At 39.9% G+C, this 288,358-nt stretch overlaps 1 protein-coding gene across 50 annotated transcripts; it reads left to right on the top strand.

Moving 5' to 3' along the window:
• Positions 1–56,013: 56,013 nt before the first annotated feature.
• On the top strand, positions 56,014–238,669 carry ARPP21 (cAMP regulated phosphoprotein 21). 50 transcript variants are annotated; one of them, XM_067005748.1, is made up of 25 exons: positions 76,439–77,205; positions 102,305–102,416; positions 102,562–102,690; positions 103,371–103,447; positions 121,140–121,313; positions 123,007–123,173; positions 124,091–124,132; positions 125,068–125,157; positions 129,076–129,220; positions 130,650–130,728; positions 131,397–131,456; positions 132,180–132,320; positions 145,433–145,541; positions 147,398–147,499; positions 153,451–153,488; positions 155,633–155,692; positions 159,814–160,046; positions 169,680–169,913; positions 176,961–177,142; positions 178,213–178,317; positions 179,250–179,510; positions 179,584–179,694; positions 182,853–182,979; positions 236,574–236,722; positions 237,887–238,669. In XM_067005748.1, the coding sequence occupies exons 6-25, from the start codon at positions 123,045–123,047 to the stop codon at positions 238,142–238,144; spliced, it is 2,655 nt and encodes an 884-aa protein (XP_066861849.1). In that variant the 5' UTR covers positions 76,439–77,205; positions 102,305–102,416; positions 102,562–102,690; positions 103,371–103,447; positions 121,140–121,313; positions 123,007–123,044; the 3' UTR covers positions 238,145–238,669. The 50 variants fall into 50 exon arrangements, 49 of the variants coding, with proteins under 49 accessions (XP_066861850.1, XP_066861851.1, XP_058933278.1 ...); XM_067005749.1 differs by lacking the exons at positions 76,439–77,205; positions 102,305–102,416; positions 102,562–102,690; positions 103,371–103,447 and adding exons at positions 56,014–56,314; positions 64,795–65,022; positions 69,156–69,211; XM_067005746.1 differs by having other exon boundaries at positions 102,305–102,690.
• Positions 238,670–288,358: the final 49,689 nt, after the last annotated feature.

Raw genomic sequence — 288,358 nt, 5'->3', positions numbered from 1 at the left:
TGTGTGTGTGTGTGTGTGTGTGTGTGTGTACACCACATCTTCTTTATCCATTCATCTGTCAGTGGCCATTTAGGTTGGTTCCATGTCTTGGCTATTGTAAATAGTGCTGCTGTGAACATAGGGGTGCATGTATCTTTTTGAATTATAGTTTTGTCTGGGTATATGCCTAGGAGTGGGATTGCTGGATCATATGGCAACTCTGTTTTTAGTTTTTTTGTTTTAGTTTACTGGTTTCCATAGTGGCTGTACCAGTTTACTTCCCACCAGCAGTGTAGGAGTGTTCCCTTTTCTCCACACTCTCCAGCATTTATTATTTGTAGACTTTTTAATCATGGCCATTCTGACTGGTGTGTAGTGTCCTGGGTTTTACACAGTACCAGGAACTGGAGATTAGGGATGTGTGGTCCCCTGAAAACAAATCTCTGTAAAAGGAACAGCTACAAATATGTAGAGTGGACTGCTGAAAAGAAGGCATGGGGATGCCCCCAAATGTCATCTATTTTTAATGTCAGCTTTTGGGAAAATTGTATCTCTGCCTTCCATTAAAATGAAGTGATTTCCTTCTTAAATACCATCTGCTCACATAGGATACCTGCTGAAAGAAACTGTGACTTCTGTTCTTTGACATATGCTTTGTTTTTGTTCTTGTGGGAACTGATTACTCTTTATTCTTCCTTGCAAGCAGCAGAATTTTAACCGTGATACTTGACTTTTAAGCTGCTTGCATTTTTTAAAAACTAATAGCATTTTTCCTACTGATTAAGAATCAATGTGTATTCACTATAGAGAATTTAGAAATATGGACAATTGAAAAGATGAAATCGTCCAATAATCCTAATACCCAGAGATGACCACTATTCATATTTGCTAAATTCCTTTCAAGCCTTCTTTTCATATACATATAAATATTATAAAATGCAGTAATGTTATATGGAGAGTGTTGGGTTTTATCCTTTTTTTAATAAATTTATTTATTTAATTTATTTCTTTTTGGCTGCATTGGGTAGTCATTGCTATGCATGGGCTTTCTCTAGTTACGGCGAGCAGGGGCTACTCTTTGTTGTGGTGCATGGGCTTCTCATTACGGTGGCTTCTCTTGTTGCAGAGCACAGGCTCCAGGCATGCAGGGCTTCAGTAGTTGTGGCACATGGGCTCAGTAGTTGTGGCTTGCAGGCTCTAGAGCACAGGCTCAGTAGTTGTGGCGCATGGGCTTAGTTGCTCCGTAGCATGTGGGATCTTCCCGGGTCAGGGATCAAACCTGTGTCCCCTGCAGGTGGATTCTTAACCACTGCACCACCAGGAAAGTCTTGATTTTTATCTTTTATACTTGACATCAAATAATGTTTTCTGAGCTTAAATATTCTTCACAATGTGATTTTAAGAATAAGATTGTTCTCCGTTAATGTATATGGAGGGTTCTCCAGAGAATTAGAACCAATAATATATATATTACATATTATATATTAAGAACTCTGTGTGTGTGTGTGTGTGTAGAGAGAGAGAGATTTATTATAAGAAATTGAGTATGAGTATGAAGTATGAAAATGAGTATGAAGATTGGTAAAACCTGCTGCCACTGGTACAGGAGACCCAGGGAGGGCTGATGTTCAAGTTCAAAGACCATCAATCAGGAAGAGTCAATACTGCAGATGGAATCCAAAGGCAATCAGCTGGAGAGTTCTCTCCGACTCAAGAGAGAGTGGGTCTTTTTGTTTTAATCTGACTTTCAATTGATTAGATGAGGCCCCCCTGTATTATGAAGAGCAATCTGCTTCACTCAAAGTCCACTGATTTCTATGTCAATCTCAGGCAAAAAGACACTCCCAGAAACCCCGGAATAATATATGACCAACTCTCTGGGTACCTCATGGTCTAGTCAAGTTGACACATATCAGTTTACCCATCACAATGTGAATGCCTTGATTTACTTAACCAAATTTTATGAGTGAATATTTAGTTGATTTTTAAATACATAGAACTTAACTATCAATCCTCCTTCACCCATGATAGACCCTGATATTTTATCAAGGTCTTCCTTCTAAGAATGGAGAAACAGCTTTTTTTTTTTTTTTTTTTTTTTTTGCAGTACGTGTGCCTCTCACTGTTGTGGCCTCTCCCGTTGCGGAGCACAGGCTCCGGACGCACAGGCTCAGCGGTCACGGCTCATGGGCCTAGCTGCTCTGCGGCATGTGGGATCTTCCCAGACCGGGGCACGAACCCGTGTCCCCTGCATCGGCAGGCGGACTCTCAACCACTGTGCCACCAGGGAAGCCCAAAACAGAGCTTTTTTAAACACAGCCACCGAGGACCCCCACTGTCAGCCAGAGTTGATGTGTCACCAGAAATGTTTCCTCTTTCTCATCCTGTGTGTTTCTGATCAAATGCTGTGAAATTATTGTCTTTCCCCAACTCCTACTCCTCTGTTACTCTGAGATGATACAGTATATGGACCATCACTGTCTTCATCATGCCCTACTACCATGCTCCTTCTTGTCAGCACCTCCTGCTTTAAGTGTAGGAGCTACAGCCTATCAAGAGGCAGTGCCTAGCAGTCTGACCATTCCTGCCCTACTTCTTAAGCCTATTTTTCCCCGATTCTTGCTTTGAATTAATATTTTTTTAAGTGAACATAAGGGGATAGATGTAGGAGGCACTCGAGGCTTAACCATGCTCAGACATCTCAAAAAGCAACACACTTTAGGAAAAAGAGTGGGAGAGGTGTAGCAGGCATGTTATTTTTTATTATTTGATTTTTTGACTATTTCGTCAAGGCAGAACCATGGGAGATATACCAGTTGTCTTTCTAACTCTTGCACTGCTACCCATCCACCTCCCAAATCCTGTCATATGAAGAAAAGCCTACTTACGTCACGAAGTGCACTTCAGATACATCTGTGGCTGTGTTTTAATTTCTAATCCAGCCCAGTTGACTTGATTGTTAGAATAAGTTCTCCCCAAATTCTGGACTTAGGTTTTATATCTGCGTTGGAGAGATTTTCATCTTTATTCATATTTTCATAAGTAGAGAAATCAAGAAAGACCATTTCTGAACCTGCAAATCAGGCACAATTTTAACCACTGATGTATGTTTTAAATAGGAATTCACAACACTTATCTTGAGCTGTATGCCCACTGCAATCCAGGAAGGCCAGTGACCTAACAAATTGAAGTGACTTGATAAAGTTATTTCTTAATGCTCTATTGTAGATTTTACATTTGCAAATGTAGCTAATTGTATTGAACGTGAAATCTAATTAAAACCTCATTGTATCATCTGTGTTCTTTAGTTAAAGGACATGTACTATTAAACAAGTATTGAAAACGAGGTATTGAAAGACCTACTTAAAATTCAGTTCCTTCCATTCTCAAAGACTGGATGGTGGCAGAATGTAATACTCCATTGCTGTAGCCAGTCTTTAAAAGCTCCCCAGAGCCATAGCTAATTTTCCTATTAGTTACAGACGAGAGACTGCACCACCAAATTCAATCTCACAATTTCGGCAATGGAGAAGAGAGAGAGAAAAAATACACACCCATGCATACCTACAGACACACACACACATACACATACATACATATATCGAGGAAAAAAGAAAACCTCAGTAATGCATACACCTAACAGTTTTCCAAGGGTTTCATCTTTTCTTCCCTCACCTTGTTTAATTCAAATGAGTAGTGTTTTGTTTAACTGCAGTGTTTTAGGATTCCTCTGCCAACAAATGGACCAACCTCTTAATTGTGTTACATGGTACAAAAGTCAGAGAGTAGAAAAGGAAGGAAATCAATAAAGGATATTATTGGAGTGAAATCCACACATCTGCGAAAAATTAAGTGGCTACTGTAGTTTAGCTCACACTAGCATGATCTACACTTAGTTTATTCTGCCTACAATGCTCACGTGATATCTACAAAGAAATTACTGGTGTTGAATCTTAGTTGAAATGCTAAAAATCAGTTTCAATGGAAGTTTTCAGTCTCCTCTGTTAAGATTCTAAGAATATTAAGACATTTCTTCTTTGTAGGTCTTAGATTTTTGAAAAGCCCCTGGAGTGGCTTCCAGTTTATTTATATACCAGCAGCTGCAGTCATGACATCAAGATGCAATAAAACCCTCTCTCTGTAATACAGGCACCTGTTGTTAAAGAAAGAAATCTAGTACAAACAGGCAAGGGATGCTGGGTCCTAAGCGATGCTGGAAACCCTGAGAAACTAAATGTATTTTTAGGGCAGCCGGGCCAGAGTTTCAGGTATCAGTGGCTGAATGTCCCCTACTTTGGCGCTTTGTTAAACTGACCTCCTTATTCACACCCAGGCAGACATCAATTTCTGTGTGCAATTCCCCCAAAAGAGTATGATGGGACAAAGTTTGTTTTCTCCTTGTTTTTGAAGCTGTGTACTCTGTTGCAGGAGACCCAGAAGCACACAGCACATCCTTGACAAATATCAGTGACTGATGGGGCAACAGGAACTTTCAACCCTGAGATGATCCAGGACATTGCAATCCAATATGTTTAAACACTGGCTGTCCCAAATAAGTATCAAACAGGTTCATTGATGGCCATGTCTGACAGGCAAAGCAGAGATTTTTGTTGTGACAGTTGAGGATCCTGAGGTTCACACAGGTTGAGTGATTTGCTCAAGGTCACATACCACATAGCTGGTCCAGGATGAACATCCAGCTGTCAGAGCAACTCTGAGTTCCCTGGGCACACACACAGCTGAGTTTGAATTCTGATTTATCACTTGTTGTCTCTCTGAAACTCAGTCTCCTGGTCTATACATGGCTTGACGTGGGATCAAATATAATAACCTACACCTGATACAACCAACACCAACATGAATGGCACACCCTGTACGTACTCAGGTCCTTTTCTTGGACTCTCTTTGTATGGAACTCAAACTAAAACAACTCAAACTAAAACAACATTCTTTGGTTTATAAAAATTGGAAAAATATGTATTATTAAATGAATGCAGTTTTCAAGTGAACATTTTTCTTTCAAAGATGATATGTATGAAGGTAAAAGCAATGTAAGGGTATATAAACGTTAGAACCATTTCTTCTTTAAGGGTACATGATTTGTCATGGAAAAGCAAAGACTTAACCAAAGTGAACAAAAGACAAAATCAGTTGATTCTGAAATCTGACTCTTCTCTGAGATCTTCCTTGAAAAGGAATTTGAGCAAATAATTGGTCAAATAAAGGTTCAAGTCTTCTAAGTTATTTGATAGCAAAAACCAAGCACAGTAAAAGAGAGCTTTCTGCCGCTTCCCCTTCATACCTCTATTGCCTCTGCTAAGTATATAATAAAGACCTGTGATGCTTCATCTAGCTGCACAGAGATTCTTGTGAAAACAGCAAGAAGAAGGGAAGCAGCTCATATTGCTATAATTGGTGCAAACCTTGGATTGGATCGCAGTGTTCTGGGATGTTTATAAATTGTGAGGCAGTGGTTTTGTTTGTTAGGTTTTTTTTTTTCTTTAACCTTCTGTAGTTTACTGGAACTTAAGTCAATGTAATCAACATCCTGGAAATGACTGAATTTGAAGGGAAACCAGTAGGATGCTGGATTTTAAGAACAAATTCGTATGCGGATAAACAATTAACAAACCGCCATAGATATATGAACAGTTGGTCTTGCTTTCAAAAACAAAACGTCATCAGTGAATATTCACTTTCTCTTGAAGGCTGTCTGTTTAGTCTACTGATAGATGAAAAATATAACTCAGTCATAGACATAAAATGTGAGACTGGTATGCCCTTAGACATCATCCAGTTCAGGCATCCCAAGTGGAGCTATTTTCACTTTCCAACCATAATTGATTGGTAATGGCTGCCTGATTAGCCATGTTCAGAAGGATTATAGGGCTTTGCGCAGAAACAGGAGAAAAGTGAGTGAGATGGATTAATAATGTTTGTGGTGGCCTGACTAGGAAGAGTGTCAGTTTACGAAGAATCTTGATTCTAACCTCCACTTCTAGAAGTCATTAATTCTTATAATGTTGGGATTTATGTTATAACAAAACAATTAACTTCTTTTTTCAGTTTCAGTATTTTTAATTGAAGTATAGCTGATTTACAATGTTTTGTTAATTTCTGCTGTATAGCAAAGTGACACAGTTTTATACACACACACACACACACACACACACACACATCCTTTTTTTATGTTCTTTTCCATTATGGTTTATCATAGGATGTTGAATATAGTTCTCTGTGCTATAGAGTAGGACCTTGTTTATCCATTCTATATATAGAAGTTTACTTCTGTTAACCCCAAACTCCCACTCAACCCTCCCCTCCCCCCCCACCAGCCTGTTGTTCTCTATTTCCATGATTCTGTTTCTGTTTCATAGATAGGTTCATTTGTGTCATATTTTAGATTCCACATGTAAGTGATATCACATGGTATCTGTCTTTCTCTTTATGACTTACTTCACTTTGTATGATAATCTCTAGGTTCATCCATGTTGCTGCAAATGGCATTATTTCATTGTTTTTTTAATATATAAATTTATTTATTTTATTTATTTATTTTTAGCTGCTTTCGTTCTTCATTGCTGCACTCGGCTTTCTCTAGTTGTGGTGAGCGGAGGCTACACTTTGGTGCGGTGCGCGGGCTGCTCATTGCGGTGGTTTCTCTTATTGCAGAGCATGGGCTCTAGGCGCACGGGCTTCAGTAGTTGTGGCACATGGGCCCAGTAGTTGTGGCTCGCAGTCTCTAGAGCACAAGCTCAGTAGTTGTGGCACACAGGTTTAGTTGCTCTGTGGCATGTGGGATCTTCCCAGACCAGGGCTCGAACCCATGTCCCCTGCATTGGCAGGTGAATTCTTAACCACTGCACCACCAGGGAAGTACCTGTACTACATCTTCGTTAACCATTCATCTTTCAATGGACATTTAGGTTTTTTCCCTGTCTTGGCTATTGTGAAAAGTGCTGCTATGAACATAGGGGGCATGTATCTTTTTGAATTAGAGTTTTGTCAGGATATATGCCCAGGAGTGGGATTGCTGGATCATATGGTAATTTGATTTTTAGTTTTCCGAGGAACCTCCATACTGTTCTCCACAGTGGGTGCACCAACTTACGTTCCCACCAGCAGTGTAGGCAGGTTCCCTTTTCTCCACACCCTCTTCACCATTTGTTATTTGTAGACATTTTGATGATGGCCATTTTGACCAGTGTGAGGTAATACCTCATTGTAATTTTGATTTGCATTTCTCTAATAATGAGCGATGTCAAACATCTTTTCATGTGCCTGTTAGTCATCTGTATGTCTTCTTTGGAGAAATGTTTATTTATGTCTTCTGCCCATTTTTTGATTGGGTTGTTTGGTTTTTGTTGTTGAGTTGTATGAGCTGTTCATATATTTTAGAAATGAAGACCTTGTCAGTCGCATCATTTGCAATATTTTTTCCCATTCTGTAGGTTGTCTTTTTGTTTTGTTTGTGGTTTCCTTTGCTGTACAAAAGTTTATAAGTTTGATTAGGTCCCATTTGTTTATATTTGATTTTATGTTTGTTGCCTTGGGAGACTGACCTAAGAAAACATTGGTTTGATTTATGTCAGAGAGTGTTTTGCCTATGATCTCTTCTAGGAGTTTTATGGTGTCATGTCTTATGTGTAAGTCTCTAAGCCATTTTGAGTTTATTTTTATGTATGGTGAGAGGGTGTGTTCTAACTTCGTGTTAGAGGGTGTGTTGATTTATATGTGGCTGTCCAACTTTCCCAACACCACTTGCTGAAGAGACTGTCTTCTTCCCATTGTGTATTCTTGCCTCCTTTGTCAAAGATTAATTGACTGTAGGTGTGTGCATTTATTTCTGAGCTCTCTATTCTGTCTCGTTGATCCATATGCCTGTTTTCTGCCAATACCACACTGGTTTGTTTTGTTTTGTTTGTTTTTGTTTTTGCTGTTAAAAGATTGTTTTTATTAATTTGAAAGTCTTTTTTTTTTAATGGAATCTAACCATTACTTCTGAAGTGCAGGTATAGTGTTCTAACCAAATCATATTAGCTAGTAATACCACTGATTTATAAACAAAAGTGTTTACCTCTGCTTTCAGAACTTAGAATAATACCATACTGTGTTTTTTTTTTTAATTAATTAACTTATTTATTTTTGGCTGCATTGGGTCTTCATTGCTGTGCGTGGGCTTTCTCTAGTTGCAGTGAGCAGGGGCTACTCTTTGTTCTAGTGCACAGGCTTCTCATTGCGATGGCTTCCCTTGTTGCGGAGCATGGGCTCTAGGCACACGGGCTTCAGTAGTTGTGGCTCAGGGAGTCCAGAGTGCAGGCTCAGTAGTTGTGGCACACGGGCTTAGTTGCTCCACAGGATTGGGATCTTCCTGGATCAGGGCTTGAATCCGTGTCCCCTGCATTGGCAGGTGGATTCTTAACCACTGTACCACCAAGGAACCCCTCCCCCCATACTGTTTTGATTACTGTAGCTTTGTAGTGTTGTCTTAAGTCTGGGAGGCTTATGCCTCCTGCTTTGTTCTTTTTCTTCAGAATTGCTTTGGCAATTCTGGTTCTTTTACAGTTCCATATAAATTTTAGGATTGTTTCTTCTAGTTCTGTGACCAATGAACTTTTTTAAGCTAAAATAAATTGAAAATAGCTAGGTTAGGATTAATCCAATGACTCTAAAATTTCAGAGTATGGCTTATCAAAGACCTTGGACATCTTTAAATTGAGCTATAATGTTTATAGCATAAAGAATAATAATCTGAAGTATACAGCTTGATGAATTTTTGCATAGGTAAAGATCTATGTAAACACCACCTTCATCACTTTGTCTGAAGCATCCCAGAAGTTTCCTTTGAACCCCTTCCCAGTCAGCAACCCCAGAGGTAACCACCATTATGACTTCTGTAACCATTGATTGGTTTTGTATGTTCTTAAACTGCGTAGAAATGGAATCCTAGTATGTACTTGGACATCTTTTTATCAGTGTAGGTTATTATCTGTCTCTGCTGGTAACTGATTATTCACAGTAGGTTGACTGAGAGTCTAGCATCTTATGAATGGAAAAGCATTATACTTTATAAAAAGATTGTTATGAAAAAAGGGTTGTGTTAGATCCTATGCAAATCTCTAATAATTCTTACCTCTTTAAGATTAAACTAGCCACCTGCACCTTGAAAAGGTTTTCTGGAAAACTGTATACTTTCAAAAGCACTCTACATAAATAACTGTAAATGTTAAATAAAATACAACAAACAGCCTTTTACATTCACAAATGACCTCAATTAATCTCCAAAGAAAATTGCCAAGGACAGGGAAGGAATAAAGAAAACTGAAAACCAAAAAAGTAATTTCATAATCTACTTCTGCAGCTTCCCTGCAGTCAGGTGATAAGAGGAAACCACAGTCCACAATCAGAGAGAGGAGATGGTTTACTATGCCCTTTCTAGGTGTGGTCCTGGTATTGAGACCTTCTCTTGAAGCAGGATACAGCAAAATGGTCCATGTGCAGCAAACTGAAGCCTAGAAAAATCTTTCACCTGGCCCAAAAAGATGACAAAGAAGATTGTTAGAATCTGAGTGGGCTCTTTGCAGACACAAACAAAAACAGAATCTTTGAATTAACAAATGTAGTGGCCACCTTGCCTGGATTTGGGATTCCAATGTAAATAGCCTGTGTGATCTGGAAACTCTTAAAAGAGGCACTAACATAAACATGGCCTTCTCCATGGAACACTTGGCAGAGGCAGCCACACACCTTTAATCCACATCTCCAGGATTGTCTGAACACAGCCTTCTAAACACGGGTTCAAGTTCCAAATTACAGTTGCGAGATAAATGAACGAGAAGCCAGGTAAACCTATACTATAATATTACTTTTGCAGTTTTGTTTATTAAGGAATTTGTTAAAATATGATATGATTTAGTTAAAACTAAAAATAAATAAAGACTGTAAGAAATAAATACTATCAGGAAGTGAGAGAAAAGAACAACATAAAATTCTACAATTAAGCATATATGTCTGTACACATACATATAAAACAATTACATTTGACTTATGCAACTTACAAGTGTAAAATCATTGGTGAAATGGAATATAGATGTAAGGCAAGTATCCATAATGAAACAAAGATTTTAAGAATGACAAACATTACACAGGGAACTATACTCAATATCTTGTAATAACCTATAATGGAAAAGAATCTGAAAAAGAATATATATATACATATACATATGTATGTATACATGTGTATAACTGAATCACTTTGCTACACACTTGAATCTAACACAACAATGTAAATTAACTATACTTCAATAAAATATTGGAAAAAAGGAAAAAATGGCAAACATGAAAATTTAAAAGAAATGAAAATGAGAATATAATAATGAAATTTGACATACACCTTAGGAGTGAACATGTTAAGAGAATGCAGAGAATCATAGCAAGAGAATATTCAAAGATTTAAAAATATATACTTTTCTACAATGAATGAAAAGCATGAGCTCTTAGATTTACAAAGAATAATAGTAAGTAAAAAGGAATATACTCCTAATAAGAAAAATGTAAAACACTAAAGGAAAAGTTTAAAGACAGAAAATAAATAATCAGATGATAAGAATGATACAAAAGATTTCTCAAAAGCAAAAATAAAGGTTAAAAGAGTTGAATAATATCTCTAAAATTATAAGGAAAAACAATCATCAATCTGAAATTTTATGTCCAGAAACATGATTATTCGAAAGTAAGCATCAAATAAAGATATTCTGAAATCAAAAGTGAGGGAGTGCACCTATGTTTTTCCCTTTTCTTAAGTCATTCTCTGGCTTTTGTAATTCAAGTCAAATTCACTCATATACATTACTGTAAAATTCTTAAACACTATATTAGAAAATCAAATCCAACATTGTACCAAAAATATGTAATCTTGTAAATAATATTGCATGACCAAGTTTGGTTTATCCCAGAAATATAAAGAGGAGTGTAATATTAGAAAGCACTCAAAAATATGTGTTGAATGACATAGATCCCTTTCTTTTGCTCATCTTCCAGATAAAATTACTATAGAAATTAAATAACCCACTATGACGTCTAATACAAAATAATAATATATTTTAAAATATAAATCTGTAAAATTCTGTTGAGTGTTTTTTAAATTATATATTGCTGTACACCAATGTTACCACAAATATAGTGGCTGAAAATAATGCACAATTATTATCTCACAATTTGTTGGGTCTAGAGTCTTGAGACAGCTTAATGGGGTTCTCTGCTTCAGGATCTCATAAGGCTGGAATCAAGGTGTAGGTTAGGGCTACCGTCTCATCTGAAGTTCAAATGAAGAAGGAACCATCTTCAAGGTCATATGGTTGTTGGCAGCATCTAATACCTTATGGGAGTGAGAGCTTGTGTCTTCTTGCTGTCTGTCTGCTGGCAGCTGGCATCTGTTTCTTGCCATGTGGGTCTTCTCAACATAATGGCTTGCTTCTCAAGCCTTCAAGAGAGAATATCTCCTAGCAAAATGGGTTAAAATCTTATGTAGCACTGTCATGATCATGACAGTCTTTTTGCCAAAGTCACAGGTCTCATCCACAGTCAAGGACAGGAATTTCACAGAGCATGAATACCAGGAGGCAGGGATCTTGGGGGCCACCTTTTGACTGTGTCCACCACAGAAGGATTTAGATTTTTAATATATTTTATAGTTAGAAAGAAGATGGTGATAAATGTTATTTTTCTTTTCTTCTCTTTCTTCCTTCCTTTGCTCTTTCTCTTCTTTTCTTGCGTCACTTACATTTGTCTTGCTGTAAAGCTGATGCTATGCATTCCTCTTAAATGAATGATGTTTTCTAATAATTAAGTACTTTAAAGAGACAGTGATATCCTTACAGAAAACAAGCCAACTGAGTAGAAAAACAAGGCTCTGGAGATACATTCCAAATTGTTTGGAGCTTTAACAAATACCATAGAGTATTGAAAGAATTCATTTATATACATTTTATTGAATACAACTAACTCAAGCTGGGCCTACAATACTGACAATAAATTTCTCCTCTTGTGTATTTGTCTGAGATTTCCTTGTTATACATTTGCAGAGTGAATTTTTTAGTGGAAATGATCATTTATGTCTCTTCCCTTGTCTCTTGGAAAGGCTGATTTCTTTCAAACAACCAGGGCTCATTAATTCAGATTACTTCTTAGCAAGTCCAGCCAAAATATTCAGAAATAACTATATTCATTCAAAAGAAAATTACATAAGCTCTTATTAGACAAAAACCAATATACTTTAGATTTGGGAGCATATAGTGTTAAAATTTATTAAGTCCCTATATTAAGAAAGAGTGACATTACTTTCTGTAGTTAAATATAGTAACTCAAGCTATACCAACAAAGAGGTGTTTAGTTTTGGAATCAAGAAGACCTGTTTTAAGAAGTTATATCCTTTCCTCATTAACTTAGTTTCTTTTTTCTATTTTAATTGTTAATGTTTATTGTCTATTGTCAAAATGATTTGACATTTTGTTAATGTTAATTTAACTAAAGGATCTTTATTCTTTTGCTCCAAACCAAGTTGCTTCTGAGAAATTGATTTATAGATTCCAGGTTGTCTTAAGTTTCATCTCAGAATTGTTAGGATAGCTTCAGTCAAAAGTAGGAGGGGCTTCCCAGGTGGCGCAGTGGTTGAGAGCCCGCCTGCCGATACAGGGGACACAGGTTCGTGCCCCAGTCCGGGAAGATCCCACATGCCGTGGAGCGGCTAGGCCCATGAGCCATGGCCACTGAGCCTGTGCGTCCGGAGCCTGTGCTCCACAACGGGAGAGGCCACAACAGTGAGAGGCCCGCGTACCGCAAAAAAAAAAAAAAAAAAAAAAAGTAGAGGGAAAGTCTAGGTGCCCTTCATAAGAATCACTAGTCTGAAATCGTAGGCATTGTTTCTGCTCCTTAAAAACCTATGTTAAGCAATCTTACAGCTCTCGAATTTTCTGTCTATTCAACAGAGGCACCCTGGGATAGTCTCAAAACATCTCATCTTAGAGCACTTTCCACTTGTCCCTAATTGATAGGAAGGATTGCTAAATCAGTCAGAGAAAGGACAGAAGAATCAATGTATTAGGAAAGCCTGAATTTATCAGTATAGACATGTGGATGCTTTGAGATCACAAAAGCCACATCTTGAGAATAGATGACGTTTAATGAGGAAAAGCGTAGTTTACTATGAACAGTGATGTGTCCACCATTCTTCCAATTTATTTATGTCCCCAAAAGCTGAAGTTGTATTTTCAAAAAATCCCTCTCCCTTCTCTTTCTTTCTTATAACTGTTTTGTCATTTTCCATTGCTTTGGGGCAAAGTTCAAATTTCTTAAACTGTTCTATAGGGCTTTGTACTATTTGTCTCATAGGCTTCCATTGCAAAGTTGAGCTTAATGCTTTAATGATGAATGAAACAATATGCAATTTGGGCTTTATGGACAGACCGCAAGAAAGGGAAATGTGACCCTGAAGGTACTGAATTCCTGCCCCATGGATGTGTTTGTATTTGTGTGCAGTTACACCATGTCCCCTAACTCTTTTACTCTGGCATTTTTCCCAGTTTTTGAATGCAGTGTGTTGTCTTCCACCACAGTGCCTTTGCACATATTCTTCCCTTTACCTGAATGACTAAAAACACTCTCCCTTAATTCCCAACCAATCTCTCTCCCTCTCTCCCTCTCTCCCTCTCTCCCTCTCTCCCTCTCTCCCTCTCTCCCTCTCTCCCTCTCTCCCTCTCTCCCTCTCTCCCTCTCCCCCTCTCCCCATCTCCCCATCTCTCTCCACCTTTCTCTTTAGTTAACTCTATTCCTTTAGACCTCAACGCAATGTCCGCTTGCTTAAAATAGCTTTACCCGACTTTCTGGATGAGATTTAATATCAACTTTATAGCATTTCAAAGCAACATACACCTCTTTTCACTAGCAATTAATATAATTGTAATTTTCTCTAGTTTACGTGACTGTATGTTCAACGATCATATTTCACTGGGTTGTAAGCTGCATCAGGCCCATGTCTATTTTGCTCATCATTTCCTAAGTTACATCCAATAGTAAGGATTCAATGAATCTTTATTATTGAATTAAAGTATCATGTTTACCATAATGTCTCCAACTGCTCTTACTCTGTTATGATAGAGAAGAGAAATAATTTGAAAGGAGAGCACTGTACTATCTGCACTGTGGCAAAGGGCTTCCTGTGATATACAGATGTTTTTTTTAGATGGGCTTAGGGACCACAGGGTCTTTAATTTCCATGATGAAAATTATAGCTTGCCTGATTAGTCTTTGTCATCGCTTAATGACCAAGAACAAGATGACAAAAGAAGGAGAATTCAATTTAGGAGGAAATAATGACACAAAAGCAGATTTATACCACCTTCCTCCAAAACCTAACAAAATATATCAATATAAGTTTAAAATGTACCGATATTATAAAACCCCATATGATTCAAATTTAACTAATGAATCAGTTAGGGCAGAAGATCACATCTTTAAAAACAAAATGAAGCCAAAACACCTCAACGATAGCCCCATAAGGAAGGATGTGAATGGAGGAAATCCACTTGTGGGTCAGATGTAAAGAAGCTGAAAACCCCTTTAGAAAAAAACAAACAAAAAGCATACCTGTCACTGTGGATAATTAACGATGCAAAGAAGAAGGAAAAAATCTTTAATTTGCCATTATTTTGCCATGGCCAGGAGAAATACAGGAATGAGCACAAAGCAAATTCTCCCTAATCGTTAATAAAAAAACACATGAAAAATGCCTTTTGAAAATCTCTTTTCCAGTGATGAGTAAGTATTCCATATTTAAAACCCTAAAACATTGCCTATCTTGCCCTTTCTTTTAAGTCTGCTCTGCTGCTCTTGACAACAAAAAAGGAGATAGGAAAAGTAGCATTGAAATACGGCTCGAAGATGATGGCCCACATAAGGCCTAGACAAGGTGTGAAGTCAGTCAGGGAAGACCACCCAAAATATATTTGAACAAATAGCTGGTCTGGGTAAAGATACACATGTGTTTTGTTATTTTCTAAGTAAAGATATTATAGACCACGATATAATGACATTGGTAAATAATATCATAATTAGAAAATTTCAAAAACTCATCTACTTGGAAATATTTTAAGACTCTGTCTTGAACAACTTCTGATTTGCAGAGAAAACCAAAATCCCCAGTGGTCAAAATACAGAAAGCCAAGGGGCATAGAAGCCCTGTTGCTTAGTCCACGTAGGTCAGCCTCCCATGGCAAAGAACAGGATGGAAACGTGGAAAGTCATTATGAAAAGGCAAACAAGAGATAGCTGGTCCAAGGAACAGAATAGGTGAACAGAAGTTAGAGAGTTCATTCCAAAAAGTAATGAGACTTTTGCCTGGATACAGATAATCTTACCTGGATACAGGGAATCAGGTAGATTGTGGCAAACAGCCAGATACATTTAGAAGTAGATGCTTTGGTGCATAGGCTACAACTATAGGTTATTGAACAGGAAAATAAAAATAAAACCCTCCTCTCAGAGGAGGGTGATTAAATAGATATTCTTAGGACCAAATGAAAGAAGAGCAAGAAGCAAAGAAGACAATGAAGAGTTAAGCATTGACAAAATAATGAAGATCTAATTAAAGAACACAGTCATATGAAAAGAGGCAAATGTCTTCCATTCTTGTAGAGAAATAAACAGAAATACTGCAATTTAAAAGTTAAGATTGGTCTTCCCTGGTGGCACAGTGGTTCAGAGTCCACCTGCCAATGCAGGGGACACGGGTTCATGCCCCGGTCCGGGAAGAAACCACATGCCACAGAGCGGCTGGGCCCGTGAGCCGTGGCTGCTGAGCCTGCGCGTCCGGAGCCTGTGCTCTGCAACGGAGAGGCCACACAGTGAGAGGCCCGCGTACCGCAAAAAAAAAAAAAAAAAAAAAAAAGTTAAGATCATTTGACATCATAACCAAAAAATAATCTTAATAGTCATACTGTTAGATGGTTACCTTACTTATAATTAAGAGATGTGCTATATTTTAAATAAACTTGTAACATCTGAAATATTAGTCTGTTCAGTTAACATATAATATAGAATTGAATGAAACTTCTTTATTAATGTTTTGCCTTCATGAAAAAATAAAAATAGGGAAGGAATTTATTAATAAAGACAAATGAGATGGGATTTGCTTATACAGATCCAATGTCTCCCTAAGATCAGAAACCTTCAGTTCATTCCACTTGTACATCACCTTCATTTACACTCAGGACAGGTTGTAAAGCCCTCTGTAGAAAAAAGCTTATTGCAATAATTATATACTAAATCATAGACATTAGTCTGCAGGCTACAAAATTAGAATCTTATTGACTTGGATTTTCTTCCTTGGAAAAAAACAAGCAATTAAAATAGAATTGTACACATGTGTGTGTTCATCAGCCAAAGACCTTGCAACATGTAGGGAGTGAATACACCTGGGAGGGGTGCCAACTGTGGTTTCTGTGCCCAGGTATTCAAGTATGCATAAGAAACTAACTTAGACAGGAAGTATCACAACCAGACATTCAGTGGTGAAGGGACATCCTTTATCTCTGTGAATTGTTGTTGACAGAGTCCAGGATTCTGGATCTAGCTGCTCTTACTTTTGCCACTTGGTCTCATGTAACCTTTGCCCTTCACAACCAGCTGCCTGATTCTTCAACTGCTCTTTTAAACAGGAAAGATAATATTCACCTCTCTCCGACAAGAGGAAAGGACCTTCATTTTGGGACCTGCTTATCTCAACATCAATTTCCTGTTGGTTTCTCAGTGCACTGACCTGAGTTTCTCTGCTCTTTATCCAGTATCACTCATTCTGTTGAGCATTCTTATTCCTGATTGAAAGACTGTAGCTGTGGTAACCAAGGGCAGTCAAGTTTGAACTTCTAACACAGACACCCACTGATACAAGCCTGCTCCACACACCCCTTCTCCGGCCTCCCCTGCCCCACTCCCTTTTCCAACTTTCCTATTTCCATCAAAGGATCTTCGGTTCCTCTGTTTACATACATTGCAAACAGTAGAATTGGAGGATTAAACACTCTAGAACAAGAAGAGACATTGGAAAACACCTGCATTCTACATTGGAAGCTGATTTTGTTTTGACTGCAAAATTCCTTCAGTTGGTACTGGTTGTTGAGAACCTAGTTGATAAGGACAATGAGGCCTCATTTGTACCCAGTTGGAAAGCTCCATGATTGATTAACGATGTCTGGTTCAGTCACGGGACTACAGTGTGAGGTCGATTGTACTAGAAATGACACACTCTGGTTATAGTCCACTGGCCTCCTTTTTATCAGTTCAAGGGTCTAAGGTTCTAAGAGTTTAAATAACTGGCTTTCTAACACACAGCTAGTGGATTTCACTGCTGGAGAGAGAAACCAGATTTTCTGAGTCCTAGGAACACAGTGTCCAGGTAGCAAAGGAAATCTAATTCTAAGAGTCACATTATCTTTACTTCCTCCATATTGTAGCAAATCACATTCACAACTCCTTCAAACTTTCCCTTCTTTAGTTTTATCCTTTCCAGCCCTTGAGTATAGTCTTTTCTTCTCACACAAACATTATGTCAAGCTCTTGGTAATTGTTTTTTTTGTCTTTCACTGACTGCTGCTCTAATCAATCCTGTTCTTAGCAGTAGATAAATCTCTCTAATATACTATTATCATAACCTTAATCTCTAGCTTTAAAAACAATCAACAACATAAATATTTCAAAGATAAAGTTAATCCCTCCAACTACATTTTAAACTTTTTCATGAGGTCAGACTATCACTTGGGAAAATGTATCTCCTACTGTGATCCAATAGGTAACATATTCACCAGCTAGTTTGGTTTTGCCATATGTCTGAAGATGGCATCATCATTTCTACCCAAGTAAATCCTTCACCTGTTTTCTCTACCCAGTTGTTGTCAACTGCTCCTATACCTCTTTCCAGTAGCTCTTTCCTACCTCACAATACAAACATCCACACACATAGATTCACAATTTACTTTTACCCAACAGAAATCTCACCATTGCTACAGGGGTCAGCTGAAATAACTCAAAGCCCAAAGCATTACATGAGGACCTTGGCATATGAGGGACCATAAAGAATGTTGTTTCAGATCTATACTGTACATAGTATAAAACCCAGTAAATATATTTCTGATAGTGATGTCAATATAAAAAATTGTAGTTACTCAGTTTGGCCATAATTTTATTAGCTTGAAGTATATCTACATACTGATTTTTTTCCCAAAATAGACCCTTTAGAATCCCTAGACAGTTCTTTTCATTACTTTTTCTGAAATTGATCAATTTCATCCCTGGCTTGTTTGACAGTCAACAATGAAATTGAATTGCCTTTCAACAAGTAAATGGGTTCCCACTCCTTTTTCTAGTTGAAAGAAAATACTTATTTGCAGCACAAATAAACAACACACCTGTCCATTTCTACAATACAAAAATTATTTGAAGAATTCACTCAACTGGAAAATATATTGGGGTAAGAAACTACACACAAGTCAAGAAAGGCGTTAGGGTAAAAAAGAAATCTAACAGTGTCTGTATCTATTTATTCCTTGTATGGGGGACAGCTGTGGTGCCAAAAATTCCAGTTATTTTGGGCATCTCTTCACCATAATCCTGAGTGGGGTGAGGTTGGGGGGAGTGGAGAAGGGGAGGAAAAAAATATAAACAAGATACACTATGATTTTTTTTTCATTAATGTTATTTGGTATTTTTAAAAATTTTGATTAATTTTTTAAAAATTAGATAATACTGTTAGTTAATAATGGTTAAGTTCTGGATACATGTAATCCCACAGAATTCTATAGTTTATCTGTATCCCCTAAAGATCATGCACGATGTTACTTTCAGCCTTTAGGAAGCATATTTTTGCATATGCTTCCATGGGTCCTATCATGGAATCTTCATCGTTGCCTTCTACTCTGTGGTCAGCTCATAGTGCTCTCTCCTGAGGAGACCATTCTACTGACGTGGCTTTCTGGGATGTAGCCCTCTGCCCACGGTCACCTTGTTCTCTGTGCCTAGCAAGATCAACTGTAGGTTTTTATTTTTCTGAGAGTTCTGTTTTACTCTAGAATCCAGCTCTCTATGATCTACTTGCTATTACCCCAAGAGTTATCCTCCTGAGGTGATCTTTGAGTTCTGTTCTTCTGTGGCAGACATAAGTTTGGAAATGAGTTATCAGTTTAGGAATTCCAACTTTAGGACTCTGTGTTTTCAAAATGGACGCTGCTTTACATGATCATCATCAAAATAGTGGTCTTTAAACAAACAAATAAAATGCAATAAGTAGGACATGAAGTATGAAGTGAAAATGTATCTTTCCAACTCATCATCTTCTGTAAACAATTATTTAGAATTAACCACTGTTAACAAGTTGACTGATATACCTTAAGATATTTAAAATACATGTATGTGTATGCATATACATATATATGAACACATATATAATATATATTCATATTAATATATTTAAAGTCTAATCATGTAGCAACATATATAAGTATAGTCTTGCAAATGTCTTCCTTTGTTTAACTCTAAATATCTTTCATTTAAATTTTAATATTTATATGCCAGTATATACAGATCTACATTTCTTTCCTTTTTTTAAACTGCAACAGATTATATGAATGTACCGTGATTTATTTTATTTTTCATCTTAGTAAAAAATACCTACCCTCCTCCTCAGAACACACACAAGCAACAAGAGAGTGGAGTGAAATATTGAAAGTGTTGAAAGAAAAGAATCCACCAAGTGTAAAAATAGTCTACAATTACAAAAATTTTGAAATACTATTGAGGATATAGTCATAGACATATGAAAGATGAAATGTAAGAACACACTATACACCGTGCCATGCTAATACATTTGAAAATCAAGATGAAATGCCTTATTTTTAGGAGATTATATATCTGAGATGTCAGACTCATGCTGTGCATGTCTCTATAATGTTATTTCATTAAAATACACATACTTTATTTGCAAAGATAAATTTCATATTGACATCTGTTTCCTGGGTAATTTTTTATAAATGAGTGGAAAAAAAAAAACCACATTGGTTTAAAATGTCCCTTCTGAAATAGGTAATGCATTACAGGAAACACATTTGAATTTTTAGAAAATAAAGATTATTGCTGAAATTATGAATTTTAAGAAATTTAAAAGTCATCTTTCTTTGCTGGTCCTTAGTGATAAGAGTTCCAATTGATTCTATTTATTTACTCAAGAAGTACACACGACTGAGATACACAAATAGAATCTACTGGAAATGACAGGAGATGTTGGATTCATGCTGTGCATGTCTCTAAAATGTTATTTCATTAAAATACACATACTTTATTTGCAAAGGTAAATTTGCAGTGATGATTAGTTGCAAATAAAGTCCTCAGCCCAGATAGTTTTATGGATGAAGTCTGTAACACCTTCAGAGAATGATAATTCCAAAGGCAACATTAAGTTCTAGAACATAGAAAAATGCCTGCTTTCCCATTAATATTATACAGCTAGCATAACCCTAAAATTAAACTAGATTAGAAAAATAGCCTAACAGGAAATGTGAAGATCAATCTCAACTAGAATATTCATATAAATAAGGTTTAGCTGCGTACTGTTAATAAGTAGTATTTTGAAAGAGGTCAAAAGTTGTTTGACATGAGAAAACCTAATTAACTCATTGTATTAATTTTTTAAAAAGGAATCTTCTCATTAGTTTCTTAAAAAGGACATTTGATAACATTTGACACACATTTTTGACAGAAAATCACTACAGCTGTTAAAAATATTCCTTCTGGTAATATCCCACCAAAATTTTTATCACATGTTGGCTCCTCTTTCATGTATTTTCCATCTTAAGTTACCTTATTGTAAAGATCTATTTACAGCTTTGTCCTTAATACTAGATTATATCTTATTTCTGTGTGTGTGTATAATTTTGTGTAGTATCCAATATATATCAAAAATGTAAATATGTGTTGAATGAGTGAATGAAAGAATTAAATGTATAGCTTCACCAGGCCATTTGTTTTTGCACATCAACATGGTACCATGTCAAGAAAGAACTTATGAGCCATCAGTTAATAATCACTTATGATGCCCATACTGTATGTCAGGCACAAAACTCTTTGAGGACACATATGAATAAATCATAGGCCTTGCCCTTGAGGAGCCCACAGTCTAAGAAAAGATAACAGGTCTATAATGACATCCATAGTGGATTTGCTTCAAGAGGAAAATTATTTTCTATTACAAGAGTCACTTGCAGTAGCAGTGAAGTCCTGTCTTAATTTAAATCCTCAGCAGAATACCCATCACATAAATGACAACTTGAGGAAGTACTTCACTCTGGAGTGTATGCCCTAAGCCCAGTTCAGTGGATGATAGTGGATTGATTCTCACATCAAAAAGAACACAGAGCTATACATACTTAACCTTTGGAACCAGCTACTTCTGGAAAAATAATAAGCAAGTCTTAGGAGGGGAAAAGAGTTGCTTGAAATTCTGCAGTTTTTTTTTTAATCTTGTGAAGCATGGGATATAAATCAATAAATAACAGTAACATCAAGAAGTGCAATTACATTTTCTATCCACTTAAAAACACTGGGAAGAAGTCCTTGGTTCCAACAGCTTTCTTCCTTTAAAGTAATAACAGACTAAATCTGTACTTCGGAACTAGGGCATGAGTCTGAGTCTGGGTTAGTGTCCTTTTTACTGAGTTAGAAATAGTCTAACAAAAATAAATTGAAAAATAAGTCTATGTCAAGGGATTCTTTCCTCAAACTTTCTCAAATTAGAAACATGTACACCTTTAAAGCTATGTCTTAAATAGCTCCAAAAAGTGGATATTTGTGCAAAAATTTTAGACATAGTTGGACTCCTAGAGGTCAACTGACTCATTTCTAGTGAGGAAAAAGTCACTTACCTAAAGCAATGCGGCTAATTTTTTGGTATTATTGTATTATGATTCTGACCTAAGTACCAAAAACTCTGCTAAGAATTTAACTGAATATGGTAACAATATCAATAACTTTTTTTTCTTCTGTAGTTAAGCAATTTCCTCCAAGCCAGAGGTATTTTATTTCCTCAGTTTAGAATAATTGGGTCCTTTCTCCTGATTGGTTTGATTAAAAAGGTAATGAGATTTACCCTCATGGAACAGGTCCCATCATACTGTTCAATTTTAGGTGTAAAATAATATGCCTAAATATTCAAATGGAACGTGTTCAGTGGAGGTGTGCTCAGAGTTCAACAATATATGTTTCCTTCTTTATAAAAGAAATTGTTCTTTCGCTTAATACCTGGATTGTTAAACTGAGAGTTTTGATGGAGGGTTTGAAAGTAGTATAAATCCCGAGACCCACGGATCATAGGAACCAAGCAGAAAGGGAGGATTCATCCGCAGATTAAGTGGGATGGGTTGGAATAATAAATAAACATAGGTAGAAATACATCAGTGACTGATGAAAACTTTGTCTAAATTACTGGAGATGACATCAGGGCAGATACGATGGGAAATATGCTGCAGCAGCTGCAGGGCTTTTTATAGAGATATGATATTCAGGTGCACTGATTCTCTCTGCCTCAAGCCTTCTTTATCTCATTTACTGCTCTTTTTCAGCCATAATGAGCAACCAGACCTAGAATTTTTAGGTTCATTCATCAAGCAGAGAGAATCCTAAATGGATGCTCGCTGGGTAAATGACCCCTTTAAAGAGATATTAACAGATGATGGCAGCAACCTCACTCCAGTGGAGAGAGAAAGTGGGCACCAGTGTACCCTAGGCTTCCTCCTCCTCCCCACCCCATGGATCAGAGGTTTTGGCTGGAGCAAACCATGTGACTCAGAAACTAGCTCACTGTCCATCTGTCTCTCTCTGTCTCTGTCTCTCCTGCCTTTTGATTGTAAAATAAAATGCAGATACAGAAAACCAGACAAAACAAACAACTAGCTGGCTGAGTTATTATAAAGCCAACAATCTTCTACCAAACAGCACTCAGATCAAACAACAGAACCTTTGCAGGCTAATACAGGTCCTTCCCTCCCTCCAAATGTAACATTTCTCTTGATGTTCACTGAAGCCTTGCTTGTAACAGCATAATAAACAAACATGCTAAAAAGGGAAATAATTCATAAAGTAAGGTAAAGACATTCAGTGGAATACTATGCAGCAGTTATAAAGATTGAGACTGAATCATTCATTAAATTGTTTATCTGTGAATGCACAGACACAGTCCTAGCTTCTGGAGATATGAGAGTGAACAAAATAAATAATACTCATGTCCTTTTAGAGGTGACATTTGAATGAGGGAGACAGACAAAAACAGACAAACAAAATAGTTAGCAGCACATCTGTAGTTAATGGGAATACTTTGAGAGCAAGAGATGGAGAGAAAGATGTCATCCACAGAAGGGCTTTTGGGGGCATGAACCTTTGAGCAGAGAGCAAAGTAAGTATGGGGAAGAAGATCCCAGTCAGAACAAAGAGCATGGTAAATGGAATTCTTGAACAAAAGCAAGGCTAGAGTAAAAGGATATCAGGAGATAAATTCAGAGGAAGAAAATTACAGATCCTGGAAGGGCTTAGAAGCTGTGGAAAGAAGTTTGGATTTTATTTTAATTGCACTGGGAAACCATTGGAGGATTTTGATCAAGGAAGTGATCGTCAAATTTATGTGCCTAAAGATCATGTTGGCTTTGAGGAGGAGTAATATTTAGGGGGCCTCTTGCCTCAAGTTTGGAGAAAGATGATGGCAGAAAGAAAGTTCTGCTTAAAATTATATCGAAAGGTCTCCGAGGCATATTGTTGGTTAAGAAAAAAAGCAAAACATTCCTAATGTGTGATCTTAGTTATGTAAAAATAGCAAAATCAGTACTTTTAAACCACACAATATAAGCTGTGTATGTGTGACTGTGTGTAAATGCTTATTTAGAAAGGTCTCAGGAGAATCATAGAAGGCAGCACAGCAAACAGAAGAGAAATAATTCTGGAAACTTGGCTGTGGGTGGGGATGAACCACTTTTGAATGATTTATTTTTATTTTTATTTTTGCAACAATAATGTACTCATTTGTTGATTGCCTATCATATACAAATTATAAGAATGATATAGCTGAATCAAGCAGATGGGATATTGCTAGAATAAAAATTATAAAGATTTTTAACTGCTACCTTCAAAAAGATAGATATTTTAGAGGATCGGTGATTCTAGAAGCGTGAACTAAATCTCATAATTTTATGTTTACAAATTTACTGTCAAATTAGTTTACCACAATATTAATTTAGGAAAAATTAGATATACATTTACATGAAAGATGAGTAGGATGTTGAGAAGGTGTGAGAACAGGTACAGATTTATGACAGTTCATGCAGAAATTTTGATCTAGAGCTGCTGAAGGAGAAGAAGCAGAGAGGAAACCTAGTTTTCAAAGCACAGGATTTAGAAAATTTTGTTGCAAAAATAAATCATTCAGTCCTGACATGGAACCCACACTCCTCTGTTTTCTGAGGGATTGATGCAGGACAAGTCACTTAATCTCTCTAAACTTCCATCTCCTCTCTGCTAAAATGTGGCTAGTCATTTCTACCTTTGTAAGTTTATGATAATAGCAGAAGGAAGAGAGAGGAGGAGAGGGAGAGGGAGAAGGAGAGGGAGAAGGAGAGGGGGAGAGGGAGAGGGGGAGAGAGAGAGAGAGAGAGAGAGAGAGAGAGAGAGAGAGAGAGAGAGAGAGAGAGAGAGAGAGAGAATGTTATTTAAAATTACAACTGATAGCAGCGGCTTCTATCATATAAGGGGGTATCATTTCTCTCTGGAGCAGGTAACCTTTTGTTTAGCAAAATAAAATGATGGGACATTTGGCTGTGGCAGTATCCTCCTCAAGGCATAGTAAGAAAGAAAGTTTGTGAAATAAAGAGGATTAAATTGTCCTGCAAAATAAATAAGAATTTCCAAGTTTCCAGGACTGGAGAGAAGCCCACTAGGATGAGTAGGGTGGGACCCCTGAGGGCTCTCAGCCAGGGAGAGTAGCTCAGGGCCTTCTTTAAAAAGTGGCCTAATAATAACCAGTTTGTAATCTATTTGCTGCTTCTATTGCTTCTGTGTGACACCCTAATTCCCATTATCCACAAATCTCAGTAAAGGACTGCTCCAGAAAAAAGCTTCTACACTTGAGACTCTGGTGAATGAATGCTGGGAAGATGTCTCTTCTGGGGGATTAAATAGTAACCAAACATGTAAGATTCCAGAAGAAACTTCAGAAAACGTATGTGTTGCCCATCACAGGTGCAATGAATTTGTCACCAATGACAGTGTGTCTCCAGATGACATCCGGGTTGCATGGATGGGTTGAAATAATGCAGGGAAAAACTGGTTCACACACTTTGTTAAATAAAGACCCTTTATTTAAGTCTTTAAGCCATTTTGAGTTTATTTTTATGTATGGTGTGAGGTAGTGTTAATTTCCAAAATATACAAAGAGCTCATGCAGCTCAATAACAAAAAGAAAAAAACAAACAAACAACTCACTCATAATCCTAGTTTAGCCAACAGCGTCAACACCAGATGTGGCCACTAGACAAGATACAGAACTCTCTAAGGCCTCGGTTTCCTTATCTCTAAAATCTGGAGAGTAATTTTAACTTAGATATCTCTATTTTTGCAAGAATTAAAGAGCTAACATACATAAAGTACCAAGAACCATGCCTTGAATGTTGAAGAAAGCAGTCAGTATTATTTTTATTAAATATTTATTTCCTAACCCACGTACATATGGTCACCTTATCTTTGATAAAGGAGGCAAGAATATACAATGGAGAAAAGACAGCGTCTTCAATAAGTGGTGCTGGGAAAACTGGACAGCTACATGTAAAAGAATGAAATTAGAACACTTCCTAACACCATACACAAAAATAAACTCAAAATAGATTAAAGACCTAAATGTAAGGCCAGACACTATAAAACTCTTAGAGGAAAACATAGGCAGAACACTTTATGACATAAATCACAGCAAGATCCTTTTTGACCCATGTCCTAGAGAAATGGAAATAAAAACAAATGGGATCTAATGAAACTTAAAAGCTTTTGCACAGCAAAGGAAACCATAAACAAGATGAAAAGACAACCCTCAGAATGGGAGAAAGTATTTGCAAATGAAGCAACTGACAAAGGATTAATCTCCAAAGTATACAAGCAACTCATGCAGCTCAATGTCAAAACAAAACAAAACAAAACCCAATCCAAAAATGGGCTGAAGACCTAAATAGACATTCCTCCAGAGAAGATATACAGATTGCCAACAAACACATGAAAGGATGCTCAACATCACTAATCATTAGAGAAATGCAAATCAAGACTACAATGAGGTATCACCTCATACCAGTCTGAATGGCTATCATCGAAAAATCTAAACAGTAAATGCTGGAGAGAGTGTGGAGAAAAGGGAACCCTCTTGCACTGTTGGTGGGAATGTAAATTGATACAGCCACTATGGAGAGCAGTATGGAGGTGCCTTAAAAAACTGAAAATAGAACTATCATATGACCCAGCTGTCCCACTACTGGGCATATACCCTGAGAAAACCATGATTCACAAAGAGTCATGTACCACAGTGTTCACTGCAGCTCTATTTACAATAGCCAGGGCATTGAAGCAACCTAAATGTCCATCGACAGATGAATGGATAAAGAAGATGTGGCACATATATACAATGGAATATTACTCAGCCATAAAAAGAAACAAAATTGAGTTATTTGTAGTGAGGTGGATGGACCTAGAGACTGTCATACAGAGTGAAGTCAGTAAGAGAAAAACAAATACTGTATGCTAACACATATATATGGAATCTAAAAAATAAAAAACCAAATGGCTCTGAAGAACCTAGCGGCAAGATAGGAATAAAGACACAGACGGAGAGAATGGACTTGAGGACACGGGGAAGGGGAAGGGGAAGCTGGGACAAAGTGAGAGAGTGGCATGGACATATATACACTACCAAATGTAAAATAAATAGCTAGAGGGAAGCAGCCACAAAGCACAGGGAGATCACCTTGGTGCTTTGTGACCACCTAGAGGGGGGTGGGATGGGGAGGGTGGGAGGGAGACGCGAGGGAGGACATATGAGGATATATATATGTATAGCTGATTCACTTTGTTATAAAGCAGAAACTAACACAACATTGTAAAGCAATTATATTCCAATAAAGATGTTAAAAAAGATTGAAAAAAATTTATTTCCTTTACCTATTGTCCTGCAAAGTGATCTCATAACATTAATTGCAGTGGAGACAGCAAGACATTTTGGAAAGAACAGTAACCCCAAGAGTCCATTCCTGCCGTACCATTTATTCACTGTGGGACTCTGAGTCCTTTAGTCCCTAAGGTTAAATTGTTTCATTTATAAATCATGACCTTTGAACCAGATGATCCCAAAGATGGATTTCCCTTCTACCTAGCAAATTTTGAATCTCTAATCCTCTATAAATGCATCCGTGACACGGTTCCCATGCATTATCTTACATACAAAGACGGTTAAGCTTATTTTCCATCCCCTTTATTCCCTTGGCAGAATTCTTCAAAGGCTGATAACAGTAAAAAGTAGCTTTCTCTCCAAGCCATATATTTTTATGGTAATGCCTTTGTCTTTGTGAGTCTTGGGCTGCCTATATATAAAAATGAAGGGTTGTTTGGTTTTGGGGGGTTATTTTGAAGAATGGGGTAGTCCTTCTCAACTTAGGATTTGACTCAACATTGCGAGAGTCCAAGTATGGATGGAGGAAGGAGGAGAGAGAAAGTCAGGGTAGGGAGCACAGCCCAGCTTTGGGGGTCACCACTGTGAGAAATTATGGTCATTGGGGAGCAATGAGGAAGCCAGAGGCTTCCAGGAATCTGAGTGCGTTCAAGGTTCTGATGGGAAAAAAGTAGTAAAGGCAAGGGAGGGACCAGAATTTGAGTAGGGCTGGAGACAACTTCCGAGTTTTGCCTAAAACTGGCTAATAGGAAAGTGACTTGCAGGTAAGAAAAAAAAGTAGTCCTCTTCACACTTAATGACCAAGGAAGAGATGAGTATGTCTTGGACTAAGATAATGGAAGTAGAAGTGAAGAGAAATTGATATGTTTGAGATACTTTTGCAAGTAAAATTGATAGGATTTACTGATGCAGTTGATTGGGGGTTTGGAAAAAGGAAGACTCAAGAATGATGCTGTTTCTGACTTAAGCAACTGAGTTGATTGATGCCATTTAATTGGGTGGGAAAGACTAGAAAATAAGCATGGAGAAGAAAGGAGGAAAATTCAGATTTCCATTTTGTACCAGGTTATTTGAGATCCAGCTCTGACTTCCAAATGAAGAAGTCACCTATGTGTTTGACATATAACTCTGGCATGCAGAGGACAGGTTTGAGGCAGAAATAGCCTTTTTGTTGTGGTCCACACATGAGTGACCTTTTAAAGCATCAGAAATGGATGAAATCACTAAAGCTACAAGGACCTAGCATTAAACCCAGGGGGCCAGAATACAGAGTGCGAAGGAAGAGGTAACGTATTAAGGTGAGAGAGAAAGAGGGGCTGAAGTGATAGGTTGACCACTTTGAAAAAGTGGAGAATTCGTCTCTGTGAATTACAGCTAAGAAGAGAATGGAGAAGAATCTATTGGATTTTGAACATGGAAGTTATTGATGATCTTACAAAAGCAGCTTTGTTGGTGCCTTGGAAGCAAAAAGTGCAATTGAAATTTTTCAAAAATGAATTAGAGGTCTGACTGAAAGGAAGCTACACGTAGTAAATTGTTTTGCAAAAATTTGTTTTTAAGAAAAGCGGAAATACAGAGGGGAGTTTGATCAACATGAATTTATTAAAAATGTCTCCAGTGTTTTCAGGTGTTTCCTGCTCATTGCTTGCTTATCTCATCCTAATACTAACACAGTCTGACTAAAATTAGTTAGTAGTGGTGGGCTCTGGACCCACCATTCCTAACTTTTGCATAATGTCAATTTATTTGGAAGTGGTAGAGACCTCTAGTCCATCATGGGTTTACAGACCTCTGTCTGGAGCTCTGAGTCCCCTCCGTTTGAAGCAGAGACTAAGGGCATCCTAGTAGAAGTAGACTAGTAGACTACGAGGGCATCCTAGTAGAAGTACCTCATTCAGGTTAGGCATGTGGTAGGGCTGGGTTATTGGAGAAGGGACATCTCTTGTTCTACACAGGGCAGTGTAGCTGAAGGGGAAGAACTAAAGCAGTACCTTGTGTTAACCCTGAAGGGAGATTGACTGGGAAAGGAGCTAAATGTGTGGTCATGGGCGCGAACTATTTACCAGTCTTTCCAGTGCCTGACCTAGGCATTCAACTTTTTTCTAAACTCTGCATCCTCAATATTCTGGCTTTGGCAATCTTCATAGACCCCAGGGACAGTATACGTTTTTACTTGAGGCAGACACAAGTGCTCTTGCCCCAAGGAGAGACCCACATGGCAGGTATCTAGTGAGATGGGATCTGAAAGTTGGAGAAAAGCATGGGGCCCTTAGAGAGTGAAGATTTCCCTGGTCCAGTGGACTGCCTCAACCAGAACCTGCACAGAGCTTTCTCACACAATTCAGAACCTAGAGGGTTCCAGGAAAAGATGACATTCAAGTTTATTGACTAGAGATAGCATTAATATTTAGTACATTATTTCAGCGTTCAAGCTACACAATGTTATGTCTCTTGCCTGCATTGTATGATATAGATGGTCGAGCATGATGAGAAGAGCTTGTACCTCTGAGATTATGCCACGTCTGAAGAATAGGAAGAGCAGTGAACCGGGCAGGTGATGGTGGACAGCAGGCCTGAGCGTGGGTGGACAATGAAGGAAGACTGGTAGCTGGAAGTGAAGCAAAGCCATGAGGATGTGCTGCTTAGTTCTTCTCTTTAAATCAGCCACCATCAATTTCTCTTTCCAAACAACACCCTGACTTCAATTTGAAGAAATACATCGTATGCATTAGAATCAGTCTGGAAGTCAGGAGTGTTAGGGGCCTTGTCCTAGAAAAAGGGTGATCATTTGACCCAAGTTAGGCCAGTTGGGGGGTTTCTTCTCTGGGATTTGAAACTTAGAGGAACAAAAAAACTGAAATGTCCAGTATCCACTTTGTCTGCATGTATGTGTGCTGGGACCATATTTCTGCAACTGCCTTGCTCCTCTAGCCTGTCATCAATTCAGTGAACCTCTGATATCCTTCTAGGTGAGTTTATTTTGCTTAAATGCATTAACGTTGAATCTGTTGCTGGCAATCAGGGAGCCCTGACTGGTTCAGTAGATGAATTCCACCAAAAGCTAGATGAGACCAGTTAGAAGGGGAATGTAAACACACCTGACACTGTGCAAGCATTTCGAAGATAAACAAGGAGGAGTGACAGGAAGTGGTTTTATTTATCCAAACCCCAAGTGTAAGAAGTGTCTCTCTTTTATCTCTTCAAATCATACTTAACCTGTTCAGAACCCCCTTTCCATCTGAAGGACAGATTATTTAATCTTAGTTATCATGGAACCTTCCCCCTCCATCCGTGAGACATACAAGAAACTGGAACTTATGTGTTGGCAGGAAGAGCTGTGCTCCTGGTCTCGTGTGGTCTCCACCATCTGCCCCTTGGGCACCTCTCATTGGTCCACAACTCTGACCACAGATGCCACATCACAGCTATCCTTCTGTCATCCTGTCATCCAAGGCATTAATGCCAGAAGCACACCTGTCTGCACTTCCTTCCTCAGTGTCCAATGCTTGTAAGAAGCTCAGATTTCATGTCCAGCCATTTCTACTTTTCCTACTCAAAAATATTGCTCCATTTCATCCCTCTACCCTGATCAATCCAAATTCAGCATAATCTCCTGCAATTGGCCTTTAGAACCCTCAACATTGATTTCTTTCTTGTAGGTAGAGGTGGGGATAGGAAATGCTAACACCAGGGTTTTCTTTTCTTTTCTTTTCTTCCTTCTTAATAGCATGCTCTGTTAAATAACCAACGGAGCACATACCTCGTTGTGTCATAATTATTTTGTTTGTTGCTGTTTGAAACAATTTGATGAAAAAAATTGATCTATGTATGTCCATTCCCAGTTCCTAGACCTACTGAATACTCAATAAATGCTTCTTAAATAGAACACCACAGAAATCCACTGTGTAGACTCATCTTAACATCTCTACTCAGTTCCTGAGAATAGCTTTCATGGGAAGTCATAAAAATGCATTGATGAGTAGATAGCATCCCCAAAACCAAGATTTTCAAGTGCTTTTCAATAATTAAATTCTGAGGAACAATTTAAAGCTTGCATAGTTTTCTCTCAAGTACTCTCTAGAGACAACTGGTGCTCGCTGGGGTTCATGGGCTTCATTACGAGTTCATTTCTCTCTTCAGTGTTGGATGTACTGGCTGAAATGAGGAGGAGGGAATGGGAAACAGAAATTAAACAGGTGGGGTCTGGAAGGTGGCAGAGCCCTCACACAGATTATTAAACAGTAGGCTTTGCACTCGGTCTTGGCCAAGGCAGGCTTCAGTGTTCTGAATGAAATCAAGCAAGTAGTTGCATAAGCATAAGATGGTATTTAGTGTCTAAGGGTCTAAGATCAGTTCAGTTAATAAGGGGCCTTCAACAAATCTACTGTATATGTTGTGCCTCATTTCTCTCTTCGGATAACAGAATTTATAAGCTGCTCTCTCAATGAGAAAGAGTGAAAAACATCTTCAGACTTTCCACGTGCCTAAGAGTACATAGACCATGCTAGAAATTTAATCCAGAGGAGCATGTGACTTGCCCAAGTTAGAGTTTAATAAAAGTAAGCCTAGAGCCTTTTCTGCTTTTATCCACTCAGATCCCTGAGGTCTTGTCATCCTGTTAGAGCTGCTCAGAACTGACTCTCCACCTCTGTCTGCAACCCATCACAGGAAATCCTTTCGATCTTGGACTTTCCGGGCACATCTTCTTCTTCCCTCCTTCAAGAAATCTTTCCTTTCTTAAATTATGTTTTTCCCCAGTTCCTCATTAGGCACTAGTTGGCCATAAGTATCACTGTTGTAATAGCAGTGATGATGCTGACTATAGAAGAGAATTGTGTTTCTCCAGTGATAGCTTCTACACCCTAAGAGTGATCCCTGATGTAAATTTCAGACTCTGCATCATGGGCAATGGAGAAAGCACACGGCGATCAGAATGGACATTTGGGAAGTAGTAGTGAGAAGGGTTATTGTCTAACTCTAGAAAACATTTCCATGCCCTGCCCCCTGAGTAGGAAATGTTTAAAATCATACTTTGATTTGAGTAAAAGGTACTACATACTTATGGAAATATAAAGGCTTAAATGCCTCACAGATTAGTTTTCAAAAGACGTTCTATCAGTTTTCTAAATTGGATCCTCACTAATAAATAAAGCACCTTATAAATTAGACAGGACTAATCATTAAATGGGATTTTGCACAGTAAGGAAACTGTACATCATAGAGAGAAAAAAACAGGTATTATTTTCAGCTCTGTCATTGCCATACTGTGGACTGGCATTGTGGGGTTTAAGACCTACCTAATGCATATGAAGGCTGCAAGCTGGAAGATTAGCGTAATCACTATACCTACCAGCACCGTGGAAATCTGTGCTACACCTAAATTTGAAGATTTTGAGATTTCGGTGTATCTCTTCTAAACGGTTTGTAAATGGTCAGCGTCATGTTACAACATAGGATTCTTATCTTTGTTGAAGTCTTTAACCCATATTAACTCAGGCAGTAAGTCAAAAATAGAAGCTGATAAATAAACCAGAACCTTGGTTGGCATTACCATCTCTGGTCTTGAATAATAAACCAATTAGTCATTCATTGAACAAATAATTATTGGGCTCATTCCATTTCTAGGCACAGTTGTAGGTGCTGGCAATTCAACAATAAACAAAACAGGCAGAATTTCTATCCTCTTAAAGCTTATGTGGTGGGGGTACCATTAAGTAATTGAAGATGCTAGGCATTAGTTTGATTCAGATGGTTTCAAGAAGAGAAGGAGCACGCAGTATCACTGGTCCAGGCATGAAATTGCTTTTCTGTAGTGGTATGTGTGTGCAGAGTGGGAAAGATATGGTTGATTTAGATGCATGCTTTCAGAAAGGAGGTTTTTAGCTTCATCTTAATGTTTTGAGTTGGACTCTCAAGTCACTGAATCATATCATCTTAAAGCTGGAATGGTCTTCAAGAGACTTCTAATTTAAACTCTTCATTATAAAGACATCAACAGTTAGACCCAGACTTGCCCAAGGAAATTATTTACAAAGAACCGTGAAAAGTGCTTAGCACACATCACAACGTTAATTAAAAAAATATTTCTATGTGTTTTTTTTCTGTTTGTTTGTTTGTTTCTTACCAGATTCTAAAATTTTCTTTCTTTTTATTTGATGGTGGAACTTATTTATTTTTTGAATTTTATTTATTTTTTAAACAAGGTTCTTATTAGTTATCCATTTTATACATATTAGAATATATATGTGAATCCCAATCTCCCAATTCTTCCCACCAACACCTCCACCCCCACCGTCACTTTCCCCCATTGGTGTCCATATGTTTGTTCTCTACATCTCTGTCTCTGTATCTACCCTGCAAACAGGTTCATCTGTGCCATCTTTCTAGATACCACATATATGCGTTAATATACGATATTTGTTTTTCTCTTTCTGCCTTACTTTACTTTGTGTGACAGTCTCTACATCCACACACGTCTCTACAAATGACACAGTTTTATTCCTTTTTATAGCTGAGTAATATTCCTTTGTGTATATGTGCCACATCTTCTTTATCCACTCCTCTATTGATGGACATTTTGGTTGCTTCCATGACCTGCCTGTTGTATATAGTGCTGCAATGAACATTGGGGTATATGTATCTTTTTGGATTGTGGTTTTCTCTCGGTATATGCCCAGTAATAGAATTGCTGGATCATATGGTAGTTCTATTTTTCATTTTTTAAGGAACCTCCATACTGTTCTCCATAGTGGCTGTATCAATTTACATTCCTGCCAACAGTGCAAAAGGGTTCCCTTTTCTCCACACCCTCTCCAGCATTTGTTGTTTGTAGATGCCCATTCTAACTGGTATGAGGTGATACCTCATTGTAGTTTTGATTTGCGTTTCTCTAATAATTACTGCTGTTGAGCAGCTTTTCATGTGCTTCTTGGCCATCTGTATGCCTTCTTTGGAGAAATGTCTATTTAGGTCTTCTGCCGATTTTTGGATTGGGTTGTTTGTGTTTTTACTATTGAGCTGCATGAGCTCTTTATATATTTTGGAGATTAGACCTTTGTCCATTGATTCATTTGCAAATATTTTCTCCCATTCTGACGGTTGTCTTTTCGTCTTGTTTATTGTTTCCTTTCTTTGCAAAAGCTTTTAAGTATCATTAGCTTCCATTTGTTTATTTTTGTTTTCATTTCCATTACTCTAAGAGGTGGATCAAAAAATATCTTGCTGTGATTTATGTCAAAGAGTCTTCTTCCTATGTTTTCCTCTAAGAGTTTTATAGTGTCCAGTCTTACATTTAGGTCTCTAATCCATTTTTACTTCATTTTTGTGTATGGTGTTAGGAAGTGTTCTAATTTCATTCTTTTACATGTAGCTGTCCAGTTTTCCCAGCACCACTTATTGAAGAGACTGTCTTTTCTCCATTGTATATCCTTGCCTCCTTTGTCATAGATTAGTTGATCATAGGTGCGTGGGTTTATCTTTGGGCTTTCTATCCTGTTCCATTCATCTATATTTCTGTTTTTGTGCCAATATGTAAAACATTATCTTGGTCATTGTAGCTTTGTAGTATACTCTGAAGTCAGGGAGTCTGATACCTCCAGCTCCGTTTTTTTCCCTCAACACTGCTTTGGCTATTTGGGGACTTCTGTGTCTCCATACAAATTTTAAGATTTTTGTTCTAGTTCTGTAAAAAATTCCATTGGTAATTTGATAGGGATTGCATTGAATCTGTAGATTGCTTTGGGTAGTATAGTCACTTTCACAATATTGATTCTTCCAATCCAAGAATATGGTATATCTCTCCATCTGTTTGTATCATCTTTAATTTCTTTCAACGGTGTCTTATAGTTTTCTGCATACAGGTCTTTTGTCTCCCTAAGTAGGTTTATTCCTAGGTATTTTATTCTTTTTGTTGCAGTGATAAATGGGAGTGTTTCCTTAATTTCTCCTTCAGAATTTTCATCATTAGTGTATAAGAATGCAAGAGATTTCTGTGCATTCATTTTGTATCCTGCAACTTTACCAAATTCATTGATTAGCTCTAGTAGTTTCCTGGTGGCATCTTTAGAATTCTCTATATATAGTATCATGTCATCTGCAAACAGTGACAGTTTTACTTCTTCTCCAATTTGTATTCCTTTTATTTCTTTTTATTTTCTGACTGCCGTGGCTGGGACTTCCAAAACTATGTTGAATAATAGTGGCGAGAGTGGACATCCTTGTGTTGTTTCTGATCTTAGAGAAAATGCTTTCAGTTTTTCACCATTGAGAATGATGTTTCCTGTGGGTTTGTCGTATATGGCCTTTATTATGTTGAGGTAAATTCCCTCTATGCCCACTTTCTGGATAGTTTTTATCATAAATAGGTGTTGAATTTTGTCAAAAACTTTTTCTGCATCTATTGAGATGATCATATGGTTTTTATTTTTCAGTTTGTTAATATGGTATATCACATTGCCTGATTTGTGTACATTGAAGAATCCTTGCCTCCCTGGGATAAATCGCACTTGATCATGGTGTATGGTATGATCCTTTTAATGTGTTGTTGGATTCTGTTTGCTAGTATTTTGTTGAGGATTTTTGCATCTATATTCATCAGTGATATTGGTCTGTAATTTTCTTTTTTTGTCGTATCTTTGTCTGGTTTTGTTATCAGGGTAATGGTGGCCTCATAGAATGAGTTTGGGAGTGTTCCTTCCTCTGCAATTTTTTGGAAGAGCTTAAGAAAGATGGGTGTTAGCTCTTCTCTAAATGTTTGATAGCATTCACCTATGAAGCCATCTGGTCCTGGACTTTTGTTTGTTGGAAGATTTTTAATTACAGTTTCAATTTCATTACTTGTGATTGGTCTGTTCATATTTTCTATTTCTTCATGGTACAGTCTTGGAAGTTTATACCTTTCTAAGAATTTATCCATTTCTTCCAGGTTGTCCATTTTATTCTCATAGAGTTGCTTGTAGTAGTCTCTTAGGATGGTTTTTATTTCTGTGGTGTCTGTTGTAACTTCTCCTTTTTCATTTCTAATTTTAATGATTTGAGTCCTCTCCCTCTTTTGCTTGATGAGTCTGGCTAATGGTTTATCAATTTTGTCTATCTTCTCAAAGAACCTGCTTTTAGTTTTATTGATCTTTGCTATTGTTTTCTTTGTTTCTATTTCATTTATTTCTGCTCTGATCTTTATGATTTCTTTCCTTCTGCTGACTTTGGGTTTTGTTTGTTCTTCTTTCTCTAGTTCCTTTAGGTGTAAGGTTAGATTGTTTATTTGAGATTTTTCTTGTTTCTTGAAGTAGGCTTGTATTGATATAAACTTCTCTCTTAGAACTGCTTTTGCTGCATCCCACAGGTTTAGGATCATTGTGTTTTCGTTGTCATTTGTCTCTAGGTATTTTTTGATTTCCTCTGATTTCTTCAATGATCTCTTAGTTATTTAGTAATGTATTGTTTAGGCTCCATGTGTTTGTGTTTTTTATACTTTTTTACTGTAATTGATTTTTAATCTCATAGCACTGTGGTCAGAAAAGATGCTTGATATGATTTCAGTTTTCTTAAATTTACTGAGTCTGGATTTGTGTCCCAATATGTGATCTATCCTGGAGAATGTTCCATGTACACTTGACAAGAAAGCATAATCTGCTGTTTTTGGATGGAATGTCCTATAAATATCAATTAAATCTATCTGGTCTGTTGTGTCATTTAAAGCTTGTGTTTCCTTATTAATTTTCTATTTGGATGATCTGTCTATTGGTATAAGTGAGGTGTTAAAATCCCCCACTATTATTGTATTATTGTTGATTTCCTCTTTTATAGCTGTCAGCAGTTGGCTTACGTATTGAGGTGCTCCTGTGTTGGGTGCATATATATTTATAATTGTTATATCTTCTTCATGGATTGATCCCTTGATCATTATGTAGTGTCCTTCCTTGTCTCTTTGTAACATTCTTTATTTTAAAGTCTATTTTATCTGATATGAGTATTGCTCCTCCAGCTTTCTTTTTATTTCCATTGGCATGGAATATGTTTTTCCGTCCCCTCATGTTCAGTCTGTATGTGTCCCTAGGTCTGAAGTGGGTCTCCTGTAGACAGCATATATATGGGTCTTGTTTTACTATCCATTCAGCAAGCCTGTGTCTTTTGGTTGGAGCATTTAATCCATTCACGTTTAAGGTAATTATCAATATGTATGTTCCTATGACCATTTTCTTAATTGTTTGGGGTTTGTTTTTGTAGGTCCTTTTTGTCGGTCCTTTTTGTCTTTTGTGTTTCCCACTTAGAGAAGTTCCTTTAGCATTTGTTGTAGAGCTGGTTTGGTGGTGCTGAATTCTCTTAGCTTTTGCTTGTCTGTAAAGCTTTTGATTTCTCCATTGAATCTGAATGAGATCCTTGCTGGGTAGAGTAATCTTGGTTGTAGGCTCTTCCCTTTCATCACTTTTAATATGTCATGCCACTCCCTTCTGGCTTGTAGAGTTTCTGCTGAGAAATCAGCTGTTAACCTTATGTGAGTTCCTTGTATGTTGTTGGTCATTTTTCCCTTGTTGCTTTCAATAATTTTTCTTTGTCTTTAATCTTTTCAATTTGATTACTCTGTGTCTCAGCATGTTTATCCTTGGGTTTATTCTGCCTGGGACTCTCTGTGCTTCCTGGGCTTGGGTGGCTATTTCCTTTCCCATATTAGGGAATTTTTCGACTGTAATCTCTTCAAGTATTTTCTCAGGTCCTTTCTCTCTCTCTTCTCCTTCTGGGACCCCTATAATGTGAATGTTGTTGCACTTAATGTTGTCCCAGTGGTCTCTTAACCTGTCTTCATTTCTTTTCATTCTTTTTTCTTTATTCTGTTCCACAGCAGTGAATGCCACCATTCTGTCTTCCAGGTCACTTATCCGTTCTTCTGCTTCAGTTATTCTACTATTGATTCCTTCTAGTGTATTTTTCTTTTCAATTATTGTATTGTTCATCTCTGTTTGTTTGTTCTTTAATTCTTCTAGGTGTTTGTTCTTTAATTCTTCTAGGTTTTTGTTAACCATTTCTTACATCTTCTTGATCTTTGCCTCCATTATTTTTCCGAGGTCCTGGATCATCTTCATTATCATTATTCTGAATTCTTTTTCTGGAAGGTTGCCTACCTCCACTTCATTTAGTAGTTTTTCTGGGGTTTTATCTTGTTCCTTCATCTGGTACATAGCCCTCTGACTTTTCATATTGTCTATCTTTCTGTGAATGTGGTTTTTGTTCCACAGGCTGCAGGATTGTAGTTCTTCTTGCTTCTGCTATCTGTCCTCTGGTGTATGAGGGTATCTAAGAGGCTTGTGCAAGTTTCCTGATGTGAGGGACTGGTGGTGGGTAGAGCTGGGTGTGGCTGTGGTGGGCAGAGCTCAGTAAAACTTTAATTTGCTTGTCTGCTGATGGGTGGGGCTGTGTTCCCTCCCTGTTGGTTGTTTGGCCTGAGGCAACCCAACACTGGAGCCTACCTGGGCTCTTTGGTGGGGCTAATGGCGGACTCTGGGAGGGCTCACACCAAGGAGTACTTCCCAGAACTTCTGCTGCCAGTGTTCTTGTCCTCATAGTGAGACACAGCCACCCCCCACCTCTGCAAGAGACCCTCCAACACTAGCAGGTAGGTCTGGTTCAGTCTCCTATGGGGTCACTGCTCCTTCCCCTGGGTCCTTATGAGCACACTACTTTGTGTGTGCCCTCCAAGAGTGGAGTCTCTGTTTCCCGCAGTCCTGTCGAAGTCCTGCAATCAAATCCCACTAGGCTTCAAAGTCTGATTCTCTAGGAATTCCTCATCCTTTTGCCAGACCTCCAGGTTGGGAAGCCTGACATGGGGCTCAGAACCTTCACTCCAGTGGGTGGGCTTCTGTGGAATAAGTGTTCTCCAGTTTGTGAAGTCACCCATCCAGCAGTTATAGAATTTTATTTTATTGTGATTGCACCCCTCCTACCGTCTCATTGTGACTTCTCCTTTGTGTTTGGTTGTGGGGTATCTTTTTTGGTGAGTTCCAGTGACTTCCTGTCGATGAGTGTTCAACAGTTAGTTGTGATTCCGGTGCTCTCGTGAAGTGGAGTGAGAGCACGTCCTACTCTGCCATCTTGAGCTAATCTCCTCGATGTGTATTTTTGAGGAGTGGTAGAATCTTGCAGGATTATGTTAGTTAAGGGACTGCATATTATACTCAGGGTGTGTTAACAGTTATACTGTCCATTTATTAATTTATTACAAGAACTAACTTGCTCGTGTTATCACTGCTATCTGGGGAAGGGGCCTTGCCTAGGAGATGAGAGATCTGGATTCCAGTCTTGCTCTAGAACCTGAGCAAGTCATTAAATTCTTGAATACATTGTTCTTATAATTTAAAAGATAATATCTTTCCTGCCTCCTTTATGTAGATGAAGTGGGGTTGGCTGAAGTCACGGATATGAAAGTTTTTCTTTTTTTAAATAGAACATTATAAAAGACTGGTCTAATACTAAACAATGCTGGTACTCTGCAGACAGAAAGAACTGATGATTTATGGTTGGGTCAATCTTCATCACCATCAGACTTTCCCAATACCTCTTTCAGTTACATCCTTCCTTTCAGTGAAAGTGATCCATGGGATTGACCTGAGGGGCCATGAGGACAGGCTCGTGGCTATGTCCCCTATGGTGACATCTCCTCAACCCTAATAATGGTGCCTGGGATTGAGATCCAGACCCAGTCATGCTTGTGCTATTGAGCCTGTAGAAGCAGCTTTTATATTTGAGTTTCAGATGAATGACTTATTGAAAATCCAGGGTTCAAAGGAGTACAGAATCTGCTATAAAGTACAAGATGATTTGAGGTCAGAGTGATCCTGTTCTTTATCCACTACAGTCACTGCAGGATTCCATATATTTAGTGCCATAGTGAGCACAGATACACACAACAGCAACCCTTGATTTTGTATTAACCTGGGGAAGCAACTTGAGATTTATGTTTGTACACTGTTAATGGTGAATTTTTAAACAGGAAAGCAGAATACTAATATATTTCCTCTGCTTCCTCTGATCTGTGTAGCCCATGAATATTTGAATCCCCTCCACTTCACTGTCCCCTTTGCCTTAGCATGTTGCTGTTTTGAGAGGATGGAAGGACATAAGATTAAAATGTGTGTGGGGAATCCAAGGCAGCTGATGGAGTTGGCAGCAATTTTGAATGGCTTCACTGAGTGTGGCATTTTTTAGCAATGCCTTGTGAAAGCTGTAACATAAATGGAGTAATGATACAGAGGTCATTCATCACTATCTCCCTGAAACCTGTATTTATGGCTTCACATTAGTTATTTGATGTGTTGGGTGGAGATGCTGCCTGCTGGGGAATATCAGTTAGATGTTGTTCTGTAAGATTTTCATTTGCTCACACAAAAGCGTAATGACATAGCTCAGTGAGGACTGAAGTCAATGTATCATTGTGTAACCAGGAACTTCTTCTGTCTTATTATTTATTAGGGGGCATATGAGCCTATAAAGTGTCCCTGAACATGGCAGAAATAAGTCCTGAGCTCTGAAGTCTTGTACCACAACTGCTTAGGTGACAGAATAGTGAGGTACAAAAAAACAGAACAAATAAGACAAAAACTTATTTTCATTCAGTGGGTCAAGAGGAATACATTTATTATTTGACGTTCCTGTTGGGCATGTGAGAGAAGTTTCTAGGTAAAAGATTTGATACCTTGCCAAATAAGTCTTTGTTTGTTTTCATTAGTTCAGCAAAATCAAGTCACAGATGGGCAATAAACTGAAAACTATATAAACTTTTTTTTAATGCACCACATTTGTAAAAGCAATTGTCTTATAGGATACTAACCAGCAGGTTTTTAAAAATTTTATTTTGCATTGTTCCCTAGAGAAAACAAAACAAAATAAAACTCTTCTTAGCAGTCATCTTTATTTTTTTTAATGTGTATTCTTATTTATTTATTTTCTTACTTCTACTTTCATTTGGTGTTTTCTGCTCTTCCTGTTCTAACTTTTTTTTTAGTATTTATTTATTTAGTTGTGCCAGGTCTTAGTTGCAGCATGTGGGCTCCTTAGTTGTGGCACATGAGCTCCTTAGTTGTGGCATGTGAACTCTTAATTGCAGCATGCATGTGGGATCTAGTTCCCAGACCAGGAATTGAACCCGGACCCGCTGCATTGGGAGCATGGAGTCTTATCCACTGCGCCACCAGGGAAGTCACAGCAGTCGCCTTTAAAACAAAGATGATCAGATAAGTTAGGGACAATTTTTTTCTTCCACTTAGTGTTATTGTGAATTAAGGACCTCCCCTGTGTTCTTTCTTCTGCTACCACATTGCAATACCCTTCTGAATGGGGGTCAGTCTCCCCACTTAATGTCTGCATGATGAGGGCAAGGCCCTATCTTTGAGTTGCCTGAGCCTTGCAGAGGGAGAGCTTTGCCCTGAAGGGTAACTGAAAACAAAGTATGTTTGGTTCAGTTGAAATATTTATTTCACTCAGTTGATGAAAGTGATGATTCCTTTATGAACACATGTTCCAATAGTTGGTATGAAGGACAGGAAGACATTAAGATGCAAGGGAATATCTGAGGCCAAAGGCTCTGGAATTAGAAGATGGCAGATTAGATGCCAAGAATGAGCCCTTGTTGGAAGGAAGGACACTGGATATTTGAAATTCTCTGTTCATACTTGCAATTTGCACTCAGGTTCCTGTTTTGCTGGATCCTAAGGTTGCTTATTTTTTGACTTGACAAAGACCCATGAAACTCACTGACCTTGGGGAGAGCTCAACAGATAGCCTTAAAATCAGGTTATCACATTCATATCAAACTTCCCAGTGTACAGGGACTGTATATACATCGAAACATGTTAGCCGTGTAACTCTTACAAAGAAATACATCATAAATATCAGAAATATTTAAGGTAATATTAATCATGCTACATGTTGGAGGCCCTAGTGATAGGGTCTGGATTACTTTAAACAAGAGTTTGCAGTTATTTAGGTTAAATAAGTTTAGAGATCTAATGTACAGAATGATGGCTCTACTTTAATAATACTGCAGTGAATACTGGAAATTTGCTGAAAGAGTAGATTTCACTTGCTCTCACTACACACAGACACATACACACAGTGGTAACTATATGAGGAGATGAAATGTTAATTAGGTGACTATAGTAATCATTTCCCTGAGTATATGTATATCAAATAATCATGTTGTAAACCTTAAATACATATAATTCATATTTAAAATAGATTAAACAAAATTTTTTTAAAACCAATAATTTGCTATTAATGTTGATAGAATGACATTATAAAAGAACCACTTCTCATGATCAACCAGTTGTAGACATTTTCATGGAAAAAAGAATGTATATTTATGAAAAAAAATGTGAAAATATGAATAATTCACAAAACATAAATGTCTTAGCCCCTTGTGTCTGTTGTAGTCCAATTTACTATATATTGCAGGAAAAAAAAGACACATATTATTGATAGTAGTAGGCAGTATTTTTTATTTTTTTCTCTAAAATTCCTATATTTTCAGAGTTATTAACAACATGTATTAACTTCTGATATAATTAGGGAAAAAGCCATTGAAATCTTCTTTGGCTAGATTTCTTGAAATCTGTCTCTTCTTACAGAGATCTTCTTTGTGATTCTTCCATAAATCATTCCAGATAACTAAGTGTCTTTATGTTCATGCAATAACAAAGAGATTTTTATTTTTAACATTCAGCTGTACATTCCTGACTTGTACAGTTAATATTTTGATGGGATTGGCTCTCTAGAATCTTCTTTCCAAAGCCTTAGGTAGATTCCTTGGTTGACTCAGGAGGTAAAAATAGATTGCCATGAATCTGAAAATCCCTCTTCATAGTATGATTGATTCTATCACTTTGATTAAGGCAAAAATAATCCATATTCCCAGAATGGCTTTTTGAAAACTTTTCTAGTTCATTTTCAATGTTGTTGTTGTTTTAGTAACTCTGTTAGCCCTGTCAAATGTGACATTTCTGAATACTACATACATTAGAAAACTTTATGTCTTAAAAGCACAGCTGTAGGGCTTCCCTGGTGGCGCAGTGGTTGAGAATCCGCCTGCCGATGCAGGAGACACGGGTTCGTGCCCTGGTCCGGGAAGATCCCACATGCCGCGGAGCAACTGAGCCCGTGAGCCATGGCCGCTAGGCCTGCGCGTCCGGAGCCTGTGCTCCGCAATGGGAGAGGCCACAACAGTGAGAGGCCCGCATACCGCAAAAAAAAAAAAAAAAAAAAAGCACAGCTGTAAAAACAAGTCCAGGTAGGATCAGAGACAGTAGTTAAGCTTCCATCTGCTTCCTTCTACCACCTTCATGTGTTCATATTATTGACCTGCCCAAGGCAAAGTTGTAAACTATTCAAGCCTGATTATTAGTGGTCCTCTGCTTTTTCAGTCAATAATGCCATTGTATCTCCAGAAGCTCAGTACTCCCCTCATCAAGCCACCACCTTTCACCTTTATTCCCTGGGCAGCATTTCAAAAGCTGTATCTTACTTCTTCCAACTCCCATAAAAAAGCACCTGTTCTACAGTCTCTGGGGAACCCTGTTCCCTGCTGCCTGCCACGTGTGTGTTTAGTTACGTAGTGCAGCCACCTGTATCATTGTCATTGCAGCCGGACACTTGGAGGCAGGGAAAGACTGACCTGGCTTCCAGCACATTCTTGCTGCTTCTGGTTTGTTCTTGCTCTCACCCACTCTGAGTGGAGTGCTTGTACCCACTTTTACCAGTGGTTTAACAAAATTCCTGAGTGTTTAACAATCAGCATTGCCTGTCCAGCACTTTAGGCCCAGCACCTAACACAGGTCTCCTATTTTAGCAATTAGATAGATGATATAGACATAGATATATAGCCTACTAGTTCTTCTTTTCTGGTCAAGACTTAATTGTTATACTACTTAAGAACGATATTACATTAAGGACCCTGGTCCTTAACAGCTGAGGTGAAGTTTCTAAAGGAAATTCAGCAAATTAAGATATCTCTAAATTTGATAAAATTTATGAGATAAAATTCACTTAAGTCCATTTCAGAGACGGTCTTTACAAGAAGTTTTTTAGCAAAGACTGACAATTATACACATTACTTCTGGAGAATGTTTCAATTTTAACTAATTCATCAGAAATATTATAATTAATGGTGTTAGCAGTTCAGGATGGTGAATGTTCTAGGTTCTATAAAACCCACGTCAGTCATAGACCCACAGAAGAGAAATCATCCACCTGATTGCTGAGAGATGTTTGTACCCTCTTAGCTGATCATATGCCAAACCTGCCCTTGTGATTCACCTCAGGCAATAAGTGCAAAACCTACCTGGAAGACACACAGTGCCTTTTATTTCTCTAGACTCTAGAGAGTTTGTCTTAAATAAAACAAAACAAATAAACACACACAAAAAATCTGCACTATTGGCCCCCAGACATGGTTCACTGGAGGCTTGTGCCACATCCTGAGTGACCCACTGTCCCATGGCTTTGTCATCGGGCCACCTGTGTCTGTCCACTCCAGGAACCACCCAGAGCTCAACCAGATAGAATTGGATGACCTAGCCGTGCTCAACTAGAATCAATTTTTGCTTTGTGGATCAGATTTAGATGTTCTGGTTTGGATAGAGTCACGCAAATCCAATTTGGGCCTCTTGACCTTGGAATGAATTCTATATTCAGATCATGCTTTTCTGTGTAAATTTTATTATTCTCTATTCCTCTTCCTGTGTGGCACTTAGCATGCCTAGCAGAGGGCTTTGGCATAACTCGGTGGTGTTTATTCTGACAAAATATTACTGGGTATATAAATATTTCAGAATGCATTTGCATACCATGTTAGTGATACCCTAAATTTTAGGCCCAGCTAATATAATGGGCTACTCTAACTGCATAGTTTTGTTTATTTGTTTCAACTAATTTAGCATGGGCCTAGACAGATGCTGTCTTAATTACTGCAAAACAGTTTTCTGCTGCTTGAATATTTAGTGGAAATTTCTCTGAGTACTTAAGATGCTTTCTCTGGTGAAATAAACATTTATAATGGAAGAGTTGGTGTTTTTTGATGACCCCCAAGCCAGTGTCTCTTGGCTTATGTAGATGTGTGTACAGTGTGCCATGTGATTTGTGGCTTCAGGCGCTGGCCCATCACCACTTTGTGTTTTGGCATAAACATAATATAAAAGAATGCTGGACAGGAGCTGCATGAGGTGCTCTGATGGAGCTAACCAACACATACTCAGTAACTGCTGAGGAAGATGGATTGTCAAATAATCTACCCAGTGCTCTGACAAGCTACCTTGGTGTGATAATCTTGTTTAAGATCTTGCTACATTATTCATTGCTCTTCACTACTAATCTTTGCAGCATGCTTCTGTTATGTTTCTGCTTGCATTTTCAGAGCTATGGAGACTATTGTTTTATGATAAAGATAAAGCTTTTCATTAATTTGCCCATGCTTTGCAGGGAGAGCAAGGGAAAACAATGATCTCTGGTAGTTTGCTGTTCACAGACTGCTTCCTGCAACTGGTAATTTCCACTGGCTAGAGGAGAATTAATTGTACATGAATAGAGATGATGGCGGCTTAGGCGAGGTCTCTGTCAAATGTCCATGGAAAGGGGGATAAGTTAAAAGACTTTGGAACACTTGCCTCCTGATTACAGCACCTACCTGGTTCTATCACGTTAATATATTTGTTTATGAACGTTTGGATATATGGATATAGACACATAAATATTGCTGCCTTACAAGCATTCATATTCCATTGCCTTTTTTTTTTTTTTTTCTTTTTAACATCTTTATTGGAGTATAATTGTTTTACAATAGTGTGTTAGTTTTCCCTCTACAACAAACTAAATCAGTTATACATACACACATGCTCCCACATCTCCTCCCTCTTGCATCATCCTCTCTCCCACCCTCCCTATCCCACCCCCCCAGGCGGTCACACAGCACAGAGGTGATCTCCCTGTGCTATGCAGCAGCTTCCCACCAGCTATCTAATTTACATTTGATAGTGTATATATGTCCCTGCCACTCCCCCACTTCGTCACAGCCCACCCCTCCCCCTCCCCATATCCTCAAGTCCATGCTCGAGTAAGTCTGTGTTTTTTTCCCATCCTCCATTGCCTTTTAACATCAGCAACATTGCAAGGATAAGGTGAGTTAGCGCAGAGATGCAGTTAAGGAATCACAGAACAAAAACTGAAAAGTTTCTCAAGAATTTACTAGAATACTGAAGTCAACTGTGGAAACCGAACAGCTGGTGGCTGGCAAGCTCAAAAAAAGACACATACATCGAGAATGAGAAGCTCATCTCAGGAAAGTGGCAGGAGCTGATCACCAAGGTGGACCACATCCTGGATGCCTTGTAGCCCCTGCACTTCCAGAGGACAGGTTGGAAGAGGGGAGTGGTGAACATTGAGGCTGGCAAATGTTGGCATCTGTATTTTGCAAAAGGCCTTCAGGGAAGAGAGAAGCCAGGTCCTGCCTCAAGGACTGGACTTCAACACAAGAAGCTTAGTTTTTGTCCCTAAAATGTTCTTTTGAAACACAAACGAAAAACAAAAAACCCAAATCCCATTAAAAACAAAATATCTTTGTATTTTGAACAAAGAAAAAAATTTACTAGAATAAATCCTAGAAAATAACTAAGAAAATAACTCAAAATAATAGTGAGAAAATAATGAAAGGAATTAACATGTGCTATACTAGAATTAAATCACTTCATGCAAAAGAAAGCAGTAAAGGAAGAATAGAGAAACTAAAAAAGGTAGGAGATTCAAAGAAAACAAATAGTAAAATGGTAGACATAAATCCAATTGTATCAATAATAATATTAAATGTGACCAGATTAAGCAATCCAACCAAAAGGCAAAGATTATCAGACTTGATTAAAAAGGAAAATCCAACTATTTGATGTTTATAGGACACATACTTTTTTTAGGTTTTTTTAAAAAATTAATTTTTACTGGAGTATAGTTGCTTTATAGTGTTGTGTTAGTTTCTACTGTACAGCAGAATGAATCACCTATACATGTACATATATCCCCTCTTTTTTGGATTTCCTTCCCATTTAGGTCACCACAGTGTACTAAGTAGAGTTCCCTGTGCTATACAGTATGTTCTCATAAGTTATCTATTTTATACATAGTATCAATAGTGTATATGTATCAATCCAAATCTCCGAATTCCTCCCACCACCACCCGCCTTTCCCCCTTGGTATCCATAGACTTGTTCTCTAAGTCTGAGGACACACACTTTAGATTCAAAGATACACACAGGTTGAGAAAGTAAATGGACAGAAAAAGATGCATAATGCAAATAGAAGCCATAAGAAAGCTGGGGTGATTACAGTAATATCAGACAAAATAGACTTTACAATAAAATTAAAATGTTGCTAGGGATAAAAAGGAGCATTTTATAATGATAAAAACGTCAAATTCATCAGAAAGATTTAACAGATATAAATATGTATGCATCTAATAACAGAACCCCCAAAATACATGAAGCCAAAACTGACAGAATTGTAGTGAAAATAGGCAATTTAACAGTTATAGTTGGATACTTCAGTAACTCCACTTTTAATAAAAGCTAGAACAACTTTACAGAAGATCAACAAGAAAATTTGAACAACACTAGAAATCAACCTGACCTAAAAGACATCTTTAGAATCCTCCAGTCATCAGCAGTAACTTCTTCAACCACAATGGGATCGAGAAATGGGAAATGAGAAATTTCATAACAGAAACCAAGTTAGAAATTAAAAGTGAAATAATATTTTCTAAATAACCAATGACTCAAAGAAGAATCACAGGGAATTAGAAAATACTTCGAGATGAATGACAATAAAAAAGGCACTATAACAAAATTTGGGATACAGCAATGCTTAGAGGAAGGCTTATAGCTCTAAACACCAATATGAAAAATTAAAAAAGAAATATCACAATTCAGTAACCTAGCATTCCACCTTAATATGCTGGATAAAGAGATTAAGGTACATCTAATGGAAGAAGAAAAAAGGAAATGATAAACATTTGAGTGGAAATTAATAAAACAGAGAATAAAGAAAAGAACAACCAAAATTTGATTCTTTGAAAAAGTCAACAAAATTGACAAACCTTTAGCTAGACTGGCCAAGAAAAAAAGAGGGGACTTAAATTACTGAAATTAAGAATTAAAGAGGGGGCATTAATACTGACCATACAGAAATTTAAAGCATCATAAGGAAAGACTGAATAATTGTACGCCAACAAATTAGATAGCATGAGTAAAATGTACACTTCTAGAAAGACATAAGCTACAAAGTGAATCAGTAAGAAATAGAAATCTGAATAGACTTATAACAAGTAAAGAGATTATTACTATATGTTTTTAATAGGGTATTAAACTTGTAAGGTGTTTGTGACAAAGAGCCGAAAGACTTGAACAGCTTCATCTCTCTTTTACACCAAGAGAAATCTTCAGCTTAAAACCTCATAATTGTTAAGACTTAAGAATTCTCTACTGCATTTTAATATGGGAGCTGTCATTGGATTGTGTATCTCTCTGAAACACTAATAGAAAAATCAGAATTGGTTTACGCTAGTGTGCTATCTGAATAGCCGGAATGAAAGCTAGGAAATTAGTAATCATGTAATTATACTTTAACCAAAGGATTAATGTTATTACAGGTGGGACTTAAAAACATCAGTCATTGCTTTGGGTAAGATAGTTTTTTTTTTTAAGTGGTGTCAGAAGACTACCTGGGAAAATGGGAGTGGTTGGTCCATGACATGACCTCTATCTTTCTTTAGTTAGCAAGGATGAGTTTATTAAAGTAACAAATTTATCACACTGAAAATTCTCATGGACCAGACCTCATATGTTAGAGAAAGTTAGCTTTGCTCAAATATTTGAGCCCAGTCAATATAGGAGGAAGGAAGCAAAGTGGAAAGGCCCTGGGAATTTATTAGAACTTTGGCTGCCTTAACTGCAAAACAGATAGTACCTGTTAAAGATTGCGGTAAAGGTCAAATGAGTCAATGCCTGGTACATGGTAATTGTTCAGTAAATGATTCTTGTTATGACTCTCTCCAACTTTCAACCTACCCAGCCTTGGACACCCAACTCTACTGTTGTTTCCCTGATCAAAATTCTTTTCATTTATTTTATTGAAGTATAGTTGATTTACAATGTTGTGTTAATTTCTGCTGTACAGCAAAGTGATGCAGATGTGTATATATATATATATTCCTTTTCATATTCTTTTCCATTATGGTTTATTACAGGATATTGAATATAGTTCCCTTTGCGTAAACAGGGAACTATATCCAATATAGTACTGTTGGATAAACAACAGTAGGACCTTGTTTATACTCCCCCATCAAATCTTAACTTATCTGAATAGAAGATTTCTTTGCTTCTCCTATGTCTATAAGTCCCATAGTTTTCCTTTTTATGACATGTATTTCAATAGGTAAAATACTTATGTAATTTCTATATAGTAAAAATAGTTTTACACTTTCTTTTTTCTATCTTATGATGTTGTAAAGGTAAAAGCCATATCTTTCTTATTCACCATTTATACCTGCTGATGTTCAGTATAGTATCTTGCTGATAGAAATCATTCAAAAACATTTATTGAATAAGCTCTACACTCTTTCAAGCCTTTTTTGGAAGTATACCTTGCAAACAATAAGTTTCATGAATTATAATTGTACAGGATTATGAGAAGATGAAAAACATATCCACGTAAGCCTCCACTAAGGTTTGATAACATGCTACTAGCACATCACTAGCACCCTGGAAGCCACCTCCCACACTGATAACCACTCTCCTGACAGTTAACACCCTACAGTCTTTCCGTTTTGTCTGTGTTTTAAACATGTATATCTATTTATGGATAATCCATATGCATAGATAAGAGTGTTTATTATTTTTTGTTTTCTGATCAACAATACTAGCAGAACAGGGACCAAAGCACTACTTCCAAGTTAAAATCACTTTTAACTTGAAAACACAAGCCCCTCAGTGATGGGCACCACTCCAGTTAAAGGGTTTCTCTGTATTTTCCCAGTCTCCTTCTCACCACTCACAGTTCATAATCTTCAAGAAGCAACTTTTGTTTTCCAGTGAAGATGATTGAGGCCCAATCTGCAAGGTGTTCTATGGAACAGTGGTGCAAAGTCCACGTCCTCAGAGAGTTGAAAGCCTTCGAAGGCTTAAACTCCTTGGGAACCAAAACAGCTGAAAAATTTAGAAAAGGACAAGTGTGAAAGTTGTGCTTTGAATTATAGAGGAGATGAGATCTTACAGTGGATCCAAGAAGCAAGAAAGTTCAGCTCTGAAACATTTCATCTATACTAGTACCAGTTGGAAGTTAGGGAAGCTAACATGTCTGTCTTGGGGGAGGTAAATATCTGAGTTAGTGCATTGGTCCAGCATACTTCAGTGCCTTTTGTTTGGATTTTATCTCGAGTTTGCCCCTCCTACCCGTCTTGCTGTGGTTCCTTCCTTTTGTCTCCAGTTGTAGAAGATATTTTCTGGTAGGTTTCAGTCTTCCTCATAGATCATTGTTCTCCAGGTAGTTGTGGTTTTGGTGTGCTTGTGAGAGGAGGTGAGCTCAGGGTCTTTCTACTCCACCATCTCGGTTATCCTCCGATGCCTTTTGTTTTAATTAGGGCACAACCTAGCTGAGTAACTGAGTAGGAGCTAACAGGCTTGATTTGGAGCCAAGAGAGTTTATGAGGATTGGAAGAATGAGAACATAGAAGGTATAAAGAAAGCATTTATTCATTTATTTATTTATTCATCAACCAAAAAGATGGCTAAATTCCAAACAGCATTGAGTCTGATGGTGGAGAAAGATTAAAGTGATAATAATTATGTACCAGATTATTATTTGGGTAAAACATAGCTAATTCCTGAGATCAGAAAGAAAGCCTAACCCAGAGAAGAAATTATTTTCATTATCGTAGTTTTTATTTACTATTCACATTAGATGCTGAGAAAACGCAGGTTTGTGAATCATTAATCCTTTCCTGAATGGCGACGTGGTTTTCTTGATGAGGTGGCATTTGAGCAAGATCTTGAAGAATGAGTTGGGGTGTAGCAAAGAGTCTAGGCTACCTTCTCTGAATACTGAAGATGTACTGTGAGGTGTTATGATGTAGCAACCATTGCTAGTGCTCTGCCATGTAAAATAAACATGAAAAGTAAAGGGTCACAATTATTTAGTTCTAATCATGATTGCCAGTCTTGTTTCCTTGGCTTAGGGAGTTAGTTCTAATAGCTGCAGAAATCAGTGAGAGACCTTGCTTTTGTAAGTCTTTCAGACAGAGCTACTACTAATTGCTCCGTAACTGTGGGTCTGACTGTGTTATCAACCTTAGTTCTCAAGAGATCCTATTCTGGTGTAATTCTCCTTTTAATGGCTATTTGTACAGAACAGCAGAGTCACAATGGTCCTTGGAGACATCTTGTCCAGAATTTTATCATTGAAGCCCCTTCTCCAGACACAATTCTATTTAACATTGTAAACAAATAAAAGAGGAGTGCTCGACTTAAGGAGTCCTTGTATGTGGCCTGGTCTGTTCCACCACTGCCCAGACTCACAGCTGCAGTGACCCTGGAGGAAGCTCCAAGGACGCTGTGTCACCTGATCAAAGAGAGTGATCATTGTCTTATCTAACACCTTGTTCTTACAGGTGAGGAAATTGATACCCAGAAAAGTTAAGTGATGACTCGAGGTCACACAGCAAGGAGTTGTCATAGCTACCCCAAATTCATGTTACCTTTCAATTTAACATGGTTAATCTCCCAAGTCTCTTTAGTAACAAATATCAGGAGTTGGGTTCAAAGTGTAGGGTAACATTTTGGCCACTTAGAATAAAACCCATTTAATCCCTTCATCTCCTCACATGAAACAGTTTGCAGTACAGTGAATCTCAAAACCTCAAGGGCTTATGAACAACACAGAATCCTTGACCCCATTCCAGAAATAGTAAATCAAAATGTCCAGGGCTTCCCTGGTGGCGCAGTGGTTAAGAATCTGCCCCTGCCAGTGCAGGGGACATGCGTTCGAGCACTTAGTCCAGGAAGATCCCACATGCCGTGGAGCAACTAAGCCTGTGCACCACAACTACTGAGCCTATAGAGCCTGCGAGCCACAACTACTGAAGCCCACGCACCTAGAGCCGGTGCTCCTCAACAAGAGAAGCCACCGCAATGAGAAGCCCACGCACCACAACGAAGAGTAGCTCCTGCTCACTGCAACTAGAGAAAGCCCATAGCAATGAAGACCTAACGCAGCCAAATATTAAACAATAAATAAATAAAATAAATAAATTTTTTAAAATAAATAAATAATAAAATGTCCTAGGTCAGAATGAGAGATTAGATATTTTATAAGACCATTCAGGTGATTCTGAGGTAGCCTGTCAGTCAGTGGGGTTAAGATTCATCACTGGGCTTATTGTTCTCGGGGAGTTGTGACTCATTAAACTTTGGAACTTAGAACTTCATGTGCAGAGGGATATGTGAATGGTATTTCACTTTCTACAAGAGCAAGATGACTTCAGTTAGGGAAGAGTTACATAGAGAGTTCATTAACAACTGTAGTTCGGGTGATCAGTGGGTCTTCCCATCTGTCTTGTGAGCTTTGTGCATGAAACTGAGTGGTCTGACACTACTGCATGACCACAGAGTCCAATGGGAAAGACTGTGGAAGGCACATCAGTTGTGTTCTTCAATTGTCCGTCTAGATATAATCATACGATGGTAAGATTTTGGCCTCCAAATTTAAGACTACTAAAGATCCCTTGGAAAAGCTCAGTATACACATGTATTCTACTTTTATGTTTAAATTAGAAAATCCAGATTCATTCCAAGTAGGTAGAGATACCTTTCTTTATAAAATAATGAGTTCAACATGTTTATTCTAAATCAAAATGGGCACACAGTGGTTTAAGCAAAGAGATTCACCCTCATTAGTTTCTCAGCAAAGGGGGGAAAAAAGCAATGAGATTGAACTTGAATTTTAAGACACTGTGATTTTATTTATTTATTTTTAACATCTTTATTGGAGTATAATTGCTTTACAATGGTGTGTTAGTTTCTGCTTTACAACAAAGTGAATCAGTTATACATATACATATATCCCCATATCTCTTCCCTCTTGTGTTTCCCTCCCTCCCACCTTCCCTATCCCACCCCTCTAGGTGGTCACAAAGCACCAAGCTGATCTCCCTGTACTATGTGGCTGCTTCCCTCTAGCTATCTATTTTACATTTGGTAGTGTATATATGTCCATGCCACTCTCTCACTTTGTCCCGGCTTACCCTTCCCCCTCCCTGTATCCTCAAGTCCATTCTCTAGTAGGTCTGCATCCTTATTCCCATATTGCCCCTAGGTTCTTCATGACCATTTTTTTGTTTTGTTTTTTAGATTCCATATAAACGTGTTAGCATACGGTATTTGTTTTTCTCTTTCTGACTTTACTTCACTCTGTATGACAGACTCTCGGTCCATCCACCTCACTACAGATAATTTCGTTTCTTTTTATGGCTGAGTAATATTCCATTGTATATATGTGCCACATCTTCTTTATCCATTCATCTGTTGATGGACATTTAGGTTGTTTCCATGTCCTGGCTATTGTAAATAGACAAAGCAATCTTGAGAAGGAAAAACGGAGCTGGAGGAATCAGGCTCCTTGACTACAGACTATACTACAAAGCTACAGTAATCAAGACAGTATGGTACTGGCACAAAAAGAGAAATATAGATCAGTGGAACAGGATAGAAAGCCCAGACATAAACCCACACACATATGGTCACCGTATCTTTGATAAAGGAGGCAAGAATATACAGTGGAGAAAAGACAGCCTCTTCAGTAAGTGGTGCTGGGAAAACTGGACAGCTACATGTAAAAGCATGAAAGTAGAACACTCCCTAACACCATACACAAAAATAAACTCAAAATGGATTAAAGACCTAAATGTAAGGCCAGACACTGTTGAACTCTTAGAGGAAAACATAGGCAGAAAGCTCTATAACATAAATCACAGCAAGATCCTTTTTGACCCACCTCCTAAGGAAATGGAAATAAAAATAAACAAATGGGACCTAATGAAACGTAAAAGCTTTTGCACAGCAAAGGCAACCATAAACAAGACAAAAAGACAACCCTCAGAATGGGAGAAAATAGTTGCAAATGAAGCAACTGACAAAGGATTAATCTCCAAAATTTACAAGCAGCTCATGCAGCTCAATATCAAAAAAACCAACAACCCAATCCAAAAATGGGCAGAAGACCTAAATAGACATTTCTCCAAAGAAGATATACAGATTGCCAACAAACACAGGAAAGGATGCTCAACATCACTAATCACTAGAGAAATGCAAATTAAAACTACAATGAGGGGCTTCCCTGGTGGCACAGTGGTTGAGAATCCACCTTTCGATGCAGGGGGACACGGGTTCGTGCCCCGGTCCGGGAAGATCCCACATGCCACGGAGTGGCTAGGCCCGTGAGCCATGGCCGCTGAGCCTGCGCATGCAGAGCCTGTGCTCTGCAACGGGAGAGGCCACAACAGTGAGAGGCCCGCATACCGCAGAAAACTACAGTGAGGTATCACTTCACACCAGTCAGAATGGCTATCATCAAAAAATCTAAACAATAAATGATGGAGAGAGTGTGGAGAAAAGCAAAGTGTCTTGCACTGTTGGTGGGAATGTAAATTGATACAGCCACTATGGAGAGCAGTATGGAGGTGCCTTAAAAAGCTAAAAATAGAACTACCATATGACCCAGCATGCCCACTACTGGGCATATACCCTGAGAAAACCATAATTCAAAAAGAGTCATGTACCATGGTATTCATTGCAGCTCTATTGACATTGTGATTTTAGATGGAAATTTTTCTACAAAGAAAGAGCAATGGGCCAGCATACTAATGGCAATGAATATCTTGGGGCTGGTCTAAAAAATGCTTGGTCCTTTAAGCAGACATGCAGACTTTTCAACCATAACTCATACTTCTCAGTAAATTCATTTTATACACTGAAATGCAGCTTGTGACGAAACTCATGGCTCTGCCTGAATGTGCCTTTGGCTGTGGCTTAAGCAGCTGCCTCTGACTCTTCTTAAGTCTGTCAGCTTATGAAAGAGATGTGAAGGGGCCAGCCCTGCCTCCCAGTGGGGACAGAATCAAGAAGTTTTGCTATCCTCCCTGCCCTCCCTGTCCCAGCTACCTCTTTTTGCCCGTCCCCACTGGAGCAGAGGGAAAGGTAGAGTGGATGTGGGAAATGCTGCTTCTGGTGCTGAGGTAATCTCAATGTGTGTGCCAGCAAGTGTGGTGCTTGGCCATGTATCAACTTTGGAACCAGATAGTGCTACGTTTGAACCTTACTTTCTCCTCTGAGAGCTTGTGTAAATTATTTCATCAGTCTGATCTTGTTCTATCTCTGGGCCTCAGTTTTCTCATTTAGAAAGTGAGAAAGATAAGAATACTAGCTCCCTCTCATATTTTCTAAGTACATTTTTTTCGTACCCAGAGCAAAACAAGTTCTCCTTAATGATTGTTTACTCCACGACCTTTATCATAGATTCCATTCTGGACATCTTTCTTTTGACAGGTATACCAGTTAGCTTATGCTGGATAATGAACTACCCTAAAACATTTTAAACAAAACCATTTCCTGAGCTCAGCGTTCTTCCGATTGGCAGTTTGAGCTGGATTTAGCTGGACGTTGTGTTGTGGATTTGGCTGATGTTGGCTGGGCTTGCTCTTGTAACTGCGTTTAGCTGGTAAGGCACCCAAGGCTGCCTGTGACAGGGGAGCCTTTCTGGAGAGGCTGGATTTGTTCCCACGGAAATAGCGGAGGTACCAGGAGAGCAGAGTGGAAGCTGTAAGACCTCTTGAGACCCAGGTGTGGAATAAACACAACGTTTCTTCTGCCACATTCTTTCGGTTCATCAACTCATAAGCCCAGCCCAGATTTAAGGGGCATAAAATACATTCCGTTTCTTGATGGAGGAGCTGAAAGAATTGGTGCAATATTTGCCGTCTACCAGGTAAGCTCCTTCTAGATACAGTTTTAATTGACAGAAGGAACACTGTACTGCATGACAGGATGCTTGGTTCTTAGTCACTTCACTGAGTCTATCATCATCTACAAAGGAGGGCACTTGTAGCAAAGCTTTGTTATTTTAATTTAAAATTGCGTCTCCTTGTGATTCATCCCAGTGCTAAGACAAGCATTGATGCCATGCATTTATTTATTGGGGGGCTGGGGACACCTCCTCTATTTTTTCTTTCTAACAGGTGTCCTGGGCAATCCTTCTGGAGTAGCAATCTGGCCCTTCATCTCATTTTGTCAATCCGATCGCCCTAGGGTAGGGCAATTTAACAGGAGTAATTAATCATTGTATTTTCTGAAATTCGAAGCCAAGGCACATTCGCCTCATACCAGAGAGCATGGATGCAAGTGAGGGGGTTATGAAGGAGTGTGTGTAATGAGAGAGGTAAGAGTCTTATAATTAAGGAGGAGCATAAATAATAATGAAAGTCATTAGTGCCACTCAGTTGAAAGAATGTCATCAATGTAATTGGGGCATTAAAGTGAAATCCTTTATGACAAACATTAACACATACAGAGGAGGGGAAAACGTGGTTATCTTGAGTTTGACAGATAGTGTCAGCTTCCAGTGGGGCCCAGATGGCATTCAGGAAAATGTTATGAGCAGTTTTATTTTAATATTTTTGGTTATGTGATATTTGGGAATCGAATGACACAAACACATGAGGAATTTTCACATGCCTGGCCTTGAAGCGGCTGGCAGAGAGGGGAGGTCACCGGAGGCAGCAGCCGACTGGAGGACTTCCATCTCAGTGCACACGATGTTTTTTCTTAGGTGTTGTGAAAACTCAAGGCATATGATGCATCCTGGCATTTTTTCCTCTGTGAAATTCCCTGTTGAACCAGACATGCAGTTTGGATGCTTTCTTTAAAAAATAGCAAAGTGTGGGGGGAGCGACAGGGATGAGAATGAGGACATTTAAACAATTATGCAGGAAATTATATGATGCTAAAATTGAACACGGACAGACTGTGCAATGGCAGGATTCCCACTCGTGCTGAGCTTTGCAAAGTAGAGGATTTTTTTTCTCTCTCTGGGACTGTCATTTTTGAGCGTGAAATAATTTAGAATATAAAACAAAAGAAAAAATTTAAATATGTCTAGAGATGGAGGCAAAGAAAAACAGAAAAGAAGGCAGTTTTAAAAAATAGGAGAATTAAGATGAAATGTGATAGAGAGAGAAAGAGAGAGAGAGAGAGAGAGAGAGAGAGTGTGTGTGTGTGTGTGTGTGTGTGTGTGTGTGTGTGTGTGTGTGTTCAAAAGGAGAAAATGATAAATGATGGCAGTGGTTTGGAAAGAGGTATGTTCTTCTCTGGGGTTTCTTTATTGTTTTTAAAATAAATTTATTTATTTTATTTATCTATTTTTGGCTGCATTGGGTCTCTGTTACTGCGCACAGGCTTTCTCTAGTTGCAGCGAGCAGGGGTTGCTCTTCATTGCAGTGCATGGGCCTCTCATTGTGGTGGCTTCTCGTTGTGGAGCATGGGTTCTAGGTGCACAGGCTTCAGTAGTTGTGGCACGTGGGCTCAGTAGTTATGGCTCACGGGCTCTAGAGCACAGGCTAAGTAGTTGTGGCACATGGGCTTAGTTGCTCCGCGGCATGTGGGATTTTCCCGGACCAGGGATCGAACCCCTGTCCCCTGCATTGACAGGTAGATTCTTAACCACTGCGCCACCAGGAAAGCCCTCTGGGGTTTCTTTTCAGGGTAGGACAGACTCGAGGGGATTGAGTCTCTGCCAGCAGGGGTATCATGAGGATTCAATGAGTCTATATATGTAAAAGCCTTAGCACATTGACTAATGGTAAACCCTCAGTAAATGGAAGCTATAATAACTATCATTATAAGTGTTATTGTATGTCAAGACTGGTAGAGCAATCTATATATGGGGGGGGGTCTAGATTATTCATGCATGATGGGGAAGAGGGAGGAGTACATTGACATCTGTGTCAAACCCACTGTATGCAAAGAGATTTTGTGGGTTTTTTGTGTGGTACGCGGGCCTCTCACTGTTGTGGCCTTTCCCATTGCAGAGCACAGGCTCCGGACGCACAGGCTCAGAGGCCATGGATCACGGACCCAGCCGCTCCGCAGCATGTGGGATCTTCCCAGACTGGGGCACGAACCCGTGTCCCCTGCATTGGCAGGCGGATTCTCAACCACTGCGCCACCAGAGAAGCCCTGCAAAGAGATTTAGATAATATGTTAGCTCATTTAATCCACATGGCAAACCTGCTCAGCAGGTATTATTGCCTATAATCTAGGAGACAAAGGCTCAGTTTAACGCATGTAAAGCAGTTAAAACAGTGATTGGTACATAATAAAGTCTCAGTAAATATTAGCTCTTATGATTGCCACACTCGAAGTCACACAGCCAACCATTGGAAGAGTCAGGTTTTAAATCCTTCTCTCTTTAATTCCAGTTGCACCAAGCTTCCTCTCACCTGACTCACCTGGAACAATCTGCATCCCACAGATGAACATTCTAGGGTGAAAAGGCTGTGGAGACAGCTGGGATGTGATGGAAAGTCTTTGAAGCTTGGAGCCAGATACTTAAGTCGAAATCCCTGATACTTAGATTCATGGCTTGTGTAGTGCGCATGCAGTCATGGTGCCCAGAGTTCCCTTCAAGGAAGGACTGGCTACCCCAGTTACTGGGAAAACTGTTAGTGCTCATATAAGGTCATGGCCCTTCCTGAGGTAGTCCATACTTGATCTTGATGACTAATGGCCATGGAAGTGTGAATGCATAGACATCCCAGCTTAGTAGGAACGACTCAGAGGGGCTATTATAGCTCTAGGGCTCCTCGCATGCAGGTGTGTGTGTGTGTGTGTGTGTGTGTGTGTGTGTGTGTGTGTGTGTGTGTGTGTGTGTGTGTGTCTGAATGTTGCCTGAAGCTGTCCGAGGTCCTGCATGACAACTAGACTCCTCCTTCCCATGCCCTGTCTTTTGCATCCCTTCCACAAGAGTGGATCCCAAACACTCTTTTTAATAAACATTCTGCAGATTAAACTCTAGTTCAGAATCTGCTTCCTGGGGAATTCAAGTGGAGACAGTTTTGAATGTGTGAAGGGAAGCGGTATGGTAGTTGCCTAAGAGATTTCTGTGAGGCTCTGAGGGGAACTAGTCAGCCTATTCAGGCAGGAACACAGCTCTGAGCACGTAAAGGAGTTTCAGAAAATATTACTGAACCTAAAGCTGAGTTGATTAAAGAAAAGGTGATGAGTACACATCATAACATCAGCATTGAGCAGGATCATTCAGGGCGGCTGAAGAATTTCAATCAGCATCTCCATCCCACCCTGAGGAGATGCCATCCTGCATTCAGGTTCATCCCTAGGGAGCTTGCCAGGAGACAGAAGAGATTGTTTGAGTAACAATGTCTTGCTGAACTTCCCCCATGTATGTGCTCCGAGGTAGGAAAAAACGTATTTAAAATGAATATCAAAGACATCAGAGAAGAACAAAAAAGAGTCATAAAATGACAACATTTAAACCTAAGAGGAAATGCAGAGAACAGGCTTGTGTCTTGATTTAGGAAGCCTGACTTAAGAGTCTAAATAATAAGTAATAATAATAATAATAAGAGTGGAACTAAGGAGGAACAATCAGAAGCAAGAGACAGACTGACTTAATTTTGTCTGTTTGCTTACTTGTGTTTTTTTGTTTGATTGATTGATTGATTGATGGCTGCTGTGGGGTCTTCGTTGCTCGCATGGGCTTTCTCTAGTTGTGGTGCATGGGCTTCTCATTGCAGTGGCTTCTCTTGTTGCGGAGCATGGGCTGTAGGCATGTGGGCTTCAGTAGTTGTGGTGTGTGGGCTCAGTAGTTGTGGCTCACGGGCTCTAGAGTGCAGGCTCAGTAATTGTGGCGCATGGGCTTAGTTGGTCCAAGGCATGTGGGATCTTCCCGGACCAAGGATCAAACCCATGTACCCTGCATTTGCGGTAGACAGGCCTCTCACTGTTGTGGCCTCTCCCATTGCGGAGCACAGACTCTGGACGTGCAGGCTCAGCGGCCATGGCTTACGGGCCCAGCTGCTCCGCGGCATGTGGGATCTTCCCGGACCGGGTCACGAACCCACGTCCCCTGCATCAGCAGGCAGACTCTCAACCACTGCGCCACCAGGGAAGCCCAGGCAGATTCTTAACCACTGCACACCAGGGAAGTCCCTGCTTACTTGTTTTTAAATTACATTTTTATTTATTTTAAATTAGATGACTAATATATAAATATGATCTCATCATTTAGAAAAGCAAGTTAGTCCTTTTAAGAGTCTAACCCTAAGGGACTAGATCCTGCTCACCCTAGAGGTTTTTGGCAATAGAAAACATTGTTGGGCTAGAGATTCTTTTCTATTAGTGAATACAATATTTGCTTTTATATTTTTATTTGTTTTTTTAGAATTTTCAATTACTTTTGAGTCTTTTTTAACTTACATTTTTCATTAAGATATCTTATTTCTTCAAACTCTTAAAAATTATTTGTAGAAGGTTGTTCATAACTTATTTTGGAATTAAACAAAAGGAACCTCACATTTGTAGCAATATTACCCTTATACTTCCTAAGAGTGTTTATTTGTATATTGTTCCTTATTTTCTTAGAGAATTATCTGATTTTCAAAGAATGAACTGTTTGTGGGAAAAATAATCTTTGTTATAATTAAACTTACAGTAATTTAATCATTATACTTTTATATTATTTTAATTTTTGGTTTACTACAATTGTCTTTCTGTCTTTTACAGTTGGATATTTAGATAATCACATCAACTGTTTTTGTAATTATCTATCTATCTATACCTGTCAATCTCTATACATTATTTGTAGGGCTGTGAAATCTCCTCTGAGCACAGCTTTAGCTACTTCCTAGTGGCTTGAAAAACAGGTCATTTATTTTAAATAGTTTCTATATTGTTACTGCATTTTAACTAGTTTATTATTTAAAAGTATAAAATGTAATTTTTTAACATGTTTTGGAGGGCATTAGCCATTAATATATTATTGATTTATAATTCAGTTTCATCAGGGTTAGAAAATAGATTGTTGCATTTATTTTTTAATTAGAGATAATTCCCTGTTGCCTAGCATATAATCTGTATTTATAATGTTTCCTAGGTTTTTAAAGAATGCATATTTTTTCTTTGGAAATTATGAGCTGCTCTAGAGAGCTATTTGATCGTACTTATTGTTTGTATCACATAACTCTTATATCTTTACTATTTTTCCCTTCTTTTAGGGAAAAGGTTTCAAAGTCTCTCCTATGAATTCTCCCACTTCAGCTTTATATATTTGTGAAGCTATTGCGAAATCTCTTTGCATTTTCAAAATTCCATCATTAGAAATGGATTATTTTCCATCCAAATGGATTTTTATTTTCAAAAATGTTCTAAAGAAATACCATCAGCCTTAGAAAAGGTTATAATTCCAGCTGGCCTGGCAATCACAAGGTATTGATGCCTCTTTCTTCCCTCCTGGGCCTTTGCCAGTCTTGGCTAATTGATCAAGGTCTTCCTTCCTGCAGAGTCCAGATGCTACCTTGGAATGTACTGCTCAAGTCAGTTGCTACCAACTGATCACAGTTTGCCCTTCAGTTAAAACCTATTTGCCCTCCCTGTTTTAAACATTATTAGTCAATGTAAGAAAGTAAAGTTGAGCAATGCCTACTAGGTTTGGAGAGATGCCTCAGATTAATAACTTTATCTGTCAAGCTAAAGCTGTTGGCCAACACTGTTTAATATGGGAAATCTCAAGATAAAAAGTATCTTTGAGACCTTCTCAAAATAATTATTTGACAAAATCCAGACAACCAAGTGATGAATCAAAATAAACAATTCTGCATTAAAGAAACTATGGTCATGGCATCCATCAAAATAAGATTAAACAATTATAGTTACAGGACAGAATATACACAGTTTATACTCTGACCATGGAAATAAAGAATGTTACTGGCTGGAAATAAGTTAAAATAGCTGATCTGTGATTATTGGGAGGATATTTTGCGGGAAGGAAAAAAGCTGTTGACCTCACCTAATCTTCTTTTAAACATATTGGTACTAAACCTCTTGGTAAATAATGATATTTGGTAGGAGGGAGGGTTCTTATCTATGGAATTGTCTTCACAGAATACCCATGGGTTAGGATTGCCTATGATGAACAAAACTAGTACAAATGGATTTATGAAACATAATTCCCAAGAAATATTATATAAGCTATAGGACAATCTGGAATATCAAATGAAAATGTCTCATGACTAAAATGTTTTCCACTGTGTAAGACTCTGGCAAATTTCAATTAGAGGCCTCCTATATGACTGTAGTCCAAAGACCTCTTCTCAGAAGGAAGAATATGAGGAACAATTAATGGTCTCTGGGACATCTCTTCACTTTGCTTGGGCCTCTCAATTCTTGCATATTGAAATTATTAGTAAAGCTTGGTGTTGAGTAAGGCCATTCATTTTCTTGACTCATATTTGACAATCAATTCTTCATGTTTGCTGAGTAAGAAAATTGGGAAGATGCATAGACAGAAGTACAAAACTGAGTATTTCATCTTTCTTAGCATGAAATCCAGCAAAATTGAAACATGGGACTAACAAAATGTTTTACTCTCAACCTGTTAATGTTTTTTAAAGTATTTTTTACATACTTAGGGGATTTTTAGGCAATTCCATCACTTAAAGTTTAAAATTTTTACCTATTATTTAACAAATTATTTTGGTTTGCTTCTATTTCTCTCATTCTATATCCGAGTAATTCATTATTATTAAAAGTAGCATGTACTATAAAATCCCTGAAAAATGTTTTGTTTCTATCTACCTCCCCGTACTTTTTTTCAAGGAGAACACACATGTTATAAAGATTATTTAACATTAAATTCTTTATAATATGTGTGAATAATTTTCAAATGATAAATTATTTATTATTTATTTAAAAACTGTATGCCAGATCCTTAGTAAGGATTGATTTAACAAATGTCCGAGCTTATAGAAATGCTAAAGGATGGGGAAGAAAATGATTAAAATGTGGAACCCAGCATTCTCAATCCTAACATTTTGTCTCCAATCTGGTATTTTATACAGATTTTTAGAGTGTTCATTCTCCCTTATTTTTTCTACATGCACAGCTACTTATAATGTCCTAAGCAGTATTTTAAGTGATGATAAAAAGAAAAAGGATAGAAAATCTTCCCTCAAGGAGTTTAGAGTTCAAAATAAAAGTAGAAGTTTGGTATATTGTTAAAGGTAACAAGCTCTGTATAAAGTGCCAAGGAGACTTGGAAGAGGAAACAGTAACTGCCTGGGGCAGCTAAGGAAGGCTTCCATGAAGAGGAGATCAGTGTATAAACTAGGGACATCTAATTCATGGTATATAGGAAAGTTTTAAGACTTTGATATTCCATTATTCAAAATAACACCTTGAATGGGGTGCAAAATACATCACACCTGATTGAAATAGTCATTGAAATAGTAATGAATAGTCATGTCAACACTGTAAACCTTGACAATTATCATTATGGATTGACATAAACTCTTTGGGTTTCATTTTCTTCATCAGATAAAAAGTGGGGTTGAATTGCATTACCCAATACTTTTTGAACACAGGAATCAGTGTTACCAAGGCTAATAATAAATTTATACCAGAAGACCAAAACCTACCAAAGGTAGGTTTTATAACCAAAACCTACCCTAGGAGGCATTATTTTAGCAATCAGGCAGCAGGTGTGAGAATCCTGATATAAGAAGTTGGAAAGAGCAAAATGTCTGACAAAATTGCTACCTACAGTAACCTAAGAAGCAAATCACATTCCTTACATACATGAGGGCATAGGAGGAAAGTATGAAGACAGAACATGTTAGCAATGTGTATAGAATATTATTGGATGCTTTGGCAAAGTGTTAAAAGAAAGAGATTAACTCCAGATAGAATTGGTTGGTTTCCAAATAAAAATGAAGGAAAGCAAAGGTTCTAATGTTGGAAAAGCATACTGCATCTAAACCCTAGTTAAGATGGCAAATATAGAGGTTTTGAATGGAAATATGCCCAGTAAATCTGATCAATTGATTAAAATGTTGTAAGCAAAAATCAAAGTAAGAGTATAGCCTACATACTTATTGTTAAAATTTTTCAGTGAATTATTGTGCCTCTGGGAAAAGATTGAACAAAGGGTTTGGCCTTTACACCTGTTATTGTAGATAACCTCTTAGAAGCAGCAGGGGGGGGGACAGAGAACGGGAGGTGTGGGGAGCAAGGAGGAGGAACAGGAAAAGTTTAATAAACCGCCATGAGTGTAGTTAGCACATAGAATTTACTGGTATCAAACTATAAGAAGCCAAGTAAGTTTTGAAAGATAGTTACTACAGAAGAAACCAAGAGCTTGAGACTTAAAATGACCCTTTGGCTCTCAAATTGCTGCAGGCAAGAGGCGGAATAAGAAAGTCACACAACCCTCTAGGTGGGCCAAGGAGGATAATGGAAAAAGAACCACCCCCCAGAAGGCATTGCCTAGAGACTCGAAGAGCAAAGACAAGGTTGCTTCTTTCCAAGAACAGAATCAAGACTTAAAGACTTCTCTGTATACAGAGAATGGAAGACCTTAAGAATGTCTGCCCAGAGGATTTCAGATTTGCTACAAACCTGTGGCTGGTATGTATTTCCCATTTTTCCACTTTCCAACTGGGAGTGTTTACTGTGGTTATCCTCTCCTTGTCCAATCTCTGCATTTGAGGGTAGGTTGATAGGGTGTCAGGAAATGCCTTTTAATTCACAAATTTCTGTAACATTCTATGAAGGTTTTTCTGAACCTGATATATAGTAATTACTACACATCACTAAGAGATCCTAGACTTTGAAATAAATGTGTTGATTAGTTGATATTTGGGATTGTCTCCCATGACAAGCGAGTGAATGGGTTTTGTTTCCTTAATGTGTGGGAAGAAGGGAACAAAGAGATATATGGTGATCACTAGGATAGAAAATTACGGTATTTATATATTTATATGTCTGAAACTCAAAAAATATCAAGGTTAGCTGAATTTAATTAGTGTTCATGTCTAGGTGTTTGATGGCTCAGCAGTGTTTGGATGAGTAATAATATAAAGACATACATACTATATAAATCAATGTACACTTATTTGCTTTTCTTGCCTTCACTTCAGGTTAAATCAGTAATTATGTTTTTATATAAAGTTTGTCCCGTAATTTGTGTTCAAGTGACAATAGTAATAGAAAAGGTTAAAATATAAAGTAGGGGGACTTCCCTGATGGTCCAGTGGTAAAGAACCCGCCTTCCAATGCAGGGGACATGGGTTTGATCCCAGATGGGGAACTAAGATCCCACATGCCACAGGGCAACTAAGCCCGCGCCACAACTACTGAGCTCGTGTATCTCAATGAGAGAGCCCGCGTCCTGCAAACTACAGAGCCCATGTATTCTGGAGCCCATGCACCACAACTAGAGAGAGAAAACCCACATGCCACAACTAGAGAGAAGCCTGCATGCCCCAACAAAGGATCCCACATGCAGCAACAAAGATCCTGTGTGCTGCAACTAAGACCCAACGCAGCCAAAATAAATAAATAAATAATAAATATAAATATATTATATATACAGTAGAGATATTCAAAGTACAGACAGTTTGAATATGAAACAAGTGTAAACAATAAAAAATATAGAGTATAGATTTTCAGGAATGTTATTTTTCTTCTAGATTGTTTATTATTTTTTATTAAAATAAAATGAAAAAAATCAAATCACTAATTTGAACAAAATATAGTAAATTAATTTGGATTTATATTTTTTAATTATTTAAATCAAATTCATTACTCTTTAGATATAAAACTATTCCCAATTCTAGCCTTTAATGTCCATCTAGATGCCAGTGTAAACAATCAGTATTGTCCTTCAGACATATTGCCCAATTTTATCAAATAAAAATGCAAGACACCCCATTAAATTTGAACCTCAGATAAACAGCAATAGTTTTTTGTACAAGTATGTTCCAGATATTGCATTAAGACATACTTCTAAAACAGTTACCCATTTTTTAATCTAAAATTCAAATTAAACTGTCCTGTATTTTATCTGGAAACACTAATATATGTATAAATTTAAGAGTAATTGAATTTGCTTAATATTGCAACATGTGGGCTTCCCTGGTGGCGCAGTGGTTGAGAGTCCGCCTGCCGATGCAGGGGACGCGGGTTCGTGCCCCTGTCCGGGAAGATCCCACATGCCGCAGAGCGGCTGGGCCCGTGAGCCATGGCCGCTGAGCCTGCGCGTCTGGAGCCTGTGCTCCGTAACGGGAGAGGCCACAACAGTGAGAGGCCCGCGTACCGCAAAAAAAAAAAAAAAAAAAAAAAAAAAAATTGCAGCATGTTCCAGAGTCACTAGATATAACTGTTGCAAATAGTATGGTGATATGTAAGTAAATATCTGAGGAGGAATTAATTGAAAACCACAAGTAGCAACAAAACAGACACTTGGCAATACAGGGAACATATTTCAATATATTAAAAAAAAACATTAAATTCACACCCAGAGGATAGATTTGACATGTTAATTAATTTGTCTTTTCTCTTACCTAAGTGCTTCCACTGCTCAAATTCCTCCTGCTTTCCGTCTTCATACTTAGCAATGCCAGGCATTTTCAAGGTAGTCAAACACAGGTGTCTTCTGTCTCTAGGCCATAGGGCAGAAGTCCTGGAGAAGGGTTTTCACCCAACGCCTGACACCTGCAATGGGATTAGTCAGGGGAGTGGAGTTAAGAGTTATGACTTATGCTCTACCATGCAGAGTCCTTCATCCCAGTGTCATTGGGGCACATGTATTCCTTAATAAGTGTATGTATGTGTGTGTGTGTTCTTATAAAATCCTGGGCTCTTGAACACCCAGGACCCAGAGTAGACATCCCTCATACCCAGGTGTAAAATGAATAAATTAGACCTTAGATATATTTCTTTCCAACTATCTCTGCTCTGACAATTCCCCAGTCCCCTTTGTAGGCCCCCTTTAGTCCATGTGACTAGTCCTGGGCAATGGACTCTGAGCAGAACTGGGTGCTGTGTGTCATATCTGTGCCAGTTCAGAGCTGGTATGACATCCTTCCTTCAACTGTCTCCAATCATATCTACTGTGGAGATGGCGGCACAAGACTGTAGGGCCTCCATTTTTGACAAAGTGGAGAAGAGCCTGGCACCAACCCACATTAGATATGTAGCAAAAGCAAAAAAATAAACGTCTGTTAGGACAAAAACAGAAGGATTTTGGAGGTTTTTTCCTTCCATCAAAGCATAGCCTGGCATAATATGAATAATATCAGTTCCATACTTTAAAAGAGCTTTCCACATTCTAAGATTATGTATTCACCTGGTTTTTTAAAAATCGTAGTTTGTGCTTTTTAAATTGATATTTAAACATTTAATCAAACTGGAATTTTATTTTAGTGTAACATACACCATACATATTTAAGGTGTTATTCCAAAAAACCTGTCCAGAAAAAATTTATTACCTAATCAGTGATTTCCCCAGTAATTTCCAGTAAAATTTTTATCATCCACCAAATCAGCGGTCACAAACTATGTTCTGCAAGCCAAATCTGCCTGTTTTTAAAAAAATAAATAAAGTTTTATTAGAACCCAGTTATGCCCATTTGTTTACATGTTGCTGTGGCTGCTTTCATACTATGGCCAAATTGAGTAGCTGTGACCAAGACCATACTCAACTGAAAGACAAAAAGTAAAGTTCAAAAATATAGCCAGGATAATTATTAAAAAGAAGAATTCCCAGAAAAAAAGAGATAAATATGTGAGGTATTGGATATGTTATCTAGATGATAAGAATCCTTTCACCATGTGTACGTATATCAAATCACCACCATGTACACTGTGAATGTCTTACAATTTTGTTTGTCAATTGTACCTCAATAAAAGCTGGGGGGAAAAAAAAAGAAGAATGGGATCTTGCCTAGAACACATCAAGCCTTAGTATAACCCATCAGTAATTAGAACAGTGTGATACTGGTTAGATGAAAACTTAGTGCTATCACCTCATTTTGGAAATTTAAAAATAAAAATGATGCTTTAAGGTGGAAATGACTTATTGAGATCACATAGTTGATTTCATGGCTGATTCAGGACCAAACTCCGGGCCTCCTGCAACCCATCTTGGTCTCTGTTTACTTCAGTACATGTTACTTTCTCACAGACCGACTAGCTTTATAAAGCAGGGAATCTAGGTTGTACTGTGGTAACAAAAAATCTGCAAAAGTCAGTGGCCTAAAACATAATTTTTTTTTTTCTTGCTTAGTTTGTCTGACATGGGTCACTGTTGCAGTCCGCTCCATACAGTCACTCAGGGATCCAGTTTGATGCAGGCTGTCACCATGGAGCTGGACTATCTGGGCATCTGACCTCCTCTGTGGTTGTGTGGGGGCCAAGGAGAACCCAGAGGATTTTGCAGAGGCTTCTTACTGCCTTGGCCTGAAAGTGATATGTACAACTTTGTTCACTTATTGTTGGTGAGAATTTGTCACATGGCCAAGCCTGACTGCCCAAAGGCTGGGACGTTTGCTGTCCTCTAAAGGAAAGGAGAAGTGGGTGTGGTGAGCCCTGGGTTACAATTGCATGTGATAAAGTGGAAGTAACTGAGTTGTTAGCCTGGTGATTTCTTTCTTTCTTTTTTTAATATTATTGGAGTGTGGTTGATTTACAATGTGTTAGTTTCAGGTGTACAGCAAAGTGATTCAGTTATACATACACATATATTCCTTCTTTTTCAGATTCTTTTCTCATATACGTGTCACAGAATGTTGAGAAGAGTTCCCTGTGCTATATGGTAAGTCCTTGTTTATTATCTATCTTATATATAATAGTGTGTGTATGTTCATCCCAAGCTCCTGATTTATCCCCCCGCCATCATTTCCCCTTGGGTAACTATAAGTTTGTTTTTGATATTTGTAAGTCTGTTTCTGTTTTGTAAATAAGTTCATTTGTGTCCTTTTTAAAATTAGACTCTGCATATGAGTAATATCATGTTATATTTGTCTTTCTCTGTCTGACTTACTTCACTCAGTATGATCATCTCTAGGTCCATCCATGTTGCTGCAAATGGCATTATTTCATTCTTTTTTATGAATGAGTGATATTCCATTGCATATATGTACCACATCTTTATCCGTTCATCTGTCGATGGACATTTAGATATGCTTCCATACATTGGCTATTGTAAATAGCGCTGCAGTGAACATTGGGGTTCATGTATATTTTCTAATTATGGTTTTCTCCAGATATATGCCCAGGAGTAGGATTGCTATACGGTAGTTCAATTTTTAGTTTTTTAAGGAACTTCCATACTGTTCTCCATAGTGGTTGTACCAATTTACATTCCCACCAACAGTGTAGCAGGGTTCCCTTTTCTCCACACTCTCTCCAGCATTTATTGTTTGTAGACATTTTGAAGATGGCCATTCTGACCAGTGTGATGTAATACCTCACTGTAGTTTTGATTTGCATTTTTCTGATAATTAGTGATGTTGAGCATCTTTTCATGTGGTTTTTGGTCATTTGTATCAGACCAGTGATTTCTTATCTGATTGTTTCTCTCCCACAGAAGCTTCCATTTTTTAACATATTCCTGACTCTCTGTGTCTGTACCCTCATCCTGAGAGTTGAAGGATAAATATTTTTCAAATCAGTGATTTTGGCTCTGTGTGCTTAAAATGGTTAAAATGATAAGCAAAAAAAGGAGCATAAAAACAGTGGTCCGGAGGCTTGCTCATGGCTCCTAGGGATCTGCTTTATTTCTAGAGTGAAGGAGAGCAGAGTCCACCAAATCATCTGCAAATTCTTGGCCTGAAAGAGTTCTCTCAGCTTCCTCAAATATTTACCATTTTTCAATAGAAAAAAAGGTGTTTGGTGTTTGTGTTAAGGGAAAAGCTTGAAGCGAAAAGATAATTAGTAAATTCACAGAATTTTTATTTACTTCTCTTTCCAAAATGAAAATTTTGCCTTATGACAATTCAATTAAGAATACACACATAGGGCTTCCCTGGTGGAGCAGTGGTTGAGAGCCTGCCTGCCGATGCAGGGGACACGGGTTCGTGCCCTGGTCCGGGAAGATCCCGCATGCTGCGGAGCAGCTGGCACCATGAGCCATGGCCGCTGAGCCTGCGCGTCCAGAGCCTGTGCTCCGCAAGGGGAGAGGCCACGACAGTGAGAGGCCCGCATACCGAAAAAAATAATAATAACAAACCCCCCCCCCCCCACATAACAACATTTCGTAGGTTTTTAATGGTATATTTATTTTTTTATTCTATGTAATTTATACCAGGAGGTAAAGGTCAACCAGCTCTTTAATAAAGATTAGTAATCAAAACAAAAGATATTCTAAAGCTGATGTAGCATCTTTAAATCTAGTATTATGCCAAAATGTAAAATAAAGGCATGTTTGGCAGGCAGTTCAGATTTAAAGATTTCCACTAAAGGGATAATCCTCCAGTTTGGAAGCCACACCCTCCAGTAGCCGTCACTTTTGTATAATACCCATGTTTTGTATTTAATACACCACTCTGCTGTCATTAATATATTGATATAGTCAATGTCATGGAGATAATGCCCATGACTTATTCTAAAGAAGAGAACAAGGAGCACATTATAAAGTTTCATGCATTTTGCAATCCATTTATGCAAAATATACCTATATGTTTATGGATATATATGCACAGAAATTGGCTAAGTATAAAAGTGATGACTGTTGAGGTGGTGGTATTTTGGGAGATTTTATTTTGTCCCTTTTTCATTTTGATTTCCACCCTCATTTTGTTTTTTACGATAAATCTCTATAGATTTTGCAAACGTGCATTTATTTTCAAAATGAAAAAAATGCTTTGGAGAGTTAGCTTTGGAGAACAAATTGTACATTCATATAGAATTATAAATCTGCACATTGTTCTTTATTTACTGGATATTGGTCTACAACTGGGTTTCCAGTAAGATCATAGTACTCTTTTGAAATAGTAACAGTGTGAATATATTTTACCTTTTAAACACACATACACACAAACACACCATTTTAAGTTATGAAGGACAGTTAAAAATGCAAATATGCTATACTTCATTAGAGATGGATTGTAGCTGTTTTATTCTAGTGGCTAATTCGTAGACCTTTTAATGTTATCTCATTGTGGAGAAGCCAAATATATTATTCCAGTTCTGAATAACTTGGTAACCTTTTTTGTCTCCCTTTCTGTGAAAAAGGGAGCAGTGTCCATTGTGGAAGAAAATGCTGTATCTCAGGGCCAGGAATGTAAAACTAGAGACAGGATTACACAGCGCTTTGGCGAATGCTAGATTATGCTCTGTATCATTCCTTGCATTGCAGGGAGAAACATTCTCCTCTGTCCGTCCCAAATATGCCCCTGATGCTTCTGCTTCATTTCTGCTTTCAATTCTGGGCTCCGTTTTTAAAAATCAAAAACATCTTTCATGGGTTCCGTGGGAAGTTGAGAACACTTCCTGCTGAAGGAGGTCCTAGAGGGCAGAGCTAACCCTAGGCGGGTAAAGAGGCCCCTAGACATCTTGCCTGAACACACGCCTGCTCTGCAGTCAGATTCCCTGCATCTCAGTGCCCTGCTGCCTGGAACACAGGCCTCGGCTACGCAGAAGTCACGGGTCCCTCAGGGCAGTGGATGCAGAGAAGGAAGATGCACAGTGCTCAGGGGGACCAGGGGCCCAAACCCCCAAATACTAAGGTTGTGTCTAAATGCTGGTATTTCTTTCCCAAGAGATGCTAAAAAGAAATACGCAGTTTAGTCAACAGACTTTCTTGTCTTTTGATGCTCAGATGACAGGTTTCCTAAACCTCTCTTCAGCTTTTTCTCCTTGTTGTCCCTCCTCTGATTTAGATGCATCTCCATGAGAATAATACACGCATTCCTTTCTGAGGAAATTTCTGGGTTTGCCCTCTCAGCAAAGCATCACCGTGTGCGTGTGCTGGCCAGTGTTCATTTCTGGTCTGCCTGTGAGAACATCAAGGGTTCATGGAGATCATTTTCTTGTACTGCACACAGCAGACTCCAGAGGGATCTGTGCCATCAGAACATTTGGTTTCTAATCTCCCAAGTCCTCTTTGTTTTTGATCGTGACATTTCTTCATGCTCAGATGCATACGTGATGTAACATTCTTTGTTGATGTTCTTAAATGTGTTTTAGAGTTATTTTGGCTTAGCACGAATTAAGAATGGGGAACTAAACTTTTCTGATTAAAATGTTACTCTTCCCGACCCCCCCTCCTTCTTATTCCCCTGCCTTTCTGTACCAGGCATATCTGTATGGCTTTAAACCCAAGACTCGTATTTAATAGACCCCAGACTGTTATGTTGGAAATAGGGCAAATGAGAAGTCTCTCTGGGGGGTTTGTGAGCCTTTGTTGTGATGGGGGAGAATGCCCTAAAGGGGAGTTCCTAGCAGCCTAATTGTTGAGAAATGATGGAAGTTCAACAGCATGGAAATTTACTTCTCGCTTCAGCTGAAAAGGTGCTTATAAAGGTAGCTGGGCTATTTTAGCAATTTGCCTTATTTTGAAAATCCAATTTGAAAGCTTCATTAAAGGGCACTAATTTAGTGTCTTAAGGGAATATGTGTAAAGGAGCTTATCAACAATCTTAGATGTTTGCCAGTATGTAGGTGAACTCAACTCCCCAAGCTGGCAGTTACCTGTATGCCCTTTCATTTCAAACACAATACCAAATAAATTCAAAAGCATCCAGACAAAGAGACTAACAGCACAGCTTCTGCTTGCCTCTAGACAGGCCAATGAATTGGGAGATGAGTTCTTGGGGCAAGGAATAGTGAGTGACTTTATTGGGAAAGCCAGCAGACCGAGAAGAGGGTGGACTAATGTCCTGGAGAACCATCTTACCCCAGTCAGAATTCAGGCTTCTTTTATAGTAAAAAGGGGAGGAGGTGTGGTTGGTTGTTACAAACTTCTTGGGGCAGGAATCCTCTGTTCTTGCAGCTGTCCACCTAGGTCAGGCCAGGATGCTCCCGTAAACCTCCAACAAGACAAATTGTTGCTCTCTGTTCTGCAACTTTTTACCTCTGTATGAGTGGAAGAGTGTTATACTCTTAAAGGTCAGAGCCTTGAAAATAGGCTATCATGTGTATTCCAGGCTATAGGCAACATTCTTAACTCAAAGCAAAAGCTATAGAATACAAAGATTAAAGTAAAAAAAAACAGATCTAATATGGAGTCAGATTTGTTCTTCCCTGTTTCATTCACTTCCTTTTTCCCCCATTACCACCACTTCCCACCCCTAAAGGTAGGATGCTTTCAGTGCAGAAACACCTCTGCATTGGCATCAGCATCACAGATGTCATCCAGAAGTCCAAAAAAGTAGACAGCAGTTTTAGTGAGGTTAGTGGTAGTTAATATACAGCAGGCCAAGGGCCTTAAGGAATGGTAATGTTTCAGATGGTTTAAGGAAATACAAACACCTTCCAAATGCCTAGAAGAGTCACATACTGCTCACTGCCTGCCTAATATTCCCAGAAGTATATTTCAGCCCCACATTGGGATGCAAAAGTTAAAATTGGATAGCTGAATTCTAATTACCTGCATGGCCTCAAATAAACTTGAACCTTCTCTAGTCCCTAATTTGTTGACTACATATGAGAAAAGGTAGAAAAATTTAGCTGAATTAAATGAATATTATTTTTCTTTGTCACACTTTCCCTTCCAAATAAAGGTAACTCTGTGAGAAATTGCATTAAGTTTCATCATCAAGCTTGTCTATACACTGATAAGATATAGAAACATTCTGTCTTTTTCTTTTACATAATCACCGAAGTATGTACTAAGAGGGCTGTTTGAATTCCCCTTCCCCCAATCAATGGTTATAATTTCTAATCCAGTTTATAGGATCGAGTTCCTCTGTGTGTGTGTGTGTGTGTGTGTGTGTGTGTGTGTGTCTGTGTATTTCCAGAGTGAAGTTCGATCTAGAAGACTTTGTGTTAAGAACAAGCTCTTCAGGTTTCCTCTTCGTAGATTACCCGTTCACCCATCCAGGAGCTGCTTAGGTGTAGTTCTGTCCAAAAGGAAAATCAAGTACACTTACCCTCCTTCCGTGCAGTCCGAATTGTGTGAGTTTAAGACACAGCACAACTTGTCACAACAATTTCCCCCAAGGAAAGTAGACTTTTTAGAACATGACTTGAGATGAAGGGAAGAGAATTAGAAATACTTTTGATGAATTTTTCCTTGAATTCCATATGGCTGGAAGGAGGGGAGAAATGCCTGTCACAATGTTTTTGGAGAGGACTAAGTCAAAGTCTCAAAAACTAGATCAACAGAAGGGTCTTGAATTCTTTAGGCTTCATTTGCTGAAACCTCATACAACAGATTTATTCTTATTCCAGCACGGCTGATCCCCAAGGGAGGCAATTTCCAATATTTGGGAAATATGTATTCATCAAAGACCAGTACAACTTCATCCTAATTCTTTTCATAGCATTTGCTAGAACCACACATACCATCTGTTTGATATTTTAATCAATCTCTTAGCATATATGAACATGGCTACTGCTGTTGAAATTACATTTCTATAAAAAGTGGAAGGCGCCTCCCTTAATAAATCTGTTTATGATGTCTGTCATCGGGAATGGGTGTCAATAAATGGAACTAAAAGGACATTTATTGACGTGTATTACTAGTTATTTGTTGTCTCTTCATGGGGTTACTAATTGCAGCTGTTAAAAGTTGATTTTCTCCTCTCCAATTTATTGTGGGATGGGGCATTCATTGCGCCAGATCCATAGTTACTCAGTGCCTACATTTCAGAAGCTGAATTGCTGGATACTGTCAGAATGAGCTTTGGCAATTCCATGCAGGCGTGTACAAGTATAATTTTGCTTCCCGTTAATAACAGCCTAGCAAGGAAGCTCAGAATCAAATGCCTTGCTCTCAGCTGGGGGCAGAATGCCAGAATGATCTATCTTGGCTGGTGACCTATAATGTTGGAAAAGTAGGCTCCACATTCACTCAGGAGGGGTGGGCGGTATTCCGGAAATGTATTCCCATTCCTCCACTATTCCTTTTTTTTTTTTTTTCCTTTTGGTAGTGTGTGCCTTGAAACAATGGGAAAAAATGAATTACAGATAATAAAAATAGCACATCTCCAGAACAAACGGGAAATGCAGCGCTTTTATTTCTTAGGTTGTCAACTCGGCGCCCTGCCCCACGCCCTAGCCTGCCGGGGTTTCTGGGGCACCTCTGCGATTCTTAGTCAGCGCCCGAGTGGGCAACGGGCTGGGCAGGCACCCACGGGGAGTCCACTTGGCGTCGCACGCCGGGACTTGGGGTCCTGCTCAAAGCCGCGAATCTCTGAGAGTTCTGAGGCTACGGCTGGATTGGGGTGGAGTGAAGTGTTATTGTTGTGGGATATTCTCTGCAGAGTTGGCCTGGAGAGTGAGCCCCGGAGGAAGGGAGTGGGCAAGGCTTGGCCAAGTGTCGGCCAAGTCGGAGTCGGGAGGCGCCCGGGAGAGGTACGCGCGGGGTGGGGGGGGGGTCTCGGCCCGGGGCGGGGAGGGATGCGCTCCGGCCGGCCGGCGAGGAGCGGGAAGGCAGGGTGGAGGGGAAGGGGGCAGCGTGCCAGTTTTCTCTCTGATGAATGATGCTCACGCCCTGTGCGTGGCTCACGCGCTTTGTCTCTAGCCCGGGGCCAGGCGGAGGAGAACGGCTGGGGGTACGGATGGCACCACGCGCTCCGAGCGCACTGGGCAGGTGCCCGAGCTGCAGCTCGGCCAACTCCGGCCGCGCCCCGTGGCCGAGGCCCGGCCCCCACAGGCGCCCGGCCGCGGCCATCTCCCGGGTGTGGCGGGTCGGGGACTGGAGTCTGCCAGCCGAGCAGCTGCCACGCCACATGCCACCCGCGCGCCGCCGCCAGCCCAGGCGGGGACCGGACGCTGCCGGGGCTGCGGGGAGGAGCCGGGCGTGTGGGAGGGCAGGGGCGCGCGGGACCCAGGGACTACCCGAGCCGGCTGGCTCGGGGGAGGGGGGGCGGCGGGGAGACTGAGAGTGACAGAGCGACGGACAGGTGGGAGCAGTTAGACAGCTGGAGTCTCGGAGACCGGCACGCAGAGAGAGGGAGGGAGAGTCAGGGGAAGGAGAGAGAGAGAGGAGGGCGAGGGAGAAGCAGCCTCGTGCTCCCTTCCTCCAGACGGCCTCTCTCCTCTGTCCAAGGGAAGCGGCTGGGGCATCGAGTGACAGAGCGACAGAGATGCGGGCACAGAAGACGGGGAGAGGGGCCCTGCCTCGCTAGTGGGACCGAGACTCGCGGAGGGATAGACCGACGCGAGGGGGCAGCTCGGAGACCTGAGCGCGGGACGGCGAGAAGCCCGCGCTGGGCTGCCAGGCTGAGCGACGGACGGCCAGACAGACAGACGTGCCCGGGGACGGACCGGCAGACAGGAGGCGGGGGCACGCTCGCTCTCCGCAGGCAGCAGGGCGGAGAAGGCGGCGGCGGCGCTCCCTGAGCGCCTCCGGAGCAGCGACGAGCAGCAGGGGCCGCGGGGTCGCCGGCTGAAGCCACCGCCGTCGCCGCAGTCCTGGCCGCCGCAGCCCTGCCAGGAGCCCCGCCGACGCCGCAGAAGGCTCCTTTTACTAGCAGTTAAATAAACCCACCAATAATAACAATAATACTAATAACCCAAGCCAAACCAAACAAATACAGCCAAATCGATCCGTGAGAAACAATAATATTAATAAAAGCCAAAAACTAAATCAGATCAATCAAGGCACCGAGACGCTGGGGGGATATCCACTGTTCGGTCAAGGTAATTTAATTAAGGTCTTCAGACGTGAACGTTGCACGCCTTTTGTGATTTCTTGTTTCTCTTTCTTTCTGCCTCATATCTGTGCTTTTCTTTCGAATTGTTTCTAGTCTGTCTTTCTCCTTCCTGTTTGTAGAAAGCTGTTGTTTTATATGTATTGTGTATTTATGTTTTGTCAGAGGAGGGGTAGATTCCCCCTCCCCAGAATGAGGCAAAAATGGAAAGCTGGGAGAGAATTGAAAAGGGCAGGTCTCTTCATCAGAGAAGTCTACAGTGATTTATGCAGGTTTCTCAGTAGAAAGTTTGGAGTGTTTTTATTTCATGTGGAAGAGAGCTGTGCAAGGGGCAGAAAGTTATCATCTGCTTGTTGTTCTCAGGGGACTTGAGGTCCCAAGGGGTTTAGGGGGAAGAGATGTTCAGTTGTATTTTTACATGGTTGAATTCTGTGTTTCATTGCAGACTCCAAATTTAACGTCTTCTGTCTGAGGTTGTAGATATGGCGGTAGAACTGAGTTGACTGAGACAGGTGTTAAGAAAGTTTCCCAGGAAGAGAAATTGACTCACTGGATTTTTATGCATAGAAATCAAGCTGGAGTAGATGCTGTTGCTGTCAGCTGCTTGGGTTCAGTATTCCGAAGATACAGGATAAGGACAGAGTCCAAGCCTGAAAGGAAAGACAAAGAAGGAATTGAAAGTTAGAGGGATGGGAAGCTAGGAAGTACGATGGAAGGCTGGTAGGAATCACTTTCACGGTAATGTGTTTAGAGTGCAGATATCCATTTTAATGTCTGATTTTTTTTTAAGTTTGTTGGTATGACACTTCAGCCTCCCCAGACACAAATGACGCTTCCCAGAGTTGGAGTGAATCTGGGCAAGATTTCACTCAAATGCTGAGTAAATCCAGATGATCCCCACCTCTTTCTCATCCACCTTGGTGATCAAAATGGCTATGATGGTTTTTAGAAAACAGAGAAATTGAAATGACAGGAAATCATTTTTCTTTTGGTAAAAGTTAGGAAACCTTTGACACTTTAAATGCACCTACTTCTTTGATTCGTGTCACCACAGGGTTTGCATGTCTTCATAAGATTTAAATGTCATTTTAGCAGAGGGCAGTCATTTGGAAGCCTAGAGCTCTAGGTATGTAGCCGAGTGGTCTACTGTCTTGGCAGTAATTGCTTCTGCTGCCTCCTAATGTGGATCGCACGGGAGAAATTAAGCATGTACTCTTCCCAGGTTTATGTGGACTTTTAAGGTATGTATTTGTGTTCGATCCTATATTTCCTTTCTTATCACATTCTTATACTTCTTTTTATCACTTCAACTAACAGAATGTTTTTCAAATTTCCAGAGAGAGAGTTTAGAATACTCTTTAAGGAATACACTTCCTCCTCACAAAAGATACAAAAGGCTAACCTATTTCTACCCTTGCTTATTAATACTATTACTTGGTTTAAAGTAACTTGGTTTAAATGCAATTTTAAGACATTTAGACTGCTATGAAGAGATGTCTTAATTTCCCCTCACTGGACGTGATTGATGTTGTCCAGTAAATCATATAACTAAGTTGCTGTGGATGAATGAATGTTCAACAGAGTACTTGTTTTGGTGAGGCATATTTAAAGAGCTCGAGAAATGGTCCTTTAGCTTCTCAGTGACTTAATTTCACTCTACTCTGATTTCTCTTTTACAATATTCAGCTCAGTCTGAGACAGGTTTGTGTGCTCTATTAGATTTGCAAATTGCTGATCTCCCAGTGACTTTCCCTCTTAGATACCAGCTGAGTGTAGTTACCTTGAGAACTGTGGCATTAGCCCATTAGAGCATGCTCCACTGGGGAGTTCTGTGCAGTCTATTTTTAATGCTATTTAATGAAGGAGCGAACACCTCACTCAGCGATACAAGGAGCAGGATGGAAGACAGAGCTGGGCATGGTTATGGATACTGGAGAGGGATCTTTGGAAAGGTACAAACTGGCTACTGGGTATGGTAATTTTCATTAGTCCTGATATATCACACTAACAGAAATCAATTGATTTTAGTGGAAGAATTACACATGAATAGTTTGATATGTGTTTTCATCAACCTTTTCAGTAATTCTTAGAAAGAAGACTCAATAATTTGAGTGCCTTAAAACTTCAGGGAGATAGTAACCAGGGAGTTGCTGCATATATACTATTTTTAATTCAAGCTGTCAGGTGCTTGGATAGTAAGAAGTGCAGAAATAATTTCAGATTCCTCAAATATTGTACTAGGGAAGAGTTTGAAGCTTGTAAAATGTTCCAGGCGTAAAAGAACTAACATCCTTCTAAGATATGCTGATGACTTGAAGCTCAGCCTTGTGATTTGGTTTTTCATTTTCTTTTGTAAACTTGGAGTCTAGGTCAAGTATTGTGACAATGAAGTGAAATAGGAAGTTTTGGTTGAACTTGTTAGAATATTTGAGTTGTTTTCTCTCCTTATTCTGATATAAGCACAATAGATTTTGTTACTGAAGGTTAAATATTTTAAAAATGTAGATAGCAGAGGCAGCACTGGTAATTTTGGAATCTTATAATGAGGGGAGAACATATCTTTATATTATAGTGTGTAAAAGCATGCAAATCCATCTGTCTGCAACGTTTGCATATATGCAGAACACCTGTCTTGAGGTAGAAAGTGAGAATGTTCAATCAGAAAGGTCTCTGCTGTTCATTTTCCTATTAACAACCTACTGCAGTCGGGTTACTTCTTTCTACAGAGTAAAGCTAACTAGAAAAATGCCTAAGTCGTTTCAAAAGCAATAAACATAAGAGAAAGTGAGAAGTTTGTATTCAGTAGGGAAGTGAGTCATATAATTATTGTTAAATGAAGCTGTTAGAACAATGTACAGAGTTGTCCTGGATCTTGTCAATTTTTACAAGAAATAATCCAAAAAAAAAAAAAAAAAAGAAGACAAAAAAAAAACAAGGGAAATACATTGCAAAGAGTTACTGTAATTTGCTGTTGTTGCTTCTGTTTTCCACCTTGTACTTTTAGAGGGAGAAAATAATCGACATTGAGTGTAATATTTCCCTTAGTGGTCAGGCTATTTGGACCACCGTGCTGCTACCTTTCTCAAGATTCTCAAGGCAGTGGGCATTCTCATCTGAATTCAGTGTGTATTTTGTCTGTGGACAAGATAATGATAAGCTACATGAGTAGAGTGTAGAATGAGTCAGCCACTGAAGACACAGTATACCATGTAGCCAGAAGTGGAAAGGATTGAAAATTCTCATTAGTATGGGGAGACAGTTTTAAGTCCATAAGGTTGGAAATTGCAAATGAACCATTTGTGTGCACGTTAGTTTAATTCAGATCTGCTTTGTGACAAGGTTAGGAAAGAATCTGGGGCTTAAAGGTGAGGTCGACACCGCAAGCCATCTCTTCAAATGGTAAGTACTGGCATCGTCCTAACTGGTACCACACAGTGGTAGCCTGTTGAGAAATTGGTGAATCTCTAGCCAGAATAGGAATTGGTTTCCTTAAAAATGCCTTATGTCACCTGCAAAGTTCTGAACATATTTTAAGTCAGTGATGATTAACTTATAAAATACATGCTTCCTCTCTTTGGACAAAGGATCTTTATTTTTTAGGAAATTGATGGTTCCAGAGGCTTTACATTTCTGCTGACTTTGATTTCTTATATTTTTCATTCTAACATTTAAAGTTAAATATGATAAATGATTTCAAGCAGTGGTAGAAGTCAATGCTAAAGGGCTGTGGAAGGTATAAGCAGAACATTAGCAAGATGTATCTGTGACTGGATTTGTTTTTCTCAGGTGGTCTTTGCTTCTGAGGGTCAGTTTCCTTTAAGGTGTATTTATGCCAAGTGCTAATAAAGTGATTTTTTTTCAGTGCCTCAGAGTCTTATAATTTAAATTAATTTTACTTGTCTTGGATTAAACTTGGCCCTGGATGTTCAAAGTATTTATTACTTCTATTTACATCACAACGGTTTCATTTCTATGAGGATGAGATGGGAGCTAATACAAAGTATTTAAATTGCGTACATTAATATCATATGCTTGATAAAAAAATAAAGTGCTTGGGACAGTGTATCAAGTTTATTTAGCAGTTTTTAATGTTTGGCAGCAGTGTTATCTTTTGGTTTCAGAATTCTCTGTAGTCTGGTGATATTTTCCTAAGTTATAAAATGCCCATCTAACGTTTTGAAGGTACCTTTCTCTAAAATTATTGGGACATATCTGTGCCCTGGGAAATAGCTATGCAGGTAAACCAAAAAGCGAATTGAAATAATTACATTGAGACAGTTGAGAGGATATGAAAAAAAAATAAAAGGACTGACTTCTATTTACCAAACTGACTCTAGTTTCAAACTGAGTCCTTAGCATCATGTTATGTTTTTTTCTTGCTGCCAGCATAGACCTTGCTGTATCGCCAGGTGGAAAGACTGGTAATCACGGTCTATGGCCACAGTAGATCAATATTTTAAATTTCTCTACATACTTTTCTGAAGAAAATTTCTTCCAGTAGTTTTTTATAACCCCCGCTTAATATACATGTCAATGCCAAAGGTTATGTAAGATTTTTAAAGTTCTGTAACCAAGTGATATCTATTAGGGTAAAATTGCATCTGTGACTTATTTAAATGCCAAGGAATTAATCCAAAATTATCTCACTCAAGGCACAAGTTCATAATTATCCCTCAGTCATAAATTCATACATTTTTAAAGTAATATAATCTACAATTGCTTCTTTTACCCAGCAACAGAAAATATTTCATTTTCTCCAGGTAAAGGGGAGAGGGTTCCACTAATCATTACCCTTTAAAAAACAGGCCTCTTAACACTTTGTCACATTTATCACTACCTTAAAATTATACAAAAGTTCTTACATTAAAAATGTGTTGTGGATAACACACAAAATATTAAGATTTTATTGACAGAATCACTTCTGTAAATAAAAACTGGTTTTAATGTAAGTAAAAATAAAACATGGTTTCAATTGAAAGGAGGACTTAAGATTTTTAATAGGAAAAGAGTTATGTCACGTTTTATTTCAAATATTTCAGCAAATTTTATAGAGATTTCTTTGGTATCCTGTGGTTACGCAGTGTGTGATTCTATGCAGAGTCACATAATGTAATATACAGTCTTTTTTTTCTGCAGGTTTTTTCACTGCGACATATTCACAAAGCTAATCTACCTAGATAAACCCAGATAAACTTCCTGATGCCCACACAAGATAGGAAATCAGTGTTTGTGATAGGGACTTCCAAAAGAACTCTGTGGCTTCTCAACCTAAGATGTAGTGCTGGAATTTTTTATAGTGGATATGCATTCTTTTACATTTGCGTTATCATTGCTTGCTTCTTTATTATACACTAAACGCTTGAGATAAGAATGAGGACCATCTCTAGGGAAATGAAAACCAGAGGAATGATCCTCCTATATTTTGCAGATTTTCTTCCAGTTGCCAAGATCCGGTACTCACTGTTAGAACAATCTAATCCATAGAATCGTACCTTAAAGGAAAAAAAAAAAAATGCATGTTGACATATTTTGATCTGGTTGAAATTGAAAATCAGCACCAATAATTGAGGTAAACTATTTCCACATCTTCAGAGAATTAAAATGGAACATCAATTTCTAAAAGTTTCACGATCCTTCAAGTCCGAATATAATATGCCTTGACATGTAAATCAGAAGGCCGAGCTGTCATCTGATTGTTCCGTCATTTGAGTTGCTTTCAGGTGATTTCATCACTCTCGCATAGTTCTAGAAGAATCCAGCCATGGGTCAGAAGAGAATGAAGGAGGGGCATGGCAGCTCACTGAAATTCAGGGACTGCACGTAATTGTTTAACTTCTTTTTACTCATAAACTCAGTAGGAAGATAAAAAGCTATCAAATTGTTTTTTCAGTTTTTTTATACATTTCTAAAGCCACCAGCTAAAATCCCCCCATGAAGTTCAAAGATTTATTAATAAGAAAATATCTATACTCTGGATTGACAGATTTTTCTTAGCATTTTGCTTGTTAATATGTATACCACTTCGATGGAAATCCCAGTGTTGCTGTCATCTGACTTAATTTAATCATCAAAGAGCTGTTAGAAAGTAAGTAGATTCTGTCACATAAGAGTATTTCAGCATTGTTTACAAGCTTCAAATACCCGTTTCTTTAAAACACGACTTAAAAAAAAAAATGATAGTGTCAAAAAACCTTTTAGTTGGAAATATGGCAATTTATTTTCCGTTTTTAGAGAAAGAAGATTGAGGTTTATAGTCAGATGATCACTCTTTAAGCCAAGGAAGCACACAGTTGTGTTGAAATTGCTATTGAACTCTGCCAAATTCATTAATTGTCAGGACGTTGCAGTCATGTCTGTGATCCTGTTTCTTTTATCTGGCTTATGGGAATGATCAAGCTAACACTTTTAAATTACATAGTTTTATATTTGTTTATTTTAAATTTACTGAGATATGCTGGCATTGTAAGAACTTTAGGAAATTATCAAACAAATGGCATAGCACTAAAGATGGATTCCAAAATCCCAACTAGCTGGTATTAATGATACGTCATTTTTTTTTTTTCACTCTGGTGCTCATTTAACTTTGGTCACAGCACATACTTCCTTTGTGAAGATTAAAGGAGTTCTCTAATCCTGAAATTTCCACATAATCACTACCAGAGTTTTGGAAAGATGAACTGATATAGCACGCCATCATAATGCATGTCCATGCTGTTGCTATCTGCTTAAGCACGATAAAGCCCCCTTAACAACTAAACTCCTTTATCTTTAATTATTATTATAATTATTGTCTTCATCCGGAACCACACATAACACTGTTTTTAGTGGGGTTTTCTTTCAGCATCAAGAGATGGGAGAGTATATATAGTTAAACGCGAGAGTTTACATATGGAAAAAAAGTATACGTATTTTAAGACAAGAATGTAAACATCCCTCCAAAAGGGGTATCATTTTACTACACAGATGATTGCAATGTCTGCGTTGTTTGTCAAGTGCGATGTGGGAAGCTCTAGTAGAGAGATATTTTGAACTCAGTGGTGCTTCCGATCCAATGTCAGGCTACAAGTGAGCGAGGGATGTATGCCAGAGCATACGGGAGCTCATCAGGGAGGGAGCAGGTGACTGCTGTGTGCCATGACGAAGGGCTTTACTTCTGAGGTATGCGGGCCTCCATGGGATTCTGCAGATCAGAGAAACATACAAAATCTGGATTAAAAGAAAAGGTCTGGAAAACAAAGTCAAAATGTGGTGGTGCACCCAGATCTCACCTCTCCAAAACTTACATCCGTAAATATGCAATTTACCACCTGAACAACCCATCCTGGAGTTTGGCCTCTGGATCTGAGTAAATAACTAGAAGTGTGTCTATGGCCAAGACTCTCAACCCCTCTCTGCTTCATAGTTTCTGCAGGTAAAAGAGTATATAGTAACACCAGTCCAGTAGCGACAAATGATTAGTTATGCGACTTCAGTGATTTTCGTTAATTCCCCATTGCTTCTATTTTCTCATGTAGAAGGTAGGACAGATAAGGCCTACTTTGCAGGACTGAAACAGAAACAGAGTACCTGCCACATAGGTATTTTTCACCAAAAGGAAATCATCATCTTTTCATATAAAAAAGTTTAGAGGGAGATTTAACCTGATTACATAAATGAGAAAAACGTCCTCTTAAGAATTTTAAAAAATAATATAGAATACAGCTCTCTTCTGTTCCCACCCCATAAACATTTTTACTGGTTAGAGTTGGAGACTAGCTTTACTCTCTCTGGGTCTATGAAATGTGGAAGGCCAAGCAAAGGTAGTAACTAATCTAGGAGGTGTGCCTTGTACATGGATAAAGACCCTTAGTAGGGTCATTATCTTCTGTAGTCTGTAGGGGAAGGGATGGCTCCATTCAGAGTTGTCTGGAAAGTGAACAGATAGGAATTATTTCTCTGTAACATTTTAATTGTGTAATTTCTACCATCCAAAAGGGGTGGCTGAAGAACCTAATCATTGAATAGGAAGGGGTTGAAATGAATCCATGAAAGAATAGCCTTACATCCTGTACTAATGGGTGAGAGCAGGCGTGGCAGCTCTGGGTGGCATGAGAGGTGGAAACATTTTTCGGTGACCTCCCGGACGTGAAGGGAAGCAGAGCTGTGGGCTTGCTTCTGGGCTCTCTGGCGCCCCCTACAGACAGCTTTGGTCTCCTGTCTCCAAGCACTGACTGAGCTGTTTGGGCAGCTGATACGGCCTCTGATTCTAAAGTATCTTCACTTAATGTTGAGGAAATGAATCATTTCGGCACGTGTGAAAATAGTCAAAGGAGGGAGGGGAAGACTTCTCTCATAATTGGGGTTTAATCAGTGAGCCCCCCGTCAGAAAATGTAGAACCATGAGTTCTGTTCAGTGCAGAGGGCGAGCCATGCAAAGCAGTAAATTCATCAAATAACCACATTTTATTTTTTATTATAATTAAATATCAGCCATTCTTCTGAGGGATAGTACCATCAGAAAGTCATCCAGTGAAATTTCTCAGAAGGTACCTGAGAATAAATTTATAATCCTTTGGTATTCTAATATGAGCTGGAAAACAAAAAAACAAGGAAAGGGTAGACAGATTACATATACTATGTACACTATATAGATATATACCTATGTATATCTATATAGCGTGTGTGTGTGTGAATCTAGAGTTAGCATACAATATATGCTTAAATACTAGCCATTTAACTGACATTAAGCAAAAAACTAATTTACCTCAAAAGGATACAGGCAAACCTCAGAGATATTGCGGGTTCAGTTCCAGACCACCTCAATAAAGTTACTATCGCAATAAAGCACGTCACATGAATTTTTTGTTTTCCCAGTGCATATAAAAGTTATGTTTACACTATACTACAGTCTGTTAAGTGTGCAATAGCATTATGTCTTTAAGAAACCAATGTACATACCTTAATTTAAAAATATTTTATTGCTAACCATCATCTGAGCCTTCAGCGAGTTGTCATCTTTTTGCGATAGTAACATCAAAGATTACTGATCACAGATCACTATAACAAATATAGTGACAAAGAAAAGGCTTGAAACACCAGGAGGATGACCAAAATATGACAGACACAAAGTGAACAAATGCTCTTGGGAAAAAAGGCACCAGTAGACTTGCTTGATGCAGTGGTGTCACAAACCTTCAATTTGTAGAACAAAAAAAAGCAGTATCTGCAGAGCACAATACAGTGAAGCACCATGAAACAAGGCCTGTGTGTGTTTCCCAGTGCATTTTTTTTCACTGTCTTTATCTGTTCTTGCTTGCACATGCCAGATATTTAATCAGCTTGTTGAAATAAAAATTGACCTTTATATTGTTGATGGCACCTAATATTTAAGATTTAAAATCAGCTCTAAAGTTTTAATTGTGATTTTTTTTCCCAAAAGTTTCAACCAAAGTGGATCTGACATTCATCTTTCTGACAAAGAGAACAAAGAGATGCCCTTATATGTAGAATTATATCTTCACTAGAGATGATTTTGGCTATTACAAAGAAGCTTTTCCTTCAGATCTCAGGGAGTGACTCGGGCTTCTATGGGGATAGCAAGGTCCCTAAAACTTCAGTCGTTTAAACTGAGTACCTAGATCACTTTTACATCTACATGGAAGGAAATTACATTTAACAGTCAGTTATGGTCTCGGGAGAGAAGATGAGGCAAGTTCACAAACAATTTCCAAATCACTGGCACACAGCGCTGGAGACAACAACTGTTTACTGGAGATGTGCCTTCGGAGAGATTAACATTGGTGAAGGTGATCCAGGATGTGGGGAAGAAATTCACTCCTCTGAAGAACTGGGCAAGTAGGCAGTGATGGATTAAAAGGCAGGGATGAGGGAGTGAGGAGAATACTGACAAATCGGGGTTTCCTAGCTCCTACCTGAAGGAGAGTCACCCTACTCTCACTGCTATGTGGGAACAGTGATAGGATTAACCAGAGTTAAATGGCAAACCATTTAATCCGCTTGGGACCACCAGAACTGAATTAATGTCTTACTCCTGTCTTTCAAAACAATCTAGTCCTAAAGGGTGGGATCCAGTTGATAAAGAGTAGAGTGAGTTTGCTTTCTTAATTTAACTTCTACATTTTAAGATACGCTGAGTGTGGTCTACTCACGCTTCTGACTTCCCAAAGCAAAACAAAACCTCGTACCTTAATTTAGAGAGATGGGGAGAGTATTCTCTTTCTTCTTTGAGGCTACGGCGGGCTTTCAAAAGATGTGGATAGCAAGAGATTCTGACACAGCTGGTATTTTCATCAGGAAACCAGAAAAATATCTTCTGGACCACACTGTATCAAAGTAGGGGAACTTCCATGGGAGCTGAATTGAGATTGAATTCTTGTGTGGGAGTCCGCAAGACTTGTCTGTTGCATCAGATGTCACACTCATTCATTTATTTGTTCATTCTTGTTTTTCAGTTTATTTATTGAGGGTTTCCTATGTGTCAGGTCTCATGCTAAATACTTGGGAAATTTGCTATATAGGATTTTGTAGGCATTTGGGAGAGAGAAATGCACTAGAACGTTTTGAACAATGAATTGATTGAGAGTGTAAGGAAATGATTGAGAGTGTAAGGAAATGATTGAGAGTGTAAGGAAGCTCCAAAATGATAGATGGGCAATATCTTGGATGATAAAGCAGTATGAATTAATTTGGACAAATGAGAAAAATCTTTTTTTTACCAGTAAATCTCGTTAAGAAAGTTGACAAGGAATGTACCTTGAGAGCGGAGACCATTACTGTTTCCAGAAAACAACCAGGGAAGAAGTAGCCCCACTACTGGGGAAAAGTTCTGTTGATGGTAATAGAGTACTAACTAAAACCATCAGTTGGGAAGTTCTCTAATAAGACAAAGAAGATCAGCTGATTATGACAAATGTGTATGGAATTGGAATAAGCCGTTTTGTTTTCTTTGTTGATTTATAAAATCTTATATTTACAATATTACTTACTAGAGCTACAAGCAACTGGTACAGATTTAATTGTAATTATGAACTGCAAAGTTCAAGTTCATATCAGGTCAAACCAATGTATCTGTTTAGAATTAAAAAGTAAGTTTTTCTAAAAGCAAATTATTCTTTGAATTTGTTGTTAGATTCCACATTGTGCGTTTGAAAAAGGAAACTGAAATAGTTTCAGAATTTTATAAATGTCCTTAATAGATTAAAAATAATGCCTGTGATTAGAGGTAGGTGGAATTACATATGGTTCTGTAGGGAAACTTTAGGAGTAAAAGATTTGATCTATAAGTTACCCGAAGGATATATTTTTTTTAAGGATGCAGTTCTTTCCATTGGCAGAGATAAAGTTAAAGATTTAGGTATTTGGAAGCAGAGAGATAGCTTGATACACTGTCCCAAGACCTGGCATCATGTTAAAATTTCTTGCCCTGAAACACTGAGAAAGAACTTACTTTTAGAAGTTACCCATAAGGCAACAGGATTACACCAGATGATTTCTAAAATCTCTTCCAGTTTTCAATGTCTATTAATGATCGTGGTGAGTATAATATTTGTAAATCAATTTTATATTGCATTGTCCATAAATTTTGGTCATGCTCTTTTTTTCTTAGCCTTTAAACTAAGCACTAATGCTACATATGAGTGAAATGATTAGGTTATCGTTCTTCTATCATGTAACTAACTTATCAGGAATAGAATAGTTAGTTAAGAAAAAAGGATAATGGATTCTCAGACCTAGGTTCAGATCCCCCTCTGCAACTTGCCTAGTAAGTTTCTCAAGCTTTCTCAACCTCAGCTTCCTCATCTCTAAAATGGGCTTGTTGTAAGAATTAAAGATGCAGTGCTTATCCCAATGCTCAGTATTCATTTGTTTATGTCCTGATGCTCACATTTTCAGATACGCACCTCCAAGCCAATGGTTCAGTGAGGAAAGGCCATCTGTGAACCCCTAAAATCCAGATGTTTTCCAAAAGATGCTCCTTTGCACAGACAGCAGGGTTTGACATTTTAGAAGCTTAGATGGACAATACGGACCCTGGAAAAGAGATGTGGGCATGGATGATTTAGAATTTCATTATCTATTAAGGGTAACTCACATGGGATAAGATTGTGGCTCGATGCTGCTTTACAAAGAAAGTTAACTAGGCTTTTTTCTAGATTTGTCTAGAAATGGTGTAGAGAGTTTAGTCTTAGCATCATTCTGGGGACAATTTGGGACTTTAAGAACTAGGAATGATTGCAAATAAAATTGTGGTAGACTTATGATTTGTACACTTTACAGGTAAAACCAATAGCTATACCCAACAGAAGGCCATTTGTATAATCAGAGATTTGCCCAATGAATCTAGCAAGAGAAGAGAGCTCTAAAATCAGTTTCTCTAAAATCACTAGAAAACATTACCCCATTGTTCTGACCTGGCTGTAAAAATAGATTGGTTTGGATGTTTTAAGAAAGGATGAGGGAATGTCACTTGTTTCATTGTTTATAGATTAGATCCTCGGGCTTAAGAAGGAATCAAAGGGTTTGCACTATTAGTGAAGGAATGTACTGCAGTGAGACAGACCCAGACCTGCGAACTTGAAAGGACTGACAGATGTTACTCCAGGTCTTAGTGACCTGACCTAATGTATTGAATTGAAAGAAAGTCAACTTTGGGGGTATTCCTAATGAAGTACACCCAAAAACGTACGGAAATTTTAAATGAAAGAGACATGTTGTGTTTTTTTTCTGAATTTTTTAAGAGACGTTACTGAGGAAATCTGTGGAGGAAATCTGTACTTATTTCTGTATTGATTAGGTCATTAGTGCCGTTTGTTCTGCCCTGTGGGTGTTACTTTACTTGACTAGCTCCTGCGCTCTGCATTACCCTGTTTCTTCAGGCAAAAGTTCTTATTAATAAGAGATCCGAGATTTCTGTAGCCCTGCATGTATCATTTGCTGGAGCCACAGGGACAGTGCTAAGGAAAAAATCATTATCCTTCTACTGATTCTGAATTTACCTTTGGATCATTTTTGGTCAAAAGTTGTCTGTGGCCTTATTATTTTGGAGAAATAATTTATTTCATTGTTTTGCAGTGTAAAAGTTCTCAGATATTTATGAACGCCCTCTCTTATGAAAGAGAGGGACTTGCATGCCCATGTGATGTCCACGCCGACCTGCTCTCCGTTGTGGTCACAGCCGTAGCAAAATTTCTGTTGTAGCATACTTGCAGATTCTTGTTGAAGGGAAAAGAAAGGTGTATATTTCATTCTTCTTCTATTTTTTCCTCTGTAATATGACTTACACTTTAATATGTAATAACCGTATGAAACACAGAGAATTTGATCTAATCTAGGCATAAGGAATTGAGAAACAGGATACAGTGGGATAGTGGAAGGATATGTATGGAGCCATGACAAAGAAGGGCTTGGAAATTAACTTCTGAAATTGGTACAGCCACTTGGGACAAGAATGGATTCTCAGCTCCTGATTTTACCTATTATTGGGACAGTTTCTCCTGGTATGATGGAAAGGCAGTAGGCTTGAAGTCCAGGTGACCTAAGCTTGAATTCCATCCCCACCTCTCACTGACCTAGTCAAGTTAATTAACTACTGTGAGCTTCCAGATGTCAGCAACAAAACTCTCTTCATGAATTATCATACGTAAAATACTTGCCGCAAATAGAAATGTTGTCTGTAGCCTGCTTCCTCCTTACAGGGCCTGACTGTTAATCCATTAAAACATTGAAACCTATAAGAGCACATGTAATGAAATAATTTATCAGTACTTGTTTTAAAAATGCTATGAAGCTTGAGTCACAAGTATTTTATCTGTCCATGGATTACTGAAAAAAAAAGATCAAATTATTTTGGTGGGTGGTAGGATTTTTTTTCTTTTTTTTGGCTATGCCACGCAGCATGTGGGATCTCAGTTCTCCAACCAGGGATCAAGCCTGTGCCCCCTGCATTGGGAGCGCAGAGTCTTACCACTGGACTGGCAGGGAAGTCCCGTGGTGGGATTCTTTTGCTTTGGCTTTTATACAATGTTGACAATACATATAGCATAGTTAAGGAAAAGAATAATGAAAAAAAAAAAAAAAAAACTACATCACATCTAACCTGTATCTTTACTCACCACCCAACTTAGTGTGAAACAATGTTATTGATTTAAGGGACCCAGTGGTTCATACTTAAGTACCAATAGATGCCCACGGATAACTGATTAAGGAACAAAATGTTAATTTAAAACTTTTAGTAAATAGATAATGGTTTTGAAGATATTTTTTAAATGATGAGTGGAGTTTCAAGAAAAATTGCCTGTCCATTTTTTTTTTTCTCATGGATTCACGAGGTTTGGGCTTTTAAATGCGTGCTTGATGGTACACTTGTGATTCTTTATAGTTCAGGTATATTGCCTCGCTCTTCAAATATGTGTTCTGAGCTATCACTCAGTCAGGTTGGGGAAAAGTTTATTTACACTCTGCCTTCGTCTCATGTTCCCCATTAGTTCTTCCTGAACTGATACCAGGTAGATAAACCTGTTTTAGGTCCACTGGCCAACCCATATTTCTGCAGTTTCCTAATATTGAAGATGAAGTTATCAGTTTTTACTAATATGTTTTCCCTGAAATTATCTTCTGGGAAACCTAAGTTAGAATGAGCCAGTGTGAGCTTTCTTCATAGATGGTTTGTCCTCAATTCGTTTTCTACCTAGCAAACCCCAGACACCTGGAACACAGACCCACTCGTTCTTTGCCTGTGCTTTGCGTGTGTTTGCGTAGAGGGTGATGGTTGCCTTTGGCAGATGTATAGGATCAAAGGGGCCTTTTTATCCTGCTACCCTCAGGGAGTCAGTTTCTCAGATAAAGGAAGTAGTGAGGTTAACAGTAGTTTCAGCCCTCCCCTGAAATAAAAGATAAGTGTAGTAGGTATAATAAACATATTTATTAATTATTTGTCAAAGGTAGTGGCTTGGTCAAAATATTTGGACAGAGAAATTTAAAGATTATGTTTACTTTTTATTAATTAAATGCTTTAATTTAATTTTAGTAATTGCTGTAAATGATATATACATTTATATATACACATATATTACATTTTATAACATATAATAAATTATATATTATATGTATATATATGTGTGTATGTATATACATATATACATATATAAATTTGGGATCCTGTTATATTACAAAAAGAGCAATCCCTCTTTTTGTGAGATCTGTGGTGAGGTGACCTAAGCTAGCTGCTTTTCTACTTCATTTTCCTTCTGAATTCATTTATCTCACTGCTGAGAACAATATCCCACTAAGGACAGGGTTACAGAACAGAGCCAGTGAAGAGAGGAAACTTGCATTTGCCCCTGTTCTCTACCCATCAGTACGATAAAATGGCAAGATGGAAATAGAAGGTAGGGTGACGAATTCATTGTTTCAACTGAGGAGTTAGGGATTTCTGTACATTTCACATTTTGATTCCATAGCTCTGCCCCCGGTGACCAAAGTGAACTACACTGTCTGTGTTATAAATGTCAGTGGGTGATCTAGGGCTCATATGTTAACACAAATGAGCCATCTTATTTTTAAGTGACTCCTACTACAGAAAGAAGTACGTGTAAGTCAGTCTGTCATCTCAAGGGGAAGTCTTGGATGATGGCATTCTTTTCTGTACTGCAGAGTCGTTCATCCCTAAAGCAGTGGTTCTCAGACCTACACGAGCATCTGAAATCACCTGGAGAGTTTCTTCAGACAGAGATCACTGGACCCCACTGCCAAAGTTTCTGATTCAGTAGATCTGGCGTGAGGCCCAAGTATTTGCATTTCTAACAAGTTCCCAGGCGATGCTGACGCTGCTGGTCCGTGGACCCCAATTTGAGAACCACTGATCTAAAACATAAAACTTTTTGTCAGAATGTAGAATTTGCATGATTGATGTTTCATAATCTTTAGTATTAAAGAATACTGTAAAATTCCAAAACAAACCTCAGAATACATTTTAATTTACTGTGATTTAAAAATTATTTTTTTAAACATAGCATCTTAAAGGAAGAGATGAGGATTCCAAATTCCACTGAACAGAGAAGAGTTAGGAGCCTCTGTTTTGGATGACTATAGGAAGGTGCAGATTTTCCCGTGAGGGTACGTTCTGAGAATCTCCAGTGTAGGATCTAAAATCCATGGACATAGAATAATCCCAAATTCACAAGATTGGGTATTCTAAGGATCAAGAAAAACTTTAAAGTAAAAATTGGTGAGCACCAGATGTTAAAACTATGAACACAGAAACCTGTAGATAAAGGTCTATAATAGCTTTATTCATAATTGCCCCAAACTGGGCTATTTGTGTTTCAAAAGGTGACTGGATAAAACGTGGTGCATCCACACGACGGAATATTACGCAACAATAAAAAGGAGCAAACTGCTAATTCTTGCAAAAATTTGGCTGGATCTCAGGGGCATTATGCTGAGTGGAAGAATCCAATCTCAAAACATCACAGACTTCATAACCCCATTTATGTAACATCTCAAAATGATAAAATTATAGTGGCAGAGGAGGACAGACTAGTGAATGCCCAGAGCTATGTCAAAGGGGAGGCATGATTGGAAAGAGGTGGCAGGAGGCAGCGTTTGGGATGACGCAGCTGTTCTGTAGCCTGATTGTGGTGGTGGTTACACAAACACACAGGCGTTAAGATTCATAAACCATACAGCCCCCTTGTCCCCAAGAAGTCAAATTTACTATATGGTCACTTTAAAGTTAAAAAAATTAAAATCAGAATAGTGCTATCTTTTATTTGTACCAAGTAACTGGATTTGCACAATTATATCAGGTAAAAGTACCAATGTATTTAAAGAAATAAAAATGCTTTACCTCAAGCCAAAGGAAAAAAAAACAAAGACAAAAACGTGATTTTCATGAAAAGGGATCTTCATAAATGGTTAAGGTCGTTTGCTGCTAGCAGAGATCCTACGAAAATTTGGAAGTCGGAAAAACCTGCCTGACACTGTCCTGACCTGTGTCCTCTCTAGGAGCTCTCTCTCATTTCCTCATTTTTCCTTTTTCTTAGAAACCTTCTCTGTAAGCTTTGTTGCTTTCAAAATGAATTTCAAGGGCATTTGAATTTCATTTATTTTAGCTGAAAAAGACCAACAACCCCAGAACTGTCTTCCACGTACCTCCCACATATATGCGTGAACCCCCAGAAATCACCATCCACCCACAGCTTCAATAACCCAGTGATGGCTCCTGGGAGCCTTGGAAAGATGCCAAAGCCATTTGGAAGTAGCTGTATTTTTTAGAGACACTGATGTCTCTAGGAGTGTCTAGAAGGTCTGGCTCTGCAGAAATGTTGGCGGTTTAATACTAGCCAGGCTCTAATCAGGTAATATCAGTATCCGTTGAATGGATGCATGTGTTTGTCTCAGTGGGACGTAGAATGCGAATTACGAGTGACAGTGTTCTTCTGAGCGCTTCACATACGTTAACTGGTTTAATCCTCACAACTGTCTGCGGGGGGAGGAGGTCTCATTATTTGGGTTCCCGGATAAGGAAACTGACGGCACAGAGACACGTAAGGAAATTGCTCAGTCAGTGGTAGAGTCAGGCTTCATCCCTGGACATCTAGCTTCAGAGTCCAAGCAGTTTCACAGCTGTACAGCTCTGTGATGTCTTGTTTTTGCCTGTATTTTCTCCTTTTCAGGACAGGCTGATATCTGTGTGAACGGTGCCTTTCAGTTTCCGTGTGCCCACCAACCCCGAGGTCCCTCGTTAACTCTTGTACACAAATGACCTTGTTGTACCAACTGGGCAGGACATACAGATTCTGGTGTTTAAACCCAGTCACACAGGATGCCATTGGTTACCTGAACCTCATGTGTGGGTCGAGTTACATCTGTGGGCAGAGGACAGGGGCAGCCAAAATGCCTGCTGATACCTGAAGCCGTACGCTGCTCTGGTGGATGCATACACATTGGCAAGCTCCACAATACGGTGTCTTTGGTCTTTGGATGCCTAGACTTTACAGTACTTGGAAGCTGCTCTCATGTCGGTCAGGCCCGAGTGCTGCTTGGTTAAATCAGAAGTTTGTCCAAGAAGCCTGCTCCTGGCCTAGGGAATCTGCTTTTCCAACCACCTTGGGTGAGCAGAGGAGAACTTGACTTTGGAATGGAGAGAAGACTCCTTCTCCTCATTCTTTCTCTGATTCAGCTTGTGGAGCAGACAGAGGAGAGCAAGAATCCAATCTAGGCCTTAGAAATACAGAGGTTTTCCTTAGGTTCACTGCTAACCAGCTCCTTCTCAGGGTGGACTCTGGTGATGTTCCCCCAGAAATCCTCCTTATCAGAGATAGTCGACTCCGTCCCCAAAGACAGCTGTGGATTGAGGTTGTACGGCCTTGAGGTCAGCTCCATGCATCAAAGAAATCCCTGTGCCTGAATTTTAGCATGGTGGTCATGGTGAGACCTCATGAACCTTAGAAACAGTCCTTCCCCCAGGTAGGGTAACATTGGTGTGGACCAGAGGTCATGCATCCACTGTACACTAACAGCTCTTCCGTAGCTCATCTGCTTCTCACTTTTAAGATTTTATAGAATGGGCTTCCCTGGTGGCGCAGTGGTTGAGAGTCCGCCTGCCGATGCAGGGGACGCGGGTTCGTGTCCGGGTCCGGGAAGATCCCACATGCCGCGGAGCCGCTGGGCCCGTGAGCCATGGCCGCTGAGCCTGCGTGTCGGGAGCCTGTGCTCCGCAGTGGGAGAGGCCACAACAGTGAGAGGCCCACGTACAGCAAAAAAAAAGATTTTATAGAATCAAGTATTCAGTATGCTTTTTTGTATTGTAGTGGGACATCCAAGGCAACTCTACTGATGAAACATAGTTGCAGGTTTCTGGCTGGGGATAGCAGAAATGATCCCCCTCTCTTGTAGTAAAAAGTGTAGTTATTGTGTGGTTTGCCATTTTTCTGGAATAAGCACCCATGATTGTATGTGTGGTGTTGCAGTCACTCTTTGGTGCATGCATACTGCCGAATGCACAGATTGAACAATGTTATGGGTGGCAGTGGACAGAGCAAGAGTTTTTGAGACCAACATTTGAAGAATATCAGTGACATTTGACCTTGGGCAGGGGACCTATCCCTTTTGAACTTCAGGTTTCTCTCCTCCTTCCCTCCCTCCCTCTCTTCCTCCTTCCTTCCTTCCTCTCTCCCGTCCCCCTTCCTTCCTTCCTTCTATTAATATGTGAATGAGATTAGCAGTAGTAAAGATTAAAAACACTAAGTGTAAATAAAGTATTTCTTGCAGCATTTGGCACATAATATAAGAAAACATGGTAGCTATTATTTTTGAAAGTATGAGTTCATGCATCTGTGTTTAAGTTGAATTAAATATGAACAACTCTGGATATGTGTGACTATCATTACCCAGATAACAATTTTGTGATTTCCTTTAAAAAAAAAGTGATATGGAGGATCAGTTTCCATTGGTTACAAAGGATGATCCCAAGGCTCTTCTCCTGGTGACTTATCAGTAAGTCCTGTGAGGAAATAAAGTAAGTCAAATATAAGCTTCACTCCAGCGCAACCGTAGAGGCAAATAGGTCTATTAAATAAAGCACTTGATGTCTTAAGAAGCTGCCTTTTAGACAGGTTCTTTCTGAACTAACCCCTCTGGCCCCCAGGCTCTGGTGTGTGTCACCGGACTTATGCGGGGCTGAATCTCAAGACTGAGTGTACAACTGTCACGCACAGTCTGCGTGTGAGCGACAGAGCACCGGCCAATCTTCTGCAGCTGGGAACAGCCATTAGCCGCTTGGTGAATTAGGGTCTTGTTTACACTGTTGTCCAAGATAATCATTTGCTTGTTTTAACTAAGATGCTCTATCTTCCTCAGAGGCATCAATCCTCATATTTAAATGATAAGGTCTTTAAATCTCACAAATCATGTTTGGGTTTCACAGGAGGAACCCTGTCACAGCCTGTATTTTCTCTCTCTGATTGGAGAATCAAGGCTTGAGTTACAGGTATATTTCAAATTATTCTTCAAACAGTTATAAAAACATTATGTGGTCTAGTCCAGCAACTTTTTGGACACAGACCTATTTTTTAAAATGCCTTTTAAGTGAACTCCCAGAACACGTCTATACGTACATGTGCACAGACACGCCCCCTCCCCCCCACCCCTGCACACAAACACCTGCACACACAGATGCGAAATTCGAGTTTACAAAATAAGGCATAGCCTTCCGTAGGACATCGTACTCTCATTCTTACCTGTTCTATTCTAGTGCATCTCATTTCACTCCATTCATTCTGCTGCATTCTGTGTTCTGTTTACTTCCTTTACAAAATTCAAGTTATAACCAATGATTTGACTTTCTGATTTACTAACACGTCACAACCTGAAGTTTGAAAAGCATTAATCTACATATAAATTTACTTTGGATTGTATCTGCTCTCCAAGTATTTGCAGAAAGGAGTGCCTCTGGCATTACTATGTCTTTTTGATCTTCAGCTATGTGTGGTCATAATACAATGATCCAAATATGTCCAGACTTACTCTACCGAATAAATGCCAATGAGTACCCCCTTTAAGACAATAATGACCTCTAGTCACTCAGTATGTACTTATTGATGAGTCAGATAAGTTATTTTGGAGATCATGAGTATGAGTCACTATATACTATATCTGGTTTCTCCAGAAGAGGGACTTCCTGAACACAGTATCTGTGTATTCCTAGGAAATGTTTGCTGGTCCGAGTTGTGTTCTTCATGCAGCCACAGCACACAAAGTCAGGTTTTTTTAAAGACATAAGTCTTAAAGACACATTTTAAAATTTTATACCATGAATATAATATAAACAGTTAATATTTTAAACAATTGAAAAATTAATACATCTTTCCTGGTTAAGATGATTAGAAGACATTCGCAGAAGACGTTTATCTTTTTTTAGAAACCATGGTTAATTTCCTGTTATGTTCCAGTTACCTTCGTGGTTCCTGGAGAACCAGAGATAAGTAAGACACAGTCCCTGTTTTAGAGGCACTAACAGCCTGACTCTCAGATAACTTCAGGACCCTCTGATAAGTGCTGGAATGGAGATGTGTCCTCTGATGGAGGTCAGTGTGAGCTCAGAGGAGGAATAGACTGTGGGGAGTGGGGACAGAGCCAGGGATTTGATGGGGAAGAGGTGACTTTTGAATCTCATCTTGCTGGTTAATATATAGGTTTAAAGCAGTGATCCTTCACATGTTGTAAAATGAGTTTCTCCTTTGGAGAGTGGAGGTGGCTGGGGTCACCTTCCCCCCCACAGCTGATGGAGGGGCTTTCTGCTTTATCCCCAAAGCGCTATACCCTTCCAGAGCAGCCCAACCAAGAAACACATGGGTACACAATGACCATGAGGCCTGGATGTGTGAAACTCTTGTTAGTTCTTGTAACCAAAACATCGGAGAGCTGTTTTGTGACAAGTGTCACAGCTGTGCATTGCACCATCTGCTGGCACTGGAAGAATATAAGAAGCATTGCCAATGGCCGGATTGAAGTTCTGGCCCTGACAGGCCTTACTGGCATGCTTCGCAACGTTCTCAGGTTATATGGACCTTGACTTCTTTCCCTTTTTGACTGGGTTCAAGGCCAGAGGTGGTTTAATAAATAATATAAGGTATCTCTTCTAAATTAGTGAAGATTCTTTTAAATGTGTACATTTAAATGGTTCTTTTCAGTTTCTCCAGTGGGACACGGGGTGGGGCTAGTATATCCACACACTGAGCAACAAGCGAGATGATCTGTAGACCTGAAAAGGGTGGGCCCAGCCATCAAAGGACCACTTACTGTGTGTTTGCTTGTGACTTCGGCTGCTAATCCTGGTCTAATCCTTCCAGTGTGAGCAGTGGAATTCTGCCTCTGCCCCTCCTCCTGCATACACACCCGAGGTACGCATCCCCACTTTTTTTAAACATCTTTATTGGAGTATAATTGCTTTACAATGATGTGTTAGTTTCTGCTTTACAACAAAGTGACTCAGTTATACATATACAAATGTTCCCATATCTCTCCCCACTTTGACCTTGCTCCTCTGCCCCTTGGAATCATCCTGGCCGCTGGCTGTTACCTTTGCCCTCCTTTCTGATCTCTGCTGCCCCATCCTTGGAGAAAGGTCTGGGCTCTCAAGGAGGGCAAGAGGGAGGTTGCTCCCAACTCTTCAGTGTGCGGAACCACAGGTTCAGATAATGACCGGCTTCATTCTTTTTTTTTTTTTTTTTTTTTTTTTTTTTGCGGTATGCGGGCCTCTCACCGTTGTGGCCTCTCCCGTTGCGGAGCAGAGGCTCCGGACGCGCAGGCCCAGCGGCCATGGCCCACGGGCTCAGCCGCTCCGCGGCATGCGGGATCCTCCCGGACCGGGGCACGAACCCGCGTCTCCTGCATCGGCAGGCGGACTCTCAACCACTGCGCCACCAGGGAAGCCCTGGCTTCATTCTTAAAGTTCATGGCTTGGCGAATAATTGTCCGACTCAAAAGGAGAATTATTAACTCTTGACTGAGGACTTTGAGTAAATATTTCCTTTCTTACTGGGAGGATACTACTTTCTTCATTTCATTGGATGAGAGGATGTTTGCTTGAAAATCATAGATTAGTCGAATCTGTTATCCTTGAAGCTTAGTGAACTACCCAGTAAAGATTCATTTGGAAGTCATTGTTTAGCATACTCAGTGAAAAACAGAGAAGGTAAGTCCTTGAAACGCTAAGTTGAATAACTCCTCGTTTTTAGCAGACTGTAAATTTCCTGAAGGCAGGGGCTGGACCATATCAATCTTTGCACGGCTCGCAGTTCCTTGCAGACTGGCTTGTACCTAGTAGGAGCTGAGTAAATAATTGTTTATCCATTTCACTAGCATTAACAGCCCTGATTATACACATGATCACACACACGGATTGTCTGGGCAATTAAAGTGGGGTCCTCCAAGAGACTAAATGTTTTACTTAGACTGATTTAAGTACACATCTTCTCAGCCTTGTAAAACATCAAATGCTGAATACAACTTAGTATTCTCTTATTGATTCATTGTCGTAGTATGAAAATCAGTTATTGAGCTGTGTTTGTGGGAATAACGATTCATGCTGTTACATCTTCACCTCCCCCCAGGCCTATCCACAAAGAGAAGTGGTGAAGGATGCCACATAGGGAAAGAGATAAAGTGACTCACTCTGTGGGTTGTCACTGGTAAAGTTTATAGAATGCTGCTCAGCCTATAGGACCACAATGAAAGCATTAGCTGCTATTATAATTGTTTAGACTGCTCCTTTATTAGTGTCTTTGAAGTGCTAACGTACTTGCTCTGCATAGGGTAGCACGGGGAAATCAGAACACTTATAAATTTCCTATGACCAGCTATAAAAATTTTTACATCAACAATATTCAGTTCTAATTTACCTAATTATGTCCTGCCTGTTCCTCCAAAGAGTACTTTAGATAGACAACAATAATAAATGTGTCCTGTGGTGAAAGGCATGGTCAACACTTTCTAACTTGTATAATCTTGGGCAATTTTCTTGGCCTACTGAGTCTCAGTTATCCCATCTGTATAATGGAAACTGTGACAGCTAACTTAGCGATTCTGACAGAGTAAATGAGATCATGTGTATAAGCTGCTTATCATGATATCTTTAGTGCCTACTGTGTATCAGGCATGGTGTTAGCTGCTGGTGGTCTTGAAATGACATCTAGGAATGTCACTTTCAGAGGTGCCTGCAAGTAGATGTGTGCTAGATTTGAGGTTAGAGGACTGTGTAACCTAATAGTGGCCTCTGAAAATTGGAAGTTAAAAATAGGATCAGATTTTATGTTTAGATGAAAATTCATAACTTTGGGGAGAGTTATAGATTTTTTTTTTAATTGACCAGGGTTAAATATGGGGCCACATAAGAAGCAGTTACTCGGAAGTACAGATTGATATACAAATACACATAGTATGTACAAGTTTCAGTCCCTTTACACGTATTGCAAGATTTGGATCAGTAGTGAGGTGTCCAGGGTTAGAGAAGGTGCATTTTGTTACCACCGTGATGCGACTTCAGCCTTCCAGAGGGAAGTCCTGAGGTGTGGCAGGCAGGGTCCCCAGAAGCAGCCTCTGAGATGGAGTTCAGTGTACAGGAGGTTCTTGGGACCAAAACCATGAGGGACAGGGAAGGGAGCAAGAATGGACAGAGGGAGAGGTGAGCCCCAGTTCAGGCCTGAGGATGAGATCAGCCTTGGCCAGCTCCCGGGGTGCTCTGCAGCTAGGATGGCCCTGAGTGTCAGCCTAGGGTGGAGATGGCCATGCTTACCTTCCCGTATCAATCACTTATTGGATACGGACTGTCCTAGGAAGAGTGTGGCATTGGAGCCTCAGACTCTGCAGTTGAAATAACCCCTCAAGAGGCAACAAGTCCTTCCTTGAAGAGGATTCTGTCTCTACCACCAGGGTTGACCAGAAAGATAAAAAATGACCACCACAGTGCCCTAGAACAAGTGTATTTTAATGTGTACCCCAGTGTGGCATAAAACTTGTCTTGTGTCACTCCTTGGGGGAAAAAAAAGCCTTAACTAGATATGGGTCCGTTTTTTTCAAAGAAGCTGTGGATCTAAGAGATTTTCAGACCTCTCCCATTCTCCCTGGAAATAATCATCAGTCATCTATGAATCAGAGTCTCTCCCATCTGGACTGAAGCCCCGTTTGGGTGCACAGTACTTCTATCTGATAGTATTATATTATTTAATCCCAGAGGAATTTATTATGAAAGTCTTCAAAACATGCACAAAAAATAACGATAATTGAGTACCAGCCCCCCCATGTATGCATCAGGGAGTGTCCACATTTCCCCTCCTCCTTCCGGAGGGATTTCTAATGCATAAAGCATAGCCTCCCGTGTTCATCTGAGACAGATCCTGACGGGTGTGTCCTCAGAGCAGGGTGAGATTTCACAATGTTTGAAGTCACTAATGTTTCTTAATAGCACTGACGTGAACGCAGTTGGAGTTGTCAGATCCATGGTTCCGGGAAGCGACCCGCTCACCCCCCCAGATCTTCAAAGCAGTGCCCTGCCAGCCACTCACATTTCCACTGTCTTGCCTCTGCAGCTCAGCCGTGGGAATTAGATTTGGGCCGGGAATGAGGGCTGATGCCTGAGGCTGTCTCAACAACGTTCACGGCACCCAAGAAGCCCACACCGGGAGTCACAGGCCGAGAAAGGTGCATGGAACTCTTGTGCCTCAGTTTCGTAATGCTGTTGTGTGGAGGGGCCTCCTGAAAATTGATGGACACGGAAGTGACCTGCCAGCCTGCTGTGCTCTTGGCAGTATTTTAGCCCAATGTAACATCAAAATCAAAATTTCAGTTTAGGAAAGGAGCATCGTAGGGACGTCGTACAGAGACTATCTAGAACCAAATCGGGGATCTGATTAGAAACCGTGACCTGAAGATCTCCAAGACCATCTCTGATTCCCTAGCAAGTTCAAGTCCCCAGGTGGGTCTGCCAGGGTGTCCAGGATGAGGCCCTAAGCCTTAGGCTGCGCTGGGCCCGGCTCTGTCCTGAGCGGAGCAGCCCTGGCATGCCAGGGAATGAGTCAGCAGTCCCCTCTGCCCCCGCGGATGCAATGGGGACTTGGTGGCTGTTTGGCCCCAGCGCAGGTGGCAGCGGGGGTGGCGGCGGTTGCATTTCCTCTTTGAGGTGGGGACTCAGCTGTTTCCTTGGTCACGCGCCCCTCCTAAGCACTTGGAAGAGGCAGGAGGCCAAGAATACAGCTGAGACTTGAGCCTTAGCCAACTCCCAGCAGCTGCTACTCTGTTCTCTGAGCTGGAATCAACTCCAGGCTGCAGTGTGGCCTGATCTGGCATTTGGGGAGGGGCCCAGGAGGGGTGTCACTTGCACATTCTGAGTGACTTAACCCACCTGTTTGTGTGTGTGTGTATATGTGTGTGTGGCTTAATTTAAGTGACGCTTCTCTAATATCCCAGTTACATGAAAAAAAAAATGTAGCTCGGTGAAAAAAGAAGGTGGCATTCACTTTGGGGGGGGTCAGTGGATTTGTAGATCTTAAAGGAATTACTTTAAAACATAAAGCTGAGGGTACCATCCTAACTCAGAATGTATGTGTTTATTACAAGCATGTTTTGGTCTACATTTTCGTCTCTATATATGCACAGAAGCAGCTTGGCAAGGATATTGCACCAGGAGCAAGAAGTACTGAGTCCTAGTGATCATGTGGCCTTTACAAAGATAGGTATGTGATTCTGGACACCATCTTTGTCCTCAGCCTAGGCTGTTTGTTTGTTTGTTTAACGTGCTAACTGAAGACAATAATCTCTCAGATCAAATTATGAGTGTTTTTTGGAGAAGCAAAACAATTAAAGAAAGTGGAAAGTTTTGGGCAAAATGCCAAAAAATCAAATTTTAAATCTACAGAATCAAAATGTGTACTTAGTTAACACACACACTCTCCTATGTATCTATTTCTTTTTTCCCCGTTTATTTATTTATTTATATTGAAGTATAGTTGATTTACAATGTTGTGTTAGTTTCAGGTGTACAGCAAGGTGATTCAGTTACACACACATATATATATATTTTCAGATTCTTTTCCCTTGTAGGTAATTACAAAATATTGAGTCTAGTTCCTTGTGCTATACAGTAGATCCTTGTTGGTTATCTATTTTATATATAGTAGTGTGTATTTTTGTATCTGTTTCTACACAGCAATAGTTAATAGGTCTTTAAAATGGCTTAGCATAGAGCTGTTTTATGTAATGTAAACATATCCATTTGGAGGTAAGAGATCCTACCAAACATTTAGGATTTTGTTACTCCCTGTATCTGAGAAACCAGAAAAAAATTATCTGCATAAACATCGCATGAGTTCCTGAATCTGTCCTCCTACTTGAAAGCACTGCTGTTGACGAAGAGCTACCTTTAATGAAACTCTACCTGCTTTTTTAAGCAATTAATACAAAATCCTCCTCAAGCCTGGGTCCTCCAGAGGGTGCGGTGTATTCTAGTCATCTTTGGACCCCCTGTTCCTATCAAGGTGCTTGTTAAAAGTACGTAGAAGAAATGAAAAGGCATTCAGTTTATCCTGTTCATTATGCTTTTGAAAGGAAATATGATGATGATAATGATGATGTGTGTTGTCGTGGTTTTAAAAATACCCAGATCAGGGCTTCCCTGGTGGCGCAGTGGTTGAGAATCCGCCTGCCGATGCAGGGCACACGGGTTCGTGCCCCGGTCCGGGAAGATCCCACATGCCGCGGAGCGGCTGGGCCCGTGAGCCATGGCCGCTGAGCCTGCACGTCCGGAGCCTGTGCTCCGCAACGGGAGAGGCCACAACGGTGAGAGGCCCGCGTACCACACACACACACACAAAAAAAACCCAGATCGTCGCTCACCGTGTAACAGCTCCGCTGGTCTTTACCCTTCTTCCCAGACCCTTGGCTCCAACCTCAAAGAAGAGTGGCTACAGACAGGAGATGTTTAAAAGTGAACAAACTTATAGGTCGCTGCTGAGTAAAAGGGACTATAGATGGTATAGATGGAGAATGCTATAAATGATGACGGATGTCACCCAGGCACCATTCCCTGAATCCAAACCTACAAAGCAGAAGGGAGACACATTTCTTTTAATGAAGTTACAGGGTTTCCCCACAAACAGTCCATTTTCATTGAAAACTTTTGGTTGATTCCTTGTAGAAGCAAGTAAGCTCAGAACCCAATATTCACGTCAATGACTCCATATAAAAATATCCTTGAATTCTTAAGACATTTAAGTCCAGTCTGACTTGTAATTGTTTTTGACTTTGTTTTTAAATGTATTAGAGTTGTTTTGATTTTAATATTTATTCCAAGGACAAAACATATTTTATGATAATTTAAATGTTTATCTAACTCGTCTTGAGATTCTTCTGGCATTATTAAAATAGTTCTAAAAAATTTTATTAAACAATTTGGTTCGTGGGTAGGGTATTTTTCTTTAGTTTTATCTTTGATGTTTGTTTATTTATTTATTTTATTTTATTTATTTAGGCTGCACCAAGTCTTGGTTGCAGCACATGGGATCTTCGTTGAGGCATGCGGGATATTTCATTGTGGCGCACGGGCTTCTCTCTAGTTGTGGCGTGTGGGTTTTCTCTCTCTAGTTGCGGCGTGCAGGCTCCAGAGCACAGGGGCTCTTTAGTCTTTACGACACACAGGCTCTCTAGTCAAGGCGCACGAGCTCAGTAGTTGTGGCACATGGACTCAGTTGCCCCGTGGCATGTGGGATCTTAGTTCCCCCGCCAGGGATTGAACCCACGTCCCCTGCATTGGAAGGTATGATTCTTTATCACTGGACCACCAGGGAAGTCCCTGACGTTTATTTAAAACATGCCTTTCATAGACTAATTCCTTTCACTGTGCATTTGATTAGATGGACTTATTCTCTACTTTTGGTTTTGTTAACAATTGCATTGTCTTTACTTTCACATTTTCTAATTGAATGGGTAATTTCATGGCAACCAAAAAGGGGTTCACTGTGCAGTTAACACTGCAAGTAGCCTATTTGAACTCATTCAGTATTTTTTGGTGTCTTCTCAATCTTTTAAGTTTACTTTTTCTGATTGTAAAACTAAAATAGGTTCATTTGAGAAAATTTAGAAAGACGGGGGTAAGCATGTACCCTCAGATATCCTGTGGTTTCATCCCATGGATTCCAGAGCATCACTTTGGCTGCCTTGGTTACTTATTGTCAGGCATGTGGTGATTGTTATTCTCACTCATTTGAAAGTGTTGTGGTTGAAGTTGAAGTCCTGTGGCCAGTCTGTTAGAATCTGAACTCCAAGCCCACCTTGTCCTAGAGCAAAATCTTAGCTATGATACTTAATGTCTCTGTAACTGTTTCCTCCATTCAAAATTAGGACATTTGAGGGTGAATCCTTTTATCCTATATTTTTTAATCGAAATAATGTCAGGCACACAGTGAGCATCCAATAAATGTATTGAAATTGTTGTCAGTGGCTCTGTTTACATTAGCATTAAGCTCTCTTTTTATGTAAAATCTCTCATTGTATCATAGTAAAAGTCATTTTCTTTGCAATGTGATTTATGGCAGGGATAATGATAATGGGGAAATAATTGCTAGTTTGGAAGTGGGACCTCAGCGGTTTTGCCTTATGACTAGGTACCATAATCTCATGACTTGTTAAATTTATGTATTCATTCACTAATTCATTAAATAAGTACATCATCAAACCATTACTGAACGCCAGATGTTTCCGTACAATAAAAGTAAGGATAGTCCCAGGTTTTAAAGAACTTATGTGGGAGTGAGAGAGATAATTAAGAATCTGTTACTTCTCTCTCTCTCTCTCTCACAGAAGAATCTACAGATTCTTCCTGAATCTTGACAGTCTTCTTTGCAATGTCCATTGGACATTGGAAGCTGGGCTCCATTTGGCTTACTTCTTTTTTTTTTTTTTTTTTCTGTATGTGGGCCTCTCACTGTTGTGGCCTCTCCCGTTGCGGAGCAAAGGCTCCGGACGCGCAGGCTCAGCGGCCATGGCTCACAGGCCCAGCCGCTCCGCGGCATGTGGGATCTTCCCAGACCGGGCCACAAACCCCTGTCCCCTGCATCGGCAGGCGGACTCTCAACCACCGCGCCACCAGGGAAGCCCTGGCTTACTTCTTAATAGGTTTTGGAGAGGTGCTGGATTAAAAGAAGAAAAAGAAGCAATGTAAGATTTTTTAAAAGTTAATTAAAGGAAAATATCTAATCTGAAATGGGAACTTATAACGCACAAAAACGTAATTTATAATGAAATTTCTCCTAAATAGTGCACTCTGAAAACTAGCAATGGAACAGGCATCTTGACAGCATATACATTCTTGAGTAGACACTGATTTTAAAAAGGAGGACCTTTACATACTGGTAGTATAGTGGCTGGGTACCAGTAGTGGTGACTGGAGCATCCCTGTACCATCTCTGAATTTGTTTTTATCCATTTGGGATGAGGAGTGGTCTTAAATATAGAAGTGTGCATTTTTGCCTGAGCATATCTATACTAAAAAAGGGGGGAAAAAGAGAACCTAAAAGCCTTTTTTAGGGGTGAAACTGTAAATATTACTTCTAATAAATATTATGTTTATTGCATTCTTCATATATAGCCCAGATGTGAGTGAGTGTGTGTGTGTGTGTGTGTGTGTGTGTGTGTGTGTGTGTTTCTGTGTATATGAATGTGTATCTCTAGGGAGGTTACGATGTGTAGAGACTACACTTCATATAGACCATGGTAAATACAGTATCAATAGTTTATTATTACTGGTCAGAAAACAAACGTTTGCTCCAGTGTTTATTTAAAGGCTGCAGTTGTCTTTCAAAATCCACTAAGAAACCTGCCCCCCAAATTCAGTTATAATGTTTTAAAGAGAAAAGAAAAACAGTGAACAGAAAAAATTTACTCCTAATTTGCATACATAACTTTTGACAAAATAAAATATGTGAAAATGCTGCATCATAATATGTGTTAAGAGAAAGACTCCTAAATTTTCTAACAGCTTTTAAGAATGTTGCCAGGACACGAAACCTGCAGTAAAGCCCAGGCCACTCAACTAAATTCTGTCTAGAGAAAGCCAGGAGATAAGGGTAGGTTTGGCTTACAACCAGAGCATTTTTTTTAAACAGAAGTTTTCCAGAATTGACCAACTGAATTCATGTATCCACAATACAGCAGGCCGGGAGGATTTAGACAGGCAGCTCTTCTTTTCAGTTTTTCATAATCTCCTCAAGTTTGGCTTCTTGGTGAGCCAGTAGATGGCCTGTGGAGGGAATAACCAGTGGTTTCTGTCCCTGTGTCACTCTCCCCTTTCTCCTTCTGGAGTCTCTGAAGTTGAGAAAAATTATGGCCTCACCTGGAATTGGCATCTGCAGGTGTGACCTGGCCCTCCATAGGAATGATCAGGCCACAGAGTTTCCATCAGAAACACTCCCAGGCAAGTTATAAGGATAGTTTCAGACCAGAAGGGATTTCAAAGACCTGGGATTGTACAAGTCACACATGTGTGTTCTCTCTCTGTGTATATATGTATACATATATGCACATTGATACACACAGATACATATACATATACACACACACATATATATTAAATCTTAATATTTAAATTAGGATACTAACGATACCTTTTGAGGGTAAAAGTAGTCATTTATGTTAACATGCTTAGAATCCATTGGTACTAACAGATTCAGATTACCTTTCTTATCATTATGTACGTGATTTGTGAGGCAACAGGATCCAATCATGTTCTTTACACATCTTTTTTTTCAGTGAAATTACGTAATTGTTTGAAGTGTAGAACGCTTTTTTGTATATACCATACTTTAACAAATACAGAAAAATGCTCTCCTAACATACTATTTATCTATAATAATGAACCATCCTGTCTTTGCTCAGATGCTAGTAATAATGAGTGAATGACTCTTTTTGTCTTCCTAGTTTTCAGTCTATTTGTGAAAATTAAAATTTGTTTCAGGCTTCATCATGAATTCCTCCAAATATTCCATGTTCTACTTTCACATATTAATTTTGGATGAATTTTTCTGACAGTTGGGCTGGCCTGCCAGCCTTCCTCCTTACCTTTTTTTCTTTCCTCCCTTCCTTCCTTCCTTCGTTATGAGTAAAAAAAGTTATGTTTTTCTTCCCCTCTGTATAGTTTTCCCCATGTTTATGACTTGGACTTTTTATTAAGGAGATCTTATCTAACAAAAATGTTTCCACTTCTGAGCATGCCTTGCTATATATTATGATGCAACTATTGACTTCTCTTATCTATGTTTAAAATCTTGAAGGTATCACAGATAAGCCAGTGGCTCAAAAGCTGAATATTACACATTACATAGGACTGACAGATGTTTCATTTCTACGATAGATCAAATCGTAAATCTGATTCTTTCGCAGATAATTTCAGCCTGGCCATTTCCACATCTGAGGCTTGGATGTACAGTCTTGCAAACTTTTAAACAGCTGTTGTTTAAAAGTTGTTTTCATTCATTTCACTTGTTTTCATTCTTTGATCCTATACCAGATTTCCAGCCCCCATTTCAGGAATCCTGTTGTCCTACTGTGTTGCAGGAATACTACATCCCATCTGACTTTTAATTTCAAGGTTGCACCTTAGAGATATCAAAGTGTGCGTATTAGCCTCATGTCTTTCTTCCTAAAATGTCCGTTTGCACTAGGTCCGCCCGCAGTCCCCTTTTCTTGAAGTCTGTGAAAATCAAGTATGTTTCAAGGCTGTTTTGTTCTAATCGTACGACACATGTACAAAGCTAATAGCCCCTTCCAGATGCTTAGCTTAAGCATTATACACCCCATGAATAGAATGACCCCAGATCTTCAACTTCACCATCAGGAATCCTCAAAGAATTTTTACATACAGCTTAACCCTGTTCTTCCAGTAGTCATGGGACCCTTCAGCCCTGGGATCTCAGGCCCACATCTCTCATCACCTGGGTTGAAACTCACCATGTGTCTCCTGAATTTCCTCAGTAATTTCTGCCAGTTCCCTTATATAAATGGTTTGATAACCTGTTTTTTTCCCACGACAGGTTAACTAGCAGGCTCTAATAACTCCCAGAGCTTACAGCAGTGCATAGTTTTGTAAGATTATCCAAATGTATTAGATATTTTAAAATATAGAGAATTTTAAAAAGCACACACCTGTTTTCCCTGGGCTTCTCTGGATTGAAGGGACTTGTTGGAAGGTTTGAACAGGGAGCATCCCAATAGGAGAGTCCATCAAAGTAGAAGGCATTCACCTGCAAAATACTGCAGTCTCAAATGCAACTAACTCTCTAACAGTCCCTTAAAGCAAGAATGTTTTCTTTAAAAAAAAAAAAAAGCTTTGAGGTCAGGCTTGGGGCAGGGAGTGGGGGAGAGCTCATGGGTGTCTGGCCAAGCTTTTGAGGTACACAGTGGTCATGTGATTGCAGTTGTGACATTGAATGGTGGCACACAGGCCAACTTTAAACGGCAGCCCCTATCTTTCAAGTGACCGACCACAGCTCCCTGTAGGTGACTTTGCAAGCAGGGCATCTCGGGTTTAATCAGCATTGCCATAGATGGCCCCTGACCTGGAGAAGCACACACATGCACATTCATATGTCTTAAGTAGGAAATGCCCTGCCGGGTGAGTCCTGGGACACCTGGCAAAGAAACAGATTCTGTTCCACCAATGTGTTGTAAGTTTCCTGAAAATGTTTCCTTCCCAGGAGTATATCCATTTCTCCTCCCGGCAGATTGGTACAGATTATGTTCTTGCTGTGTGTGAGGCATTATCCATGGTCCCAGAGACACTGGTCCAAGAGCCCTCTGTCCAGGGAATTTAGAGTCATTCTCCCACCCATATTTACCACCTGGAATGCTTTAGATGGTTTATATTTAAAGCAGCATCCTAAAACAAGCCAAATCCTTGATGGCTTAGAAGTAAAGGCTTTGAGACACCATATTGCGTATTTGCCTTCTTTTCCTAGACATTTGTTCTCCCTGAGTCTCTGTAAGTCCTGTCTCTGAAGCCACAGAGGTTTCACTCCCTGCCTGCTTCCCTTCTCTTCAAGGAAAGGAAGCATCCCAGGAAATGTTTTCCCATCACTTTCTGCAGCACTTGAGGTCCCAAATGCAGACTCTTTTCCTGAAGTGCATTCCCGAACATCCTTTGGTGGTTTTGTTGTTAACTTACTCTCCCACATCTACAATTTAAATAGTCTTTCTAGAGATTGCATTGTGGTGAGGAAAAATTCCAGCACCGTGTTGCTAGCCATTAAAACCAAAAACATGCGGATGTCAAATGAATTCATGTATCCTACATTTCAAGTGCATCTTCTCCCAGGAAGTCTGAGTATAGTAGGAATTATTTATTGAACACTTATGTTCTTCTCTAGCAAATCTGTTGATCTCAGCCCAGTGGCTTTCTGGTTTTCATGACTGTGTTTGCAGGGGTGTCAGTATGGAATTTTGTGTCGTGCTGTACTAGGCAGCATAGAGAAAGAGGAAAAATGTCCCCTGCATTCAAGAAGGGGCAGAGGGCTTCCCTGGTGGGGCAGTGGTTGAGAGTCCACCTGCCGATGCAGGGGACGCGGGTTCATGTCCTGGTCCAGGAACGGCTGGGCCCATGAGCCATGGCCGCTGAGCCTGCGCGTCCGGACGGAGCCTGTGCTCTGCAACGGGAGAGGCCACAACAGTGAGAGGCCCATGTACCACAAAAAAAAAAAAAAAGAAGGGGCAGAGATGGCCGGTAGGATATAGATATATTATCCTCCTCTATGTGGGCTGAGCACCATTGCACTGCAGTGGGGGCATGTCATCCTGAGGGGCCAGATGACACAGGTGAGGGGCCTGATGAAGTAAGCACTGGACGAGACTCAATGGAAGAAACTCGATGTCATAACTGAAAAAATGGAGTTTAGAAGGAATGAGAGGCACTACTTCTGCATTTGTTTTTAGTCTGGAAATGTGAGCAAGGCCTAACTGTCTGGCCAGTTTAATTGTAATAAAATCATACATTTGTTGGATGCCATCATTTTCATGAAAACTCAGACACTATCAAGGCCCTAAAGAAACTCACCTGCATGTGCGTCTGCAGTTCAGGGTTTCCATGCTTTCCTTTTATCTAATGAAAACGTCTGCCCATTGTCTGTTTTCTGTCACTTATATCTATCAGTTCCCTTAAGAGTGCATTCAAATTAGCCTTTGTGAATAGAAGACTTTGAGGAAACGTTAGGTCTAAGGTTGGCAGTGCTGTGCATTTTTGTATTGTATGCTTTAGTCCTCTGGATGCGATTGCTTTGCTCTCAAATCCCTTTGTCCGCTGAATTCTCTAGTTGGGTTGTTAGCTGTCCCTAGGGACAAGCACCATCTCTTTCCTTTCTCTAGTGTCCTATCCAAAAGACCACACAAGTGTAGGTGCTCTCTAGGTAAGCTTGGACTCTCTCTCTGAATGGACTGCCCGTTATCACAGATACACAGAGCTCAGTCAGACCAAAGCCCTCTTGAGACCCTCCCATCCAGAAGCATGGCATGGTTTTGCCATATTAGTGGCTGTTGGGCGTTTTCCCTTAACCTTGCCACATTGGTTAATAGGTCTCTGGATGGTTAGACGCCTTGGCTTTTTGGGGTTGGAGGAAGCAGAAAAAATAGTACAGTAACAACAAGTCCTGCTGTGTGTCAGGCACTGTTCTCAACACTGAGCTAATACAGAGGTAAACTAACCAGGCACAAATCTCCGTCGTTGCGTAGCTTATGTAATAGTGGGGGGAGAATGATTTTTACTACTTGGTTCAAATATTGAGCCTTGTTAAAGAGTGACTTATCTGAGTGTCTAAGATATGGGGATTTCAGTGATCAAAGAGGCCTATAGCCATCTGCACTAACACTAAAGAGACAAGAGAAGTAGGTGTGTCGTCTTGCCCACTATAGGTTAGCAACAAATAGTGCAGTTGATATGAGGATAAAATGCAATAATCTATGGAAAACACTCATTCCAGAATCACCCATGTGGAAGTAAATACTAAAAGCATTTATTGTTGTGGTTGTTGGATCTTGTAGAAAGAGCTTGCTATCAATATGTTAACACACAATTGTAGCCCCGAGTTACCCGACAGAACTAAAACTCCCTTTGTTCCTGAATCTCCTGAAATTCCCCCTGCTGTACTTGGGATGGCAGCAGACATCCGTTTCTGGTAAATCTCTCTCTCCTGCCTCTCTCCCTCCCTTCTGGGTGTAGAACTCGCCTCCTGCAGTCATAGACCCTTAAGACCCACACTTGAGCTTTTTATTTTGGGGGAACATCCTTCAATTCCTTTGCTCCCCTTGAAAATCTTTCCAGCCTTCTGCTGTTGTAGGGGGGTGGGAGGAGGCAGAGCTGAGGTCCTGGGTGGGTAATTTAAACTTCTATGTTGATTCACTTTGATTAGATTTAGTGATGATGTTAGCTAGTAATAATTCTGAAAAGGCAACCTCAAGGCGTTAAATATTCACAGGCTGTGGCACCAAGTAATACCCCTTGACGTAAGGGAAAACAAAGATATCGTGGCCGTGAAAACCTCTTATTTTTCCCAGTTTATATATGGATAGAACACGAATCTTATCGCCATTTCAAAAACTGACAGAATAACAATTTATGGATTTATCTTTGCTTTTACTCATTTTATCTAAATGTCTCTTCCTTCTTTTCTGCAAGAAAGGTTTTAATGACACACACATTTAGCTCACCCTGTGGCACCTATAACTGCATCACATTTGTTAAGTTTCATTGCTTTTGAAATGACAGATTCTTCTTTCACTTCTTGTAGGAATAAAGGACAAAAGAGTTCACATCAGATATGCTGAATAAAATTAGTATTTCTTCCCACCCTTTTTTTTGAAGTGCCTTTCCTCTTCATGATGAATTTTTATAGTTCTGAATTCTTTAAGCCAGAGTTGAAAGTATGCATTTGTGATAAATCCTTGTTCCATTACAAGGTGTCTGCAGTATACATAACTGAACATAAATAATGGATTATGTTCTTGGCATCCAGATCCTCTGAAAGAGGACATCTTAAAATATTGCATTGAACTGAATTGAACTGAGTTGAGAATATGGAAGTTCTGACATCTGTGAGATTAATAATGCTCAAGCAAAAGTATCCTTTCAATTGATCATCAACCCTCCCTTCCCTGAAATAGTGTTGTTTGTCCCAGGGAATCATGGTACAGTGATACTGAGGGAAATATTTAGGATAAGTGTGTAACTTGGTGACATTCCTGGAAGATCTAACTATTTAGAAACATTTTTGTTTGAACAAAGTTATATGGTATCATCAGCAACAAGATCCCAGCAGTGTTATTTATGTTCCCGGAAAATTTGTTTTAGTTACACTTGGAATAAAAAAGCAACTTCCCAAGTCGGAGATTCTGGCTCTTTGCTTAAACATTAGGGAGACACTCATTTCTAAATGTTACATGTGTTCTGGCACCAGTAAATTCAAATTCATTGTTCCACATTTTTAAAAAGAAGTATAATGCTTTCTGAAAACCCTGGACACACTTTATCTGGGAATCTTGCAGGCATGTGAATTTCTGTATGGCTTCTGGAAAGACAGGTATCATGAGTTCTAGAAAGTTCTAGTGAAGGAGGAAACTGGGCAGGTCACTAGCAGATATCTTGAGGTCATTCTGATGACTATGGCTTATGGGCTTTCAGGAGTTTCAAAGAAAAAGACAAAGCACAATGTCTAGAAACCCACATGTGGTCATAAAATATTAGGGATAAAATCGGGGAAAAAACACACATACCATTATCAGACAAACTGTTCATGAAGTTTCTGGGCAGTATTTGATGGCTCATGCGACAGGTAGGGCAATAGTGGTCTAGGGAAAAACAATGTGTGGGTGTCTCTTGCAATATCCTGGGAACTAATTGCACAGATTAGATAAGCCTCGTCTGTATTTCTAATAGAGCCCCAAGTCACTAGAGGAACACGGAGTTTTAAAAAAAGCTCTGATCCCCAGTTAAAATGACAATGTTTTTGACCCAGCTCTGCCGCTATCTGTTTGTGGATCTTCTCCAAGTCACTGGATTTAATATCAGCTAGACTAGCTGATTTCAAGGTTCTTTGCAGGGCTGTGGTTCTCTGGGTCCTTTTTTTTTTTTTTTTTTTTTAAGTTTGCATTGCACATGGCTGGAGGTTGGTGATGCTCCCCTGTGTATGGATAAATCATACCTAGACTCTTAACAGATTGAGGTAGGAAACAAGGCGGTGATTAGCCTGCATGGCTTATGAAAGTTGAGGCTATTTTAAAATCCTGGCACTGGTCCCAGGGGTCACCCAGTCAAACCCAAACAAGCCTCAGTGCTTTCTCAGTCTCGGATTGTTTTCTAACATGGCAAAGGGGCCACTGGCCCTGTTCTCTGTGGCGTTAATTGTGGGCAGGAAACTCTCCTTATCTGCAATAAAAAAAAATATGCAAAATACTGAGTCAGTGATCTGACAAAGCTGCTGATCAGCTGCTCCATTACCTGCAGCTCTCTCATTCAGATAATTGACGGCTGATGTTTGTACTGCACTAAGATGCACCCAGAGTTGTCTTGTGCAGTTAGAAGTGGTTTCTGTTACCTTTTGTGGATGAGGACACATTGGCCAAACATGCACTGATTCTAGTAGAGATGCAGCAGAAAATTCTCTGCACATCACTGCATTCTAACCTTTTATTTTTGCAGTGTCCACATTGGATGATTAAATAGCAGAGCTTATCTTGCCAAAGATGAGACTGCTAAGATGATGAGGAGGAGGAGGTGGATGGTCCCATTTGTTGGTTACCTATTTGAATCAGTACAAACCCAGGCAGGTTACATCCACCACACTTGTCTTTCTATGTATGTGTTATCAACACACCAGAAGCAGCTTTGTAAAGTAGTCCAGTTCCTCTCTTGTACTATGATTTTCTGCCTTTGATCTGTTTGTATGTATATTGATTTGTCTATTTTTCATTTATATCCTATTCAAGAAGAAAAAAGTTTTTTTTTTTTTTTTTTTTTTTTTTTTGCAGTATGCGGGCCTCTCACTGTTGTGGCCTCTCCCGTTGCGGAGCACAGGCTCCGGACGCGCAGGCCTAGCGGCCATGGCTCACGGGCTTAGTCGCTCCGCGGCATGTGGGATCTTCCCGGACCAGGGCATGAACCCGTGTCTCCTGCATCGGCAGGCGGATTCTCAACCACTGCGCCACCAGGGAAGCCCAGAAAAAAGTTTTTTAGGTTCTTTTATTGTAACAAAATATACATAATATAATATTTATCATTTTAGCCATTCCAAAGTGTACAATTAAGTGGCATTAAACTGTGTAACCATCACATCTGTACCCACAACTTTTTAATCATCCCCAACAAAAGCCAATTAAACAACAACTCCTTGCCTCCTTACCTCCAGCTCCTGGTAGCCTCCCTTCTACTTTCTGTCTCTATAAATTTGCCTGTTCTACGTACTTCATATAAGCAGAATCATACCATCTTTGTTCTTCTGTCTCTGACTTATTTTCCTAAGAATAATATTTTTAAAGTCCATACATGTTGTAACATGTATCAGAATTCCATTCCTTTTTAAAGCTGAATAATATTCCATTGTATGTATATACCACACTTTGTTTATTCATTCATCTGCTGATGGATACCTTTTGGCCATTGTGAATAATGCTGCCATGAACTTTGGTGTACAGATATCTGTTCTAGTCCCTGCTTTCCATTTTTTTGGATGTATATTTTGGAGTTGAATTACTGGGTCATATGGTAGTTCTATGTTTAGAAAGTTAGGTTCTTATTTTTTTTTTTCCTAGTGCTAACTTTTGAAGCAACACCAAGTAAGGCCAATTCCTTGTTCTCTGAATATGTTTTAAAATAGCATTAGAAAATAGCTATTTTGTCCTCCCTAAGTCTTCTCTTGTCTAAACTAAAAATTGCAAATTATGCAACTATTTTTTAGAACCCAAATGTAAGATCTTTTGTCCATCCCTGCTACATTTCACTTTATTACTTTCATCAATTAGTTCACTCTATGGGGATATCCAAATATTTATTATGGGACCCAGTACATTATTTACTTCTCCCAAGTTTATGTCTTTCTTTGAAATACACTGAGAAAACATTTAAGTATTATAAAAGCAGAAGTCATCTTTATTTTCCAGTTCATGAATAATCAAGAAAAGGACGATGAAGATAAAATTGTTTAACCCATCTTTAAAATTTTTCATGTGGATCCATTAGAAGTATTTAACTTTTTTTTTTTTTTTTTTTGAAAAAAAAGAGGATTTTTTGAGATTGTGTTAGAGCATCCTTGCAGGTGGTAGAGATTCCGTAAACAGTTGTTATAAAAGTGAAGAACTGAAACATTGGCCTTTTTCCTTCAGATGTTTTTACCGAGATCAGACCTCTCTTATTTTTAAAGACACTTGTGATTATTGTGGGGCTGTTCTTAGGTCCAAAGCTTTGACATCAGTTTTTTCCATTACTGAAGTCTGCTAAATTTTGATGTAGGTTATGTTTGTGTCCAATTTGCTATAATAATGAAGAAAAAGTGATATTCTACATATGAGCTACTGTATATTTATAAACTGCCTAGCTCTCAAAGTTGAAATAAGAATATTCATGTAAAATACTTCTACCTTTAAACCCCTAGTATGAAAATTCCTTTTCTTAAATATCCTCCTAGGTTCTTCCTCCAAAACAGTTGTCTGATCACCTTGGCATTTGCATGGTGGTTCAAGAATTTTACAGAATGCCTGTGCATTGAGTTGACCAAAAAGAGTTTAATGAAACGGTAGAACTCCTGGTTGGGTATTTCTTATACGTGTATTGCAGGAGACATTTTTCTTTGGAAAGTAAACTTACGTGAAATTCTCTCATTGATGTTTTTCTGTTACCTGGGGAAATTTTTAAGCTTGCTGAAGGTATTAGTCCATATGTTCTATTCATGCCATGACGCCATGGTTGCTCTCATTTCTGAAAGGATTACATTCCAATTACTTCTCTTTTCTTTCTTTCCTTCCTTCCTTCCTTCCTTTCTGGCTGCATTTTAGGTCTTTGTTGCAGTGCACAGGCTTCTCATTCCGGTGGCCTCTCTTGTTGCAGAGCCACTAGGGAAGCCCTCCAATTACTTTTCTTCTCTCTCTTTTTTTTTTAAGTATTTAAACTTAATCTTACACGATCAAACTAACTCTTTTAACTGTAACAGAATAACTGTTTTGAGACTAGGGTGCGTCTTTGGTTGATAAGGGGTTGCAGCATTTAAATACCTTATGCAGCAAATTGACAGATCACTAATATCACAATTTGCTAGTGGCTTACATTTGCAGAACTGTGACTAGCTTAAAAAAGAAGGAACAGTGCATAAGGGAAAAACATTTCAATTGTTCAAGTAAGTAAATCTTTTTTTTTTTTTTTTTTTTTTTTTTTTTTTTGCGGTACACAGGCCTCTCACTGTTGTGGCCTCTCCCGTTGCGGAGCACAGGCTCCGGACGCGCAGGCTCAGCGGCCATGGCTCACGGGCCCGGCCGCTCCACGGCATGTGGGATCTTCCCGGACCGGGGCACGAACCCGTGTCCCCTGCATCGGCAGGCGGACTCTCAGCCACTGCGCCACCAGGGAAGCCCCAAATAAGTAATCTTGATTGTGTTGTCTCATCATAAAGTACCTATACTGATTGAGGATAAGATTACTCATCCTCTGCTAATTTTGAGTAGAAGGATTGTGACAAAAGTGACTAATAAAGTGGCCCTCCCAACTTGCTAATAGAATTTAATGTCTCATTTTAGATATCCTCTGAGAACTAAATCACTGCTGGAATTTGAATCAAACCCCAAGCTTTCTTTCTCCACATGACAGCCCAGTGATAAATATATGTAACACACACACACGCATGTACGCACACAATTAGGACATGCCTGTTTTGTTGGTGATAAGGAAAGACAGAATATTTGGTCTTTTGCACGGTGCTTCTCTCCTCTCGCCCTCTCTTTCTCATTCCCACAAACCCAGTTGCTACTATATGCAACTCTAAAGTCAGCCAAAAAAATAAGAAACAACATAATCTAAAGTGGTCATTATTTTACTCATTTTCCTCATTGTAAATAGCTGACAACACCATTGATCAATTTCCTGTAGCTTCCTTATTGCCTGCCTTTCCTCAATATCACCCACTAAACAGTGGTTAAAATATTATTTCCACTGGAAGAACGGCAGTGACTTTTATTTTGTGCATTTGTATAGAGTCTCCTTTTTCTCCCTCCCCACCTCCAACCATAACAGTTGACACTTGGCCAGGATATCTATTAACCAAATGTTGGATAAAATGTATTTGTTAGACATGGTTTTGCTTCTTTGTGAAAAATAGGAGAAATTGGGACAAATGAAGATTAAATAGCAGTGGAAGAGTCGGGTTCGTTTGGGGAACAGAAAGCTGGACTAGGGTTGATTTCCTGGCACTGCATTCTTAGCAAAGAGAACAGTTTTAATCAGTTACAAAAATATTTGTGATCCATATGTTCCTCCCTGCTCATTCCCATATGCCCATATTCTCTTTTATCTTGGTGGATGATGACTTTATGATTCAGGGATGCAAGAATAATATCTCGCTGGCTTTAGAGCACAGTGCTATTTCCAAACGTGTCCTGGTGATTACGTACGCACATATATCCAGGCTGTTCACGCTTTGAGATGGTTACGTGAATATCAGCTTGTTCTTTCTTCGTGGAAAGAATTATATCTTGCATCCACCTACTGGGGCTGGAATAAGGCATCTAAGGCTTAGATTTGAAAACTGCATGGCCATTTCGCCTGCTGGATTAACCACCACTGTACAAATAGGAGCATCAGAAAAAGGAGACAGGAAGGCTGCAGTGATTGTTGGTAACTTCATTTTCTTTGGGAAAAGGAAAACAGAATCCAAAAAGCATTTGGTATATCCATCCATCACGGGTGCCTATTCTAAGACATGTTAGATATTGAGCTGGTTACTTAAATAGATCCTAATTTTAAGGCATGTTGACTTCTATTTAGTATCAAGTGTTCGTTATGTGAAACTGATGAAAATTGAGAAATTAAAATTACTGTTGACGAGCAACGCATTTGATCCCTAAATTCATGTTTCCTTCGCAGTAGTTATATAATTTTTAACGACAAAAGAAACACTTTTTACAGCCGAAGTATCCATTTTAATAAGACATAAATAAAGCTAGAAGTGATTGACTGTATAAGCGATTGAATTTTCAACAGCTGTTTTCCTCTTACACAACAAATGGTGTCGTAACCCAATAGGCTGTTAATAAAGCTGCAGTAAAATCCGATGAGGAGCCAGCTGTGCTCATGTCAACTTGGGAGGGGGCAGCGAGGGGGAGGCAGAGAGAGTTTCTAAACTTCAGAGTAAATAACTGAGATGCATTTAGTGTTTTCGAAGTCGGGTATATGGTGAAACACATGCACAGGCTGTTGGATTTAGCAGATGTGCGCCAGGGTAGAGTTGCAGCAAAGGGAGAGAGATACAGCTTGGTTTTGGCAGACGTTATTAGGAATCCGTCTCTCTGTTTGCATTCAAGCTGTATTTGCCGCTGCTCCTGTAGGAGTTGTGAGAAAAAGAAAGTGCACGTTATAGCAGGGGTTGTTTTCAACATGCTCAAAGTTTGCAAATCTGTTGAATCCCTCTTACAGTGTTGCTTTGCTGTCAAACAGAATGCCCAGCTGACGGTGGCAGTCCTGATTGGGAGGGGCCAGTAGGTGGCGGGTAAATGATGCTCACACAGCAAAGAGAATACTCGGAATTCTTCTTCTCAAACTGTCAGTGGAGAGGAAGGAGCTCTCTCAACAATACCACTGTGAAAGTTTTCTTTTTTCTCTCTTTTGTTTTTTTCACTTTTATAGCTAATGCCTCATTAAGTCAAAAATCTTTCAGTATGCCTTCTTAGGATAACTTTCAGAAGAAAAGAGTCACAGGAACAGCACTCAAGTAGATTATATTGATCTATAATTAAGACAAAAGCTTTGGTTAAAAAAGGAGGCAAGACTTTTTGCTCATAGGTGATCTGGATTGTCATTGAGGCAAACACACAAGCTTGTTTTTTTTTTTTTTTTTTTAATATAAAGTGCGAGATTTCACTAAAAAAGGTTAAAATTGAAGTGAGTAATCTTCGGTGCATAATGCAATTGTTAATTTTAGCTCGTTGCGTGGGTGCCACTCTGACTTGAACAGCCGGCTGTAGCCTTCATTAGAGAAGAAGCAGGCAGCTCGGGACAGGTGGAGTGGATCAAGCCGTGAACGTGATTTGCTAGAGGCCGGTCATTAGTGTTAGAAACCCAGTCTTGTTTATTTCGTCCCTCACCCTTACCATGGTTATTGCAATTATTGTGACTATTGACTTTTCGTCTTTTTTCAGGTGGATGATGTGTCAGGCTGTGTAAGGGAATCGCATGGAGATGGGCGTTTTGAACTGTTAATGGGGACATGGGACTCCCGCTGTCTCTGATCCCTCGTGTGGATTTTCCCGACGTAGAAGGACAGAAGCCGCTCGTAAGTCGCCAAGACCGACAGCAGAAATTCTGCGCAAAAGGTAAAGGGCTGTCATCAGATGGCTGTCATCTCATCTGTATATTTTTCTCATTCTATAAATATGCCTGTTTGCATAAAACAGTTCATGAAAGGCAACCAAAACAGACAGGATCTGTATCAGGGATTCAAATGCCTTAGTGTTTGTAAAATTAGAGCTCAATTTTGTTCTTCTTCTTTTTTTTTTTTAAAGCTGGCCACAGTCTGTTTTTTATTGAAACCCTCTGGAAAAAAAGTTAGGGCAACAGAAGTCCCATCTCCTCCCCCCACTCAGTACATTGAGAAACAAACTATTTGCTACTGGGAAACAGAACTTTTTGTTTGGTTAACTACACACATCCCCGGTGTCACTGAAATACGAAAGATCTGTCAGATACACTGAATGGATATCCTCAAACCTCCCCAAACCTAAGAACCTTGCTCACCAGGCCCTCACAGACTCCAAGTACCATCCTTGAGGAAAACTTCCTTTTCCATTCCCACAATCCTTTGCCAAGTGAGCTTGTCCTGTCATGGTAGGTCTTAGCAAATTTGCAACAGAAATTACTGAGTTTTAGGTTTTTCTCATGCTTCTTATGTCCAGTTGGAAATAAAGTTACTGAACTAGTAAATGATAAAGACTCCCAGAGAAACATATCAAGACACTGATTTGTCCAGTAATAGTTACCATTGTAATGGCTAGGAACGGGGCAGTCATTACTTGGGAATTTTTGTGAAAAAACTGACTTTCTAGGCTACAAGGTCTTTCTCCATTTTTCTTTCTCCTTCCTTCCCCTCTTTTCTTCTTTCTTTTCCTCCTACCTTCTTTTCTCTCCTTCTTTCTTGTTTTTCTTAAAAAAAATTGAGGAGGAAGTAAATGCTAAATTATTCAGGAGCCCCCTTTGACAGCACATCAGAAGGGAAAGTGTCAGGGCTTCATGGAAGAAGGGAGAAAAAAATACTAATCACAGGCTTACACTTTGAAAAGCCATTTCCAGTGTCTGTGTAGTCGTCTCTTGTGAGCCTGGAGCATTGGAGTTCAGTTGTGATAGCTTGCTTCTGCAGAATCTCTGCAGCATCAGCCACCGACAGGGCTCGGGGAGGGCTTCTGCTTTTAATAATGTCACTGTCACTTTGAAGCCTGAAACTGTTGTCCCTGAAAGGTTTATTTCCAAATTTAGATCCTATATGTATACTGAATTTTTACCTCTTACATTGACTTCTGCCCCTTGTAGAGTGTACTGCATCCCTTATACCCAGGAAGGTATGTCTGTGGTTGAAATTTGCAAATGATTTATGAGTCATCTTAGAGATGCTGCAGAACTCAGTACCACCTCCCGACTCAGAAGTGGAGGAAGAGTTGGGGAGATACTTTCTTCTTTTGCTTCTACTTTGTAGAGGAGCATAGGGACCAGGAGACGTGTGGGACTTTCATGCCTCATTTTAAGATGTATTGATCCACCTTGACGGCAAGGTGTATTCACAAGAGCATGTATATGTGTTTGGAGGGGCGTGGACAAGGCAACTGAATCTGCCTCTTGTGTTTGTCTTGGGTACTTGATGTGATCTTGTTTTATTCGCCTTTTGTATAAAATTGTCAGGGAGGCTGGAGTTGCTTATTTGAATTTGAGTACAAAGGGAGAAATCAGATATCTCAAGAATAATGGTCAAGACTTCACCCTGTGCTGACATTATTTTCTGATGTCTTAACCTTGTAGGGTGTCAAATCTTGTTATTTTAATTTGCATCTGGGAGAATGTCTGAGCCAGGAGACCTGAGTCAGACCATAGTGGAGGAAGGCGGGCCTGAGCAGGAGACGGCCACTCCAGAGAATGGCGTGGTTAAATCCGAAAGTCTGGACGAGGAGGAGAAACTGGAATTACAGGTGAGCCTGGAGAAATCCCATTTCTTATACCACTGTGTGCATCCCTTTCTTTCATTTTGAAGATACTCTGAAGGTTTGGGGGTTTTTTGCTTGTAAAGAGTTTGACTAGTAAAATAAATAGGAAATCCATAAAACGAATCTTCTCCTTTCCCAATTATTAGTCTTTTTTTTTTTTCCTGACCAAACAGTGCATTCTGGTCAAAATGCCCTCTGAAATGAAAGAAAAAAAAAAAAAAATCCGAAGAACCTATTTAATGACTGAATTTTCCCACAGCTTCTCTGTATTAATTTCCAGATCACCTCAGGGAGTTTGTGGAGGACTTCTCCTGAGGCAGCTTTACACTAGCTGAGTTATAAAAATGGGTTTGTAGTCCATGGAATACAGCTCATGACAGACTAAGAAAAATCAAAGACATGAGCTCTGTTGACCTTCCTGGGCAGGCTAAGCTTCAATTCTTATTAGCAGAAAAGCCTAGAATTCCCAGCCAGAGAGAGAGAGAGAATGCTCTAGAAGGGGTAGGGGGAAGTTTGGGAGTGATTGACGGTACTGAAAAAGTGATATGATTAAATACTCATGATTGATGAGAGAAGGAGATTTGGTAGAAGGAAAACAAACTGTTCTTGCAAATAACCTGTATCAATTTTCTTTAAACCAAACTACAAAAGTGTTAACTCTTTTTATATAAAAAGGGAGCAGAGGCTGATAACAGCATAATGGCCAAGGGCCTTCAAGGCTGGCTTTTCCCCTCCCAGGAGCTGCTGTAAGGAGGGAACGAGAAAAGCTAAATACCTTGTTGCTGTTGTTATTGATTTTTCAACTCTGGTGACATCTTTTTCTCTCCTTCTCCCCCCTCCCCTCTTCTGGTTGTTGGTGGACTTCGTTTGTTTGTTTGTTTTATTTTGTTCCTAACATACAGAGGCAACTGGCGGCTCAGAACCAAGAGAGAAGAAAATCCAAGGTAGGGTTCTGGAATTCTACATTGACCTGATATCATGGTTGCATGTGGATTAACATCAGGGTTAGAGGATTTGCCAGCGATTCACATGGCTGTATGTGGATCTTGGCTGCACCGGTGCTGCCTGCATTTAATGGGGTTGTGTTGATGCCTCTCTTTCTTTCCTGCTCTATGTGCTTTTAAAAATTTTTTTTGATGTGTACCAGTTTTAAAGTCTTTATTGAATTCTGTTTTATGTTTTGGTTTTTTGGCCACAAGGTATGTGGGATCTTAGCTCCCTGACCAGGGAACGAACCTGCACCCCCTACATTGAAAGGCAAAGTCTTAACTCCTGGACTGCCAGGGAAGTCCCTCTATAGGCTTTTTAATTAGAGCATTTAGGGTTCACATAGCTGCAGTGTATATATTTGATCCTGGCAGACTTGGCAGTGCTTTACAAACAAATAGCTGCTTGTTTTCTTTTCATTTTAAATCAAGTTTGGGGGAAATGTTTTAGTCTGTCTAATTAGTTTCTGCCTTGAAGTAAACAGGTTCTGGTGTTTAGGACACAATCTTCAACTTTTAAAACATCTTCTCAGACAAATCACTTCCAAACCCAGTTTTAGTAGAAATTAATTTGCGTTGTCTTTTTCTCCTTGTACTTTCATGAAAAGGCAGCAATTCATTCTTTGTATGTTTCCAGTGTGATAGGCACAGTTTGCTAGGCATGTTCCTTAAATTCATCCTTCCACATTCTCCTCCACCTGCATCTCCATCAACACAGGGGTGTGATGCTTGGAGCCATTGTAGACAGCACTGAGCAGTGGATTTGAAGCTTGCTTTTAAAACTCTGATTTGGGAATGTCCAGAGAAGGTGGAGATGATTTGACAGCCTGAAGATATTTCCTGGGTTTTTTTTCTTTATTTTCCTTTCCTTCTCGTTTCTTTTCCCTTCCCAGTCAGGAGCAGGGAAAGGTAAACTGACTCGCAGCCTTGCTGTCTGTGAAGAATCCTCAGCCAGACCAGGAGGGGAAAGTCTTCAGGACCAGGTATACCCCCTGTCATTATGGATCATTGCATGAACGGGATCTACCTTTGTGTGCATGAGTATTAATTTGGCATTAAATAGTGTTTTGGGGGAGCAAAAAACAGTTCAAGAAAGAAAAAGTCTTCTGGCTTCATCCTCTGTTTCTGAGACATTCTATATTAGTTGAACAGTTTGTCACAAAGTATTACGTTTGTTTTTTTCCAGACCCTCTGAAAACTGCAAATGGAAAGGAATTCAAAAGAATTTAGATTAAAACTTAAAATGTAAGCACAGTCGTGCTGATATTCCTCAAAGGCTCTCTCTTGATAAAACTGAACCAAATATTATCCCAAGTATCCCATCTCTTTCCTTATTGGAGATTCTTACCTCCCCAAAATGCACTTGCCTATAAAAACACAAATCTTGGCTCTTATGAAACTTCAGAAATAGTGAATAAGGTGCATTGAGCTTTGGAGACATACTTTTATGGCCTTTGGTGGATATTTCTTACTACTGGAAAAATTGTCCAGAAATAAATCTGAGATGATGGTGAATTTGAGTTAATATTATTAATACATTGCTGCATATCCTTATACCTATTTTTGCTCCTTATAGCAAGACTATTAAGCTCTAAAAATTCAAATTCCAACAAAATCCTTCTGTGACAAAATGGGAAACTTCACATCATATTTATTTTTGTTTGCCTTTCAGGCATCATACTCATTTTTATAAAAATGGTCTTGCTGCTAAAAAATTTTCCTTATTTTATCAGAGGTTGAGAGCAGTCAAGACAAGTAAAATGCTTTATCTGAGCCCAGAGGAGGAAAAATTGATTAAGATAGCATTCTTTTTGTTGGGCCTTGTTTTGCTTTGCTCTTTTTACTTTAATTAAAATAGTCTAAATTCTCCTCATGGGCACAGAGAGCATTGAGAGCACTTTCTTTAAAAGGACCAAAAATAAATTCCTTATAGATTTTGTCCTAAGAGTATTTTTTTTCCCTAGCCTCATTTCCTTAATATGCCATCCATGTCGTAAGGCATGGGCAGGCTAGCTTTCAGTAGCCATCCCTATGTTTCATACACAGGCTTTATTTTACTTGGGCTCTGAGAAACATGTGGCTTTTGTTCAGCATTTTATTTGTGCTTCTTCTTTTAAGGGAGATTGAAAACGGGGAATAATGTGAATATCACAGCTTATATTATTCAACATTGATTGATGGCTTGTGATGTAATGCACACAATATATGTTAACTCTGCAGAATGACAGACTCTGGGAGAAGTAATGCCCCAGTGGTCCCCCACTTCTAATGCCAGGCAGAGGAGGACAGCCTTGATAGATTTCATCTGCTTTTTATCCTATTTGACGAGTACCAGGAGGAAATTTTTTAAGAGATCATCTGTATCATTGTGTCCATCCTGGACCTAAGTCTAGGTTCTCCATACAATTGGTGCAGAGAAATGAGGCAAACGGTGCTTTGTTCCTGCTGGTTCCAAGCTGAGTAACTAAGACTAGCTTTGTAGAAATTAGAGCTTGCAAGCCTCTCTTTGGACTGGCTGAGGTGTGGTGGAAGCAGGGGGCTAATAGACACACAAGTAAGCGAGTGGCCGTGCTACTTTTTTTTAGAAAATAAAGAAGCAGACCTTTGAGCTTGAATGCAATGCCTTCATTAGGTACTACTGGCACTTAAACAAAATGTGGGAACTGAATCCCTGAGAACACTGGCCGAAGTATACAGTATACGGATTGTATTGCTTCCCCAATGTTTGTATATTCACAGTATTTGGAAAACTGCCTTCATTTTCCTGCGTGGGAAAAACTCTTGCTACCTGTATTACTTGATCTCAGACCCATAGCTGATGGTTCAGCCTGTCCTTAAGTTAAAGGAGTTTTGCTTTTCTAATGTTATACTATTTACCTATCAGTGTATTACTGCAACTTGAATCATTCTTTTCCTGTTGTTGGATATAAACTTATCCTGTACCGATGTATTTATTAATACTTGTATTTTATTATTGAGCATATCAATAAAAATATTAAAAAAGAACAGATTGTTTTTTACCAACTCTATAGCACTTTTGTGTGTTCTTTCAACACCAGAATGTGTAGAAAAGACAGGTATTTTTCTGAGTATGGTATTTGTCAACACACGGCATGAGTTTGTACATTTTTTTGGTAAGTGATGTCCTTTAGCCTGTGCTCTTACATTTATATTTCCAAGCCTCTTTGATTTTAGATTCAAACTTACCGAGGCTGGATAGTTCAATCGGTTTTGAAGAAGCAATGAGACCACTGCCATGGCCTGGTACCATCACCTTCCTCCCCTGATCCACTGTCGCATCGATTCTTCCCCACTCAGAGCCAGAAATGTTCCAGCTGTTTCCTTAGCAAGTGGAAGCAAACCGTAACCCTGAAGTCTGCCTGAATCTTTGCAGACTGAGACATTTCTGTCCCAAGTCCTGTGATAAAAGACCTTACAATCAAATTACACTCAGTTTTACATAATTTATATGTGTCCATCCCGAGGATAAACATGTGGATATCAGGAAACCTGGCTAAGATAAATATTTACCATGAGAAGGTGTTTTATTTCATCCTCTGTATCATGCATCTTTCCAAACATGGTGACTTTTTATTCCAGCCTGGAATACACAATGGAGCCCCTCCCAAAAAAGAAACTTGGCTTTGGAGGACTTTTGTTTTCTGCTTGTTAGATTAGCTAGCCTTACCAAGAACCATTAAGAATCCCAGACTGACCATAATTTGAGGATGTAGAGGCATAGTTTAGTCACATGTAGAGGAGCATTAGTTTAGCTATCAGTGAGAAGCACTATTAGTCATTGGAATATTTTTTTTCCTACATCATAAATGTTAATGTCGCTAGTAGAAGAAAGTTTTCCCATCAAATCATCTCTTACATAAGAGCCAGTGGGCTTAATGTTGGCTCATTTGTCATAGTTTTAATCATAGTGTAGTTTTTTCATAAAACTGAAAAGCATAATTTGGCTCATTCTTCTTCAAAACAGTGAACATACTATCAACCAAATGGCTGATATATGAGTTAATACAAAATGATCTGTTTTCAGTGAAAAATCAATAAATATAAAAGTGGATCCAGTCCCAATACTGTAAATGGTCAACCAAGCATCAGTTCAAGAGAATCTTACATCTTGGAAAGGATTTAACTGATGCTAGAATTAAAATAATATTAAATATTTATATATAACTGATGGCAAATATAGTCCTATTTTCTGCCTTTTCTAAAAGGCAGTGCTTATTGTAACCATATATTACGATGATTTATTAATAGCCTTTGTAAACAATGCATGATAATAACCCATACCTAGGATTCCTGCAGTTCTATATCTTGAGTTTTCATAGTGGTAGAAATCATTATTGATATGGTTCTAAAACAGATTTTTAATTGTAAATTGGCTGTCATGGCCTTTATTTATGTCTGTTTTTTCTGTAATTATGATTCATAGTATCTGTCTGTCTGTGTTTGTGCCAAATTTTCCTTACAAGGAATTATAGAAGAGAACTGCTGAAGCCTCTTTTTTTTCTTTTTTTTTTTTTTTTGAGACATGACAGGAGCTGTGATGCAAGCTTATTGATAAAGAAAATTTTTCCTAAGTGTTTAAAAATAAACCTGCAGAGAAAATAAGTGTTGTTATCTACGGGAATTTAACTTGCTTATGGTTAATATTCATGAGGCAAAGTTTTAGTACTATATACTTCTCATGACCTTCCATTGACTTGTGAAGTTTAATTCACCTTAAACGGCAATTACTTTTCTGACAGGTTTAATTTTTTACCATTTAAGAAAAAAAGAAATCTGCACCTGGCTTTCATTTTCCTGTTCTCAGTAATCTCTATGCGAAATGGAAACCAGACAGAGATTCTTAAATCTGGCCCTAAATTATTATATTTTTTCCCCAACAGGAATCAATTCATTTACAGCTTTCCAGTTTTCCCAGCCTGCAAGAGGATGATAAATCTAGGAAAGATGACTCTGAAAGAGAAAAAGAAAAGGATAAAAACAAAGATAAAACCTGTGAAAAACCCAAGATCAGAATGTTATCAAAAGGTGAATGTGAAAATGTTTCCTTAACTTAATTTGGACGCATAGTCACAGACTACATTATAGATTCTTACACACATGTCACCTCCCACCAAATTCTGCATATAATTTTATGTGTACGTATGTGTGTGTGTAAAAGGTGATGTGACCTTGATTTTTTTTTTTTTCTGTTCATGGTGTCATTTTTGTGTATCTAGAAAGGTTATTTTTAGGATCACATATTTCTTTGGATATTCGTTTGGATATCCTATTTTCAATGAGAAGTTTGTACAAGGGAGTGAATATAAATATGTTCTTAATTCAGGTTTATTAGTCCAGTTAACTCGAATTGATGAACAGTAATAGTACCCAGTTTTATATCTTAACTTTCATGTTTATCTTAAAGGACAGATAGTGGATTAGCAATTCTCAGTTGATAAGTGGTAAGTGTTGTTAGCCCCAAAGCACAGATGTATATACCACTGTCAATGGAACACATATTAACATTTTATCTGGCACAGATGAATTCGGTCTCCGCCACCCATATACTGCTCCATGTCTCATTTAAAATATACACACTTCTACTTCAAGAGAAATTCTTCCCCAAAAGTTATTCCTTCTAAAACCCCAAATCTACAATCCGGGCTTTTCAAATTGTCGCCTTACATATAATTATACACAACTAAAACCAAAAAAAGAGAGAGAGAAAAACAAAACTAAGTTGAAATGAAGAATACCATGGATAAATAGCTTGGCAGTAGACTATTTTTTTAAAAAACAACTGTGATCAGCTGAGAAATGACAACTACTTCTCATATTATGCTCTATAACCACACATCTGCTTATAATGATTATCTCTGCTGCTGAATATCTAAAACCAAGGTGTATCCAAGAATAAAGAAGTACAGCTTCCTAAGATGGCTTTAGAAATTAAGCTTTAGCATCCAAAGACTTGAAAGACTTGGAAATATTTAGTGCCCTCCTATACTTTGTATTGATTATTATTTAGACAGTCTTATAACAGAACTTTCCATTTTTGCCTTCTCTGTTTTAAGAGAAAGAGAGTTCCATGGTATCTCAAACACTTGAGAGCTCTCTCTGTGGGTTGGGAGTACCCCTCACTGTCACGGGGAGGTCGTGCCCTTGCTGATTGACAGCACAGAATGAACACATGACATTTGACTCCACCCACCCACCCAGACTGTGCCCACTTCCTCTCCTATGACAGTTGGGTCTTTCCACACTGGGAATTTACTGGGTGTTCTCAATCCCCAAATCTAATTTTCATCCTGATGTAATATGACCAGGTTGCTAGTTTTGTAACATGTATCTTTCACACCAGTAGCTTCACCTAAAGTTTACCTGAGCAAAAGAGATCGGGAAAGGTTGGGAAAACCTTTTCCGCCCCACCTCCCCATCGGCCTTTCTGACAACTCCATCCTGCTATTTGTTTCAGATTGCAGCCAAGAATATACGGATTCTACAGGCATAGACTTACACGAGTTTCTGATTAACACATTAAAGAATAATTCCAGGTAAATTATTAAGTAAACCTCTCATTTCTAGAAGAGTCAAGTAGAATATTACAATCAAACTCATTAATCCAAACACTTCTAAGAAGAGAGTTGTAAAAGGCAGGCTTCTTCTCTGATGTCTTAAACTGTCTCTTGTATTTTCTTTTTTCTGCAAATAGTTTGCATGTTTACTGTTTATAAATAGTCTTAATTCCTGGGTACTTATCCAATGAATAAATTACAGTTTACAAGTTCTGCTCTTCTGGTCACAAAGAGATACTGATTAAGGGGAAAAAATAGAGAATGAGAATCAATGTCAGATAAACCAAATATGCTTCAGTACAGCTATAGAACCAACTACTTAGGCTTAGCTTTGTTCCAGTTTCCTATTAATTTAAAATATAAAATTTACTTGATGTGTTTTATGGGCCTAATACCTTGCATGCCTTAATTAATATTAAAAACTACAGGAGTTTCAATATTACAAAATACTTAACAAGTGAGATGAGAAATAATCTTAAACAGAATGGAATTACAGGTATTTGGACAGCATATTCCAGAGAAGAGTTAGATACTGATTTGTAGCCACATAGATTTAAACAATCTTTTCCATACATATAAATGAAATTGTTAAGTCTTTGGGAACGGAAAGTACATAAAGCCTTTTCATTTTAACATTTATTTTGCAGAGACAGGATGATACTCTTGAAAATGGAGCAGGAAATTATTGATTTCATTGGTGACAACAAGTATGTTAAATTGCAATGCCGGTTAATTAATCTGATGTGTCTTAGTTTGGTATTTGGGTTTAATTATTCATTCTGGAAAGATTTAGGGATAGATAAAACATTATTTAATGTGTTTTCTGACTCATTAAATAGAGATGCTATTGGAGTTAGGAGCTATGTGCTGATGGGAATGGTTGCTTGGACCGAGTGTGCTCCTGCTTGTTAAATTCCTGACAAAATGGCTATAAACAGGGGGCCTCTGATTAGCATAGAGTAGCAGTAACAAGAAGCGACCCTTTTCATTTTTATTATAGTTTTTTAATGGGCGCCAGCTGGCTGTAGTCAGTTATGCCTGGAAATAATTGTACTGCTTTCAGTGTCAACCATGTAATGACATATCTCCAGATAGGCATCTGCAGTCCCGTATTATGTCATGTCATTTGTCCTGTGCCTGACTCTGTTGATAAGGTATCCTGGACCAAAACAGAACACTTTCCAGCAGACATTAGGTTCTCTGTGGTCTGAGAAATGTGCAACTATAAAACAAAAACACTTATTGTAACTTAATCAATACATCTGTAAGTGGAAAATGTGTCTGGTAATGAGGACATCAAGTGATGCCAGAAATGAAATAAGCTTAATGGTTTGGATGAAGAAGAAATGGTTTCGTGTGTGTACCTCTAAAATGTACTACAAGCCAGAAACGAATATGCTGATTCTGCTGTTTCTTGTATTCCTTTCCAGTAATCATTATAAAAAGTTTCCTCAGATGTCGTCCTATCAGAGGATGCTTGTCCATCGAGTGGCAGCTTACTTTGGGTTGGACCACAACGTGGATCAAACAGGGAAATCTGTCATCATCAACAAAACCAGCAACACAAGAATGTAAGCCCTACCGCTGTATTTATTTAGCATTTGCTTTTTCTCTTGTGGATTCATTTATAAGAGCACAGTATAAAATTCGAAGTACATGGCATTTAAAATACGCAGTGTTATTCATATCTTGCTCTTGTCAGCAGTAGTGGCATTGATCTGTAGAAGATGATCTGAGGACCAGGAAAGTTGATAACATTTAGGCCATACTGTGTATTTATTGCCTGATCTTTTACATAACTCGTCAAACACAATTTTCTCCCTTCCATCAGTAATCCCTGTGATTACATACGAAACATGGAATGTGTTATGTCAAATATACCTCCAATGAAAAATAACGGACATTTTAAAACAATAATGACATACAAAGGATAATTGTCCTTTTCTTTTTTCTTCTGGTTTATAGCCATCGATCTTACTGTGGTTTTTAGAATAACAGAAAATTCCAAACCTGGAGACAAAAGTCCTGCCTCTAAGACCCAATTCTTTTACTTCCTAGCTGCGTGACTTGAAACAAGTCATTTAAAATCCGCCATCTCAGTTTTTTCACCTGTAAAATGAGAGTTTTTGAGCTGGCTAATATCTAAGTTCTAGATCTAAAAGGAGGTAGCTTGTTTGGTTTTGCTCCTTTCAGTAACTGTTTGCTTCTATCTTAACGACTTTTCATGGTGCCACCGAGTCACCAGAAAGCATAAGCTGAGTAGTCATTTGCTTTGGTAATTTGGAACTGTCTCTCTTGAACTCATGTCTCCTTTAAGTACAGCACAAACCACTTTCATAGCAAAAATACACATTAAACTCAAAACCTGTCCCTATATAAAGCATTCTCTTAAGACATTTGTGTATTATAATTTCTTTTTTCACAGTGTTTGGTAAATTGTGTAAACTGCATGGTTTTTAGGAATGCCGTGTTTGTGAAGGGAACTTTTGTATCAAGCACAGCAGCATGGTTAAAACATTATTTTCTACTCACCAGAGGTTGGGACTTGGGATGGAGATGAGGCTCTTTCTCTGCTCAAGACTCAGTCTGTGTTCAGCAGAATGAGCGTGAAAGTCATAGCGGAGAGAACTCAAACTAGGAGATCTGGGACTGAGGTTGGCTATGAACTCAGGAACACTGAACACTTCACTTCTCTGGGCTTCAGATTATTTACTTATCTGCAGGAGAGTTTGAAGTGGATAATGTTTAAAGGCCCTTGGAGCTTCAGAATTCTTGGGTCCTATGGTTGCATTCTACTGTGCTGGCAAAATACATCTTAAAATGTATTAGCTTTCCACTTTATCTGATTGTTGGCACATGGACCTCCTATTCCGAACAGTAGTAGGAATGAAAGATTACTGTCCTTTAATCCTTTACTTCTTCCCTCTCCATCAAATACTCCTAGTTGTTGCTGTTGTTTTGCACTCTCCGTTCTGGTTTTTCTTATGACGTTCTGATACTAATGCAGGGACACACTGATTGCAAAAGAGGCAAGCAAGTAACTCTTTCCTTCTAATTTCACCTCTTTCTCTGTAAGGCCATAACAGACACGGAAGAAGCCCATAGGTCAAGTAGCTTGGTACAGTTTCAACTAGTAGAGATAGTGCATTTATGTTTCATTCCCTGTGATTTTGCAGTCGCATAGTCATAAATATTAATACACACGTTTGAGACCTGTTTCCTTGTATAACGGTTTTTGAGAAAATAAACCAGTGTATAAAGGCTCTCAGTAAACTCTGAGTGGTGACTCTGAACTTGCTCAGTTCGAAGTAGTAGTCACTACTTATGTATGACTATTTACATTTTAAATTAAGTTAATTAAATTTAAATAAAGTTTGAGCATTAAGATTCAGTTCCTCAGTCAGGCTAGCCACATTTCAAGTGCACCTATTAGAGCATATATAGAACATTCCCATTTCTTCAGAAAGTTCTATTGGTCAGCTCTTCTCGAAATCCTTGTGATTCTTGCAAGTTTCCATATACCACTAAAGGACATAATTTGTCCCTTAAACCTTTTATTTTCTGCGAATGAGCATTGTATTATCATAATATCAGACTTCTTCACTTCTGAAAGAGCACTAGATTTTCTTTTTCTTTCTTTTTTTTTTTAATGGCCAGTTTCCAATAGACCCCATGTGTTCATGCCTCCAGGAAGAGCAGAACGAGAGTTTATGCAGGGTACACCTTTAGGTATTGCTGCTACAACAAAATGCCCAGGCTGCTGGACATTTTGCCTGGTTTCTGCCCTTGACCCTCACCTCTTGATCCTCACTCTGTGAGTCCTAAACAAAAAGAAATGACCGTATGTCATGGACAATCAAGGTATTTTCTGAAGAGCTGAGCTTAATAATCTTTCATCCACAGTAGTCAAGGCCTATTGTCCTATTCCAGATGCCTTTCTGACTGTCCTCAATTTGAGTGGCTCTTGCCAGGGTTGAGATGGGGATGGGGGAGGCTAATATCTTTTAGGACAAGAGAAAAGGATGAATTAAATGTCCTTTTACGAATGTCCTTAATAAGTCACATTTCCAGGACCTGAATCACTTTGGGCAGTTTCCGCAAAGGAGACATAAATATTGTTCTGTGGGAAATGATACATTTGATGTTTGAAGTCTGTTGCCATGTTCTCATGGAGTTGAAGTTTGAAAGGGAACACCTCTTCAAGTTCTAGGTGTCTTGCGTTTGTTTGACTCTAAAAATTTCAAGAGTTGTGCCATCAGCGCAATTGGCATGTGATGGTCGTGGGGACCATATTGATTTAGATATATTATTAGATGAAAATGTTTTCGTTTCTATAAAGGAGGGAAGCTGAGATGGAAATTCCTCAGATGGTTCCTTGTGGGTTTTGTGTTTTAGGAATACCTTTTCAATGTGTACAGTTTTATGCTATTCTGAAGCAAATACATTACAAATGCATATTTTAAATGGCACTGCAGCTTGGGAGAAATACAGAAAAACGTGGATGGAGGATATAAAAATGAACTAGAGGGCTGAGGGAGAGAAAACACTTTCTTATTTAACGTTTAATTTTTCTTTTTCAATGACACTGAGCTGGCATATAAGGTGTTCCTCTGGCGTGGATGCCTATCAGCTAGATATTGGCTGGGATTTATTTCCAGAATCCCTGTTTTTCTAGACTGTCAGCAGTTCAAGTAATTAGAGAATGTGACTTGAAAATATTAAGTTTTGCATGGGGAGAAAATAGTTTCACCTGAAGTTCAGAGTATTTAAGTCATGACAGCAGACAATGAGGATTATACATACACATGTGTGTACCACACTCACTTCTAGTATTTTCTCTAATGTCTTCAGATATAATACATCCATCCTTTCATGATGGAAGAAACTTATCTCAGACTTTTCAGTTAGTTAAGTGTTACAATCTCTTATGCGAACATTATCTAATGTTTGTTCAATTGCACTGGGTACTTTACCTCTTATTTAATGTATATTGTTTCATTTAATATTAAAAACATATAACATAAGTCATTAGAGGTTCATTTTACAGAAGAAGAACATTAAGCACAAACTCAAGTTCAATTTTAGACTTACAGAGAAGCAATGCTCAGTATGGCTGGGGTCTAAACCAGTGTGTCTAATGCTGAGAACAATTTTCTTAAATAACGTAACTCTCTTTAAAGCAAAAACATCCAAAACATCTTGGGCAAAATCCTCAAGATCTCCGGGATTGGTTGGGATTATCAACTCTTAAGTCTTTTGTTGTCTGATAAGAAACAATGATTGAGGGAGAAGATCTTTTTGAAGATTAACTCAGTGGTATCAATAAATAACAGAGACTTCCTACAAAATGATAGTTCTTGCCAGATTTTCTGTATTTATCGCTGCTACAAGATGTGATATTTGGGGAAAAAAAGATGCAGTATTTGGTAGGGGGTGATAGCCATCCAGTGGAAACTTCCTATAATCCATTTCGATCTGTGTTTTCAAGAACGAAAAAGCTACACTTACGGATAATGTCGGTACAGGAGATAAACGTATCCATTGTGTTAATACAAAATTACTGCTCCAAGCAATTCAGTTGTCCAAATGCATGTTTTCATGTCATAGCCACAGGAGCTTGGGGTTAAGGATGTAGTAGTGCTGAGAGAGTAGAAAATAAGAATCATGTTCATTTGGGATACGTTCCAAAAAGGTGCCTTCTTCTGAGTGAACTGATGGCACTTTAGAGACTTAACAAAGGAAAGTCACCTTAGCCTGGCACCACTGCATCCTTGTTGATTCTCAGGGCTAGCCAGGGTGAGAACAGGTGAGTGTATGTCACCTACAGCCAACCAGCACATCTATTGTTCCACGAATTTGATCTGAATGGTTGGGGATGCCTCTCAGAATTGACTGCTTTTTGTTGAAATAACGGAGTTTTTGAGCTGAGGCTCACTACATGGTTTTTTTTCTTTTTTCCAGCTTTCGTTGGGCTCTCTTTCCCCCGTTTATTGCTAGAAATATATTTCACTCTCTAGCACTTTTAAATTTTTTCTGTTGACACTCTTTGTTAACTGTCAGATTAGGTGGTGACACCAAATGAGCCCCTTGGAAATCTGGGGCAGAGGTACTAGGGTCTGTGCAATTTGGTAGTGCAAGTGATATTTAGAATGTATTTACTCTCTATCATGTTACTTTTTTGATAAGTATTGAGGATTGAAGCTAAAAGATGAACAGTGCTTTTTAAAAAATATTTAAATGCTACAAATATATGGGTCTATTTTCCTTATGAGAAGCTTTATTCTTCTCTTTGTTTCTCTTTCTGATCTTCACTTTTTCTTTTTTGCTTATATTTCTACGTGTTTAGCCCAAAGCAGCTCATTGTTCTCTTATTAGATAATTTTTACCTGCCCGCCCCCCCCCCCATTTTCTCCTTCTTAAAGAAAAGATGTATGCTCAGGCTGTATCATTTGGAGACGAGAAACCATCTACTTTCACTAGTATTTTCCAAAGGGCCAAGATCAGTCATAGGCAGAGAAAATCCCACATGTATCTGAATGTCTTCGCATATGTCAGAGTAACCAGTTTACTAGCTCCAGATAATCTTCATGTTAAAATGTTGTCATCTCTTGAATATTTTTTTCTTTTGTCTTTCACATCCACCCACTGTCATTGCCTCCAATCTCCTACTTCTAAGAGTGCAAAGCAAGGAAAGGACATGGCAGATCTACTGTGGAAAGAGGATACAGGCCCCTGCACCCATGAAACAAGAATAGTGGCTCAAAGGCAGAGGTTGGGGGTGACACCTTAAGAGTCCAGTGCTCAGGAGCACAAGGTCCCAATTCCTGAGAAGTGTGGACGTGGGTATTAGCCTGGAGTGATGAGCAGCATATAGTGACTGTGGTAGTTTGCTTGTTTGTTGCAGAAAGGATGATTCACTGAGCTGGCTATTTGGTAAATCACAAGAACCATGAAACTTGTTCTGCTGCTAAACGAAGCCTTTCTCTCTAAGGGAAGCAGTTGAGCCCAGTTGACTTTGCTAAGAACCCCTGAGGTGATGGATGATGACTGCCCTATGAAAAGGACTGGGGGGCTGCCCCCTTCTCAGGGGGCAGACCAGAGAGGAGTGGCCAGCAGCACAGCAGGGTCAGTGGACATCTGTTCTGCTTAGTTTCCTGAAGGGACTCAGGTTGAAGATGGGAGTCATCAGCTCTTGACCCTTCAGCACTCACTCACTCACTGCAGGTGATGAAGTGCGTTGATACCAGAACAAACCAAAAAAACCCATACTTTTCCTCCCACATCTGTTGTATTTCTTTGCCTTTGTCTCGGAATGTGAGTGGTACCGGGAATAAACTGAGCAGCATCCCGATACGATGCTTGCTGACTCATCCTCTGAAGAGGACTAAGCATCACTTTCTTCAAGTGCCTCTTGGAAATCTGTGAGTGGTTGGTTGGCATCCTGTCACTTCTAAACAGGACAAATTTACTCTGCACTTTTTATAGGAATAGCATTGAAAAATCATCTGACGTAAGCCAAAGGTCAGAAACCTAACTAAGAATCACATTACTCTCAGGAAAACCGTGGGATTTTATTTACTGAACAGACAACCCAGTTCTTTAAACAATAGTCCAGCTCAAAGTTAAGACATTTATTTATTAACATTGGTCAAACTCTGCATCATGTCTCTCAAATATATTTTCTCATATTATTGTTCTCAGATACCTCAGAGAACATGTGTCTGTAGATAGACAGACATACATTGTGAGGAGAGAAAATAAGTGTGCTGTGTTCCTTTCCCAACTTGAAATTATTTATGGGCCTTTGAGTGTTGAACATATAATTTACTGTTTAATTTTGGAAATGAAACATGCACGTACCTTCTATAATGTCAATATCCTTAATATAACTTTTTTTAAAAAGAGCTTTCCCATGCAGTAATAATTCTTCCCAAATATCTGTATATCTATCTATCTATCTGTCTAGCTCGCAACATTCTAGTCTAGATAAAGGTAGACTGTTTTACAGAAGAGAAAACTGAGGTTCATGTCTTCATCTTACCTGGTCATTTCACAGAAGATCAAGCCTGAAATCCACAGCTCCTGCCACTCAGCCATGACTGAGGTTTACATGGTGTGTAAGTGCAGGCCTGTGTGTATAAATGTGAAAAGGCATTATCTGTATTATACAGTTTGGGACAGTTTAGAGGGAGGTTCACTATACATATAAATACTACATATAGTCTTTTCCTGTATGTAGAGTAGTTTGGAGGGAGCAGCCAGATTACGGTGATTTGGTTCTTTCCATCAGCACCTTGACCTCCTATAGGGAGCAGAATTAGGGCCCAGTTTCTGCAGACTCCCTTTGTTGCTTCTAGGTCCACCTTTAGTAGGAGCAGTCACGTCAGCACTCTCCCTGGGGGAAGTTGTAGGGCATACTTGAAGGCCAGAGCCTGGTTGTGTACGGTGAATCTTCTTGGTGTATTTCCTGTGTCTTATTAATCTTAAGATTTCGAGAGAACAAATGTATGGACACCAGGGGGGGAAAGTGGTGGGGGAGGGTGGTGGGGGTGTGATGAATTGGGAGATTGGGATTGACATATACACACTAATATGTATAAAATAGATAACTAATAAGAACCTGCTGTATAAAAAATAAATAAAATTCAGAAATTCAAAAAATAAAAATGGTCAATAGAATGAACTGAAATTTTAACAAAGAACGACATATACAAATGACCAAAAAAAAAAAAAAAAAAAAGATTTCTGCTAGTGGAGAGGCCGTAACTGTGTCACCATGACTTCAGGAAAGATGGAATTGGGGCACAGAGTAGAAAGAGAAGTTGTAGTCTGTTGGTTGAAGATGTTTGATTTACAAACTTAAATGCTAGAATGCTGAATTTGTAAGGCGTAGTCTCGGGGTTTTTTTTGTTGTTTTTTTGTTGTTGTTGTTGTTGTTGTTGTTTTTGTGGTATGCGGGCCTCTCACTGTTGTGGCCTCTCCCGTTGCGCGGAGCACAGGCTCCGGACGCGCAGGCTCAGCGGCCATGGCTCACGGGCCCAGCCGCTCCACGGCATGTGAGATCCTCCCGGACCGGGGCACGAACCCGTGTCCCCTGCATCGGCAGGCGGATTCTCAACCACTGCGCCACCAGGGAAGCCCCGTAGTGTCATTTAAAAGAGAATAAAATGGTATAAAATGACAAGGTGGAAGTGGAAATCATGAAATATGTAAAAAACATACAACTTTCTTTTTTAAATAAGAGATATCAGTTGTCAGTATTGTAATTGAATATTTCCACGTGTTAAGGGAACAGGGCCACTTAGACTTCTGTAATATGTTTGAGTATTAAAATATTTTAGACGAATGTCTTTGACATCAAAATATTTCACCCTGTTGTGCACAGCAACCTTTCATGCATATTGATGATCATCTTTCCATTATTCAGTATGAAATTCAAAGATGTCGCTTTGTGCTCCTCTGCATTTAGTAGAATTGAATTCTTCATTTGTGTGTATGTGACGGGGAGGGATTAAACTGAACTATTTGGACAAGAAGTAATACATTTGGTTTCAAGAAATGGAAACCAGGGCTTCCCTGGTGGCGCAGTGGTTGAGAGTCCGCCTGCCGATGCAGCGGATGCGGGTTCGTGCCCCGGTCCGGGAGGATCCCACATGCCGCGGAGCGGCTGGGCCCGTGAGCCATGGCCGCTGGGCCTGCGCATCGAGAGCCTGTGCTCCACAGCGGGAGAGGCCACGGCAGTGAGAGGCTCGCGTACCGCAAAAAAAAAAAAGAAATGGAAACCAAATGGCAGCGAGAGTAAACCACTGAAAATACAAAAAGATTTTTAAAAAATAATAAGGCATCCTCATCTTTTTTTAAGGTTCAGGTGAAAGAAATCTAACTAAAATTGGAATCAATTGACTAGAAGATAGAGTTTGATGGTCTTACACAGTATTTCACTCAGCCATACTGCCTGTCAATTCATGAGCTCTGTCTAATAAGGAACAATGAAGAGTTAGTTCTAACTTTTGAAAGGTTTGACTGGAAATGCCAAGACAGACTGGAAATGCCAGTACCACACATGATCAAAGAGTATCACAGTAGACACCTGCTGTGAATTGTGGGAAAACACTTTTTTAAAAAACTTAAGAAGAGGAAACTTTTTTTTTTTTAATCAAGAAGAAACATTAGGAACTTCCCTGGTGGCGCAGTGGTTAAGAACCCGCCTGCCAATGCAGGGAACACAGGTTCGATCCCTGGTCCGGGAAGATCCCACATGCCACGGAGCAACTAAGCCCGTGCACCACAACTACTGAGCCTGTGCTTTAGAGCCCACAAGCCACAACCACTGAAGCCCACACGCCTAGAGCCTGTGCTCCGCAACAAGAGAAGCCACCGCAATGAGAAGCCCACGCACGCATCAAAGAGTAGCCCCCGCTTGCCACAACTAGAGAAAGCCTGCACACAGCAATGAAGACCCAATGCAGCCAAAAACAAATAAATAAAATAAAATAAATAAATTTTGCAAAAAAAGAAACATTAAATTTGTTTTCTCTGCTTTTTGATCATGATAAAGAGACAGCTAAAAATAATAATTCATGGACTGAAATGTTCCAGGAAAAAAAATGTAGGCATGTATAATGCATGGCCATGAGATACATAGTAAACTCTAGTTATCACTAATTAATACCTTGACCTTTTGAAGCCTTGAGGAGTTTTTCTTAGAGTTACATCCTCATCTTGATACATTAAAAATAATTCATTACCATTTTAAATAAAGGCCCATGATATATTACTTTAGTTCCATTCATTTTATGGCTAAGAAATAATATTGCTATAATGTTAAATTAATGGTAAAAAGGATTTTTTAAAGCGCTAATATAATGGTGCATTACCAGTAATTTTTAGTGTAATCACATATAATACTTCAGTAATAAACTATAGTCTGCATGAGTTTAAACCAAAAATTACTCCTTACCTCTAGGTAATTCTCTATAAAATCAACCTGGAAAAATCTTATTAGGTTTATTTTATTCCTTTTATGCAAACTTCAAATGGTTACTTTCTAACCTTTCAAAATCTTTTTGGAAAATCAAGAAGGGATTAGTAATTTGGACTTTTAGTTTCTAATGTTTGAAAACAAATTTAAACAAAATAATTGAAAAGCAGTTGTGCAAAGTGCAGTTTGCATAATTTATATCAGAGTAACAAATATTGTTATTCTAAATAATATTTACATTATTGATTCAAACAAGCTCCTTTGACTACTCTTGCTTATGTGATGGATGAATTTTTCCTGCTATGAAAAAAATATCAGCACTATGAAGAAACGCAGATGAAGTTTCAAAAATAATGGTTGAATAGCTCTCTCGTAACTATAGTGACATTTTAACTGAGGAGTTCCCAAACTAGAAAAGCGAAAATTCCCATGTCCACCTCTTTTCCCAAGATGTCCTCAAATGTGAAAAGCTTTTCTTTAATAACACAATTAACTTGAAGCCAAACATAAATCTGATTTTTAAAGATGTTCCTAATGGTCTAAATTTTTTTTTAAGATTTATTTATTATTTATTTATTTATTTTACTTTATTTCTGGCTGCATTGGGTCTTAGTTGTGGCATGCAGAATCTGCATTGAGGCATGTGGGATCTTTCATTGTGGCACGAGGGCCTCTCCCTAGTTGTGGCAGGTGGGTTTTCTCTCTCTAGTTGTGGCGCACAGGCTCCAGGGTACGTGGGCTCTGTAGTTGTGGCGCGCAGGTTCCAGAGCGTGTGGGCTCTGTAGTTTGCGGCACGCAGGCTCTAGTTGAGCCGTGGGAGCTCAGTAGTTGTGGCACGCGGGTTTAGTTGCCCCACGGCATGTTGGATCTTAGTGCCCAAACCAGGGATCAAACCCATGTCCCCTGCATCGTAAGGTGGATTCTTTACCACTGGACCACCAGGGAAGTCCCTCTAAATTTGAATTTATGCTCCTACTAACCAAACTCTCTCCTGTTCTGTTTTATAATTTAAACATTTGTGACTGTATATCTTACTCAGTGATTCTTTGATCTGTCCCTGAATTACTGTGATTTATATACAGCTGTGCTAAATTTTCATTCATTCATACATTGAGTCATTTATTCATCCAACCAAATGCCTCCCATATGCTAGGCACGGTTCTAGGCACTAAGGATTCAGTTTTTAAAAAGCAAGGTCACTACCCACATGGAACTTGCATTCCATCTCTGGTTACTACGCTGAAATCTCACTCTAAATGATTTTCTGCCGAAAGAAGAATTTAGTCTGAAGCAAATTCACCTTATGCTCATGAATCCAAAAGTTCACATTCTTAGACCATTTCATTTCTAAGTGAACATTTATAGATGATTAGCAACAAATTCAAGAAATATGTCTGTATATTTAGCAGTCAACAGATCATTTCATTGACTAGAGTTTATCAGGTTTACAGAGCTTGGGGCTATTAGAAGAGGCTTAATTAGCATTGATACTATCAGTGTTTGTACTTAAGTTAATATCCTAATTTTACATGCTACATAAAAAATAATACAACATCTAAGTGTTTGAAAATGTTGGGAAGCTTTAAAACTTTTTTTAAAAAAAATTTGGATATCACTGTATTGTACACCTGTAACTTATATAATATTGTACATTAACTATACGTCAATTAAGAAGAAAGGAAAGAAAGCAATATAACAACATCTAAGTGGCTGAAAATGTTGGGAAGCTTTAAAAAAGCTCCTAAAAAAAAAAAAAAGAAAAGCTCCTGGAGAATTTTTCTCGTTTACAGTGACCTGTAGCTATTCACGCTAGTATTGTCAGACTTTATAGTATAATAAGTAATTGAAGTGACCTGTGACTGTGCTCCACCAAAATATATTTAATTTCTCTACTGTAAATGACCTCTTCATTATAAAGTGCAAATTTACTCTGTTCTGATTTTAAAATGTCACATTCACACTTCCAAATTGCTATATTTTATTACATCTTAATTTTGGTGGAAAACGTTTACATTGATATTGAAGATGATATGATGCAGATTTTTTGTTCTTTACCCTGAGGTGTGAGGCCCTCCAGCCCACTGAGTACAACAGAAGCAGAGAAAGACTGAATCACTTCTCTGCAAGGATGTGAATAGGCTGTTTGATGCCTGTGGCTTAGTGGGTGAATCTATAAACTGGAGTCAAAAGATTTAGCGAGGGATGGTTTCTTTATCTGTAAAAGAGGCAAAAAATATTTGCTTTTCCTACATCAAAGTTTTTTTGCAATGATTGAGTAAGATAATGATATCACTTTGCAGAAATTATATGCAATTCTAGAAGCTATAACTGGTATTATTTCAGTTTTCTGGTTTTGTCTGCTCCCCAATTATTATTATATTTTATGTTTGTGCGTTTAAGGAAACAATGCTTCTCATCAAGATTTGAATTATACAGTTAAACTGCTCCTTTGTTTTCAAAGTGCTGTTTGCTTATTTTGGAGCTAATGATGAGATTCCCTTAATTACTGGTCACCTTAATTGCTGGTCATATGAAACAATAGATGCTGTGACATGGCTTCCCGATGACTGGATACATACTGAACCCAAGGGACTTCAGAGTAATACATCAGACATGAGAGACACTTTAATGACAGCCGTAAATTACAACTTCTTCTAAACTGGGGAATGAACATTTTAGCGCTTCCCCAGGTCATTCATTGAGTTCTTTCGTGTGCAGTGATGCCCGTGGGAAATTAACAGGGAAGTGGAGCCCTTTCCTGTAATAATACAAAATGATTAAGAATACCTTAAAAAAATCAATTGACTAATCAATAGTGTATAACTGCTTGGAGCATTTTCCCCATGCTAATCAGACATTAAGTTGTTTAAACTAAATATCTCCAGTTTCCCCTATTACTGAACTGAGTTATAAGACATGTTCAAGGATGTCAGTCTACTGGAGCCAGATTCCAGAGCATTTGTCATTAAAGAAAGATGGAAGTAATTCGTAGATGGCTCTCTCTCACTACAGATTCAGAAGGCTCTTTTTTTTGTGTGTGCGGTACGCGGGCCTCGCTGCCGCGGCCCCTCCCGTTGCGGAGCACAGGCTCCGGACGCGCAGGCTCAGCGGCCACGGCTCACGGGCCCAGCCGCTCCGCGGCACGTGGGATCCTCCCGGACCGGGGCACGAACCCGCGTCCCCTGCATCAGCAGGCGGACTCTCAACGTCTGCGCCACCAGGGAAGCCCTCAGAAGGCTCTTGAAAGAGAAGATACAATAGGAAGATACAATAGAAAGTGTTCTCCTAGTTTCCAGACATTGGTGAATTAATGTGGTAACCCCAAATTCTAAGCATGTGTAGTTGTTTGAGGATATGGGCGGGGACTTGATTGAATTCTGGAGTGATGGAGGTCAAAATAACTATAGAAAGCATCTATACACTATATATTTTCAGGCCTTTAAAATTTTTTTTTAACTTCAGCCATGGTGAACAGCATGCAGCAAACAAGACTCCGAATTCCAAACAACCAAAGGTATTCAAACAGCACCTGTGAAGTGACATATTATTACCTACCTGTATATTGCCAGCAATTCTAGTATCAAAACCACGTGTACACTTTTTTTTTTAAGTTGAATGCCACTGTTGGGGGGGTGAACACTGAGAAGTAACTTTAAACAGGGGGAAAACTTTTTTTATTGATATGTTTTACTTTGCTGGCAGACCAGAGCAAAGGTTTTGTGAACATTTAAAAGATGAAAAAGGTGAAGAATCCCAGAAGCGGTTTATCTTGAAGCGAGATAACTCTAGTATTGATAAAGAAGACACTCAGGTTGGTTCTCAAGTTTGAGAGTGGCTGACGTTGTTGTTTTTGAAGGTGGGCTGCCTGATGTTCTTGTCATTCTGTTGTCCCCGCTCCCCCTCCCAAATCTCCCCTGCCTCTGAAACGACTGTCCCCCCCAACCTCCTGCCCCCCTCCCCCCTGCCTCCCTCTTTGGCATTCGATGGGTAGCAAAACACCACATCCTGGTTGCTTCAGCGATGGCTCTGTGTTGGGCTGCATGGGTGGTGCTTGACGCAGGCTCTGCTGCATGTCTTGGGGGGTTGGGATGCCGCAGGCTCCGAGCTGATGGGAAGAGCTTTGTCAGTTGCATTTCCAGGTGTCTGTGTAACTCTGGCAGTCGTTCCCCTCCCTACAGCTTTATCCTTCCGTTGTGCACACATTGAGCTGGATTGTCAATACGGACCGCTGATCAACTGATGTAGCTGTAAACAACAAACCTTGTTATGGTGAGGCCAGGTGGATTTTGCAAACTCTCCTAAAATAAGTCTTCACAACAAAGAATTGAGTTCAGGTTTTAGTCCCCCACCCCTTCCCCTTCCCATGTTTTATCGTCCATGTCAGTTGTCTGCTTGTTTTGCACGAACTGGAGCAGAACTTCCTCCTTACGTGTTTTTTGCTTGTGACAAAACATTACATTGTTCTAGAGTAGCCTTACTCATGGGACCTCGACAAGGCTAGAGAGACTTTTCTATGGCTGGAGGGGGTGGGATCCAGGGTAATGAAGAAGAAGACTAAGTAAATGGCAAAAGAAAACAAAATTTTAATGATAAGAGGAACAGTAGAAAGTCATATAAATGTCATTACAGTTACCCTTTATGTCTCTGACAATCAAATAGATTTTTTTTTTTTGGCAATGACTTTGCTTTAGAATGCTGAAAGGTAAGACAATCTGCGTCTCACTCAAGTTCTTATTTTAATTACCCTCAGTGAGTCACTGTGAGCCAGTGTGCGCATTTCTGACGCACTTTTTAAAAAAAAAACAAAAACCCGTTCGTCATTTGTATCTCGTTTCCTGCCACCACCATGAAACCACACCATGGTTCAAGTTGACTCTGGAACATGTGCCCGCGTCCTGTACTTAGTGGGTGTTTGTTGAATGGATGGATGGACGTGGTTAGTGCAGGGCGTTTGGGGAGGAACGGCAGGAATAAGATGGGAGGGCAGTAGAGACACAGGAAGTGGCTCAGAGGTCCTCATGCTGGGTTCTTTGAATTGTTAGTTTCCTTGACATCGACCTTAATCAGCAGACAAGCTGTTTGAATTTAGTTCCTCTTTTTATCCCAGGTGCAGTTCACAGAATAAGTCATTGAGTGAATAAAAATACAAGTTAGGATGTAGAAGAATAGCATCCACATCTTCCATTCTGCCTGTTCCCTTCTTTACCGCCTTGCTCTGTTTCTCCGGTCCCCAAGTTTTCAAAGCCATTTCTTCTCTTAGCCATCTTGAACTAGCCACTTCCTCTTTTCTCACCACCATTCTGCCTCCTTTTAGGGAGTCAGAATCACACAGGTTTGCTAAGGAGACAGAGTCCATGACTCATGACCCATCACGTAGCCAACTGACTGAATACCTGAGGCACATTCAGGAGCTTACATTCCAGAAACTCCCATGCTACTTGCATCCAGCAAGGGAGCAAGCAGAAGTAGCAGGCATCCCCTGCCATTGCATGGCACACACACCACACGTACCTCACCACGGCTTCCTTAGGGACCAAAGGGAGTAAGACTTTTCATGCCCCATTTGCTTAAGTGAACATTTATTATTCTCAGCTGACAGTTTTTCTTAACTGCAGATTTCCAACAGCTCAACTTGGATAACCCTCCTGATTTCTTTTTTCTGTTCAGCAAAACAGAATGCATCCATTTAGAGATGACAGACGAAGTAAATCAATTGAAGAGAGAGAAGAGGAATATCAGAGAGTGAGGGAGAGAATATTTGCACACGATGTGAGTAGTTGTTTTCATTGCCTCTTGAGTGCGGTCCTTCTGTCAGCAGCAAGGCAGCCTCGTTTCCCCAGACAGGGAGCTGGCAGGGACGAGGGAAGCTGGAGGCAGGGAACAAACCGAAGGGCAGCAAACTAGAGGCGTTTCTGGAAGAGAACCTGCTTCAGAGAAGTGATGGAGGAGGGGCCGAGGGTTTGCATGTGTTCTCTAGGGTATGACCTGTGGGGAAATAGAGATACCACTTTGGTCAATGAAATAGACCGTAAATACAGAGAGAGGTTGCCAGATTTGCAGAAATCCCTTCACGTTCATATTAGCCAGCAGATACCACACGGTTGTCTTTTTAAGACCAACATTGTGCACAGGAAGGAATTACAGGAAAGAAAGAAGAGTCATTGATCTTACACACACACACAAAGAATTTTCTGCAATCTTAGCAAGTGTGGACATTTTATTATATCAAAGTTAAATAGTGATATTCATCCCCCCCACCCCATTTTCAGATCGAATTAGTTCTGTGAACAGTTTTCAAGGGTATAGTCAGAAAACAATTTCTATTGTTCAAATCCCAAAGAAGATGTGGTTGGTTTTTTTTTTTTTTTATCCTTTTCCTCAGTGTGGCCAAAATTAAATGCAATTAAATTAAATACAAATTAAAAGGTTTAAAAAAACTGGATTTAAATGTAATGAAATGAAAAGCGCAAGCTATTGCCATAGGTTTTCCCTTCCATGAACTCATCTGTTACCCTCCTAAAATGCTGTGGCCTCTTCCCTCTGCAGAGGTACAGCCGTGAGCACCTTTGTGTAGACTCTCTGCTGCCAACATCTCTGGCGTTACTAAGTCAGGTGGAGCGTCTGACCTCCTGTGTGATTTGCTCCTGGAGGTTCTTACAAAGCCGACCTAGCATGGAGGGGGACTGCTCTCCCTAGAGGTGTTAAGCCCAATCCAGTGTCCCTGATCTCTAGATCCTCTCTGCGTTTCTTAAAACACAATTTTGAGTTGAATAATCTGGCCCAGAGCTTGGGAATTAGAGGAGTGTGAGAGAAGGAGATGGAGGTATCCATAGTTGGCTGATGTCCAGGTACAATTCTAGAAGATTCTAGAAAATTCTTGTATCATGGTCAGAATTATTGAGGGTGCATAGGACAGCAAGACACATGGTAGACCTTTCCTTATGTTTGCTGGATACAAGAATGCAGTAATGAGAGGATCTTGTCTAGTCATGATACTATAATGATGCCAACTGTGGACTGGAGGTAGAATGTTCCTGTCTGATGACCTTCAAGAAGAGAAATATTTCTAAAGACTAGTTTATTTTCTATTTTCTCTCTCTCTTTCTCTCTCTCTCTTACACACACACACACACACACACACACACACACACACACACATTTTCCCTCTTAGTCTGGTTCTGGCAAGTCATATAGTTTATGAATGAGTTGTTACGTTGATAAACAAATACTTATCACCCACATAATATACAAACAACATTATGCTTTTTTTTTTCTTGCCAAAGCTGTGCCACATTGCCAGACACTCAAGAGCCAGGTGACATTAAGTAACGTCACTGATGCTTGCCTATGATGGGGGTGACACTTGCCCTGCTGTACTTCATTTGTGTATTCTCGTGTCCTTAGGGAGGTCGTCGAAGGGAGAGGGGTCAGCGTGACTCCCTTTACGCACTGCATTTCCTCACATCCATCTTAAGGAGATTATTCGTAAGGGACCTGGGTTCCAGGCTAAAGATTGGAGGCAAGGGTTCCTGTTTAAAGCCTCTGTGGCCACATGCTGTATTAACATTTTTTAACAAGTAAAAGCAGACTTAAATGTGAGAAAGCTTAAATGCAAAGCTATTGTCATAGCCTTTTTATTCCATGAAATCATTCAGCAGCCTTCTCTACAATGCTGTGGCTGCTTCTCCCTATGGGAGTGGAGCCATGAGTTCCTTTGATAGGCTCTCACGGCTGGTGGCCAGCACTTCTGGCTTTACTGATTCAGGTGGGAAACTGCCTGTTTCTGACACTGCTTGTCACTTGATCTACTAGGGCAGTAGTTTTTTAATCGGCATGCTGTACCCAGAGTGTACTCATAAAGGGCTTCAGAGATCAAATAAAATCCCTGATATTACCTGCAAAATATTATGTTCATGAGCATATGTGCATTTTTCTAAGGGTAAGATCTCTAGTGTTTATCATACTCTTACAAATTTTCATGATGCTTAAATGAGCCACTAAGAGCCACTTTCCTAGAGAGAAGACAAAATGTCTTTCTCCCTAGTCTGATAGCTCTTGTAGTCATACCACTGGTGTTCTCTGTTTTAGCTATTAATATCCCCAAATTTAGCAGCTTAAAAACCAAACAAACAAAAATTTGCTTCTCTCACAGTTTCCATGGGTCAGGAGTCTGGGAGTGGCTTAGCTGAGTGATTCTGACTCAAGGCCTTTCATGAGGTTACAGTCAAACTGTCAGCTGGGGCTGTACTCATCTGAAGGCTTGGTGAAGTGGTTATCTGCTTCCACATTCACTCGAGTATCACCAGGCCTTAGTTCTTTGCTGGCTGTAAGCTGGAGATCTCAGTTCCCACGTAGTGATGTGGGCTTCTCCATAGACTGACAGGTGTCTTCAGAATGGCAACTAGCTTCCCCCAGAGCAAGTGATCTGAGAGGGAAAGAAAGAATCCCAATTGGAAGCCACAGTCATTTATAACCTGATCCTGGAAGTGACCTACCTTCCCTTCTGCTGTATTCTGTTGACACACAGACCAGCCCTGGTGCATGTGGGAAGTGCTGCACAAGGCAGGGGTCACTGGGCGCTACCCTGTATTAACAGGATAACACAAACTCAAGGACGTAACAGCAATGTGAACTTTCTCGAATATATATAGTAACATAAAGACAGGACCCTTTAGGGAACCTTCACCTATGCAATTCCAGATTCCCAAGTGATCATTACTGCTGCCCAAATTGTCGAGGTTCACAAGATAATAATTAAAGTATATTAACTCAATTGTAAAACAAATGCAAAGAATCCAGCATAAGGAAATTAAGTTACAGGCATCTAATCTTTTTTTTTAGCTGGTCTTTAATTTAGCATCTTCATAATTTAAAAACAGAGGTAATATAACCAGCTTCCTTTGCCAATTATTAAGTAGTGGAGTAGTTCAAACAGGTTCAAGTATCGATATACTTAAGTAGGATTTCTTTTTCTACTTGAAGTTACAAGAGAGATTTATAGAAAAATACTTCCTGGTATTTATGCTTTAGCAAAATCCAGATTTGTTTTAAAATTAGAAGGGTTCTTGAATATTTTACAAATGTATCTTGGTTTCTAAGGCTGTGTGTGTGTGTGTATGTGTGTGCACGCGTGCTTTTGTACATAGGTGCACAATCAATATATGCAGATTACTTAGGGATTTTCTAGAAAAAGTTTTTCAAATATAGTTTGAGAATTTTGGTATCTTGAAATAAGACCAATTTATCTATTATTTGAGAACTAAAATGTTGTTATTTAGAGCACACAACAATTTAGTTCTCAAATAATAAATAAATGTACTTTTGTAGTCAGAAATACTTGAAATATAGCTCTTGTTTCCTTTGGCAAGAATTTCAACTTGTTTTATGATTAATCCTATGCAATGTTGTTCCTTTTAGGAAGGTTAAGTTGATAAAGCAATATATTTGAGAGAGACCTGTTTTGCCTGTAGGGTGATTTCTGAAGGGTATTTATGTATAAATAGGAATTCAGGGAGGACCTCATCTTTGGTCTCCTTTGCATGTGCTGGAATTCTTCAGGGAGAGCTGATGATGAGGGTGTGAGGCACCACCTGGCTTGGGGGTGGCCCGTGGAAGAGAATTCTGTAAGCCATCGGCAAAAACGTTTTCTTCCTTTAAAAAGAAAAGACCTTTATTTACATCTGATAATGCATATACCTGACAGCTCTGAATGCTGGGCTTAATTACTGTGACAGTTTTATCTTTCTCTGCTATTAAAATTTGTAAGTTATTAATGCTACTTTATACACACACACACACACACACACACATATTTTCATCAGTTACTGAATCGTAGACCATAACTGTCTCTTGTCTTATTTATGAAAGTGTGGTAGATGGATGATGAGATGATTTTTTAGGACCTTTCCACAAAAATCAGGCAGATGCTCTGGAGATAGGTTTTGGGGAACATCATCTTCAACTTGCAAGTGACTTATTTTTTAACTCAAAGAGTTTTGGGCTGCTTCACTTTCCCCCAAATGCTATTAGATTAATGAGTCTGAAGAGGTCAGCATGTCTTTGATCAACTCCTTCAAAGAAGTAATTGAGTCTCAGTTATTCAGTACCAGCCAGAACATACTAAATATAATTGACCTCTTTTCAACCTCAACAGATGAGAAATAGCAAAGTATTAAATTCATCGTGGATATCTGACACAATCTCACTTTTTTTCACATACCAGGACTTGGCTCAAACTTGACTCAAACCGGTAGGGAGACCAAACTAAAGGAAATAAAGACAATGGGATATTTAGCTTACTTTAGAGAGATCCTCATAGGAATAATGTCAAGGGCACATCATCTGTATTTGTTTCCTTTTATAAAATTAAATGTCACTTTTTAAAAAAAAGATATTTTTCTGAAAAGCTTTTTTCTTAGTTGGCTGTTTTTGCCTTTTGTTTAATGAAACTTTTGCACACTTGATCTTCGGGATGCATGTTTAAATGCACAGAGGTTAAAATAGAAATGGTTCTAGAGATGCCCCCATTAAAATGCTCAGACCACTGAGAAAAACATTTATGCCCAATCTAGCCCTTTGGCTTAGTGGAAGGAAATGATTTCTCCAGTAAAATGTAGAAAGAAACCAATATCCTGCTGGCATCTCTGAGTGGTGGTTACATTAGCAGCATTTTTAATTCACAAATTTGATATTGAAAGGTCATTATTATTTCTTTAGTTTTATTTTATTTTAAAATCGACCTGTTAAGTCTCTATTTATCCCTTTAGCCAGGTGACTTATTCATCATTTAGAAAAATCCACACGTATAATATGGTGTCTGTATTTACATTTACAAACTTCGTACTTTGAACATGGCTTTATATTAGTTCCTAAACACAGTCGTATTTTAGGACTGTTGCACCATATTTTGTTTAGACTTCTCTTTCTCTGTTTGTTAAAATTTAATTTGATCTACCCTTCCCGAGCACGTAATGATGATGGAATTTCATCTTCCCTAAGTTGTATATTAAACCCAAGATAGCAGAGAAATGTGTGCTAGGGAATGCAAGCTAAGAAGAAAGTCACTGGGTTTTTTGTGTGAAAAACTAAGCTATATTAGATGGAGCTTGATATTCTTTCCCAATTAACTTCATTTTGTTCTCACTTGTTTTCTGAGCACCCCGCTGCCCCCGCCCACCCCCCGCCAAGATTGTTTGATAGCATCTCTTCAGTTTGAGAGTCCGTCATCTGTTTATGTTGTGAGAGTTTATCGTTGCCAGGTCATAATTTCAGGATTGTGGCTTTACAGCTCTCCCATCCTCCGGTGGATCGTGCCAAGTTTGCACGCTCTGCCTTGATCTGAACTTGTCCTTTTGGCTCCTGATGGCGGCTGCATCTCGGCAGCTCTAGAGGAAACCACTAGCTCAGGACCTGACGATCACAGGTTTCTCCAGCAGTTTCATTCACATCATCTCTCTTCTGAGCTTGGTGCTACACGGGCTAAATCTATGTGAAACCTGGAGACACCGTGATGGAAAACAGCTGCATGAGAATGGTTTACACTTCTAACTCTAACCGTTCTTTTTCCTTTTTTTTATTTCCATTTTTTTTCTGAAAATGGTACATATTTTTCTTAATTCTTTTCCTCTTGGAGGGGAAAAGTAGTTTGAAGAGCAGGCAAGGATTTGGGCTACCTCAGCATATCCAGAACATCTGATACAATGCTTTTTTCTATTTTTCAGTCAGTTTGCTCCCAGGAAAGCCTTTTTGTGGAAAACAGGTAAAATGAAAATTTGCTTTTTCATGTCTTTAGAGGAACAAAGTCTGTCATGTGTCTTGTTTTTCATAGATATACATATACCATATATAAGTGTGTGCTTGAATATATGTATAAATAAATACATATATCTATGTGTACACACATATATATGTACACATATATGTTATTTAGCATGTCTAAAATCTGTTTAACTTGGGGGAAAAATTCCCTCCGTTACTTCCAAACATAAGTTTCAACAATTTCCTTATTTAAAGTCTCAACTTCTGGTTCGTCCAAAGGTGTAATCCTGTTACCTTCCCCAGGCATTAAAAAGTATAAATGTTGAGACAGGAACTTGCAGTTTCATTGGCTTATTGAATAAGCTGCTAAAAGTACTTGTGTATTTACCACTTCCTGTGCCCTATCGTTATATGTAGCTACACAGATGATAATTTGAATAGTATTGTTTGGCTTCTTATTCTAAATAATCTATCAGTCTTCATAAAAGGCTGAACTTGGAAAACTTATCTAAACGGAACTAGATTTATCAGTGTACCTGGCTGGGTATTAGTAGAGAAGGTGGTGGTTATGACATGAATGTGTTAAAACATTTATACAAAGTCTTGAGTATAGAGCAGAAGTTCCCAAATTTAGCATGTACCTTTTAAAAATAGTTCTAGGGCTTCCCTGGTGGCGCAGTGGTTGAGAATCCGCCTGCTGATGCAGGGGACACGGGTTCGTGCCCCGGTCTGGGAAGATCCCACATGCCGCGGAGCGGCTGGGCCCGTGAGCCATGGCCGCTGAGCCTGCGCGTCCGGAGCCTGTGCTCTGCAATGGGAGAGGCCACAACAGTGAGAGGCCCGCGTATCACAAAAAAAAAAAAAAAAAAAAAAAAAAAAAAAAAAAAAAAATAGTTCTAAACTGATATAGATATTAAAATGCTCCATTGAGTTAATCGCACATTTTCAAGGGGAATTAAGGAATTCCTCATTAGCTGTACTGATCACATTAAAATGCATCACAGTGGGCAACTTGGATTGGAAATATGGTAGCCATTAAAAGAATGGTGGTTAATTTCATTTCAGGTGTGGGCTTAATGGGTATCCCTATAAAATCAATTAAAATGGAGGCTATTTGATTAAATTCCAGTACTTAGAGAAAAGTTAAACCAGGCATTCAAGAGGATTGGTTTAAAAAAATGCCCTCATTCATAATAGCAGTTAGAAAACGTCAAGTAACTAACCCTCAACTGAATAACCTCTTGTAGAAGAAGGGATGAAAGTAGTGAACAGGTCTTTACAAGGCATCCAAAAGCATCCTCAAAAACCCATACAGTTTTCAACAAGTATTCCTTTTTTGCAGTAAATTAAGAATCTGTGAGCTTTAACATCGTAGGGATGTTAAACAAATCCAAAATTCTATATCCAAACTTGAATTTGGATGTCGGATGTAACATTTAGATGTTGAAGCAATCCAAAATTCTATATCCTTACCCAAAGAATGAAGTGAGCATTTAGAATTCAGTTTAGTAGGACACATCATTCCCTAGTCTTCTAGCCAATCGTTTTCCCTGCTTACTCCCTAATCTTAGTCATATACTTGTGTTTTGTATGAAAAGACTGCTAGTGCACTTGTGTCCCTAATATTCAAATTGGATTATATTCATCAATGCAATAATTGGTCACAAATATGCATTGCATATGTGAAGAAGTATTGATGGTCCCCAAAATCAAAATTCTGAATAGATCCCTACAAAAATAAATATATTTCTTTGATACCTGCCTTTGGAAGGCATATTTCACTATGCCCAAAAAATAAAGAATAACTAATATTACCCAAAGAAAAAAATTGCAACCGATATATTTAATTAATTAAATGTCTAATATATCTATATCCATTTCTTTGATTCTCCCCTCCTCTTCCATTCCATCTGTTTCTTCTTCCCTTCCTTCTCCCTATCTAGCATCAGTACTGTATCCTAGGGTAGGGAAAAATCAGGCTGCCATTAATTTATTAGGGCAAAATTCTACATCTTGAAAATAAACCATAGCATATAGGGTTCATTTGCAAGACAGGTGTGCCATAGTTGAGTACACATCCATTTAACATAGGGCATTTAGTACCCTTAGATTTTATATCATAAAAATCATGTTTTTCATTTCCAGTAGGCTCTTGGAAGACAGTAACATATGCAGTGAGACCTATAAGAAAAGACAGCTCTTTCGGTTGGTATGGTTTACTTTTTTAAAACTGTGTTTTCAGATGATGTGGTGGAATCAATGTTAAATATAAGTGTGTTAGTGTAAAATATCTCTGTTCATGAAATAAAATATGTTTGGTTATCTCTTTGTAAAAGCTTGTTACTGAGCTAGTGTTGAAGCCATATTGGGGTCCTGTGAGATACAGGACTGGGAAACCAAATGCTTTGTCTACAGTCCTTTAGGGTTCTTCCTCTGATTTTCTGGGTTTTTTTTTCCTCCAGGACTAACTTTGACAGCACGCTGCTTTCACATTCCCAAATCAACTTTGGTGAATTACACTGAGTTAAAATTTCTCTTAGAGCTTGCAATTGTGTATACGTTCCCAACACTGGAAAACAAATCAATGATAACCCTATATGAGTAGTTGATTTTTAGCCACTACTATCTATCATAATACTTCAAACAATATTTTTTCAAGCACAGATTTTATTCCTAAAGAAAGATAAGGGATTGTTTCCAATTATAATGAACTACTTAAATCAAGATATGTGTGGGATAAGGAGAATAGATTTTATATATATATATAATATGTATAAAGTTTTTTACTAGGCTGGAGAGTGCCATTAAAGCAGAGGTACTATACCCGCTCTCTTATTACTTTGTTTTAATTTAAAACTTTTTTTATCTCATTACTTTATTAAATGTGTCTCTACCATCCATTATAGGGCAATGGATACACAGTGCTATATACATTTTATATGTATATGTGTATATATATATATTCAATACCTAATACATATATTTACCTAATATATATATTTAATATGCTAGTGCTTTTATGAATATTAGGATTCATCTCTGTTGTAGGAAAGGCAAAACAAACAAACCAACAGAACTTATTGACCACTGAGAAAAAAAGAAATACCCAGAAGTAAATGAATTCTGTGCTTAGAACATATCTTTTTGCTGTAAATCTGAACTTATGACCTCATCCTTAGAAAAGTTAGAGCAATTTCTTTTCTTTTTACACTTTGGCAGAAACAAACAAAAAAAACAGGATCTATTTTTTTTAACTTCCTTTACTTTTCTAGGTTGAACTATACATCTAATACCTTCCTCTTGTATCATTAGACAGTTTATTTTCACACTTGAAGATTAAGAAAATAACCTTTCATTTTTTTCCCTTGAAAGCCCAGAGAAGGACTAGAATGTATCTGTGCTCATGCAGTCACACACCATGACCCTGGTTTGTTTAGATCAGTATAGATAAAATGTGGATTCTTGACCCCTAGAGGCATTTAGTTTTACATAGCCCCAAATCTGGTCCCTAGCCAGAGCTGCTGTCTACTGAAGTCAACCATCCCAAATACGGATACTATAACCCACCAAAATTACCAAGCACAGAAACTCAGGAATATGACTTAGCACAAAGCCATCCATCCACACACTGATAAAAGCAGTTCAAAATGTACATCATACCTAACTTGGTAAAAAATAAATAAATAAATAAAATGTCACGTTCAGACATGAAGGACAATAAAAGTTATCAGTTATGTTAATCAGCACAGAAGCAGAACTTAGAGTATATGCTTTATGACTACTCTGGGGTCAAATTCTAGTTATGTACAAGAGGGCCAACGCCTCTTGATGGCCAGATATTCATTATCATTGTCTTCCTGGTTTCCAGTAGAAGAAGACTAGGACTGGGCTTGTTAGGAAGTATAGGAAGGCACTTGTGGATATGATACCTATGATTCCACACCCAAATAGATAAGAAATTCAGTTCTGGACCTTACCTTGCCAGTGTTATGGTGAATGATTGATAGAGCAGTAAAAGATATGATTTCAGTGTATCAGTGTCTAGAGATCATAAATTAAATGCATTATTTTGAATCTCATTAATGCTAACTCTCTAAAGCAACAACTTAAATTCCATTTTTTATAAAATGCATAGATCTTGACTTGAGATGAGGATTTGAGCCAGTGGATTAGAGGTAGAAGTTAAGGAAATCATAGGTTGCCTTATTGGCTATGGGATGTGACATGAGCTTAGAGGAACTACCCAGTGCTTTAGAAACACACTAAAATGCACTTAGGAATAGTGGTGGACACCTCCTTTGCAGAGAAAGGCTTAGCCACTCTGACATTTAGAGGAAGTCTAGATTTCTCCCATGGAGGTGCAGAGTTGATAATTGAAGCAGACTTTAGAGATGATCACCTCCGTATGGAGAATTGCCTTCTGATGCATCCTGTATGCTGAGGACCACTCCAAATCTTTTCCTATAATAAATATTCTGCATTATCTTCAGGGGAGATTATTGTCACACCCTTGGTACATTCATGGTTGCTAAATAATGACTTAGTCAGGCTTTGTCAAGGGTGGTTCAAATTAATCAGAATTATATGAGAAAAGAATGAAGCTGAATTTGGAGATTTAAAGGGAAACAATCAGGAATAGAGCACCTTGAAAGGGCTGGTTTTCCTCCACCCAGGCTCCTCTGGGCTGTTTGAATTTCATAGGTGTTTAAGAACTAAAGTCACCTGGCCCTTGGTGAGTGTCTGATACTTCCTACTCACAAACTAGTCTTTTTTTTTAATAGTCCTTGTTTCTAAAACCAGCCATCCCCGAGGTACAGAACACAGAGAGAATGTTTGTAAGAAAACATTGAGAGAGGACAGCAGGGCACTGAGTACTTTTTGTTTTGTGAATTTTCTGTTGCATTTCCTCCCCTCACTGTACAAAGTCTTTATCACACACTAGCTGTTTCATCTTTATTATCTCCTGGATCCATTGACCTTCTTAAGTTTTCACAAAATGAAAGAAAACGTTTAGTAAGTAAAGTTGAAGCAAAACCTAAAATTTTCTGTATACCTTCTGTACAATTTGGTGGGTGAGTGTTTCAATCAGATATGTATACTTCTAGCATCTCAACAGCCCCTGATTGTCTTTAGAAGAATATTAATAAAACTGCTATTCACCACTGTGATCAAGATTTCTATCACATTGCACAGTGATATGAAATTAGGAGTTATATCTATTACCCATGGTTTTTGTCCCCTTTGCTTATTCATAATCCATGAGAATCTTAGAATATTTTGATGATCCATTATTTCCAAACTGCAGAAAAGCCTTTGAAAAATAGTAACCAAGTCACTCTTTAAGCAGTTGGAAACCAATGAAAATGCAAATTTCATCAACTTTCTCTATGAAATACATGCAGTTTTGCACACTGCTTAGAAATACTCTGTAGTCTTCAAAAATGACTTTTGGCTATTGGATCTCTTCCAATAAGTTCCATCTTTTTCTGTTTGAATTTTGAACAAATGTGTCATTTCATCTATGGAGCTATTTTGTTATTCCCATTGATCTCCTTGGAAAGTTTCGTGTCAGTGTAGTGTTTGCACTGTTGTTATTATCACAAATTTTTCTATGTGAAAGGTATTAAAGGGCTCTTTCCTCTGCCCGTGAAGGTTAAACTCACTGGGCAAAGTTCTCACCAAAGGTTAACAGAGAAATTCCTGTGATTTCTGTGCTGTTTGCCAAAGCCTTAATGAATTCATATGTATATATATATATATATATATATATATATATATATATATATATATATATATATATATATATATATATATATAATAAGGTAAGCAACTAAATTAGTAAATGGCTTCTTTGAAACTGTGTATTTTACCATGGTCCAATTACTTAATGCTAAAGGGAAAGACGAAACTCTTCTTCGGTGGGAGTTGCTTTTAGGATCATTTAACATCATAATTGCTTTCAAACACTGATTCATTGTTGATTTGGGTCAGGAGAATTTACCTTCCTCTCTCCTCTCCATGAGAGAAGTTACCAATTATATCTTATCTCCTATTTTTCTTGTTGTTTCCCCTTCACTGGCATAAGGACCATGTGACATTTCTAGGTTTGGTTTTTCGTTTGTAGCCTGTTTGTGTGATGTGTTACCTGTCTGTCTGTACATCAACAAGGTGTCTGTGCGCTGTTTGTGAGGCGACAGGTGTCATGGAAAGGGTTGACAAGAAGGGTCTTGCGTAGATGGTTCTTACAAGAAAGGTCCCGCTCTGTGTCTGTTCTGCTCTCGGAATCTAATGCTGTCCCGTGCATCTTTCTGATGGCCACGCTCCAGGGGCAACAGAGACAGCTCGGGGAGAACATCTGGAAGTCGGCAGAGCAGCTCGGAGAATGAACTCAAGTGGTCCGACCACCAAAGAGCCTGGAGCAGCACAGATTCTGACAGCTCCAACCGCAATCTCAAGCCTGCCATGACCAAGACGGCGAGTTTTGGGGGCATCACGGTGCTGACCAGGGGTGACAGCACATCCAGTAGCAGGAGTACCGGGAAACTGTCCAAAGCAGGTAGTTAGTACTGAATGGGTTTATGTCCCGTGATAGTTTCCTCTGATTCCACCCAAGCTGTGCAGTCAGCGCTCTCACTGACTTCCCTGAACTAAAGATAATGATGTGAATGATATTAATCACTGGGATAGCAAAAAAGTCAGAAGGTGCAATTGAAATAACAATACTGCCTCTTGCGAGCTGTGTGCCTGGGTCCAATTATCAACCTCTCTAATCTTCAATTTCCTTATCTATAAAATGTGGGTGGTAATAGAATGTTACTGTAACTCCCCTCAGTAGACTATTATAAGTTTAAATTTGACCATTTATATAAAGTCAGTTACCAAGGCACCTGCACAAGGCAGCTATTAACCAAGGTTAGCTATTTTTAAAAATTCAATATTATGATTTATTCCTTAAAGATAAGGAATAGGATAAGGAAAGAGAGCCTCAGAAATTTTCAAGTTTCCAAGTAGCTAGGTGCATGCATCTTCTTTTTTCCCGTTTTTTCCTTGTAAGTCAATAGTGATCTTTTGACATCGGTAGTTGAAGTTTGCATTCACACTGGTGCATTCATAGCCTGCATGTGCAGTAAGTGGGAGTCCAGGGCCCCCCGAGCGGGAATGCTGAATGGACAGCGCCAAGCAGAGGTTAAACACGGGCAGTCCTCCACGGTGAATACTTTCCCAACCAAGCTTCTCACCAACTCTGGGGAGCCTCTTTGTGAAATCTCGGCTCATTATGCTACTGGTTTAACATAATTATGTTGTTGACAAGTGCTTCCTAAGAAATTATCTTGTGTTTTCCTACATAGGCAGAAAATTAATAGCATTTAGTCTCAGCCACTACTTTATGTATATATCCTGCTTCTTGGACAGATTCAGGTGGGCTCGCACTGCCTTCTGTCATTTTTATTCACCAATTGGTGAATTCTTGATTTCTTCCTTAATTAATTGCTCTTATATCCCACTATTGCAGCAACTGAAGTCAAGAAAATCCACTGTGGTACACTTGAGTTCCTGTAAACTAAGAAAGGTTAAAGAGTTTTAAATCTCCTTCAAACGCAGAAACAAGTACCTTAAATGGTGCACTTAAAAATTCCAGCACATCCAAAGAGCTCTTAAGATTTTTAAATTAATCGTCCTTCTCCACACACCAACCACCAATCATCTCCAAAGCAAAGCTCTTTGGAAACATTTAAAACACTTCAAGAATGCTAAAATGCCGTGTTCTTTGAAGAATGATTAGAAATTGTAAGTGCTTCAGACATTTTTTTTTTTTTTTCTTTTCATCTAAGTGTCTCCATTTGAAAGCCTGTCAAGGTACAGGAATGGCAAGGAAAAAAAATTAAAGGGGATCAAGATAGGATGTCAAAACAAACTTACAATCTCCCAAGATGGTTTTATGAAGCAAAGCTGTCAATTTTGCTGTCATGGAGCTTCAGAACCACACAAGTTTCTGATTTTTTACCTTATTGTTCACAGTGCAATGGCAAACTTTTTTTGACCTTTAAGAAACTAAGTCTGGAGTTGTGACGTTTAAGTTATTCTTCTCCTCTAATTACATAGGTTCTAGCTTCAAATAGTTAATAATGAGACTCTTTCCAAAGGGAGGGAAACACGTTTTGCTGCATTTGGGGAAAAGCATATTAACTGAAGCCAGAATGCACAAGCACATCCTCTTGAGATCTGGGCTGTATTTCCCTTATTGTACCCCCTGCACTGAGCACAGCAGTGGTCACCTATCAGGGGTCCAGTGCAGGCCTGTGGAGACAGCTGATTTCATCACATCCTCATTGGGAAGAGGACTTGAATGGTGCTTGCACTGTGACCCCAGCTGTTTCTTGGTAGTGGCATTGGGGTTGAGAGATAAGTGTGTGTGATATCTATTTCTTTCCACACTGGCCACACCATGTTGGTTTTTTGGTTTGTTTGTTTGGGTTTTTTAATCTAATTTTTATTTTATATTGGGGTATAGTTGATTTACAGTGTTGTGTTAGTTTCAGGTGTACAGCAAAGTGGTTCAGTTACACATATAACTGAATTCTTTTTCAGATTCTTTTCCCATATAGGTTATTACAGAGTGTTGAGTAGAGTTCCCTGTGCTATACAGTAGGTCCTTGTTGATTATCGATTTTATATATATTAGTGTGTATCTGTTAATCCCAAGCTCCTGATTTATCCCTCCACACCCTTCCCTCTTGGGGAACCATAAGTTTGTTTTCGAAGTCTGTGAATCTGTTTCTGTTTTGTAAATAAGTTCACTTGTATTGTTTTTATAGATTCCACATACAAGTGATATCATATGGTATTTGTCTTTCTCTTTCTGACTTACTTCACTTAGTATGATGATCTCTAGGTCCATCCGTGTTGCTGCAGATGACATTATTTCAATCTTTTAATGGCTGAGTCATATTCCATTGTATATGTGTACCACATCGTCTTTATCCATTCATCTGTTGATGGACATTTAGGTTGCTTCCATGTCTTGGCTATTGTAAATAGTGCTGCCGTGAACATGGGGTTGAGAAATAAGTGTGTGATATCTGTTTCTTTCCACACTGGCCACACCATGTTGTTTTACTACCATCCTTCCCTCTTCATGTCCAGAGCAGGGCTTCTCAACTTTAGCTGCATCAGACTCACAAGAAGAATTTGTTCAAGCCCAGATGGCTTCTCTACAAACCAAGCTTGAGAAACAACTGCTCTGGAGAAGTAAGATAGCCTTCCGTTTTGTTTTCACCATTTTACATGGCCTGGCATCTTGTTTTCTGGAGGCAAGGGTATCCTTCTTGTTGTTACCTTCCTGGTCTGTGCCCTCAGGTATTTCTGGAGCCAGTGCAAGATGCCTCACCTTTCCATCACTTCCCTTTCTCCGTGTTTATTTTCGTCACTACACTAATGCATCCTGGATATTCTTTTTCCCTCGTAATTTCAGAAGCTTTAGGTTATTCTACTGAACTCTGACACTTGGATCTGGAAACATTTTCTCAAACTCAGGAGAAAAAAATACTCATGGTTCAGGGTCCCTGTAAAAGAAAAATTGCATCTGATGAGTTAAGGAGGCAGGGAAGACTTTACCCATATATAATTCAATAGAAGTCAAGACTGTTGCAGTAGGGGAGAGAAACTACTCAACGCTGCTAAAACAAAGGCAGGAGACTCTGTAAATTAGCTAGAGGGCCTTAAATAAGTGATTGGTCAATTTTATTAGATCGCCTGTGGTTGCTAATTGGTGCTGAGACTTGCAGAGAAAGGCACCGTTTTTCTTGAGGACTTCACTTCAAAGGGATGGCTCCCAAGTCCTTAAGAAAGACCTTCCCAGGTTGTAAAACTGATAAAAGGCTGGGAGAAGATTTGCATTTTTTTTAACATCTTTATTGCAGTATAATTGCTTTACAATGGTATGTTCATTTTTCCCTCTTGTGTCTCCCTCCCTCCAACCCTCCCTATCCCACCCCTCCAGGTGGTCACAAACCACCTAGCTGATCTCTCTGTGCTCCCCGGCTGCCTCCCACTAGCTATCTATTTTACGTTTGGTAGTGTATATATGTCCATGCCACTCTCTCACTTTATCACAGCTTACCCTTCCACCTCCCCATATCCTCAAGTCCATGCTCTAGTAGGTCTGTGTCTTTATTCCCATCTTACCCCTAGGTACTTCATGACTTTTTTTTTTTTCTTAGATTCCATATATATGTGTTAGCATATGGTATTTGTTTTTCTCTTTCTGACTTACTTCACTCCGTATGACAGACTCTAGGTCCATCCACCTCACTACAAATAACTCAATTTCGTTTCTTTTTATAGCTGAGTAATATTCCATTGTATATATGTACCACATCTTCTTTATCCATTCATCTGTTGATGGACACTTAGGTTGCTTCCATGTCCTGGCTATTGTTAATAGAGCTGCAATGAACATTGTGGTACATGACTCTTTTTGAATTATGGTTTTCTCAGTGTATATGCCCAGTAGTGGGATTCCTGGGTCATATGGTAGTTCTATTTGTAGTTTTTTAAGGAACCTCCATACTGTTCTCCATAGTGGCTGTATCAATTTACATTCCCACCAACAGTGTAAGAGTGTTCCCTTTTCTCCACACCCTCTCCAGCATTTACTGTTTCTAGATTTTTTGATGATGGCCATTCTGACCGGTGTGAGATTATATCTCATTGTAGTTTTGATTTGCATTTCTCTAATGATTAGTGATGTTGAGCATTCTTTCATGTGTTTGCTGGAAATCTGTGTATCTTCTTTGGAGAAATGTCTATTTAGGTCTTCTGCCCATTTTTGGATTGGGTTGTTTGTTTTTTTGTTATTGAGGTGCATGAGCTGCTTGTAAATTTTGGAGATTAATCCTTTGTCAGTTGCTTCATTTGCAACTATTTTCTCCCATTCTGAGGGTTGTCTTTTTGTCTTGTTTATGGTTTCCTTTGCTGTGCAAAAGCTTTTACATTTCATTAGGTCCCATTTGTTTATTTTTATTTCCATTTCCCTAGGAGGTGGGTCAAAAAGGATCTTGCTGTGATTTATGTTATAGAGCTTTCTGCCTATGTTTTCCTCTAACAGTTTGATAGTGTCTGGCCTTACATTTAGGTCTTTAACCAATTTTGAGTTTATTTTTGTGTATGGTGTTAGGGAGTGTTCTAATTTCATAATTTTACATGTACCTGTCCAGTTTTCCCAGCACCACTTATTAAAGAGGCTGTCTTTTCTCCATTATATATTCTTGCCTCCTTTATCAAAGATAAGGTGACCATATGTGTGTGGGTTTATGTCTGGGCTTTCTTTCCTGTTCCATTGATCTATATTTCTGTTTTTGTGCCAGTACCATACTGTCTTGATTACTGTAGCTTTGTAGTATAGTCTGAAGTCAGGGAGCCTGATTCCTCCAGCTCCATTTTTCGTTCTCAAGATTGCTTTGGCTATTCGGGGTCTTTTGTGTTTCCATACAAACTGTGAAATATTTTGTTCTAGTTCTGTGAAAAATGCCAGTGGTAAATTGATAGGGATTGCATTGACTCTGTAGATTGCTTTGGGTAGTAGAGTCGTTTTCTTAATGTTGATTCTTCCAATCCAAGAACATGGTATATCTCTCCATCTATTTGTATCATCTTTAATTTCTTTCATCAGTGTCATAATTTTCTGCATACAGGTCTTTTGTCTCCTTAGGTAGGTTTATTCCTAGATATTTTATTCTTCTTTTACAATGGTAAATGGGAGTGTTTCCTTAACTACTCTTTCAGATTTTTCATCATTAGTGTATAAGAATGCCAGAGATTTCTGTGCATTAATTTTGTATCCTGCTACCTTACCAAATTCATTGATTAGCTCTATAGGTTTCTGGTAGCATCCTTAGGATTCTCTCTGTATAGTATCATGTCATCTGCAAACAGTGACAGATTTACTTCTTCTTTTCCTATTTGGATTCCTTTTATTTCTTTTTCTTCTCTGACTGCTGTGGCTAAAACTTCCAAAACTATGTTGAATAAGAGTGGTGAGAGTGGGCAACCTTGTCTTGTTCCTGATGTTAGTGGAAATGCTTTCAGTTTTTCACCATCGAGGACGATGTTGGCTATGGGTTTGTCATATATGGCCTTTATTATGTCCTCTATGCCTACTTTCTGCAGGGTTTTTATCATAAATGGGTGTTGAATTTTGTCGAAAGCTTTCTCTGCATCTGTTGAAGAGCAGAGATGCACTAAGAAAAGGGAGGTAAAGGGCCTGTAATCAGGAAGAAACCTATCTAAAGTATAGTTAAGCTGAGGGGAATTTCAAGGGCATCATCCTCACCTCTATTCATCATTTAGTTTGGTGGCTTATACTTTACAAAGGAAGACATTGAGGTCTAAAGAAGATGTCACTTCCTGAAGGAAATACAACTAGTTCTGGCAGAACTGGAACCAAAACTCGGAGTGCTCCCTCCCTGGGGAATGAATGCTCATTCCCTCCTCCAAGGGAGTCTTCCCCTGCCCTTTCCTTTCTGCCCCATCCCTTTCCTGGATTTCCATCTTGCTTTGCCTTATGATCTCTTTTCCAGTCTCTTCCCATTTTTCCCTTTTCCTGTGTCCCTCTTGAGGGCTCACCTGAGGCTTTCACCCAGCCCCCCTGGTGTCTTCGGTCTACACCTCCCACCAGCTGCCCCTCAGGGTCCAGCTTCAATTTCTGAGCATCCCATTGTGAGTAGTATTGAATTTCTGTGCAGTATCTCCTAGAACTTGGCATAGGCCTGGTCAGGGCCCTGGTCCTACCTGGTTCTTGATGGAATGACTTTAGGGTAAACACATGACCTGAAGGCTTCAAGCTTGGCCCCTGAAGTTGCATTGCCTGGGTTTGAACTCTGACTCCTCCACGTGCTAACTGCCCTTGGGAAATTTACTTAACATCTCTGAGGATCAGCTCTCATCTGCAAAATGAGGTTGCTATGAAGAGTAGATTCAGTAATTCATATAGCATGATTAACATTGTGTTTGTCACGTAGACATACTGTTTAAATACTGGCCATTGCTGTCACTAAGTCCCTAAAAAAAGGAAGCACAAACCACTCTCAGCACCCAAAGTAGTAAAGTTCTCAAATACTAATTTTTGTTTTTTTAAATCTGTGAACACTTCTAATCCTGTGCCTTTTATCACCATTGGTAGCAACCATTTTTGATCAAGAATTTCAGTAATTCTGGCTACGTGTCGAATACTGCTTTACCTGATTCTAGGTGATGGATGTTTAGAAGCTGGTCAGAGCTGGTTATATGCCAACCAGGCTGCAGGGTGATTGCTGAGCCATCCCTCCAGGGAGGTCTGACTGCCTCCATCTTTGCAAGTGTTGAGAGGTTAAGCCAAATTTACTTTTCCTTCTTCCCTTCTTTTAACCTGTGGGATCAAATCATTTCCATTATCTTTACCTTGTCTGCTCGTTATTCCTGTTGAAGCTGCTGCTTTTTCTCAGCCAGTAGAAGGAAATACTGTCAATCGGTGATGAATGGCCATCTTCCAAAAGCCAAAATGAAGTCATCTTTTGGATTTTGTTGAGGCACATTAGTCTCTGTGTATCGATCTCCACCACCAGCACACACGCCCAGGATGGTGCTAGATGCCTTGTTAGCCCTGACTTTTTCTTACTGTCTAACCCCTCAGCCTGGATGTGGGCTGAGTCAGTTGTGTATGAGCTTCATCGTCTGGGGTCAGGAGGTGTTATTGTATTATTACTGTTCTTGCTGTTGTTGTTGACGCGGCTAAGTGTCAAACTTGGACTGTAGCATCAAATCATGGGCACAAGTCCACAAACGCACGCTACAGTTTGCACTGGGGCAGTGACTGCAGGATCAGACATGTCAGCTATGTGGTCTCAAAACTACTCTTAGTATTTCCACATTTCCTTTTATCCTTCATTTTTCTGCCCATACATTATTCAGAACCCCATCAGCATTAGTTAGATGGAGCATCCTGAATTAATCTGAAACTTTATCATTCTGAGTAATAAAGTCATGGAAAAAGCAGAGAAGATTCCCACCTGAGAATACTGGTGGCAGTCGGTGTTGGGTCATGGTTAAATCTAGATCAGTCTGCCTGGATCACATCCCAGCTCTGTCACTGTCTGCCTGTATGAGTTGGCTTGAGTTAGCTGCCTTTTCTGTGCTTCCATTTCCCTATCGATCTAGGCAGTATAGTCCTTATAATTACAGTGTTTATCAGGTACCCACACATACTAAATGCTCAGTAAATATCACTGCCCACCTTCTCAAGAATTACCGCACTCTCCAATGGCCCCTCTTCTCTGCAATCACATGTTGTATTCCTCTCATGTATTTAAGAACTTGAAAAAGAGTAGATACATGTATATGTATAACTGAATCACTTGCTGTACACCTGAAACTAACACAACATTGTTAATCAACTATACTCCAATATAAAATTTAAAAATTTTCAATAAAAATAAAATCAAAACGTCTTCAGTTTACCATAATTTATAACTCCATATTCTCATTAAAGATGACAAATCACTTACTATTCCTTTAACCACTTATTAGTACTGGAATAAGGGCTGTAGAGTTGAAATTCATATGTCAGCCACACTTTTTATTATTAAAAATGCTGAGAATTTTAGAAGGAACATAACAAAAACAGATAGTAGAACTAAAAGCCATATCATTTCAAAGATAAACTTCATCACATGTTATTTTGTTACTTATATTCTTCCCAGTATCCACTGTACAGAATATTTTTCCTCTTTATGTTTTGCAGAAAGATAATTTATAAGGCATTATACTAAACATCACTTTGAAAAAAATGGTTTAATAAAAGAATCTGTATTCAGAAAAGAAAAGGTCTTCAGTTTAAGGGCACATTTTAGGATCTTCTGAACAATCTTAACTATAACTATTCCTTATATGTGTTAACCTTTAATGACACAGAATAATGCATTTTTAATGACATGAATCAATAATGTGAGCTAATAGTTTTTAAAGTTTCTTATACTCCATTCTTGCAACCTTTGATGTCACTCAATCCATCTGTTAGTTTGAATTCACAGATACAGAAATTTTGCTCAGTGCATTTTGTCTCTGAGGCTCTGGTTAATATTCAGAGCCCAGAACAGCCACAGTCAAGGGTGCTGGAGCTACTTGGCTCTGGTTGCAGTGAAGAGTGGCTGGTGCCTAATGGACATGGGCTATAGCTTTTCTTGTCCACATTGGAGGGAAAGGGAGATGATTAGGGCTGGATTCCATCTTGGGAGCTTCTGCACACTGACCCAATTACTTACATATTTGAGAAATCTACGGCCACAAATCTCCCCATGATTCTACCCTTCTGTGTCATCTGCAGGATGCTCAGTCAATATCATGATGGCCAAGCCCCCCTTGGTTCACCTCTTGGTCATATTAACAAGACTCCTGTGAGTATGGGAGGTACGGTGCAGCTCTTAAGCATTTCTAATAGGAATGAGCGAGTTCTTCCACTCACATTTGCGGGAAAAGATCATTTCAGACCATGACCCTTCAAAATGCAGCTTTATGGATGTTGGAGAACTAGTACTTTAGAACCATCTGCGTGACCAGACTCCTCCTTAAACTGCAGTCTCTTTAACCTCCATCCCAGTCATTTTACTGTCATAACTCCAGCTCAGTGAGACATTTCCACATCATTAGTTACTCAGGGAGATGGGAGTTTTCAGGTCCTGAGTTCCCAGCTTTATGGTACCATTTACCAATTCATCACACTAGTGGCATGTGAGAAGCCGTAAAGAGAGAGCTCATTCTTAATCTCTCTTATCCTAGGAATCTGACACATCTGAAAAATATGCAGCAAATATTTCAATAAAATGTGGGAGGGACATTAATCAATCTCATCCTGCAGTGCTCACCTCAGATTCTTTAGTGATGCAGGGAGATCAGCTAGGTGGTTTGTGACCCCCTAGAGGGGTGGGATAGGGAGGGTGGGAGGGAGGGAGACGCAGGAAGAAAGAGCTATAGGAACATGTGTATATGTATAGCTGATTCACTTTATTATAAAGCAGAAACTAACACACGATTGTAAAGCAATTATACTCCAATAAAGATGTTAAAAAAAATTCTTTAGTGATGGATTCTTTACACTAAGTAGTGTTTTCTCTCCTCTCCTCCATGTGGAATGATTTGTTGATTTGTGTCTCTCTGGTAGGTTCTGAGTCCTCCAGCAGTGCAGGCTCCTCAGGATCGCTGTCGCGTACCCATCCACCTCTCCAGAGCACACCGCTGGTCTCCAGCGTGACAGCCACTTCTCCCGGCTGTGTGACCTACCCAGAGAATGGGATGGGAGGCCAGGTCGCTCACAGCAGCACCAGCTACATCCTCCTTCCACTCGAAGCTGCCACAGGCATCCCACCCGGAAGCATCCTTCTTAATCCACATACAGGTTTGTTCATTACCTCTCCTTTGGCTGAGACATAATATCAGAGGTTTATTCTTGTGTTTGAGCTTATAAATTTGCTAGCAAGTATTCTGAAAATTCCTGGTGCGTGGACTGTTGTGTAGGGTCTTTATTTAGGAAGAGCAGATCTATAGAGAGCTGGAATCTATATCTCTGTATCACTATCAATATTGGTATGTAAATCGAAATACAGATACTTCCCAGAAATATCCACTCTTCTCTCTATCCTCTCTTCCTTGAGCACGCTGTCTCTCACCTATTCCCAGGAGCTAAGATCAGAAACCATGGAGTGATGAATTGGGATGTACTAATTGAAAATTGATGTTTCTCAGACTAAATCCATGGTTAGCTTGTTGTTGTGTCAAAAGCATTTTTGCATCTAAGATATTTCAGGAACTTGAGATCTCGATTGGAGTACATAGCAGATTCTTCACTACAGAAATTGACTTCCCACCTTAGAACTCCATGTAACTCCCACTGGGAAATAAGGAACAGCAGTGGCAAGAGAATACAGAGGGCAAGTTCTTATGTATTTTAGGGATTTTAGAATTAGACTGGTTTTGGTGGGGTTTGAAAAATTGGTAACTTCATGAATATTGTTTCTTTCATGATGAATGGCCATTTTTTTTACTTCTTTTTAATTGAGGTATAGTTTTACAATATTATATCGGTTACAGGTGTACAATATGGTGATTCACAACTTTTAAAGGTTATGCTCCATTTATAGTTATTGTAAAATATTGGCTATATTCCCCATGTTGTACAGTATATCCTTGTGGTTTGTTTTATACCTAACAGTTTGTACATCTTACATTTTTTACTTTTTAAATTTCTCTTGTGGTCAGTTAACTTCCACACTAATTTCAGAGGACCCAGAGCATTGGGCAAATAGACTGATGAACACCTGCTTCATGGGGGAAACTTCTCAACCGGAAGCAATTTTTCCACGCCTCCAAGGCCATTTGGCAATATCTGCAGATATTTTGATTATCATGACCTAGGGAGGAGGGGCTGCTACTGGCATCTAAGAAGGTAGAGACCAGAGATGCTACTAAACATCTTACAATGCACAGAACAGCCCCTGACACAGGAAGATTATCCAGCCTAATATGTTAGTTGTGCCAGGGCTGGTAAACCCTGGGTTAGAAGGTTTGATTTGACAAGTCACTTCTCTGGAAACCTTTGAAAGAGATTGAAAAAAAAAATGAATGTTCTCAAAATATATCTGAGGTTTGGTTTAGATTACTTAAAAATGCAATGCTGGATGAGAATCTCATAAAAGTGATCTGGCTCAATCTTCTCACATGTCTAGTGCTACTAATAATTAGGAAATTCAGAGAAGCATGAGCATGACAGTAAAATAGTTACTTGAATAATTGCCACATTTTCATGAAAACATATGGCACATTCTTAAGGAATGGTGTTTGATTGAGACATTTTGAAAATGCCATAAGCTTGAGGGAAAAGGAGGCATAATCATTTTATTGAAAACCATTTGAAGCTTTCAGATTAGATACTTCTAAGGAGAATATTAGATATCTGGATCAGTGTAAGCACTATAAAGGAAATGAAAAGAAAACCAGGATCATATTCATTACTCTGGGCACAGATCAAATTATTATCTGACTCTATCAGCTTTAATCCTTTCACTTTTAATTGAGATGGAAGGTTTGTAGACAAGAGTAACCACTAAGCATAGTTTTGAGTGGTATGTTTTAACCAAAATTGCAGAGTATTTCAGGAAAGCTCAAAGGAGTATTTTTTAGGGCACAGTGCAGGAATATGATTTATTCTGATAGCGTGGATGTGCATGTGTATGTGTATATTATCATCTATAATCTTGTTTATAGAAAAGGAAAGAATGTGCTCTTGGTGCCAAGTCCCAATTACAAATTGGAATGAGTAATTTGGAGCTGTTATTAAAATTTATCCTTTGCAAAAGGATCCTAACTAAAGAAAAGGATCCGATAACACTGTTGAACAACAGAGTTTCCCTACACACATCTCTGATCTGACAAATGCTAGACATGAAACTATCCCTTGACCAGGAGGAAGATGTACTGTTCTATTCTGTGATTGAGTGGTGGGATGTAAGGTGAATTGTGATGTTTCTTTTTTCCCAGAATGTGTTTATTTTTGTCAATTAAAAATATGCGTGGGGGGACTTGCCTGGTGATGCAGTGGTTAAGAATCCACTTGCCAATGCAGGGGACACAGGTTCGATCCCTGGTCCGGGAAGATCCCACATGCCGAGGTGCAACTAAGCCCATGTGCCACAACTACAGAAACCCGCGCACATTGAGCCCATGCACCACAATAGGAGAAGCCACCACAATAAGAAGCCTGCACACTGCAACGAAGAGTAGCCCCCACTCGCCGCAACTAGAGAAAGACCGCAGGCAGCAACAAAGACCCAACGCAGCCATAAATTAATTATTTTTTTAAAAATATGAACAGGAGTTCCCTGGTGGTCCAGTGGTTAGGACTTAGGGCTTTCACTGCCATGGCTCCAGGTTCAATCCCTTGTCAGGGATCTAAGATCCTGCAAGTCATGTGGCATGACCAAAAACCTATATATATGCCAGCACATATGAATGTACGTATACATCTATCGTGTCATATATATGTGTGTATATGTGTATTTGTGGTGAGTCGTGTGCATGTCTATCAGGCTATCTGATCACTTATTTGACTCTACTATTGAAACTGGAAATTTGCCTCCTTTGGGCTGGAACTCTTCTTTCTCTGGCATTGCTGTGTCCCCCTAGAATCCACACCTCTTACCTTTTCCTAAATACCCTCTGCCAAATATGTGGTAGGAACACTTTGGTATAAGCAACCCAGAGCATATGACTACTTTGCTTCTTATGTGAATTGCCCTTGGATCCATTTCCCTGTTGCCAGCACATTCATGAGCTTGTGGGGAAGAACCATACTTGATTATATTTTTGGCCTCCCTAGAGTGGATAACAAAGGTCCTCAACAATTACATATTTTTGAAACAATATCTACTATTCATCATATATGCTAATGTGGATAATAGAGCAGTTTGTCATCCAATGTCGTATATTTGAGAATGTCCCTCATGTGTAAAACGATGATTGATAAAATATCTGTCTTAAGCAGTAATAAGACAAGCAATGATTTGAAATACTAAGGTGCCTGCCAGTCATTTGTCTATTAAATGAAACAAAAATGAAACTTCCTTTGTCAGCACAATTGACTGGGCTCTTACTAGGAACTGACTATTTGGCAGCTGAAACCAACCCACCCACATACATTCTTATGGTTCCCCAGATACAACCAGGACTTTTTATTTCGTCTGGCTTTAGACTCAGCTCCCATTTGGTCCATTTCTAACTCCGGACCTGCGTTGGCTGTTGTTTCTTTGCTTTGCAGGCATCTGGATGAGGGAGTCAGAAGCTCTGACTCAAAGCTATCCCTGGACCACATCTTCATCCTTGCCAGGCAAGCCTGGATTTGACTCTTGAGAATGATCTTCCTCCAGCCGTCTTGGACTCAGCCTCCTTTTGGAAATTTCTGGCTGAAAGCTCATCTTTGGCTATTTTCTTTCAACTCAGTGCTATCCAGAGATGTCAACAGGTGTTGGCATCCCTCAAGTCCTCGTTAGTGCCGTGTGTGTTGTTTGGCCATTTTGCTTTGCTTTCATCTGGCAGGAGTCCAGGAGCATGAGATGGAAGAACACGCCATCTGCAGAGACTTGACTTTGAGCCGCCTTTGAGGGCTGGTCTCTTTCAAATGCTCCTGATGGGCTTCCATAATACTATGCCGTTTTTGTTTTTCACAGGACTTCTAGAATCGATTTATCCAGGCTACTTCCACCTTTCGATTAAATGCACCATGAAGTTTTTGTGTGCTGTCTAGAAACGTATCGTTGCAAGTCCTGAATCAGTCTTTGCTTATCCATAATCATCAGCTCCCTAATCATTTGACTGCTCATCTTCTAAGAACTAGGAAAGGAAAATGTTTTTCCCATCATCCCCTCCCTTTCTTTTTAAATAATACCCTTCTGTCGGGTACATGGTAGCAGTGCTTTGGTATTGGAAACCAAGAGCATATGATTACTTCGCTTCTAGTGTGAACTGCCCTTGGATTCATTTCCTTATTACCAGCACATTTATAAGCTCTTTGTGAGGAGTCCCACTTAGTTTCTCGTTTTTGTTTTGCATCCCTGGAATGGATAACAAAGCTTTAGTCACCATGCAGGGGCTCAATCATTATGTATTGGTAACATAATGTCTGCTGCACATTACACACATCGATGTGAGTAGTGGAGACGTTTTTCACCTAAAGTTATGTATTTGAGAGCGACGGACGCTCTGCATTCAATCCTTTTCTCTGCCCTGGCTCAGCTCACCACACTGGCTTACCTCTGTCACTACACTCTCTTTACCTGCTAACACCCATTCCAAGGCCTGCTGGACACGCTTCTGCAGTTCTGACATGAAAACCTCTGCTAAGCGGAATCATCCTAGAGCCAGTGAGTCTTTCTCTTTTGATTTTCAGCCACTGTCATTCAAACTAATTGCCTGGATTCAGTCGTAATTGCATCTGGTTTGGTAAACAAGGTAGAATACTGAGAAGCCACCATAGCCTGACTTGAAAACCAATAGTCAGTCATCCCGGCCCTCTTAGAAAATTGTTTTTGGTCTCTTCCCTGGCATCCATCTAACTTCTTTCATTTTCCTCACTTCTCTCCACCATTCCTTGGTGAGCATAAGAATCAACCTTTTATACTACCTTCTCTTTCTAGAAGAACCTGCCATCTCTCTCTACCCAAGTGAATTCTTAGTACTTTTCACATGCAGTTATTTAGAAATATTTCTTCCTTCTGGTCCACAGCACAATAATAATATTTTAAACAGAGAGTCTAAACTTTATCGAAAATGGCATCTAAATATTTTGCTGTTATATTTTCACTCTAAATATGGTCAGTTTTTCACACTTCCTTAATTCTCACTGGGGTAAATCAAAAGTCACGGACATAGTAAAGAGCCTTTTCTTTTTAGTTTTCCATCCGTGTGTGTGTGTGTGTGTGTGTGTGTGTGTGTGTGTGTGTGTGTGTGTGTGAGAGAGAGCTTAGAGTGAGGTTGACTTTGAAATGATTTTGTATGAAGTTGCTGTGATAATTTTTTTTAAATGTTAGGTACCTAAAATTTTCCTCTTCCCTATTAAGATACAAAAAAGGAGGAGACAAGTAAGGATTAGACCCTAAACGGTCTAATAGATTTTTGTAAATTGACCTGCTTTTTCATCCTTTCCCAAATTGCTGGGTTTTGCAGGGAAAAAAAAAATGGGTTGCAGATTTTAAATTCAGAAGAGTTATTTTGGAAAAAAGAACAATAATTTAAAACAATAAAATATAGCTGAAATTAAGTAACAGTGATAGGAAAACAAGTGCTTATGAAGAACATTAAAAAAAAAAAAACCCTCTAAATTTAGTCATTGTTTTCTGACTAAAATTCTGGCACATTTGCTTTTCCATCACATCATGTTGTGATTGGTTATGAAGCTGTTGTTAGAACTCCTATGGTTCTGGCAGGTATGTTCATGAATATGCAACATGTAAGGTTACTTGTTGCATACATACACACATACATATGTATATAAATATTGGGGAGGGTACTGAAAATTTGGAGAATGCTAAAGCTTTCATGTCAGTTCCTAACTGAGCTGAAATCAAGTCCACTGCTCTTTTGCTGTAAGCACTTTGCCCATCTTTTCCCCCATATTCTGATTCTTCTTTATTTACCAATCCTGGGGGTGATTCCACCTTGAAACATGGCCCCCACCTCTCCTAACTTCTCATGTGTTGATGAATAATTTTCAGTTACAATTGGATTTTTTTCATGGTACCTCGTTGTACCATGTACTCATTAAGCAAACTTGGATAATTCACTTAAGTTGTGTGGTATGATGGGAGGTGAATGGACCAGGGCCATTTCCTGGGTGTCTCACTTACTGCTTTGTGTATTTCTGAATAAATTGCTTGAGCCCTCCAAACTTTGATTGTCTTGTCTCTAAAGTGGAATGAGATTGCACACCTGTGGGGCTCTTGGAAGAGAAGACCATGGATGTAAGGTGCCTGTTGGCTGCGCCTTCCATATTGGAAATCCATTTCTTCTCTCCCTTACCTCCTTTCTCTCTCTTTCATTTGCTGCCCTTTCATCTCTTCCTTTCAGCTCCTTATTCCTGTAATCTTCCTGGTGGGCCTTCATTTACTCTTCTGAAACATAGGGAGATGATACCTACCTTCCTCAAGAGGCCCAGTGAGGTTCCAATGATACTGTTTTGTAAACCATAAAATACTCCTCAAATAGTAGGAACAATAACAGTGAGCCGAGCCATTATTTCAAAAGGCAAAATAATGTATATTTGCTCTGCCATGACAAGGTGATTCTGTGATGGGTTTATTATGCCTCACCTTCAGAATCTCTATCCCCTCCCTTGTGTACTTCTGCTTGTGTCTATTTAGAGAAGCGAGTGAATGCATGTGGTATATCCTGGTTGTATATATATTTGTGGAACTGATAATGATTCTAAGTTGGTGACCAGCCCAGTGGAAGCAAAACAAATATATTGGTAAATAATGAGTAACTGAATGTCGCCAGAGCCGTATAAACGGAAAGCAGTCCTTATATCTCAGTGTAAGTTATCTCGCTGGTAGCTGTGAGGTGCAGGGCAGCAAGACACAGGACTTGGTGAAGATTGCTTCTCCACAGGCCTTCTGCAGTGGGTGCCACTGTACAGATGCACTTAGCTTTGGCAAATTGCCTTGAAGATGATGGATTCATTTGCGGCTTCTTTAAATTGCTGTGGGCTTACACTGTTACCTCACTCAGCCTGATGGGTCAGAACAGTCAAGTCTTCACACTGGCAAAGGCTCCAGTGTCCTGGACTTCCCCTGCCCCTTTGCTTTAGGTTCCATTTTTGAGTATCTGCCAGCGTGGTTCTTTGTGCCAAAGGAGAGCTTGAGAAGTTTACCTTGACCAAGGTGTGATTCCACTGCAGGCCAGCCCTTCGTGAATCCCGATGGAACCCCCGCCATATACAACCCCCCCACCAGCCAGCAGCCCCTGCGAAGCGCGATGGTGGGGCAGCCCCAGCAGCAGCCCCAGCAGCAGCCCTCCCCGCGGCCCCAGCAGCAGGCCCAGCCACCCCAGACGCAAATGGCAGGCCCATTGGTCACTCAGGTAAGAGCTGGTGGGAAGGCAGGGAGGGGAAGTGCTTGGAGATGCAGACTGCACCAGCCTCAGTGATGCGGTACATCAGGAAGAGGCGATATTTTCCGTGGGTTCCAGCCCCATCCACTCAACTCCATAATAAAACCTGGCAGCCTAGAGCCCTTGGTTGCAGGTTGACAGGACTTCAGCTGGATCCTTAAGCTTAGGTAGCAATGAGGGACCCGTCCAGTGACTTGCATGGTGAGACATGGTACTTGGGGAAATGAATGACAAGTCTTGTCTTAGATCTAGATGCTGCTTTTATGTGTCAAGGAGTCTATACTGTCTTGGGGACTGAACTCAAGCCCATCCAGGCCCTTGTGTCACCTTGTGTCACCTTGCTCACCCATTCCTAATGCAGATCAGTGCCCATGTCTGCAAAGAGTCAGTATTAAATGGGAAGAACAGAAACCAGCTCATTCCAAGGTGGCCTGGCTGTTCATTTGTCCCTTGGAGAGACATAGGGCTGTTCTCCTTTTCTAGGGCAACACATGGAAGTGTTCAGGAACCTGAAGTGTTCCAGGCAGGTTGCCAGGGTGAACCTCTTTTTTTTTTGGCCACAGTAGTGGGCGGCAGGGATCTTGGCTTCTGGGCCTACAGTGGAAGCGCAGAGTCTTAACCACTGGACGGCCAGGGAAGTCCCCGAACCTCTTTTTTTGTTGTTTTTTCTTACTTTTTAGTACTTGGACTATATTTTTAGACCCAGGGATCTGACCAACAACAACAACATGAAAAGTATCACAGTAACTTCTTTTTTTTTTAATTGACTGAAAGATTCTTTAAGTTCTATAGTGCTTTACAATTTTCAAAAGTTTCACACACAGGACTTCATATCTGAGCAGCAAGCCTCCCTCAAGGCTGGCTGGCGCTGGTCTGCCTGCTTTGGCTTCCTGTCGGTGGCTGGTGCCCCTCTCTCGAGTGCACTGAACCAGGAGGACCTATGAGGGGGACGGTGGTGTGCTTCAGATGCGATCGCCTTCCGGTGGGATTTCAAGCCCCAGTACTTCCCTGTTACCTGACCAGCTTTTTCTTTCCTCCAGTCTGTCCAGGGGCTGCAGGCTTCCTCCCAGTCAGTGCAATACCCAGCTGTGTCTTTTCCTTCCCAGCATCTCCTGCCCGTGTCTCCGACGCCGCAGTTCCCCATGGTACTGTATCATGTGGGGATGACTTTTCACCTGGGAGAGCACATTCACTGGTTTTACCACTTTCTTGTGCAGGGCAGGCTGACGCTGGGTGGGTGCCCTGGGCTGACTGTAAGGGGGGAGGTGGTGTGTGAATGTCTCATTCTCCAAAATAATGCTTTCCTTTCTGTCATCTGTCCCATGTTTAGTGCCTCTGCAGTGGTACCCTTTTAAGAGTTTGCAAGCTAAGCGGAATTGAATGTCCTCAGAGTTATATGTCAGGAACAGAGAGACACATGAACTTGGTGTGAGGATTGGGAAATATCTTAAAAGTCAATATCCAGATGGTAACCAACATCACCCTGTGCTCCTGATACAGATGTTCCCCTAGAATCCCAATCCTCCAACGGCCTCTCATTTCTCCTCAATGTACTAGGTCCTTTTGGACAACAAGAGTGAGCATTGTCCCTGAACATCAGGCCAGGCCAGTGACTAAATACTCGTTAACATGCAAATGAAACCCCACTGATGACACCAGTTCTGGCTCGATTTTTGTGGTAGCCATGGGCAACACAGTCCTTCTGCGTCCTCCAGAAGGCAGATCCTATGGTTACTGCTGGTAGACCAGATGACCCTCCAGGACAGAGCCCCAAATCCTTCTTGTCTCAGTGCCATCCTGAGGATCCCAAGCCTTCAGTGAAAAAAATAATAATTTGTTTCCACTGAAAGAGGGAGATACGGGTCAAACTGTTTGCCATCTGTAATCCTCAAGATGATTAAAATCTGTCTTCTCTTGTTATGTTCTCTTGGTGTTCTGAACAGAGAATTCCTTTCGTTTATTTCTTCCAAATTGTTCTCCCTCCGTCTCCCATAAGGACAAGCCTGTGTCCTATGTCTGCCACTCCCATTCCTCAGCCACTCTTGCTGACGCCCTGGTTTCTCTCCATGGCTTGCAGAGAGAGGATGTGACCACGCAGTTTGGCCAGATGAACCTGAGCCGGCAGTCCTCGGGGGAGACTCCCGAGCCCCCAGCCGGCCCTGTCTACACACCATCCCTCCTGCCGCAGCCCACCCAGCAGCCAAGCTACGTCATTGCCTCCACAGGCCAGCAGCTCCCAACGGGAGCCTTCTCGGGCTCTGGCCCTCCCATCTCTCAGCAAGTACTCCAGCCCCCTCCCTCGCCCCAGGGATTTGTGCAACAGCCTCCACCCACACAGGTAAGTGTGATTTTTCTCACACCTGTGACCCAGAGCTGGTTGCTGGTGCATCTTGACCTCTGTTTCTATGTAGAACATCACCAGCTCAACTCATCTCGCTCTTCTGGTCCATACTGATATTCCCAGCCTACAGGACCCGGTTTGTGGCATTCATCAGTTGTGTGAAGTCTTGGGGGCTCAGAAAGTAAGTTTAATGACGCGGACCTGTGTCCCTGGTACCAGGGGAAGTGGCCCATTTTCCAGGCTGCTGGTGCAGAGGCCATGGGAGAGCATTGCCCTCCAGCAGGATGTCAGCTCACTGGGGGTGATTGCCCAGGGAGGGAGAGCCTCAGGGAAGGAAGGGGAAGGCCAGCTCCTGGGGGACTTTGATCTCTCTTGCTGCTGCTCTGGAAATGTGTTGTTTCCTTTCTTATCCATTCATAAGCATTTTCTGGAGCTTTTCTGGGGCTCCTCTCTGAATATAAAGGAGGAAGCTAAGCCCCATCCACTGTCCTCTCCACTCCCCTGGGGAGTGGCGCTCCTGCACACGCTCACAGGTAGCCATTAATCATACTTAATTGACTTGAGCATGTAAGACACCACAGATCACTGATTTTTACTGTCTTCTCAAAGACTGATTATGTGTTACTCTTCACCACCAAACATCTCTGGGGCTCTCCTGGGTATCCCTTGCAGAATATTGCAAGTGATTACTGTCAAGATGTAAAATGCACAAAAGCCTTTTCTGGCCCATTTTCAAGGCATGCATATCCCAAGCAAATTTCATCCTAATTATGAAATATTGCATTGGATGAGATGTTTAAAGTACAGTGTCACCTTCGTATCATTTGTGGTGTGGCACTGCCATAACATCTTGAATAAATTATTTTCTTTTCCAGCCATGCAAATTCCTCCACCATGAAATGATTTTCACCCAGTTGTTCATTTTATTTTGAGTGATAATTAATAGTCCATCTTTAGTTGCCTTCTCTGTAATGTAGTAGTGTTGCTGGTAGGGTTTAAGGAGATGTTAAAAATAATTTTAAGTTACAGGAGAAAGGACCTCATTGATATATTAATTATTTTACTAATAAATTAAATATTTACTTTAATTATCAGGGAAAAATAGTTTAACTCTTTTAGCCTAAATAGCATCTAAGTGTCACCCTTTTCTGTCAAAGAGAAGAGTTGGCAGAATTTTTTTTTTTTTTTTTTTTTTTTTTTTGTGGTACGCGGGCCTCTCACTGTTGTGGCCTCTCCCGTTGCGGAGCACAGGCTCCGGACACGCAGGCTCAGCGGCCATGACTCACGGGCCCCGCCGCTCTGCGGCCTGTGGGATCTTCCTGGACCAGGGCACGAACCCGTGTCCCCTGCATCGGCAGGCGGATTCTCAACCACTGCACCACCAGGGAAGCCCAAGAATATTTAACTGAAGACTTTTTTTAAAAAAATGCCGTTCCTTGATTGAAGGAATTTCAGTAATTATTGCACTACAACAGCAAAGACAACTCAGAGCTTTGGTGTGTCTGCAACAGAAATGCTTTCATTCCGTCTCCAACAGAGTTAAAAATAGAAAGAGGGAGGGAAGAAAAAAGAAAACAGATGCTCATGAGCAGTCTGGACATCTGTGAACTTCTTTGTAAAAGAACCACAAATAAAGGTATAGGATATAACCCACACTGACTGTCAATTTAGTAAACATTTTAAAACTCAGTTACTCAATTATGTACAGTGTTGAAAAGAACACTTGAGATACAGTCCATGGGCATATATGGAAATACGTTATGTTTATGCAGAAAATGACCCATTTAATAACCTTAAAGGTCAGTTTTGTCTGATTTGGGTGAATGCTTTCTGAACGCCCACTGGAAGGGTGAAGCAAAAATGTATGGACAAGGCAAAGAGGGAAAATAAAATAGCCATAAAATTCACAGTTCTCAAACAGGTGGCTCCTAATGTAAGCAGATAATCCTTGCAGGCTGTTTACTGGCACACCTCTGCTTACACTTTAAAGAAGCTGATAGAAGAAAAGTCAGAGGCCTGTAAATAAAAAAGTAATCAATTATTAAGAAAACAGGGCTTCCCTGGTGGTGCAGTGGTTAAGAATCCACCTGCCAATGCAGGGGACACAGGTTCAAGCCCTGGTCCGAGAAGATCCCACATGTCGCGGAGCGACTACGCCTGGGCACCACAACTACTGAGCCTGCGCTCTGGAGCCTGTGAGCCACAACTACTGAAGCCAGCACACCTAGAGCCCGTGCTCAACAAGAGAAGCCACCGCAATGAGAAGCCCGCGCACCACAAGGAAGAGTAGCCCCCGCTCGCTGCAACTAGAGAAAGGCCACGTGCAGCAACGAAGACCCAACGCAGCCATAAATAAATAAATAAATTTCTAAAAAATAAGAAAACAGCCTTAATATAAATGACCTGAGGCAGGTAAGGAAGTCTTTCCAGGTCAGGAGACATTTGATTTGAATCTTATTGGAAGTAATTAGAGTATTTTTCAATCATTCTTAGTCATTAGAAAGTGACAGAAGGTGACATGAACAATATTTTTAACATATGTCCCTTTTAAAACTGAACATCCATTTTTGGGGATACCAGCTATGTGCCAATCACTCTGAAAAGTGCTTTGCTGGGCCTCCTCATATTTCATAATTTCATCCTCTGATTCTTTTAAGCTGGAGATCAGCAGATTTCATGACCTACCTGTGTTTCCATTAGCAAAACAATTCAAGTTAATGATCATATTTAAAACTGCCGTAAAAATGTGTTGCTGTAGATGACTGTTTCATTCACTTTTGTTTCATTTAAAAAGCACAAAATTCAGCGCTTTAAGACAATCACCATTGTGTTGCTCACAGCCAGGTCAGCAATTTGAGCAGGACTTGGCAGCGATGGCTTGCCTCTGCACCACATGTGGCTTGACTGGGCCTGGAAGATCCCAGGTGGCTTGACTTACATGCTGCAGTGTTGTGGTCTTGGCTGGGCTACCTCTGTTCTCCACACGGCTTCTTTCTCCAGCTGGGTAGCCTGGACTTCTCCTGGTGGCTGGGTTCTCTCCTGAAAGCGTGGAAGCTGCAAGTCTTCTTAAGGATCAGGCTTACAAGTCTCAGAAGTCATCATTTCTGTCTCATGGCATTGGTCAAAGCAAGACAGAGCCAGCTCAGATTCATGGCTTTCGGGAGTAGATTTCACGTTTTCATGGGAGGAGTAATGCACACACACACGTGGGCATGCATGGTGGCCGTCTTTGCAATCTACTGTACTCACATTATGTCATAAGATGACAATATTTTATGTTTCAAAATGTTACTCCATTTACAGCTCTCATTTCCTGCCGTTGTTCCCTTTCTTCCACAGATGCCTGTATATTATTATCCATCTGGTCAGTACCCTACCTCAACCACGCAGCAGTACCGGCCCATGGCCTCTGTTCAGTTCAGTGCTCCGAGGGGCCAGCAGATGCCGCAGACAGCACAGCAAGCAGGTACTTGGAATCCATTTCCCATTTTCTCCTCCAACCCAGTTATTTTGCACATAAATCTCTCAGCTGTCCTCTTTGGATGAGTATCCAAGCTTGGCAATTTAAATCAGCTCATTTCCCTTCCCCAGAGAAGATAAAGGAGCATTTGATTAACTCCATGTGGAAAAGTGACAGGTCCAAGGAGGAGAAGCCCATGTCACGCCAGCATCCCTAGCATACCCAGCATTCCTAGCATGCATGTGAAACACGGTCTCCGTAAATGACTTGAGGATCCTCTTAGTTTCTCTGAAAGCAGAGAGCCAGCTACATCCCTGTCTTCCTAGTTCATACTTTTTCCCCCTTTTCAACCTAAAGAGACTTTTCCCCTGTTCCTAAGGCTAGGGCACCAAATTAGGTTGTTTCTGTAGCATCCTAGAAAGCAGCGTTTTGAGAAGAAGGCCACTGACACTGCAGCCTGTGTCCCGATGGAACTCAGACCCTGGCTTATGGTCTGGAGGGCCACACGCCTCCTGCGGCAGCCGCTGTGCAGTGGGAAGGGGGGCCGAGGCACTGTCCGAGAGTGAGTAGCAGGTCTCACAGTGAACCGGTCTCTTTCCCTACTGTGTCACACTCCTGATGGGATGCCGCGACCCCGACGGCAGCAGGAAGCCGGCAGGCCTCGGTGACCTGTGCTAGGGAGACATTTGTGTCCTTTCCGCTGCCCACACGGCAGAGAAAACCGCTGATGGTCCTGCTGAAGACCGCCTGGCTGGGGCACCCTGCCTTCCGTGAGTAGGACAGCATGTTAGAGCCCACACTCCCATCTGCCACCCAATTTCTGCACTGGATGTATGTATGTGCATCTGTAATGTGTGCAATATGCCTGTGCGATATCTACAGGAAATGGACAGTTTTTATACGCTATGACAAAAAGCACCATCCTTGTCAAGGATGAATTACCAATCCCCACTATGCGGCTGGTGTTTTGTCACCTTGGAGGGGTCATTTAATTCCTCCATGTTGGGGGTAGCTGTATATTCTTTAGTTCCTCTCATGGCTTAACATCTGGGGAGAAGAAGGAGACACATATAGCAGCCAACCAAACTATGTCTTATTTTCAACACTGTATCAGTTTGGGGAAGAATATATTTTGATCTCTGAATTGGCTTTTTTACACTTTTACAGTAATGAGAGCACTGAAGGATTTCTAATTATTAGTTACTTTAAGACAAGCATTTGGCCGTATTTTCTCTGACTGTTGGAAAATGGTATTATCTCTATCATTCTGGTGGTAACTGTGCTATCAGTTTAGATATAGACTCTAGTAGTGTGTTGTTTGCATTCTTGAACCGTCTTTTTTTTTTTTTTTTCCTGCTCATGTTATCAAAGAGTTAATTTATAATCTTCTAGCTATTGGTCCAGAGGCTATAGAAAAGTTTTCCTTTTGGCTGCCCCTGCTTTTAGAAGAAGAAAGATGCCAATATCTAATTCTAACGATTTTTTAAAAAAACTTAGTTTAGTGCCATTGTTTGAGAGCTTTCTGAAGGATATTTCAGTCTTGTGTTAGGGTATAGTTCACATACAGGAATTCAGGTCCAGACGTGCAGGATCCCACTATCCTGTGAACTCTGGGTTTGTGTGAGGTGCTGAGAAAGTTGGATGAATATGTTAACTGGGCAACCGAATAAGATTTAGAACAAGCCTCGGGCTCCCCACTGGCTCTTCTCCGCTACCTTCACTGATGCATGTCAACCCAAGGGAGAATCCATGTGACCTTTTCTTACTCTTTTGAAAACACTGTAGGGGAATTTGGGGATGCAGAAACCACCCTCCCCATCTCGGGGAGACCTAACTGGTGGCTTTTGTGACAACCCAGTGGCTTTGACTTGTCCCATGCCCCACATCACCAGGGAACTGCCACCCCAAGGCAAGTTAATGACACGTCATTAGAAGAAAGCATTCTAAGTCAGTATCTTGCTCAAAATAGCAGCCGGTGCTTCAGGTGTCAAGGAAGTGGGTGGCAGCTAATGTGCCTGTGAGGGTGGGGAGCTGAGAAATGCAAAATGATACATGCACAGTATCTTCCCTGAGAGTGATTACATCAGTATACACACGTAGACCCTTGTGCTCCTAGTGCGGTGGCCACCACAGCTGACATCAAGCCTAAAATACCCCTGTGGTTTCCACCTCTTCTGAATGTACTGAGTGTTTGGGAAGGCAGATTGTGTCCCCAGATCTCACTGAGAATCACCTCTGCCAATAAAATCCAAGGAACACAGCTTGGCGATGGCTCTGTGACGGTGGAAGGGGGCTCTGGGCCCTACAGCTGGGAGGCTTTTCACTGAGCTTAGTGACACCATCAGCAATTTCCCAACGGGACGTACATAGAGGAGTTATCTGGGGGAACAGCTCCATGTCCGTGGACTGTCTCATAGAGGAAAGAGCCTCTTAAGCCTGTGTGTTAACCAATTTATCATAATGACATAAACATACTTACTAGTTTTGCCTTTATTTCCTGGCATGGATGATCCTATAGAACTTAACATGCTGTAACTGAACCAGCATGTTACAGAGGTAGATAACATTTAATTAATTATTCAAGTACACAGGGTGGCTTAATAGCAGAACACATTGAGAGCCTGGACTTTTGTCTCCCGACTCACATGGGCTTCCATGTTATTTTGCAGAGCTGGTCAGTAACAAACGGCAGAGAGCGGCTGAGACATTTGTGCACAAATCACACATTGGGAAGGAAAAAAATAGCGTTCCTTTTACATCATGTCTCCAACCCCAAATTCCCTTTTCAGTTTGACTTAAAAGTGTGCTCTCCCTCTCTACATATATATATATATAGATAGATTCATTCTTTGTTCTCCAAGATCTTGGACATGTCCTAAAAACAACAAAAATGAACTTGTAAAGTCCCATATACTTTCCTAAATGGGCATTTGGGAATGAATAAATCCTAATTTTGGTATTAGAATAATACTGGTTTCATAAAATAAATTAGGAATTGTTTCCTCCTCTTTTATTTTTTGGGTGAAATTGTGTAAAATTGGTGCTAAATCTTCTTTAAATGTTTGGTAGAATTCTCCAGTGAAACTGTCTGGGCCTGGGGATTTGCAGAAGCAGAATTTTTTTTTTTTTTTTACTTTTTATTTGAAGATAATGTGTGTAGCTTTTTAAATATGAATTCATTATGGTTATAAGACTATTCAGATTATCCATTTCATCTTTGCTGAGTTTTGGTAGTTTGTGGTCATTGAGGAATTGGCCCACTTCTTCTAAGTTGTTGAGTTTATGAGTATAAAGTTGTCAGTAGTAGTCCTCTATTATCCTTTTAATAGCTACAGAATATGTTGTGATATCCTGTTCTATCTTGATATTGGTAATTTAAAATTTTCTTTTATTTTCATAAATCTTGCTATATTTATCAATTTTTATTGCTCTTTTCAAAGAACTACTTCTTTGTTTCACTGATTTTCTCTATTGTTTTATTGTTTCAATTTTATTGATTTCTTCTCTTTATTATTTTCTCCCTTCTGCTCATTTTAGTTTTATTTTGCTCTACTTTTTGTAGTTTTTTGAGGTAGGAAGTTAGATCATTGATTTAAGACCTTTTCTCTTTTCTAATGTAAGAATTTAGTGCTTTGTTTCCTTCTCAGCCCTGCTTTAGCTGTGTCCCACATATTTTTATATGCCATATTTCGATTCATGTGTATATATTTTTTTCCTTTTATTTGAGATTTTTCTCTTTGACCGGTGGGTGTTTTAGAGGTATGTTGTTTAACGTGCAAGTGTTTGGAGATTTTCCTGTTGTATTTCTGTTATTGATTCTAGGCTGATTCCATTATTGTCAGAAAACATACTCTGTATGATTTCAATTCTTATAAAATTGTTGCAGTTGGTTTTATGGCCCAGGATATGGTCTATCTTGGTGAATGTTCCTTTGAGCACTTGAAAAAACTGGGTATTCCGCTGTTGTTAGGTGGAATGTTCTATACATGTCAGTCAAATCCTGTTAGTTTATTTTGCTGTTAAGATCGTCTGTAGTTTTGCTGATTTCCTGTTTACTCGTTGTGGCAGTTGCTGAGGGGTGGATATTCATGACTCAAACTATAATACTTCCTAAAGTCCTGAAATGAATCTCAAGACAAAGGTTGCCCCCGTATCCCTGAAGTCCAAGGATGAAGGGGAGACTGTAGCTATTTGGAGCATGTTGGTTCCTTTCCCAAGTAAACAAGAAATGCTTCATTCCCTAAAAGAAGCTAGAAACGCTCCATAGAAGCAGTCTGGAAGGTAAACGCCCTCTGACCAGTGAGGTTTGGGTAAGGTCTTCCTATAAGCTGCTGTCCACGTCTCTCACATGCCAGGCTTTCAGCCCTGTTGCTTAATGGCAGTAATACTACTTTAGGTTTGGGTAGAAAAATCATGTAGGTGACTGTTTACAATAGACGGTCCAACAGTTCTGCTTTCCTAATAGAGCAGATGTTTCTGTATTCTTGAATATAGTGAAACTAGAACAACAGGAAGAGAACATGGATGGCTTCAGAGCAGAGCAGGAAGGGAAAAACATGAAATTTGCGTGAGCCTTAGATTAGATTATAACTGCAGTAGATCACTTGATGTGGATTCTGAAAACTTTGGGGATGCCTCTCACCTCTGCTTTTCTAAAATCCCATCCCTCTCCCACCTTCCCCCGCTCCCAACCATCTGCCGAATGATTCATTTTTGGTAAAAACCAGTTTCATAGAGCGTTTTCCATGACAGTGTTTTACTTTTCAAGTCATAGTTTAAAGGGAAGCCATGAAAAGGAAATCTTTAAAAGGCATCGTATTGCAAAACTCCATGCAGCTTTTGTGGGGTTCTGCATGTCTATTTACTTCTGCTCTGCTCAGTTCTCTGGATTGGGTCCATGAGTCTCCAACCTGCCTGGTGATGGCAGAGTTGGAATCTCTTACAGGAGGCAGTGGTAGAGGTCTTCAGAAGTTTTTGAACTTGACTCACTCTTTTCACTTGTATTTAAGGTAAACTTCACTTGGACTTTCTCTTACACTCTGCTCGTCAGCCATCATGACATTTAAATAGTGGAAATAGAAATGGAAAGTAAACACTCAGTTTTGCTAAATGAGGAAACTGAGGAAGGTCAGCCTCCTACCCGATGTGGAATCTTTCTCATCAGAGCCAGAAAGGGGGCTTCTGCTACTTCAGTCTTTACAGATTTAGTAACAGATGCAGCTCTCAGACACTCAGCAGGGTTATTCAGGCTGACTGAATCTGACTTGTGAGATTTTGCCCATGACTATATGAACTCAGAACCAACTAGCCTGTGCAGTGGTAAGGAGGGCACATGAACAGGAGTAAAAATAACATCCAGATAACTCGGAGAAGTGTTATCACCCCTCCCTGTTCATAGGAGAAAAACTGGAGCTTCTCCACCTCTTAGGGCATCATCTCTCCCTGCCCTGATAGAGAAGCTGGAAATAAACCTTGCAGCAGGCCTCCTAGTGTCCAGTTAATCAGAGTGAAGAATGATGGATGCAAATAAAGAAGGTTGCAATTTATTTAAAATATATGTAAATAAAAGGCATACAAGAAGAATGGTGAGGGAAGAGGAAACCAGGTGAGGGAGTAGAGATCCTGTTTGTTTTATTTTGCTAACTGATGACAGGATAACAGTAGAATCCAGGAATCTGTTGGGGACACTCTGACCTTTGCGATATAGATTTCATTGATCCAAACCTCCATTCTATCTAGGAAGAAAACCATTTATGTATGTAGAAAGTTCTTCAGTGAAGAAGGTAGAGTTCAAGGGGGTCAGCCTGTCAGAAATACAAATGATATAATAGGCCATTAGATTTTTCTGTTCTTCTCCGGAACAAAACTCCAAAATATCTTCTACTCTTTAGGTAGAGCAATTCAACTCCCTGTAGCTCCTTCCACACACAAATCAACTCTAGGTCTCTGAAGATTCCTTAACTAGATTTTGTAAATGCAATGTCTGCCCCCTCGTCCGTTGTGGATATTTGGGGGAGGGTGACTGTAGCCAGTGTGCCTCAAACTTTCAGGTGTATACATAGCACCGGGATCCTGTTCACATGTGTATTTTGATGCAGTAGTTTTGGGTGACTCCTGAGATTCTGCATTTCAAGCACACTCCCAGGTGATGCTGATGTTACTGCTCTACCATCTTGAGAGCAATGTAGTAGATGGTACATTTTTAACCACGGCTATCTTGTAGACCAGCTACTGACAAGAGAAAGGACCTACTGAGATTCACTCTTTGATTCAACATTATTTATATCTCAGGCATAAATCTCCTACTTCATGGTCAGCATATATGATCTTATGAATTATAGCTAGTGAATATTTAGAATAAACAGGTTAAAGCTTACAAATGCAAATCTTGAGATACAAAATAAATAGAGCATGATTCTACTACATAGCAGGTACTCATAGGTGCTGAAAGAATGAGTGATATGTGTGCCTATTTTATGTTCACGTGTACAGGGAGCGTGTGCTTGTGAGTGAGAGAACGGAGAATGTGGGAAAGTTTAAAATGTTAAATGAAAACCTGTCAGCCCTCGAATTTAAATATCAAAAAGAGCAAATTAATTAAATGTTATGAAATCAAGTAAAAGACAGCCTAACCAACCAATCCACGTTAACAAACGAATATACACATTTTTTTCAAAGTTCAAACATCCAAGGACTATGTCACAGATCCACATTCAGGGATATAGTATATTTGGATTTTCATATGCTTAGCAATTTGGGAATTTCCATACATTTAAAGTAATGAGGGGCTTCCCTAGTGGTGCAGTGGTTAAGAATCCGCCTGCCAATGCAGGGGACACGGGTTCGAGCCCTGGTCCGAGAAGATCCCACATGCCATGGAGCAACTAAGCCCGTGTGCCACAACTACTGAGCCTGCGCTCTAGAGCCTGCGTGCCACAACTACTGAAGCCCGCACGCCTCGAGCCCGTGCTCTGCAACAAGAGGAGCCACCCCAATGAGAAGCCCCCGCACCACAACGAAGAGTAGTCCCCACTCTCCACAACTGGAGAAAGTCCATGCGCAGCAACAAAAGACCCAACGCAGCCAAAAAAATAAATAAATAAAGTAATGATACTCCCATCAAAACTCATTTTAAGTGACTAGTTTCTTTGTTTAGTTGGTTGCTTGGTTTTCTTTTCTTTTTTTTGGCTGTGTTGGGTCTTTTGTTGCTGCGCATGGACTTTCTCTAGTTGCCGCGAGCGGGGACTACTCTTCGTTGTGGTGTGCAGGCTTCTCATTGCTGTGGCTTCTCTTGTTACAGAGCTCGGGCCCTAGCTTTCCTTTAGTCATTTTCGTTGCCTTCTGAATGCACAACGATGAAATGGATTGGGTGGCATTCCTGGCAGGAAGACAGAATTATCTGTGACCCGTGTATATTTGAAAATAGACAAAAGCCTCTGTTCCTGATAGGAAAAGCAACGTCTTAGCTTTTTATTTCTTTTAGGAGTAATATTTTTTGTTGCAATAGAATATTGTTCATATTAACAGCTCCTAGTGAGAAAGAGGATTGCTGTCTCTTTACTGTTGCTCTGCAACACATTTGGGATGGGGCAGAAGGTACCTTAATGGAGTCTATAAATTTATCTAATCAGTGCAGTTGAGCAAACTTGACAGTGAATTCTGTATTTTTAGCCTGACTTATTAAGCAGTCATTGTCAGTGTAATTGAGAGGGATTTTATCTTCAAAGACCTCTTCTCTGTCTTTGTTCTTAGGATGATATTCTTCACCTTGACTTCTTTCCCTCTTAGGATTGGCTCAGATGAGGAGAGGGAGCATCAGAGATCAGAGATAAAGAAAGAATGTGGGGGCTTCCCTGGTGGCACAGTGGTTGGGAGTCTGCCTGCCGATGCAGGGGACACGGGTTCGTGCCCCGGTCTGGGAGGATCCCACATGCCGCGGAGCGGCTGGGCCCGTGAGCCATGGCCGCTGAGCCTGCGCATCTGGAGCCTGTGCTCCGCAGCAGGAGAGGCCCGCGTACCACAAGAAAAAAAAAAAAAAAAAGAAAGAAAGAAAGAATGTGGTATACCAGTGCGACCAATAAGAGATGTTCATTTATAGACAGTGGGATCTTCTCTTTTTATCTTAAATTGCCTTCCCAAATTTGATGATTTTTTTAAAAAGAACTATTTGCCTAATTACCCTACATATAATTTCCATACATTTTAATATTTTAAATCCCATTAATCTCTTTTTTTTTTTGAGAAAGACTGTATAACTGATAATCACTCAGAGAAGCGATGCAAAATTTTTTACACTTGACAACTCTAAGGAAGTGATTGCACTTTGGATGTCTGCATTATTATGTTCCTAAAAGCAGAGGGGGTAAATTATCAAAGAGTTACAGGAGGATTTAATTGTCTGATTTCTGTTAACATCAGAGGAAGTCATGGATAAATCCTTGCGGAACACACTGTCCTGAAAATATTGGTCTGGAAAAGGTTTCTGTGGAAATGTTCATGTGTTTCTTTCATTAATTGGTCTAATTATTCCATTTACAGAAATAGGAATGAGAAGTATTAAGCTGGGATTATGAGAAAGGTTAACACAGTTAGGAGCAATAATAGGAATTATGCTATTTTTAGGTCTGAAAATCTTACAGGTTCCCAAAACAATATAGATGGCCAGGCCCCTCTGTCCCCTAGGAGGTTATGGTGAAAGAATTTATTCAACGTGTTTGAAATAGTTACTTTAACACTTTGCATTTTATGTACCTTTGGTGTTAACATACTCATTTGTTATGCAGTTAAGCGCTGCGGGATGGTAAGGATTTCTGCTTTTCTGTAAAGGTAGGAAGTAAGACAGATGTTTTGGTTTTTTGGCCACCAGCCATGTGGGATCTTACCTCCTCCACCAGGGCTTGAACCTGCACCCCCTGCATTGGGAGGCGAAGTCTTAACCACTAGACCGCGAGGGAAGTCCCTTCCCCTTTATTTTACTTTATCAATCTCATTTCTTTCCACCCTACACATCCCTCTCCATTAAGAGATAGGACACTGCATTCTTTCAGAGACATTCACGATCTAGCATTCAAATGCTTAAGAAGAATGTTCTAGATTTTCCCAACCTTCTGGAAGGAAAGCATGGAAAGTACTAGGCTATTTTTTGTCCCCGTTGCTGTCCCTAAAGCCAGCATCAAGTTAGCCCTCAGGGTTTGACTCCATTTAGAAATCTGTGGTGATAAAACAGTGAAGAGCATCTTGAATTATGTTATTTTTATCTTGCTTCCCAGATTCCAAGCTGCCATGGTATCTACAGAAAAAATGATTAGGCAGGTATTTAAATTTGTTATTTCCAAGGGGTTTACTGTTGCTTAAAATTATTGATTTTTTTTTCTAACTTTGAATTGAAAACAGTGTGCAGATCACTAAATTCAAAGGACACTACCTCCAAGTAAGTAGCCGTGAAATATGTTCCTTTCTTTTTTCCACTGTCTTCAGATGTGACCATTTTCTGTAGCGACACCAATATCAATTCAGCCAAGCCAATCAGCATGGATGTACTTTATTCACAACATCCTAGTTTGCCCCTTCCCTGGACCAGCAGCGCAAGAACAAAATTTTAATCACCCCCTCCAGCTCTGAAATGCCACTGGCCCTTCTGTCCAAACGATGGCACATGAACGTGATAGTTCTGGGTCCAGACAGCAACCCAGGAAGGCTGCAGGATTGTAGGAGCCTCAAAAGTTAATATAATTCTCAAAGAAGCACAGTGGCTCCCATACCCTCTTTAAGGCAGGTGGAGGTCACATGCTTACACGTAGGGTCAGTAGTTCAGTTGGTCACTAGTTCAGCCCAGTTCCACGGCAGAGGCATTTTTGCACAGCTGTTCATTGGAAGAGCAACGTGCAATAATAGGCTTCACACTCATGCTCTTGTTCAAATCCCTGAAGAGGCCACAGCCCCACTGCATGGTTTCATCCAGGTGCACTTCACAGTTGTCAGCCCATCTTCCCTGGCTGTAGCCAGGATTTTGATGCCCTTCCAGGACTGCCACCAATCCCTAGTTGCCCACTGACATCTTCTCCCTGATCCCACACCATTTCCTTGAAGGAACCTAGAGACTCATTAAAATTGCATTTTTAACGTTTTCTCAGATGCTCTTACTCTGTCATTTTTTGGTTTTGTTTTTGAAGTAGGTCCAACACCATTGCACTTTTTATGAGCCATTGTGGGTCTTAACTGTTTGAGAATAAAAAATAAATGGCAGAAAGAGGAGTTAGAATAGAGCCCCCAAAATGCAAGATACTGCAGTGGAGTACACATTTCGAGGGACTGTAAGAATACGCAGTAGGGTATGTCAGACTAGCTCCAAGTGGGTTTGTGTGCATTTCTTTCCCAAGGAAAACAGTTTATAGATAAACATCACTCTAAGTACTCATCTTTGCACGGATGGTGGGTGTTAGCCAGACTGTGTGGCATTACATGATAGAGGTCAGAGGGCTTGAGATACTCTCTAGTGAATTTTGATGAACACCTTGATTTCCCCAGTTGAGACCAACTAGATCTATCTTGGAGGAAAGGCTCAGTTTTTACTGGGGAGATGAGTCAAAGAGAACAATCCAAGGACAAAAAAAAAGAGAGAGTAAAGCTCCTGCCTAGCTGAAAATTGTGGCAATTTTCAGTTCTAACGTAGTAATTTTTGTCATTTTATTTTGAATATGAAACTTTTTATAAGTTGTGAAAGCAACACAGTACTTACAGGGAAGGAATTTTTTTTTAAATTAATTTATTTTGGGCTGCATTGGGTCTTCATTGCTGTGTGCGGGCTTTCTCTAGTTGCGGTGAGCGGGGGCTACTCTTTGTTGCCGTGCTTTTCATTGCTGTGGCTTCTCTTGTTGCAGAGCACGGGCTATAGACGCGTGGGCTTCAGTAGTTGTGTCGCATGGGCTTAGTTGCTCCGCGGCATGTGGGATCTTCCCGGACCAGGGCTCGAACCCATGTCTCCTGCATTGGCAGGCGAATTCTTAACCATTGCACCACAAGGGAAGCCCAGAATTTTTTGAAAGACACAAAAACTCCATGTTAACAGAACAATGATTTATTTTTGCCCTTTTTTTCTGCGTTTGAGCTTATATATAAGCATATAATAGGCACATAATCATAGATCATGCCACTTTCTTATTAATACATTTTTATTTATTGAAAACACCTTATTATTTTATACATGCATGTAAACTGATTCTCATAACAGTTCTGAACACTGTATTCCTATGCAAAACTGTATTTGCAGGTGACATGCATGTTTAAATTTAAAAATTCAAGATAGTCTACAAAACAGCTACAAGAACTAATAAGTGAGTTTAACAATGTTGCAGAATACAAGGACACAATATAGGAATTAATTGTATTTGTATATACTGGCAGCAAACAAATGGAAAATTTTAAAATGTAATTGTAATAATATGTGGCATAATTTTAATAGCAATAATGAATCACCCTGCTCCCAACCTTGTGGGTCCAACCTTGCCTCAGTCATTCAGGACTACTCAGGAGAACCCCAAACACTTGGAAATATCTCGCACAGTAACAGCAGTTTACAACATGGAATGTTTCCCAGAGCAGCCCTTGCACTCCTGGTTTCCTGTTTAATAAGAAAGTATACGGCTTCCCTGGTGGCGCAGTGGTTGAGAATCCGCCTGCCGATGCAGGGGATACGGGTTCGTGCCCCGGTCCGGGAAGATTCCACATGCCGCCGAGCGGCTGGGCCCGTGAGCCATGGCCGCTGAGCCTGCGCGTCCGGAGCCTGTGCCCCGCAATGGGAGAGGCCACAACAGTGAGAGGCCCGCGTACCACAAAAAAAAAAAAAAAAAAAAAGAAAGTGTATGTGGTGGCGGAACGAAAGCTTTCAAATCTTTCATTTATCTATCTTCTTTAACGTCCATATCCCAAGACTATTTCATAACAGACTGTTGTTATTGGCTTCGCTTGTTCTCTCCCCAAACAGGGAGGACTCCACAGAAAGTTCAGGGTATTTCTCTGCCTTCTGTCAAGCACTCATGTCTTTTTAATTTCCCATTGTTAAAGCGACAAAATTCAAGGAGCTCATACTCTCTGGGTTGGAGTCTACCTCAAGAGTCTGGGAGTGTGCCACACAGAGGAGAAGGTTTCCTTGGCAACAGGAATGTGGGGGAAAAACATGGAAACATTTGCTCCCTCCCTCCTTCCCTGGGGCTCCTCAGCACTGCTGTCTGTCAGGCATAAAAACTACACTTGTCCTCGCTGTCAATTCATTTGGCCATTGAGCCCACTACCAACCACTTGCTCTGTTTTCCCATTCATGAAAATAGTTCATCTGTGAAATGGACACTTTCATTATTGCCTTTAGCTGGTCTTTTCTAGACATCCAAATAGAGAAAGGGAAATTGGGTTTTTAAGAAGTGTGTGTGTGTGTGTGTGTGTGTGTGTGTGTGTGTACGAATGTGATTGTCCAAATAAACTGAATTTAAATGACTGACTGGTAGCACGTATTTTTACATTTATTTTCAGTTCTGAAGTTTGCATAATAGGCATTTTCCAAACTCTGGCAGGATGTAATGGCATACTTGGTGACGAGTGTGAAAATGAATGTATTAATTTGGCAGAACTTATGACATACTTTCTAGGTATACTTCTAAATAAGCCCCCAAGAGCTCAAAATGTTTTTCTCCCCCTCTTAAAAATGGCAAGACAAATATAAGCATGTGAATTTATAGGTGAATCTAGGAAGTCCGATTCCAGGGACGTCATTCAGCAAGTATGGGAATCAGCTGATGTGACTTTCAGTCCTAAACTCTCACTGTGCCCCAGGAAATCAATAAACCTGTATCAGTCTGGATCCAAAACTCAACCTCTTCCTAACCCACTTCATCCCTCTTATCTGTATTTTTTCCTTCCTCAGAACAATGATAGAGAATATGCATATATAGTTGGTGATTTCTAAATTATTCTGCTGCTGAATTTGTCAGCTATTGAAGGATAATTAGTGTGATGTAGGCTTTTGGTTTTTTTTTTTTTTTCCGAATTGAACCCCCTGTTCAACTTGGAACTTAAGGAGTTTAAGAGTTTGCCAAGAGATTTAGTGTCTCTTATTCAGAAACAAGTCTTCAGCGCAAGTAGCAAAAATAAGAGGGTTAGTGTGTGTGTGTTTGTGCGTGTGCGTGTGTGTGTGTGTGAGATAAAGAACTGGCATTTATTTCTCACCCCTGTGGAGGCTGGAAGTCCAAGGTCAGGCTGTTGGCAGGTTGGTTTCTTCTGAAGCCTCTCTCCTTGCAGAAATCTGTCCATTCTTTCTAAAGTGAAGAACTGAAAAAAGATATTAAGTGCAGAAAATCAGTGTGTTTTGCCAAAGAGTTCTTATAATGCTTTCAACAAGCACTAGCATGTTGGATTGTTTCACCCACCACTGGCTAAAATTAACCTGGGCAAAAACAGTAATCCTGTGTTGCTTCTCATTTTGAGTTACTCTGATGTTGCAGGAACTACCTTATCCCTTCAGGACCTAGACGGCATATATTAAACATCACATTGTACCTGTGTGTGTTTATAAATGGAGATTTAAAACCTAAAAGGGCATGCCAGGTTTATTCAGGAGGCTGTGAAACAGAGTAAAAAGACACCAAAAGCTTTCTCTCTTTTTCTTTTTCCCTCCTTTGTTGTTGTTTGTTGTTGGTTTGTGGTGACAGCAACTGACTATAAATTATGTCAGTAATTCCAGCTCTCAGCCTCCCGCAAGCTCTCTTTCTGTTCCAGCTCACACTGGTGGCCCTGAGGGTCCTCAGGATTGTCGGGAAGACCGGCTACTTGAATCCTGTAAATTTGCCTGGTGGTGACAGCCAGCACTTGTACAACGACAACTGCCATCTGGCTCTTTCTGCTAGATTTGCAGCAGAAGCCTCTGTAGGGTGGAGGGGATGTGAGAGTCTCCAGGCAAACCAGAACCTCTGTGAAATTACTGCAGATGGCTTTATTTTGGGAACTAACAGGCGTAGAAGTCGAAGCAGGAAGTAGAAAAATAAATCACCTGGGAGTTTGATGTCTGCTGGTCTTCAAGGGGCTTGAGATAAATTTCATTGATTTATTAGGACAATATTATGTACCTGGAAAAATTTGGAAGCAATTTGAAACTTTAAAGACCCCATCACGGACCTGTCGCTACTATACTCATCTTCAGGAAAGGTGGTGATGTGATAGAAATTTGCCATTGGAAAAATGCACTTTCATCATTCCTAAATCAGTGTTTCTCCAGAGATGTTCCATCGGCATTAGGATGGGGAGGGGAGCTTATAAAAAATGCAGATAACTGGACTTTCCTGAATTGTTGAGGGCTAGGCACCACCTCTCTCCAAGGAGTACTCTCTTTTTGTAGGGGAGGTGCATTTCTTCAGTCTCTTTAAAAGCTTTTTTTGATTTTAAATAAGTGCAACTTATTCTAGTGCTCAGACAGATCAGCTTTTCCAAACTGCATTCTCAAGCAATTAATGTGCCATTAATCTTTTTATCTTAACATCTTTATTGGAGTATAATTGCTTTACAATGCTGTGTTAGTTTCTGCTGTATAACAAAGTGAATCAGCTATATGTACACATATATCCCCACATCTCCTCCCTCTCGTGTCTCCCTCCCACCCTCCCTATCCCACCCCTCTAGGTGGTCACAGAGCACCGAGCTGATCTCCCTGTGTGATGCAGCTGCTTCCCACTAGCTATTTTACATTTGGTAGCGTATATATGTCAATGCTACTCTCTCATTTCGTCCCAGCTTACCCTTCCCCCTCCCCGTGTCCCCAAGTCCGTTCTGTACGTCTGCGGCTTTATTCCTGTCCTGGTTCATCAGAACCTTTTTTTTTTTTTTTTTTTTTTTTAGATTCCATATACATGTGTTAGCATACGGTATTTGTTTTTCTCTTTCTGACTTACTTCACTCTGTGTGACAGACTCTAGGTCCATCCACTTCACTACAAATTACTCAATTTCGTTTCCTTTTATGTCTGAGTAATATTCCACTGTATATATGTACCTCATCTTCTTTATCCATTCATCCGTCAATGGGTATTTAGGTTGCTTCCATGTCCTTGTGCCATTAATCTTTAAGAACCACTGCCCTAAAGCTAATCTACTTTGAGAATTCCTCTGATGTTTATTTCCTTCTCTATGTTCTAAAGAATCCTTATGGGCAGGAATACCATCGGGTTCAAATTGGCGGCAAATTTCCAGCCACATCTCCAAGGATGTCTTTGTTGTCAAGAATACTGTCTGATGTAGCAAATGTTTGCTTTCTCTGTATTTCGAGATGTGTTCAGAGGTGATTAAGATGAAGAGGTGGCAGAGTGGTTAGGATAGGCAAAGGTAAATGAAAAATGTGACCAGCATTTTTTGACTGCTTATAAGGCAAAGCTACTTATAAACGACTCACGTGACCTCTGTGCCTTCATGGTTGTTTCCTCTCTATATAGTAACAGGATACAGTTATACAGTCACCGCTCACAGGAGCCCAGGGACTTGCTATTGGAGAATACCCCTCCTGTACCACCTCCTCCTCTCTGTGCCTTGATGCCCATGGAGCTTTCCCATCGAGTCTGTCAGCGAAGTTGGCGTTCTAGTCTGTTTCTGAAGAGCATATTTTATTCTTCTCTGAGGGAAAACTAATCTGAGTGGAATTAAGAACCAGTGTGATTTTTTTATTATTAAATAGTGGAAAATGGGAGCTAAAATATCATGGATTTCCAGTATGTGGAGACCGGAAAGATTAGCACTACTGCTAATGAGTAGTGCTGACAGTACTAACATCACCAGTGATGTGAATGACCAAAAAGTTTGTTCGGGTGTATCACGAGTTCTGTTTGTACAGGTTTAATTTCCAGGTGGTTTTGTAATCAGGCATTTATTTATTCAGCAAATGTTTATTGAGCCCCTAATAGGACCAGGCAGGAATCCAGTGATATTTGGAGACACAGACCTGGTGTCATCTCACACTGAGGCCATTTGCACCACCCACCCACGAATCTTCTCAGATCTGTTGTGATTTTACAACATGTTTAAATAACAGAGAGCTTCTTCCAGACACAGAGCCCTCAACATCAAAATCAAAAACTATGATACCTGCACACACACAGAGACACACACACATACCACACCTACACGCATATGGAATAGATCATTATTCTTACAAATAAATTCTTACTCATTAATCTTACACATAAATTTTTTTCCAAAAATCAGTTGTTATTCCTTCACATATATTTTAAACTAAAATTACAGAGAATCAACTATATGCCAGTATAAAATAAAAATTAAAATAAATGAATAACTAAAATTACAGAGATACTCTGTCATGGAAAATATTCTTATTTGTGTTGATAGCCAAGGTAGACTGTCCTCTGAACACTGTAAAAAATGATATTTGTGATGCTAATAAGGAGATGCTGATCCTATTTCTCAGAGTTTACTTATTTACTCTTTCACATTCAATGTTGGCAACAGGCACTGCCTATGTGCACATATGTGATACCATTCACAGGTGATACACAGGTGTGATTCTATTCGGTTATTAGTATATTTGAACCTTCAGTCTGAGACTTTCAGCTCCTTATATATGTTCTCTCATCATAATATCTACTTACTTCTGATAAACAGTAGATTCATGAAGGCTGAAGGGCTGGCGAAAGAAAGCATCCTTGACCTCTTACTGCCAGTTGAGACCGATCATGTCAATATAAACCTCACATAGCAGGCACACAATCAATATTTTTTTAATGAATGAACAGATGGCAACATTTTCTAAAACAATAAGACCAAATGTTGAAGATGGTTCTAAGTGTCTAATTTAACCCCAGTTTAAAGACCTGCATATGTTGAGGTTTTGTGAAGTCTTAATTCAGCATTGTATTGATGGCCAGAAGTTCAGAACCAGAATTGGCCTCTGGAGCCAAGAAAACTATAAAGCAGCATCGTTTCCCAGGATCACTTGGTTCTAGTGGGGAGGGGTCATTTCCCCTCTGTCCTTCAAGGACTTCTTTTACTAAATGTTTTAGATTCTAATGCTTAGACAGACCAGGTTCTCTGAAATATCTTTGAGATAACCACTGGAGAAGTGAATCAGAGGCCTCAGTAGCAGACCCAGATATAGAGCCAAACAATTAGATGTGGTAGAGAAAAACCCCAGGGACGTAGTTCTAAGGTTAGAGGTGCTGTATGTCTTTTTAAGGCTGTGATTACACAGCTAGGGGTGGGGAAACCTATCAAAAGTTCTCTGATATAATTAACTGACATACTTTGGTTGTATTAACATCCCAGTGATTCTGATTGAGTTCTCCCACCTTGCATCATTCCTGCCCCTTGTAACCAGGATCTTAGTGGAAGGTGGGATGCTGGCATAGCCTCAGGACAACTCATCAGAGAGTCAGCACCATAGTGTGACTTGAAATCCCGTGGAGGAAATCCTGCGCAGCACTGCTGGTTGTACATCTGATAAAGTTCTTTAAAAGTCTTGATGTACCTGTAGCATCCACCTGCCTCATTGACATGCCACGTGAAGGGGGAGGAGGTGGGTAATGGCTGCCTCCCCCCCATGCTTTTCCATCTGTGAAGGAAGAGCACTATTTCCTAATCCCATGGAACCATGTGGAGCTTGTCCAGTCACCAAAATGGTAACCCAGAAGTTCTCACTTGGCAATCACAGGTCCTTTAGGGATCACCCTAAAATCTAATACATTTTACAGAAGTGAATATAGCATATTGATCTTGAGTTTGAAGTCATAACTGACATCAGTGGAAATGCAGAGGCCTAGGTAGGGGCAACCCCCAGTCCAAGTATAGAAATCATGTGCTAAGTGGTATCCTTTCCAAATCTTTCATCACCTTCTAATATTTGTGGAAACATTCAGAAATTGTGCATCAACAGTAAAATTTTGTGAATGACTGTCGTGTAGTCTGAATAGGATTTTCAGAAGGGGTTAAATTGCTACAGATGACTAAAATAAAAAGGTACATTTTTTTAAAAAATTAACTTCTTTTAGGCAATTAAATGTAAGTGTCTATTCTTGTCCCATGAAAGACTATGGTGAATCTTTTAACCTTTATTGGTAAGCTAAAAAAAATAAGGTTGATGAAAAAGAATAGTTTCAGTCCCTGTGAAACCTCTTAGGCATACTTGTCAAGAAAAATTAGAGCTGTTTTACATGCATACTTTTGCATGATAAATAAGAGCATTTTTAGGAATATTTATTTTTAATATTGTGGCTTTGATTTTAAAAGCTGATGCTTGTGCTAGAAATGTAACAGTTGTAACCAGCGTACAGTGGTGTGGCAACAGATTTTAGCAGTTTTTTTCCTCCATGTATTCTGTTTTGTTTTCTCTTCCAGGGCTGATATACGCCCCTAGTTTTCTAGGTTAAATGTGGTTCGTTCGGTGCTTTCCTCTGTGCATCCTTTGGGGAGGTAGCAATGCAGGACACAGTGGGTAGCTTTCCTCCATGCATCCTTTGGGGAAGTCGCAAAGCAGGCCACAGTGGGTAGAAGTCAAGAATTGATCTCAGAAAGTGTCACACCTTCATCCCTAATTGCAGTTGACTGTCTCAATCACAGTTTTCTTTGGTCACGAAAGAGGTCAGTAGGAGCACAGAATTACTGGGCAAAAAAGGGACCTTAGATAATGTTTGGGGGTGGGGAGGTGGGGTTTAGTTTTCTGTTTGCATATACATGCATTTTGGTTTTCTAAATGGTTGCAGAGAGACAAATGTTAAGTCTACCACTTTTGCTAAAATATTAGTTCTCTTGTTTGTATGTGAAAGATCAAAATCCATATACATATATACATAGTTATACAGAGTCTAGAGTGGATTTTTTTAACTACTTATTGAGTTATGGCAAGGAGTTTAACACTCATTGTTTCCAAAACCTCTTCACTTCTCAGGATCTGAAGTAATTCTCTTTGTTCTGTTGGCTGAATACAAAGCCACAGCATCAGAATTAAAATCATGAGTAATGCATTATTGTCTCATGTATGTACTATTGGTGAAGGGTAGGAAAATTCTGCTTAGGTGTGTTAAAAAAAGAAAAGGAAAGGAAATTATCCTTTTAAGCCATTGAACTAAAATTTTGGATAGAAATTTTACAGAAGTAATTTCACTTTCCCACCTGACAAAACAGAATATATACACTGAACATAGCATTGTTCTCACCCTAAATATCCCAAGACTACACTTCTTTTTGCTGATTTTTGTCTGTCAAAATGTCAAATTCTGAGCAGGGTTGCCTCGGCCCCATTTCTTTTTCTTCTACTCTGACTTGGGTTGAGAGAGTGGTAACAAGGCTTGTTAGAGACATGTCTGAGACTGATTCTGAGTGATAGCTAAGAGCTTAGCTAAGAACGAAAAGCCTGGGGTTTAGTACAGAAATGCTGTAACAAGTAGTTAACTGGGTCCACTCTTTTGCCCTGGGTCCTTCCGTTTATTGCCTAAGTGAAGCATCAGTGCCCTGAAAATCAGTCACCAATCCTTCTTGTCAGGCATAGCTGGGATGCAATCTTGACAAGGAACAAAGCTCAGCCATTCCAAGAAACAAAGAGGTGACGTGTAAATGAAAGTAAAGTGCTTTCAATGCTTATTCAATTAATTGAGTGTTAAGTAGTTTCCTCCTACTGAGATCAAAAATGGGAAGGATGGAAAAGATAAAAATTAGTCCTTTAAAATAGATCAGTCTAAATAATTGTTACACGTAAGTAATTTGTCCTATATAATGGAATGGTTAGAAATAAGAAGTTAGGTTACCTGGCTTCAAATCTCTGCCATTTAGAGCTGTGTGACCTTGGACAAATTAACCATTCTGCCTTGGTGTTCTCATCTGTAAAGTGAAGGGAATCCTAGCACTAGCTCATCAATCATTAATGCAGTAATGAGAGGAGACTGCTTAAATTGTGGGAACTAAGTGCTTGATACACTGATCACAGTGACTGATGAGTCATGTAGCTCTGGGTACCTCAGTGAGCCTGTGGAAGAAATGGGCACCGATTCTGAAGACTTTCTGTCCTAAGGTACCTCTTTAGTATGTAGGGAGAACATCTAATATCCAGTGCAGTGAAACGTTCCACTCAGTGATCTTCCATTAGGAATTTAGCTTTCTAGATTTTAAATGCTTGTCACACAGCTGGAGTCATGTTTTCATTCTTTAAAGAAGAAACTGGGCATTTTGGATTCTTTGGTAAAATAGAGGTACATGGCTCTGCCAAGTTTAATTCTGGAATCAACTGATAAATCCACACCAGTTATAGTTTTAATGGCACACAGTCCTAAGCTAATGTTGAATGCAGTATGGGGGTGCCAGTCTCTTTACTGATAAAAAACAAGAGAAGCTTCGTTATTACGAAACAAAAACACTCTCACGAAATAAAACAATGAGGCACTAATTTGTTTCTTTGCCCACCTTAGATGCCACTGTATGTGAGAGATTATCATGGAAAACACATCTTGCTATAATTTGGAGCCTTTAGGCATTTGATGTGCCAATTGCCTTCACTTGGATCTGGTCTGTAATTTATCATTGGAGTGTCCTACCTTGCTCAAATGCACCCTTTGTGGGCAGAGGCAAAGCTAATATACTTCCCAAGTGTATTTGAATTGCTTCAATAAATCACAGCTGCCACTGTAAGCAGCTTTATCATTTGCCAGAACAATAAGTTATCTTCATGCTTTACAGATGCAGTGCTCTCCAAGACTTTTATTTGTGTAAATTGTAATGCATCATAACCCATTTCCTAAAATGAAATTAGGAAGCCACATATATATATGGGTTTTTTTTAAGATGCAAGGAAATATTCCAAGGAACTCGTTTAGGCTCACCAAGAAATGGGGAGATTTTTATCCTGCTTATTTTATAGTAGCAGCTTATTTCTTTATTATTACTATAATGATGTGGGCATTAAATGCTTACAATTGGGGTTAAACTTCATTTAGCTCTTTACTGCTCCAGTGTCTCAATAAAACCAGTCCACAAAGAAATAGGACTGAGCACAAATGGTTCCCGTTGGATCAGCCAGGCACAAGTTGGAGAAAACTGATATTTCATAAATATTTGTTTCTATTGACAGCTCTATTAGCAGTCATTCCAATAAATCAGGCTGCAGAATCAAATTTTTTCCCATAGTGATCTGTGGGACTGACTTCCAGTTTCCTCTTTATTTCACGATGACCAAACCCGAATTCAAACCTGATTTGAACCCGTTAGACTCCTGAGAGGGAAATATATTACATAACAATATTATGTCTGAAGATCCCAATGAGGAAAACATAACCTAATTTTACTACTATTTCAGGACTCTAATCAACATGATGAACAATAAAATGTGCTCTTTTTTATTGGCTTGACTGAATAACTGCTAAATATTTATAAACTAATTTGCCATCACTTCTTCCATGATAAGAAAATACTTTTGTTCATAATTGCTTCAGTAGCTCACTCCAAGCAGAGAAAACAATGTTTGTCAAAAAGCCAGGTTTCATAATTAGAAACTAATTTATTTGTTTCAAAGCCAAGTGTTTTCCCATGCATATTACAATATTTGGATTAGCTTTAACTTTTTTCTGTCTTTATTACCAAGAGGGGACTTATACATCCTGCCATGGAATTTTAGATTTTTCCATCCATCTCTTGAGTTTACAATGCTGTTTATTTTTATATCAAACTGCCCAGTAGCTATTATTAAGAGCGTCATAAACCCCTCCTTTTTGCGTGATTACAGGATCTTTAAACCAGTGTTTTCCAACCTATCAGTAGTGGTCCCATCCTGCCCCTTAAGCAGAACTCCACGCTCACCAAGTCTCAGTCATCAGTGTCCAAGTCAGCATCAGTTCCCCCAACATCTGCAGTTTATTCAGGATACATCCCCATGAATCTCATCTCATTACTTCCATTCCCTTACATGGTTTCTGGCTCCACCAGCCACCTCCTTACCTTTCTGATGCCAAACCCAGGCAAACCCACCCCAGCTCCGGGCTCATACCCTGCTAGTAGATGACCATGCATTTCTCGGGGGTGGGGGGGTGGGGGGGTAAAGGATGGGGAGGATGGAGGCAGAGATGGGACTCAGATTTAAGCAGGTAGAACTTTGCCTCTGTCTTTCCTATTTCTTCCTTTTTCCCAGGCCCTCATCACATTGCCTTCTTTCTTTTTTTTGAAATTTTGAATTTTATTTTTATTTTTTATACAGCAGGTTCTTATTAGTTATCCATTTTATACATATTAGTGTATACATGTCAATCCCAATCTCCCAATTCATCACACCACCACCACCTCCCCCCACAAGTTTCCCCCCTTGGTCTCCATACATTTGTTCTCTACATCTGTGTCTCAATATCTGCCCTGCAAACCGGTTCATCTGTACCATTTTTCTACATTCGATATATATGCATTAATATACGATATTTGTTTCTTTCTGACTTATTTCACTCTGTATGACAGTCACTAGATCCATCCACGTCTCTGCAAATGACCCAATATCATTCCTTTTTATGGCTGAGTAATATTCCATTGTATATATGTACCACATCTTCTTTACCCATTCGTTTGTCGATGGGCATTTAGGTTGCTTCCACGACCTGGCTATGGTAAAGAGTGCTACAGTGAACATTGGGGTGCATGTGTCTTTTTAAATTATGGTTTTCTCTGGGTATATGCCCAATAGTGGGATTGCTGGGTCATATGGTAATTCTGTTTTTAGTTTTTTAAGGAACCTCCATACTGTTCTCCATAGTGGCTGTATCAGTTTACATTCCCACCAACAGTGCAAGAGGGTTCCCTCTTCTCCACACCCTCTCCAGCATTGTTGTTTGTAGATTTTCTGATGATGGCCATTCTGACTGGTGGGAGGTGGTGAGAGGGTATGTAGTTTTGATTTTCATTTCTCTAATTATTAGTGATGTTGAGAAGCTTTTCATGTGCTTCTTGGCCATCTGTATGTCTTCTTTAGAGAAATGTCTATTTAGGTCTTCTGCCCATTTTTGGATTGGGTTGTTTGTTTCTTTAATATTGAGCTGCATGAGCTGTTTATATATTTTGGAGATGAATCCTTTGGCAGTTGATTCATTTGCAAATATTTTCTCCAATTCTGAGGGTTGTCTTTTCATCTTGTTTGTAGTTTCCTTTGCTTCGCAAAAGCTTTTAAGTTTCAATAGGACCCATTTGTTTATTTTTGGTTTTATTTCCATTACTCTAGGAGGTGGATCAAAAAAGATTTTGCTGTGATTTATGTCAAAGAGTGTTCTTCCTATGTTTTCTTCTAAGAGTTTAATAGTGTCCGGTCTTACATTTAGGTCTCTAATCCATTTTGAGTTTATTTTTGTGTATGGTGTTAAGGAGTGTTCTAATTTCATTCTTTTACATGGAGCTGTCCAGTTTTCCCAGCACCACTTATTGAAGAGACTGTCTTTTCTCCATTGTATGTCCTTGCCTCCTTTGTCATAGATTAGTTGACCATAGGTGTCTGGGTTTATGTCTGGGCTTTCTATCCTGTTCCATTGATCTATATGTCTGTTTTTATGCCAATACCATACTGTCTTCATTACTGTAGCTTTGTAGTATAGTCTGAAATCAGGGAGCCTGATTCCTCCAGCTCTGCTTATTTCCCTCAAGACTGCTTGGGCTATTCGGGATCTTTTATGTCTCCATACAAATTTTAAGATTTTTTTGTTCCAGTTCTGTAAAAAATGCCAGTGGTAATTTGATAGGGATTGCACTGAATCTGTAGATTGCTTTGGGTAGTACAGTCATTTTCACAATATTGATTCTTCCAATCCAAAAACATGGTATATCTCTCCATCTGTTGATATCATCTTTAATGTCTTTCATCAGTGTCTTATGGTTTTCGGCATACAGGTCTTTTGTCTCCCTTGGTAGGTTTTTCCTAGGTATTCTATTCTTTTTGTTGCAATGGTAAATGGGAGTGTTTCCTTAACTTCTCTTTCAGATTTTTCATCATTAGCGTATAGGAAGGCAAGACATTTCTGTGCATTAATTTTGTATCCTGCAACTTTACCAAATTCATTGATTAGCTCTACTAGTTTTCTGGTGGCATCTTTAGGATTCACTATGTATAGTATCACGTCATCTGCAAACAGTGACAGTTTTACTTCTTCTTTTTCAATTTTTATTCCTTTTATTTCTTTTTCTTCTCTGATTGCCATGGCTAGGACTTCCAAAACTATGTTGAATAATGGTGGCGAGAGTGGACATCCTTGTCGTGTTCCTGATCTTAGATGAAATGCTTTCAGTTTTTCACCATTGAGAATGATGTTTCCTGTGGGTTTGTCATATATGGCCTTTATTATACTGAGATAGGTTCCCTCTATGCCCACTTTCTGGAGAGTTTTTATCATAAATCGGTGTTGAGTTTTGTCAAAAGCTTTTTCTGCATCTATTGAGATGATCATATGCTTTTTATTATTCAATTTGTTAATATGGTGTATCACATTGATTGATTCGCATATATTGAAGAATCCTTGCATCTCTGGGATAAATCCCACTTGATCATGGTGTATGATCCTTTTAATGTGTTGCTGGATTCTATTGGCTAGTATTATGTTGAGGATTTTTGCATCTATATTCATCAGTGATATTGGTCTGTAATTTTCTTTTTTTGTAGTATCTTTGTCTTATTTTGGTATCAGGGTGATGGTGGCCTCATAGAATGAGTTTGGGAGTGTTCCTTCCTATGCAATGTTTTGGAAGAGTTTGAGAAGGATGGGTGTTAGCTCTTCTCTAAATGTTTGTTAGAATTCACCTGTGAAGCCATCTGGTCCTGGACTTTTGTTTGTTGGACGATTTTCAATCACAGTTTCAATTTCATTATTTGTGATTGGTCTGTTCATATTTTCTGTTTCTTCCTGGTTCAGTCTTGGAAGGTTATACCTTTCTAAGAATTTGTCCATTTCTTCCAGTTTGTCCATGTTATTGGCATACAGTTGCTTGTAGTAGTCTCTTAGGATGCTTTGTATTTCTGCGGTGTCTGTTGTAACTTCTCCTTTTTCATTTCTAATTTTATGATTTGAGTCCTTTCCCTCTTTTTCTTGATGTGTCTGGCTAATGGTTTATCAATTTTGTTTATCTTCTTAAAGTACCAGATTTTAGTTTTATTGATCTTTGCTGTTGTTTTCTTTGTTTCTATTTCATTTACTTCTGCTCTGATCTTTATGATTTCTTTCCTTCAGCTAACTTTGGGTTTTGTTTGTTCTTCTTTCTCTAGTTCCTTTAGGTGTAATGTTAGATTGTTTATTTGAGATTTTTCATGTTTCTTGAAGTAGCCTTGTATTGATATAAACTTCTCTCTTAGAACTGCGTTTGCTGCATCCCACAGGTGTACGATCGTCATGTTTTCGTTGTCATTTGTCTCTAGGTATTTTTTGATTTCCTCTTTGATTTCTTCAGTGATCTCTTGTTTTAGTAATGTATTGTTTAGCCTCCATGTGTTTGTGTTTTTTATATTTCTTTCCTGTAATTGATTTTTAATCTCATAGCATTGTGGTCAGAAAATATGCTTGATATGATTTCAATTTTCTTAAATTTAATGAGGCTGGACTTGTGACCCAAGATGTGATGTATCCTGGAGAATGTTCCATGCACACTTGACAAGAAAGTGTAATCTGCTGTTTTTGGATGGAATGTCCTATAAATGTCAATTAAATCTATCTGGTCTGTTATGTCATTTAAAGCTTGTGTTTCCTTATTAATTTTCTATTTGAGTGATCTGTCCATTGGTGTAAGTGAGGTGTTAAAATCCCCCACTATTATTGTATTACTGTCGATTTCCTCTTTTATAGCTGTCAGCAGTTGCCTTACATATTGAGGTGCTCCTGTGTTGGGTGCATATATATTTATAATTGTTATATCTTCTTCTTGGATTGATCCCTTGATCATTATGTACTGTCCTTCCTTGTCTCTTGTAAAATTTTTTATTTTAAAGTCTATTTTATCTGATATGAGTATTGCTACTCCAGCTTTCTTTTGATTTCCATATGCATGGAATATTTTTTTCCATGCCCTTACTTTCAGTCTGTATGTGTCCCTTGGTCTGAAGTGGGTCTCTTGTAGACAGCATATATATGGGTCTTGTTTTTGTATCCATTCAGCAAACCTGTGTCTTTTGGTTGGAGCATTTAATCCATTTACATTTAAGGTAATTATCAATATGTATGTTCCTATTACCATTTTCTTAATTGTTTGGGGTTTGTTTTTATAGATCCTTTTCTTCTCTTGTGTTTCCCACTTAGAGAAGTTCCTTTAGCATTTGTTGTAGAGCTGGTTTGGTGGTGCTGAATTCTGTTGGCTTTTGCCTGTCTGTAAAGCTTTTGATTTCTCCATCAAATCTGAATGAGATCCTTGCTGGGTAGAGTAATCTTGGTTGTAGGATCTTCCCTTTCATCACTTTAAATATGTCATGCCACTCCCTTCTGGCTTGTAGAGTTTCTGCTGAGAAATCAGCTGTTAACCTTATGGGAGTTAACAACAAACTTGTATGTTGTTTGTCGTTTTTCCCTTGTTGCTTTCAATAATTTTTCTTTCTCTTTAATTTTGTCAATTTGATTACTATGTGTCAATTTGATTACTTTTTGTCAATTTGATTACTATGTGTCTCGGCATGTTTCTCCTTGGGTTTATCTTGCCTGGGACTCTCTGTGCTTCCTGGACTTGGGTGGCTATTTCCTTTCCCATGTTAGGGAATTTTTTGACTATAATCTCTTCATATATTTTCTCAGGTCCTTTCTCTCTCTCTTCTCCTTCTGGGACCCCTATAATGCAAATGTGGTTGTGTTTAATGTTGTCCCAGAGGTCTCTTATGCTGTCTTCATTTCTTTTTTCTTTATTGCTGTTCCATGGCAGTGAATTCCACCATTCTGTCTCCCAGGTCACTTATCCATTCTTCTGCCTCAGTTATTCTGCTATTGATTCCTTCTAGTGTATTTTTCATTTCAGTTATTGTGTTGTTCATCTCTGTGTGTTTGTTCTTTAATTCTTCTAGGTCATTGTTAAACATTTCTTTCATCTTCTTGATCTTTGCCTCCATTCTTTTTCCGAGGTCCTGGATCATCTTCACTATCATTGTTTTGAATTCTTTTTCTGGAAGGTTGACTATCTGCACTTCATTTAGTTTTTCTGGAGTTTTATCTTGTTCCTTCATCTCATACATAGCCCTCTGCCTTTTCATCTTGTCTTTCTGTGAATGTGGTTTTTGTTCCACAGGCTGCAGGATAGTAGTTCCTCTTGCTTCTGCTGTCTTCCCTCTGGTGGATGAGACTATCTAAGAGGTTTGTGCAAGTTTCCTGATGGGAGGGACTGGTGGTGGGTAGAGCTGGCTGTTGCTCTGGTGGGCAGAGCTCAGTAAAACTTTAATCCACTTGTCTGTTGATGGGTGGGGCTGTGTTCCCTCCCTGTTGGTTGTTTAGCCTGAGGCGACCCAACACTGGAGCCTACCTGGGCTCTTTGGTGGGGCTAATGGCGGACTCTGGGAGGGCTCACGCCAAGGAGTACTTCAGAGAACTTCTGCTGGCAGTGTCCTTGTCCTCACAGTGAGCCACAACCACCCCTCCCCTGCCTCTGCAGGAGACCCTCCAACACTAGCAGGTAGGTCTGGTTCAGTCTCCTGTGGGGTCACTGCTCCTTCCCCTGGGTCCCGATGCGCACCCTACTTTGTGTGTGTCCTCCAAGAGTGGAGTCTCTGTTTCCCCCAGTCCTGTCCAAGTCCTGTAATCAAATCCCGCTAGCCTTCAAAGTCTGATTCTCTAGGAATTCCTCCTCCCGTTGCCGGACCCCCAGGTTGGGAAGCCTGACGTGGGGCTCAGAACCTTCCCTCCAGTGGGTAGACTTCTGTGGTATACATGTTCTCCAGTTTGTGAGTCACCCACCCAGCAGTTATGGGATTTTATTTTATTGTGATTGCGCCCCTCCTACTGTCTCATTGTGGCTTCTCCTTTGTCTTTGGATGTGGGGTATCTTTTTTGGTGAGTTCCAGTGTCTTCCTATCAATGATCGTTCAGCAGTTAGTTGTCATTCTGGTGCTCTCACAAGAGGAAGTGAGAGCATATCCTTCTAGTCTGCCATCTTGAACCAATCTGTCCTGCCTTCTCTCATTGAATCCGTGGAAGGGAGCTAATTTCCTCTTTCCCAGAATGGATTCAGTTGGCAAATCCTGCTCCCAACAGTTTAAGTGGAAAGAGAACTATAATTTTTGGAAGATCTGCTCATTTTCACCAAACATGGGGCAATGCCTAACAACACTGAGATTTTAATGATTCCTCTTCTAGAAAACCAGATATTTATGGGACTATCACTATTTTATAAATACCCATTTAAAAAAGAAAAACAACTGATAGTTGCTGTTTATAATATCAGTAATTTTAATAGCATATCTTTGGAAGAAAAGAGCTATACAATAAAATATAGTACGCCATCATAGACGATTGTTTAGAAAGTTAATTGGCAACACTTCTATATAAAATCCCATTCAAATATTTGCTTTTTATTTTAAAAATCTCCATTTGAGCATGTTGAGTTTTACATTTTTTCAAGTGCTGAATTGAGCATGACTCACTCTCGTTTATCTATCTTTTCACCAAAAGGCCGCCTGCATCCTTTTCTAAATTATTGCAATGTTACAGTATTATTACTGTAATTATTTTATCATTAAATGCTTGTGATTTATTATCATATTGCCATTGTGTTCTTTAAATCCTGGCATGATATTTTTCAATATCCTGAGTTCACTGTATAGGCATAGTTTATAATTAGGAATGTTATGGAAATGAGAAAGGGCTAGAATATAGGAATTTCTCCTTGGGGGTTTCAACCTGTGTTAAGCCCAGGTGGAAGGTTAAGGGAATGATTATTGAGAATCCATGAAGAAATGATGCACTCTCTGTCTCTCCCTTTCTCTCTCTCTCTCTCTCTCTCTCTCTCTCTCTCTCTCTCTCTCTCTCTCTCGTTCTGTTGGGTTGGTCAAAAAGTTCATTCGGGTTTTCCCATAAGATGGTACAGAAAAACCCGAATAAACTTTTTGGCCAACCCAATATATGCTTATATATCTATATCTTGAGAGAGTAAAAATTAGTCCAGGCTGAGAAAGTAAAACTCTGCACAGCCATTCATCAGGCTGGATTAACCGACACAGAACAGCAGGGGCAACAATAACAGGATATGTGTCTCCTAAGGACAGGGAAATCTAGAGTCCCAACAACCCCCTTATGTGAGTGACTGCTGCCCTCTTTTTCACGGAGAAATCTTGTCCTCTTACATTATGGACTATGTGAAGTTACATCAGTGAAGAATAAAACTTCCCACTTCCACCTGGAAGACCTAAGTCACTGTAACATAGAGAAGTAGACTTGATTTACGACCCATGTGCAGGGGTTCAAACAGACGCTTCTGGACACAGCATTTCACATCTAGCCTAACCTTGTGGTTAAGAGAAAGGAGACAGGACCCTAGGTCCACTGTGCAGTCCAGAGAGGGGGATGTTAACTCCTTACACAGCTCTGCTTTGCTTTAAACTGATTAAAACTGCTTCACTTAAATGCTGTCTATACTCCCTATGAGACCTATATTTTCCTCTGTCCTTTGTTGGTAAGACACCCTAAAGTTCCTCTGCTGTGTGGCCTCCCTCATTGCAACAGGTAATAATTTATCAAATTACAGGGTTTTTTCTTGGTAGTTTTAGGCTGATTGTGCTAAGACAATCTCTATCCATCCACCCAGACCCCTTTGATGATAATTTGGGGCAAATTTTCTTTGCGCCTGCCTAGAAAAGTATACATTCCTGTAGCCAAAGCAATGCTGCCTTGCCAAGAAACAGGAAAGGCAATTGATATGGAAACATCATGGGAGTAGGGGTATTGCTTGGAAAAACATGTGGTAATTTGGCTTAAAAACTCACAAAAGTTTCCCCCTAACTACAAAAATAAAAATTGTACAACTCTGCGGGAGTGTGGTGGTATGGAAACCACTAAGGAGAAGTTTCACAATCCAGGGGACTCACTACTTAAATTTGCGGTGTTGTCACAGTTCATGGAACCCGTTGCACCCCTGTAAACATAAAGGCAGCTGGAAAGCTTCTCAACCACAGCATTCATTGACTGCCAAATGTTCATCTGAAATGTACTTCTTTTTTGTTGTCTCCAGGATTAAAACCAAACCTGTTTTATATGATATTCTTCTCAGCCTAGCCCCAAATTGGCCTTCTAAATTCTCTTAAAGAAGGAATGCCCTTAGTCTTCTGGATGTCTCAGATCACTTTTTTTACTCATTTCTTTTCTTTTCACCAGCTTGGTGTAGGAAAGAGTGGCAGGGTTTTACCAACAGTAGTTTCTTTAAGGGTATATGTTAGATTAATAAACTGGTTCTGAGTCTTGGGAGTCATGTTTTTATAGCTCAAGCTGCCTCTACTGTTGGAATGGTGGCCTTTCATCTCCATGACTTGGGGACAGAGCATTAGGAAGTAGCATGTGGTTCTTTTTACCACAAACAGCATTGACTGTTTGTGGTGAAACAGTTCTTGCCACCGTTTAGAAGACTCTTGAAGAAGGGCCCCAGCCCTCAGAACGTGAACTATCTGATTATGAGTTTTCACAGGTGGGTAGTGACTCTACGAACTTCTTTTGATGCCACATCATTTTTGAGCCTGGTAGATAGCCTGCAGAAGAATTGAACATAAAATGTTAACATCACAAACCGTAGACTGCTGAGTTTTCCCATGCCATGATTCTTTATACCCTAATAGGCAGTTTGTGTCATTCATGTAATCTACTTGACAATGGGAAGGTTATGTGGAGGAACCACTGCTGTAATATATTATTTCAGTCAGCAGATGGTTGTGTGGTGTGGCAACTAGAATGAATCATCAATAAAGGCCCAGGGTTTTCAAAGAGAGTAGGAGAGTGTCTGTCAATATTGGCAAAACATGAAGGTCCCGAATTGTCGGAACTGGAAGAATCGTCCAGCACTCTCATTCTTCACCTATGGGGTGTGGTGAGTTACGTGCTCTGCCCAAAGCCACAGTGTTCATCTGTGTGTGACCTGACCTTCCATTGGGAGAGAATTTCTTTTCTCTTACTTTTGTTGGAAACTGCCTGTGCCTTGGAGCTAGAGTCACAGTTAGCCAGGTGGGAAGTCAGAAGAGCTAAGGACCACAGTGTTTCCCAGTCTCCTTGCCCACATGCACGTTGGTGTCCATCGTCACCTGTTTTACTTGTTCGCCTCTGGGTTCTACTCTTTCGAAACAAGATGTCTGGGTGGAAGGTTACATAACATCAAGCCTTAATGCTGTTTTATCTATCAACTTTCCTTTACCGATAACAATACATTTATTAAGCATCTGCTGTGTGCAGGAATTGTAACTGCATGGAGAATATGGGGTAAGCAAAGTGGAAACCATGTAACAAAGATAAATAATAACATAGAAGCAATCTCTTAAGGGGACTTCAGTCAAGAGGAAGAAAAGTGACTTTTAAAATCATTGCATAGTCATATACATTAGCAAAATATTTTTAAAGGCCTTTTGGACTATATTCAAATCAACAAGTTTTTTTTGGTCTGTTTATTTTCTCCCAAAAAATACTGATATAGACTGATCGAAACAGACTGACCTTAACAGACTCCATGAAAACCCAATTCACATTAGGCAAAAGAAATTTTTGTAAACCTAATATCAGATTTGGTTCAGGTTCAATATTATCTTTTCAAGTAGGAAATGTAGCTCTTCTTTGAATCCATTAAAATTCTAATTTTGGTTGCAGTTGGTTATTGCACCCAGTGAGAAATGTAACCTTTGATGAATTTGGCAAGTTGAATTTGAAGCATTTGGAGGCATCTGTTGAAGTATCCAATGGCCATATCAGCTATTCCTAGAAGTGGGATAAAAAGAAAGGGTATTTAAATAGGAAACATCTTCCAGAGCTTCAAAAGTTTGTGACAGAAGACTTATTTACTAAATTGTCTTCCATAAAGCAATCCTGTTTAAATATTAGAATGTTAGAAGAGCTCTTAAACAGATCCAATTTAGCTCAGGGCCCTAGCTTGACAGTCATATTCATGGTGAGGAAACCAAGTCCAAGGGTGGTTAAGTCACTTGCTCAGAGCCATACAATGGAGTAAAAGTCAAGAGCTGAAGTTCAGGTTTCCATACAACTGGTCAGTGATCAGCACAGCCAACCTTGTTTCAGAGATCAGGATGTTTTCTGCATCCAGACGTGAGGCCGTGGCCTCCTGGGTGGTTCCTACAGTCTCAGACTTGCCAGCACATTTCAGCCTTGCCTTTCTCAAAGCCAGCCTGTTTTCTTTCCAGTCCAGTGGATTTACCTCTACTAGATATAATCCTCCTCTTTTTTTATTCTACTTTATTTTGGGCAATCATCTGCATGTGATCACAGATTTCTTAGCTTCAGATAAATTAAAGGGCTTTGGATGCCCAAGAACAGCTGCACGGGCTTCGTCTGGGTTAATGCATTGATTGATTTCAGCCCTGCAGTGCAGGGTGTGAGCTGGAACCTGGCTCAGCTGCTCTTCTTTCTGGAAGGGCGCCTCTGTAACAGAGCCTCGCACTAGATTACAATTATTTTTGCCTATAGCCACTGTTCCTCATAGGTATTTTACTTTTTATGGAAATGAGAAAGAAAGGATTTTATACTTTTAAAAGATGGCTTTCTTAGCCATATCTTCAGCATAAGCCTTGAGTTTCTTTTTATTCAGGGTACTCGAAACTGTGTCTCGAAAAATAAGTAGAAAGTATATCATCTTGAGGGTAAAGCATCTTATTAGAGTGTGATGCCTTTTGGGCAAACCCTGGGGGGTGGCGTACTCTTGGCAGCAAATGAATTTCTAACTTCACATCATTTTTAAAGTTATAAATTAAAGCAACTTGAGTGTTTTCTCTCTATATGCCAGACAGTGTGCTTAGGGGTGTATTACTACTTAATCCTCACTCTAGTCCTGTGAGATTGATGTCATCAATTGTGTCACCTCCCCCGCTTTCCAGATGATGGAAATAGAGGTTTGGCAAGGGGAAGTAAGTGCCCTAGGAGACACAAGGAGTCTGTCACCAAGGCTGGGTCTTTACAGTAATATATACTGCCTCCTGTGATTTGACAGCTGTGGCTACAAAATAGAACAGTAATCATCTTTGCTTTCTCCCAAAGAAATGTTTTTACTGGTCTTCAGATGAGATGTTTGTATCCACTGAGACATCATTAGGTGTGTGGTCCTGGGTATTAGATATCAAATAGCGGTTCTTTCACACCTAGGGAAAGCAGCTGTAATCATCTATTTTTAAACTGCTCAACTATGTCCTTCATCATGATCTTGTTAGTAATGCTAGGCTGCTCAGGAGTTATCAGTCATGAAATTTCATCATATAAGCTTTCCAGGGGCTCTCACCTGCTGAAACACCAACTTTCCTTAATTAAAATTTTATTCTCAAGAGAAACAGCTCTATGTGTTTTTTGGTGAGTTAATAATGAAACTAATTATCATGGTTGGCTGCATCTTTGGCTACATCTATTTAAATATGGACATTTGTAGTCTTGTGTTCCCTGGCAGCATTATGAAAACAAACTGTCAGCTAAGCGGACGTTTTGGGGAGAGGTTCTGCCCACTCCATTTCAATCGAACACTTTTGGAAGACGGTGTCTGTGTCCTGCCTTTGCTGGTAGACCGTTTTATTGATGGGGAGGTACAAAAGCCTAACAGCCCAGCAGGGTGTTTTTATTTTAATGTGGCTGAGGTAGGATGGAGAATGTCCCCCCAAAATGTGCTTACCAATTTAATAACAGATTAGAAAGGATTTCCCTAAGGGCAAGCAATTTTTTAAAAAACATGGCTGGAAATATTTCTAAATGAGAAACATTTTATTTGTTTTAATTTTATTGAAGTATAGTTGATTTACAATGTTGTGTTAATTTCTGCTGTACAGCAAAGTGATTCAGTTATATATATATATATGTGTATATATTCTTTTTCATATTCTTTTCCATTGTGGTTTATCACAGGATATTGAATATAGAGTTTCCTGTACTACACAGTAGGACCTTGTTTATCCATTCTATATATACTAGTTTGCATCTGCTAATCCCAAATTCCCAATTCTTCCCCCCACTCCCCTTTTCCCCCTTGGCAACCACAAGTCTTTTCTCTATGTCTGTGAGTCTGTTTCTGTTTCCTAGATATGTGCATTTGTGTAGTATTTTAGATTCCACAAATAAGTGATAATCATATGGTAATTGTCTTTCTCTTTCTGACTTACTTCACTTAGTATGATGATCTATAGGTGCCTCCATGTTGCTGCAAATGGTGTTATTTCATTCTTTTTATGGCTGAGTCATATTCCATTGTATGTATAGACCACATCTTCTTCACCCATTCATCTGTCGATGGACATTTAGGTTGCTTCCATGCCTTGGCTATTGTAAATAGTGCTGCTGTGAACATTGGGGTGTGTGTATCTTCTCAAATTCTAGTTTTGTCCAGATATATGCTCAGGAATGGGATTGCCTGATCATAGGGTAGGTCTGTTTTCAGTTTTTTAAGGAACCTCCATACTGTTTTCCATAGTAGCTGCACCAATTTACATTCCCACCAACAGTGTAGGAGGGAGGAGCATCTGCCATCTGTTGGTAGTCTCTCTTGGATTAGTCATAGATGCCTGAACTTGTCTAAGACATTGAATTCCTCTTCATCAATGCAGATTTTTTTCTTGTGAATTCCTCAAGCCCCGTCTTCCACTCCTATCTTCCACTCCTTTTTAATAGTTAGGATCTTGCTGGAAGAGCGTAATGAGAAGTTGACTGCTTTGAGTTTTGTTTGTTATATTTGAATGATAAAGAATGAGAATTGCTCATTTCTCCCACTAGATCAGGAGTTTTAAATTCTGGGTTTTGTGACTGGGTTTCTGGAGTTCCTGAAACCAGCGGAATTTTATGTAAAGTGTGTTTTGTATGTGCCCAGGTAAAACTGACTAGAAAACGGGTTCAACACTCTCAGTAAATTATCAGTGTGATCCATAATCCTCGGTAACTGTTAAATGTCAGTGCCCTTGATCGATAGACTTCCCAGCGGTGCCTATTGTTTTGTTGCCTCCCTTTCAAAGGTTAGTGAGGAAATGAAGCAGCAGTTCCCAAACTGTGGACATTAGGGCTTCTGGAAGTTTCTGCTGTTAAAAACAGCAAATATGTCAATCTGGAGAAGACTAATACATCAAATTATTAGAAGCACCCCCCATCTCCCACCCTCCCCCCCAAAAAAGGAATTCAGCAGATGCATTCTGAGTGGGAGGCTGTTAGGAGAGCTCAGATGAGAGAGCTGCCATGACTCAGTCACTCATTCTTTTTGGCACTGTTTTGAACCCAGTTATCTGCCAAACTGATTTAAATAGTTTCAATTTGAAGCTATACATTGTTTAGCTTATATGCATAACAGAACAGGAAGAGAGAGAACAGCCAATGTTGCAATGCAAGATATGCAGAGCACAAAAAGAGTGATATTTCTCTAAATTCATATCATAAAAAACTTAATTCCTTAAAAAGTATATTTATGTATATGCATATACAAACACATATATATGTATATATGTTTGTAAATGTGTACAGTATATGTATATACCTATATATAGTAACTGCAAAATTTCTCGTCTGAACTCATACTGATTTGACAGTGAAAAGGAAGGCTATTAATAATTACAATACAGTAACTGGCATTAGTAGACACATGTGTTCACCTTATATATAAATGCAGTATTTGCTCGGTTATAAAAGAAAAAAACAGTTTTAGAAGTGAGGGAGTTAGATTTTAATCTTAATTTTGTGCCCCTTTGGACAATATGTATTAAATAAAAACTGATGATTAGAAATAAATACATGCCAAAGTTTAAGAGAGGGAAATACTGACATTTATATCTAATTTGGTTTTTTGTTTGGGAAGAATAAAGGCTGTCTGTAATCTGCAATGTGTTTTTGTGGATAAGGCAGGAATCCTTTTATCTCATCTCATCAATTAGAAACAAAACACAAAAATTATCAAAACCAGTCAGTTGATTTTTTTTAACATCTTTATTGGAGTACAATTGCTTTACAATGGTATGTTAGTTTCTACTTTATAAAAAAGTGAATCACTTATACATATACATATGTTCCCATATCTCTTCCCTCTTGCACCTCCCTCCCTCCCACCCTCCCTATCCCACCCCTCTAGGTGGTCACAAAGCACCCAGCTGATCTCCCTGTGCTATGCAGCTGCTTCCCACTAGCTATCTGTTTTACATTTGGTAGTGTATATATGTCCATGCCACTCTCTCACTTCGTCCCAGCTTACACTTCCCCCTCCCTGTGTCCTCAACTCCATTCTCTACGTCTGTGTCTTCATTCCTGTCCTGACCCTAGGTTCTTCATGACCCCCCCCTTTTTTTTGATTCCATATATATGGGTTAGCATACAGTATTTGTTTTTCTCTTTCTGACTTTCTTCACTCTGTCTGACAGACTCTAGGTCCATCCACCTCACTACAAATAACTCAATTTCGTTTCTTATTATGGCTGAGTAATATTCCATTGTATATATGTGCCACATCTTCTTCATCCATTCATCTGTTGATGGACACTTAGGTTGCTTCCATGCCCTGGCTATTGTACACAGAGCTGCAATGAACATTTTGGTACATGACTCTTTTTGAATTATGGTTTTCTCAGGGTATATGCCCAGAAGTGGGATTGCTGGGTTGTATGGTAGTTCTATTTGTAGATTTTTAAGGAACCTCCATACTGTTCTCCATAGTGGCTGTATCAATTTACATTCCCACCAGCAGTGCAAGAGTGTTCCCTTTTCTCCACACCCTCTCCAGCATTTATTGTTTCTAGATTTTTTTGATGATGGCCATTCTGACCAGTGTGAGATGATATCTCACTGTAGTTTTGATTGGCATTTCTCTAATGATTAATGATGTTGAACATTCTTTCATGTGTTTGTTGGCAATCTGTATATCTTCCTTCGAGAAATGTCTGTTTAGGTCTTCTGCCCATTTTTGGATTGGGTTGTTTGTTTTTCTGTTATTGAGGTGCATGAGCTGCTTGTAAATTTTGGAGATTAATCCTTTGTCAGTTGTTTCATTTTCAAATATTTTCTCCCATTCTGAGGGTTGTCTTTTGGTCTTGTTTATGGTTTCCTTTGCTGTGCAAAAGCTTTTAAGTTTCATTAGGTACCATTTGTTTATTTTTGTTTGTTTGTTTTGCGGTACACGGGCCTCTCACTGTTGTGGCCTCTCCTGTTGCGGAGCACAGGCTCCGTACGTGCAGGCTCAGTGGCCATGGCTCAAGGGCCCAGCCACTCCGTGGCATGTGGGATCCTCCCAGTCAGGGCACAAACCCGTGTCCCCTGCAATGGCAGGTGGACTCTCAACCACTGCACCACCAGGGAAGCCCTATTTTTGTTTTTATTTCTATTTCTCTAGGAGGTAGGTCAAAAAGGATCTTGCTGTGATTTGTATCATAGAGTGTTCTGCCTATGGTTTCCTCTAAGAGTTTGATAGTGTCTGGCCTTACATTTAGGTCTTTAATCCATTTTGAGCTTATTCTTGTGTATGGTGTTAGGGAGTGTTCTAATCTCATACTTTTACATGTACCTGTCCAGTTTTCCCAGCACCACTTATTGAAGAGGCTGTCTTTTCTCCATTGTATATTCTTGCCTCCTTTATCAAAGATAAGGTAACCATATGTGCGTGGGTTTATGTCTGGGCTTTCTATCCTGTTCCATTGATCTGTATTTCTGTTTTTGTGCCAGTACCATACCGTCTTGATTACTGTAGCTTTGTAGTATAGTCTGAAGTCAGGGAGCATGATTCCTCCAGCTCCATTTTTTGTTCTCAAGACTGCTTTGGCTATACGGGGTCTTTTGTGTTTCCATACAAATTGTGAAATTTTTTGTTCTAGTTCTGTGAAACATGCCAGTGGTAAATTGATAGGGATTGCATTGAATCTGTAGATTGCTTTGGGTAGTAGAGTCATTTTCACAATGTTGATTCTTCCAATCCAAGATCATGGTATATCTCTCCGTCTATTTGTATCATCTTTAACTTCTTTCATCAGTGTCTTATAATTTTCTGCATACAGGTCTTTTGTCTCCTTAGGTAGGTTTATTCCTAGATATTTTATTCTTTTTGTTGCAGTGGTAAATGGGAGTGTTTTCTTAATTTCACTCTCAGATTTTTCATCATTAGTGTATAAGAATGCTAGAGATTTCTGTGCATTAATTTTGTATCCTGCTACTTTACCAAATTCATTGATTAGCTCTAGTAGTTTTCTGGTAGCATCCTTAGGATTCTCTATGTATAGTATCATGTCATCTGCAAACAGTGACAGCTTTACTTCTTCTTTTCTGATTTGGATTCTTTTTATTCTTTTTCTTCTCTGATTGCTGTGGCTAGAACTTCCGAAACTAGGTTGAATAAGAGTGGTGAGAGTGGGCAACCTTGTCTTGTTCCTGATCTTAGTGGAAATGGTTTCAGTTTTTCACCATTGAGGATGATGTTGGCTGTGGGTTTGTCATATATGGCCTTTATTATGTTGAGGAAAGTTCCCTCTGTGCCTACTTTCTGCAGGGTTGTTATCACAAATGGGTGTTGAATTTTGTCGAAAGTTTTCTCTGCATCTATTGAGATGATCATATGGTTTTTCTCCTTCAGTTTGTTAATATGGTGTATGTATTATGTTGATTGATTTGCATATATTGAAGAATCTTTGCATTCATGGAATAAACCCCACTTGATCATGGTGTATGATCCTTTTAATGTGCTGTTGGATTCTGTTTGCTAGTATTTTGTTGAGGATTTTTGCATGTATGTTCATCAGTGATATTGGCCTGTAGTTTGCATAAAGTTTAACATTTTGAAACATCAAGTCAAAAAGCATTTAAAAAATCTGTTTTGGCACTTTAACATGCCTTTAAATGAAATGCCCATTTTAGTATTCATTTGGTCCCCAAGCTGAACATTTTGAAAGATATTTATTCCCAAATCATGATATTTTTCCCTCACATAGTTAAATAGAAAACAAATGAAACATCACGTGTCATTTGTTAAATGGGAAAAAGTAAAATTGGTCCAGATATATCATGAATATTATTAAATATTGCATTTGAAAGAATACTGTAGTATAATCAATATATTCCTTGAAAATATACTTTTTTCCTAAAAACTGCTTGCTTAATCATGTTGCATAAAAAATAGTACAGAATGGTTAGGTTAGAAATATTCCTAAAGTGGAAGATTCTCTGTCCCTCTGCAAGGATCTCAGGGGTTCTAGGTGCTGGGAAGCATCGTAATAGTCTAAGGAGTTAGGAGATGGGCCCCCAGTGAGAGCAGCTGGCCAGGAGAAGTGGAGGAGGGGTCACCGCTTAGTATCTTATCTTTGATGTGATGAGAGGGGGCTCCATTCATTAAGTGACCAAAAAAAAGATGGAAAGGCAGCTGCTTGAACCCAGATTTCCCCCAGTCTTCTTTTGCTCTGAGACAGCTTTAGATTAGGACACAAGAGAAGAGGGAAACTGGGGCTGTTTCTTATATGGGAACAAAAGGAAGCCTCACGTTTCTCTGAGTCTTTGGTGATAAACATGGAGCAGAGCCTCTAAACAAAGGACAGACAGCACCCTGGCTGTCTTAAAGTGAACAGCCTAGAAATCAAATCGGTGCTGCGCCAGTGCTTGGAGTCTGGACGCACAGGCCTTGGCAAATGATTCCCACCTGCACACAGCCTCCCCAGGTATGATTAGCTTGCCTCTTCCACTCCCTGCTCTACTGAGTGCTTTGCCTACCTTCTGTTCAGAGCTGCTTCTGCTGCTTTTTGCTACTAGAAATTACACTTTCCTCATAAACCCAGGTCAGAAGAGCACATACATTGCAATGCCCATGGTCATGTCCAGGTGACTGTGTCTTGGCTCATAGGAAGTTTGGGGTAGTGAAGCCTGAACATTGTGACCTAGATGGGGCAGTTCCAGGAACTTTTTTTGGCATTTGGAGTCCTTCCTGGTACTGTCAACACCCAGTTTGTTCTTCATGTAAGGTACAGTTCTGCAGGGAGTGAAAATACTTTCACTTTACATAGCATCATTTGGTGGGGACAAATGCCAATTACCATGTAGTCAATACCGTGTCTGAGGACGTGTGACTCATATCTCCTTGATCTTCATAAAAGCCTCGGGAAGTTGGAAATTAATAGGCAAGCAAGACAAAGCTCAAGGATAATAGATAACTTCCCAATCACGGAGCCAGTGGGTGGAAGACTTAGCAATCAGCCTCTTGTCTGTCTGATTACGGAGCCTGTGATTTTTCTATTAGGAAGCAGCAACTCAGATTTAACACCAGAAGGCTAATTTGAAGTCTCATTTAAGTATTCTTTTACAGTATTTCATCTTGCTGATAATTCCTTTAAATATATGAAACAATTATGGCTAAATGTATTAAACTTGAGACTAATATATAGCAGAACATTTTCTAAACCAAATATGCTTGGGGAATGCAGGGATCAGTTAAGGTCACTGTGGAAATAAACTAGACCCTCCTTTTTTCTTTTTCATTTTCTCCCGAAATATCCTTTGCCGCCCATTGTTATCCATTTGATCTCAGCCATCTGGTTCTGCAGCCAGCAAAGGAAAATGTCAAATTCAACAAAATGAGTAGTACTGCTTGAGTTGAATCATAATTTAACTTTTTTTTCTCTACCCTACAGGATATTTAAACAGAAACATAACTTAATAGTACTTCCTAAGTTATTATCAATTCCCTACAAACAATGCCATCTCCTCAAAACGGAAAGGCAAGCATTAGGGCTGAGAGTCAAATATTCTGCCCTAATAGCCAATGACATCTAAATTTGAGAGTTAACATTTACTTAATTGCTGAAGCAGTGATGCTAAGTGCATAGTCTGACACATCATCAGGTGTTAAAAAAAAAGATAATTTCTGAGGGGAAAAAAATACATCTATAGAACCAAGAGACAGTACTCTGCTAAAATTATCATCCCCCTCTCCTTAAAATCTTCATTTGATCAGGTTGGCGCAGTGGCTTGGGGAATACCGCTTGACATAGGAATGTATCCCCTGTACTTTTTGAAGGGAAGGGGGGGGTGTGCTGGTTATTCCGTTTGCTTCTCCTCTCATCACATAGCCATTCTCCATCCTTCTGTTAGCTTCCTTTGTCCCGTGGCTTCCAGGTGGGTTTTGCGTCAGAGGGCAGAGGAAGGAGGAGAGCGGAGTCTCTTCAGCTCCTCCCTCCCTTGCAGTGCAGTTGGTTCTCCAGGTGGCCCCTAGGCTCTTACTGGCTTCTGGTAACACTGGCTCCTCCCCTGAGACCTGCAGGCTGAAGGGAGAGAATGGTCCTTCCTGTTGTTAGGCTCTGGGTGCCTCCCTCGCCTGTTGGTCACATAACTTGCCTGCTCATTTGGCAGTACTCTCTTTATTAACACCTCTTCAGATGAATCATTGGAGCACATTTCTGTTGCCTGCCAGGACCCTGAGCTGGAGGTGGGAAGAAATTAGGAGATACCCCTGACTTAATTCTGCTTCTTCGAGGCTGCATGGCCCTAAACAATCTACCTGGATTCCTTGTGCTTCATGTTCATTGTCTGTAAAATGAGAGTCATAACGGCACCCGCTCCACAAGTGCTTAACTCGGTAAGGCATAGGCCATAAAGGTTACTATTAGCTTGGATGAAGAAAGGGGAACAAATGCTTGTTCTCCTGGTTTGAGTTAATGCAAGCGTGGTCTGTATTAACCCAGTATATGACCTCCTGGGAATGTTGCCTGTTGGTAAATAACTGCTAATATCTGTACCTAAACATCGAGATACAGTCAGGCTGATGGTTTCAAGAGATGGTTTGATTCTGGTTTTTGCAACTCAGGATATGTTCCTTGAATCTCCAAACTTTTCTTTTCTTTTTCCCTAATGCCCTACTGTGGGTTATCTTAGAAAAGTCTGTTGGAAGCTCCTAGAAACAAGCTTTGTGAACTCCAATTCATATACACGAGTTATATTCTCCAAACTCTTAGTAATAACATGATAACAGCAACAGAGCCAACACGTGTGGCTAGGAAACAAAACTATGCCTAGCAGTCCAGTCTGTCTTATTTGGAGGAAGCACTATATAGCATGTATGCTAGCAAAGGGACCAACAGGAAAATGGGATTTAGACCCCAGTTTATGAGAAATTCTGTGTGCGATCCTGTGCCTTCTTAGCCCTCTAAACCGCAGCTTCATCACCCAGAGCTTGTTGGGCCAGGAGATCTCTGATCCATTGTTCCCACTCAGGTTGAAGGACTTCAGGCTTAGGGGGGAGCCAAGAAGAGATTTAGAAAAGCAAGGAATTCCAGCCGTATGCTGTAGGAGGGAAAGTAGGTGAGGTCCAGGTTTCTTGCTTGCCTTTTTTTTAGGCCAAACGGAGATCGAGACATAGTCACAAGGGAGCATAACCACGGGTTAGCAAACTCACAGTTATGTCCCAAAAGGCACGAGGCTACAGAAATCCAGTTTGTTTTCCTAGATGCCTCACCAAGTGCTAGCAGATAGGTTTGAGAAGGCCAAACAGTGTCTCCAATGGGTTTTCCTGCCCTCTCTCACTCCCTTTTTCAGCTCCTTCCCGCATCTTCTCCTTTCCTTTTTTGGACCTCTCCCTATATGCCTATCCCAGTAGCATCAGGTGGAAGTGGAAAACTGTGTTGTGCCCTCCTGATTTGCTGCTGGAAGGAACTTCTTTTTTCCGGAGGCAAAGGGGCTAAGAGAAAACATTTGGCAACCGGTCGTCTTTGTCTTTATTCTACTGTGATGGTGATAAATTGTTTTCCTTTGGCCATGCCTCACGCATGCGCAGGGCTGGGGGCTCTCTCTTCTGAGTAGATTTGCTTCTTCATTCTTTTCCTTGAGATTTTTGTTTGTTGGCTTATTTTCTGTAATGTGGCATGGTTAAGAGTCGTTTAGGGTGAATGCAATGAGGACAGTTTTTTAATCATCATTGATAAAATGTTCTTGAGACGCTGAATGTAGAACACGGGGCTAGGCCCAGATGTATAAGATACGCTTCCTCTTCCAGAGGATTATAATCTACCTGGGAAGCAGGACCTAAATCAGTAATAAAATTTAATTCAAGTTCATACAAGGTGGAAAGTGCAAAGAGGAGGGGCAGGGCAGTCACATATCTTGGTCATTGCCAGGCGCTTGGTCCCTGGGATTTGTCTTACAAGACGTGCATCTTGGACCATCCTAACACCCCTTGAGAAAGGATGGTCCCCATTTTACAGATAAGGAAAATGAAATCAGAGAGGAGAGATGGCCCCCCCACAGGATGTGATGTGCCAGATTCCATCACCCACTCTATGAAGGGAAAAGTTAAGTGGATTAAACGATAGGAATTCAAGTATTTATTGAGACCCAAGGTCCAGCAGTGATTCCCAAAGTGTGGTCCCCAGACCAGTGGCATCAGCATCCCATGGGCATTTGTCAGGAAGGCACATTTCTCAGGCCCCACCCAAACCTAATGAATCAGACCCTCTGGGGGTTGGAGCCCAGCGATATGTGTGTTTTAACTTGGTCACTTTAACCAAGTGATTCAGAGACAGGAAAATGTTGAGAACCACTGACCAGGGAAAAGAGTTCCAGCTGGGCGGGGAAGCAGGCACTCAAACATGGAGACAAGGTGATGACGCAGGACGAAGTGGCAAACCTTGAGAATCCAAAGCTCCAAGAAGGCAGCATACACACCTTGCTGGGAAGGATGGCCCTGGTTTAGCACACTCTCAGCACAGCCTGGTGTCCTGCCACGGACAGAACCTGAGGCCTTCGCTGGTTCTCTTAGACCCAGCGTATTTGCATCATCTCAACACGTTGAAGTCAGCAGGCCACCAAGGTTGTGACTATCTTAAAATGCTCATGCTCTATTTGGGTGCTTATAAAGCATTTAACCAGGATGAAATGTGAGTTTTACTCTTGCAGGCCTTGGGTGGAAGACCATTTGCCCTTCAATTTTATTTTTACTCTAATTATTGTGAAATAGGATTTAAGTGTGGACCATATACTCTCATTCCAGCTAAAAAGATAAGCACATTTGTATTTGTGTGGACAAGCCTGCAGATTTCTAATTGTCTCAACCCAGATAAAAGCAACACTTTTAAATAACAGTTCCCCGCATGGTGAGATTAAAGATTGTTCTTATTGCTGTTAACAAGGATAATCATGGGTTGATTATGTAGATGAACAGAAAGTATCTCTTTATTGTTGCTTAGAGTTGTGACATCATCTGGTGCCCAGCAGCTTTACTTGGGGGCCATCTGTCGGAAAACTGATAAAGAGACAGCGAACAAAGGAATCAGGAGTTATGTTTCCTGAACCCTATGATGAGAACTTTACAAATGTTTATCCCCATATTTTCTCCTTGGAAAACATTAGTTATGGGTAGAATATGTACATTTACACCAAGTTCAGTTGTGGGCTTTTTGGTTTTGTTTTTGAGCTATACATTATATAATTTAGAATCACTCACTCTTTGGTTGTAAAAGCATGTAAGCAAGTTGACTTTTAAACTTTTTTGGCATCTTGAGATTGAAAACGGACTGGTGTGTCTACCTGGACTGCAAGGAAAAATCAGAAGAAACTAAATCCTGAAATCAATTAGAGCTTGGCATTTTGCATATATATGTTCAAAGGATGTGTGTCCACAATGTACCAGAAAACATAATGCTGGTGCTTCAGTTTCTTCACAGTCCAGTGTACATCCACTGTACAGCCCAGTGTACAATGTATAGTCCAGTGTACAGTCCAGGGTACATTCCAGTATATAGTGTACAGTCCAGCGTATATTCCAGTATATCGTGTAGAGTCCAGTGCATATCACGTGTACAGTGTACATCTCGTGTGCAGTCCAAGGGCACATCTGGTGTACAGTCCAGTGCACATCTGTGCACATCTAGCGTGCAGTCCAGTGTATATCCAGTGTACCATCCATTGTACAGCCCAGTGTACACCCAGGGTACGTCATATACCATCCAGGGTACATTCCAGTGTATGTCCAGTATACAGTCCAGCATACAGTCCAGTGTCTGTGCCTGTCTTCTCCATGTTCATAAAATCCTATGAATGGCTTTTACAGCCATTCTTACAAGAAATGTCAAAGAACAAATAGTAGGTTTGAAGAAGGAAGGATAAAAGGAACAAAATTTAAATGAACTGAAAATTGGATTGCTTGACATTGAATTCAGGTCAGTGGTGTACCAGAGCTCTCTTTTTCTGGCCCACACGAGCAACATTCAGAACATCAGGAATTTTGCCAGCTGATTTAAGCCCTTTATAGCTTGAAATTGGCCACAGTGGGAATAGTTACACCAGGGAAATCAGCAAGCACTACAAATCAGGGCTTTTGTTTATCAGAGAGTTCGTTCTAGTGGACACATGGACAACTGACATTCATGACTATGGTACAAACTCATCTAACGTGATGCCACTAAAACTCCTAGATGGCAGTGTCTGGCAGTTCACATCCTAAGTATTTCCCTGGTGTGTCCCTTCTCTGTCATCCTACCATCTCTGCCTTAGTTCCTGTCTTTACTGTCTCTGCCCTAGATGATTGCTCTTGCCTCCCAGCAGACTCTACCAGTGGAACAATGTTATTGTTAAATCTACCACTAGAATAAAGTTTAGTTAAGAACCTTGCCAGTCTGGAATTGAATAAAAGAAGATAGTTATCTTTGACTATTGGGAAAAATAACATATAACACTTTCCTATATAAACAGAGCACTTTTGATGGACTCCAAAGTGGTTTTTGATTTTTTAATGTATTTTTCTGTTTTTTTTTTTTTTTTTTTTTTGCGGTATGCGGGCCTCTCACTGTTGTGGCCTCTCCCATTGCGGAGCACAGGCTCCGGACGCGCAGGCCCAGCGGCCATGGCTCACGGGCCCAGCCGCTCCACGGCATGCGGGATCCTCCCGGACCAGGGCACGAACCCGTGCCTCCTGCATCGGCAGGCGGACTCCCAACCACTGCGCCACCAGGGAAGCCCTATTTTTCTGTTTTGATATGGGTTTCTACAGATTGAATCTATGACCATAGAACTTATATTCAAAATAGTTCGGCCAGGGACTTCCCTGATGGTCCAGTGGTTGGGACTTTACCTTCCAAGGCAGGGGGTGCAGGTTCAATCCCTGGTTGGGGAGCTAAGATCCCACATGCCTCCCGGCCAAAAAACCAAAACATAAAACAGAAACAATATTGTAACAAATTCAGTAAAGACTTTAAAAATGGTTCACATCAAAAAAAAAATCTTAAAAAAAAAAAAATAGTTGGCCAGGGCTAGGTTACAGCCTGTACCTATGTGACAGTAACAGTAATACGATCACAATGGTATTGACCCCATGACTTTTGACCTCACGATTGTCCTGTTCTAGCCAGCTGATCAAAAGCATTTCGTCAGTGAAAATATCCACCAGAGGGAATGTTACTGTGGGGAATGACTAGACCCATCTTTGTCTTGACTTTGCCCCGAGCTTAGTCTGGGGAAAGAACTCCTCCAAGTTGCCTCAGCAACAATTCGCAGTCACCCAGCCTGGTGTGAGCACATCCGTAATTAACACTGCTGGATGTGCAGAAATGCAAGAATGCCACATTATCTTCTAAGCCACATGGCCTCATTAAGAAAGTAAAACGTTTGTGAGGCTCATGCAGGTTTTTTTCCCTCTGGGCTGTGGAAGCTCTCTGGCTGTCAGCACAGCACTCAGGGCCAGGAAAGTTCAGAGAATTACTTCAATAATATGACAGCCTCATCCTTTTAAAATGGAATTCAATGCCAGCTTCCCTCAGAGGCATTCATTGAAATTCCATGCATGAGCCATTCCTGTAGTCACTTAACAATATCTCTCATGTTTGCCCTGATTTTAAAAAAAAAAAGAAAGAGAGAAAGAAAACCAACTTTGTAGTTGCGATAACATGGATCTGGATGGTCTAATTACAGTGAAGAGGCCCCAAGCTTGCAGTAATAGGATGGTTCATCTGATGTGTACGGCCATTAGAAAGTGACCCATGCATGGATGTTCAAGGGGAACAGTAAAGAGGCTTTTAAGAATTACACTCTGTGCAGTAGGAAAGCTAATGAGGAAAAGAGCAAGTAGGAAGAAAAACTACTGCTTCAGGAAGCGTAGTTCCACTTACCGCCTGTGACAGCTTTCCTCAAGTTCATTAGGATGCACTGGGCTTCCCTCTATTTCCATGCAGCCTCCCCAGGGCTCATTCTGCATCTTGTTTTTAAGGAATGAAACCACTGAATAATAAATGGTGAGGAAGAGAAAGGGGGCGGATGCAGAGACTGTCAGCAAATAAGATGAAGGCAGACGCACAAAGATGAAAGAAGTCATAATGGGCTTCAAGAGCCACCCCAAAAAGCAATTTTTTATATTCCTCTTTTTGATGTTTTTATGCTATTTTACTTCATATATAAGAAGAAAACAGTATCTTATTATGATGTCCATGCTAGATATTTTTATCCTATATCTTAATTTTTGGACACGTTTGGAAAAAAGTGTCTTCGGATGCAGTCTGTATGGCTTTCTTGTTTTAAAAGTCCTACGTGGGGTTTCAGGTCACATAATTTGGGAGGCTGACATAGAGGCAAAATGCTTCAAAAGATACACACCTTGCTTTTCAAAGTTGACCCCCCTTCACCTACACTGTCACGCCAGGGAGTCAGCACCTAGGAGTAAGAGTGGGACAGTGTCTGTAAAGGCCAGTGAAATCAGATGCCTCCTTAGTCCCAGAGGACCCCCTGGTTCTGGGAGGCCTCAACGTCAGTGGAACTGTCGAGGGCATCTTCCCCTCTACCTGAGGTGGGCAAGGGGCTATCAGTACCCCAAATCCACTTTCTGAAGCATAAGGTGGTGGTTCCTCTTTCAGGAAACCATAGCGATATCATGATACCATAGGATACATCTGTTCCCCCTACTCAAGCCTACCTTGAGCACCCAAGGTGCTATAGGTAGATGAAGCCAGAAAGGACCCCTCTTTTAAAGACAGTGCCTTTATAACGAAGTAAAACTGGGGAACAAATCCATAGTATTCATAGAATTAGAACACTGATGAGAGCAGTCTATAGACTCCGAAAGTACAGCCGCCTCTAAGTGGCCTGGGGGATTTTGATTTCTCTGACATCCTAGGCTGTTTCGCAGAGTTTCTGTGTATCTTCTTTCTCTTACCCACTTTTATCTTTCAAATACTACAGATACTATTTTTGTTTCCAAAGGTCAAGTGACTTTCCTAGGGGCAGCAAGTTGCCTGGTGCAGTCAAATAACAGAACTGATGTTACACTTAATGTGCAAATAAGTTATTTTTACCTTATATTTTGAGAAAACAATCCAGAGTAAATATACAGTCTTCAAAGATTGTGAGGAGAGGTGTTATTTAAAATGGTCTTAGTAATTGAAAACTGTAGTTTCCACTGATTAGAAACTAATTAAGTAAATGAAAGGACTAGAATCCATTTGACCCTACTCCAACCTGACTGCCTGTCTAGTGTCCCAGTATCTGAGTAACAAACCTTTAAAACGTTATTACGTGGTCTGAGTTGATTTTGTCGGGCAATTATGCTTTACCTTTGATTTTTTTCCTTTGATATCATCAAGATCTTGTTCAACAGACTATGGATCGTAACTCTTGTCCTCTTTACTTAATTGTTTTAACTATTGAGAAAACAATTAATGCAATGAATAGCCACTGAGTACCTGCCATGCTAAGGGGATTTACATTAAGCTATGAAAGTTGGAAGAATGTATAATAAATCGTACTACAATTTAGGGAGTAAAAGCAGGGATGCCCAAGTGAGAAAACCACAACTTAAATTCTAGCTTTCCCTCCTACTAGCTGTCTGACCCTGACAATGTCTACATCTAAGTCACCGTTGTCTCTTTTGCAAAAGGAGTTTAATAACACTGACTGCCTCCCAGGATTCTTGTGACAATAAAGTAAAAGTGCTTAATTTACTGCTTGGATCGGAGTAAGTGATCAAGAAATATAGCTTGTTAGCTCCTTTAAAATGGAAAATCTTTAAAGAAGATGAAAGTGTAGAGGAATTGATAGGAAACCAAGAAACCGAACCGGGCTCTAGATATTAGGCAGCAGTATGTGCAATGCATGAACTATAAAAATTCGGCAAAGGGACAAGCCAGCCCCGGATAAGCATTTTTTTTCTTTTTCATAGTCTTCACCAGCTATGCCACAACTGAACTACTGTAATTCCATCTCAATACCACGTACAAAGAACAGAATTTGAATTCAGAATCAGATAGCTGGTTCCTTAGAAACCTGGAGAAATGTGTGTATGTTGGTTCATCCAAGATAAGTCATATTTTCTATTAAGCAGATTATTAACTTTAATCATTTGAAAAGGCATTCTACCACATTAAGAATACTTAATAAACCCAACAGGAAAATTACACTGCTTGGCTGGGTTTGGGGAGGTGATGAGAACTGTCTAGCTTCTCAATTACTTTGCTCTGTAGATATTTGCCCTCTTAACTACACCCTTTCCTCATCGTCAACCTTTATAACCAACAACAGCCAGGGAATCAAAACCCTGAAAATACAGGTTACGACTTTGTCATTCATTCATTTCCAAAATGTTGGCTCCATAACAGTGTATTCAAATAAGAGTTAAAATAATGTCAGTCACAATCATGCAATTTATAATTCCTAAGTTGTAATCCCAATTAACATTCTGATTTTTCATAAATATGCTACATCCAGTGAAATGTTTCCTTGACAGAATATTAATGAATTATCCTCTGACTACAAATAGTATTCAACCACTGCTGTATTTTAGTCAAAACAATATTGAATTTTCAGATTTGTAAGCTCCAGACATTTTAAATGTTATAACTCCTCCGTCTTAGTAGAGGGTACTCATTTATTTGCTAGGAGGCATTTGTCCTTTCCTAACCTTTTTACCTTCAGAAAATAAATGATGCATGTGACTTGAAAACTGAATTAATCTCAACTGAAAAAGGAATAATAAAAATAGCTAATGTCTTTATGATCACCATAGCAAGCCTACAGGGCAGTTACTTTTGCTATTTCTGTTTTGTCAGATGCATTCTATCTACTCATCCTCAATAAATATGAAAAACTGATCATTTCACAGCTAAGAATTGACAAACGGGAACACATTTCTCATTTGAATGGACGAGATAAGCAGGTTGCCACCAGCCAGTGCTGCCACCTCTGCCTTCAGGCAAGCTGTGTCCCCGGTAGACCCTGTTAGTTCGTGCTTAGGTCACTGCTATCACATTTCTATTTGTCTATTCCTGGACCGGAGCTCAGATTCACATTCCAAATAGCCTCCTGTCTCAAGGACCATTCTGCTGCTTACCTTCTGTAGCATCATGTAAAGAAACGGGGCGCTCCAATTAAACCATTCCAGGTGTAAATTTCTTGCCTGGAGAGCGAATTGAGAAATGAATGGGGTTCATGAATATAAATTGGGCTTTCCTTACACTTAAGTTTTCATTTGGAAATTGTATGGCATGATTTGCTACCCACATAAATCTTTATTTGCCTTAAGTGTGTTTACTGTGGGAATCCCAGTGCACAGCTGGTAGCCCATTGCTATGCATGACTGAATATTAAAGTTCACAAATCATCAGGCAGAGGGGGGCTTGGGGAGGGCGACATCGCAGCGTCCCTGCATCTCTGTGCTCAGCAAAGATGAATCACACCCTCCCGGGCCGTGTACCTTTACTGGGACGAGGCCACCCAGCCTCCTCACTCTTTTTCTCTCCTTGAATATTATTTGACAGTTGCTTCCCCTTTCTACCAAGACATTCTGTTTTCTGTATGTCTTAACAGCTCTGTTATCATCAGACTTATTTTTCCTTTCACCCCAATTTTGGTTTCTAGAGCTGATGTAATAAATGAATCTTTCATAGGCCACCTCAATTTATTTTTGAACAGACTCTGTGAAACAGAGTCATTTTGAAGGTGACTCAATGAAAGGATGGTACGATTCAATAAGCAAATACATCATCTTTAGATGCAAGGCCACTGGACCTCTCCTGCCCTCCCCTCTCCCCTCCTTTCCTCTCCTCTTTTTGTTTACATAATAGCCATGTGTGTTCTGCAACAGGACCATTGAGGCCAACTGGGCTTTCACCAGAAGACTAAATATAAGTCAGACTTTTAGAAGACATTTCTCTCATTTTCAACCTGTACTTTGAATCTTCAGCCAGAAATAAGGCACCATTACACGGACTTGGAAGTGTGCTCACATTGCCTGCTCCTTGTTATAGAACTAGGAAATGGTAAGGAAGGCTGTGGTCATGAATTGTCTATAATCATGCCAAGTTATTTTTTTTAACATATACAACAATTCGTGTGACAGTGAATTTGACGTGGCTAGGAGTAATGTCATAATAATAGTAAAACAGCAACAGAAGTTTTTTAGGGCCAACGGGTATATGAATAAGAGTGGTAGATCTAGACAATGGTAAATCATAGAAAACAGTTTTTTACAATTAATGTTAAATTTCTCCCTGCACATGAGGCATTCTGGGAGGTAGTAAGGGCCATGACATGGCCTTAAATCACATTTCTTATTCCCCAATCTGATGATTTTTCCATACTATATGAACTGCAAACACTTTGCCATATTGTATAAACCCTCTGAGCTGAGGTTACTGGTATCAGTTAGACCCGCAAAGCATATGTAAGGGAGGCTTTGACTGTGTTGCCACTGACACAATGTAACTGGAGGAAAGGTGGTCAGGACCCTTAATTACATTCTTAATATGCGGTGTCTTTGCAAGAATGTAAAATAACCTAGTAAGGGAAACCACTATGACAGTGGAGAAGGGAGAGTAATGCGAACATGAAAAAAATGGGATACATAGGGGCTTCCCTGGTGGCGCAGTGGTTGAGAGTCCGCCTGCCGATGCAGGGGACAAGGGTTCGTGCCCCGGTCCGGGACGATCCCACATGCCGCGGAGCGGCTGGGCCCGTGAGCCATGGCCGCTGAGCCTGCGCGTCTGGAGCCTGTGCTCCGCAGCGGGAGAGGCCACAACAGTGAGAGGCACACGTACCGCAAAAAAAAAAAAAAAAAAAAGGGACACATAAAGGAGGTCAAAGGATGACTTTCCAGATTACACACCTGCTCCATTTCCAATCAGTGCAGGCACAGTCCAGGCCTCCCGACTCGGCTCATCCCCAAGTTTGCTCTCTCCGGTGTTCCAAACTGACCACACCTTGTTTCCATCTCCTTAGACGAAAAGAGTTTATCTCTAACTCAGTGACTGTTTGCAGGACACATTTCCACAGTATTTCTAAGATGAATGAAAATACATTTTTGCAGAGCAAAGGATAGTGCAGTATTGTCTGTTTTAAAATTACATTATAGTCTTTATGTAATTTTACCTTTTCTCAGTTAAAACTCTCACATATACTCAAAACAAGATCTATTTATAAACAATGTGGATTGATTAGGAATCTTTTACCCTTTGTTTCAATTTTTTAAATATGGTTGTAAAACTTAGTGTCTGCATTAAGAAAATCTAGGATTGTAAAGACTTTCTCGCAGGGAATTGTATTAAGGCAGCAGTTCCACTGATTTCCAGGCATTCAGTACAGTTAATAGTATGAGCTCTGGAAGGACCTTATTTTACAGCATGAAGTAAATCTGTTTTATTTCTCTATCACCATGTCATTTTCACCTACATCACAACTTTCTTCCCAATATTTGTAAGAACAGTTCACAGCCTTCTTTTAAGAATGCATTTTAAACCACATCTTGTAGTAGGGATTAAGATAATTCGAATAAATCCTGGTCCACTTAAAAAAGGAAAAGAAAACCTACCAACTGACCCATCCAGAAGGTCATAAACACATACATTCTTTACATGTTGTATTCTGTATTATCTATGATATGTACATGATCCCTCATGGGAGTATTTTGCCAGAACGTTTTCTTGGGAGCTAGTGGTGGAACAGAATAAAAGCATGACACACCTGCTGTTGCTGCCTTTTGTCTAAGTCAATGAACGTTGAATTACGTAGAGTAGGGAGTCATTCTGTTCACTAGGGTATGGAAAACAGAATGCATCCTAAGTTAACAGGCCATTTGGTGATCTCTGTGTGAAGTGAGGTGATGCAGAAAAGCGAGAGGGTAAGAGAATGAATCAAATTAATTAGGAAAAAAACTTGATAATGTGTGACTTCTCCAAATATCACTGAAACCAAAGCAAAAGATAAATCTGAGAGGTTTAATTTCCAGCAGTCAACTGATGTCAAGACAGGTTCCCAGCTTTGCATCATGAAGAATTTACCATTGTCACAACCTGCTGATTGGACCACTCTTAAGGATGGAAGCATCAGTGAATTTCTTGGAGTCATACCCTTGTCCGCCATAAGAAGCAAAACATGCGTTATTAGGAAATACACACTCCTGATACAGAGACGGAAAGGTCTGCAGGTTGCCTGGTGAAGAAGTGCTCTCATCCTGTACAATATCATCATTGTTCTTCTTGGTACAACCAGTTCAAAAGGTGTTCTTTCTTCACAGGTTACCAGCCGCTCTTGTCTGGTCAACAGGGGTTCCAAGGCCTCATGGGGGTGCAGCAGCCGCCTCAGAGTCAGGGCCTGATGAGCAGCCACCAGGGAACTCCGGTGCAAAGCGTGATGCTCTCCTACCCAACCATGTCTAATTATCAGGTGCCTATCAGTAATTTGGAAAATCGTGTTTTATAAAGCAGAACTTGCCTAAGTACAGGCGGTGGGTGTGTCCCCACATCGGCTGGTTGGCTGGGTGGTAGGTGCTAGGCCCAGCCAGTGCTGACGGCTGATTTTGAGTCGAGATTATAATAGACAAGCAGAAAATGGGAAATGTATACTTCTGTAACTACTATGGCTTTTGAATGCCCTGCTAAGTGTGATTCCATATAGACTCTCTATTCATGGAAGAAAATTCTTTCAAGTTCTATTCATGAAGACCTTCGGGCATTCTGCTGAAATTGTACTTACTGGGAGAAAGTCCTCACAGCAAATTTTCATTTGTTTTTGGTCACACCCAAAGAAACTTCATTTCACCACAAATTTATCTTATAAGGGATTTTAAACTGGCATCTTGAGATTCATTTAAAGGGCATTTATTGGACCTGACAGCTGCATCTTCCAGACTAAACCCACACTGGGTATTTAAAAAGTGTCATGCCCCCTTCTGTAATGTATATCCTGAAATACCCTGGCAGAGGGCAGGGGGTCGTGAAGGGTTGGTGAAACACTTTAATCATTAAATTTAGCTGCATCAGGTACTTCTGGCCCTGGAGAACTTATCCGCGGTCCTCCTGCCCTGACAGTCCTTGTTCACACGGCATCAGTTTCTACCTCCAACTGGATAGGAGATGTTCTCTAAAGCTGCAGGTTGAGAGTGTGAGCTGGTGTTCCAGGGACAGAATCCCCTTTTACTATTGATGGCTTCAGACCACTTTGCGTAAAACAGGAATGGGAGCGTGGCTTTTCAAAACTGAGAGAAATCCAGAGTGGGAGGTCCAGGTGGCAGTCCCTGGAGGACCAGGAGAGAGGAAGGAAGGAGGCTCAGAGCTAACATCTTCTGAGCATGTACTTCTAGCCAGATGTGTCCCAAGAGCTGTACTCCCCTGCAGTCCTTTCAGGGGCACTTTGAAGGAGGTTACATTATGCAGATGGACTCAGAGAATCAGAGAGGTTAAGTGACTTGCCCAACGTGAAACAGCTGATAAAAGGGAGAGCTGGGATTCGAACCTAAAAGCATGACTGTTTTTGATGACACCACTGTAGCTCATGGGACACCCCAAAATAACCTCTTCATACAGTCTCCTGTCTTGTGTCTTCCTACAGGTGCCAATGACCCAGGGTTCTCAAGGACTGCCGCAGCAGTCGTACCAACAGCCAATCATGCTACCTAACCAGGCAGGCCAAGGGTCCCTCCCAGCCACTGGAATGCCTGTGTACTGTAACGTCACACCGCCGACCCCTCAGAACAACCTTAGGCTGATGGGCCCTCACTGTCCCTCCAGCACTGTCCCTGTGATGTCAGCCAGCTGCAGGACCAACTGTGCCAGTATGAGCAATGCTGGGTGGCAGGTCAAGTTCTGAGCACTCTGGCTATGGTACATGTCTTCAGATACTACTCATGGCCTTTAAGGGAGGAGGAGCAAGGTGCGAAAACTCACTGAGGACTTAAGTATTCACCCAATACCCAAATGACTGCTGCTGGTATTCTGTAAAAAACAAAACAAAACAAAAACAAAAAAAAAAAAAACAAAGACTAATCCACACATTAGCTGGTTAATGGTGCATATTTCCGTCATGTCTGCTAGGTATGCCTTTCTAGCTTAGCTAGTGACATGAATTCATCAAGGTAAGATTTTCTCCTACCACTGAATACCACTGTGTAGATGATAATATCCCTAATTTGGATTATTAGTTTTGTACTTTGTGTTGACTTTGTGATGCTAAAAGTATTTAAAAATTATATACTGAAATCACATTGTACCAAAGCTGTAATGGAAAAGAATTGATGAATGGAAGGAATAATTTATATACACTATAGAGTTTTCTTTTTTTAATGGATATATACTGTATTGTAGTGTTTAATCAAAATAAAACTATTTGACCTTATGGAGGAAGGTCATGTTTTTACCACCAGTTTGCTTCACTCTCTGTTCCAATATATGTTGGCTTATGTGTCACTCTTATCCCTTTTGAGCACTATTTCATGAATAATGCATAGAAAAGATGTTTCAGGTGTTTGTAGATGAACTGGCATCACCTTGGTAGGCAAACACTGAACCAACTGTAGTTTCTTGTCATGAATATTACAGGGGTCCTGAAAATCAGGCGACATCCATCTCATCTGTTCATTGACTTCACATTTTTGAAATGTGTACCTTCCTTTTAGTTTTAGGCCCATTGAATGCATGTAGCTATACTTCACCAACTAGGAAAACCTGAGTATCCTTGGTAACAACAGCTCTACACCAAACTCTATACCAAACCCTGATCCACCTCCATTCAAATTCCATCACCTACCTGGAAAACAAGTATCTTTGCTTAGAGGGAGATTAAAAGAGGCACAGTCTAATTTAACCCATTATACTGGGTCACACAATGTAACGTACCACTAATATTGACACTAGGTCAGTATCTCAAAGGTGCTGTTTGTCCTAATAATTTAAAACAAGGCAAAATATTGCACTTTGTTTACAAATACTCAGAACATTCACATACACAAAAGAAAGAAAATTAGAAGAAGGCTGTTCCTGTCTAATCCCAAAATGTTTAACTCCCTATAGATTCTGCAGGTAAGACTGATTTATGACAACGTTTGAAAAATAATATCAGAACTCTGTATACCATCTTTGGCCCTTCCAGGAGATATTTAATGAGGGACTAAAACCCCACAGCTTTCACTTTGCTATGGCAGTACAATGACCAACAGGTTTGTATTTTATACTACCTAAAAACCATTATTACCAATGAGAAGGATTTGGAAAGTATATCTGGATAATTACCATTGTTTCTCATATTATCACATTCTCTATATTAGATTTTTCCATGTTCATGTTGTTTAGCTGGAGATAGAGTTAGGCAGCTGGTTAAAAACTCAACCTACCAGATTACCATTCCTTAATTTTACACTATTGTTTTATTTTTCCTTTAAAGGGGATTTTTTACACATACTATCATTAGTTTTATTCCTTGTGAAAAGTCTGTCCCATTTCCCCAAATCTCAGTCTACTGACTTCTTCATAATAAGTAAACCCTATGTAAAACGTTATAAAAAGAGGATATTGCATTTTTTAAAATTGAGCCATTAAACCAATAGGCTGAGTAGCTTTTAAACCAAGAGCTGCTCTGAGAAACAGCTATGTGTTTGCCTAATTAATATCTTCCCCTAATAGAAGGAGGGAGCTGACCAATATACATTCATTTTTAAATATATTCACCATGTAGCCCTCTGATCTTGGCAGTGATCCCAAACTCAAGGATCCAAATATGAGTCTGAATGTTTATTTTCTTTTCATACAATTCTGAGAAACTTTGAGCATTTCTTTAATGATTCTTAGAATTACTGAGCCTTCTTTCCCATGGATTCGAAACATACATCATGCTAATAAGAATAAAGACAGACCTTCTTTCTTGTTGGCCATTCTTCTCCAAATGTGTTACACTCTTTCATATTTAGACATTTGACTTTATTGCATAAATCCCTTCAGTTACTGTTTCCAGCTGAGACATCTTCCTTACTTTCACTAAATATTTGTATCCAGCATTACCTTATTCCTAATCTCATGTTATGCTTACTGTCTTTTTTTTTTAAACATCTTTATTGGAGTATAATTGCTTTACAATGGTGTGTTAGTTTCTGCTTTATAACAAAGTGAATCAGTTATACATATACATATGTTCCCATATCTCTTCCCTCTTGCGTCTCCCTCCCCCCCATCCTCCCTATCCCACCCCTCTAGGTGGTCACAAACCACCTAGCTGATCTCCCTGTGCCATGCAGCTGCTTCCCACTAGCTATCCACCCTACGTTTGGTAGTGTATATATGTCCATGCCACTCTCTCACTTCGTCACAGCTTACCCTTCCCCCTCCCCATATCCTCAAGTCCATGCTCTAGTAGGTCTGTGTTTTATTGCTGTCCTACCCCTAGGCTCTTCATGACATTTTTTTTCCTTAGATTCCATATATATGTGTTAGCATACGGTATTTGTTTCTCTACTTCTGAGTTACTTCACTCTGTATGACAGACTCCAGGTCCATCCACCTCCCTACAAATAAATCAATTTCATGTCTTTTTATGGCTGAGTAATAGTCCATTGTATATATGTGCCACATCTTCTTTATCCATTCATCTGTTGATGGACACTTAGGTTGCTTCCATGTCCTGGCTATCGTAAATAGAGCTGCAATGAACATTGTGGTACATGACTCTTTTTGAATTATGGTTTTCTCAGGGTATATGCCCAGTAGTGGGATTGCTGGGTCATATGGTAGTTCTATTTGTAGTTTTTTAAGGAACCTCCATACTGTTCTCCATAGTGGCTGTATCAATTTACATTGTTACCAGCAGTGCAAGAAGGTTCCCTTTTCTCCACACCCTCTCCAGCATTTACTGTTTCTAGATTTTTGGATGATGGCCATTCTTGACTGGTGTGAGATGATATCTCATTGTAGTTTTGATTGGCATTTCCCTAATGATTAATGATGTTGAGCATTCTTTCATGTGTTTGTTGGCAATCTGTATATCTTCTTTGGAGAAATGTCTATTTAGGTCTTCTGCCCATTTTTGGATTGGGTTGTTTGTTTTTTTTGTTATTGAGCTGCATGAGCTGCTTGTAAATTTTGGAGATTAATCCTTTGTCAGTTGCTTCATTTGCAAATATTTTCTCCCATTCTGAGGGTTGTCTTTTGGTCTTGTTTATGGTTTCCTTTGCTATGCAAAAGCTTTTAAGTTTCATTAGGTCCCATTTGTTTATTTTTGTTTTTATTTCCATTTCTCTAGGAGGTAGGTCAAAAAGGATCTTGCTGTGATTTATGTCATACAGTGTACTACCTATGTTTTTCTCTAAGAGTTTGATAGTGTCTGGCCTTACATTTAGGTCTTTAACCCATTTTGAGTTTACTTTTGCGTATGGTGTTAGGGAGTGTTCTAATTTCATAATTTTACATGTACCTGTCCAGTTTTCCCAGCACCATTGATTGAAGAGGCTGTCTTTTCTCCACTGTATATTCTTGCCTCCTTTATCACAGATAAGGTGACCATATGTGCGTGGGTTTATCTCTGGGCTTTCTATCCTGTTCCATTGATCTATATTTCTGTTTTTGTGCCAGTACCATACTGTCTTGATTACCGTAGCTTTGTAGTATAATCTGAAGTCAGGGAGCATGATTCCTCCAGCTCCATTTTTCGTTCTCAAGATTGCTTTGGCTATACAGGGTCTTTTGTGTTTCCATACAAATTGTGAAATTTTTTGTTCTAGTTCTGTGAAAAATGCCAGTGGTAGTTTGATAGGGATTGCATTGAATCTGTAGATTGCTTTGGGTAATAGAGTCATTTTCATAATGTTGATTCTTCCAATCCAAGAACATGGTATATCTCTCCATCTATTTGTATCATCTTTAATTTCTTTCATCAGTGTCTTATAATTTTCTGCATACAGGTCTTTTGTCTCCTTAGGTAGGTTTATTCCTAGATATTTTATTCTTTTTGTTGCAATGGTAAATGGGAGTGTTGTCTTAATTTCACTCTCAGATTGTTCATCATTAGTGTATAAGAATTGCAGAGAACCAGGAAGAAATAGAAAATATGAACAGACCAATCACAAGCACTGAAATTGAACCTGTGATTAAAAATCTTCCAACAAACAAAAAGCCCAGGACCAGGCTTCACAGGCGAATTCTATCAAACATTTAGAGAAGAGCTAACACTTATCCTTCTCAAACTCTTCCAAAAGATAGCAGAGGGAGGAACACTCCCAAATTCATTCTATGAGGCCAACATAACCCTGATACCAAAATCAGACAAAGACATCACAAAGAAAGAAAATTACAGGCCAATATCACTGATGAACATACATGCAAAAATCTTCAACAAAATACTAGCAAACAGAATCCAACAGCACATTAAAAGGATCATACACCATGATCAAGTGGGGTTTATTCCAGGAATGCAAGGATTCTTCAATATATGCAAATCAATCAACGTGATACACCATATCTATAAACTGAAGGAGAAAAACCATATGATCATCTCAATAGATGCAGAGAAAGTTTTTGACAAAATTCAACACCTATTTATGATAAAAACCCGCAGAAAGTAGGCATAGAGGAAACTTTGCTCAACATAATAAAGGCCATATATGACAAACCCACAGCCAACATCATCCTCAATGGTGCAAAACTGAAACCATTTCCACTAAGATCAGGAACAAGACAAGGTTGCCCACTCTCACCATCCTTATTCAACATAGTTTTGGAAGTTCTAGCCACAGCAATCAGAGAAGAAACAAAAGGAATCCAAATTGGAAAAAAAAGAAGTAAAGCTGTCACTGTTTGCAGATGACATGATACTACACATAGAGAATCCTAAGGATGCTACCAGAAAACTATTAGAGCCAATCAATGAATTTGGTAAAGTAGCAGGATACAAAATTAATGCTTACTGTCTTTTTACATTTGAATATTCAAGGTGGTTGTGTAGAGTGCGTGTCCCCAACCCTACCGGTCTGCCACCTGTTAGGAACCTGGGCCGCACTGCCGGAGGCTCCCCATTTCCCTTATTACCGCCTGACCATCCCCTCCAGCCCCACACCCACATCCGTGGAAAAACTGTCTTCCACGAAACTGGTCCCTCGGGCCAAAATGGTCGGGGACTGCTGGTGTAGAAAGACACTTTTATTAGTGAAGCACTTCCAGAATTTAATTTACCTTCAGGAGAACATTCTGTTTTTTTCACATTAGTTAAAATTTTATTACAATCACATTTTGAAAATACATATTACATATATGTCTATAAGCTTATATAGATGCATACATATGGATACATACATATGCAAATATACAAATATACACAGTCATCCCTAATGATCCTCCATGTGAATGTAAAAGAGAACACAAGTGACTTATGCATTCATTTATTCAGCAAACTTTTATTGCATACTTCATTATATCCTAATTATGTGGCACAATTTAAAATAAAAGTGCAAATAAATTTCACACCCATAGATTAATTCTTGTAAATTTTATCATACATTTGGTTATTCTGTGATAGTTGTAACTAAATGTGCTAACTAGTATACTGATGAATTTCAGCCATAATTATTTTATTGCTTTTGGGTTTTTTTTGTTTTTTGGTTTTTTTTGCGGTATGCGGGCCTCTCACTGTTGTGGTCTCTCCCATTGTGGAGCACAGGCTCCAGATGCACAGGCTCAGCGGCCATGGCTCACGGGCCCAGCCGCTCTGCGGCATGTGGGATCTTCCCGGACCGGGGCACGAACCCGTGTTCCCTGCATCGGCAGGCGGACTCTCAACCACTGCGCCACCAGGGAAGCCCTATTTTATTGTTTTAATATCGTCCCCCAGGATGTGGGGTAGGATAAGACAGTGTGTTATGTAACATTATGGAAATGGATTTATGTCATTAATTATAAGTATAGTTGGAGGATTTAGGTAAAGTCGTAAATCACCATAACAAAATAAGTGGGGTACCTCTGAGCCAGAGCAGCTTCACAAGAAACGATGGAAGGACAAAGCAGTTCTAGCTCTTAACTCTTAGTAATTCTATTTTATGTGCAGCAAAGCTTTAGTGGCATGTATTTTCTTTTTCCCTCTTGGACAGAAACTTCTGTATGTAAGTGCCCTGTCTTAAGCTGCATCACAAGGCACAGTTCCTAGAACCCGTCAGGATAAAACAAATGAGACTGAACAGAACATGGAGACAGCACAGGAGGGCTGCCAAGTCTCCATCATGACATATTCTGTACCAATACCCAATATGCAATTAAATCGGATAGTCTCTCTTGTTTAAAAAAAATGGTGAGACATTTATCCATTCTGACTCACAAAACCTTTTTTGTTTTCTGTACTTTGCTGGATGCCACTTTTTCTACACAAGACCAGAAATCTTTGCTTCTTCCCATACTATTCTGTCCAAAACCCTCTTTACTGAGAAAGTTGTTCTCTTTAGGGCTTTGACACTGTTTTCCAATAGTTCTCAGCTGTAGTGTTTGTTTCAAGTTCAAATCATTGTCACTTGCCTTCTGTGAAGTTTTGTAACCTCCAGTCTTCTCCCCCCAAAAGATCTGCCACTATTATGTGTCATCAGTGGCAAGAGCTTTTCACTCTTGGAACTGGGTTCTCTGCTCCTCTTGGCATGTGTACACAGTGTGGGGAGAGGCATCTGATACTATTCTTCTGAAGAGGAAAATCATTTTCTGATTGATGTCCTAAAAGAGAACCCAGTCTTCTACTGGGCATGAGGTTGCTTTCTCTCAGACAATAATAACCAGCTCCCTGACTGCAGCAGCTCAGAGAATGCTTTGAAATTTGGGTTCGTTATTTGATTTGTTTTACTGCCTTATTCCATATTACTCTCAGTATTATCATAGAAGGAGAAGGAAGAGGTCAGATACTGAGCAAATAGGAGGAGACGTAAATCTGAAGGGGGTGAGCCCTGAAACTGGATTCGATGGACAGTCAAGGAGCAAACTCAGCAGGCACTCATGATAATGTGTGTGCCACTGATGCACTGGTCAGACCAATTCAGCATCCTTTTGGAAGACAGTCGCTTTTTGAATGTTCAAGACTTCACTCCTTTGGTGTCTGGTATATACAGAGGATGGGGGAGACATGCAGGGGTGCAGGGGAGAAGATGAGGCATGGAGTATAGAGATTCTGGAATTAAAAGTAGGGCAGCTGGGACTTCCCTGGTGGCACAGAGGTTAAGAATCCGCCTGCCACTGCAGGGGACACAGGTTCAAGCCTGGTCCAGGAAGACCCCACATGCCGTGGAGCGACTAAGCCCATGCACAACAACTACTGAGCCTGCGCTCTAGCGCCCACAAGCCACAAGTACTGAGCCTGCACGCCACAACTACTGAAGCCTGCGTGCTCTAGGGCCCATGTGCTGCAACTACTGAGCCCTCATGCTGCAACTACTGAAGCCCACGTACCTAGAGCCCGTGCTCTGCAACAAGAAAAGCCACTGCAATGAAAAGCCTGTGCACCGCAATGAAGAGTAGCCCCCGCTCGCTGCAACTAGAGAAAGCCCATGCGCAGCAACAAAGACCCAAAGCAGCCAAAAAAAAAAAAAAGTAGGACAGCTTATTTGAAGCTCTGAATCATGTTTCTTGCTAAAAGATCCAGCGTCCCCATAAGAATGGCCCAAGGGCTTCCCTGGTGGCGCAGTGGTTGAGAATCCGCCTGCCGATGCAGGACACACGGGTTCGTGCCCTGGTTGGGAAAGATCCCACATGCCGCGGAGCAACTAAGCCCGTGAGCCATGGCCGCTAGGCCTGCGCGTCCGGAGCCTGTGCTCCGCAACGGGAGAGGCCACAACAGTGAGAGGCCTGCATACCGCAAAAAAAAAAAAAAAAAAAAAAAGAATGGCCCAAGAAAACAGATCTGGTTAAATATGGGGGCAACTTAGGACCTTATTGCTCTCTCTGTACCCCCAAAGTTTTCATTGTGTTAATAGCTTAGAAACCATTGCTGTTTGCATTGCCGTAATGCTATCATAAAACACCCCCCTTCTTGGGCTTCCCTGGTGGTGCAGTGGTTAGGAGTCCGCCTGCTCATGCAGGGGACGCGGGTTTGTGCCCCAGTCCACGAGGATCCCACGTGCCACGGAGCGGCTGGGCCCGTGAGCTATGGCCGCTGGGCCTGTGCGTCTGGAGCCTATGCTCCGCGACGGGAGGGGCCGCGGCAGTGAGAGGCCCGCGTACCGCAAAAAAACACAAACAAACAAAACACCCCCCTTCTTGTAATTCGATTCCTTTGCGTAGAGTTTGCAGCTGACTCTTCTGGGTTCCCCAGCAAGTAAGTCAGTAGGACCTCTGTCTGGGCACTTACAACATCCCCCTTTTGTATAAAATACCTCAGCTCATATAGGATTCACATTTCCTTGAAGAAATGAATGTGCGTACCATCCTATTATGGGGTGACTGGAAGAAACACCAAGCATATAATGCCATCTGGGTCACTTATATCCGTCCCATCAATTGTTTCTAAACTGATGAAAAACACAGAAGCAGGAAAATCACCTGTTTTTTTTTTTCTTTTTAAGAAACAAGACAATCACCTGTCATTTTCAAGTATTTAAATTTTTTTGTCTACAAGAAGGAGACCACATTTTCAGATGAAATGCACAAGCCAATTTCATCGTTTTCAAAAGAGAGAGGAGTTACTTAAGGTGCTTAATGGTAATGTAATAGGGAGCAATGGCCTGAGACAGAAAAAAGCAGCAATTTAAATTGGACATTAAGAAAAATTTCACTGGAAGCAAGGGCAATTATACAATGAAATAATTTCCTAAGGGAGAAACAGTGAGGCACCATTAAAAAGAGTTGTTTAAAAGAGAGTAGATTAAAAAACACTTGCAGCTGAGGCCGCTGGAGGATCGTTTTATGATTTATTGCTTTACTCTGCCTGCGTGTCATACTCACGAGATTCCCAGGCTCAGCTAGCTTACCTTCCATCAAGGAAGGATCTGCATGGTGCCAGAGGACTATGATGTCTGTATTTTATTTTTCTTTATGCAAAAATGTAGACAGAGCTCTAAATGGAGTATCAGTGAAAATGGCAAGGAGAACCTAGAGGGCTCTAGTTGTTCGAAAACTACTCTGTGTCAGTGTCCTAGGATATTTTACACACATGCACACCTCTCTCTCTCTCTCTCCAATCTTATTTAAAACTTCCCACAACTAATTGGTTGACCTGTTCAAACTGGTGGCCATTAATCAGTTAGTATTACTGGCCATGAGGATACATGACACAATTATTCCTTCACACAGACATATTGCTATGCATGCAGCGTGGGGGGAAGATAAAGCATCCTTTACCTGATGTCCAAAGTCTTGTGTTTGAATCCCAGCTCCCATGATCAAGCACCCTCAAAAACTAACCTCTGGGTCCCACCTGTACAGTTCTCTAATCATTGCTATTCCTTTCCTCCCTTATCAGGACCAGCAATTTTCCAGCCAGTTTATGTAAGGATTTAACACTAGTTACCAGCCTACCAGCCAGGAGAGGAAGAGAGGCTGTCTGCTGAGGGGGAGAAGGGATTTCACGGTGCTTCCCAGTCCAACGCTGGGGAGAGGCCACCTCCATGAACTCTGAAAGTTCAGAGGGACCTGCAGAACCAACACCCCCCGGTACATATATCAAGATGCTCCCATGCCACGTTTCAGGATTTCTGGTTTTCTTAACCAGGGCTCTGACTTTAGCACGGCAGACCTTTTCAGCTGAGCATTCAATGTCTCTGGAGCTCTGAAACTGTGAGATCTTATGTTTGCTGTTTCCTGCTCAGCTGTGTCCCCTCTTCTACAACAGAAGCTTGAAGGCTTTTTGTGTGCTCCCAAAGAGGCCCTCTGGCTCTCACCCGTGTCCATGCAACTTAGCAATAATTCTAGCCACCTCTCCACTGCCTTGCAGGCATTTTCTCCTCATGTCTTTCATATGCTTGAATCATCATCCCTTCAAGGGCATTTTACCCCACAGGGATGCTTTGCCCCATCACACCAGGGCAATATTTAGCAAGGGAACCGTGTGTCAAGGGACTCAGGACAGCATGTTACACCATTCTTGGCACCACTTGTATTAGTTCAGGCCACTGGAAAGCAGATGCCAAGATGGAATTAGATTTTTTAGAGATTTAGAAGGAAAATTCGGTAAGGGAAAATGTGTGGGGAGTTACAGGAAGCCATGAGAGTCATCTGACTTGATGCAAGTCTGACCTCTGTGGAGGAGAGAGGAAAAGTCTTAGAATTCAGTGCAGTTAAAGAAAGTTTCATTGAGATCTACAGGGGGGTCCTCAGGACAAAGTCTCTGTCAGAGACCCACATGTCTCAGGAGTGAGCCTACCGTAGCATCTCTGCTGAGCTCATTAGTGTCTTGGGCAGTGTGTTTGCCTTGGTGTAAAGGCAGTGATGGTTTTCAGAGTCCCCACAGTCAGAGATATGAGAGGTGCATTCCTATGGCTGCCACACACAGAGACCCAGAGTCCTTCCATCTTGACAATTCAACCTTCTGTATGGCTAAAGTCCTCTGCATTCAGCCAGTGGATAAGAAGAGTGAGAAGTGACACACATCACGGAGGGTGCAAGGGAGATGGATGGACTGAGAGTTTGGGTTTGGTAGATGCAAACTGTTACATTTAGAATGGATAAACAACAAGGTCCTAATGTATAGCACAAGGAACTATATTCAATACCCTGTGATAAACCATAATGGAAAAGAATATAAAAAAACAATGTATATATGTGTTTAACTGAGTCACTTTGCTGTACAGCAGAGACTGGCACAACATTGTAAATCAACTATACTTGAATTTTAAAAAAAAGTGACACACATCCCTCTATTCACAAGGATGCACTTCATTGAACGGAGAGTCTGAGAAATGTGTACCTGGTTGGGGGGCCACTTAGCAGCAAGAAGTCTACAATAAAGAACAAGAAACGCAAGCCTCTGACGGACAGCAGGTCATTCCTGCCACTTAGAATAAATAAAAGTGAGTGGAAAGCTAACAAAAATGTCATCATTCTGATGGCATGAACGATGAAAGAAAAATTAAACAATATTAGAAAGGAAAAACAGGGCCTAACTACAAACACACTATAAATCAAAAATAAAGTGTCAATGCTCTGAACAACTTTATGCAAATAAGTTTTAAAAACAGATACTGTATTTGCAAAATATTGATTACCAAGAATGACAAAAAGTAAATGCAAAACCTGAGTAACATGATAACAGATTAAAATAATTTACAGTTAAAGATATTCCAATCCCCAAACACCAGACTCAGAAATATTTACAAGGGACTCCCACAAAGCCATCTTATACACATCCTTACAGAATTTTTTAAAGGCCATTCCCAAAATAGCATACGAGTCTGCTAAAACCATGAAATCAGAACAAAACAAGGAAAGAATAAGACAGTCAAATCACAGTCAAACTCATTCATGAAAACAGATGCAAGATATTTGCAATGAAATATTAACAAATTGTACCCAACAATATGTATATGTGTGATTGCATCAGAAGAAACCAAACCTGCTGACATCTTGATCTTGGGCTTGAAACCTCCAGAACTGTGAGAAAATAAATCTCCGTTGTTTAAACCAGGGTTCCTCAACCCCCAGGTCATTGACTGGTGCCAGGATGCAGTCTGTTAGGAACCAGGCCGCATAGGAGGAGGTGAGCAGCGGGCAAGCGAGTGAGGCTTCATCTGCCGCTCCCCTTTGCTGGCATTACCACCTGAACCTCCCCGCTCCCTGTCCGTGGAAAAATTGTCTTCCACGAAACCAGTCCCTGGTGTAAAAAAGGTTGGGAACCACTGGTTTAAACCACCTCATATGAGGTATTTTCTTATGGCAGCCTAGCAGACTAATACATCAGTTCTCCACATGTTAAACAAAGAACTCTAACTGCTTATAAACAATGTTTCAACCTATTTTTAAGGAACTTCTAAAGTGTACCCTAAAATTCATGTAGAATACCCAACAGCTAAGAACATCAAATAAATATGAAGGAACATGATGAGAGCATTGAGAGACCTTCAAGATGGCGGAGGAGTAAGACGCAGAGATCACCTCCCTCCCCACAAATACATCAGAAATACATCTATATGTAGAACAACTCCTACAGAACTCCTACTGAATGCTGGCAGAAGACCTCAGACTTTCCAAAAGGCAAGAAACTCCCCACGTACCTGGGTAGGGCAAAAGAAAAAACAAAGACAAAAGAATAGGGACAGGACCTGCACCAGTGGGAGGGAGCCGTGAAGGAGGAAAGGTTTCCACACACTAGAAGCCCCTTTGTGGGCGGAGACTGCAGGTGGAGGAGGGGGGAAGCTTCAGAGCCACAGAGGAGAGCACAGCAACAGGGTGCGGAGGGCAAAGTGGAGAGATTCCCGCAGAGGATTGGTGCCAACCAGCACTCACCAGCCTGAGAGGCTTCTCTGCTCACCCATCGGGGCGGGCGGGGCTGGGAGCTGAGGCTCGGGCTTTGGCCATATTCCAGGGAGAGGACTGGGGTTGGTTGTGTGAACACAGCCTGAAGGCGGCTAGTGCGCCACAGCTAGCTGGGAGGGAGTCCGGGAAAAACTCTGGACCTGCCTAAGAGGCAAGAGACTATTGTTTCAGAGTGCATGAGGAGAGGGGATTCAGAGCACCACCTAAACGAGCTCCAGAGACAGGCGCAAGCTGTTGCTATCAGCGCGGACAACAGAGACAGGCATGAAACGCTAAGGATGCTGCTGCAGCCACCAAGAAGCTATCCACACCTCCCCTGCCTTTAGGATTCTCTGTATAGTATCACTATCCACACCTCCCCTCCCGGGAGCCTGTGCAGCCTGCCACTGCCAGGGTCCCGTGATCAAGGGACGATTTCCCCAGGAAAACACATGGCACAACACAGGATGGTGCAACGTCATGTTGGTGTCTGCTGCTGCAGGCTTGCCCCGCATCCGTACCCCTCCCTCCCCGCGGCCTGAGTGAGCCAGAGCCCCCTAATCAGCTGCTACTTTAACCCTGTCCTGTCTGAGTGAAGAACAGATGCCCTCAGGTGACCTAAACGCAGAGGCGGGGCCAATTCCAAAGCTGTGCAAACAAAGAAGAGAAAGGGAAATTTCTCCCAGCAGCCTCAGGAGCAGCAGATTGAATCTCCACAATCAACTTGATGTACCCTGCATCAGTGGAATACCTGAATAGACAATGAATCATCCCAAAATTCAGGCAGTGGACTTTGGGAGCAACTGTAGACTAGGGTTTTGCTGTATGTGACTGACTGGTTTCTGGTTTTATGCTTTTCTTAGTTTAGTATTTAGAGTTTATTATCATTGGTAGATTTCTTTTTTGATTTGGTTGCTCTCTTTTGTTTTTTTTATATATATAGATAATTTTTTTTCCCTTTTTCTCTTTTTGTGTGTATGTGTATGCTTCTTTGTGTGATTTTGTCTGTATAACTTTGCTTCTACCATTTGTCCTATGGTTCTGTCTGTTCGTTTTTTTGGTTTTGTTTTGTTTTAGTATAGTTTTTAGCTCTTGTTATCATTGGTGCATTTGTTTTTTGGTTTGGTTGCTCTATTCTTTTTTTCTTTATTACTTTTTAATTATTTTATTTTATTTTTAATATTTTTTATTTTAATAACTTTATTTTATTTTTTTCTTTCTTTCTTTCTTTTTTTCCCTCTCTTTTCTTAGGAGCCATGTGGCTGACAGGGTCTTGGTGCTCTGGCCAGGTGTCAGGACTGTGCCTCTGAGGTGGGAGAGCCGAGTTCAGAACACTGATCCACTAGAGACCTCCCAGCTCCACAAAATATCAAAGGTTGAAAGCTCTCCCAGAGATCTCCATCTCAACACTAAGACCCAACTCTACTCAACAACCAGCAAGCTACAGTACTGGACACCCTATGCCAAACAACTAGCAAGACAGGAACACAACACAACCCATTAGCAGAGAGGCTGCCCCAAATCATAAGGTCACAGTCACTCCAAAACACACCACCAAACACGGTCCTGTGCCCAGAAAGATAAGATGCAGCCTCATCAACCAGAAAACAGGCACCAGTCCCCTACACTAGGAGGCCTACATAAGAAACTGAATCAACCTTACCTACTGGGGGCAGACACCAAAAACAACGGGAACTACGAACCTGCTGCCTGTGAAAAGGAAATTGCAAACACAGTAAATTAAACAAAATGAGAAGACAGAGAAAAACACAGCATATGAAAGAACAAGGGAAAAACCCACCACACCTAACAAATGAAGAGGAAATAGGCAGTCTACCAGAAAAAGAATTCAGAGTAATGTTAGCAAAGAGGATCCAAAAACTCAGAAAAAGAATGGAGAAAACACAAGAAATGATTAACAAGGACCTAGAAGAACTAAAGAGCCAACAAACAATGATGAACAATACAATAAATGAAATTTAAAATTCTCTAGAAGGAAACAATAGCAGAATAACTGAGGCAGAAGAACAGATAAGTGACCTGGAAGATAAAACAGTGGAAATAACTACCGCAGAACAGCATAAAGAAAAAGGAATGAAAAGAATTGAGTACAGTCCCAGAGACCTCTGGGACAACATTAAATGCACCAACATTCGAATTACAGGGGTCTGAGAAGAAGAAGAGAAAAAGAAAGGGACTGAGAAAATATTCAAAGAGATTATAGTTGAAAAATTCCCTAATATGGGAAAGGAAATAGTCAATCAAGTTCAGGAAGTGCAGAGACTCCCATATAGGATAAATCCAAGGAGAAACAGGCAAACACATATTAATCAAACTATCAAAAATTAACTACAAAGAAAAAATATTAAAAGCAGCAAGGGAAAAACAACAAATAACATAGAAGGGAATCCCCATAAGGTTAACAGCTGATCTTTCAGCAGAAACTCTACAAGCCAGAAGGGAGTGGCAGGACATATTTAAAGTGATGAAAGAGAAAAAGCTACAACCAAGATTACTCTACCCAGCAAGGATCTCATTCAAATTTGACAGAGAAATTAAAACCTTTACAGACAAGCAAAACTGAAGAGAATTCAGCACCACCAAATGAGCTTTACAACAAATGCTAAAGCAACTTCTCTAGGCAAGAAACACAAGAGAAGGAAAAGACCTACAATAACAAACCAAAAACAATTAAGAAAATGGTAATAGCAACATACATATCAATAACTACCTTAAATGTAATTGTATTAAATGCTCAAACCAAAAGACATACACTGGCTGAATGGATACAAAAACAAGACCCATATATATGCTGTCTACAAGAGACCCCCTTCAGACCTAGGGACACATACAGACTGAAAGTGAGGGGATGGAAAAAGATATTCCATGCAATTGGAAATCAAACAAAAGCTGGTGTAGCAATTCTCATATCAGACAAAATAGACTTTAAAATAAAGACTATTACAACAGACAAAGGAGGACACTACATAATGATTAAGGGGTCAATCCAAGAAGAAGATATAACAATTGTAAACAATTATATGTATGCACCCAACATAGGAGCACCTCAATATATAAGGCAAATGCAAACAGCCATAAAAGGGGAAATCGACAGTAACACATTCATAGTAGGGGACTTTAACACCCCACATTCACCAATAGACAGATCATCCAAAATGAAAATAAATAAGGAAACACGAGCTTTAAATGATACATTAAAAAAGATGGACTTAACTGATATTTATAGGACATTCCATCCAAAAACGACAGAATACACTTTCTTCTCAAGTGCTCATGGAACATTCTCCAGGATAGATCATATCGTGGGTCACAAATCAACCCTCGGTAAATTTAAGAAAATTGAAATCCTATCAAGTATCTTTTCTGACCACAATGCTATGAGACTAGATATCAATTACAGGAAAAAATCTGTAAAAAATACAAACACATGAGGGCTAAACAATACACTACTAAATAACCAAGAGATCACTGAAGAAATCAAAGAGGAAATCAGAAAATACCTAGAAAAAAAATGACAATGAAAACATGACAACCCAAAACCTATGGTATGCAGCAAGAGAAGTTCTAAGACCGAAGTTTATAGCAATACAATCCTACCTCAAGAAACAGGAAATATATCAAATAAACAACCAGACATTACACCTATGGCAATTAGAGAAAGAACAAAAAAAAAACAATGTTAGCAGAAGTAAAGAAATCATAAAGATCAGATCAGAAGTAAATAAAAAGGAATGAAGGAAACAAGAGCAAAGATCAATCAAACTAAAAGCTGGTTCTTTGAGAAGATAAACAAAATTGATAAACCATTAGCCAGACTCATCAGGAAAAAAGGGAGAGGACTCAAATCAATTGAATTAGAAATGAAAAAGGAGAATAACTGACACAGCAGAAATACAAAGGGTCATGAGAGACTACTACAAGCAACTATATGCCAATAAAATGGACAACCTGGAAGAAATGGACAAATTCTTAGAAAAGCACAACCTTCCGAGACTGAAACAGGAAGAAACAGAAAATATAAACATACCAATCACAAGCACTGAAATTGAGACTGTGATGAAAAATCTTTCAACAAACAAAAGCCCAGGACCAGGTGGCCTCACAGGCGAATTCTATCAAACATTTAGAGAAGAGCTGACACCTATCCTTCTCAAACTCTTCCAAAATATAGCAGAAGGAGGAACACTCCCAAACTCATTCTACGAGGCCAACATCACCGTGATACCAAAACCAGACAAAGGTATCACAAAGAAAGAAAACTACAGGCCAATAACACTGATGAGCATAGATGCAAAAATCCTCAACAAAATACTAGCAAACAGGGCTTCCCTGGTGGCGCAGTGGTTGAGAATCCGCCTGCCGATGCAGGGGACACGGGTTCGTGCCCCGGTCCGGGAAGATCCCACATGCCGCAGAGCGGCTGGGCCCGTGAGCCATGGCCGCTGAGCCTGCGCGTCCGGAGCCTGCGCTCCGCAACGGGAGAGGCCACAACAGTGAGAGGCCCGTATACCAGAAAAAAAAAAAAAAAAAATACTAGCAAACAGAATCCAACAACACATTAAAAGGATCATACACCATGATCAAGTGGGGTTTATCCCAGGAATGCAAGGATTCTTCAATATACACAAATCAATCAATGTGATAAACCATATTAACAAATTGAAGGATAAAAACCATATGATAGGACTTCCCTGGTGGCACAGTGGTTAGGAATCTGCCTGCCAATGCAGGGGACACGGGTTCAAGCGCTGGTCCAGGAAGATCCCACATGGTGTGGAGCAAGTAAGCCCATGCGCCACAACTACTGAACCTGCACTCTAGAGCCTGTGAGCCACAACTACTGAGCCCACTTGCCTAGAGCCCGTGCTCCGCTACAAGAGAAGCCACCACAATGAGAAGCACATACACCTCAACGAACAGTAGCTCCCACTCGCCGCAACTAGAGAAAGCCCGGGCACAGCAACGAAGACCCAACACAGCCAAAAATAAATAAATAAATATATAAATTTAAAAACAGAAAAAAACAAACCAAAAAAACCATATGTTCATCTCAACAGATGCAGAAAAAGCTTTTGACAAAATTCAACACCCATCATTTATGATAAAAACACTCCAGAAAGTGGGTATAGAGGGAACCTACCTCAACATAATAAAGGCCATATATGACAAACCCACAGCCAATATCATTCTCAATGGTTAAAAACTGAAATAATTTACTCTAAGGTCAGGAACAAGACAAGCTTGCTCACTCTTACCACTGTTATTCAACATAGTTTTGAAAGTTTTAGCCATAGAGATCAGAGAAGAAAAAGAAATAAAAGGAATCCAATTCAGAAAAGAAGAAGCAAAACTGTCACTGTTTTCAGATGACATAATACTATACAGAGAATCCTAAAGATGCTATCAGAAAACTACTAGACCTAATCAATGAATTTGGTAAAGCAGCAGAATACAAAATTCATGCACAGAAATCTCTTGCATTCCTATACACCAACAATGAAAAATCTAAAAGAGAAATTAAGGAGACACTCCCATTTACCACTGCAACAAAAAGAATAAAAAACCTAGGAATAAACCTACCTAAAGAGACAAAAACCTGTATGCGGAAAACCATAAGACACTGATGAAAGAAATCAATGACAACACAAACAGATGGAGAGATATACCACATTTTTGGATTGGAAGAATTAACATTGTGAAAATGACTATACTACCCAAAACAATCTACAGATTCAATGCAATCCCTATCAAACTACCAATGGCATTTTTCACAGAACTAGAACAAAAAATTTCACAATTTGTATGGAAACACAAAAGACCTTGAATAGCCAAAGCAATCTTGAGAAAGAAAAATGGAGCTGGAGCAGTCAGGCTCCTTGACTTCAGACTATATTACAAAGCTACATTAATCTTGACAGTATTGTACAGACACAAAAACAGATATATAGATCAGTGGAACAGAATAGAAAGCCCAGCGATAAACCCACACACATATGGTCACCTTATCTTTGACAAAGGAGTCAAGAATATACAATGGAGAAAAGACAGTCTCTTCAATCAGTGGTGCTGGGAAAACTGGACAGCTGCATGTAAAAAAATGAAATTAGAACACTTCCTAACACCATACACAAAAATAAACTCAGGGCTTCCCTGGTGGCGCAGTGGTTGAGAATCCGCCTGCTGATGCAGGGGACATGGGTTCGTGCCCCAGTCCAGGAAGATCCCACTGCCGCAGAGCGGCTAGGCCCGTGAGCCAAGGCTGCTGGGCCTGCGCATCCGGAGCCTGTGCTCCACAACGGGAGAGGCCACGACAGTGAAAGGCCCGTGTACCACAAAAATAAATAAATTAATTAATTAATTTTAAAAAATAAACTCAAAATGTATTAAAGACCTAAATATAAGGCCAGATACTATAAAACCCTTAGAGGAAAACATAGGCAGAACATTCTATGACATAAATCACAGCAAGATCCTTTTTGACCCACCTCCTAGAGAAATGGAAATAAAAACAAAAATAAACAAATGAGACCTAATGAAACTTAAAAGCTTTTGCACAGCAAAGGAAACCATAAACAAGATGAAAAGACAACTCTCAGAATGGGAGAACATATTTGCAAATGAAGCAACTGACAAAGGATTAATCTCCAAAATATACAAGCAGCTCATGCAGCTCAATATCAAAAAAAAGCAAACAACCCAATCCAACACTGGACAGAAGACCTAAATAGACATTTCTCCAAAGAAGATATACAGATTGCCAACAAACACATGAAAGGATGCTCAACATCACTAATCGTTAGAGCAATGCAAATCAAAACCACAATGACGTATCACCTCACACTGATCAGAAGGGGTGTCATCAAAAAATCTACAAACAATAAATGCTGGAGAGGGTGTGGAGAAGAGAGAACCCTCTTTCACTATTGGTGGGAATGTAAATTGATAAAGGCACTATAGAGAATAGCATGGAGGTTCCTTAAAAAACTAAAAATAGAACTACTATACAATTCAGCAATCCCACTACTGGGCATATACCCTGAGAAAACCATAATTCAAAAAGAGTCATGTACCAAAATGTTCGCTGCAGCACTATTTACAATAGCCAGGACATCGAAGCAAACTTAGTGTCCACAGACAGATGAATGGATAAAGAAGATGTGGCACATATATACAATGAAGTATTACTCAGCCATAAAAAGAAACGAAATTGAGTTATTTGTGGTGAGGTGGATGGACTCAGAGTCAGTCATACAGAGTGAAGTAAGTCAGAAATAGAAAAACAAATACGGTATGCTAACCCATATATATATATGTATGGAATCTAAAAAGAAAATGGTTCTGATGAACCTAGGGACAGGAAGGGAACAAATACGCAGATGTGGAGAATGGACTTGAGGACACGGGGACGAGGAAGGGTAAGCTGGGATGGAGTGAGAGAGTGGCATGGTGATATATACACTATCAAATGTAAAATAGATAGCTAGTGGGAAGCAGCTGCATAGCACAGGGAGATCAGCTAGGTGCTTTGTGACCACCTAGCGGGGTGGGATAGGGAGGGTGGGAGGGAGATGCAAGAGGGAGGAGATATGGGGATATATGTACACATACAGCTGATTCACTTTGTTATACAGCAGAAAATACCACAACATTGTAAAGCAATTATATTCCAATAAAGATGAAAATAATAAAGATACACAGTTAACATTTCATGGTGTTAACACACAAGCAAATTAATATATCCACAGGAATAAAGGACCCAGAAACAGACACAACCACAAATAAAAATAATGCAACACAAACTCTAGGAAAATGATACTTTATCCAGTAATGGGAATGAGACTATATGTAATCTCTATGAAAAAAATATAATTAAATATTTTATCTCACAAGGCACAGAGAAATAACATTAAAGTAGATGAAAATCCTAATTACGTAAGTTATGGATGTGTTAATTTCTTTGATGAGGGGAGGTCTTTCACTATGTATACACATATCAAATCACCATGCTGTATACCTTAAATAACTTATAATTTTATTTATCAATTATACCTCAGTAAAGCCAAAAAAAATTATAAATATAAAATACAGAACCATAAGATGTTAGGAGAAGCTACAGAAGAACATCTTCATGTCCTCAGGTTATATATTGATTTTTCTTTAATGAGGATGCAAAATCACAGTAAAGAAAAAGTATCAATGAATTTTGATCACCATAAAATTTAAAACTCCTCTAAAGAAATGTCACCACAACAAGGTGAAAAGAGAAGCTATTGACTAGAAGATATTGTATATATTCAAAAAATTAAAGAACATTTAGAAATCAATAAAACAGACACCCAACCCAATATAAAAATAGAGAACAATCAACTTACAGAAGAGTAAACTTGAATGGTCGATATACATATTGAAATAAAGGCTCAATACCACTAGTGGTCAGGAAATAGATTTAAAATTCCACATACCATTTTACTCTCAATCACATTAGCAAAAATGAACAAATGTGACAACAATAAATATTAGGTGAGAATGAGAAGCTCTTATCCACAATTGGTGGTGGAGGGTGGGATTCATGTGTAAATCAGTACAATCATTTTGGAAAAGAAAATAACATTATGTAGTAAAGTTGGAAATAAGCTTATCCAGCACCCAACAATACCATTTGTAGGAAAACAGCCCAGAATACCCCTTGCACAGGTAAATAAAAACACACAAGAATGACTAATGGCAATTTTTTTTAAATTTATTTATTTATTTTTGGCTGGGTTGGGTCTTCATTGCTGCGTGGGGGCTTTCTCTAGTGGCGAGCGGGGGCCTAGTCTTCATTATGGTGCAGGGGCTTTTCACTGCAGTGCCTTCTCTTGTTGTGCAGCACAGCCTCTAGGTGCGGGGGCTTCAGTAGTTGTGGCACACGGGCTCAGTAATTGTGGCATGAGGGCTCTAGAGCACAGGCTTAGTAGTTGTGGCAAATGGGCTTAGTTGCTCCGCAGCATGTGGGATCTTCCCGGACCAGGGCTTGAACCCATGTCCCCTGCATTGGCAGGCGGATTCCTAACCACTACGCCATCAGGGAAGTCCCTAATGGCAATTTTTTTTTAAAGAGAAAAATTGGGATCAGCCTAAATTCCTACAAATAGAATGGATTGATGCATTGATACAATGAAATGAAATACAACAGTAATAATGAATGAACTAAAGCTGCACATATCAGCACGGGAAATTCTCAAAAACAAATTTCTGATAAACATGTAAATAGGAAAGAAATATTTTAAATATAATACTTAAATAAACTTGAAAACATTCAAAATAATATTGTGGTTCATGAATACAGATAAAGTATAATTTAAAATGTGCAATAAAATATGCAGGTGAATAATATTAAATTTAGACTACTGCTTCATAATAGGAAGAAGAGGGTGAAGAATGGAAAGGGCATATTTATATAAGAAGCTTCAAATTGATCTGAAATATAAAATAGGAATGAAATGTAAAAACAATAATGACACAAAAAATAGATGGTTAAAGAGCTGTTTGCAAAATTTATTCTCTATATTTTCCTGAAACCTTGAGATTTCAAAGTAAACATTATTTGAAGACACATAGGAAAAGGTGTTTTGTTGTAGTAGTACGTTGTGGTAGTATTTTTTTTGCCTCTTAGGAGAAATGTTACTTCATATGGTCACCTGGATACAGCTGCCTATGGGTTTTTTACTTTCCTAGCAGAGAAAGCAGAACTAAACCTATATTAATGGAAGAAAAGAAGTTTGTGTGTGTGTGTGTGTGTGTGTGTGTGTGAGAGAGAGAGATGTCTCAAGTTGTGGATTATTTGCCAAGATGAGCCAGATTGAATTTCTCAGAACTTTTTGGACATTTGGGTATTTTGGGTACCTTTGTGTTTAGCTGAGTTCAAATAACATTTCATCCCTATTTCTATGACTGCTGTAAATAACAATGACTAGACACTCATTGAATGCCCATTGAATGCCAATACCATAGGCTAACAGGAAAACTGAATTAACCATATTTAGGATTTTCTTGAAAGAAATGTGCTTCTTTGGGGTCCTGATTGATTTTCTTGATATACCCAAATGTCCACTACTAAAGCTGTTTTGAAGGCTCTGAGTAATTTCTACAACTGCAGGCGAGTTAATAAATGTTTGGGGCTCAAGTTTTCTCATCTCAGAAAGGTATTATTAAGCTTAAATGTTGTTTATTCTTCTCCTTTCCAAGAGATTTGGCACATCACTGTAGCAGGAGGAAATCACTAAATTGTAATCTCTTGCATCTAACAAGACTGCAGAGAGCATTTAATGTTAGCAGAGGCCCCTGAGGGTGAATTTTGAAAGTTCACAGTGACAGTGTCAGGAGTAGAATCCAGATGTTCTAGTTTTCATCTTAGTAGTTATTCATTCTAAAATGAATTTACTTCAAGCCTCTCCTGGTGGCGTAGTGGTTAAGAATCCGCCTGCCAGTGCAGGGGACAGGGGTTCAATCCCTGGTCCGGGAAGATCCCGCATGCCGTAGAGCAACTAAGCCCGTGTGCCACAACTACTGAGCCTGCACACCACAACTACTGAAGCCCCCGCACCCTAGAGCCCATGCTCTACAACAAGAGAAGCCACGACAATGAGAAGCCTGCACACTGCAACAAAGAGTAGCCCCCGCTTGTCACAACTAGAGAAAGCCCGCACACAGCAACGAAGACCCAATGCAGCCAAAAATTTTAAAATACGTAAATAAAATAAAATGAATTTACTTCACTATTTTTCCCTCGCTGGGAAAAATATACAATCATCATCAGTCTCTATATTTTTTTATTGACAATGCCCAAATTAAATTTTTAAAAGACATGCAAGAAGAATTTTTTAAAAATAATCAGATGATAGACGGCTTAAAGATGGCGGAAGAGTAAGACGCGGAGATCTCCTTCCTCCTCACAGAGACATCAGAAATACATCTACACGTGGAGCTTCTCCTGTAGAGCACCCACCGAACGCTGGCAGAGGACCTCGGACCTCCAAAAAGGCAAGAAACTCCCCACATATCTGGGTAGGGCAAAAGAAAAAAGAATAAACAGGGACAAAAGAATAGGGACGGGACCTACGCCAGCGGGAGGGAGCCGAGAAGGAGGAAAGACTCCCACACACTAGAGGCCCCTTCGCGGGCGGGGACTGCGGGCGCCGGAGGGGGAAGCTCCGGAGCCGCGGAGGACAGCTCAGCCGCAGGGGTGCGGAGGGCAAAGCGGAGAGATTCCCGCAGAGGATCGGTGCCGACCGGCGCTCACCAGCCCGAGAGGCTTGTCTGCTCGCCCGCCGGGGCGGGCGGGGCCGGGAGCTGAGGCTCGGGCTTCAGTCGGATCCCGGGGAAAGGGCTGGAGTTGGCAGAGTGAAGACAGCTTGAAGGGGGCTAGTGCGCCACGGCTGGCCGGGAGGGAGTTCGGGAGAAGTCTGGAGCTGCCGAAGAGGCAAGAGACCTTTTCCTCCCTCTTTGCTGCCTGGGCGCGAGGAGAGGGGATTAAGTGCGCCGCTTAAAGGAGCCCTAGAACCGGGCGCGGAGCTGCCGAAGGGACAAGAGACTTTTTCTTGCCTCTTTGCTTCCTCGGGTGTGAGGTGAGGGGATTAAGAGCACCGCGTAGAGGAGCTCCGGAAACGAGCGCGAGCCGCGGCTGTCGGCACGGACAGTAGAGACGGGTGTCGGACGCTAAGGTTGCTGCTGCCACCACCAAGAGGCCTGTGTGTGAGCACAGGTCACTCTCCACACCGGCCCTCCCGGGAGCCCGTGCAGTCCGCCACTGCCGGGGTCCCGGGATCCAGGGACAGCTTCCCCGGGAGAACGCACGGCGCGCCTTGGGCCTGTGCAGCGTCACGTCGGCCTCTGACGTCGCGGACTCGCCCCGCCCCCGTGCCACTCCCTCCCCCCAGCCTGAGTGAGCTGGAGCCCCCGAATCAACTGCTCCTTTAACATCGTCCTGTCTGAGCGAAGGGCAGTCGCCCTCGGACAACCTACACGCAGAGGCGGGACCAAGTCCAAAGCTGAACCCCAGGAGCTGTGCGAACAGAGAGGAGAGGGGGAGATCTCTCCCAACAGCCTCAGAAGCGGCGGATTAAAGCTCCACAATCAACTTGAAGTGCCCTGCATCTGTTGAAAACCTGAATAGACAACGAATCATCCCAAGTTGAGGAGGTGGACTTTGGGAGCAAGATATACTATTATTTTCCCCTTTTTTTTCTTTTTGTGGGTGTGTATGTGTGTGCTGCTGTGTGAGATTTTGTCTGTATAGCTTTGCTTGCACCATTTGTCCTAGGGTTAGACCGACCCATTTTTCTGTTTTTTTTTTTTGTTTGTTTGTTTTTTTGTTTTGTTTTTTTTGTTTTGTTTTTTAAAAGGAAATTTTTCTTCTTAATAATTATTTTTTATTTTAATAACTATACTTTATACTACTCTGTCTTCTCCCTTTCTTTCTTCCTTTCTTCCCTCCTTCCCTCCTTTCTTCCTTCCTTCCCCCTTCTTTCCTCCCTTCCTCTCTTCCTTCCTCCCTTTCTTCCTCTGCACCTTCCGTCCTTGCTTTCTTGCTTCCTTCCTTCATTTCTTCCTTCCATTCTTCCTTCCTTCCCTCCCTCCCTCCTTCCTTCCTTTTCTTTCCTCTCTATTTATTCTACCTTTTATTTTGAGCCGTGTGGATTAAAGGTTCTTGGCGCCCCAGCCAGGCACCAGGGCGGTGTCCCTGAGGTGGGAGAACCAACCTCAAGACACTAGTCCACAAGAGACCTCCGAGCTCCACGTAATATCAGACGGCGAAAATCTCCCAGAGATCTCCATCTCAACACCAAGACCCAGCTTCAATCAAGGACCAGCAAAGAACAGTGCTGGACACCCTATCCCCAACAAAGAGCAAGACAGGTCTACAGCCCCATCCATTAGCAGAGAGACTGCCTAAAATCATAATAAGGTTACCAACATCCCCAAACACACCACCAGACGAGGACCTGCCCACCAGAAGGACAAGATCCAGCCTCATCCACCAGAACAGAGGCACTAGTCCCCCCAACCAGGGAATCTACTCAACCCACTGAACCAACCTTAGCCACTGCGGACAGCCACCAAAAACAACAGGAACTACGAACCTGCAGCGTGCAAAAAGGAGACCTCAAACACAGTAAGATAAGCGAAATGAGAAGACAGAAAAACACACAACAGATGAAGGAGCAAGATAAAAACACACCAGACCTAACAGATGAAGAGGTAATAGCCAATCTACCTGAAAGAGAATTTAGAATAATGATGGTGAAGATGATGCAAAACCTTGGAAATAGAATAGACAATTTGCAAGAAACAGTTAACAGGGACCTAGAAGAAATAAAGAGGAAGCAAGCAATGATGAGCAACACAATAAATGAAATTAAAAATACTCTAGATGGGATCAATAGCAGAATAACTGAGGCAGAAGGACGGATAAGTGACCTGGAAGATAAAATAGTGGAAATAACTACTGCAGAGCAGAAGAAAGAAAAAAGAATGAAAAGAACTGAGGACAGTCTCAGAGACCTCTGGGACAACATTAAACGCACCAACATTCGAATTATAGGGGTCCCAGAAGAAGAAGAGAAAAAGAAAGGGACTGAGAAAATATTTGAAGAGATTATAGTTGAAAACTTCCCTAATATAGGAAAGGAAATAGTCAATCAAGTCCAGGAAGCACAGAGAGTTCCATACAGGATAAACCCAAAGAGAAACACGCCACGACACATAATAATCAAACTGTCAAAAATTAAATACAAAGAAAACATATTAAAAGCAGCAAGGGAAAAACAACAAATAACACACAAGGGAATCCCCATAAGATTAACATCTGATCTTTCAGCAGAAACTCTACAAGCCAGAAGGGAGTGGCAGGACATATTTAAAGTGATGAAGGAAAAAAACCTACAACCAAGATTACTCTACCCAGCAAGGATCTCATTCAGATTTGATGGAGAAATTAAAACCTTTACAGACAAGCAAAAACTGAGAGAGTTCAGCACCACCAAACCAGCTCTACAACAAATGCTAAAGGAACTTCTCTAGGCAAGAAACACAAGAGAAGGAAAAGACCTACAAGAACAACCCGAAACAAGTAAATGGTAATAGGAACATACATATCGATAATTACCTTAAATGTAAATGGATTAAATGCTCCCACCAAAAGACACAGACTGGCTGAATGGATACAAAAACAAGACCCATATATATGCTGTCTACAAGAGACCCACTTCAGACCTAGGGACACATACAGACTGAAAGTAAGGGGATGGAAAAAGATATTCCATGCAAATGGAAATCAGAAGAAAGCTGGAGTAGCAATTCTCATATCAGACAAAATAGACTTTAAAATAAAGACTATTACAAGAGACAAAGAAGGACACTACATAATGATCAAGGGATCGATCCATGAAGAAGATATAACAATTGTAAATATTTATGCACCCAACATAGGAGCACCTCAATACATAAGGCAAATACTAACAGCCTTAAAAGGGGAAATCGACAGCAACACAATTATAATGGGGGACTTTAACACCCCACTTTCACCAATGGACAGATCATCCAAAATGAAAATAAATAAGGAAACACAAGCTTTAAATGATACATTACACAAGATGGACTTAATTGATATTTATAGGACATTCCATCCAAAAACAACAGAATACACATTTTTCTCAAGTGCTCATGGAACATTCTCCAGGATTGATCATATATTGGGTCACAAATCTAGCCTTGGCAAATTTAAGAAAATTGAAATCGTATCAAGTATCTTTTCCGACCACAACGCTATGAGACTAAATATCAATTATAGGAAAAGATCTGTAAAAAATACAAACACATGGAGGCTAAACAATACACTACTTAATAACGAAGTGATCACTGAAGAAATCAAAGAGGAAATCAAAAAATACTTAGAAACAAATGACAATGGAGATACAACGACCCAAAACCTATGGGATACAGCAAAAGCAGTTCTAAGAGGCAAGTTTATAGCAATACAATCATACCTTAAGAAACAGGAAACATCTCGAATAAACAACCTAACTTTGCACTTAAAGCAATTAGAGAAAGAAGAACAAAAAACCCCCAAATTTAGCAGAAGGAAAGAAATCATAAAGATCAGATCAGAAATAAATGAAAAAGAAGTGAAGGAAACAATAGCAAAGATCAATAAAACTAAAAGCTGGTTCTTTGAGAAGATAAATAAAATTGATAAACCATTAGCCAGACTCATCAAGAATAAAAGGGAGAAGACTCAAATCAATAGAATTAGAAATGAAAAAGGAGATATAACAACTGACACTGCAGAAATACAAAAGATTATTAGAGATTACTACAAGCAACTGTATGCCAATAAAATGGACAACCTGGAAGAAATGGACAAATTCTTAGAAATGCACAACCTGCCGAGACTGAACCAGGAAGAAATAGAAAATATGAACAGACCAATCACAAGCACTGAAATTGAAACTGTGATTAAAAATCTTCCAGCAAACAAAAGTCCAGGACCAGATGGCTTCACAGGCGAATTCTATCAAACATTTAGAGAAGAGCTAACACCTATCCTTCTCAAACTCTTCCAACAGATAGCAGAGGGAGGAACACTCCCAAACTCATTCTATGAGGCCAACATCACCCTGATACCAAAACCAGACAAAGACGTCACAAAGAAAGAAAACTACAGGCCCATATCACTGATGAACATAGATGCAAAAATCCTCAACAAAATATTAGCAAACAGAATCCAACAGCACATTAAAAGGATCATACACCATGATCAAGTGGGGTTTATCCCAGGAATGCAAGGATTCTTCAATATACGCAAATCAATCAATGTGATACACCATATCAACAAACTGAAGGAGAAAAACCATATGATCATCTCAATAGATGCAGAGAAAGCTTTTGACAAAATTCAACACTCATTTATGATAAAAACCTTGCAGAAAGTGGGCATAGAGGGAACTTTCCTCAACATAATAAAGGCCATATATGACAAACCCACAGCTAGCATCGTTCTCAATGGTGAAAAGCTGAAACCATTTCCACTAAGATCAGGAACAAGACAAGGTTGCCCACTCTCACCACTCTTATTCAACATAGTTTTGGAAGTTCTAGCCACAGCAATCAGAGAAGAAAAAGAAATAAAAGGAATCCAAATAGGAAAAGAAGAAGTAAAGCTGTCACTGTTTGCAGATGACATGATACTATACATAGAGAATCCTAAGGATGCTACCAGAAAACTACTAGAGCTAATCAATGAATTTAGTAAAGTTGCAGGATACAAAATTAATGCACAGAAATCTCTGGCATTCTTATACACTAATGATGAAAAATCTGAGAGTGAAATTAAGAAAACGCTCCCATTTACCATTGCAACAAAAAGAATAAAATATCTAGGAATAAACCTACCTAAGGAGACAAAAGACTTGTATGCAGAAAACTATAAGACACTGATGAAAGAAATTAAAGATGATACAAATAGGTGGAGAAATATACCATGTTCTTGGATTGGAAGAATCAACATTGTGAAAATGACTATACTACCCAAAGCAATCTACCGATTCAATGCAATCCCTATCAAATTACCACTGGCATTTTTTACAGAACTAGAACAAAAAATTTCACAATTTGTATGGAAACACAAAAGACCCCGAATAGCCAAAGCAATCTTGAGAACGAGAAATGGAGCTGGAGGAATTAGGCTCCCTGACTTCAGACTCTACTACAAGGCTACAGTAATCAAGACAATATGGTACTGGCACAAAAACAGAAATATAGATCAATGGAACAGGATAGAGAGCCCAGAGATAAACCCACACACATATGGTCACCTTATCTTTGATAAAGGAGGGAAGGATATACAGTGGAGAAAAGACAGCGTCTTCAATAAGTGGTGCTGGGAAAACTGGACAGCTACATGTAAAAGTATGAAATTAGAACAATCCCTAACACCACACACAAAAATAAACTCAAAATGGGTTAAAGACCTAAATGTAAGGCCAGACACTATCAAACTCTTAGAGGAAAACATAGGCAGAACACTATACGACATAAATCACAGCAAGATCCTTTTTGACCCATCTCCTAGAGAAATGGAAATAAAAACACAAATAAACAAATGGGACCTAATGAAACTTAAAAGCTTTTGCACAGCAAAGGATACCATAAACAAGACCAAAAGACAACCCTCAGAATGGGAGAAAATATTTGCAAATGAAGCAACTGACAAAGGATTAATTTCCAAAATTTATAAGCAACTCATGCAGCTCAATAACAAAAAAACAAACAACCCAATCCAAAAATGGGCAGAAGAACTAAATAGACATTTCTCCAAAGAAGATATACAGATTGCTAACAAACGCATGAAAGAATGCTCAACCTCATTAATCATTAGAGAAATGCAAATCAAAACTACAATGAGATATCATCTCACACCGGTCAGATTGGCCATCATCAAAAACTCTAGAAACAATAAATGCTGGAGAGGGTGTGGAGAAAAGGGAACCCTCTTGCACTGCTGGTGGGAATGTAAATTGATACAGCCGCTATGGAGAACAGTATGGAGGTTCCTTAAAAAACTACAAATAGAACTACCATACGACCCAGCAATCCCACTACTGGGAATATACCCTGAGAAAACTATAATTCAGAAAGACTCATGCACCAAAATGTTCATTGCAGCTCTATTTACAATAGCCAGGACATGGAAGCAACCTAAGTGTCCATCAACAGATGAATGGATAAAGAAGATGTGGCACATATATACAATGGAATATTACTCAGCCATAAAAAGAAATGAAACTGAGTTATTTATAATGAGGTGGATGGACCTGGAGTCTGTCACACAGAGTGAAGTAAGTCAGAAGGAGAAAAACAAATACCGTATGCTAACACATATATATGGACTCTAAGGGAAAAAAATGTCATGAAGAGATTAGTGGTAGGACGGGAATAAAACACAGACTTACTCGAGCATGGACTTGAGGATATGGGGAGGGGGAAGGGTGGGCTGTGACGAAGTGAGAGAGTGGCAGGGACATATATACACTATCAAATGTAAATTAGATAGCTAGTGGGAAGCTGCTGCATAGCACAGGGAGATCACCTCTGTGCTGTGTGACTGCCTGGGGGGGTGGGATAGGGAGGGTGGGAGAGAGGGTGATGCAAGAGGGAGGAGATGTGGGAGCATGTGTGTATGTATAACTGATTTAGTTTGTTGTAGAGGGAAAACTAACACGCTATTGTAAAACAATTATACTCCAATAAAGATGTTAAAAAAAAAAAAAATAATAATAATCAGATGATAAAAGCAAATCCAAAGGGCTTCCCTGGTGGTGCAGTGGTTGAGAGTCCGCCTGCCGATGCAGGGGACACGGGTTCATGCCCCGGTCCAGGAAGATCCCACATGCCGCGGAGCAGCTGGGCCCGTGAGCCATGGCCGCTGAGCCTGCACGTCCGGAGCCTGTGCTCCGCAACAGGAGAGGCCACAGCAGTGAGAGGCCCACGTACCAACAACAACAACAAAAAGCAAATCCAAAGATAAGATATAGAAGTATATAGGAAAGTTTTAAATGGCCACATAAATAAGTTAGAAAAAATAGTTTTTTAAATGGCTGAAAAAATGAAGAATTTCAATTGAGATATGGAAACTACAGAAAAGAATCAAATGGGAATTCTAAAATAAAAGTGAATATTCTGAAAAAATATATATATATATACTGCCTATTAACTGAGAACCATTAGATGGGTGGAAAGATACACTGAGCAGAAGACAGAATTAGGGAAACCACAGGCAGACACATAAATATTAAAATTAAAGCATAAACACACAAAAATGATGGAACGGGCAGGACAGCATAGGAAATGTGTAGGATGCAGATGGTCTGACATACAGGTAAATGTAGTCCTAGAAAATCTTAGAGGACGGCAAGATGCAATAATTAAAGATTCAATTGTCAAGCTATGTCCTAACATGCTAAAAATGATAAACCCACAGATTCAAGAAGCTCAGCAAAAGCTAAACAAGATTAATACAAAGAAGATTACACAATGTTTTAGGTTATTTGGCTGAGCTGATGGATCAGTTTGATTAGCTGCTGGGTCGACAGGGCTGGAAGGTGCATGATCGCCTTAGCTAGGATGGATTGTATTCGCTCCATGTGGCCCCTCATCCTCCGTCAGGCTATCCTGCTTATTCTCAAGGCAGCAAGGAGATGCCAAAAGAGGAAGAAGTAAGGCTCAGAACTGACACACTTCCACCACATTCTATTAGCCAAAGCAAAACACAAGGCCAGACCAGGTTCAAGGAGGGGAGAAATAGTTTTCGCCTCTTGATGGGATGAGCTGCAAAGTTACATCATATGGAGTATAGATACAGGACGGGGAGTAATTGCAGACAATTTTGTAACCATCTACCGATGCTTATCCCAGACACCCAGAGCTCTTTGCACACACATACCATTTATTCTAATTTGCGACCACAGGTTGGGTTAGGTTTTATGAATGAGAAAAATCAAAGAAAAAGGATGTCATGGAATCTATTTAAGATTACAATGAGTGATGGAGACTTACTCTTTTATAATATGCTGCCTTCCAAATGCCTGTGCAAAACCATCTATTATAAAGTTCTACATGACGGATCACACTGCCACCTAAATATATCTTAAAATGTGCTTTATCTGGTCCTTACAGTGTTTTCAAAGTTTTGCACTAGTTGCTGAAGCTTTCAAGTAAAGTCCAAATTCCCACCTCTCTGGAGCATCAGAAGATCCCCACCACCGGACGCCTGCAGCTTCACTGCAGCAGCTGTGGGAAAGAATGTTTCCCCAGCCTGAACCTCCCCCAGCACTCCCCATCACCTCACCCACAATCAGCTGCCCACATCCAGGTGACCTTCCTCGCCTTTGGAAGCATGACACTTTGTAACTTCCTGCTCTATACCAAAGGCTCGATTCTGTTGTCAATTAATTTAATAGCTACTAATATTAGGTGGATGATTAGTTTGTATATTTATCTCAGTGCAGAAGAACAAAACAGAAGAACTAATTATCTTTTGCACCTCCCTATCCCAAGAAGAATTAGCAATGCCTTGAGCCCCAGAGTTGGGGATCTTGTAAAAATGCTGATTCTGATTCAGCAGGTCTGGTTAGGGTCTGAGATTCTGCATGCAATTTTTTTAAATTGAAGTATAGTTGATTTACAGTGTTGTGTTAGCTTCTAGTGTTCAGCAAAGTGATTCAGTTATACATAGACACACACATTCTTTTTCATATTCTTTTCCATTATGGCTTATTACAGGATACTGAGAAGAGTCCCCTGTGCTCTACAGTAGGATCTTGTTGGTTACCCATCCTATATATACTAGTTTGCATCTGCTAATCCCCAACTCCTCATCCTTCCCTCCCCCACCCCTTTTCCCCTTTGGTACCCACAAGTTTGTTTTCTAAGTCTGTGCGTCTGTTTCTGTTTTATAAATTCATTCATTTGTATCAACTTGTAGATTCAACCTATAATTGATATCATATGATATTTGTCTTTCTCTTTCTGACTTACCTCACTTAGTATGATAATGAGATTCTGCATTTCTAACAAGCTTCCAGGGGATGGTTTTGCTGCCGGACCCCACTGAGCCCCACTGTCACAGAGAACTGCCACCTCCCTAAGCTTCAGGGCAAGCTGAAGAGGCACTGCTCCCACAACCTGAAGTTCAAGAAGACAAGAGCGGGATTGTCCAGGAGGAGAGCAGGTTGCTGCTTCAAGAACAGGGTGGGAGAAGGGGAGGAAAGTTTCCAGAATGGAGGGAAAATTCCTAAGTCTAGAAAAGAGCAGTTGGGTTTTGTGGATCCTGGAATTAACAAGAACCTACCTATTTCCTTAGAGAGCCAGACTCACAGGAACTCCGATCAGGTGACTAGGGATGACCCAGAGTTCTAGCATAAAGCACAGGAGTGGCAGCGCAGGCTCATGGAAACACCATCTGGGCAGCCCTGCAGAACCCCGTGCCTAGAAGGCCTTGCACTTGCTTTAAAACTCTGCTCTTACCATCTTGAAACTCTTAAAGAATTTAAACCAGAAGCCCTGAATTTTCTTGTTGCACTGAGCCCCACAAATTATGCAGCTGCTTCTTAGTAGCAGTGAGATTTACCTCAAAAGATGCCCATTTAAGAAGCAGGGAGCAGGCAAGAATTCTATCACTGAATTTGGAATTTGAGAGTAACAGATACACACTAGCATATATAAAACAAACAAGGCCCTACTGTATACCACGGGGAACTGTATTCAATATCTTGTAATAAACCATAATGGAAAAGAATCTGAAAAATACATACATTTATATATACATGTACAAATGAATCACTTTGCTATACACCTGAAACACTGTAAATCAACTATACTTCAATAAACAAATAAAATTGTTTTACAAAAGGGAGGGGACGCCATCTTTGAGGCAACTCCTGAGTTCAGATAAGAAGCATTTAAGAGACAATGATAATGAATTTATCTCTAAACTCATCTATGCCATACCCTCATGTCACTCAACAATTTTTGGCAGCCCCAGAAAAGGGGAATCCTCAAACATGACTGGGTTTGAATTTCTTGTCACCCACGGGAGTATAGGCTCAGAATTCAATCTAATTTAATTTAGATAAATAATGAGACATTTTTTAAACCTTGGATGGCAGAACAAGGAACATAACCCCTGCACGTGTTTCAACCAACCGATCAATCTGATTAAGAATTCTACAGACAGTCGAGAACAGTTATAAGTATATAAACACCTAGCCAAAAGGACATCATGTCAGCTGAAATGATTGACTGTTAAATGGAGGGTAGCTTGTGATTACATTTGTTCAACAGACTCTGTTGTATCCACATCATCAAAGCAGTGTTAGCGTGGGCCGTGAGCCAGGAAGGGGAGCTAGCTGCATTACAGGGACCAGGCGCTCTGGTGGCATTCATTAAAATTGGATGCTGTCACACATCTTGAGTGATTAACTGGAACAGGAAGCAACTGACATTTGTTCAGATCTTTCAGGGGAAGTTGGATGTGTGAACAAGAAGAGTTTGAAGATCTTCATTAGTGGTGAAGTGATGCATCAAAGCTTGCAGGGGAGACTTTGATGCCCAGAGGCCCAAGAAAATACACGAGTCAAAATCAGAAGTGAAGGGCTTCCCTGGTGGCGCAGTGGTTAAGAGTCCACCTGCCGATGCAGGGGACACAGGTTCGTGCCCCGGTCCGGGAAGATCCCACATGCCACGGAGCAGCTGGGCCCGTGAGCCATGGGTGCTGAGCCTGCCTGTCCGGAGCCTGTGCTCCGCAGCAGGAGAGACCACAACAGTGAGAGGCCCACGTACCGCAAAAAAAAAAAAAAATCAGAAGTGAAGCCCATGTTGATTTTTTTGTTGTTGCTGCTCCTTTGACATCAATCGCCTTGTTCATGGAAAATTAATCTCTCAGGGTCCAGCTATCCTGTATGGTTAGAAATTAAGACACAATTGAGAATGTCTATATAGTCTAATAGAATCGAACTATGCTTTTTCCTTCATAAATTGAGCAGGTAATCTATTGAATATCCACCATTTGAATAACTCTCTGCTTTGTGCAAGGGGCTGTGAGAGAATATAAAGATGAATCAGCCTTGGGTCCTGCAACCAAGATTATACTTTTCAGAGACAAGATAAGACCTGGACAAAAATGAGAAAAAAGTCATGCCATGTGAAAGATACTGTGAAAAATGCTTACAGTTACGGTGAATTCTGGATCTTTATTCCTACTTGGGAAGATTGCATGGGAGGATTAGGGGCAAGTGGATGGAAGATTATGCAGCCTTCTTGCTGGGTCTTAAGATATTGGTAGAGTTTAATTTCTCACTGTTACTGGGGAAGGCTATTCTTAGTACAAGAAGCAACTTGTACATAAAGACGGGGAGGCAGTGAAGAGTGAGCATATATGAAAACTTTTAGGGAAAATTCGCAACCTAACATTCTAGAACGTGTGGTTCCGAAACACATCGTGGAATGAGGGACTGCAATAGTGAGAAAGTCCTAATCCCCTGGGTGGTACTAATGCTTTCCATTGTCAGTTTGTTGATTTTTGGAGGGCTTCTTAAAGATCTTAATATTCTTTTTTTTTTTAACATCTTCATTGGAGTATAATTGCTTTACAATGGTGTGTTGGTTTCTGCTTTACAACAAAGTGAATCAGTTATACATAAACATATGTTCCCATATCTTTTCCCTCTTGCATCTCCCTCCCTCCCACACTCCCTATCCCACCCCTCTAGGTGGTCACAAAGCACCGAGCTGATCTCCCTGTGCTATGCGGCTGCTTCCCACTAGGTATCCACCCTACGTTTGGTAGTGTATATATGTCCATGCCACTCTCTCACTTCGTCACAGCTTACTCTTCCCCCTCCCCATATCCTCAAGTCCATGCTCTAGTAGGTCTGTGTTTTATTCTCGTCCTATTCCTAGTCTCTTCATGACATTTTATTTTCTTAGATTCCATATATATGTGTTAGCATACAGTATTTGTTTTTCTCCTTCTGACTTACTTCACTCTGTATGACAGACTCCAGGTCCATCCACCTCACTACAAATAACTCAGTTTCATTTCTTTTTATGGCTGAGTAATATTCCATTGTACATATGTGCCACATCTTCTTTATCCATTCATCTGTTGATGGACACTTAGGTTGCTTCCATGTCCTGGCTATTGTAAATAGAGCTGCAATGAACATTTTGGTACATGACTCTTTTTGAATTATGGTTTTCTCAGGGTATGCCTAGTAGTGGGATTGCTGGGTCATATGGTAGTTCTATTTGTAGATTTTTAAGGAACCTCCATATTGTTCTCCATAGTGGCTGTATCAATTTACATTGTTACCAGCAGTGCAAGAGGGTTCCCTTTTCTCCACACCTTCTCCAGCATTTATTGTTTCTAGAGTTTATGATGATGGCCATTCTGACCGGTGTGAGATGATATCTCATTGTAGTTTTGATTTGCATTTCTCTAATGATTAATGATGTTAAGCATTCTTGCATGTGTCTGTTGGCAATCTGTATATCTTCTTTGGAGAAATGTCTATTTAGGTCTTCTGCCCATTTTTGGATTGGGTCGTTTGTTTTTTTGTTATTGAGCTGCATGAGTAGCTTATAAATTTTGGAGATTAATCCTTTGTCAGTTCCTTCATTTGCAACTGTTTTCTCCCATTCTTAGGGTTGTCTTTTGGTCTTGTTTATGGTATCCTTTGCTGTGCAAAAGCTTTTAAGTTTCATTAGGTCCCATTTGTTTTTGTTTTTATTTCCATTTCTCTAGGAGGTGGGTCAAAAAGGATCTTGCTGTGATTTATCTTAATATTCTTATGTTCATACTAATTCCACAAAGGAAGACACTGTAGAGTTTGCTGTTTTTTAAATAAAATTTTATTTTGGAACAGTTTTAGATTGCCAGAATTACTGAAAAAATAATTCACAGAGTTCTTGTATATATCACACCCAGTTTCCCCCATGGTTAATATCCTCAGTGAGTATGGCACGCTTATCACAATTAATGAAGTAGCATTAATATATTCTTATTCACTAAAGCCCATACTTTATTCCAATTTCCTTAGTTTTCACCTATTTTCTGTTCCAGGATCCTGTCAAGGATACCACATTAATTTAGTAGTTGTGTCTCCTGAGGTTCCCCCTGATTATAACAGTTTGTCAGTCTTGACTTGCTTTTGATGACCTTTGCGGGTTTGAAAATTGATACTCAGGTATTTTGCAGAATATCCCTCCAATGAGGTTTTTCTGATGTCTTCCTCATCATGAGACTGGGGTGTGGGTTTTGGGAGGAGGTCCCAAGGTAAAGTGTCAATTTCATCACATCATATGAAGTGTGCATACAACCAACATAACTTATTACCGTGATGCTGACCTTGATGACATGGCTGAACAGTGTATGTCAGGTTTATCCACAGTAAAGTCATTCCATTTTTTTTTCCTGTTTCCATACTCTTTGAGGAAGTTTCTATGCTCAGCTCACACTTCAGGAGTGAGGAGCTATGCTCCACCTCCTTGGGAGCAGACCTTCTGCAGTCGACTATATTTGTGTGAGTGTATTTCAAGGCATGGGATTCTGTTCCATTCATCTATGAGTCTGTTCTGTCAATAATACCATGCCGTCCTGATTACTGTAGTCTTCCAGTAAGCCTCCATATCAATGTTCACTCTCCCATCATTGCTCCTCTTCCATGTTTTGATGCTTTGTAGAGGTTTTTTTCCTTTCCATTAAAGTTTATAGTCAGTTATCATTATTTACAAAATAGACAGCATGGAGACAAAAGAGTAAATAAGATCGGGCTTCCTTGGTGGCGCAGTGGTTGAGAATCCGCCTGCTGATGCAGGGGACACGGATTCGTGCCCCGGTCTGGGAAGATCCCACATGCCGCGGAGCGGCTGGGCCCATGAGCCATGGCCGCGGAGCCTGCGCGTCCGGAGCCCGTGCTCCACAACGGGAGAGGCCACAACAGTGAGAGGCCCGTGTACCACCAAAAAAAAAAAAAAAAGAGTAAATAAGATCATTTAAAGTAGTGGAGGAGAGGCGAGAAGATGGCGGAAGAGTAAGACACAGGGAACACCTTCCTCCTCACAGATACATCAGAAATACATCTACACAGGGAACTTCTCCTATAGAACACCCACTGTATGCTGGCAGAAGACCTCAGACCTCCCAAAAGGCAAGAAACTTCCCACGTACCCGGGTAGGGCAAAAGGAAAAAGAATAAACAGAGACAAAGAATAGGGACGGGACTTGCACCAGTGGGAGGGAACCGTGAAGGAGGAAAGGTTCCCACACACTAGAAGCCCCTTCGCGGGCGGAGACTGCAGGTGGCGGAGGGGGAAGCTTCGGAGCCACGGAGGAGAGCGCAGCAACAGGGTGTGGAGGGCAAAGTGGAGAGATTCCCGCAGAGGATCGGTACCGACCAGCACTCACCAGCCCGAGAGGCTGATCTGCTCACTCGCCGGGGCGGGCGGGGGCCGGGAGCTGAGCCTCGGGCTTCAGTCGGATGCCAGGGAAAGGTCTGGAGTTGGCAGAGTGAAAACAGCCTGAAGGGGTTAGTGCACCACGGCTAGCCAGGAGGGAGTCCGGGAGAAGTCTGGAGCTGCCAAAGAGGCAAGAGACCTTTTCTTCCCTCTTTGTTTCCTGGGGTGCAAGGAGACGGGATTAAGGGCACCGCATAAAGGAGCTCCAGAAACGGGCACGAGCCACGGCTGTCGGCACGGACAACAGAGACGGGTGTGGGACGCTAGGGTTGCTGCTGCCGCCACCAAGAGGCCTGTGTGCGAGCACAGGTCACTCTCCACACTGCCCCTCCCGGGAGCCCGTGCAGCCCGCCACTGCCAGGGCCCCGGATCCAGGGACAACTTCCCCAGGAGAACGCGCGGCGCGCCTAGGGCCGGTGCAGCGTCACACCGCCCTCTGCCGCCGCGGGCTTGCCCCGCAACCGTGACCCTCCCTCCCCCCAGCCTGTACCAGAGCCCCCGAATCAGCTGCTCCTTTAACCCCGTCATGTCTGAGCAGAGGGCAAACGCCCTCGGACGACCTAGACGCAGAGGCGGGGCCAAGTCCAAAGCTGAACCCCAGGAGCTGTGCGAACAAAGAGGAGAGGGGGAGGTCTCTCCCAGCAGCCTCAAAAGCAGCAGATTAAAGCTCCACAGCCAACTTGAAGTGCCCTGCATCTCTGGAAAACCTGAATAGACAGCAAAATATCCCAAGTTGAGGAGGTGGACTTTGGGAGCAAGATATACTATTATATTCCCCTTTTCTCTTTTTGTGAGTGTGTATGTGTGTGCTGCTGTGTGAGATTTTGTCTGTATAGCTTTGTTTTCACCATTTGTCCTAGGGTTAGACGGACCCGGTTTTTTTTCTAATAGAAATTTTTCTTCTTAATAATTATTTTTTATTTTAATAACTATATTTTATCCTACTTTATTTTGTCTTCTCCCTTTCTTTCTTCCATTCTTCCCTCCTTTCTTCCCTACTTCCCTCCTTCCTTCCTTCCTTCCTTCCTCCCTTCCTTCCTCCCTTCTTTCCTCCCTTTCTTCCTCCCTTCCTTCCTCTCCTCCTTCCTTCCTTCCTTTCTTTCCTTTCTATTTTTTCTCCCTTTTATTTTGAGCCGTGTGGATTAAAGGCTCTTGGCACTCCAGCCAAGTGTCAAGGCTGTGTCTCTGAGGTGGGAGAACCAACCTCAGGACACTGGTCCACAAGAGACCTCCCAGCTACACGCAATATCAAATGGCAAAAATCTCCCAGAGATCTCCATCTCAACACCAAGACCCAGCTTCACTCAAGGACCAGCAACGAACAGTGCTGGACACCCTATACCCAACAAAGAGCAAGACAGGTCTACAACCCCATCCATTAGCAGAGAGGCTGCCTAAAATCATAATAAGGCTACCAACGTCCCCAAACACACCACCAGACATGGACCTGCCCACCAGAAAGACAAGATCCAGCCTCATCCACCAGAACAGAGGCACTAGTCCCCCCAACCAGGAAACCTACTCAACCCACTGAACCAACCTCAGCCACTGGGGACAGCCACTGAAAACAGCGGGAACTACGAACCTGCAGCCTGCAAAAAGGAGACCCCAAACACAGTAAGATAAGCAAAATGAGAAGACAGAAAAACACACAGCAGATGAAGGAGCAAGATGAAAACACACCAGACCTAACAAATGAAGAGGTAATAGGCAGTCTACCTGAAAAAGAATTCAGAATAATGATAGTAAAGATGATTCAAAATCTTGGAAACAGAATAGACAAATTGCAAGAAACTGTTAACAAGGACCTAGAATAAAGAGGAAGCAAGCAACGATGAGCAACACAATAAATGAAATGAAAAATACTCTAGATGGAATCAATAGCAGAATAACTGAGGCAGAAGGACGGATAAGTGACCTGGAAGATAAAATAGTGGAAATAACTACTGCAGAGCAGAATAAAGAAAAAAGAATGAAAAGAACAGAGGACAGTCTCAGAGACCTCTGGGACAACATTAAATGCACCAATATTCGAATTATAGGGGTCCAAGAAGAAGAAGAGAAAAAGAAAGGGATTGAGAAAATATTTGAAGAGATGATAGTTGAAAACTTCCCTAATATAGGAAAGGAAATAGTCAATCAAGTTCAGGAAATGCAGAGACTCCCATATAGGATAAACCCAAGGATAAACACGCCAAGACACATAATAATCAAACTGTCAAAAATTAAATACAAAGAAAACATATTAAAAGCAGCAAGGGAAAAACAACAAATAACACACAAGGGAATCCCCATAAGGTTAACAGCTGATCTTTCAGCAGAAACTCTACAAGCCAGAAGGGAGTGGCAGGACATATTTAAAGTGATGAAGGAAAAAAACCTACAACCAAGATGACTCTACCCAGCAAGGATCTCATTCAGATTTGATGGAGAAATTAAAACCTTTACAGACAAGCAAAAACTGAGAGAGTTCAGCACCACCAAACCAGCTTTACAACAAATGCTAAAGGAACTTCTCTAGGCAAGAAACACAAGAGAAGGAAAAGACCTATAAGAACAACCCGAAACAATTAAGTAAATGGTAATAGGAACATACATATCTATAATTACCTTAAATGTAAATGGATTAAGTGCTCCCATCAAAAGACACAGACTGGCTGAATGGATACAAAAACAAGACCCATATATATGCTGCCTACAAGAGACCCCTTTCAGACGTAGGGACACATACAGACTGAAAGTGAGGTGATGGAAAAAGATATTCCATGCAAATGGAAATCAGGAGAAAGCTGGAGTAGCAATTCTCATATCAGACAAAATAGATTTTAAAATAAAAAATATTACAAGAGACAAAGAAGGACACTACATAATGATCAAGGTATCGATCCATGAAGAAGATATAATAATTGTAAATATTTATGCACCCAACAGAGGAGCACCTCAATACATAAGGCAAATACTAACAGCCATAAAAGGGGAAATCGACAGTAACACAATCATAGTAGGGGACTTTAACACCCCACTTTCACCAATGGACAGATCATCCAAAATGAAAATAAATACGGAAACACAAGCTTTAAATGATACATTAAACAAGATGGACTTAACTGATATTTATAAGACATTCCATCCAAAAACAACAGAATACACATTTTTCTCAAGTGCTCATGGAACATTCTCCAGGATAGATCATATATTGGGTCACAAATCTAGCCTTGGCAAATTTAAGAAAACTGAAATCATATCAAGTATCTTTTCTGACCACAACGCTATGAGACTAGGTATCAGTTACAGGAAAAGATCTGTAAAAAATACAAACACATGGAGGCTAAACAATACACTACTTAATAACGAAGTGATCACTGAAGAAATCAAAGAGGAAATCAAAAAATACTTAGAAACAAATGACAATGGAGATACAACGACCCAAAACCTATGGGATACAGCAAAAGCAGTTCTAAGAGGGAAGGTTATAGCAATAAAATCCTACCTTAAGAAACAGGAAACATCTCGAATAAAGAACCTAATTTTGCACCTAAAGCAATTAGAGAAAGAAGAACAAAAAAAACCCAAATTTAGCAGAAGGAAAGAAATCATAAAGATCAGATCAGAAATAAATGAAAAAGAAATGAAGGAAACAATAGCAAAGATCAATAAAACTAAAAGCTGGTTCTTTGAGAAGATAAATAAAATTGATAAACCATTAGCCAGACTCATCAAGAAAAAAATGCAGAAGACTCAAATCAATAGAATTAGAAATGAAAAAGGAGATGTAACAACTGACACTGCAGAAATACAAAAGATCATGAGAGATTACTACAAGCAACTCTATGCCAATAAAATGGACAACCTGGAAGAAATGGACAAATTCCTAGAAATGCACAAGCTGCCAAGACTGAACCTGGAAGAAATAGAAAATATGAACAGACCAATCACAAGCACTGAAATTGAAACTGTGATTAAAAATATTCCAACAAATAAAAGTCCAGGACCAGATGGCTTCACAGGCGAATTCTATCAAACATTTAGAGAAGAGCTAACACCTATCCTTCTCAAAGTCTTCCAAAAGACAGCAGAGGGAGGAACACTCCCAAACTCATTCTGTGAGGCCACCGTCACCCTGATACCAAAACCAGACAAAGACGTCACAAAGAAAGAAAACTATAGGCCAATATCACTGATGAACATAAATGCAAAAATCCTCAAGAAAATACTAGCAAACAGAATCCAGCAGCACATTAAAAGGATCATACTCCATGATCAAGTGGGGTTTATTCCAGGAATGCAAGGATTCTTCAATATACGCAAATCAATCAATGCGATACACCATATCAACAAACTGAAGGAGAAAAACCATATGATCATCTCAATAGATGCAGAGAAAGCTTTTGACAAAATTCAACACCCATTTATGATAAAAAACCCTGCAAAAAGTAGGCATAGAGGGAACTTTCCTCAACATAATAAAGGCCATATATGAGAAACCCACAGCCAGCATCGTTCTCAATGGTGAAAAACTGAAACCATTTCCACTAAGATCAGGAACAAGACAAAGTTGCCCACTCTCACCACTCTTATTCAACCTAGTTTTGGAAGTTCTAGCCACAGCAATCAGAGAAAAAAAAGAAATAAAAGGAATCCAAATAGGAAAAGAAGAAGTAAAGCTGTCACTGTTTGCAGATGACATGACACTATACATACAGAATCCTAAGGATGCTACCAGAAAACTACTAGAGCTAATCAATGAATTTGGTAAAGTAGCAGGATACAAAATTAATGCACAGAAATCTCTGGCATTCCTATACACTAATGATGAAAAATCTGAGAGTGAAATTAAGAAAACACTCCCATTTACCATTGCAACAAAAAGAATAAAATATCTAGGAATAAACCTACCTAAGGAGACAAAAGACTTGTATGCAGAAAACTATAAGACACTGAAGAAAGAATTAAAGGTGATACAAATAGGTGGAGAAATATACCATGTTCTTGGATTGGAAGAATCAACATTGTGAAAATGACTCTACTACCCAAAGCAATCTACAGATTCAATGCAATCCCTATCAAATTACCACTGGCATGTTTTACAGAACTAGAAGAAAAAATTTCACAATTTGTATGGAAACACAAAAGACGCCGAATAGCAAAAGCAATCTTGAGAACGAAAAGTGGAGCTGGAGGAATCAGGCTCCCTGACTTCAGACTATACTACAAGGCTACAGTAATCAAGACAGTATGGTACTGGCACAAAAGCAGAAATATAGATCAATGAAAAAGGATAGAAAGCCCAGAGGTAAACCCACACACATATGATCACCATAGCTTTGATAAAGGAGGGAAGGATATACAGTGGAGAAAAGACAACCTGTTCAATAAGTGGTGCTGGGAAAACTGGACAGCTACCTGTAAAAGTATGAAATTAGAACATTACCTAACACCACACACAAAAATAAACTCAAAATGGGTTAAAGACCTAAATGTAAGGCCAGACACTATCAAACTCTTAGAGGAAAACATAGGCAGAACACTCTATGACATAAATCACAGCAATATCCTTTTTGACCCACCTCCTAGAGAAATGGAAATAAAAACAAAAATAAACAAATAGGATCTAATGAAACTTAAAAGCTTTTGCACAGCAAAGGATACCATAAACAAGACCAAAAGACAACCCTCAGAATGGGAGAAAATATTTGCAAATGAAGCAACTGACAAAGGATTAATCTCCAAAATTTATAAGCAACTCATGCAGCTCAATAACAAAAAAACAAACGACCCAATCCAAAAATGGGCAGAAGACCTAAATAGACATTTCTCCAAAGAAGATATACAGATTGCCAACAGACACATGCAAGAATGCTTAACATCATTAATCATTAGAGAAATGCAAACCAAAACTACAATGAGATATCATCTCACACCGGTCAGATTGGCCATCATCGTAAACTCTAGAAACAATAAATGCTGGAGAGGGTGTGGAGAAAAGGGAACCCTCTTGCACTGCTGGTAACAATGTAAATTGATACAGCCACTATGGAGAACAGTATGGAGGTTTCTTAAAAAACTACAAATGGAACTACCATACGACCCCGCAATCCCACTACTAGGCATATACTCTGAGAAAACCATAATTCAAAAAGAGTCATGTACCAAAATGTTTATTGCAGCTCTATTTATGATAGCCAGGACATGGAAGCAACCTAAGTGTCCATCAACAGATGAATGGATAAAGAAGATGTGGCACATATATATAATGGAATATTACTCAGCCATAAAAAGAAATGAAACTGTGTTATTTGTAATGAGGTGGATAGACCTGGAGTCTGTCATACAGAGTGAAGTAAGTCAGAAGGAGAAAAACAAATACCATATGCGAACACATATATATGGAATCTCAGAAAAAAAAATGTCATGAAGAGACTAGGAATAGGACGGGAATAAAACACAGACCTACTAGAGCATGGACTTGAGGATATGGGGAGGGGGAAGGGTAAGCTGTGACAAAGTGAGAGAGTGGCATGAACATGTATACACTATCAAATGTAAATTAGATAGCTAGTGGGAAGCTGCCACATAACACAGGGAGATCACCTCTGTGCTTTGTGACCACCTAGAAGGGTGGCATAGGGAGGGTGGGAGGGAGGGTGACGCAAGAGGGAAGAGATATGGAAACATATGTATATGTATAACTGATTCACTTTGTTGTAAAGGGGAAACTAACACACTATTGTAAAACAGTTATACTCAAATAAAGATGTTTAAAAAAATAAAAAATAAAATAAAATAGTGGAGATAACTGATAGTGATCTATGGTAGAGAGTGACTGGGGGTTAGTTTTGCCAGGGTGATTAGGGCAGGTCTTCCAAGGAGATGTCTTTTCAGAGAACTGAATGAAGAGAAAGAGCAAGTCCTGTCAAGTTCACGGAAACAGATCTGCAGAGAAGAGACTGAGGAGTGAAGGGCTCTGAATCAGGTTCAGTTTGCTTTGTTTTAGCAACTCCAAGAAGGGCAGTATGGTTGTTGCTAAGCTAGTTGGGGGAGAGTAATAAGAGATGAAGTTGAATGAAGTTGGAGCACACGGCAGGGATTTGAACATGTAGGTGCTGATGGGCTAATTGAGACAGAACGAGAGGAATGGGGCCACAGGGACCCTGGACAAGTGTTTGACAGAATCAGGGCAGGGACCCTAATACTTGATTGAAATTCACACACAACGGATAATTTCTTGCATTGAGTTCAAAAATTTTCCCACTCTTTTAAACTTCTGCAGCAGTTATAAAGGTAGGCTAGAAAAAGTGAAAAAATAATTCAGAGAATTTTGTACTTTCCAATATGAACCGAAGTTTCCAAAAACCATAAATACCTGCCTCACTTGTAGAAGACAGATTAAAATACAAAGAAGAAAGTGTCCATGTAATCTGAGACGTTCTTCATGATTTTGGACTTGCTTGTGTATAGTACTTTTTATTTATTTATTTATTTATTTTTTATTTATTTTTAATTTTTTTTTTGCGGTACGCAGGTCTCTCACTGCTGTGGCCTCTCCCATTGCAGAGCACAGGCTCCGGACGCGCAGGCCCAGCGGCCATGGCTCACCAGCCCAGCCGCTCCGCGGCATATGGGATCCTCCCAGACCGGGGCACAAACCCGCGTCCGCCGCATCAGCAGGCAGACTCCCAACCACTGCACCACCAGGGAAGCACAGTACTTTTTATTTTTAATAAATTTATTTACTTTTTAATTTTTGACTGTGTTGGGTCTTCGTTGCTGCGCACGAGCTTTCTCTAGTTGCAGCGAGCGGGGGCTGCTCTTCGTTGTGCTGCGCAGGTTTCTCGTTGCAGTGGCTTCTCTTGTTGTGGAGCATGGGCTCTAGGCACGCAGGCTTCAGTAGTTGTGGCACGTGGGCTCAGTAGTTGTGGCTCTCGGGCTCTAGAGCACAGGCTCAGTAGTTGTGGCACACGGGCTTAGTTGGTCTGCAGCATGTGAGATCTTCCTGGACCAGGGCTCGAACCCATGTCCCCTGCATTGGCAGGCGGATTCTTAACCACCGTGCCACCAGGGAAGCCTCTATAGTCCTCTTCTTAAATGTCTTACTCTTCTTTTATTATATCTTCCCCCACTCTCTGTCTCTCTCTCTTCCTCCTTTCCTCTGTCTTCCTTCTCTACTCCTCTTTTCTCTTTAAATCTAGCTCATTCTCTCTAGCTAGCTAGCTATCAATCAACTATCTGTATCTAATATGATCTAAATCAAGGAGCTCCAAAGGTAAACCTGTTAGCATTGCAGTATTATTTTGACTAGAGAAACTTTACGCTTCAACGATGAAGAGTTATTTGCTCTTCCCCAAACTCCTTCAGCCTCCTCTGTTTGTTCATGCTGTTTTGCTTCCCCTGAATTATCTCCATTAGGGCCGCACCCTATAAGAAACCTACCAATACCACAGGAGCCAGTTCTCTACAAATCACTTCTTGAGAGTCAAAATACTAGAGATGACTTTTGACCAGGGTAGCGCTGGATCTGAACTGTGCTTTGGGGAAATTACTCTGACATGGGTATGGGATCACTGCGAGATAAAGAAGTAAAAAGGAATAGTCAGGTTGGTAAGACTCAGAAACCATGATTTTTGAAAGCCTATGAGCCGTTTCCCCCAACTTTCTGCAGTTTTGCACCTTTTCCTTAGTCATGTGTATCAGTGGCACAGGTGGTCAGTAATTTTATTTCTTAATGAGAACAAATGAGTCCTGGATGTTTGACCGTGACTGGCTGAGTCCCCGTGATGATGACAAAATCACTCTCTTGGTCTCTGGAGTTGAAAGAATACTACGTAAACAGGGCTGTGAGTCGCACATATTCAATTTAGCCAATTGCATTTGGACATGGGATGATTCTATCTGGAAATGAGATCAGTCAGGAAGAAAAATGGACTTTGTGAGGCTTAACAAATAATTTGCTCACCAAAAATTGAAATTTTCAGTTTTTCCCTGAGTTCTTAGATGAAGCTGTCCATGTCTCTGAAGCTCTGGAGAGTTCTTCTCTTGTTTTTTCCCCTTGTGTCAAATAAGATGTACTCTGTGTGTGTGTGTGTGTCTGTGTCTGTGTTTACACCAAATGCCTACAATAATCCTGGTGTATTTGCTACAGAGCAAGATGCATGGCAATATAGCTGTTGCTGCATTTGTAAAATGCAGGCTTCAAGACAGTTTCTCTCTCTCTCTCTCTCTCTCTCTCTCACACACACACACACACACACACACACACACACACACACACACACACACTTTCTTCCTCCTTCCTCCCCCCCCTTTCTCAATTTAAATAAGAATGAACAATGATAATGAAATCTGCCTTGGCAAGCTAATTCCATTTCCTGAACCAAATGAGATAACACTAGGGCTCTTGGGAACCATGAGTTAACTAACTTTGTAACTCTATGTTTGTAAAAATATGATTTCTTCTTCCCCTGTCCCTCAATCACCGCTAATCTGAAATGTGCCCTGTCATGATTGTTTCTAAGGGCATACAGCCTTGGTTTCTGAGCCAGGCCATCCTCTAATGCACTTTCAGTTACTAAGGCAGCGACTGCAGGTTGAGATTCGCTCTTTAGAATTGTATTCAGTAGTAGTAGTAGCAGCAATAGTAGTAGCAACATGTATGATTTACTGTGCTGTAATTATATACTAGCCATGGAGCTAAGCACTTGATACATAGTATCTAATTTAATCATCCTTGTCATCTTCTACAATAGGCATTATTATCCCCATTAATGGCAATGTGCCCCATTTCAGGCTGAGAAAGCATATAGGACAAACAACTTATAAGTATCAGAGCCTGGATTCAATCCCAAGCCTACTGAAATTGTCATCTTCATCTCCCTGCCATATTGCCACTCAGAACCTTTAGAAGGAGAAGCTCTTACCTCTAATATATATTCATATATTAATCATTTTTTGCAGGCATTATGATAGTGAGAATGGGGCTTGCTTTAGAAGTTAACCACATCAATGGCATTTTCTGCACTGAACAAAAGAGCATGAAGACTTGTAACATGGTGAGGAAAGAACACATTGAAGTTGCTAAATGGAATTCAGTGAAAGTATATCTGTTTCTACTACATGCAAGGTATACACTAAACAAAGGGTGATGAATTGGACCCAATCCTTGACTTCAAGCAGAGTTGGAGAAGAGGTTCATACAAATAACAATTAAGGTCACATTGTTAAAGAGTGCTGTAACAAAGACACATTAAAAGGAATGAGGGGCTTCCCTGGTGGCGCAGTGGTTGAGAGTCCGCCTGCCGATGCAGGGCACACGGGTTCGTGCCCCGGTCCGGGAAGATCCCACATGCCGCGGAGCTGCTGGGCCCGTGAGCCATGGCCGCTGAGCCTGCGCATCCGGAGCCTGTGCTCCGCAACGGGAGAGGCCACGACAGTGAGAGGCCCGCGTACCACAAAAAAAAAAAAAAAAAAAAAAAGGAATGAGGTGATCGGGGAACCATAGACCATTTGCAGTTGCATTTTGAACAACAATGTTCTAGAAAGTTGTAGACTGACAATTATATGAAACCATGTCAAGGAGTATAGCCAGGTCTAGAGGGAAGAAAATATCATGCACGTGTCTCAGCCTGAGAAATGAGCGAGGAAGAAATGACCCTTCTCATGATTCACGGTGAAGAACGGTCAGCCACGTGATCACAAGGGTAAACAGCCCATACACTGACCATTTTTATGGGCTGAACGCATACAACCATTTTGTTGTTCACTTTAAGTACAGTATTCAATAAATTATATGCGATATTCAACACTTTATTATAAAATAGGTTTTGTGTTAGATGATTTTGCCCAACTCTAGGCTAACGTAAGCATTCTGAGCATGTTTAAGGTAGGCTAGGCTAAGCTATGCAGTTCAGTAGGGTAGGTGTAGTAAATGCATTTTCAATTTAACAACATTTTCAGCTGGTAATGGGTTGATCCTAAGTCAAGGAAGATCTGGACTGAATTGTGCTAAGCAGGTTGAAATGCCAGCAGTGTGTGGCTGAAGCCAGACCCATCTGACTCCATTGCTTACCACAGCCAAACCACAGTTTTCTCATTCTCTAAAACAAGGATAATAATAGAATTTTATTCAAAGCTTAACAGATGATTAGTGAATTAATATGAATCATGTACGGAGCACATTACCTGAGAAAAACTTCTCAATAAATGATGTTACTACTACAATTATTTCTGTTGATGACATTAATATTGATTCAATAGATATTGATTGGGTGCCACTCCAATGCCTAGAAACCATGGCCTTGAGACAGAACAAAGACAGCAGAACCAGGCTGATTAGAACAGAATCGGCAGTTTAACACATCTTCCAGTTGATGGTGATGACCGATGACCATTAGTGCTTGAGGAACTCTGTTTTCGTCTGAGCAATTCTGACATTTGAATAGCCTGGTATTTAGAAATCTAAACTATTCACCTGCCAGTAAGATAGATAAGAGTTTGCATTATAAAATATGTGCAGCTTGAAACAATGTGTCTGTTTCCCAGTAGTCTCCATAAAATCATTTCCCTC

Source organism: Kogia breviceps, chromosome 10, assembly GCF_026419965.1.
Source record: "Kogia breviceps isolate mKogBre1 chromosome 10, mKogBre1 haplotype 1, whole genome shotgun sequence".
NCBI lineage: Eukaryota > Metazoa > Chordata > Mammalia > Artiodactyla > Physeteridae > Kogia > Kogia breviceps.
The sequence above is the reverse complement of the archived record's forward strand: the minus strand, read 5'-3'. Positions and strand labels throughout refer to the sequence as shown.

What these genes read in the sequence shown, in the direction of transcription:
- ARPP21 (XM_067005749.1), top strand. Translation starts at nt 123,045, where the DNA reads ATGTCTGAGCCAGGAGACCTGAGTCAGACCATAGTGGAGGAAGGCGGG. An exon ending in AAAACCAGCAACACAAGAAT is followed by an intron (nt 132,321 to 145,432) that starts GTAAGCCCTACC and finishes CTTTGCTGGCAG; the next exon opens with ACCAGAGCAAAGGTTTTGTG. An exon ending in CAGGCCCATTGGTCACTCAG is followed by an intron (nt 177,143 to 178,212) that starts GTAAGAGCTGGT and finishes TCTTTCCTCCAG; the next exon opens with TCTGTCCAGGGGCTGCAGGC.